This window comes from Sturnus vulgaris, chromosome 27 (genome assembly GCF_052056855.1).
Source record: "Sturnus vulgaris isolate bStuVul1 chromosome 27, bStuVul1.hap1, whole genome shotgun sequence".
NCBI classification, from domain to species: Eukaryota; Metazoa; Chordata; class Aves; order Passeriformes; family Sturnidae; genus Sturnus; species Sturnus vulgaris.
This window is the reverse complement of record NC_142269.1, coordinates 1,696,769-1,976,017: the sequence shown is the minus strand read 5'-3', so window position 1 is coordinate 1,976,017 and position 279,249 is coordinate 1,696,769. Positions and strand designations below refer to the sequence as shown.

Below are 279,249 nucleotides of genomic sequence, written 5' to 3'. Positions count from 1 at the left end.
GGCCGAGGCCTTGCTCAGGCTGCGTGACCTGGGCCGGAGAATGCTCCAGGGAGGGGGCCTGGATTGAGGAGGTGACCCCAGCGCCTAAGCGGGGTGCTCGGCCCCAGATGAAGGTGTCTGACTTTAGGTCAGGCTTTCTTTTCAGCCGTCTTTAACTCCCTAATGCTTCTGTCCTTCTCCAGAACCGGTCCCGGGCAGCAGCAGAGAGATCAGGATCACAACTGGCACGCAAAGATCATAATTAGATAGATCACAATTAGCAGACACGTGTCCCCTCAGCACGGTGGGAGCTCAGTGTTCTCAGCAGGTGACAGTTCTGTCCCCAAATCACCCGTCTGCCCAATTCCAGCTCTGCCAAGGGCTCCTCCCGGGGTTATCTGGGCTCTATCTCAGATCTCAAGGAGAGGAGTGACCCAAAGGGCAAAGTCCATGAGCTTTCCCAATGGTTTCACGGGGATTTTTCCCCACTGGTAACACTTCTTGCTGGCTGAGCCCTGTGGGGTGTGGACAGGGGTTCAGTCAGCAGGAATTTTAAGCGAATAATGTCCTAGGGGAATCAGGACATGTAAAAGGCAAAAAATAAGCAATACATTTTGCAAATAAAAGAAATGTCTTGGTTTGAAAGACAGGTGTCTGCCAAGAAAGGCAGGAGCCTCTTTTTTAAAATGGAGAATGTAAACCCCCTCCCTACTAATTATTATAATTTTGAAATTAAGGGGGCTCTCAGGCAAAGATATGGGAATAGGAATAACAGTTCTTTACTAGGGAAATTAAAATAGAAATAAAGTATTACAGAGAACAAACCCAAAAACACTGACAGTCAGAATCCAAGCTGACCCCTGTCAGTCAGTCAGGGGTTGGTGCAGTCCCATTCCATGGTGGCTGCATCCTCCTGCAGTGACAGATGTGGTTCTGCTGGAGCAGGGCTCCTGTAGAAGGGTGCAGTTTTCCTCCAAAGCTCCAGTGATGATGTGGAAAGGTCTGGTTTTCCTCTGGAATCCAGTGGAAAAAGCCTGACTTGGTGTTCAAAATCTCAGATTTTATCTAGGTAGGAAAGGCTTGGCTCCTGCCCCTGGCTGGAGCATCTCCCAATGGGATGATGGAATTTAATCAGTCATGCCCTGGGACTGCATGGCCCATTAACAGGAGAGATCTCCTGGAGGGAGGATGGGCTGTGGAAAAGATAAAGAACACTGCCCCTCTGGATTTTAACAGATGGTGATAGAACACACACCTCTGGTCACATCCTGCATTGCAACCCAAGACAAGAAAAAAAAGTCAAAAAAATCCAAAGCGAAAAAACCCTCACTACAAATCTAAAAAGTTTCTCTCTTCAAAGCTGGTCAGATAATGAACTTTCATTATCTGGAGCAGGATGGGCTCAGGCCCTGTCCCTGTGTGATGTCTGGGAAAAACAGGTCAGGGAATGAGCCTGAGCAGCCATTTGAAGCATTTGGAATTAAGTTCTGATGTTATGAAAAGACAAAAGAGGTTTGTTGGGGTTGGTTTTTTTTGTTGTGGGGGTTTTTTGTGTTGTTGCTGGGTTTTTTCCTGGGCCGGTAAATCCCCAATCATAAATTCTCCTCCCCGTTATGTGATTTTAATCAGTGGGGGTTAATTGTACCAAATGTTTTCCAGACAGAGGGTTGGTGTTGAATATGGCCTGGCTGTTCCTTAGTGGGAAAAGGGATGGGGAGTGTAAAATGAGCCAAATCTTGCAAATTGGGTGGGGAGGAAAGGAAGGGGACAAATCCACTTCCCCCTGGACTGTCCCAGTATGACCAGCAGCATGGGGGACAGAACCCTTTTTGCAGAGCTTGGGGCACTGGTGACATTGGTGCCGCATCCCAAAAAGGGGATTTCAGGCATCACCTTGGCATAGGACCAGGTGCCCCGGCCCCTGCGGACTGTTCCTGTTCCCAGAGGCCCAGGATGAGGGTATTGGCCCTGGCACAGCCCCTCCAGAGGGTTTGTCCCTTTCTCCCACCCCAGTCTGTTGGGATCTTCCCAGGAGACAGCAGGGAGGCAGAGCCGTGTGCTCTGGGATGATCCTGGGACATGGCTGTTGTTCCTGGCACCCCCTGAGCTGTCAGATGTTCTCCCTTTGCTGACCCATCCCTACCAGCTAGAAAACACCCATTTTTGGGGGATTTCTGTATCAGGAACTGTGACATTAGCACTCAAGGCCACATCAGTCTCCAGCTAGTGCAGGTTTGACTCCCAGTGTGTCCCATTTCCTGAGATTTTGTGCTGTCAGAGGGACAGAGCCTTATGATAGCCTCCTTAATCATGGGATCCTCTGCCTCTCCCTGTCCTTTCCTGCCTGTCCCTGTCCTTCCCTGCCTGCTGCTACCCAAAGCAGAGCACAAGGGGAGCACAGAGGGTTTTGGAGGAGCCAGGAGCAGCCTGGGGTGCTGATAACCACTATACCTCCGGGTGTTGGACTTATCTCTGAGCCCAGCTCCAGCCCCTTCGTCACTGCCCTGTGGTGCCTTTAGCCATGGTGAGGCTCTCTGAGGTCCCAGGGGCCATTATTTGTCACCCCGTGGGGTTGTCAGGGCCTAGAGGCAATCCCACTCCCCAGGGCGCTTCCTGGCCATAGATGCACTGTCAGTCCTGTCCCTGGCTTGCTGCACCTTCCCAGGGCTGGAGGAACGGCTCCAAGATCCTGAGGCTGCCTGGAGGAGCTGGATTAGCCAATCCCACACAGGGACAGGCTGATTCCCGAGCTGGTGCCAGAGATACAGACTGATTTATTTTCCATGTATTTGGGTCTTTTCCAGCCGTATTTTAGCTCCTCTACACCCTGGCATGTCTGGCTGAGCATGACCAGCCCCGACTGCCACCTCTGGGTCCTCCCACCCCTCATGGCATGCCAAAGCCAGGCTGCCACAACCCTTTCCACACTTTCAGGAATCATTTTGGGGCAATGGATGTTTGCCAACCCTGATCCTGGAGAATTGGGTTTGACCCCAGCACTCAGCACTCAGCAACCAGGACTCAGCTACCAGCACCTACCATCCCAACTCCCACCTCCCAGTGCCCTGCACCCAGCTCCCCATCACTGAGCTCCCAGCACCCATATCCCAGATCTCCAGCTCCCGGCATCCTGCATCCATCACCCAGCATTCCATGTCTCAGCATCCCAGCACCTCCAACTCCCCACGCCCCGGATCTCACTGTTCCCAGCACTCCCAGCATGCATCAGCCACTACTTCCATCTCCCGGCTCTCTCCACACCCATATCCCAGTGCTTCCAGTGCTCCCAGCATCCATCTTCCAGCGCTCCCAGGTCACCCAGCTCTCCACACCCATATCCCAGTGCTTCCAGTGCTCCCAGCATCCATCTTCCAGCGCTCCCAGCTCACCCAGCTCTCCACACCCATCTCCCAGTGCTTTCAGCGCCCAGCTCCCAGTGCTCCCAACTCCAGCATCCATCTTCCAGCGCTCCCAGCGCCGAGTTCCCAGCGCACCCAGCTGTCCACACCCGTCTCCCAGTGCTCCCAGTGCTCCCAGTGCTCCCAGTTCCCGGCCGCTCCCCCGCCCTCGAGCGCTGCGGGGCGCCAGAGCCAGACACGCGTGCCCCGCCTGGCCCCGCCCACCGCTCCATATAAGGCTATGGCCACGCCCAACAAGGAAGTATCGCTTCGAACGTCCCCACCCCTGCCGTGGCCCCGCCCCCAGCGCGTGCGCTGCCGGCCCCGCCCACGAGCGGCACCCCCATTGGCCCCGCCCCCCCGTGTCCCCCAGATGTCCCCTCCGCCCCTCCCATGTCCCTCTCTCTGCCTCTGTGTCCCCAGACCTGCCCAGGTCCCCTGTGCTTTCATCCCTGGTGTCCCTCTGTCTCTGGAATCCTCCCGTGCCCCACCATGTTCCCTCTGCCCCGTGTTCCTCCGATGTCCCCTGTCCCCCGCATGACTTCTACATCCCCCGATCTGCTCCATGACCTCTGTGGGCCCTGTGTGCCCTTGTGGCTCCTATGTCTCCCCCATCCCCAGTGTCCGCTGCCTTCCTGTGTCCCCTTCATGTTCCCCTGGTCCCCCCAAGGCCTCTGAGCACCCTCCTGTGTCCCCATGTCCATGGTGTCCCCTGTCCACATGTCCTTCGTGTGCCCTAATGTTCCCTGTGCCTCCCAAGTCCTCAGTGCTCTCCATGTCCCTATGTCACCTATGTCCCCACACACGGCTGGCACATGTGCTGAGTCTTCCTTCCCGGGGAAATGGGGAGCAGGAACCGTGTCCCCCCTGAGTGATGGGAACAGGGGCCGTATCCCCTGGAATAACAGCGAGCAGGGACTGTGTCCCCCTGAGGTCTTCGAGCCTTTCCCTCAGGCACAAAGGTTCAAGGACAAGAGACACCCAGGACCCATGACGTGACCCTGTACCCCTGTCCCAGCACCAAGGTCTGCAGCTGAGCCCTGCAGTGACACCGTTTATTTTAGGACCTACAAGAAAGCAGAGGCAGCTGAATCTGCACAGAAGGTCCTGACTCAGCCCAAAATGGGGGGGGGGGGGGGGGGGCCTGCGCGGGTGCTCGGGGTGAACAACGGGGGTCTGGTGGGCACCCCCTGGGCAGCACAAGAGGGTTTGGGATTGGGGGAGTCACCTGGGAATCCCATCCCGGCCGTGCTGGAAGATCCCCCAGGCAGATGGGGACAACTTGATTCCCAAAGCAGGAATACATAGCTGCCTGGGTGCGAATACTCATGATTAATTAATTAATTAGATTAATGAATTAATTTTATAAGGTACGAGGAGAGGGTGTCCATGGTGGATATTTTGGATTGGCCACCTTCCCAAATCCGAAAGCAAAGGTGTGGGACAGGGCCGGGTCAGTGGCCGGTAAATGAAGTACTGTCGGTAACGAGACAATCCCAAAGGATGGATTGATCTGCTTGTCGATCTCTGCACCAGCAGCCAGCTTTTCCTGCTGCTGATGTCCCATGGATGTGATGCTCCGTCCAGAGGGAATGCGGCTCCCGAGGGATTCATCCTCCAGCCAAGTGCTCGGTCCCGGCACATTCCGCAGGGACGTGGGTGCTGCCAGCCTTCCACAGATCCTCCAGACCTCAAATCTTTGTCCCTCCTGGCCTTTTTCTGCTCCTTTTCCTGCTGTCATTGGGACCAGCGTCAGGCCAACACTGACATCAAGTGGCGGCCGGGATCCCTCACATTCCTGGGCTGTCTCCTCTCTCCGTGCGCCGGGAGCTGCCCAGCACCGCCTCACCGTGCCCCGGAGCGGGACCGAGCGGCTCAGAGCCGCAGGTGCAGGCTGTTCATGGTCGCTCCCGGGCGGGCGGGATGCATCCAGCCGTGCTCCATCTGCCTGAGCCCAGCCAGGCCACCCCCGTGTCCTATCCTGTCCCCGGCAGTCGATATCCCAGCGGGGTCGAGCCGAGCGCTGGCGGCACCGCCGGGCCCGGAGCATCCGCATATCCCTGAGCCCCGGGAGCCGGGGGGACCCTGCCCACGGCAGCCCTGCCCCAGCTCTGCCCCGCTGCCGGCAAGGTCGTGGTGACCCCGCCACTACCCTGGGGACATTTGTCCCCTACGCCCTGCCAGAGGCCGTGGACTTTGTGCCGAGCCTGGGAGCGGCACTGGGACGCGTCTGGCGGCGCTGGCACGGCCCCAAATCTCCCCGAGACCTGGCTCCGGACAACAGGTAACCCCAGGTGACAAGCCCTCTGCCCCGGCTGCTGTGCCACCAGGCTCCCCAGGGATTTCGGGTCCCTGTGCGGTGCCACTGCCTGATCCTCGGGTCTGGAATCAGCTCCGGGAGGAAATCTCGGTGTTCCCATTTTAAATCTGGGCCAAGGGCAGCACCAAGCGCCAGAGCGGCTGCACGCTCCTACTTTTGGGGGATAAAAGCTGGGAAACATATTTTTCCTCCAAACCACCTACTTTGGAAGCCCGGAGGAGTTTTGCAACTCCTCATTCACCTTCACCCCCCTTTCCCTGAAGCCGAAGCCCGGGGCTTGTGTTGGGACGAGTGACAGCCGCTGGGATATTGGCTACAGGTGGAGCAGGGACGGGGGGCAGGTGTGGGTGTTCAACCCCTCTGCAGGAACCCACCCATGGGGTGGGACGGAGGCGGGGGTTGGCCGGGGCTGAGCTGGCTGCGGATTTAACCCGTGAGAGGCCCCAGATTCTGTATAGGGGCTGAGAGGGAGGAGTAGGGGATCTCTGCTCTGTAATGAGGTGTGTCGGGTCTCTGCAGCCGCCCTACCCTGCGGTTTCTCTGCCTTAGCTCTGTGTTGCAGAGCTATAGCCCTGCATGGTGCCACACGGGGCATGGTCTGGCGACAGCTCCTGAGTAGTTGGGGTTGTTTATCCCCCAAGTCCGGAAGCGCTCTGCTGGGAAGGAAAGGGAGGGGAGAATCAGGGCTGTTCCCAACATCGGAGTGGGAGGAATGCTCCCAGCTGTACCCTGAGACATCCCCATATGCGTGGTCCCAGTTGTCCTCAACCTCCAGCATCACCCCTTCCCTCCCTCCCCAGCTCCCCGGTGGCTCTGCAGTGACTGGGAAAGGTCAGGGACCTGCAGGTGGCCTGGGACAGGAGGGACTGAACAGTAACAGGTCAGTGCTGTGACTCTTGGGTTGGGGTTTGGGTGCTGTTGTGCTGTTGCCTGACACCCTTGGGTATCATTGTTTGTCCTCCCAACCTTTCTGGGGACAGAGTGTGGAGGGGATGTGTAAGGAAACAGCTCCTTTGCCCTACAAGTGTGGTTTTCCTGGGGATTTCCTGGCTGATGTAAGATAGTGCATGGGAAAAACATCGGCTTGGAGCCTAAGGGGCTTCTGGAAAGGGGTTGTCCCCATCCAAAAAGGGGCCTTGCTTTAAAATCTGGCTTGGTCTCTTTGGGCCCACCAAGAGGGACCCCTCAGGGGGATGGAGAGTGTGGGTGCCTGTGGAGTAATGCCAATGGTCTCCTGTGGCAGGCAGAAGCTGCAGAGCCCCAGGGAGCAGCTGGAGCAGAGACTCAGCCATTGCTTGCCCCAGCACCCTTGTCCCAGCTTGGAGCTGCCAGAGCCTGGGGGACACATTCAGTGCCTGTCCTGACCGTGCAGCACCCTGTGAGGAGCCGGTGGCACCACCATGTCCCAGGCAGAAGGTACAGCAGAGCCCTGGGTCTGTCCCCAGGGAGGCACAGGGGACCCCAGCAATGGTGTGACCCTTGTCCATCCCTCCTATGCACCAATCTCCATCCCATCGTGGCCCCATTTCTCTTGGATTTTTGATCCTAAAAGCACCTTTCACCCCAAACCTGACTCGCAGGGTGCTGGGCTGCCCCAGGAGCTCCTGTCCCCATGTTCTCCCCAGGTGTCATCCACACTTGTGTGGGAAGGGTGCTTGGTCCCAGATGGAGCAGGGGGATACAGAAATTAGCACTAGAGGGGAAGACAGGCCCCTGGTCCTCAAAGCACGAGGAATCCCTGCATGGCTCACCTTAATCCATCCCCCAGGAGCTGAGGAGGCCTTTGAACACCGTGATGTGGTCATCAACACCCAGGACAAAGTTTCAGATCTGTACACACAGCTGGAGAAGCTGGGGGAGTAAGTGAGGGTCCCGTGTCCCCATCACCTGGGGATGGCCCGAGGCTGTCCATGAGCAGCCCTGGTGGGATGCAGGTGAGTGGTGGTGGCTCCTCCATCCTCATCCTCCCTCTGTACCAGGGGGAAATTCGGGACAGTCTACAGGCTGCAGGAAAAGGCCACCAGCAAAATCCGGGCTGGGAAATATTTCCGGACACGCACAGCGAAGGAGAAGCAGGCGGCTCGGGCCGAGGTGGAGCTGATGAACCTCCTGCATCACCCACGCCTCGTGCAGTGCCTCGACGCCTTCCAGGGCCCCACCGAGCTGGTGATGGTGATGGAGTAGTGAGTGGGGGTAGTCAGGAGGTTTGGGGGTGGTGGGGCAGTGCTGGGCTCTGCCAGGGGGAGCACTGGATGTGGGGACGGGTCCCTTTGCTGTGGATGGGGAACCCGGTAACTCTGGAGGTATGAGTGGTGAGGTCCTCCCAGAGCCCTGAGTCTGGGTTCTCTGGTGGGACTTCCCTTCCTCGGGGCTGTAAGACCCCAAAGGGTCCCCAGCACCTCGTTGTCCCCAGCGTGGCAGGGGGGGAGCTCTTTGAGCGCATCGTGGACGACGACTTCGAGCACACAGAGCCCAGCAGTGCTCAGTATGTGCAGCAGATCCTGGAGGGGCTGCAGTTCATGCACGGCCAGGCCATTGTCCACCTTGACCTCAAACCCGAGAACATTGTCTGTGTCAGCCCTGGCAGCCACTGGATCAAGATCATCGACTTTGGCTTGGCACGGAAGCTGGGTGAGCAAAAAGGAGCTCCTGGATGTCCAGGGCAGGGACTGTCACTGTCTCAGGGACAGGATCTGGCCCCTGGGACACCAAACCAGGGCCCTTCCTGACAAGCACACGATGCTCTGGGGGAAAGCTGTGTGTCCCCAGTGCTGCTGCTGAGGCACCTGTGGGTGTTCGGCACACAGAGATGCTCCAGGAGAGCACCAAGGAGGCCTTAGAGGATGGCAGCCCCACCTGGGCACAGGGGCTCATCTACCCGGGGTGTGTTGATGTGCCCTCTGTCCCAGGGCACTCCCAGCGGGACACCTGTCCTAGGGAGATCCCAGCTGGCCTCCTGCATCCTCTCTGCAGCTCCAGACACCCCTGTGAAGGTCTTGCATGGCACCCCCGAATTCATGGCTCCAGAAGTGGTTGCCTTTGAGCCTGTGAGCTTCTCCACAGACATGTGGAGTGTTGGTGTCATCTGCTACATCCTGTGAGTGCCTTCCTGGGCAGGGCAGGATGGGCTGGAGGGGGCTGAGCTGTTACTGATGCCGTGGGCTCACCTCCTCAGGCTGAGTGGGGAGTCACCCTTCCAGGGGGACACTGACATGGAGACACTGAGCAATGTCACAGCTGCTCAGTGGGACTTTGAGGAGGAGACCTTCTCAGAGATCTCCCAGCAAGCCAAGGACTTCATCAGCCAACTGCTGCAGAAGGACCCCCGGTAGGGCCTGGGTGTGGCTGTGGGCTGCTCAGCTGGGTTTTGAAGTACTGAGGGTGTGGGCAGAGGGAAGCTCTGCCTGTTTGGTGGAGGGCACATTGCAGATGAGGGTCTGAGAGTGGAGCAGCCCCCCTGTGACCCCCCCTCTCTGTGTGCTGCAGCCAGCGGCTCCCCAGTGTAGGGGCTCTGCTGCACCCCTGGCTGCAGCACCCCCAGCCCAGCAGCCCCAAGGTGCTGTCCAAGGAGAGGATCCGGCAGTTCCTGGCACGTCGGAAGTGGCAGGTACCTGCTGGGGTGATGGGGACATGGGGGTGGCTCTGGCTGAAGGGCTCAGTGCCCATTCTCTTCCCCCAGAAAACAGGAAAAGCCCTGCTGGCTCTCAAGAGGATGACCTTGCTGTCCCAGAGCCTGGAGGGGAAGGCATCTGAGGCTCAGGATGAGGAAGGTGATGGCCCCTGAGGCACCATTCCTACCCCGTTCTCTCTGTTTTGCCATCTCCTCCTCTTTTTGCTCCTCCTTGGGTGCCACTCAACACCCAGGCATGGCCCCACAGTGGCGTTTCTGCTCCAAGGTTCTCTCCATCCTCATCCCTGTGGGGTGGTCTCTGGTGCAGCCTTGGACAGGCTCATCCCACTGTGTGTCCCAGAGCTGATCCCCACATGCCTCCTGCACCTCCAGCACAGGGGAGAGGTTGGATCCAGCCAGCTCCTCACCATTCCCTCTGCCCATCTCCTGCAGGCTTGGAGAAGGAACAGCCCTCGGGGGCTCTGCCCCAGCAAGGTCCCAACCCCTCGGAGCTGCTGACAGACCAGGAGGAGGAAGATGGTGGTGGGAGCACTGCAGCCTCAGGGCAGTGACAGTGTGGGCCTGTCACCCCCATCCTGGACCACCTCGAGACAGGGATGATGCCTCCAGCAGCTCCCACAGTGACCTGGCCAGCCTGGGACACACCCAGAGCCCTGCTGTGGGTGAGTTCTGGGGTCCCATGGTGTCCCTGTGCTGCTGTCCCTGCAAGGAATGCAGACACCTGTCCCCAATAAAGCACTGACAATCTCTGCACTCCCTGTGCTGCTCCTGTTTCCCCCAAACTCTATGAGAGAGGTAGGAAAGAGCTGCTCAAGCTGTGCCCACCCTTTGAGAGCTGGGATCAGGCTCTTGCCCAGCTGGGCCACCAGCCTTGTCCTCTCCAGGAGTGAAACAGCAGCCACGGGTATTCCTTGCTCAGAAGTGTATTCCTTCCTTATCAGGGGGGTTTGCATTATGTCCTGACCTCACATGGGCCAAGATGAGCCTTGAGGCCTCTGGTCTCTCAATTTCTGGGCCAACTCTGGCATGGGTAGAGCTGGAAACTGCTGTGGGACCTCCAGCCTTGGCCTAAGGAGGCAGAATTCAATATTTGGGAGCCCTGGGGAAGAACAGCCTCAGGCCTGGATGTGCTGGGAGACACCCAGCTGGGACAGAGATTGGGTTGGGGTTCTTGCTGGGCACTGGGGTGACCATGAACCATCAGCGTGCCCTTGTAAAAGGTGGTGAATGGGACCCTGGGCTGCAGGAGGACGGAGGGATCATTCCCAAATTCAGTGACTCCACTCCTGCAGGAGTGACAACACTGACATGGACACACAGGCTGGTGAAGGAGGAGGGAAAAACTGGAATCCCTCACCCACAAGGAATGTCTGGGAGAGCTGGGATTGCTTAGGGAAGAGAAGGCTCAGAGGTGTCTCATCAGCTCACATCAATAGGGAAAATGAAACCAGGCTCCTCTCAGCAGCGCCCAGAGTCCCTGGGCACCACCTGAAACACCATCTGAACCTCAGGAAAACACTTTTTACTGCTGATGGAGTACTGTCACAGCCTGCCCAGGGACGTTGTGTGCTCTTCATCCTTGCAGATATTAAAAATCTGTCTAGGCACAGTCCTGGTGCCCCTGCTGGAGCAGAAATGTGAACCAGATGCCTTCCAGAGGCTCCTTCCAGCATTAACCACTGTGTGATTCCATGAAAACCCTGGGGGCTGCTCTCTTCCAGCACCTGCTGGTGCCAGAGGCCTCCTGGAGGTGCCTTGGTTGGAGCAGCCCAGACCTGTGCCCAGTGCCAGGGTCCAGCTGTGCCAAATAATGCACGGCTTCAACCCTTCTTCCTCCTCTTCCTGGAGCAGGGGCGAGGAGGAAATTGTTATTTTTATTAAACAGAACTGAATCCACCCACTCCACAGGGGAGCCATGTCTGAGGGCTCTGCCTGGAGCCACTCTCAGGACACAACTGAGAGGGACACCAAGCCTGGGTGCTGCTGCTGGAGCAGTGGTGACAATTCTGGCTTGCACAGTTTGCTGAACCCTCTGGAAGCTGGTGGCCATCACAGCAGGAGGATCCACAGCAGGATTTGGCATCCTGCAGCCCCAGTGCCTGCACCCCTTGTCTGAGCGCACTGTGGCTCTTCTCTTGGGCTCATGGGGAGGGATGTGTCACCTCCCTGTCCCCTCCTTGTGAGCCAGACTCCCAGCTGCCAGGGTTTTATCAGCACCCAGCCTGACTCGAATTTTTGTGGCAAAAGCCTGTTCCTGTTTACAATGTCCATGGCTGATGGGTGCATCTGACCACGGGAAGCAGGAGAGCACTGGGGGGTGGCAGATTGTCACATACCCTGCTTGGTGGCCTTATCTCTTGTTGGAAATGGAGGCTGACATTTAAGAAGGAACTCTATTTGTAAACTTGTGTGTGGATCTGCTGATGGAGAAGGGGGAGCCCTTTTGGAAATCCCCAATATTCCCTGGAGAAAAGGAGGCTCAGGGGTTTTCCTCAAAGAACTGTAGAGGGTTCACCTTCCAGGGAAAGCATTCCAGAGAAAGGAACGGAGCTGGGAAGGGTCTGGAGCCCCAGAAGGGACTGAGGGAGCTGGGAAGGGGCTCAGCCTGGAGAAAAGGAGGCTCAGGGGGGCCCTTGTGGCTCTGCACAACTCCCTGACAGGAGGGGCAGGGAGGGGGGGTCGGGCTCTGCTCCAGGGAACAGGGACAGGAGGAGAGGGAACGGCCTCAGGCTGGGCCAGGGGAGGTTTAGATTGGATATTAGGGAACATTTCTTCCTCCAAAGGGTTGTCCAGCCCTGGCACAGCTGCCTGCGGATGTGGCACTTGGGGACATGGGTCAGTGGTGGCCTTGGCAGTGCTGGGAATGGCTGGATTTGATCTCAGAGGGCTTTTCCAACCTGAATGATTCTGTGATTCCCCGCAGGATCCAGCAGCTGTGACAGACATCCTGACAGAACTCACCTGCTTCCTCTTCCTCCCCTGTTTGCAGCAAGAGCCCTGGATTCCCTGCTCCTAGCTGGAGCAGAAACTCCTTAGAAACAAAGCAACAAACAAAAATATTCCATATTTTGCCTATAACAGAATAGCAGAGGGAGGCTGAGGAGCCCCTTTCCCACACATCACACCCCGGTTTTTACCCACTATCTATTCCATGTTTTCCTGGTTACACAGATTCCAGTCCCATCCCTTGGGAACAGTGCTGAATGTGCTCAGGCTGCAGATGATAAGCAAACACCAAGTTGCATATAATCAATCCCCTTGATGAGCTATTTACCATGTGACATTACCAAAATATTTCTGGTTGGGAACGATGTTTATCTTCCTCTGTTTTCCAAACTCCTCATGGCCCTGAAAGTCCAACTCCCAGGACTCCAGGCATGAACTTTTTCTCTCCTAACCTATATTTATACCGTAACAATCTGATTTACCTACAGAAGCAGCTTATTTACTGACAGAAAACATGTGTTCCTTCTCCTCCTGCTGCTTGCCGCGGCTTAACACATTAAACTCTGCAATTCAGGAAGGAATGAAGAGTGAATTATACCTAGAACTCATTACAGCCACTGAGAAATTCAGCAGTGCTGAAAATAGAATTCTAATCTCAGGATCTCGGAGGCAAAGGAATTAAGATCTTGTCCTTCCATCAAGACAGACTCTTGGGTTGACCTTCACTTCAGCCACACAACCCCAGAAAATGTTCTCAAATGCTCAGGAATCCTCCATGGGGGCAGAAAGGATGAGTGATGTCCCCTGGGGAATCTTGAGAAGTGGTTCCCACCTTATCTCAGGTATCTTATCTCAGGAATTTCAGGTGCCCCCAGGTCCATCTCTTGGAGAAACGAGGTGGGGTCAGCTGTCCAAATACCCTCAAGTTTCTGGAGCTTTATCCTTCAGTGCCAGGGGATCAGATAACCTCGGGCTGCACAGTCTAAACCTGGGAATGCTTGTTTGGATGAGGGAATGTTGCCTGGGTAGCTCTAACATCAAGAAATAATTTTTTTTTGTGGACCTACAAATTTAGGGGAAAAAAATCCATTCCTGCTTATGTTTTCCAGGGAATTGAAATTAATTAAGAAAACAATCTTAAGTGCCTGAAATCACCCTTAATGTAAAAAATGTAGCTCTGGGCACAGACTGAAGACGGATATTTGAGTGTGATGTTTGTAGAATGGTTTTTAAAGGACTTTTATCACATGCAGTGACCAGCCCTGGGCTAATTGGAGTTGTCAGGTAAACACCCTCATGTACCACGCATGAAAGGAGAGAAGACATGGGAGTATGGGGACAGGGTGGTGACAAGAATGTGGTGCAAGGGACACATGGACAAGGCAGAGGTGAGGGTGGCTCGATGGAGGGAGAAGCGGTGCAGGCAGAGGGAGCATCAGGAGCACCTGAGCTGGGATCAAAGCTCACCTGGTGGGGTGTCCTCACTTCCCAAGGGTCCCAGCCAGGTTCTGAGGGGGTCAGGAGGCTCTTGGAGGTAACAGGAGCTCAAGATCCATCACCCCAAGGTGCAGCACCCAGGAGAAGAGCAATGAAGTCCCCCTACCAACCTCGGGCGGTCTGGGTGGATTCCCGTCTCCAGAGACATCCCAGAGCCTGGGGCTCGGTGGGAGGGTGGGTAGGATGTTCCCACAGCTCATCCTCCTGCAAGGACTGCCCTGTTCCAGCTGCACACAACACCTCCAGCAGCCCAAAATCCAGCCTGGGCTCCCTGTTTGCAGCTCGGTTCTATCCCGTGGGGATCAGCAGAATCCAGACCCCTCCTGGAACACCTCCCCCTGAAAAGGGCGCTGGGTCCCGTCCCTCCCCGCACACGGCCCGTGTCACACCCGGCTTTCGCAGCCCTCCCCGTGGCCAGGAGATGGTACTGTTGGCCTGGCCCTGCTTCTGCTGGGGCTCCAGAGCCGCGCCCAGGTGCTCGCACTCTTTTCCAGCCGAGGTCAGGAAGGTGTTGCCTGGATGCTCCGACAGCTCTTGGGTTTCATCTCAAACTGGCTGTGGCTGCCCCATCCCTGGAAGTGTCCAAGGACAGGGCTTGGAGCAACTTGGTCTGGTGGAAAGATGTCCCTGCCCATGGCAGGGGGAGGGATTGGAGGCTAAGGCCCATTCCAAACCAAACCATTCCATGATTCCTTGATCCTGGCATGCAGCAAGGTGCTCATGGAGGTCCCAGACCTCGGAGTCCCCACAGTGCCCTGTCCCACAGCAGAGCCTGACCCCAGTGTGGGACAAAAGCCCTGGTCCCACACATGGTCCAGGGGACAATATTGTCCCCTGGACACACCTCTGGGACAGCATCAGGATCCCTGTGCCCACAGAGGACTGCAATGCCTTCCCTTAAAAACCTGCATCTGGAAATGAAATGTGAAATATTTAATGAGAAGTTGAAATATTTAATGAAAGAGATTTTGACTGCAAAATTGAATCTTGGAATATCAAAACAACCCCAAATATCGGTGACTCCAATTTTGGTGCTGCTGAGCTGTCCACTTGTCCCGTCCCAGGGACAATGGGATGGACACGACATCACTCCAAGGGAATGGGTGCCTGCTGTCCTCGCGTGTCCCCTGCCCGGAGTTTGGGGTTTGCAGAGGGCGGGGGAGGTTGGCAGAACAGGCCTGGCACGTTTCCCCGGTCCCTGTGGTGCTGTGGGTGACACCTGGCAGGTCCTGCCGGGCCGGAGATGCCGCGGGAGCCGGACGGATGCGGCAGCGCCGGGGGCTGGGCGGGGGGTTCAGAGCACGGCGGGTCCTGGGGCTGCCGGGATCCCCTCTGGATCCATCCCCATCCCTCAGCACACCTCTCCTCAAATCTTAGATTTCAGCAAATTTCACCACAACTCAGTGAATCTCACCGAGTCTCACCCAACCATGGTGAATCTCACCTAATCTCACTGAATAGCACTAAATCTCACCAAATTTTGATGAATCTCACCAAATCTCACCAAATCGCAGTGTCTGCCACTGAACCTCACTGAACATCAGCAGAGCTGATCTGTGACGCCCTGCGCTCCTGGCAGGGCTCCTGGCAGCCCCTGGTCACCGCAGGATGGGGACGAGCCACACTCGGTGCCCAGGGGGCGAATCCGGTGCCACATCCCCCTCCCTGTGCCCAGGGTGCTCTGCTGGGGGTGTGGGTGCTGTGGCCCCTCTGGGACAGCTGAGGGACACTGAGGGCGCCAGCCCGGCTCTGTCCCCTGTCCCCATGGCCCGTGGCATGGCAGGAGCATCCCAATGTTGGGATTTACCCCCCTGTGTCCCCACCCAGGGAGCCCCAGGCCCTGCCCTGCCCGGGCTGTGCTGAGTTTGCTCGGGCTCAGGGTCTCTCCTGTGCTGGCTGAGGTGGGACAGGGAGCCCAGCACCTCCTGAGCGCCCTCCCTTCTCCCACTGCCCCTAAATAAATGAGTGATGGAACAGAATGACATTTAAAAGTAAATAAGTAAATAGATCAATACAATTAATAAGGTAAAAAAAAAATTAAGGAAAATCAGTTAAAATAAAATAAATAAAAAGTAAGAAATCAAAGAGTGAATAAAATAAGAAAGAAAGAAAAATATAATAAAAATATATAATTAAATAAAAATTAATGATATCATTTAGTAATAAATTACTGTAAGATAAAAGGAAAGTCAAACAAAAAGCCTAAATAATAATAAATAATGAAATAATGAAAATTTTAAAATAAAATAAATAAGAGAATGAAATAAGACAGAAATCAAGTAGTTAAATGAAATATAATGAAATAATACACAGAACATAAAAATTAAAGCAAAAACTGATTAAATAAATACAATGAAAGTAGATTTTAAAATAAGAATAAAATTAAATGAAATAAATAAGGGAATAATAATAGATAAATAAATAGGAAATAAAGGGGAAACAGGAGTGAAAATAAAGTAAAATAACAAAATAAAACAATTTTCAGAACAGTATTTTTAAGAATAAAAAACCAAAATTAAAATATAATAAAAAGATGAAATAAATGTAATGTAAAAGTAAGTCTAGAATAAAGTTTAAAAATAAAATAAAAATAAATTTAAAAAATAAAATAAAAAGAAATAAGAAGAAATAAAGCAAAATAAAATAAAATAAAATAAAATAAAATAAAATAAAATAAAATAAAATAAAATAAAATAAAATAAAATGAAATAAAATAAAATAAAATAAAATAATAAAACAAATGGGCTGCAGTAACCCCTCCGGGGCAGCGCCGCTCCGCTCCCTCGCCGCAGCCGAGCAGGTGCCGGGGCCGCCTCTGGCTGCGGCCGGGGCGGGGGCCGGGGGCGGGCGGAGCGTTTATAGCGCGGTAGCGCCCGCAGAAGTTGCAAACGGCGGCGAGCGGCGGCGGGCACGGCTCGGACGAAGCCGGGCTCGGAGCCGGGGCCGCCCCGCAGCGCCCGCCATGGGCAACGCGGCCGGGGGGCTGGAGGGGGGCGCGGCCCCGCGGGAGCCCCGCGACCACCGCCCGCAGCCCGGGGCCGCCCCGGCCGCCGCCGCCGCTCCGCCGCCCCCCCGGCAGCCCATGCCCGGCGCCGCCGAGCTGGAGGAGCGATTCGGCCGCGTCCTGGTGAGCGGGGACGGGAGAGGCGGGGGCGGCCTGGCCGGACATAACGGGGGGTCAGGGGGAGCCGCTGCGGGGGGCCCGGACCCGCCGGGAGGGTCTCTCAGCATCCCTGCAGGCATCAGCATCATTAGCAGCGTTACCACCGTTATCGCCCTTAGAATGATCGTATTGTTACTACTTCATCGTTCTATTAATTATTTGACTTATTATTTAATTGATATTCTAATTAATAATGATGAGTGCCCCGCTCTCACCTCGTTTCCCCGGGGACGCTCAGCCCTGCCCCGGGATGACCCCCAGCCGCTCTCCTCCCCTCATGGCTCTCACCTTGAAGGGATCCACCCCCCAAATTCTTGGGGTGACCCCGAGTCCCGGACCCCGGGCAGGCTCCGCCATGGCGGGATCGGCGGCAGGGCCGGAGCGCGCCGATGCTGCTGATGGCGATGCTTCGCTCACCTCCTCTTCCTCCTCCTCCTCGCCGGAGCCGGGGAAGCCCCGGCACCGCTGCCGGCCTCCCCCGGTGGGCAGCGGGCGATGCCGGAGCCGCGTTCCCGTGGGATGGATGGCAGCTCCTGGAGACGCGCGGCTCCCGCTCGCTCCGTCCTTGAGCGGGCTGTTCCGGCCGTGACCTTCGCGCCACCAGGGCCGGGTCCCGCCACCGCGCCACCCGCTCCAGCCCCCCTCCATGCCCTCCCCAAAAATGCTCCGAGAAAAAAGAATTGCTGCTTTAATCCCCCGAGCCCCCGGCGGGAGATGGAGCCGTTTTGCCGATCCCGTGCCGGGAGCAGCCGCGGGCGCAGCTTCCACGATGCCGGCACACCGGGATTTGCTCGGTTGGATCTGCCGGGATCTGCTCGGCGGCGTCCCCCACCCCAACCCCGAGCACAGATTACGTGGGAGCTTTGTTATCTCGTGGAGTTTATGGGATTATTGGGGATGAGCATGGCAGCTGGAGCCGCTGCAGCTGCAGGGGGTGGTGGTGGGGGGCTCTGCCTGCTGGGACCCCCGTGGACAGGGGAGGGGCTTTGCCGTGGGACACCAGTGCTGGCAGGTGGCTGGGTGGGGTGGTGGTGCCTGTGATGGCTCCAGCTGTCACAGCAACGGTGGCAGGAAGAGACCTCGGGGTGTTTCTGCTGCGAGGCCTCAGGAAGCAGCGCTTTCAGCCGGGCTGTGGGCCTAGGAGGTTGGAAATCCTAAACCAAAAAATGGTCAGAAAAGGGGCAAGCGCTGCTCCAGGACCCCAGCACCACCTTCTCTGCCTTCATCCCGAGAGAAAGCCTTTTTCCAGGAGAAGGGGCACCCGAGGGGCTGGATGTGCCTCGACGGGAAGCGGGTGTCTTGTGAAAGCGGCTGTCCCAATCCCGCTTCCTCTTTCCACAGTCCCTTCCCCATTCTCGTGGCTATGGGGGCAGCAGAACCCCGGGGGGATGGGGACAGGGGTCCCACTGTCCTCACCCACCACAGACGTCTTCCCCGACTCTGGCTTCAACTTTTCTGCCTCCTGAACTCAGTGATGGAGCAGGTGGATAAGCAGGGGGTGAGCTGGGAATCTCCTGGTGGGACACGATCCAGACTTCACATGTTGCCATGATTACAGTGATGCCATGAGAGCTCAGTGCAAATCAGTTTTGGGCTGGACATCCCAAACTGGGAGAGATGGTGGCACAAAGCCTTGGCAGAAAAGCCCAGGGAGAAGCCTAGTGGATCCAAATTGCTGCCAGGAAGGGGACAGATACACCCATTCCGTGCCAAGAGATGGGAATTTAGTTTCCCAAAACTTTATTCTCAAAAATTGGCTTCCTCCCAGCTGGGGCACTGTGGCAGATGCCGCTTTGGCAGAGCAATGGGAGGGTTGTACCGTGCCAAGTGGTTTGGGATGTGATGAGGTGGATTTTTGGGACGGAGCAGAGGAAGAGCATCTTTGCTGCTGGGGTAAGGATGCTCAGATACTCCTGCTTGGAGCAATCAGGATATCCCCCCCTTTGCATGTCAAGAGGCATTAATTGGGAATATATAAATGGAATTGTGAGTTGAGGTGTGGTGGAGTCAAAATCAAACAGTGGCTGACTGGTACAGGGGCTGCTCCAGCCAGGAGCTTTGCCTGGTGGGGGCTTTGCTGCCTTTTCTCCCTGGGTCCTGGGGGAGTGCAAGGCCAACGTCACCATTGCAGATGTTTGCAGATGTTTGCAGATGTGCTGTTGGCCCCAGCAGCAGGATGGGTCACCAGCGAGCCCTGGCCACAGTGTCAGCCTTGGCTGAATCAGGAAACAAAACTGGTCCTCAGCTTCCTGTGGGATCCATCTCCAGCCTGGCTCTGGCACGGTGGCCAAGGCTGGCAGGGGGAGGCAGGGCTGCAGTCGGGTGTCCCCATGGGGAATGTCTGTCCTGGGTGGGAAGTTGCCTGTGAGCCACGAGCTGCTGGAGCAGGGCCTGGAGAGTGTCTGGTGCAGGAGCTCCCCTCTGCTGCTGGATCCAGCCCTGGGAGAGCAAGGAGGACATCCCAGTGCAGGGTGGGCAGGCAGGCACCCAGCAGGGATGGGGGCACTCTGGCAGGATCAGGCTCCTCTCCCTGGGTTGAACTACAGCGGCTTCTGCTTGTTCTGAAAATAGAGCTGGAGCCACAGGCAGCACCACCCCAGCCTGCTCCTGCCACCCCTCCGGCCATCCTGGGGACACCTCTGCTCCTCCACTGGCCATCCCTGCCTGACACTTGGTGGCTTTGGGCCTGGCTGGATCCAGGGAGTCCCTGATGGGATGAACTGGTCCTGGCAGTGTCCTCCAGCCCAGTTTGCTGCATGAGGGAGGTCAGGGAGCCCTGGGTGGGCCTGGTCCTCCTCTGTGCCTTGCACTGAGCCCTGGGAAGGGGCAGGAGAACAAGTTCAGTGTCAGACGGGGACATTGGAGGGAACGCCGTGGGACAACTGGCACTGCAGGACTGGGCACGTCCCAGCCACCTCAGGGGTGCTCTGTGGCCGTGAGGGATGGAGCATCCCAGGGGTGGCCTGGCCATCAGTCACCTGGGAACCTGGAGATGTTGGTTCCTCCTGCAGCTGGAGAAACCCCCTAAGCCAGCACCTGGGGCAGTTGCCTGCCCTGTCCCCTTCCCTGTGGCAGGAGTTTGTGCCTGGTGTCTGGACTGGGATGTTGTCCCATCCCACGTGCTGCCAAGGCTTTCCTTGGGATGCACATCCCCCGTGCCCCAGAAACGGCGCTGCCAGGGTTCAGCCCGGTTCAGGCTCAGCCTGGCGGGGTTTGCAGCACAAACACTTCCCTGGAGGATGCCGGAACATTCTGTGCCAGGTTTGGTGCAGAGCTCGGCTCTGCTCGGGTCTGCCCGTTCACGTGTGGAACAAAAAGAGGTGCCTGACACCCAAAATAGCTCCGTCCCTGCCAGCCATGATAGGAAAAGGTTTTTTGTACCAGAAAATGATGATGGTGCTGCTTCATCTCCCCTGGCCTTGGTTTCAGTGTAGGGCAAAACTTGGCTCACCCCACAGCTGGTGCTGGGTGCCAGCCAGCCTCACCCTGGTGCTGGGCATGGCTGGGACGGCACTGTGACACTTTGTGTCACAGCAGGACTGCTGGGGGACATTTGGTGGCACCCACTCAGTGACGTGATGAGCTGTGAGGCTGCTGGGAAGCCCCGGGCAGGGTGAGGGTGCCGGGTGCTGGATGATGGCAGCTGGGTTGTGGCTGCTTGGTGCAAGTCACTGTGGCTCCTCCATCTTTGTTCCCAAAGGTGGAAGAGGAGGAGGACCAAGTCCTTCCTCTGACTCCTGTGGGGTGCTTGGCTGCTGCTCTGCCCCCCATCACCCGCCCTGTCCCACCTCCCACACACCGGATCCCCCCTCCCCGGCAGGAACTCGGAACCGGTTTTTTTGTGCTGCCGGCTGAGGCTCCTCAGCGCAGTCGTTTCCTCCCCGGCACCACAAGCCCACCCGGGACGCAGGCACCACCCAGTTTGTACCCGACCTGTGCCACATCCTGCCCGCAAGGGAGGGACCGCGGGGCAGAGCCACCTCCACAGGGACAGCCCGGCATCCCCTGCCCCACCCTTGTGCCGGGTCCTGTCTGTCCCACTGCCAGTGCAGGGTCCTGCTTTGTCCAGGTCCTGCATGTGATGGCTTAAAGCTGGTCCGTGTGGCAGGTGCCACCATCTGCTTTCTGCCAAGGGCACCCAACAGTGTCCCACCGAGGGTGCCATGGGTGTGACAGAACCCTGGGAGGGGTGTCTGGGTGTTGGACTTGGCACAGTGCTATCCCTTGGTCTTACCCTCATCCATCCCAAGGATGGCAGCTTGGGGACTAGAAATGGGGACAGCCAGGTGCTGCTGTCACCTTGCCCATTCCAGAACCCACCCAGAAGCTTCAGTGCCTTCACAATGAGGCCATTTCTGACCCTGCAGCCTGACTGTACCCCCTGCCCAGCTCTCTGTGCTGGCCAGCCCCAGCCAAACCCAGCTCCTCCCCACCCACGGCTCCTGGTTTTGGCTTCTTATAAAAGCAGCTTGACAGGTCCTCCCTGGAGGTGGTGGAGAGGTTTCTGTTCCTGCTCACCACAGTGGCACTTCTCCCCTTGGACCTGCTCTTCTGTGGGTAACCAAAGCCCTGGAAAATGCCTTCCTCCAAGGATGTGGTTGTTCCAGCATGGCATGCGCCCCACGTCCCCATCCTCCTCATCAGGGAACCCCAAGATTGGGATTTAGGGGTGGCTTGGGGCTGTGCATTGCTCCACGTGCCATCGTGCCAGTCTGCAGGTGTTCTCCAGCTGAGCTGGAGCACCAAAAATGGGGTCTTTTCTCAAAATAAATCTCCTGTGAGCCGAGCTGAGCTGCAGCCTGGCCCAGGCCATGGTGGGTGTCCCATGACACCCATGGTGTCCCTCAGCAGAGGCAGAGGAGCTCGAGGCAGGAGCAGTTTCGGCAGCGCCTGGTGCCGAGAGCGGAAACCACGTCACGTCCTGTGGTGGCCGTGGGGGCTGGGGTTGTGCAACGGTGGCACGGAGGGATGTGGGGACACGCCAGGCCTGACATAATTTTCTCTCAATAAACACTGATTTCCCCAGATGGGCTCATCACTCACCTGTGCTGGGGGGTCTTAGGGGTGACCCCTGAAGCACGGCCTGGACTCCTGGGTCCCTCAGCTGTGTCACCAGGCAGTGTCCCCATCGCTCATCCTGTGTGGCCCTGCTGGGACTGGGCTGGCTGAGGCCAGGCACATGGTGCACCCATGACATGGATGGATGTGTCCAGTTCTTCCTCCCATCCCCCACCAACACCCCCTGCCCTCCCCTTGGGGACCCTCAGGTGGGGACATTACTGATGGGTCCGTGGGATGCTCACATCCTGGGAATAGTTGTGTTTCCAACCTGCCACTGTTGTCCCCATCATCCCACCAGTGTCCCCATCCTGAGAATGCTACTCTCATTTTTCCACCATCATCCCATCCTCCCACCACTGTCCCCATTGTTCCATCATTATCCCCACTGTCCCACCGGTGTCCCCATTCTCCCACCAGTGTGCCCATCCTTCCACCAACATTCCCATCCTCCCATGGGTGTCCCCATGTCCCACTGGTGTCCCCGTGTCCCACTGCTGAGCAAGGACACCCCGTGCTGGGTGAGCAGGGAGTGCTACATCCCAGGGGTGTTTTTGGGGTGAACCCAAACACTGACACCCTTTACCCACAGAATTCCATGAACCTTCCCCCGGACAAGATGAAGCTGCTTAACCAGTATGACAACGAGAAGAAGTGGGAGCTGATCTGTGACCAGGTGAGGTCCAAGCTCACAGCGTCCCCAGTGCTGTCCCTGTCCCCAAGTGCCACTCATGGAATGATTTGGCATCAATCTTGCTGTACCAAGCACTGACATCCATCTCGTTACTGACACAGCACCTTATTAACCTCATTAAGCATTGATGCAGCTGGGGTGGGGACAGGGACACTGTGGCTGCTGTGGGGACAGTGGCATGTCCCCGTGCCACAGCAGTGGCCCAGTTTCAGCCTCTCTCTGGGGCTCGTAGGAGCGTTTCCAGGTGAAGAACCCTCCGTCCGCCTACATCCAGAAGCTGAAGAGCTACTTGGACACGGGTGGTGTCAGCAGGAAGGTGAGGGGTCCCTGTTGCACCCCGGTCCCCTGGTCCCCATCCCAGGCTGGGCACAGGGACGGTGCCAATGGCTGTCCCTGTCCCACAGTTCAAGAGGCGAGTGCAGGAGTCGACTCAGGTGCTCCGGGAGCTGGAGATTTCCCTGAGGACCAACTACATCGGGTAAGGGTGGGGGTGGCACTGTCACCCAGCCCCTGCCACTGTCTCTGGGATGGGGATGGATGTGCTGCTGGTTCTGGCTGGAGGATGACAGGAGGAGGTGGAGGCTGTGGCCTCATCCTACCCCCTTAGGAGGGCTCTGATGGGAGGCTGAGGGTGCTGAGGCAGCTGGGGGTGCTGTGGGTCTGAACCCCATTTTGGCCTTCAGGCACCTCCTGAGTGCCAGGAGGGACCCTGCCCTGACCCTGGCTGTCCTGACCCCTTGTGGCATGGTGGGTGCCCACGGTCCCCAGGGCCAGGCTCTCCTGTCGTGGCAGTGGTGGCAGCAGTGGCAGTGGTGACAGGATATATGATATATGTGTCCCCCATATATCAAGTTCACCGTGGCACTCATCTGGCCTCAGAGAAATGCCAGCTCATGGTGCTACCTCATGTCTCTACCATGTTCCACCCTTGCTGGGGACCCGTGCCAGGAGCTGGCTCCTCTGTGTGCCTGGGGGGCAGGGGTAGAGAGGATGTGGGGGTTGGCAGAGCCCACTAACCCTCTGCACTCTCCAGCTGGGTCCAGGAATTCCTCAACGAGGAGAACAAGGGGCTGGACGTGCTGCTGGAGTACCTCGCCTTTGCCCAGTGCTCTGTCGCGTACGTCCCCACCGGGTGTCCTGTCCCCAAGGCTGGGATCAGCCTCCCCTGGGGCTCAGCAGGGCTGGAGGGGTTCCCTGGGGGTGCCCTCCCTTGTCATCAGGGCGATGCTCCATGGCTCAGGCTGAGCAGAACATCCCCAACATCCCTGAGGGGCATCTGCCCGTATTGGGGTGCCATATCTCACCCGTGCCCATGTCCCCACGGGCCACCAGGTATGACATGGAGAGCACAGAGAACAGCCCCGGCTCTGACAAGGGCAAGGAGCGGTCGCTGGAAGACCTGAATAAAAGCACCTCCTCATCCCCCACGCAGGGCTCCTCCAAAACGCGGCCTCTCACTGTAAGGTAACGTGTGGTCCCGACCCCAAACTGTCCCCCTGTCCCTGTGCCGTGTCCCCGCTCTCGCCTCGCTGCACCCCCGGCCGCGCCGCGCTTGGAGAGGGGCTTGGCAGGGAGACGCAGGCCCGGCCCTAAAAATGGGTGCCCATTGCTGGTTTGAGGGTGGGGACAAAGCCACATCGCCCTGTGTGCCCCCAGGGGCTAAGCCCTGCCTAGGGCTAGGCTGGATCCGTGTCCCCACCCCGGCACTGCTACCGTCCTGCGGTGCTCTGGTTAAACCCCAGGAATATACAAAAATTGGGGGTGTTGGAGATTTTGGGGGAGCAAATCGCAGCCCCCTGGTTTAAGCCCGGGGCGGAGGGACGGGCCTGTGTCCCCCCAAGCCGGTCCTGGTGGCTGGTGGCTCTTGCTTGGTGCCGCTCGCCCGCAGCCCCGTCTAACCCCGCTCTTCTCTTGCACGCTGCCGGGGACGCGCTGACGGTAGGTGACGGGGCACTGGCGGGACGGGGACACTCCACGGGACCCCGCTGCTGGGCACCGACATTGGGGACAGGGCCTGCGGGGCATCCCCGGTGGGCGGGGGAGTCCCAGGGACATCCCACCGCGGTCACCCCGGAGCTGTAACGTGGCACCCCGGGGAGCGCGGGGGTCCCTCGCCGCCTGCCAGCAGCTCTGCAGGAGTCGGGGTGTCCCTCCCAGCCCCAGGGACAGGTCAGGAGGGACGTGGCACCCGCATGGGGTCCCATCCCTTGTCCCCGAGCCCGGGTGTCCCCGGGGCGGCGCGGGAGCCCCGTTTCTCCCTCCTATCCTGCAGGCTCTAACGCGCCTCCAGCTGCTGCCTCTCGAACCAGCACATCCACACCCTCCTCCGCCACGTCCACCCCAGCGTCCCCTGCGGTGCCCCAGGCAGCGATGGGGACAGTGCCCCCAGGTCACCCGGCAGCTCCTGCCCGCCCCGGTGAGCCTCCGAGACCACCCGTGTGCACGAAGGGGCCTCAAAACCCACCCCACATCACCCCCCCAGTCCCAGGGCTTCTAGATGGGCACGGACAAGAGGATTTCTCCCGTGGGGTGCAGCAGCCCGGGTGCCCCGGTGTCCCCCCGCCCCCGCTGCCACCCCCTTGCGCTGTCCCCTCCCCGCTTTACGCTGCGCCCGCCGCTCCCCCGGGCCCCGCTCAGCCGCGCTCTCCCCGCCCAGGCTGAACCCCTCGCACAGCAGGAAGACGCTGCGCAACTCGCGGCTCGTGAGCCAGAAGGACGATGTCCATGTGTGCATCATGTGCCTCCGCGCCATCATGAACTACCAGGTGGGAGTGGGCGGCATCCGCGGGGATCCGCCCGGGGCTCCCCCGGGATCCCCAGCGCCTGCGGCGGCAGCTTCGGGGCGGGACCGGGTCTGCATCTCCTGGCTCTGAGATGTCAACATCCTGCCTGCCGGGGATGTGGCATGGGGTGTGCCACGGTCCTGGAGTGCCTCCAGGGGGACACGCGACCCCATTAATGCTCCTTTCCCCCCTCCCAAGTCTGGCTTCAGCCTGGTGATGAACCACCCAGCCTGTGTCAACGAGATCACCCTGAGCCTCAACAACAAGAGCGCCAGGTAGGAGCTGCCCTGCCCAACGAGAGTTGTCCCTTGTCCCCCTCCCCGCCCCACGGCCCCAGCCCCCTCACACCACATGTCTCTGCAGGACCAAGGCTCTGGTGCTGGAGCTGCTGGCCGCTGTCTGCCTGGTCCGAGGTGGCCACGACATCATCCTGGCTGCCTTCGACAACTTCAAGGAGGTGAGGCCCCAGCAGGGACACCCAGTCCCCACATGAACATCTGTGCCCAGCTGGGTTTGTGCCTCAGTTTCCTTGGGTGTGGCAGAGCCCTGCACTACCCTCAAATCTCCGGCTCACTTAGGGATGTTCCACTCACTGGGCTTGATGTCCCCATGTCACCGTGTGTCCCCAGGGCCATGTCCCAGCTGGCTGGGTGCCTGGCAGCACTGGTCAGGGTTGGGATGGTGTCACCAATAGATACCTCCTGTCCTGCCACCCTCCTGGGTGTCCCCTGGCCATATCCTCCCTGGTCTTCAGCCCTCTGCTCCCTCCCCAGGTCTGTGGGGAGAAGAACCGCTTTGAGAAGCTGATGGAGTATTTCCGAAATGAGGACACCAACATTGACTTCATGGTGAGTGGCTGCTGGGCCCACACTCTGCTGTCCCCAGGGCGTCATATCACCAAGGCTGCTGTACTGTCCCCAGGCCATCTTGCCCCGAGAGCTCCTAAGCCACCACACTGTCCCTATGGCATCATGTCCCAAGGGATGCTGAGTCACCAAAACTCTCCCCAGGCCACCGTGTCCTCACAGGGGCTGCTAAGCCACCATGCTCTCTTGGGGATGGCATGTCCCAAGGGCTGTGAGGCTGTTCTGCTGTCCCCAAGGGCTTCTAAGACACTACACTTTGCCTGTGGCATCGTCTCCCCAAGGGCTTCTAAGCCACCAAACTGTCCCCAGGCCATCATGTCCCCAAGGCTGCTGTGCTGTCCCCCAGCCACCACATCCCCAGGACCGTGTAAACCACCATGCACTCCCCAGGGACATCATGTCCCCGAGGGCCACCAACCCCCTATGCAGCCTTGGGGCAACATCCCCAAGGGCCACCCTGGCCCTGCGCTGTGCCCTGGCCGTGCTGAGCCGTGTCCCCGCAGGTGGCCTGCATGCAGTTCATCAACATCGTGGTGCACTCGGTGGAGAACATGAACTTCCGCGTGTTCCTGCAGTACGAGTTCACCCACCTGGGGCTGGACCAGTACCTGGAGGTGGGTGATCCCGAGGGTGGGGGTGCCAGGGGTGCCACCAGTGCTGGCGGTGACGCCGGCTGTCCCTCGGCAGACTCTGCGCCTCACCGAGAGCGACAAGCTGCAGGTGCAGATCCAAGCCTACCTGGACAATGTCTTTGACGTGGGGGCCATGCTGGAGGACTCGGAGACCAAGACGGCGGTGCTGGAGCACATGGAGGAGCTGCAGGAGCACGTCAGCCAGGTGGGCCGTGGGCGCGTGGGCAGAGCGCTGACGCAAGCCCCGAGGGAGGGATGAGGATGGGGCTGAGCGGCGGCGCCTCGTCCCCCACAGTTGACGGAGAAGCTGCAGGATGCGGAGAACGACTCCATGGCCAAGATAGCGGAGCTGGAGAAGCAGCTGAGCCAGGCACGGCGGGAGCTGGAGGCGCTGCGGGTGAGCCGGGGGTGCCGAGGGAAGGCTGGGACTGAGGGAGCGGGCTCTGAAGGTGTAGTGGGACAGCGGTGACCTGCCGGGGGTTGTCACCTCTCCAGGAGCAGCTGAGCCCCCCGCGGCCGCCCAGCCCGCCGTCCCCCCAGCCCCAGGAGTGCTACCGGCTGGCGCTGGAGCGGCGGCTGGCGGAGCTCGAGGAGAAGGGGCTGGTGCAGATCCTGCGTGGGCCCGACGGAGACGTCGCCATCGAAATTGTCCCCGTTGTCATAGAAACCCCCGCAGCCCCCGTGGTTTCTGGAGAGGGCACCGCCACCACCGACACCACCGCCACCTGCACAGGTACCGTGGGTGCAAGGGGATGTCCCCTTCCCGGCGGGGACACCTGGCACCAAGGGAGGTGGCAGCAAGTCTCTGGGCACAGAAACTGAGGCGGGGGTGTGGGAATGTGCCCGAGGACTCGGGGAAATGCGGTGGCAGAGGGAGCCTGGCGGTGGCACCGTGCCCTGCTGTGTCACCATCTCACCCACCTCTTCTTTCCCTTGCAGATGCTCCGGCTCTGGCTCCAGCTCCACCTCCCGCACCAGCACCTGCTGCCCCCCCGCCCCCACCCCCTCCACCCCCCCCACCTCTGCCGGGGGCTGAGCCCATCCCTCCCCCACCCCCTGCACCCCCTCTGCCCGGAGGCACCGCTCCCCCCCCACCTCCCCCCCTCCCGGGTGCCCCAGTGCCACCACCCCCCCCACCGCTCCCAGGAGGGCCGGAGGGACCCGTGCCCCCCCCTCCACCACCCCCACCCCTCGGTGGGGAGCCCCCAGCCGGGCCGGGTGCCCCCCCCACTGCCAACGGTTCAGGTGAGTGTGGCCCAAGGATGGTGGGGATGTTCCCTGGGAGGGGTCTGGGGGCACCCTGGGGTGGGTTTAGGACCTCTCACCCTGTGACGTGTCCCTCCCCCCTCCCCATGACCCTGCAGTGAAGGTGAAGAAGCCGATCCAGACCAAGTTCCGCATGCCCGTCTTCAACTGGGTGGCGCTGAAGCCGAGCCAGATCGACGGCACCGTCTTCACCGAGCTCAATGACGAGAAGGTGCTGCAGGTGAGCACAGGGGGTGCCCGGGGGGCTCAGTGCCCCAGGCCATGCTGAGGGTCCCTCACCCTGCACCCACCCGCGGCAGGAGGAGCTGGAGGTCAGGAAAACTCCTTAGCACCATGGAGAGGGACACGGGATCAGGCGTGCTTCTCCTCTCATCCTATCCTTGTCCCTTTGCTCCATCCACATCCTCACATCCCGTCCTTTTCTTCTTCCTCATCTCCATCCTCTGGTCCCCTCACACCCTCCTTACCCCACCCTGTCCTCTTGCCTGTCCCTTGTCCCCTTGTTCCATCCTCATCCCTTTGCTTCATCTTGATCCTCACTCCTCCCCCTTACCCTGGTCCTCCGGCCCCATCCTCACCCCACATGTCCCGTGCCACCTCCCCACCGTGCCCACAGCCCTGTGTCCCCACAGGAGCTGGACATGAGTGACTTTGAGGAGCAGTTCAAGACCAAGGCGCAGGGCCCTGCCCTGGACATCAGTGCCCTCAAGGCCAAGGCCACGCAGAAGGCCCCCAGCAAGGTGACCCTCATGGAGTCCAACCGGGCCAAGAACTTGGCCATCACCCTGCGCAAGGGCGGCCGCAGCGTCCAGGACATCTGCACGGCCATCGAGACGTGAGTGCTCCCTGCTGGGGTGGGGCAGGGGCGGGATAAGGTCAGGCACAGCCAGCAGGACCCAGGGGCTGGGATGGTGGAGGGAGTGATGGGATGCAGGGATTGGTATGGAGATGCAGAGACGAGATACAGAGAGATGGAGGGGTCAGAGATGGAAAGATGGAGGGTGGAGGGATCAGATGTGGAGAGGTGGAAGGATGCAGGCACCAGCTGTGGGGATGGAGAAATGCAGAATGAGATACGAGGCTGTGGGAGTCAGAGACAGAGACACAGAGGGATGCAGAGACCAGTTGTGGGGATGGAGGGATGCAGGAACCAGATATGAAAAGAAGGGATGTGGGGACCAAAGACAGAGAGATGAAAGGATCCATATGGGAGAGATAGAGAGGTTCAGGGTCCAGATATAGAAAGATGGAGTGATGCAGGAACCAGCTGTGGGGATGGAGGGATGCAGGAACCAGCTGGGGGTTACAGGGGGGGTTTCGAGACCTGTGGCAGGATCTGACAGTGGCAGGAGTGTCCCCTCCCCGCAGGTACGACCAGCAAGCCCTGAGCCTTGACTTCCTGGAGCTGCTGCTGCGCTTCCTGCCCACCGAGTACGAGCGGACCCTGATTGGGAAGTTCGAGCGGGACCAGCAGCCGCCAGAGGAGCTCTCGGACGAGGACCAGTTCATGATCCGCTTCAGCAAGATCCCCCGGCTGGCCGAGCGCATGAACGTCATGATCTTCCTGGGCAGCTTCAGCGACACAGCGCAGCTGCTCATGCCGGTGTGCGGGGGACGGGCGGGCGGGGGTGGCGGGGGCGGCTCCTGCGGGGACACTCACACCCTTCCCTCCCTCGCAGCAACTCAACGCCATCATCGCCGCCTCCATGTCCCTCAAGTCTTCCAGCAAACTGCGCCACATCCTCGAGGTGAGGGCTCTGGGGGGAGGTGGCCCCGGTGGGTGCACACAGAGTGCTGGCAGTGTCTGTGGGCATTGTGCCCTCCTGGGCTGTGTCCCCAAGCCGTGGTGTCCCTGCAGATCGTCCTGGCCTTCGGGAACTACATGAACAGCAGCAAGCGTGGAGCTGCCTACGGCTTCCGGCTGCAGAGCCTTGATGCGGTAGGGTCGGTGTGGGGTGCCTCGTGGGGCGGTGGCCGGGGCACTGCCACTGCCAGGGAGCTGCCCTGGGGACAGAGGGACACAAGGGACCAGCTGCAGAGATGGAAGGATGCAGGAATCTGCTGTGGGGATAGAGGGATGCAAGGACCAGCAGTAGGGATGGAGGGATATGAGCTTTAGCTGTGGGGACAGAGGGATGAAGAGATTGTCTATTGGGTTGGAGAGGTAAGGGGAGAAGGCAAAGGGATGGAGATACACAGAAATGGGGTTGGAAGGATGGAGACTTGATATGGAGAGGTTAAAGGATTCAAGGACCTTGATGAAGGAAGATGGGAACCAGCTGCAGGGATAGAGGGAGGAAGGTCACACATGGGAGTATGGGGATGAAGAACCAGGGACAGAGCAATGCAGACCCAGCCATGGGGATGGAGAAAGATGGGAATCAGCCATGGGAATGGAGGGATGCAGACCTGGCTGGGGGATGGAGGGATGCAGATCCAGCTGTGGGAGCAAAGGGATGGATGCAGACCCAGCCACATGGCTAAAGGGCCACCAGGGGCAGGGTGAGAGGCTGGTGGCTGCGGGTCAGGGCTGACTCTGCCCTGCCCCAGCTCCTGGAGATGAAGTCCACAGACCGCAAGCAGACGCTGCTGCATTACCTGGTGCGGGTGATCATGGAGAAGTACCCGGAGCTCACCGGCTTCCACACCGAGCTGCACTTCCTCGACAAGGCAGGCACAGGTAGTGCCCACGGGCCCTGAGCCAGGCATCGAGGCAGGCCCTGGCACTTTGAGCCTGCCCTGAGCCTGCCCTGCTCACCTCCCGCAGTGTCCCTGGATGGTGTCCTGCAAGACGTGCGGAGCCTGCAGCAGGGCATGGAGCTGACCCGCAGGGAGTTCATGAGACAGGACGACAGCCCCGTGCTCAAGGACTTCCTCAAGGTCAACTCGGAGGTGATGGAGAAGCTGCAGGCTGACAGCAAAACCGCCAAGGTGGGTGCTGGGGTGGGGTCATGGGCACAGTCCCCTGCATAGGGACACCCTGGGTGCCCTCTGCTCACTCCTCTGCCCCATGGGAGATGCTCCTGCTTGAGATGTGGCTCCAGTGGGACACGCAGGAGGGATATCAGGCAGGATGTGGAGGTGGGAGAGGCTGGAAGGAGGTGGTGGGGGATGGGCACCACTGCCCAGCCCCAGCCCCCTGATCAGGTGTCTCTGCCCACAGGAAGCATATGAGTCAGCTGTGGAGTATTTTGGGGAGAACTCCAAGACCAGTCCCCCCACCACGTTCTTCCCCATGTTCATGCGCTTCATCAAAGCCTACAAGGTAGGAGGGCCATGGGGTTCTCTGTTTCTGAGGGCTGGGAGGAATTTGGGGCACCTGACTCCACTTTGGAGCAATCAATGGAAGTCACAGGCAAGGCTGGGGTTTGTGGGGCCAGGAATGCCTTTGGGATGGTTAGAGATTTTGGAACTGGGTTGGGGTGAGCTGGGGGCTGTGAGGGGAGGAAGGAAGGGGGCTGCAATCCTGGACACCTCTGGTTCAGCACACCCTTCCTGCTCCTCTCCCAAGCAAGCAGAGCAGGACATCGAGCTGTGGAAGAAACAAGAGGCTGCAGCCAAAGAGGCAGAATCCTGTTCCCCTGGCAGTGAGCAGCAGCCCGAGGTGAAGATGCCCCCATATCTGTATCCTGGTGGGGTCCCAGCCCCAGCCCTGAGTGGCTGAGTGGTGGAGAAGGACTAAACAGGTCCTGGGGAGGGAGAACTGGGGGGAGGTGAAGGTGAGGGTACCCTATCTCCTCTGGGGTGTGATCAGGCCACTCAAGCACCCTGTCCCCTCCCCAGCTGCCTGTCCAGAAGGCCAGGAGGCAGCAGATGGACATGATTGCTGAGCTGAAGAAGAGGCAGATGGTGAAGGAGCCGCTCATCTACGAAGGCAAAGATGGGGCCATCGAGGATATAATTTCAGGTGAGAGATGATTTCAGGTGAGCAGACAGGTGTCCCCACATCACAGACCCAGGGCTGGGGGCTGCAGGGGCTGTCACAGGAGCTGGAGGGTCACCAAGTCCCATCACAGGGACCAAACCTACCTGCAAACACCTTCACATCCCACATGGCAAAGCTGCCGAGTGCTGCCTCCCCTGTCTCATATCTCTTCCTCCTTTTCTGCTTCTTCCTCCTCTCTCCTCCTCCTGCTCCTCCTCGCTGTCTCTGGATCGCTCTGCTCAGCTCTCAAAACTGTTCCTTTCACGGCCCGGACGGGCAAACGCTCGTCCCGGCTCTTCTGCGATGTGAGCTTCAACGAGGAGAGTCCTCTGTAGGTAACGTGGGGCGGCGGGGCCGGCGCAGGGGGGCGGGGGCTGCCGGGCTTCCCCCCCTCCCCGCCCCGGGTGTGTGGCCGGATTTGCCCCACGCTGAACCCCAGCCCCGGGGGCACCCGGGATCAGCCCCCGATGCGGTTCTGGGCTCCGAGAGCCGATGGTCGGGGTCCCACAGGCTGAGAGGTCGTAGCTGCTGCTCCTCCCTTGGCTCCTCCCGAGTGTCCTCGTACCCTGAGGGACGATTCCGGGCAGAGAGGCAGGACAAGGGGCAAAGGTTTTAAACGAACAAAAGAGAGTTTTAGGTTGAAGGTTCGGAAAAAATTTAATTCCTGTGAGGGTGAACCCTGGCCAGAGAAGCTGTGGCTGCCCCAGCCCTGGCAGTGTCCAAGGCCAGGCTGGACAGGGTTTGGAGCAGCTTGGGACAGTGGAAAGCGTCCCTGCCCTAGGCAGGGGTGGCACTGGATGGGCTTTAAGGACCCTCCAACCCAACCCATTCCATGTTAATGTGGTGGGTGGCAGAGCCGGCTGGGCAGTGAAGCTCATGCGGGCCCTGCTTGCCCCGGTGCAGATCTGCGGAACAACCCGTACCGGCGGGGGGACAAGGCCCGCGGCAGCGCCAAGAAACGGGCGGCGGGGCAGAGCCTGCAGGCGACGCCGGACATCGCGCTGTGACCGGCGCCGTCCCTGCAGCGACAGGACCGGGCCAGGACCATCCTCCCGGCGCACACGGGACCGCAGGGTGTCAGTCCCCCAGCCCGGGGCTCGGCGTGGCGGAGGGACAGTGCCCGCTCCGAGCTGCTCCAGCCGCTTAACGCGCCAGCTCCGCCTGCCTGCCTGGGGCTGCCACAGGCACCCCCGGCGCTTGCTTGGCCACGTCCCTGAGCTCCTCTACCCAGGCTGGCAGGGCTGGGGGACCCTCCTGGCTACGGATAGGGAGGGAGAAGCACAGAAAGGGCTCCAACTTGTCCTGAAAGGAAAAGAGGGGCTGTCCCATCCCTACCCCGGCGCTGCTCCCTCGCACGCTGGCTGCGGGGCCAGCCCTGCGCACCGCTGAGCTTGCTGGTGCCTTTGATTGCCGCTGCGGGAGGGGAGGGGGTGACAGCCAGGGACACAGCGCTCCCCGCACATCCCCCCGCCTCCCCCGGCCCCGCAGAGCCCCCAGACCCGCGTTCTCCTGCGCTGCAGAGCCAGCGAGGAGCTGCTGCAAAGCTCCCACCCGGGCACCTCCCGGAGCCAGGGGCTGGCGGCGGTGCTATTTTACATTATTTTATAAGTCTTCCTTCAAATTTCTCTGTGCTACGGAAGCAGGGATTGGAACACCCCCACACAGGGTGTCCCCAAGGCTGTGGCAATCAGCAGCAGGGACAAATTGCTGCGAGGTGGTGGCACCTCCGCCCACCTGCATCCGCAGCATCCACCTGCACTGTCGGGGCTGGAGCCCTGGGGCAAACCGGGACTGTCAGCCCTGCGGGGCTCCCCGTTTTGTGGGGTGGGACACGCAGGAGATGCCGGCAGCCCCCAGCCCCGCAGCACCCGCGATCCCAAGGCTGCGGGGTCCCTGCAGAGCCGCACGAGTCTCTCGGTTCCGCACCGCTCCCGACTGTCGCCCCCTGTCCTGCCCCGCTGCTGCTGAGAGCCCCGACCCCGCAGTGCCGCAATTAAACCTGGGTGCATTTACTTCATCAAACAGCCCCGCTCGTCCCCATGCGAGGACGCTCCTCCCTCCTCCTGCCCCTCCTCCCCTTCTTTCTCCCTCGTCCCAGCTTTAGCCAGAGCAGCCGCTGCTTCCTGCTGTATTTAAGCTGCTTCAGCGCCGGCTCCGTGTCCGGGGAGGGATGGGAAATGAATGTGTAACTTATAAATGCCTTTAAGCCAGAAATGTAAACCATTAACTGCTCATTTGTATACATTATTTTTATATACTGAAGGCCTGTTTAATCTAAAGCAGAACTGGTAATAAAATGTCTCAGCGGATAAAAGATTTGTCTGGGAGAAGGGTTTGCATGGCGGGGCGATGCTGTCATGGAGGGAGGGAGGGAGAAAAGGAAGGAAAGAGGGAGTGAAGGAAGGATAGGGGGAGAAAGGAAGAGAGGGATGGAAAGATGGAGGGAGTGGCTGTGGCTGCCCTATTCCTGGAAACGTCCAGGGCCAGGTTGGATGGAGTATGCGAGCAACCTGGGATCGTAGGAGGTGACAGGATGGAACGAGATGATCTTTAGGGTCCCTTCCAACACACACCAGTCTGGAATTCTAGCATAAACCACCCACTATTCTTTTGAGGACAACAGATCTGAGGTCTGTTCACAGCATAGACATGTGGGTGCATGACAGCACAGAAATGTTTCAGGATAACTGTCCTCACCAGCCTGGCCACAGCCCCCCAGCCTGCTGGGCTCGTTTATTGGAAGGATTCAGCTCCGTGCAGACAAACAGCTCCCGCAGCAGCAGCAGAGGGGCTGCAGCACTGGGAGGTGTGGGGGGATCCCCAGAGCCCCACCTGCCTCACCCCTGCACCTCCCAAGGCAAGACCGAGCAGCTCCCAGTGCAGCAAGTCCCCTTCAAGGGGACAGGGAGGACAAGGCACTGTCTGCTTGGAAGGAGAGAGATGCCAGGATATTCAGCAAAGCCGGGGCTTGGATCAATCAAAGTTAGTGCTGCCTCTTTAGCCCCAGAAATCACAGAATCCTAGAATATCCTGGGCTGGAAGGGACCCCCAGGGATCATCCAGTCTCATCCCAGCCCTGCACGGACACCCCAACAATCCCACCCTGTCCATCCCTGGCAGTGCTGTCCAAACACTCCTGCAGCTCTGGCAGCCTCGGGGCTGGGACCATTCCCTGGGGAGCCTGGGCAGTGCCCAAACCCCCTCCCTGCATCCCCCAAACCAAAGGGCAATTATTATATAGCACAGTTTAATCAGACCAGGCTCCTCTTCCTAGAAAATGTCTTATTCAGCATCACCATCTTGGTCTCTGGGACAACACATCAAACCACCAGCAACAAACAAAATCTTTTTAGCTTTATTTTTTTTCCCTGTGAAAATGCAGGTCAAAAACATTAACTTCAAGAAATCACAGTTTTATAAAGTGTCATTCATTCCATGCAAGCTCCTCGTTCCAGCACCTTCCCCCACTGCCCATCCCAGAGATCCTCAGCTCCACCTCGCCTCACCAGCAGTGATTTTTCCAGACTTCCGGAAGGAGCTGCACGACAAGAGCCATCTGTGTTTATCACTCCTACTTGTCCTCCCCACCCTGAGCTGGGGTTCTGTCCTAAACACTCGTTATGAAACCTGACAGTTCCAGCCAAATTTGAACAAGGATAATGCAAATCTTCCCCGACTTTCTGCTGTCAGTATTGCCTTCATCTGGAAGCCAGGTTGTCTGTGCCTGTCACAGCAAAGTGACAAGCCAAGGGAAGAGGAAACTGTCCTGGCAGCAGGACAGAGCCAGGGAGAGCTCAGGCTGGCTGGCAGCACAGCCTGGAGATCGTCCCAGAGGAGAACCCCAGCTCAGAGACTGGGAAGGCACCAGTGGTTTGTGGGGCTGCCGAGGTGTCTGGCCCCAGCAGGGACTGTGACACCACATCCCACCCTGAGAGCAGTGAAACAGCCAAGCTTTGGGCTGGGAACCTGCAGCCTCACTTGGGCACTTGTGGTGGCAGCACAACAGGACTGAAAGCTTTGGACAAAACAAAGAGGGTGAATATTGGCTAATGCTGCTGTGAGGGTACCAGGGAGCACAGACATCTCCATGGGCCCTGCAAAGTCATCCTGGGCCTGGGAGGGTTCCCTGCCCTCATGCAGTGGCCTGAGTTCAGGTTAATGCTGCAGCTGCAGAGCCCAGGAGTCCTGCAGACAGTCCTGCTGCTCCAGGGCTCAATCCCAATGTCCAGGCATGGAACTAGATATCAGGACATGGGAGCATCCCCCAGGCAACAGAGGCACAAGGCACAGCCTTTGGGATGGAACCCACAATGCTTTGGGATTGATCCACCACCACAGAAACAACCAACAGTTTTCCTCCTGCCCCCTCAGAGGAAGCTGAGGAAAGGAGCCAGGCATGCACTGAACCTGTGCTTGGGAGCTCCTGGGAGCCCTGGAAGAGGCACTTTGATCCCTCCTGCTCCAGAGCTTAAATTCTTTGTAGTTTATGGCATCTGAAAAAGAAATCGAGCCAACCTTCCCCTTTCCCCTCTCCCTCCTGGAAGACATGTGCATAACGTGTTAATTATTTACTAAAAATCTCTGAATGTGGCATTGTAGATATAATTAGGTGCCTATTTTGGACAAGGTATTAAGTGCTTTAGAACAAAAAGTGCTATAAAAACTATACCCAGAGTGGTGACAGGTTTCATTTTTCTTCGTGAGTTCCACTTTTTTATTACACTACAACTTGATCAGGATGTCACTGTCTGGTGGAGCAAAACCAGCCCATGTTCTGGGAGACCAAAGGGAAAGAGCATCCACCCATTGTTTAAGGCGTGCTGCTCCTCAAAAATGGAGGCTCAGAGCTCAGCTTTTCCCAGCTATTTTCTAAGTGAACTTCCCTTGGGAAGACTGCCAGCATTGCTGCCCTGTTGTGTCTCCCAGACCAGCACGGATCTGGCAGAGCCCACCTTGGCTTTTGGGAGCTGTTTCTCTGCCCAGGCTGGATGCAGAGCCCCTGCTCAGACACAGCCACAGGCACAGGGAGGGACTGTGATTCCCAGGTGTGCCAGGCCTTGGAGCAGCCCTGAACAAGCACACTTGGAGCTCACACCTCCTTGGGAACTGTTCTGGGATGGGGAAGGGTGAACAACACCCACCCACCTGAACTTGACCTGTGAGATTTCAGCATGTTCCAAACATTCACAAATCGGTGAAACAAAAACAGTTCAAAGCTTAAGGCATTCCAGGCCCAGCTGCTCATCCCACTCAGTGAACCCAGTCTGAAGTGAGGGGAGGAGTGGGAAGCCTTGTGAGGCCAGGCTGAGCTCACAGAACTGGGGCACTGGGCTGCACTGGGAGCTGGGTGGGAGATTTTTATAAACTCTGCAGTAAAATTCAGCCCTGTCACAGCTGACAGAGCTCATGTCCCTTACTCCTCCAAGGATGGGACCTGAAATCCCACATCAGAGGTGGGAACAGGATGGAGGAACAACCCCTCCACCCTCCCACCAAGGAATTCTGTACCCTCCTCCTGCTCTGCCTGCCAGGGACACCAGAGAGAGCACCAGCTCCTCCGACACCTGCAGGTGGGAGCTGCAAGCAAAGCTCTTTCTGGGAACCAAGTTCTTTTCTGATTCAAGAAGGAAGCAACTGCGAGGAAGGGTGGGAGGTGAAACCAAGAACCAGCCAGTGACTGCTGTTGATTTTCCCCATGCAAAAGGCTTGAGGTGGAGATGATGCTCCCCAGAGCCTACAGAAACGTTTTTTCCTCCAGCTGGAAGGAAGTCAGCCAGCTCCCCTCGGCACAACCAAGCTCAGCTGCACTGAAGGCACCCAACCTCCTCCTCTGGGCAAGCCCAGCAAAGACCAACCTCACCTCGGAGCAAGAGCAAGAGTTCTCACCCAACCCCCTGCTCTCCTGAAAAGCACAACCTCCTTCCTCTGAAGGAATTTCCACCTACCATTCTCAAGCTCTAACACACCCAAAACAATTCCCATTGTCCTGGGGAATGTCTAAGCTCAGGACATGTCTTGGAAGTGGATCAGAAGAGCCAACAGAAGTGAGGTCCGAGGGCAGTGAGCTGTGATCCTGCTGCAGCACAAACACCAGCCACTGCACTTGGTGCTCCATGGCAGGGGAGGTCAGAAGCTTTTGCAATTCCTTCTTTGCACAGGGTGCAAACAAACCTCCACAGCAGGCAGGGTTTCAGGGCCTGTTCTCCAGCTGGCCGTGCTTGACACGCCAGGCCCAGCTGAGGCTGCAGTCGGGGGCCAGCGTGCACTGCAGCTCGATGCCCGAGTCGGGCACCTCCATGTCGTAGTGCACGGGCTGCCCCTCCTTGGTCACCAGGCTGAACGCGGGCACGGGGATCTGTGGGGCACAACACACACACCTCAGGGCACTTCCAGTCTCCTCCACAACATCCCAGCCCTCCTTCACTTCCCAAGACAAGAACAGCTCCCAGGGAGGGGCTCGTGCTTGGCAGGAACATCCTGAACTCCTCTCATAAGGAAACAGCTCGGAACTGGACTGGGCAGTGCCCACCCTGCTGCCAAAGTGCCTCCCAGAGCTCTGGGCCATGGCTGGGGGGTCCTGAGCTGCACGTTTGGGCATCTGAGCTCCTCTCCAGATATTTTGCTTCGTGATGTCCACAAGAACAGAGTCTAGAGAGAGCCAGCACCACTGGAACATTTTATGGACTGGTGCAACATCTTTTAGAGATGATCCCATTTTACACTCAGATGAGTCACAGTCCCACAGACACTCCAGAGTTTCTTTCAGGAGCAGCCAAAGCAGCCCACAGTGAGGTTCACAGGAGTGTGCCAACATCTCCAAAAGAACAAGCTGGAAGCACCCCAGCCAACCACAGCTCATATCCTGAGCTGATGCTACTGCTCATGATGAAAAAGCTATATAATGATTCTTCAGGGAGAGGGGAAAGAGTTCATAATTCTTTCTCTTTATAGAAAGAGGAGAAGGATTTTTTAAGCTGCAGCATAGGTGCTTTCTAAGATAGAGATCCCTGTGGTCACTCTGACAACTGGCACTGGCTTAAAATTCAGGTTTGGTACTAGGTTTAGGCTGGATATTAGGGAAAATGTCCTCACTGCAAGAGTGGACAAACATTGGAACAGGCTGCCCAGGGCAGTGGTGGAATCAATCACCATCCCTGAAAAGGTTAAAAAAACGAGTAGATGTGGCTCTTGGAAATATGTTTTAGTGTGCCTGATTGGATTTGGTCAAAGGTTGGACTTGCTGATCTTGGAGGTCTTTTCCAAACTTAAAGATTCTGTGATTCAGGAAACATCCTCTGGGATGCACACTCACAACAGCAGCACTGAGGTTCTGCTTCTAAAGGTGTCCTAAGGATCCCTGAACCACTCCTGGGTCTCTCTGCCATTCAGGGGTTATGAGGCTGCAGTAGGGAAAAAATTGTTCCTCAAATGATGTACTGAACTCCAGTCTGTGTCTCACCTGGCTGCTTATCCCCGTGGCAATGTCTCCCACCTTTGTTCTGTGGAAATCCCTGATGTGCAAATTTTCTCCACTTAGCAACTGGATCTGGATTTTCACTCCTGGAATGCACAAGAGATTCTTTAACTTCTGTTGAGCCACAAGGACCTCACAGCCCACAGCAAAACTGACTGAGGAGGCACATACATGGGGAAAAATAAAATTTTTGTCATTAAGGATTTAATTTATGTAGGTCTTTTGCTGTGCATGGAGCTTGCTGCAAACAGCAATGACTCACAGAGCAGAGCTGCATTTAGCAAGAAAGCAGCTGAAGCGATGTATTAATCTGCACAATATGCCCTCAAAATTCTGGGTAGATGCTTGTGGTTATAAAACATTCCTTGCACATAGAAGCTGCATGAAGCAGGGCACACAGGCTCTGTGTGTTCAGAAACTTCCCTGGATTTTACTCTACATCCACCCATCTGTGACTGGGGCAGACTGGGCCTCCTCACAACCCATCTTTAGAGGGTTTGTGCAACTGAAGGACAAAAAGAACTCAAAAACTCCATATCCAGCCCGTCTAGACAGTGAGAAAGTGATTGCTGGCCATGGATCCAGGTATGGAAATGCAGACCCACCGTTGAAGCAGCTGGGAGTGTCCGTGTGCCGGCTGCGGCTCAGCAGGTTGTTCCAGCTGCAGCTCTGCCCCTCTGCCTGGCTGTTCCAGGAATGGATCCCAGAGCTCATGGTGTCCCTCAAGCTGTGAGAAGCCTTCATGGAGTTCTGCAGGAGTAAGCACAACTTTGTTTAAGGATCCTGAAGAAAATGAGCTGGCAGGAGATGAGCATTAAAATAAGGTCAGGAGGAAAAAGGTGGAAATCCAGAGGGATTTTAAGGGTGGGCCTTAGTCAATATTTATGTGCCATCTGGGAAAGGGAATGGATAGCAGTGCAACAGTGTGCAGACATTTATCAGATATTCTCAATAGTTAAATCAATCATGAGCTGAAAAGTTGGATGAGAAAAGAGAGGTTGTACTGACTGGCAGGAGAATTAAGCATCAGTTAAAATATTTGTCACTTACTGGCATTAGAAACATACAGGAAAAACAATTAACTGTACAAAACCAACCATAGACCCTGTGCTGCTGCTGCACTGTTGGGAAGGGTCTGTATTGCAGTCAATCTGACATCAGCAAAGTGGTCTGAACCAGTCAAAAGTCAAGTTAAAGGTATGGGGTAGGTGTTAGTGGGAAAAACCGAGCAGAGTCAGATCCCACGTTGCACACTGTGTGTGTCGACAGCTGAGCTGTGCAGAACTCCCTCAGTCCTCCTCAAAAAGCACTGGAAGACTGAGAAGAGAGATAAAAATAGGACACAAAGCTGCTCCCAATCAGAACTGACTCCTGCAGATGCTAGGATGCACAAATTTGGGACTCAATGTCTTTGAAAACTGTGATTGAAGGGCTTTTGTCCTTCCCTGGTCCAACAAGGCTTACTCAGTGTTCCTCACTGGTGTTCCCTACCTTCTAATCTAATCTAATCCTACCAATCTAATTGAAATTGGTATTTAAATAACTAGGACTATGTATTCATTGATACCAATGGGTTAAAATAAGCTTCTGGAGAATAGATCCATAGACTGGGAGTGAATATCCAAGATTTGGGGCTTTGATTGCCTGTCCTACTCTGCTGGTCTTTCCCTAAACCTCCTACTGGTGGCCATGGCCAGGAAGAAGACCCTGCTTGGTGCAGCTCCTACTGCCATCACTGCTTTCCCAGCTCCCTTCTCCTGCACACACAGGGTTGAGGCTGCTGAGATTTTCCATATCCACACACCTGAAGCTTCTGGTGAGGATGCAGCAAAGGAGAGCCTCTGGAGGAAAGGATCTACAGCAAACCAAAGCACAGCTACAACCTTCAACACCCTACTGGGCATGAGCAAAGCTTTTTTCCCAAGGTGCTCCCCAGCAAACTGAGTGCCAGAAAGCAGCAGCAAAGGTGAGAAATTCCAGATTTCTGCTGGTGACAGCTTCCAGTTTCGCCCAGGGGCCCAGCCAGCCCCCCCATCCATCCCCACTCACCTTCTCACTGGCATCTGACACAAAGGGGCTGTCGATGCTGAGGCATGAAAGCATTTGCTCTTGTTCTTCCAGAGAGTAAGGCTGGGAAAGGCTGTTCAGAAACAGTTCTGCAGCAAAAGGAAGAGAAAGGGAGACATTTCCCGTGATTCCATCCATGCCTCCCTGCTCTGCAATTAATACCCAAAGCTTCTTCAGCAATATTTAATGAAAATTCATCTTGGTGCCAGCAAAACCCAACACACACCTCTGCCATGCAGAGGTCACAGCCAGCACTGTGACACAGGGAAACTGAGCCAAGAGGAGATGGATTGTGCAACAACATGCAAAATAGCACCCCAAATTTACCAGTTCTTGCCCATTATGTCTCCTGTGAGATGTCACTCTAGATCCATCCACATTATCAAGGAAAGGTCAGACTCATGTACTCAGCTCTTACAAGTATCTGGATGTTTGTACTCCCTTATCTGGATACATGTACTTACAAACACTGCAAATATTCCTGATAATATCCAGATATCCCATACACAACCAGCCCTTACAATTCTGCTGAGACCCAAAACCATTTGAGAAAGAAGCTGCCCATCAGCAAGCCCTAAAATTCCTTATTCCTCAGTTTCCTGACACAGTTACAATTCAAACCACTTTCTTCCTAACTGGAAGCTTTCAATTCACCCAAAAAGACTAGAAAATATGGGAGAAAAAAAAGTGAAAGTAGATTTATACTGGGGCAATGGAACTGGACAAATCACTGATTTCCACACTGAATTTACTGCTGGTTTTCAAACTCTGGATTGCTGTTGTAATCAAATTCCTTGGCTGATGGCTGTAGGTTTTCCAATGCCCAGAACGAAACAGCTGCAGTATGATTTTAACTGCACTGCTTTGCTTGACATCTGCCATTCCTTTATTTTTATCCTGGCTTACCTCAATTAAAAAAAAAAAAAAGTTTGAACCTACAATTCCAGATGAAGTTGGAATTCTGATTCTGTTTACATAGTGCAAACAAGCACAAGTCTGAAACAGGCTGTTTTCTAAGAGGTTCCTGCACCTCTCTCAGAAGGTTCCCCCCTGTTCAGGGGGAAGGAAATTCTGTTCTTTCCCTTTGTTGCACTTTTAATTGGTTAAGAACTATTAGTTTTGGTAGTCTGAAGGAAGGTTGAGCAATTTGTGTAACGAGAAAGGAACTGTGAGCAAAATGACATCCAAGCTGAAAACCCAAAAATAACTGTCAACAAACCAAGAGAATGCAGCTGTATTTTTATCCTGCTCTCAAGCAACAACAACAAAAAAAGATGAATTTCTCCCCTAGCCTAGTGCTCACCAATTTCCAGCTGCTGAAGTTCTTGCTCTGAAATGGTTGTGGCTCTTTCCACGTGGCTGCAGGTCTTCAGGGGCAGAGGAGTAGAGGAGAGAGGTGGGGGATCACAGGTCTCAGGTAACTCCTTGCCCTCAGTCCAGTGGGGTCCCTCAACCTCGTCTGTTTGCTCCAGAGATGGAGGTGGTAGCACTGGGCTGGCACAGGAAACTTTGACTGACAGTTTTGGGTCAGAACCAGTCTCAGAAACTGGGCTCACTGTGGGGGACAGGGATGTCTGTGCACTGTTTTCTTTGTTCAAAGAGAAATGTCTCGGCTCTCTGTATTCACCTTTCCAGGGGCTTCTCACACCTCCCACTACAAAAAGCAAAAAAGATACAAACATTATCAAATTAAGCGGAAAAAGAGGTAAAAGTTTTCCTTCGCTGTAAGAATTTTTGAAGTATTTGCTGTAAAATGCCCAGCTTCTTCAAAAGATAAAACCAGATCATCTCCACAAATTCTTGCTTTATTACAGAAGGATTAAGTTGAAATGAATCAGCGATGGTGTCAGGGGCAAAACTGAACCACAAGTATGAGCTACAGCTAAGGATGCAATAAAGCTCTGCTGGCAGTTGTGGGATCCAGGTGCAGCTGACAGGAGCCCAGGCACAGCACCTGAACAAACCCACAGAGAGCTCACCTCCTTCAGCAGAGAAGGAAGAAGAGCATGTGACAGCACACAGGAAATAATATTTTATTTGGGTGACAAACACTTGGCTGCAGGCAAAAGCCATCAACCCAAAATATGCATCAATGCTGTGAAAATGATGACAGTAGAACACACTGGTGCTTCCCAAAGGAACAGCACCAGCAGCTCTCCCAGTGGGAATATGAACGTTCAGTCACATCAGTTACATCAGGACATTTCTACCTTCCTCAAGTGCCACACTGGTCTTAGTTTTGAGCTCTGATGCAGATGCCCTGTGCAGAGGCTCCTTCTCCAGCCCCAGTTTAATAATCTCAGCAGTGAGAGGGTTGCAGGAAGGTGGAATTTCCCTCAGAGGAGGCGGCTCTTTAGCGATCTGTGTAACAAACAGGAAGTGAAAGAAGTTAGACCAGAGAGGCTTCATTTGATTTCAGGAAGGTTCTTCCCACCCCAACAGCATTTCCAACTGAAATGAAAGCATTAAATGAGACCTGAACAGTAATTTTACTACAGCTGAATGGTTAAAAGTCACACCCCAGTCGTGAGCGGGGTAGGAAAGAACAGCCCAAGCAGAGCAGGCACAGGGAAAGCTCAGCTCCCAAAGCAAGGCTGGCATCCTGTCAGATGCCCAGCTGGCTCCCAGCCATCACCCCGAGGCCAGTGCTCCCTGGCCAGCAGTAACAAGCTCTGGCAGCTCACAGAGGCTGGGTCACTCACCTTCAGGCACAGAGGGTGGTTGTAATACTGGGTCCAGGGGTGGCAGCCGTTGAGCATGTGCAGCATCATGCAGCAGCTGCTCCACACGTCCACCTTGGAGTCACAGCGCTTCCCCATCACCACCTCCGGGGCCATGTGGGTCTCTGTGCCAGGCACGTAGTTCCCTAAAAGCATCCAGGAGAAAACTCACTGCAAGCAGGCAAGAGAACTGCTCCAGTGCCACTGGTAGGAGGCCCAAGGCAGAATCCCTCTCTTTTCAGCTTAAGTGAGACTCGTGTCAGCTTCACAGAATGGACTGGTTTGGGTGGGAAGCGACCTTAAAGCTCATCCAGTGCCACCCCTGCCGTGGACAGGGACACCTTCCACTATCCCAGGTTGCTCCAAGCCCCATCCAGCCTGGCCTGGGACACTGCCAGGGACCCAGGGGCAGCCACAGCTTCTCTGGGCAACCTATGCCAGGGCCTCCTCACCCTCACAGGGAAGAACCTCTTCTCAGTATCCCACCTATCCCTGCCGTCTGGCAGTGGGAAGCCATTCCCCCTTGTCCTGTCCTTCCAAGCCATTGTTCCAAGTCTCTCTTGGAACTCTCTTGGAACCCCTTTGGGCACTGGAAGGGGCTCTGAGGTCTCCTCTGAGCCTTCTCTTCTCCAGGCTGAACAATCTGGGCTCTCCCAGTTTTTCTCCATAGCAGAGGGGCTCCACCTTAATCCAAAAAGCAGCACTGTGTGTTTTTAGAAGCTGTTCCCTCTCAGACCCATCCCTTATACACAGAATAGGGATTAAGCTTCCCATTCAAGAAAATCTGGGGGGCAAAACATGAGCTTGACTTTAGAAAATGTACCCTTCTCTTTCAACAGCTGCATGAAGAAGCATGGTTAAGTTGAATTGTGCAAAAAAAAGGAGTTTTGCCTTAGTGGAGGTCAAGATTTCTCCACTATTTAGTGAGGTTACATGACAAGTCAGAGTAGGATTTTAAAGTTTCAGTGTGGTTTCTTGCAGGGACAAAACACCAAATGCAGCATGCTGGCATCATCTCACAAAAACCCTTCCAGCCTGGGAGATAAGAACCATCACCTCCCAAATTTCAGGTCATTTTGGCTTTCAGTGGGATGCCTCACAGTAATACCAATAAATGAGACAATGAAGTAATACCAATGAAGTAATACCAATAAATGAGCAATGCTCAGCCTGGAAAGCGCAGTTTCTTGCAAAGCAGCCACATGTAAATGTTCACAAGAAAGAATGAGTCAGAAGGGCAGTTCTTCAGAAGAGCAGCAGCAAAGCCTCACCTGTGACCAAGCACTTTCCCAGCCCGTCTGGGTGCAGGTGAGCAGAGTGGCCAAAGTCACACAGGAGGGCCCTGCTGCCATCATCTGACAGCAGCACGTTCTCCGCTGCCAACAACAAGAGTTCCATTAGTCTCCTCTGGATTAGGAGATGGGAAAAACACTCAAAAGCACACAGAGCTACAGTTTTTTAAGGCCAAAGGATTTATAATTCCTGTCACTGGCTTAAGCAAGTACAGAGCTGTAATTATATCTTATAAACTACCAATTACCTGCCCTGGAGATTCTTGTAGCCCAGTGGTGGGGCAGCCTGGGCAAGCAGCCTGGCAGAGCCACAGGGTGACAAGAAGAGGTGACAAATATGATATTCCCAGCAGTCTAGAACCAAGGGAAACTCTGATTTCCAACACAGATCTGAAAATCTGGGCAGTAGATCCCATTACTTTAGTAAGTAATCCCATCACTTAATCTCCAAGCAGTTTGCCTCTTCTAAGAAAAGAGCAAGGTACTTCAAACACTTTCCTACCTTTGATATCTCCATGGAGAATGTTTTGAGCATGAAGATACTCCAGACCCTCTAACACCTGGCCCAGGTAGCTGAGGGCTCTGTCCTCTGGCAGGCAGCCACTCTGTTTAATGAGTTGTCCTAATGAGCCACCTAGGAAGGAATCCAAGGAGTCGATGTTAGCTTATCTTTAAATTCTCCCCAGCATCATTAGCATCCCTTGTTGTTTCCATTGAAAAAATGAGATTTTCCAGCTCTGACAGCACTTCTCTTCCACACATGGCTCTGTTCCTTTTGTTTATTCACAGAGTTTTTGCAGCCCACAAAAACAGGCCCTGTTCATATGGTTTGGTGCTTAGTGTCAGTTTATCAGTGTTGCTTTGGAGCAAAAGCAACTGCTCTGTGATCAGAAGAACCATTTCTAGGTGTTACTGACCACCAGCTCATTCTTCACAGCCTGTTTTCCATGGTTCTGGCCAGAAAAAGAGCACCAGGCAATGGAATCATCTAGGTTTGATTGGACAGGTTCCCCTTTTCCAGGACAATGCACCCCACTGGTGTCCTGCAAATCAACAGGAAGCACAAACCAGCCCCAGCCATGTTTTACTGGGAAAAAGAGACACCTTCAAGTGAGGTAGGACTGGGAATTATTCCCCCCACAGCAAGCCTTTTACAGGCATTACACACAGCCATTCCAACCCACTGGGTAATTCACACCAGGAATATTCTGGATGCATTGAGGAATTAACAGATTCATATTGGGGCAGGAGGAAGAAGAAATCAATGTGCACTGGACAGTGCCAGTTGTGCTTCCATGGTGCTGTGTGGGAAGACAGGTTGATAGGACAGTCGAAAAGGCAATCTGTCCTGATGAATTACAGCTGATAATTAATAAATATAATAAAATACAGTACTGATTACTGAGGAGTGGAAACATCTGTGCCTGCCCAATGAGGCTGGGTGTTATAAAAGAGTGGGCTAGCTGGCCACCAGTTACAGTTTGAGTTGGAGCTTGAGACCCAGAGTCTCCTGCAGTTTGGGATGGAGTGTGCTGCCTGTGCTGTGAGGAGGTAAGGGACAGATAAGGTAAGGAGATGTTGTGTGAGGGACAGACAGGGTTAAGTGGCCAGGAAAGGGACAGGTTGGGGTTTAGCCAGTTATGCAGAGAGGAGAGAAGGATTCAGAGCTGTGTGGAGCTGCCTGAGAGCAGTGCTGTCAGAAAGAAATACACTGAAAAGAAGGCATGTAAAATTTTCTAATAAAAGACTGGTGGTGTTGCCAGTCGTGCCCATCTCAACATAACTGCACCAGTGCTGTCCCCTGCTCACCCTCCATCAGCTTCATGAAGATGGTGACCCAGGGGCCCTCCTTGACAGCACCGTACAGGGGCACCACGCTGGGGCTCATCACGGCCGCGCACGTCGTCAGCTCCTCGGCACGGAAATGTTCCACCTGCACCTACAGGAACAGGGAGGCACTGAGCAAATCCTGCCATGGACCCTCACACTACTGTCCCTCTCTGGTGGCTGTGTGACAGCAGAGGCACCAGATGGGTTAACTGGGTTTGATGGTCTTGGAGGGCTTTTCCAAACTTGTGTGACCTTCCCTAACAGAACCAAGGGAGTGCAGCAAGAAGTTGGAACACTCAGGATGATAAACCCTCAATGTTTAAGGGAAGTGAAAATTCATCACAAGAGATGCCAGCTTGCAGTAACTCCAGATAACAGCTGAAGATGGGTACCCTTTAGGAGGAAGGTAATTTCTGTCTCAGTAAAAAGATAGTTTTGACAACTGAACGTGTTCTGCTTTTATAAAAGAGAAGGAAAAAACCCCTGAGGACGGTGCAAAACTTGGCAAAAATTCAACTCCCCCAAAGCAGGAAGGAATACAAAATATGTTCACAAGCAGTGATCTGCATGATCACCCTGTTAGGTGGTGCTCATCCAGCAAATGGTTAAAGAAAAACTATTCTCTAAGTTCAGCCAAACTAAATAAAACAAGAATTTGCTGAAGTCCAGAAGGAAAACATGAGTCATGAAGATTCTGGTGGGAAAAAGATGCATCATGTTTCTTCTCTGTCAGCAATCCAGCTAAAGTTGGTTTTCTTTCATCTCAAGAATTTGGAGAGCAGGTGCTTCCAACACCAAGTCTGGTGCAAAGTGAGGTGGTGCCCTCCTGTCACAGGGAGGCAGCAGGAACTGCAGACAGCTACTCATAGAAAATGAAACAGAGCATAGAGAATGTCCAATTTGCACGTTAGAACTCTCTGCTTTCAGAGTGTGATTTAAGAAGATGCATTTCTGATATAAAGAAGCATCATTTATCCTTCAGTAATTAGGGGGGTAAAATGACATTTTGAAATACTTCAGCTTCTCCTACTTTCATGTTTCCCTTTTCAGCACAACCATCTTCCTTCCTGAAAATATACCCCACAAGGAACAGCTATTTCTCCCAAGACTGTGGATTTGCCAAATGGATAATACATTTAAATAGCTACTAACTGACAGGAAACAGGCTGCTTATGTCACCACAAGATTTCACACCTGAACTGTGAGGATGCAGAACAAGAACTCATTTTCTACATGCTAGAGAGATGTTTATTTCTATAGTTGACAACTGAATGGTCATGAAACGGTTAAATAAATACATACACTGGCTTGTCTTGCCACTTAGATCTTTCCACAGGGAGCATAGCAAGCCTGGGCCCAGTGTAAATGGGGGAAAAATGAACATTTTAAACTGAAAAATGCAAGTTACAATTCTTTTTGCACACAATATTTTTGTACTTGAAGCAAACACTTCCCACATGAAGTTTCTAGTGAAGTAATGTGAGAAACATCAGTTCACAGGGTTGATGAAACTATTCAAGTGTAAGTTCTAATAAAATAGTTTACATTTTCATCATGTCTTTGCATTATCCCTCTGTCTGCATCCCTGAGGCCCCCACAGCAGCCCACAAACCAATGCCTTGATCCAAGTTATATTCCACACACTTCCAACATCCTGTGACAATGGCATATCCTGGAGAACAATAGGTTATAGTGCCAGCTTCTGAAAAAACACATCCTCTGCTGCATCTGGAACAGCAGCACTTCAGAACAATGTGCCAGCGTTGCAGCTGACACTGAGGAGATGAAAGCTGTTTTCAGAACCTGCTGACTGCCTTGGGTTTTTCCTACTTTATTCCTTTTTACAACAGGGAAATAAATACCTGCCATGTAACCATTTACAGCAGACATGGTTTGAGATAAGAATAGTCAGATAACAGACAACCCATGAGGCTGCTGCTCCCCTGCAGTCACTCACAATCATTCAGAAATCTCTACTCTTGCCTCAGCACCCAGGATGCCTTTCAGCACACTTTAAAGCCAAATGAGCTTATTTCTGGCTGCTGAGCTTGGCCCCCGTGCACATACATGTCCTCCATCTGCCTCTCTCTCTGCCATCACCCTGAAGTTTTCCCTTGGACACAAGAGCAGCACTTCAATGTGACTGTTTAGTCAGGACTGTTAGTCCTGACTAAAGAGGACCTGGGAAGAGATTTCTCTCCATATACTGTCTTGCCAGGAACCCCCTTCTCTCACACACAATTACCTTCTTGGCAGCACACTGAAATCCTGTCTGCTTGTCCTCTATCTTGTACACTTCCCCAAAAGAGCCAATGCCCAAGGAACCATGGCACTTGGTCCAGTGAACCTCTTCTCGGTACTCGTAATCCACTGGCTTCAGCTTCTGGAAGGCCAAACAGAAAACAAGATGAAGCAAGGAAAGAGACACTTAAATGCTGAGCTGCACAGACAGAGATCAACATTCTCAGAAGCAGCACAAGGACAGATATCACAGCACCTCTCTAGAAATCCCAGTACAAGATTACTTCTGGACAGGCTTGAGATGAAACCATACAGGATCAACCTACTTGATTTCTGTGGGCTCTGGTGGTTCTAGACAAGTGCACCCCAGTTGTGAAAAAGGCCACCAGGACTTGGATGGCTGTGGAGCTCTATGTTCATCCCTTCTCATGCAAGACATAACTACAAAGCTGAATCCTACATCTAACCCAGATTGCTGTGACTAAATGCAGACACTGTGTGAAAGCTTTTCTTCAGTCAGCAGATGGAGACTGTGCCTTAGGTGGCAGTGTGAACACGTTCAGGCAGGTAGGGGCACCTTAAACTTCACAGACCATACTGACAGGGTCACACTGACCCCAGAGAAGTCCTCCAGGAGGACTTTAAAGTGTTGAGAGAGAACTGAATTCAGAAGAAGTGAATCATGTCGCTAGGGTTCAAATGCATTTCTGTGCCCAGGCCCTGTGCTTGCTGGTCCCAGCAGAGGCACAGACTGGCCTCCTGCACCTCCCCTTCTACCCAGCCCTGGTTTCTGTCACACTCCAGCTCATCCAGAGCCAATAAATATTGAAGCCTGCCTGCAATATTGGGCTCTTCTCCAGCGAACAGAGGACATGGCTGAAGACTGACTAAGCACAGAACCACTGCTCAGAGACAGGCCTGCAGTCTGGTGACTGAGCACAGCACAGAGCCAGCAGTCTGAGACAGGCAGGGCTTTAATTCCTGCAGAAAACAGGAATTTGGCAGCTTCAACCAGATCCAGAACCATTCAGAAATCACAGTTTTAGAAGCAAGCACATGGATGCAGATTATCTGTCTCCCAAAGCCCTGGAGAAACTCAGCCTCCCACACCCCAGAGAGTGGCTCAGATCACCTCATTCAGCAACACGCCTTCATTTTCACTCTCTTCATGGAATTGTTCCTTCAGCTCCAGCCCACCTCCTCTCCACGTCTTGGCCAGGCTGGCTAAATTTTGTGGTTCACCAAAACTCACACTCCCCTTCAAGGCATCTACCAAATATTCTTCCACAGAAAGCTTGTCTGAACTGGTTTGCACAGACTGGTTGATACATTTGGTGAAATTATATTCTAAGTTTAGGCCAGATAAGTGACTGTCTTGATAGTTGAGGTCACCATGGAAGTATGTGTCCAGAGCTTTCTGCTTCATGGCATGGAGAGGATTGTCCACATGTAGGAGATGGGGGGGAAGGATGTTGTAGGGAAAAGGATGGAGAGTCTCAGGCTGGGGAACAGTGTCCCTCTGTTTCCAAACATGATTTAGGCACTGAATAGGGCTGATCAGCTTGTGCAGTTCTGTTTTGTATTGGCTCTTTGGAGAATGGAGTTTGCCCATGGACAAAGAGGCATGGACAGGCTTCTCAAAAGACAGCGGATCATAGCCCAAGTCCTTGTTAAATTCAGGAACCCAGAAACTGTTTCTGTAAAGAGTACTTTGGTGGGATTCATCCTCCTAGAAAATAAAACCAAACAGCTGAGCAGGAACCTCGGTACACACACCAAAATTCACCCAAGAGCTGTTAGGAGTCTGCAGGGACAGTACAAAAGGAAGGATGAAGATTCTCACCTGGACAGGAATTGGGGTGCAGCTCTCCTGTTCTGGAGTTCTTGGACTTCTCCTGCCAGCAGCCACAGGTTGTCCTTTCAGCTTGGATCTTTTCTTGTGCCGTTTCTTCTTGGCCCTGCCCCGGTGCCTCCCTCTCCAGGTGGGTGCCATCCTGCCCTCCGTGGCATGGGCCACATTGTTGGGGATGTGATCGAGGCTGTCCGAGCGGCTGCTGGAAACCAGAACACAGCAGGGCTCTGAGATGGGACAGTGCAAGCACAGCTCAGGTGACACCTCTGACCCACAGAAAGAGAATCAGCAACTCTGCAAACTCAGAGAACTAAAACACAACTTCCTGCCTTCTAATAGGGGTAAGTTCAAGGTCCAGGCACAGCAGCACCTCTATTGTGTGAAAGAAATAGTGGGGTGTGGGAGGAGCAAAACATTACAGTGCCCCAGGGCTTACAAATTCTGGAAGAACAAGACTGAAATGAACAGTCACAGAATGGTTTGGGTTGGAAGGGATCTTAAAGCCCATCCACTGCTACTCCCTGCCACAGCAGGGACACCTTCCACCATCCCAAGTGGCTCCCCGCTCCATTCCAAGCTGGCCTTGGACACTGCCACGGATCCAGGGGCAGCCACAGCTTCTCTGGGCACCCTGTGCCAGGGCCTGCCCACCCTCCCAGGGAACAATTCCTGCCCAATATCCCATCCAGCCCTGCCCTCTGGCAGTGGGAAGCCATTCCCTGTGTCCTGTCACTCCAGCTCCTTTGTCCAAGTCCCTCTCCAGCTTTCTTTTCTGTCTCTTTTTTGAACATAGTGAAGTAGAGGGGATAGCACTGCATGTGTCCAGGCTGATCTGAGACAGTTTGTGGTTGATTTCTAGGGAACACAGAGATGATGTATAAATGCAGTCTAGTTTAAAGAATTATTAAAATTAATAAATGTTTTCATAATATCAATGCCTGCTCTAATTTGAAGGAAAAGAGCTTTACACAGAGAACAGGGATGACTAAGTGCATGTGAATAAAACAGCTTCAAAAAGCCAAAATGTGCTGGCTTGTAAAGCCCAATACTACAACATGATTTCTAAGAATGCACAGATACACACAACACTCCAGCTGGGGTCTGCACAGAGATGACTCTCAAGAGTGATATTTGCCTGCAGTTACTCAGAAAGAGATGGTCACTAAGGTTCCTTTTAACTCAAACCATTCTGTGATTCCATGATTCAATACCAATCATAGCAGTTGGATTTTTTAAATTAAGCTCTAAGAGAAAACAATATTTTGATCTTCAAATGAAGCAATTGCTCCATTGACTTGGAACAGTTCTGATCCATTCCTCTGCCTTTCCTGATCAGTGATGCAGGGCACAGCCACTCTTTCCATCATTTCCTGATACTTTAGTGCTAAAAGATGCCATAAGTAGAGTTCTGGCTGATGGCATCAGCACAGTGCCTTGAGCCTGAACACACAGCTGGTGTGCATCCCACAAAACCCCAGACTCCACACAAACCCCTCAGAAATGGGTCACTTTGCACTTCTTCAGATGGTTCATGGGACCACATTATAAAGCCACTGGGCAGTGTCAAACCACACACCCCACAAGGTGTCTGAAGGCAACAGGCAGCACCTAATTCTGTACCCCAGGCACCCATTTCAGGGCTGCCTGACAGGCCTCCAGTGCATAAGAAAGCTCCAGTATGTGCCCTGACAGGAAGAGATTTTTCATGAAGAACAAGCAGCTCACTCCCAGGTGACTCCAGAAAAGCAATTCCCAGGCCTCCACTTATCCATCACAAGTGTCCCTTTTACCATTTCCAGCTTCTCTGTGTTCACAACTTCTGTTGCTGATGCTCATTAAGCAAAGGTTCTCTCATCCCCTTTTATCCTTCCAAGAAACTGAGCTGTTCCCTTTTCTGAGGACTCCTTCTAGCAGCAGCCCAGGTTTCACACAGCTTTTCAGCAGATGGTGTAACAGTTTCAAAAGCATCAACACAGTTCAGTTTAAAAAGACTGAAAATTTCTCCTTGGATCCTTCTACTTCAAGCCTATGAACCTTAAAAAAATCAGTCATTTCAAAACAAATGTGACCATCCAGAAACAGAGGCAGAAGCCTACAAGGGCAAGTAAATCTGCAGGCATTGACAGTAAGACAATGCAAGGTGTTTCAAGTGGTTTGTGCCTAAACTTGTATTTTTTCCTGATAGGAAGATGTTTTGGGAAAGACACATTCTTACCAGGCCTCAGACTGAAGAGTTAATTCCAACAGGAGTGCTTTTGGAAAAATATTTTAAGTGCAGGGAGCCAGGGTGAATTGGAACAATGACAAGTCAGCAGACACAACAGTCAAGAGGGGTGTTTGCATTAAGAGGTCTCTCACCTGTAACGTTTACTGTGGGCAATAAAGGATCTCTCTGATAAAGTGGGGCTGAACTCCTGACTGTTTTCACCTGTGTGAAAAAAACCAGGATCATCACTTGTCTTAAACCAGGCAAAGTCTCTCCTAGTAACAACTGGACTTAAACAGCTCTAGCACTGTGCTAAATGAGCGATCCAGACAATCACTGCACAATCATGTCACACCACCCACACTACATTCTTCCTCCCCCACAATTAGGAGGCTTCCCAGCTATCTCCTGATCCCCCAGCTCTTTCCCAGATGAAAGCTTTACTTTGGTTTCCTCCTGTTTATCCCCTCTTTTAAACACCTTTCAGAAGTCAGCTAAGAACAGGTGACCCACAGGACCCAGATCTGGTGGAGGTGCACGGGCCTCATGCTGGTCTGTTATTTATGCTTTATTCAGTGGATGCTGCCACATTATTAGGAGATTTCATGAGCTTCCTAAATAGAGTCTGGGATGTGTCATCAGCTCCACCCCACTTGGGATTACAAATAGATGTGGTCTCAGCTCTCCAGGAGTGCCGAGGGAGTGAAATCTCATCTCTCTTTACACATTCCTTTTTCTCAATGAAGCGCAGCCCGCCCTGCTACTCACATTCTGCTTGGGCAATAATAGAAATTGATGCACAGCCTCCTTCTGTTTCTTCTTTTGCTGTTCCTTTGGTGATTACATCATTCAGGATTTTCCACTGACTGTGAAAGATGACCTTCTTTGAATCTTCTACTTTGCAAACGCTGCTCTGTTTTTCACCCACTGTCTCCTTCAGCCCCTCAGCAGCCGTGAGCTCCTTTTTGTGCTTGATGGCTGGATCAGGAGCTCCTTGGCATGCAATTCCCATCACTGCCATCTCCCAGCTTCAGAGAGACACTGAGCAAGAACAGAAAAACAAAACACTTGTCAAAATATCTCACACACAGCAGCAACTTCAAGTTCACGAGAAACAGGAGGCTTCTAAAGGTATCAGATTAATAAATAATTCAAATCAAGCTCCTGCCCATGTTCTGAGCTGGAGAATAACCCTGGAGTGCCAGTCCTCCAATTCTGACTTGGACCACTGAAGATCTCAATATTCAACAGTCTCATGACTGAAAATATACAACCACATGGGTTTTGGAGAAATTTAATTCTTGGTATATTCTCTTAAATATAAATAGTGAAACCAAGGAGAAGAAGGAACTCCCATATCACCAAACAGGAAGAATATTCATCCCCAAAAAAAGGGAAAAAGGGAAGACAAAGTTCTCCTAGAGTGCACCTGGGGGAAATTACACCGTGCTCTCACACCACATGAACGGCCATAAACCCAGCTAATTCCCTTTTTTCCTGTGTTCAGTCATCCTCAAAACCATTCCTCATTCTCCCTCAACAAAGCCAGGCTCGACAGCCAAACCTGCCCATCCACAGAGCCTCCCTCACTCCCTTCCTTCCTCTACATCACCAACAACTTCTGCAATCCTTGCTGAAGCCCAGCAGAACTGGAGCTCTCACAGAGTGCAGGATCCCTGGAAGTTGGTGTTGGATAGAGGACAGTGATGGAACAGATCCCTCTGCCTGAGAGCTGGAGGGGATCAGCACAGGCTGTGAGCTGACCAGGAACACAAATGGAGCTCCAAACAAGTCCCAGCACAGGCCAAACCTTGGCCAATTGGCAGCACAGGGGATGGAAAGGGAGAAGCATAAACCAGCAGGGAAGCAAAGCACTGAGGGACAGGATGGGGATAGCCAGGAGTGAAAAGCAGCAATGTGGGGAGTGAGGAGTTCCCCACAGCACAAACCCTTGGGGAATACAGCTTTGGTGCAGCCTCTGATCCCCTCATCTTGGATTCTGGAGAAGTTAAACCAGTTGTTTCTTTATAAACCAGAACATGCTCTGTTGCCCCTTAAGTGCAGAGATCCCTTCCTTGTGCCAGTCCTCCCACACCACAAATGTAAAACCTTAAAATGAACATTTTCACCCTCAAACAACCCATGGAAGTTCAGAAACCTTGGGCAAGGTATATGGGTGATAAGTACCACAAACCCAGCATAGGACAAGGAGGGTCGTTTTAACAGAGGCCAGGAAAACAGATATCAGCACCATTACAGGAGCACACCTTGAAGCTCATCAGCTTCAATCTGCACAAATCTTTCTTCTTTTTTTTTTCCTTTTCCTTTCTTTTTTTCCTTTTTTCCCCACCTCGAGCTGCTGCCTGAGGCAACAGGACTTTTACTCCAGCAGGCTTCTGGCAACTGATATGAATCAGAAAAATGACAAAATGAGTGGGTGCTTCATGCCTGAAGGACCACCAAGGAAAAGGGGAAGCATTTGGGAGCCAAGTGCATGAACCTTGGTGCTGTGAGTCACCTAACAACCTGGCAGGTATACAAGGAAAGTCAACAATGACCACATTCAGTGGCCAAACAGAGAACAGCTGCTGTGCAAAAGAAGTGCTGATGACAGTACCCCACTCATTACAGCCGTCCCCGCTCCCTCTCCTCTACAGAAATTATGTCAATTCTCAGTGCTGTAAAATAATCCCTTGGAGCAGCAGGAGCAGAGCCTGCCAGATGACTAACCCAGCCACCAGTGACCAAACTGACAAGTTCAGAGTTATTTTTATCCTCACTCTCTCCTGACTTGCATTAACTCTGTCTCTCCTTGCCCTCCCCTCACCTTCAAGGTCCTTCAGCGCAAACCAATCTCCATCACCAAAAATACATAATTCTGCAAGTCCCTCCTTGGCTGAGTCAAAGGAGAACAAAGAGAGGGGAGAAACAAAACTGCAAATCCTTGTCGCTCTCAGAAATGGCAAAGAATAACAAGGAAACATAACTGAGATTAAAGTCAACAAAGTTCTGCCTCACTTGCAGACTCAAAGAGACCGAGGCAGCAGTTGTGAGCAACGGCCTCGACCCGGGCACAGCTCAGGCAGTTTAATGTGTGACTCAGGTCTGTGGGGCTGTGCAGGACCAGAGCCTGCATGCCCAGCCTGCTTTAACTGCTGCTGCACAATTTTCAGTCCTTGGAAAAGTCAAATGCCAACTATTTTAATGGTGTATACAGCAAAGCATGGCGGGCAAAAGCTTGATTAAAAATAAGCAACCAGAACTTTTTAAAAAGAGTTGTTGAAGTATAACTTCTGCCTGGAGAAAAGGAGACTCAGGGAGACTTTTATTGTCCTCTACAGCTCCCTGACAGGAGGTTGAAACCAGTTGAGGGTCAGGCTCTGCTCCCAGGAAACAAGAGACAGGACAAGAAGAAACAGCCTCAAGTTGTGTCAGGTGAGGTTCAAGTTGGATATTGGGAAAATTTCTTCACTAAAAGGGTGGTCAGGCATTGGAATGGGCTGCCCAGGGCAGTGGTTGAGTCCCCATCCCTGGAGGTGTTCAAAAACCTCTACAAAACCCAAGCAGACACGGCACTTCATGATACATCTTAGTGGGCATGGTGGGATTTGGCCGAAGGTTGGACTGAATGACCTTGGAGGTCTTTTCCAACCTCAGTGATTCTGTGATTTAGAAGTGAACAGGCCTGACTCATCCCTGTGCACGTGGAGGGAGCAAAGAGAGGTGCAAAGAGCTCCTGAGTCCCATTAATTCAGATTCAGGCACTCGGTCTCTGCCCAGAGCCACCCCACAGCCCTTCTCAGGGAGCTCCAGATAAAAGGGAGCCTGGGGAGCAGCAAATGGGTACCTGAGGAGCCACAGGAAGCCCAGTAAGAGCAGGATTTACCCACGTGAGACTCTGGAGCTGTGGTTCCCCTGCCTGTTTACATGCTCTAGGATGAGCACAGCTTCCTGTGCAGACACAGGCACAGACGAGCAGCACGAGGAGCTTCATGTTCCTGAGCTGGAGGGTGCTTGTGTCCTACCCAGAGCTGCTTCTCTGGCTTTCAAAACCTCCTCTCCCTCAGCCACCTCACTTAGATACAGCTGGCATTCTTGATTTCCATATCCCAGACTTTCTTCCTTCTGTGGACATGTGATGGGCTCGTTATTTTCAAGGCAGAAAGAGGAAGTCAGGTAATGATGCAGGAGATAAGAGTGGATACTGCACTCCTAACCTACAACGGGCTTTTGACACCAGCTTAAAGCCTGTTTGCTCCTTATCTTGACCAAGGGTTTTCTCACCTTGGGTTAACTAATATTAGTTCCCACTGCTGTAAAACAGAAAGTGTGTTTTTACAGAATGAAAGCCAAACAGTCTCAGTTGTGCTGTGAAGGCACCGCTCCGATGGAAACTCCTCCCTCAGCTAACGTGTGGGAGAAACTAAAATACCAGATAAAGTCACCTGAGACTTGAACGGAGTCAGAATTAACGACATACTCAAACATTATTAATGTAAGAGAGAACCACGTGCTTTCTGCTCCTTTAAAACCTCCTCCCCTCTTCTCTAAACAAGTCTCTCTTCAACTCTTCCATCTGAACTGGAAGATGTTCGGAGCAGGGACCTTAAAAAAGCATTTCTGTGTTTCATGAAATCATTGTGAGAGAAACTCAGAGCTGGACAAGAGCCATGCAAACACCTTTCCAGGACTGCACCACTCCACAGCACACCATCGTATGGGATTTGCCTAGCTCCAATCCCCCTGGACAATGGCTTTTGGGAGAATTTAATCTAATGCTTTGTGGACCATCCCATACATTTGGTCAAAAAAGGCCTGGGAAAGACTTTTAAAATATATGTAAAACTTCCTAAGTCAACTTCACAAAATGGAGATTTCTTCTCATTTGAGTGTACCCATTCAGCAGCAGTTTCACACTGATATTTAGTTTGAAAGAAGAAGATAAAAAATTATGTTGTCTCAGCGAGGTTTCCCACTTCCTTATGGAGAGGAGTTCTGTGCACAGAGCACTAACTCAGGTTGCCTTTGCAGCTGCTGCTGATTTGATCAAACACAAGGAGCATTTTTAGCCATGTTGCTTTGCTGACCACCACAACAAAGCAACAGCTGGGAAGAGCCAGGAATTCCTGCATCACTAGAGCAGGGAATGTCAGCTGAGAAGAACACCACACACCTATTGGGGACCTTCCAGTCCCAACAGCTGTCAGTGAATATGGCAGAAAGTGGCAAGTATGCAGCCAAAAAACCTAAACAGGGTATTAGCTGCAAAATCCTTGTACACAGCCATCAATTCTTAACAAGGAAGAGGGAAAAAAATAGATTATACTTGTTGCATAGATGGATCACATTAAAAATCTGGTTTGGGGCCAAAGGCATGTATGTATACATATATACTTTATATACACATAGGTATTTATGGAAGGATTCAAGGCCAGTTTGGACAGGGCTTGGTGTAACCTGGAGTAGTGGGAGGTGTCTATGTCCATGGCAGGGGGTGAACCTGGATGAAGTCTAAGGTCCCTTCAAACCCAAACCATTCCATAATTGTTTGTACAACTCCTTCAGACCCTGGGCACCAGTGCCCTCCATCCCTGCCTGGATGCCACCATGGGCTCCCTTGGCTGCCCACGTTTCAGATGGAACTGAAATTCAGACAGTTCCGGTTTTGGCCCAGGCAGTTTAAGGCCTGTTACTGCAGCCCAGACCTGGGGTGGAGATTTAAACTGCTCAGAGCTGTCAGCAGGACAAGTTTCAGTTTGTGTCAGAAGGGACTTAAAAAAATCTAGTTGTAGCACTCAACAGCCCCCCAGCCTCAAAAGACACTTTATGCTGCTTTAAGTGAACTCGTCTAAGGGGGAAAAAAAAAAAAAAAAGAAAGAGACTTCCCTTGTGTATCTAAGAGCTCCAAAGTGAAAATAAATAGAATGCCTGACTGATTAAAATCCTGGTGAGTCAGAGCAGCAGTTGCTATTCCAGGGAGCTCTCAGCCTTCACCTCCCCTTCAATAACCACTATGACCCATCCAGCCATTCCAGGGGCTCCTGCACAATCCCCTCTGGTCCCTCTCGTGTGTATCCACAGATTTACCTGAGGAGCACCAGGGAGAGCTAAAAACCTCCTCCCAAAGCACCACAAACTCCCTGCTTGAACACTGCACTATCAGCCCTATGTACGAGCACGTCATGTTACAAACGATAGGCAGTGTGTGTAAACATGTTCTTTAAAGTGGTTTGATAGTAAATACTCCCAAATCCTGTTTCAGCCACTGGTGTTGCTTACTGTAAACATCAGGATAATGAGCCTCAGTTGGTTTTTTTTAGTTGCCAGACATTAAGATACTGCAATAGTTTGGTTACAAAATCTGCAGGGAAATATTTGACTGGGTTTAATTATCAGCAGATTTCTAAAAGCACCCAAACACACCTTTATCCTCATTTCCTCGAGGACAGCCCGAGCACAGCTCACTCCTGACCAATTCTTTTCATCTTGCTGAATAAAGATATGAACATCACCACTTGCCCAGAGTTTACAAGCACCAGCACAAGTCCACTCACTCAAAGAATGGCTAGTTTTCCCCAACCCCTTTGCAAACAAGGAGATCAGAAATAATCAGAAAGAACTTCAGCCTGACAAGGATTCACTTCCCAGCTGCTCTCACACAGCTCTCAGGCCACTGCTTAACAACATGCAGGCTTTGACCACCCACTTGTGAAGTTATTTCCTAAACTACAACAAAATGATACAATAAAGCACCTCAAGGGACAACTTCCAACTACCCCCACAGACACACCTGAAAATCAATTCTGTCCAAGCAGGTGGAGTCAGGCTGTCACTTTACACTGCTTCACAGTTTTACATTTCAATCATATTTATCAAGTATTATATTTAAATTTATGGGGATGTAGTAAGGCTGGGATGCCAGGCAAAATCAACCCAAAAGTTTAGCACAGATAGAAGCAGTTCTACATGATCTTCATTTATGATTGGTCCTGCCAATTCAGTTGTGATGATTTCATACTATAAAGTCAAAATATGAAGTGATTGGGATGATTTCTAACTGTCCAGCCTGAGCAGACTCTCATGAGATGAACTCTCACATGAACTGTGGAACTGAACTGTCTTTGGGCAAGACAAGGTCCATGCTCATCAGGGAGGGCCCTGATCACCACACCGTGGTCAGCAAAGCCCATTCTCCTACAAATGTAATTCCCACGTGTCTGTCCCTCCATGCATCCTCATCTCCCTCTCGCAGCTTCTCCAGACCCTTCCCTAACTCAGGGCTCTTTTACTCCCAGCCAGCTGCTCATCTCAGAACCTGGAAATCTTTGTCCTCCAGGTCTCAATCCCTCTGTCTCCACCAACACATCTGACACTTGCCAGTAAAGTTCAAAAGTCACAGAAGGAAAGCTGATTTATGGCCTCTTTGCCTCCATCATTTTGGCAATTATAATAATAATTCAGCACCTCATCACTGCTACAAGAGCTCAGCTCTACCCCTCCCATTTAGCACAGAAAGAAGACTCAGGACAGACTCATTAACTTCAAGTTCATTAACTCCGGTGGTGTTGGATCAGGTCCCACAAACCCTTTAGGTTTTCAGTTATGTTTGTTTGTTATGCTGCTTCACAGCACTCTACAAGATTCAGTCTCTTAATACAGTTAAAATTTAATAGTTAATAGCAAGTGACTCATTCCCAAGGAATCCGGTGGCCGTGCCAATAACAGATTTCAACTGAGGTAAAATGCAATAAAGCAGCTCACTACAGACACACTCAATTCAACTATTCTTATCACTAATGTCACAGCACAGAAGCGCGAGTTATTACTCATAAAAGCGTTTAGAAAGCCAGTCGAAAAAGAAATTCAGACTTTGTTTATAGGTGCTGGTTTCAGACTGCTGTGTCCTACATGCGTGGAGCACTCAACACATGTTTCTAATGTAACCAGTTAAAGCTGACAGGAAGCATCTGAAATCAACCACAGCAGCAAATTATTAATCAGCAAAGAAACATTTTAACCTTTTGCCAGAAAAAGAAATTAAAAAAAAAAAAAAATTAGGCCTTTAGTTGTGTCAAAGAGACGCGCAGAGTGAAAAGGACCAGGTGGTTCAGGTGAATTAAGGTCTGGCTCGGTTGTGTTGTGACGAGCTGAGATCATCCCTGCCTCCTTCTCCTCTCCAGGGTAAGGAATTAGCGAAGTTCCTGCACCGGGAACCCGAGGAACCGGGAGCTCAGGGAATGGAGGGGCACCAGGAGATCTGACAGCCCAGGGCACCGGGAGCCGCGGACTCGAGAAGGCGCCGGGCAGCGCAGTGACATCCACTCTCCGCACGCACACACACACACAGCGCTGCGGCGGGGCACACAGAGTCCAGCAGCCGCTCGGAGCCCCCCGGCTGGGCCGGGGCTCCTCACACGCTGCTCCCGCCGGCAGCCGCGGAAGCTCCGCCAGGCCCTACCGGGCAGATGCACCCCACGTCTCCCAGACCGAACGCCGCACCCCAGACCCGGATCTCGCCTCCGCGGCGGTGGCCGGGCCCGCACCTACCGCTCCGGCACGGCTCGGCTCAGCCCGGCTCAGCCCGGTCCGGTTCTGCTCAGCTCGCCCGGCACAGCCCGGCGCGGCCCCTCAGGCCTCCTCGGCAGCTCCCGCTCACTGACAGGCGGTGCCCAGCGGCGGTCCCGCCCTCTGTCTCCGTACAGCCAATCACCACCCCGTCTCGCCCCATGGCCACGCCCTCCCTCCAGCCGTGACCAATCACCGCGCACTCCTTGCCCCGGCCCTGTCCCCCGGCGCGGCCCCGGCCAGCCCGGTTTCCCAGAAGTGGGCGGGGCTTTCTGCCAAGTAGACCCCGCCCCGAGGCCGCTCCGGGCGCCGTCTCGCTGCGCATGCGCGTTCAGCCACGGGGGCGGGATTGGGAGCGGCCGCCGGTCCGCTCACTATCGCCCGCCATGTTGGCTGCGACTCTGGCCGGTCCTGGGCGTCGGCGGGTCCCTCGGTTCCTTCGGGCAGGGGGCGAGAGGCGTGTTGAGGCCATCTCGGAGCCCCCTTGGAGGTACCTCGGTGCCACAGTAGCGCGTTTTCCCTGTCAACAGCCGCTCCAGAGACTCGCCCATTACATTGCCGTTGCCTCCGGAAGCTGAGACTTTCTAGTGATTTTATTTTTTTCCCCTAGTCTAAGGTTCCGTCGCCCTTTCCCTGTGAAATGGCAAGGGAAGTGCCACAGGAGTGTGTCCCCGCATGCCCGCGCTCCTCCCGGCTATGGGGAGTGGGAGGCGTCAGTCTTGCTGTGGGGAAATTTTCTAGTAGTATAAGTTTATGATAACTTAACTCCGATCTCCCCGGCAAGCGACACTTTATTATTCGGGTTATACTTTGCCCAAGTACGGTTATGTTTTGCTTCGACACTAAAGGAAGGGGTGGGTGTGGGTGACTCGGTCCTTGACTCAGTGAGATGGGGGAGCCATGGGAAATAGATAATTTCAGAGGTAGTTTCAGAGCTTTCAAGAAAGGATTCTAATGAACTAGAGACTTATAGAAACATGGAATAGATTTGATTGGAAGAGACCCTAAACTCATCCAGTGCCACCCCTGCCATCGGCAGTGACACCGTCCGCTGTCCCAGGCTGCTCTAAGCCCTGTCCAGCCTGGCCTGGGACACTGCCAGGGATGCAGGGGCAGCCACTGCTGCTCTGGGCATGCTGTGCCAGGGCCTCACCATCCTCACAGGGAAGAATTTCTTCCAGTGCTTATTCCTTCTGGATTTGGTCTCCTTGTGTGACACACGAGCAGGAATGATTCACGGCTCTGGCAGAGTCTGTGTGTGGCAGAGTCTGTATGAGAACCACAGGGATGCTACTTGGAGCAGCCTTGGAATGGGCAGTTGCAAGATCCCACATCCCTCACCTTCAGCATACACTGGCTCTGCACAAGGGCCTCTTGCTCAAACTCCTTGCATAATTTGGGTAGAAATTTAAACTCCCAACAGCTCTTTCATAGAAGGATTCTACTGTGTCAGTTGATGATTGAGTGGTGGTTGCACTCAATGATCTTGCAGAACAGTCCCCTGTTTCCCATTTCACTCTGGGTATGAACCCTGAGTTAAAAGAACCCATCACAGTAGGTCACTGTCATACCTTGTGTGTGTTGTAGTCGACTGGATTTTCTGCGGGTTACTCCAGAACTTGTGGAATTGCTTAAAGTGTGCATGGAAAATATAAGGAGTGGAGTTGTTATCATGAGGTCAACCCTCCAAGGAGAGCCAGTGCTGAAAGTTGTTTGGAGTCCTCCTTGGAGCAGCTCTGGGTTGGGTGTATGGAGAGAGTTGAGTTTTGGGTTCATGTTCTGGGTGCTCTCCTGTTTGGGCAGAATGTGTTAGAGTCACAGTGCCTGGCATCCATGCAGCCTCCAACATCCCTGAGTAAAGAATCATCCTTATGGAGTCAGAGGCTGGTTTGGGTGGGAGGGGACCTGAAAATTCCTCTGCCATGGACAGGGACACTTTCCACTGTCCCAGGTTGCTCCAAGCCCCTTCCATCCTGGTCTTGGACACTGCCAGGGATCCAGGGGCAGCCACAGCTGCTCTGGGCACCCTGTGCCAGGGCCTCACCTCCCTCCCAGAGGAGCATTTCTTCCTAATTCAAGCTGAAAGAACCTTGAAATGAGGCAGGATTTGTGATAATAGCTGGTCACAATATTTGACATAATTTGCCTTTAGAAGTCTGAGGTTATTTTTGCCAGAGTAGTTGAGGTGATTGTGGTGTTACACTTAGGGGTATTTATGACCTTGATATTTTTATCACAGCGGAAAGAAGAGCAACCAGAGCTTTTGACAAAATATAAAAGAACTTAATGCCCATTTTGTGGGTTTGAACAAGCCACACTTTCCACTGGAGTTATGTTCTGTAGTAGTTGGGGAAGAGGGAGGACAGGAGGTGGACAGGACTGAGAAAAGCACACGTGGAACTTGTCACAAGCCCAGGTTCAACACTGAAATCCAGAACACTCTGCTTTTCTCTTGTGGTTAAATTGTGCAGAATGAATCAATGATCTCAGTGTTACTGGCAAAGAAGTTTGTCATTCTTGGAGCTGTGAAGAATGTCTTGAAGGCACGACCGAAGTTTGATTGGTGTAACAATGACGCTGCAGTCAGCGAGCCACGGTCACGGCGCAGGTACAGCCCAGAGATGGGAAGAGCCTTTAGCTGGGAGCAGCAGGAGCACGTCCTGATCCCTCGGAGCTCCTGACACCTCTGCAGCCCCAACAGTGCTTGAAGCAGGGTGAGAGCACCGCCTGTCCCGCCCACTGGAGCAGGCTCTGCTCTGCCCCTCCGTCCTGGTTCCAGGGGCTCCTCGGGCCGGCTCGGGTTTCTGTTGCGACAGTCAAACCCACAAGTAGCTCTGAGCACCAGCACACATGGAGAGAATGCAAATACAGCTGTGCTCCTGTTTATGGAAACAGCACAGGACGTATCTGTACTTGGTTCAGAGAGTTAGCACAAATAGCTGCATTAATAATTGCTGCAAAATATGCAGTGTCTTCCTTTCAGGTGCCCCAGTAGTGTCAAGACCTACTTCTGTGATTATAGTTACAGCTCAGAGAGCACCCACGGCCTCATAGAAACCTTTTGTTCCTGCCTTGATTGATTATGGTGATCCACTCTGGGACTACTGGTCAGGAAAAGCTCTTAGCTGGAAGTTCCTGATCTGTTACTCCACATTTGGTGCTCATTGTGTGTTAGAGTACAACGACTCGAGCTAGGCAGGGCTTTGGCAGCTTCGGTCTGGATCCAGAGATGGAAACAGCTCATTGTACCTTGGCTCATCTCCAGCACCATCCCACCAATCCCAGTGACATGTCACCATTTTAACAAAGGAAAATTCGAATCACTTTGCCCCCCTGCCACTCCAGTCCATGCTATTTTATCCTAATCCCTCTCCTAGAAGCTGAGTCCAGCCCTCATGGGTGCTGCTGAGCTTGGAGCACAGGAGGGGTGGGGGCCACCATGTGTTGTGTGCTGACATTCCCAGAGTCTGTTCTTGGGTCACAGTCTCCCCTCCTTCAGGTTGTGTTGGAGTTTGGTGTCTGGCCATGGCAGCTGCACTGGAGGAGCTGTGTGGAGGGTGACCCTCACAGGGAACATTGGGTACCTTACCTGTGGGAAGAGCTCCTCCACCAGGTACTGTGGTGACGATGACAGAGCCGTGCTCCATCCTCTGGTGGGGTCACGGGATTGACATTCCAGCTGCACAAACCCTCCCTGTGAGTGGACACTGGAGCTCTCAGAGTGGACACTGGGGCTCTCAGACCCGAGGTGGCCCCACTCAGACCCCACTGCTGTCATTGTGACATTTGGAGCCACCTCCAGCCAGAGAGACAAACAGGCTTTTGGTTGTTCCGTTCTTCAGAACTTCATCCTGAAGCAACTGCTTGAAAACTTCACCATTCAAAAGTTTCACTTCCCAAATAGTGCTGTGCTATAAATACCCTGTGCAGTGGGATATGACATTTACTCCCACACAAGACGCAGCAGGCTTTGTAACTTACAAACTCCTTAACCCTTGAGTGAACACAAGGTAAGGAGCCTGTGGGACAGACTCGTGTTGCAGTCTGTGAGCTGCTGAGGGCTGCTGGAGAGGAAGCAGGAGGGGAATTGCACACAGAGTTACTGCAGTTAGACTGGGAAAAGTCACTTCTTCCAGCTGTTTGGACATCACAGAGTGAAGATGTTGCTTTAGGAAGATTAGTGCTTTATTCCACTCTTATCAACTGATCTCGGAGCACTTTCCTGTCCAAAACAAAGAAGTACTTAAGTTAGTCTGCTTTAATTTCCGATTCTGCAACTGATTTATGATCCTTGACAAATTTCTTAGTTCCTTGTTTTCGTTTCTGTATAAAACAAATGGTAACTGCTTTTCTCTTGTTCTTTACATGTTGTGTATATATATCATAGAGTCATGGAATTGTCTGGGATGGAAACGCAAAGTCAGATGGGAAGCCTATCCAGTCCCACCCCCTGCCATGGGCAGGGACACCTTCCACCATCCCAGGGTGCTCCAGGCCCTGTCCAGCCTGGCCTGGGACACTGCCAGGAATCCAGGGGCAGCCACTGCTGCTCTGGGCATGCTGTGCCAGGGCCTCCCCAGAGGGAAGAATTTCTTCCTGATCATAGAATCAGATAATGGTTTGGCTTGGATGGGACCTTAAAGGTCATATGTATATGAGATTAGATAGATAGATAGATAGATAGATAGATAGATAGAAAGAATAGAGATATATTCTAGAAATTCAGCTGTTAGGCTCTGTCTCTATGGGGTGCACTGACTGAAGTGCTAGGGTACTGATGTTTTATAAATATACTATAGAAATACATAAATATCCTCTCTCTCTCTCTCTCTCTCTCTGTATACATATGTCTCAATGGGTGTAAGTTTGTAATGTTTGTATGTTTCTTATTGAGAAAGAGCTGAAGTCACCTAGATGAGTAGATTTTAAAATGAGTGGGTCATCTTATCTCATCCCCTTGCATAACCTCACCTCAAGCAATATGTGTGTCAGGGCAAGTCAAGAGCACGATTATCAGAGCAACCCAGTGCTGCTGCTGCTCCTCTGCAGGTAACGGAGCCCAAGGTTTTAAAAGGGTGTGATGTTGGCACATGAGTGTTTGGTTTTTAAAAGACTTTGCAGAAAGGGTTGATGTGAAACTGTGCCTGGGATGTTTGGGATGGAGATCAGGAGAAGCTTCTTCCCCCCAGAGGGTGCTGGCACTGCCCAGACTCCCCAGGGAATGGTCCCAGCCCCGAGGCTGCCAGAGCTCCAGGAGTGTTTGGACAGCGCTGCCAAGTGACGAGGATGCACAGGGTGGGATTGTTGGGGTGTCTGTGCAGGGCTGGGATGGGACTGGATGATCCTTGGGGGTCCCTTCCAACTTGGGATATTCCATGATTATATGAGAGAATGTCTTGGGATATTCATGGCTCTATAAGAGAAATTAATCCTAGCATTGGAAATGGGCTGGTTTCATCTCCCTGGGGTGGGGGATATGGAAACAAACAAATCCAGGCCTTTGTAGAATGGGTTTGATTTCGATTCTAATCTCAGTTGCATCACATAGATGTTATCAAGTGCTTGTACCAGTGAAAATGCATCAATGGCTTCCCAAAGATTTTCATCAGCTCTTCTGAATGCCAAGCAGTTCCAATTAATCAGAGATTGGCCCTGTGGGAATACGCTGCTGCACGGCTTCCTGTTGTCTTTGCCAAAACACGATCCCGCCGCTTGTGTTTGTGAGCAAGTTCTGCTTTCGGCTCTCGCTGCGGGGCTATCGCAGGAAACACACGGCACGGCTGCCACGGGGAGAGGGCCAGAGCTCCTCACGGCTGCTCATTTATGGGCAGGAGGATCCACTAAACATCCATTTGGCTTCTCTGCTCTGAGCTCAGCTGGGGATTTCAGTGCTCCTCCAACCGTCTTGTGTGGAGCTGAGTGTTGGTCAGATTCTGCTGCAGAGACACAGGCACTGCCCTTATCAAAGAGGAAATGAGCACTGGGAAGACAAAGCTGAGATTATTAAAAGTAGCCTCTGATTTTGGGTGGTGGGTGCTCAGTTTAAGAAATTTGAGTGTTCTTTTTCTTGTAGATTACAGGATTTCTCTGGTTGTGATGATTCCTTAAAGGCTTTCCAAACTCAGCTCCCTAAAAATCACTTTTCTGGGAGTCATGGGTTGCAACAGAAACAGATATCACTCACCTCAGATATTTAGGAATATATTAGAGAATAAGCTCCAAATCTTTGTCAGACTATTACAATAGGCATGTGATGGTTTTCTTTCAAGCCCCAGTTCTGATAATTAAGCAGTAAGTGAAAAATTCAAATACTGCTTTTTGAAAAGGAATTGTTAATATATAGTTCGTAGAGATCAGGCTCATGAGTTGTGAAACGTCAAGAGTCTCTGAATACTCTTTGGTTTAACTACTCTTAATCTAAAATGAGCAATACCTTCCTCCCAGGAGCTGGTTCTAATTCAACTCTCTGTAGCCATTTGTTGAAAATATGTCCCAACTACAACCGTTACTCATTAGCACTTGGATCTTACATATCCATTCTTTTGGGAGGGAACAGTGTTCTGGATTTTGTGACCAGCACCTCAGGGGACTTTGTCTTTGCTGATGTATAGAGATCAGGGATGGGAAGTCAATGGAGATGCCTGTGCACAGTATTTATTTAGGAGTTTTCATACTCCATGGAGTATTTCAGGAGGGGCCAGCTCTGACATCCCTGCAGGTTTTGCACTGTGTACAAAGAGGGCTTTGTCCCTCGATAGCTGCTCTGGTCACATCCCCCTGTGATGAGCAGTTTCACTATGAGCAGATAAAATGTTTGCTGCTAATGTCACCCGTGGCCGAGCTGAGAAGTGCCAGGCAGGGTCCAAAAGCCACCCTGCCTTGCTGGGATTCAAGGCTGAGGTGTGCAGGTCACTCCAAGATAACCCATGGCTTGTTGCAAGCAAGGCACCTGGAAAAAGGAATTTGGCTTTATATTTCAGCTGGGAGAGCTGGTGGCTGAGCTTCCACTGCAGGGTTCTGGCAGCACTTCACAAAATTACAGAATCGTTCATGTCAGAAAAGACCTTTAGGATCATCAAGTCCAACCATCAACACTGTACCACCACTAAACCATGGCACGATGTGCCACATCCACACACTTTTCAAACATTCCAGGGATGTGGCCCCACTACTGTCCTGGGCAGGCTGTGCCAAGGCTGAACAACCCTTTCTGGGAAAAGCTTTTCCATAATATCCAACCTAAACCTTCCCTGGCACAACCTGAGGCCATTCCTCTTGTCTCATCACTTGTTACCTGGGAGAGGAGACTGATCCTTACCTGGCTGAAGCCTCCCAGCTTTGCAGGGCTCCTCGTGTTGGACAGCACTGGCTTTATTCCCTACATCTGCTTTGTTCCTTCCACAGCAGAGCACAGCACTCACTGGAGCTGGCTGGCTACAGGCACGTTTGAGTGCAAGAATTAATCCAGTTAGCAATTTTTGAAGGCCACAGGATGAGGACACAAACTGAGTTGCTTACTTGGGTTTCAGAGTTTCCTCTTTCCCAAATTGCAGCAGTCTATAAATCATAGAACCACAGAATGGTTTGTGTTGGAAGGGACCTTAAAAACCATCTCATTCCACCCCCTGCCATGGGCAGAGACACCTCCCACTATCCCAGGTTGCTCCAAGTCCATTCAGCCTTCCAGAGAACTGTAATATATGAATAAATGGTCATTTATATTAATAATATGACCACATGTATGTGGTCCAAATATGACCATTTATATGAATACATGTGGCCAATAATGACACGATATATTAATATTATAATATTGATAGTTATTATATTAATTATTAATATTACTGTATTTAAAATTACCAATTTCATGTCCATCTCTCTCCTTCCTCAGTCCAGAGGGAGGGCAGGAAGGGGAACAGCATCATATCTGTGCTCCTGCATCTTAGACAAGACCTTGTCATCATGCTGGGACTGATTCTTGCTGGACAATGAAGCCAAGGGCTGGAGCATGTCTCCTATGACAGGCTGAGAGAGCTGTGGTTCAGCCTGGAGAAGACAAGCTCCAGGGAGACCTCAGAGCCCCTTCCAGTGCCTAAGGGGGCTCTAGGAGAGCTGGAGAGGGACTTGGGACAACAGCCTGGAGGGACAGGACACAGGGAATGGCTTCCCACTGCCAGGGGCAGGGATAGATGGGATGGATGGGATATTGGGAAGGAATTGTTCCCTGTGAGGGTGCTGAGGACCTGGCACAGGGTGCCCAGAGCAGCAGTGGCTGCCCCTGGATCCCTGGAAGTGTCCAAGGCCAGGCTACACAGAGCTGGGAGCAGCCTGGGACAGTGGAAAGTGTCCCTGCCATGGCAGGGGTGGGACTGGGTGGTGTTTTATGTCCCTTCCCACCCAAACCATTCTGGGATTCCGTGGTTTACAGATGCCAGGGACAGGGCTGGTGTTACCTGGAGCAAAGCCCCAGCACAGGGGCTGAGGGAGGCGGCTTTGGGCAGTGTGAGGTGGCCCGGCTGTCAGAGCCGGCTGTGGCTGCGGGCAGGGCGGGGACTGCCCTGGGCTGCCGCTTCAGGCACCGTGAGCAGAGCCCGCCGGCCCTCTCAGTGCTGTTCCCTTCCTGCTCAGGCTGAGCTCAGCCCTCATCCCCTGCTCACACTGTGCTGAAGCAGCAGGGCTGGCTCCGGGACAAGGCGTTGGGAACCTCTGTGCTCCCAGCACTGCAGATGTGGGCTTTGGAACAAATCTCAGAGGGACAAACAGCGTGGGACTGAGCCCACACAGCTCCAGGCATTTCAGCACTGCAGTCACTGTCGAGTGCCAGAATGTGGGATCTTGCTGCGAAATATCCTGAGTTCCGTGTCTGCCAGGTGTGCGGGATCCCCTGTCTGTGCACAGCCTCTCACTCAGCTTCCTGCAATCCCTGCTCAGCTTCCTGCGAGCCCTCAGGCAGGGTGGGCAGCAGGACACGCTCCCTGCGGAGTGGAACAAGAGCAGAGGAAATCCCGAGCACAGGGAGCGCTGCGAGGGCTCAGCTGTCGGCTGCTGCAGTGCAGCCTCCCCTCTGGAATGTTCCCTTCCATCCCAGCCTCTGGCCTCCACTTGACCCGTCTGAAATCCCGAACAGCCCAGAAGCTCTTTGCTCTCACAGGCATTCGGATGGTCTCAGCCGAAGCCCAGCACTGCTGCCTGGGTGAGGCACTTCTCTCCGGTTCTGCCCCGGTGCTCATCCCCTGCCGTGCCAGCAGCTCGGCACAGCTCCGTGTTCCCATGGCTCCTCCTCCTCCGAGCCCCTCCTGGAGCTGCACAAGGGACGTGGAACTGCCATGCTCGGTATCCTCCGAGCAGATTTCTTTACCTGGCTGCTGCATCCCGTTCCCAGGTTCCTGTCTCATTCCAAGCTGTCACCCTGCCTGAACATCTCTGCCACCACCTGGGGCCTCACTAGCACTGTTTACAGTTCTAATGGTCACTAATTTTCTCTGATTGGAAATACAAGTAAATGTTGGAAATACTTACAAATTTTCTCCTGTTTCTCATCTGTGGTGAGAAGGGCTAATGAGAGACATAAAAACAGAAAAGCAAAGGCTTTTCCCTTCCTCCCAGCTACAGCCCTGCTAGAGACATTCCATCTCCAGACCATTAGTCAGTGTTGACACTGGGTATGCTGCCCCTCTCCTGATGTCCCCAGACTCCCACACAGTTCCTTAGTCCAGTGACACCTCCCTTACTGCTCTCTGCATGCTCTCTCCCACAACTCTGCTGATCTCCTGCTGTTAAAGTCTTACATCCATCCACCATCCACATCCACCCATCATCCATCCATCCATCCATCCATCCATCCATCCATCCATCCATCCATCCATCCATCCATCCATCCATCCATCCATCATCCATCATCCATCCATCCATCATCCATCCATCCATCCATCCATCCATCCATCATCCATCATCCATCATCCATCTCTTTATTTCCAAGTGACCCCCTGCCCATAGACAGAAAGCCCTCACAAACCTCAGAGATTTAACTCCCTGTTTGTGTTTCATTTTTAACTTCCCAGGAGAACAATGATCTCGGTGGAGGGAGGCAGCTTGGTGTGGGCCTCATTCCTGCCTGTGAAGAGAGGTGGAAAGAAATACATCAGAGGCCCAGAGCTGGGCATGGAACATGGGCAGCATGTCCAAAGTAATCCCATCTGCATTAACCTACAAGAAGCCATTCCTTCTCCTGGAATCCAAAAAGGAGAACAATTTCCTTCACCAGGTTTGACAGCAAGATGTGGGGTCCCTGGGGAGATATCCAGAGACAGAGCCATCAGGGCTGAAGGCAGGAGAACCACAATTAATATTAGGTTGCAAAACCCAACACCTGGATATACTCCACCTGGAGTATCTTTGCTTTCCTAACACCAAACCAAAGAGCCTGAGAGCTCACAGGCAGAATTATCTGGGCTGAGAAATGCAGGGCCTGTGAGGCACCTTCAGCTGCTGTGCCAGTAAATCCTGGTAAGAGCAATTCAGCAGAAGCTGGGTTAGCCAGAGCCCAGGATGGAACAAGGGCATGGCACGAAGTCAATTTTACACAGACCCTTAAAGCAGGAGTTCTCCAGAAATAGCAGATAAATCCAATGTCAGAGACTGGAATTTCTAATGAAATTAAACTAGACTGTAAAAAATGTGTAAAAATTGAAATGGGCTAAAAATTCCATCAGACATTTGTTATTAATCCAACAGAAAAATGCATGTGATGCTTTAAAGGGAATTATGTAATAATCTGGTCAAAATAACAAAGCCTTTAAAGGATCCCGTGGGATGGGGATTCCGTCTGGAGGTGGGATCTGTAGGGAGACAAAGAGGAAATTCAGCTGAATGGCAAAAGCAACATGGAGCCAGCTCCCTGTGATTGCTCCTCTGGGACTGCCAGCCTACAGCTGGGGTCCCACAGCCCCACACCTGGACTCCTGCAGCACTGGCACAGCATGCCCAGGGCAGCAGTAGCTGTTCCATCCCTGGAAGAGTCCAAGGCCAGGTTGGATAGGGCTTGGAGCAACCTGGGATAGTGGAAGGTGTCCCTGTCCATGGCAGGGGGGTGGAGCTGGTGGTGTTCAAGGCCCCTCCCACCCAAACTATTCCATGATTCTATTTTATGATTCTCATGCAGTTGAAGTTGTCCCTGCTCTTTTCAAAGGGCTGGATGCTGCCTGTGGTGGGTTGGCCCTGGCTGGACACTGGGTGCCCCCAAAGCGACTCTGTCACTCTCCTCAGCTGGACAGGAGAGAGAAAATAGAGCTAAAGGCTTATGGATGGAGATAAGGACAGAGAGGTGTCACTCAGCCAGGACCATCATGGGCAAAACAGACTGAACTCGAGGAAATGAGTTTAATTTGTTACAAATCAAATCAGAAATAAAACCAAATCATAAAGCACCTTCCCCCCACCACTCCCTTCTTCTCAGGCTCAACTTCACTCCTCAATTCTCCATCTCTTCCCCTCCAGCAGGTGCAAGGGGATGGGAATGGACAAGTCAGGTCATCACACGTTGCTTCTGCTGCTCCTTCCTCCTCCTCAGGGGCAAGATTCTTCACACTCTTCCCCTGTGAGTCCCTCCCACAGGAGACAATCCTACAGGAGCTTCTCCAGCATGAGTCTTTCCCACAGGCTCCAGTTCTTCACAAACTGCTCCAGTGAAGGTCCCTTTCCACAGGGTCAGTCCTTCAGGAACTGGCTGCTCCAGTGTGGGTCTCCCCAAAGGTCACAAGTCCTGCCAGGAAAGCTGCTCCAATGTGGGCTCTGCTCTTCACAGGGTCACAGGTCCCTGCCAGGACCCTGCTCCTGCAGGGGCTTCACACAGGGCCTCTCTTGGGCATCCCCCTGCTCCAGCCTGGGCTCCTCCAGGGGCTGCAGCTGTATCTCTGAACTGGCTGCAGGGGCACAGCTGCCTCACCTCAGTTTTCACCATGGGCTGCAGAGGAATCTCAGATCCAGAGCCTGGAGCAGTGCCTGCTCCTCCTTCTGCTCTGACCTGCAGGTCTGCTGAGCTGTTTCTCTCACATGTTCCCACTCCTCTCTGGCTGCTGTTCTGCAGGTGGATATTTTTCCCTGCTTCTTAACTCTGTTTTCCCAGAGGTGCTGCCACCATCATTACTGGGCTCAGCCATGGCATTGGCTCTGCTAGACATGGGGGAAGCTTCCAGCAGCTTCTCACTGAAGCCACTCCTGTAGCTCCTCACTACCAAAATCTGTCCATGCAAAGCCCTTGCCATGACCTGCAAATGTCCCTTCCAACCCAAATCTTTCCATGGCACAGCCCAGGCCCATTTCAGCACAGCCAACACCTGCCAGGTGCCTGTGATGTCTCAGCCTTTGGAACATTTCGATTCCTCCACTTGCTCTCTGAAGCTCACGTGTGACATTCTGCCATTAACATTGGTAGCACAGATGAGAGTTGTGGTGGGAGCAGTGTGTGCACCAGAGAGGTGATTCCATGACCTGTCATGCTTCCAGGGGAAGCTCAGGGCTGGTTGTGCCTGTGAAGAAGCACGGAATCACAGAATGGTTTGGCTTGGAAAGCACCATAAAGGTCACCCAGTTCCATACCCCTAAGGGGTTAAATCTGCAGCATTCCAGCCCACAGTTCCAGCCCAGCCCAGCCGGGCTTTCCCAGAGTTCAGTTGTTGATTTCCCACAGGTGAAGTCACACCTTTCCTTCTGTTCCCAGCTTTGCAAAGCCGAGGTGTTTGTGTTCACAGGCTGTGCTGCTCACACAAGGAAGCCAGTAGCAAGAGCAACAAACAGAAGTGGGCTGGAAAAACACAGCAGGGACCCCCACGGTGAATCTGCTGGGTCTGCAGACAAACAAATTCACACTCTGCAAAGGACACAGCATTGGCTCCAGTGCTAAACCAGCCCATTCCCAAAAAGGGCTTCTGCTGTCCTAAGCCCATGTCCTTCTGGTTAGACACTCCTCCCCTCCCTGGGGAGTTCTTGGTCAGAAAAATATTTCCATCTGTCATTGTGAGGATGCCTGAATTGTTGGTAACTTAATAAATGCAAGGAAGAGTCAGCTCAGACTGTTACAAATCTGAAGTCTTCAAGTACAGAGCCAGGCTGGGAGAGCTGGGGATATTCAGCCTGGAAAAGAGGAGGCTCCAGGGAGAGCTTAGAGCCCCTATCAGTGCTTAGAGTGTCCAAGAGAGCTGGGGAGGAACTTGGGACAAGGGCCTGGATTGACAGGACAAGTGGAATGGCTTCCCACTGTCAGGGTAGATGGGATATTGGGATGGAATTCATGGAGAGGCCCTGGGGTGCCCAGAGCAGCTGTGGCTTCCCCATTCCTGGAAGTGCCCAAGGCAGGAGTGAAAGGTGTCACAGCCCATGGCAGGGAGTGGGGACAAGATGATCTTTAAGGTCCCTTCGATCCAAACCATCCCATGATTCTAGATTGAGTTTAACTGAAAAAAGCAGTGACTCGATCGTGTTCTCCAGTGGAGATTCTGATGTTAGAGGACATTTATTTTACCAACAGGAACACCAGTGCCAACAGCCAGGAGGAGGAAGGAGGCAAATCCAGGCTGGCACAAAGAGCAGGAAAGGCTCATTGAATCCAGTTTAACTCCATCAATGGTCCAAAATGAAGTGTCTGTCTCAGCTTTACCATGTCCCACAGTAATTCCTGCATTAAAATAAACGACTCCCGCCACAACATGGAATTGCAGCTCAGAAAAGCTCACGGTTGTGTCTCCTCCCCTCCCCGCCCGTGTCGTGTTACACTGTCACTGGTTTGACTCAGAGACGAACTCCGGTTTGGCTCGTGTAACACCAGCCAACAAAAAGAGCTCATTCATCAACGGGATCCCAAGATGCTCTTGCAACATCACGGGGAAAAGCTGCTGCTTTGCCAAGTTTAGACGGGGACCTGATCCTCTCCTCTGTGCACCAGGCTCAGACATGTCTTAACAGATCAAAGAATTGTCATAGATAAGAGCAGACACTCTTGTATTACATAGAAGCAGCTCCTACCCTGTGAGGTTAAGGAAAAGGTTCTTCTTTTTTTAATGTAGAAGTACACTTTTAAAAATCTCTCCTAAAAAAAATAAGAAATCAATGTGTTTCTTAAGAAGAACAGGTCTGAGGAGAATCTTTCATCCCCTCCTGCCCCTCACAGGACACTCATTCTCCCCTCTCTTCCAGAGGCATTTGCAGACAGGCTGTAGACAGCCTGGACAGGGCTGTGTCACCTGGAGCCACATGCATTCTCCCATGTTCCTTCAGCAAAATGCAGAAGTTCACTGTGTGTCTCACCAAAGCTGCACAGGCCATTTTCAAAAATTCAAAGATCACTTTCACCAGTGATACCATTTTTAGGACTGTGCCCTCAGCTCCTGGGCACTGGGAACAGCATCTCTGTTAGCAGCTCTGTATTTGTCCAGTGAAGAGTGAAGGGTCCAGCAATACCTGCAAACAGCTGCAACCACTGGGATGGATCCTCTTCCACCTTCCTGCAGCATCACCCACTGGGATGTGTTTGATTCATGAGCTGGTCTGGGACCCCAACCCTTGAATCACCTGTACTGTGACCGTTCCAACCTGCATGTCGCACAAGGACTTGTCCAAAGGATACCTTGAGCTTTCCTCAAAGAACTGTAGAGGGTTCACCTTCCAGGGAAAGCATGTCCAGAGAAAGGAACCGAGCTGGGAAGGTTCTGGAGCACCAGGAGCAGCTGAGGGAGGTGGGGGGGCTCAGCCTGGAGAAAAGGAGGCTCAGGGGGAACCCTGTGGCTTTGGACAACTCCATGACAAGAGGGGACAGCCAGGGTTGGGGGGGGGGGGGTCTGCTCTGCTCCAAGGGAAAAAGGGATAGGACAAAAAGAAACAGCCTCAAGTTGTGCCAGGGAAGGGTCAGCTTGGATGTTGGGGAAAATTTCATCATGGAAAAGTTGTCTAGCCTTGGTAGAGCCTGCTCAGGGCAGGGGCAGAGTCACCATGCCTGGAGTGACTTAAAAGGCATGTGAATGTGGCATGTGGGGACATGGCTTAGTGGTGGCCTTGGCAGTGCTGGGAGAACAGTTGGACTCAATCTTAGAGGGCTTTTCCAACTGCAATGTTTCTATGGTTCCGTGATCCTTAAGGAAGATTTGGACAGGATGGTGCTGGAAAATCTGCCAAGCTTCTGAGACCGTGTCCACCTCAGCTCTCAACCACAGGTCAGCTGGAGCTAGCAGGTCTAATTCACTACTGCAGGTTCATTTGATGGTTGGATATTGAATTTCTGGACACTACCATGGCTCTGGCTCTGGGCCAGAGAGAGGTGAAGGATGGCAGGGGGCTGTCCTGGACATGCTTCTTTGTGTCACATCTCAAGAGCTGAGGACAAACCCTTCCAATACCTGGAAGCTGTGGGCAGAGGTGGATGGATGGGCAGCTGTGCCCAGTTCATGTTCTTTGACATTAAGATGCTTTATTAATGAGGAAGCTTGAATCAGATCCAGTACTGGAGTAGATCAAAGATCATCTGGCAAAGCACCTTAGCACCAACTGGCATCAGAGTAGGGACTCCCCAGCAGAACCTTCTGGAGTTGAAGGCTCCCTGTGGCTGCTGTCCCTGCATTGCTGCTGCCCTCATCGTAGCTCCTGGTTTGGGGACAAGTGCACAGAGGGGACTCAAAGGTCCCTGTGACCCCCATGGGGGGATCCTCCAGTGGCACTGCACCCACCAGCCGCTCAGCCATTTCTGCAGGAATTATTGATGCTGCAAAGGAGCATTTGGATTTTTGCATCCAGCAGTGTCTGGGGGGGGGCCAGGCTGGTCCTGGTCACTCATGCCCCTGCCCCACATCTGTGTGTGCCTGACAAACCAGCAAACCCAACCAGCGCCCAGGTCTCTTCCAAAAACAATGACCTCATGTTGAAGCCATCGAGCATGTGATTTCCCAGCCTGACACTGGGAGCCTCCCTCCTCCAGAGGGAGAGGAGCTGTGCAGGAGCCAGCCGAGATTCAGCAGGAAAGGCTTTATCCTCCCTCCAAGGACATGGTGTCCGAGCAGGACTCTGCCCAGGAGATGGGACTGCCAAGGCACCATGCAGGAAGCAGACTGCACCCTTCAGAAAAGGAAAGCCCTTAAAACTTCGAATCTGTCTGAATTCTGAGCACCTTAAAACTTCAGATCTGCCTGGATTTTGAGCTCATTTCCTGGGAAATTGGCTTATTTCTCTCAGAGCTGTAAAAATATGGACGGATATTTCCAAAGACAGAGTTTTAATTGGAGCAGAGGGGCTGCACCTACCTGGTTTGGCACACTGAGGTGAGGGAATGTGAGGAAATCTCCCCTTGGTGAGCCCCAAACTCCATACAGCACCTGGCTCTGATGGGGACAGACAGTGTAGCTGAGCTCCATGGCAGCAGGATCAGGCTTTGTTCTGCTGCCAGGTTCTGGCCAGCCCCTCATTCCTTGTCCCATTTTCCCTCAGCCTCGTGATTCGGGGAGGGAAGGGGGGAGCAGCTCTAGCTCTGCTCGGTCATTGAGCTCCTGGCCTGGCTCAGGTCCCACGTGAATGTCTCACAAGGATCTCCTTTGATCCCAGCACAGCCAGGAGGCTCCAGGAACGAGGACAGAGGCCACAAGTGCTGCAGAATAATTAATCCAAGAGAGGGAACCTACTGGGAACTGCTGTCTGAGACAAATCCCAGTCTCGGGAGACTCAGGTGTGCTTCTCCAGCTGGGACAGGCAAGTTTGTGACCTGCAGAGCCTGGCTAGGAGCAGACTTTCCCTGCAACCCTCAAGCTTCTCTTTCCTGAAAGCTCCTCTCTGCAGATTAGCAGATGTCTTTGTTGGAGCCCTGGGTCCCTGCCAAGGATTACTGTAAACACTTGGCGAGGTGCAGGCTCTTGGCACCCGCTGCATGTGGGGGGAGCACAGGTCACCTCGCGAGTGGCACTTGGGTGTTCACACTCACAGAGAAGCTGTTAACTGCAAACAGCCCGGCCAGGGCCGACACAGCTTCAGCTTGCATCCCTGAAATAACACCAATGCTTTGGTTTTCCCACCTTTCTTACCAAGGAAGAGTGAAGGGATCAACTGGGAGATGCCGTTCACATACCTGTGAATTCCAAGGACATGATGGCCACAGGTGTAAAGACAAAGTTTGCTGGTGCCAGGTGTAAGAAATGTGAGAGACCACAATAGAAATTGGTGTATGATCAAGGGTCAATCCAGGCATGAGGGGCCAAGAGTTCCTGCTGTGTCACTGGGAACTGCTCACCCTGTGTGGGATCAGGAGAGTGAAGTGATAGAAGACCTAACCTGTCATGGGATCCCAGAGAAGTCTGAGTGGGAAGGGGCCTTAAAGCCCATCCACTGTCACCCCCTGCCATGGGCAGGGACTCCTTCCATCCATAGGACACTTCAAGGAATCCAGGGGCAGCCACTGCTGCTCTGGGCACCCTGTGCCAACCCTGCCCACCCTCCCAGGGAACAATTCCTTCCCAATATCCCATCCATCCCTGCCCTCTGGCAGTGGGAAGCCATTCCCTATGTCCTACCCCTCCATCCCAGGTCCCTCTCCAGCTCTCTTGGAACCTCTTTAGGCACTGGAAGGAGTTCTAAGTATTTCCTGGATCCTTCTCTTCTCCAGGCTGGACACCCCCAGCTCTCCCAGCCTGTTACTGGGTAAGGATTTGGTTGCAATCACATGGGGGCTAAGCAAGAACTCCAGAGGATTCCCTCACTTAGAGATGGAGTAAAGACCTGAGTGTCATGTTTGCCCAGAAGCCAGAGGGCCATCTGTGACACCTGCATGGTCAATTCCAGCTCCCCAGCTCCTAAGCCTGCACTTCAACCCAGTGTTCCAGCACAGGACTAACTCTGAAGAAAACATTGGGTGATGCAGGACAGCACTGAAATTACTCATATTTGAAGAAAAACCTCTTATAGCAAAGGCCTGGAGCCCCAGTTCTGACTGTCAGTACTGACATCTGCCAATGACATCAGTCATCTGCCAATGCCTTAATGAGCAGCTCCTACAATTAATTACCTCCCCTGCAAAGAATGTGCTGTTTCCCAGTTCCACACATCTCTGCTGGCCAACTGCTCTGGCGTGTGTTCTTCCTTTTTCCTGCCAGATGGAAGAACCCTCCCGTGTTAAACTTCTGGGAACTGCCAGGGTTCCAGTTTTTCCTGAGCCGTGGGTGGCACCACAGGTGTGGGATCCCAGTTTTACTCCAGGTTTCCCAACCTGCTGACGTGAACTCCCAAGGCTGGCTGTGGTCCCTCATCCCATTTCTAGATCCTGATTTTCCCATCCTAAGTCAAATTTAAACAGTAACTTTGATCCTATACATAGGAACTGTGTGCAGTTCTGAGTCCCAACATTTGAGAAGGATGGGAAAACCCTGGAATGTTCTCCTGGAGGAGAACCAAGCTGGTGATGGGCTGGAAGACACGGAGAGATGGGGGCTGAGGGGTGACCTCGTGGCTCTGTGCAGCTTCCCGAGGAGAGGATGTGGAGATGGAGGGGCTGAGCTCTTCTCCTTGGGATCCAAGGACAGAATGCCTGGGAATGGCTCAAAGCTGCACAGGGAGAGGGTTAGACTGGACATTGGGAAGCATCTTTACCAAGAGGGTGGTCAGACACTGGGATGGACTTCCTGGAGAGGTGGCCAATGCCCCAAACCTGTCAATGTTAAAGAGGCATTTGGACAGCACCCTTAACAATGTACTGTAACTTCTGGTCATCCCTGGAGTGGTCAGGCAGTTGGAGTAGATGGTCACTGTACATCCCTTCAGACTGTCCCATCCCATCCCATCCCATCCCATCCCATCCCATCCCATCCCATCCCATCCCATCCCATCCCATCCCATCCCATCCCATCCCATCCCATCCCATCCCATCCCATCCCATCCCCTCCCCTCCCCTCCCCTCCCCTCCCATCCCATCCCATCCCATCCCATCCCATCCCATCCCATCCCATCCCATCCCATCCCATCCCATCCCATCCCATCCCATCCCATCCCATCCCATCCCATCCCATCCCATCCCATCTTCTTTTCTGAGCTACATAAACATTTGTGTGACCCTCTCAAGCACTTTCTCTTCATTCACATCCAGCTCCCAGAGTGACAGTGGTGGCAGTGGTCTCACGTACAGCCTCGGGCTGCCTCCCAGCATGGATCCAAACACAGCCCAGGCATTCCCATCCCCACTGCCCCACCCTGCCCTGGGCTGCAGCCCCCTCCCTGTGGCTGGGCTGGAGGAAATCCCAGGGCAGGATCCCAGCCCTATTCCCTGATGGAGCAGCTCCATCTTGTCCCATCTTTAGCCAGGTGGGACAGCATGAACCCAGCCCTGCCCCTGTGCTGGTGTCAGGGTAGGGTGGCCAAGCCAAGGACCTGGGTCAGGCCAGGACACATTTAGTAGCTCAGACCCTCAGAAGGTCTCACTATCCATGATTTCTATCCCTGCAGGCATCAGGGGTGTCAGAGCAAGCTGGTGCCGAGAGGCTGCACAAGCTTCTCCTGACTCTTTCAGTGATGATGAAGACCACCAGCCATGCAGAATGCTCCCCAGGCCTCCCTGAGCATGGAAGAATGTAGGAAGCTGTGTAGCAGTGATGGGGTCTGAGCCTTTTCCTGTCATTGCTGCCTGGTGGCACCAGGAGAAAGGGATAGGAGGAAGAAATAACCTGAGCGGAAACTTCCTGTGTGTTTGTACTGGGAATTAATGACTTTCTGAGCTCTTTGGGTGGCCTTGCACCGATCAGAGCAAGCCTGTAGGACAAGGGCAGTGAGCAGGGATGGGGACACCAGAAAGAAGTCACTGGTGGCAGGGCACTGCAGTGTCACCTGCCCATTGTGTCATCCTGCCACCACAGCTCAGCAGATCCCAACCCTGTAACCCCAAACACCCGTGGGAGTCACAGGGAGGCTGCAGGAGCTGCTGGCTGAGCCATGGTAGGAGCCACCCACCAAACACTTGAATGGGTCTGGCTTTGTTTGGAGCCCAGCAAGTCAGTACCTGCCTTTTGACTCCTTCCACCTTAAACATTTTCCTGCTACTCTTCCCCCTGTGCTTCCTGCTGGGAATCTCTCTTCATTAATGATTTGGAGATGAGACACAGCGTTCACAACTGACACAAAGCCGGGTGAGCCGCGGGTGGAGCAGAGGATTGTGCTGCCATCCAGAGGGACCCGGGGAAATGAGCTGGCAGGAACTTCGTGCAGTTCATCGTCTCTTATTTTCCTCTGGCCCTTGGGTTCTTCTAGCTCAGACTCACCGTCCTCTTTGTGTCTTTTCTGTGCCACACTGCCCTTGCTTCACCTCACTTCAGCAAGCTCTGGCTGCCTTATGCACACAGACACCTGGGGAAGCTGAGCTCAGCTCCCTCTCAAGCAGCTGCCCTCGATCACTTCACTTTAAATCCACAAAACTCTTCTCTGCCTGAGCCCATCAAATACTCGCTGTTCTTGAATTCTAGTAGCCAGAATGTTGGAACCCTGAAGACTGAGAGTTTTGAACTTTGTGTGCTTTCTGACACTGACCCCCAGGAGAACACTGCTTTTGACCTGAGTCCTTGGAGAAGGCTCCAAATTTGAGTGATGGAGTTAAAGTCATGGATGTGTAGTTAGAATAGAAATGTGTAATATCACATGGTGAAAGGTTTGGAATTTGGGGTTTTAGAATACAGTAGTAGGTATGGGACAAGATGGAGGTTCTTGGGCATTGTCTCTTCTTCCATCTTGTTCCTTCTTCATAATTTCAGATAGTAGTTTTTGGTTGGATAGAAGATCCTACAGTGCGAGTCATGAGTGTTTGGTTATTGGGTGAAAAGTATAAATAATATAGATGTTAGTTTTCAATTGAATAGTTAGCCTTTAAAAAACCTTGTAACTAGCTAGAGACATCTCCATTTTCTCACTTTTGGCTTGTTAGCTTAAAGTGTTAAAAAACTCTCTGTGCTATAGATAAGATTTAATAAACAACCAAGTCCAAACAAAAAAATCCTCTCAAACATTCAATCCTAACTCTGAGTAAAAAAAAAAAAAAAAAGGAAAAGAAAAAAAAGCTAGCCACTAACATGTAACACCACTTTCACAGAAGTGAAGTGAGACAAGTCCTGGACTCCAGGGTCCATGACAAAACTATTTCCTGCCAAGCTGGTTGGAAACCACTCAAGTGCACATCCAGGACCTATCCTTGGCTGTTCTATTTGTTTAAGATCTCTGCTGAGCCATGCCCACAGAATCCCAAAATGTTCTGAGCTGGAAGAGACCTTAAGGATCACCAGTTCCACCCCCTGCCATGGGCAGGGACACTGTCCACTAGACCAGAGCAGTCAAAGCCCTGTCCAGCCTGACCTTGAACACTTCCAGGGACGGGGCAGCCACTGCTGCTCTGGGCACCCTGTGCCAGGGCTTCCCCACCCTTGATTTTGGGGTTTTTTTTGGCTCTTCTGCACAGCCATTGACAGTTTTCTCAGGAACTGGGGCTCAGAGGAACTGAAGGTTGTTGTTCAGAGTCTCTGGTGCACTTGGCCATGTACAGCTCTTCTCTGGGACTGTTCTCACACAGCCAGCAGAGCCCCTGGCCCTGGATGCTGCACTGAGGTGGTTGGGAAGAAGCTTTTTAACATTAGTAACACATTTTTAAATGACTGATCAGAAAGTTCATGCCCCTTTGGCTCAGATAACACACTGTTGGATGATGAATGGATGGTTGTCACACTGAGTTCTGCTGATACCATGCAGCTGAGCTCAGGGTGCCAGTTTGTGTTAGATCCCGGAATTTTGAAGATTTTGAGATAAAGGAAATGCTTATGTAGATTTTTGACATTCTTTTGGCATTGGGAGCCCAGGTGTCTGGGAGGGATCTTCCCAAGCATTTCACTGCATCTTAGATAGTTGGAAACCTGCCCCTTAAATTAGCCATGCCACTTGGAATGGCACATCATTGCAGCTGCCCTAACCTGGGATGGGATGGAAAAGAATAAGAATGAGAATGAGAATGAGAATAAGAATAAGAATAAGAATAAGAATAAGAATAAGAATAAGAATAAGAATAAGAATAAGAATAACTTCCAGGGGGGAAAAAGCAATACAGGGAGACTGTAATTATTCTTCAAATCTTTTTTCTGACAAGTAAATTAGGAGCTGATTTTTTATAATGGTCAAGATAAACAGCATCACATCCAGTGGCCATAGTGTGGTCTGGCACCTCCTCCCTTGGCCCAGGGGAGGGCAGGGAATGTGGGGGCTGCTGCAGGTGGAGGTGCTCTGTGTTATTGCTTGAGGCATCTGCAGAAGCAAGAGAGCTAAAGGACAGTGAAGACCAAATAAATCACATATTTCATTAAAACCACCAAGTTCAGGATCCTTTAGGTCACATTGGTAGGGATGAGGAATTCTTATGCAGCTGGATATTTCTATGATGCAATCCTCTTGGTTTCTGAAGCTTGGACAAAGGTGGTTGGTCCTTCCAGAGCTGCTTTGCTGTCTTTGCTTCCCATTCCGTGCTTTTGCAACCCTCACACAACGCCAGGTGAGTTTGGGATTCCTCAGTAGATCCCACAGTAGTTCCCACCTCCAAGGACTGGGATGGGAACTTGCTCCTTCCTTCTTACAACATATCCTGAAAAACCTCCCTTGTTTTGCTAGCAGTGAGGATTAGAGAAAATCTAGAAAATGTGATTTCTGAGGGAAGAGTGAAAGGATTGGGTTGTTTGGTGTGGAGGAGCAGAGGCTGGGACAGCTGGGGACAAGCTGACCTCCAGCCTCCCTTTTGCAGCTGCACTTCCTGCCCTGCTGGGATAACCCTCCAATAAATAAAAGGCTGCCATGGAAAAGAAGGGAATAAATTGCTCTGTGTGTGCCTGGAGATGATGAGGAATCACAGAGTGAGAGCTTTAGTCAGACACTGGGGACTGGTTAAGGGTAAACACAGCTCAGGGCCAGGACAGAGTGGCTGTGTCAGGCTCTGTCAGTGGGAGCTTTAGGAGGGAAGAGCACAAATTAAACAAACATCCATCCTGAGGGGTTTAAGCTGCACTTACCCTGCATTGGATCAGGGTGAGCAGCAATTGCTCCAGGCACCCCTCCAGCTCTGCTTGCTCTGCTTCTGTTCCCAACAGTCTCGTGGCTGCAGGCAGGTGAAAACTGCTCTTGGCCTGGAATCAGATCCTCCTCTCCAAGAGTGGATGCTTGGAGAAGGGGTTTGCTCCCACCCCAGGACTTTCCAGCTGCTTGGATGCAGGAGCAGCAATGCTGGGCTGCCTCAGGCCCACGGCAGCTGGGGAAGGATGAAGATGCTGGGGACAGTGAGGAGGGACCATGGAGCTGGGTGAGTGTTGTCAAGGATCTTCACACTAGAAAAACTTCCTTTATGTTTCTCTAAGGAATTTTAATGGATTTTACTTGCTGAGGTAACAGGGTAACAGCTCCTCATCACTGTGCTGTGAAGGCAGAGTTCAGGACCCTGAGACCTCAGTGGTCAGCCTGGGCTTCCATCCCTTGTCATAGTATCCCAGCATGGTGTGGGGTGAAGGATGATCCAGTGCCATGGGCAGGGACACCTCCCACTGTCCCAGGCTACTCCAAGCCCTGTCCAACCTGGCCTCGGGCACTTCCAGGGATCCAGGGGCGGCCACAGCTGCTCTGGGCATCCTGTGCCAGCCCTGCCCACCCTCCCAGAGAATGATTTACCCCAATATCCCATCCATTCCTGCCCTCTGGCAGTGGGAAGCCCTTGTCCTGGCACACCATCCCTTGTCCAAAGTCCCTTTCTAGTTTTCTTGGAGCCCCCTTAGGCACTGGAAGGGGTTTTTAAGGTCTCCCTGGAGCCCCTTTCTCCTGAACAGCCTGATTTGTGCTGGTTCGGGCTGGCCATAGCTCAGTGCCACATCTCCAGGAGAACAGGGATGGGTTTTTTATCCAGGAAGCTGCAGAATCAGCTGCAGTCAGACCTGCTGAACATCTCAAGATGTTTCCCTTCTGTTCAACTGAGTCTGGTGGTTTTGGCTGGGTTCCCAGCCCTCGTCAGCCTGGGGAATCACAGAGCTGGATGCAAATAGAAGTGGCTTATAGTGAAGCTTTGCCATGGGGCAATTCCTTCCTGGAGAGGAAACAGAGCTGCTGGATGCTGCTGAGGGACAGAGCAGCCCCACAATCCCTCAGGCTGCCTCAGGCTCCTCCACCCTCTGCTCCCAGGAAGACAAACATCCTCAAGAGGATTCTCAGGAACAGCTTTGGGAAAGATTTCCCCTCATGAGAAGCAAAAGCCCTGAGGACTCTGCTTCATCTGGGCTCTTCTGCAGGGTGTCTGGCTCTGCACACACTGACCTTAGAGGAGATGTTGATGTTCTCCCACTAGAAATGTTCATGTATTTCTACAACAGTCACGTTGCAGTCTTTGGAAGTCTCATTTCAGTCTTCATAAAGCTTCCTGAAAAATTCTATAAAAGAAGACACTGTATCCACTTTAATTCCAAAAAGCCTGGGAAGTGAATATTAGTTTGTTTACAGTTTGACATCCTCCTCCTTGGCTTGAAACCATAAAAGCAATATGTGTGTGTTGGGCTGGAAATTTTGATGTGTTGTCTAATTTTCTTTATTACTTCCCTTTTGAAAAAATAGAGAAAAGGGAGGGCACAGTTACCCCTCGTGAACGGTTACTGCTGGGGCAGCCCACAAGGCCATTTACCAGCAGGGGAATTGTGGAAAGGAGGAAGAGGCCCTGCCTCATCAAATAGAAAAAATATCAGAGGAAGCTAAGAAAGAAGAAATGAAGAATCAATATAAATGATCGAAAGCAAAATTCATGTTTTTAAAGAGAGACCAGGAAGATGAGCAGTTAAAGCATTATACAACAGCCTGATAAAAGCCCAGAATGGTTTGGGTTGGAAGGGACCTTAAAGCCCATCCAGTGCCACCCTCTGCCATGGGCAGGGACACTTCCGCTGTCCCAGGGTGCTCCAAGCCCTGCTCAAGGTGGCCTTGGACACTTGCAGGGATGGGGCAGGCACAGCTTCTCTGGGCAGGCTGAACACCCTCAGCTCTCCCAGGCTGTCTCCAGAGCAGAGGAGCTCCAGCCCTCAGAGAATTTTTCAGAGAAATCTCTATTTTTATCTGTTTTGTCCTCATTTCCATCCTTCTATCCCAGGCAGAAGCTACATCCCAGAGATGTCTGTGAAGCCTCAGTTGTGATCCAGAGCTGTGATTTTGAGGTGTGCAGACCCAGCGGGGTGGCTCTAGGGGCTGATGTCGTGCCTGAACTCGGGCACACCCTGGCACAGAGCTGCCCTGTGCTGGGCAGAGCTGCAGGGCCATGCTCACCCCCTGGGCACCTGGACCTGCTCTGGGGGGATTTCAGCAATCAGAGGTGGGGGATGCTGGAGCCCCCACAGCCCCTCCTTTGGGCACCAGAGCAATGAGGAGGGGGTGCCTTGGCTGAGCCACACTCCAATTTCCAGTGCCTGGACATCAGCCATGTCCCCTTTGCTGTCCCCAGTGACCTTTAGGCCATGCCATGGCTCTGTGCCATACCTGGAGCTGGCACGTGGCCAGCACACAGCTCCCACTCTGACCTGCTCTGGGTCCCAGAGCAAGCCCAGCCCCAGCCCTGCCTCCCTGCTTTTTGGGATCAAACTCAATCCATTACCTAACAGCAAACCCTCGGAGGATTTGGACACCCGGGCACAGGGACATTCCATTCTCCTCAGCCCATTTTCAGTTCATCACTGGCAGCACCTCACAGAGAAGACGCCTGCTCATCCCTCCTCCCACCTGGGACAAGAAGCAGCAGCTTTTAATGGGCTTTTCCTCCATTTTGCACAAAGCAGCTCCACTCGTTGTTTTCCAAAAGCTTTTAGGATTGTGTGCTACAAAGTCTCCAGGCAGAGCTGTAAATTCCTCACCTGTGTTCTGCAGATGAGAGAACTGGTTTGGGTTCAGATCTGGATTTTGGAAAGGCCAACACCATCCTGAGCACAGGCAACAAGAATGGCACGAGTCCATCCTTGAGGACAGCAAACTGTGAGAGCCCTGGTCCTCCCCCAGAGCTCCCAAAGGACAGAAGTCATTGTTGGTTGATTCTGGATCCACAGAATGATATGTTTGTGTTTAACCCTTCCACTTCCTCAGCCTGTCTGGGCTTCTGTCTTCCATTACCATCAGAGTTTAAAAAGGTAATAGAAGAAATGAACAACAAAAAAAATCGTCCTGAAAAGCCGTTTCAGACCCAGCTGCTTGTGGGTTCATCCTCCTGCTTCTGCCAAAGCTGCCTTTTGGGGTAACAAATGACAGCAGTTTTTTGAAGGGTATCCACATGGTGTATGCAGCCTCAACAGGCACTTCCCCTCTGGGAATAAATCATCACTTTCAGAATTTTAACACAGGATTTCTATCCAGGTGTTTCCCATAGGTTGGAGGAGGAGGTTGAAATTGTGAACAGAAAGTGCAAGTGCTAAAGAAACAATACATACAGACCTTTATGGGGTCTGGCACAAGGGCTCCTGCTCATCCCTGAGTGTGCCAGGGGCTGCCCATTCATAAGGAATTTGTGCTCCACTGATCTTGGGGCAGCAGATTTCCCTCTTCTCCCAAACTGGACTCTAGAAAATCTTTTGAGAAGCCACTTGTGCTTCAGATTCCTATTTAGTAATATTTAGATTGCAAAAGCCCTCTGAGATCACCAGGTCCAACCGTTCCCTGTGGCACTGCCAAGGCGACCATTGACCCATGTCCTCAAGTGCCACATCCACGGGACTTTCTAATCCTTCCTAGGGTGGGGACTCACCCACTGCCCTGGAAACAGGATATTTCTTACACAAGAGCTCTCCATTCCAAAATCAGTAGGACTATCAGGACAAAATAAAGGGGAGAAGCAGGGGTTGTGTGGGGAAGGAAGAACAAGATAAACAGGAAAAAAAGACCAAATAAAGATACTGAAGAATTGATTCCAGAGAGCTGAGGGGTCCACTGGGTGAGTGAAGTAAGATCAAACAGAGATGCACCTGAGACACCACAGGACCCCAGCATGTTTTGGGTTGGAAGAGCCTTTAAAACTCATCCAGTGCCACCCCTGCCATAGGCAGGGACACCTTCCACTGTCCCAGGGTGCTCCAAGCCCTGTCCAGCCTGGCCTGGGACACTGCCAGGGCTGGAGCAGCCACTGCTGCTCTGGGCACCCTGTGCCAGCCAATATTTTGTCTCTCCAGAGTCCAGTTGAGGTACAAGATTTTGGGTAGGAAAAGGTCCATTGATAGCACCAAATCTCCTGCCCTGGCCAGGAACCTCCCCTGCTGATCTGTCCCAGCATCCCCTAAGAGCTGGTGAGGGCTCCAGGCTCAGTTTCCCTTCCAGGCAGTGATCCCACACACAATTACTGCAGGGGCTAGGTCAGACAGCCACACTGCATAAGAGCAGCTCCACATGTCACCCTCCCAGCAGTAGCTGGAGCTCCAAATACGGAAATAAAGAGGAAAGAAGGAAGAGGGCAGTGGCTCCAGGCTGTCTGCAGGGACAAGAAGCACTGAATGAACACTTATTTTGGTTTTTCCTTGCTGTAACACAAGAGAAAACACCAAGAGGATGATGAAGCTCCCAAGCAGATGTATCAGAGAGCATGGAACCCTCCCCTTCCCCTCCTCGAGCTTTTGGGGCAGGTTGAACAGACCCCAGCCAGGAATGCTGGAGGTGAAAAGAGCCTTGGCAGGGACTGTGCAGGAGCCTGGGTGTGTCCTCAGGTTCAGCTGTAGCTCTTATTTCTACAAAGGCTAAGACTTCTATAGGATTTGGCCCCAAATCCATAGATTTGAGCCAATCCTAATCAACCTAAAGCGTCAGGGCTGCCAGAACAGGGACGGGACTGAGCTGAAGTTCCTCAGCAGGAGGTGTGAGAACAGGGCAGTGCAGGCAGCAGGGACGTCAAAACTCAACCCTCAGTCCTTGGGCAGGACTTGCTCCTTGAGGGCATCTATTATCCTGATATTTAACAGGGACAAAAACAGAGGGCACTGGTAGGTGACATTCCAAGCACTGCACAGGTCTTGGGGACACCCAAAAGGGTGGAGAAAGCAAACAGGAAAAGCCTGGGGACACAGCCAGAGCTACCAACAGCTGCAACCAGGAGCTGCTTCCCACCAGTGACATCCACAGTACCTGTGTGGGTGTGGCTGTCTCAGATCTGCCACCACGGAGTCCAGCAAATCCCCCCAAAGCTCAGTGGTGCCCATAGGTGGGGCAGAACTGTCACCACCTCCCTGTGAAGGCACCTTCATAGCCTTCAGCTCATGCCACTGTTACAAGACCCAATCCCTGTGGGAGGATCCATCCCTTTTCCAGCCTCCTGCCCACACTCCTGGGAGGGCAAGCCCAGCAGCTAGAGGCTGCCCCAGTGCTGCCACGAGCTGTTGACACTTCACTGGGACCAAGAACCCTCTCAGGGAAGGCAGGTGGCTGGGCACTGCCATGTACCCTGCCCATCCCCATGGCAGGATTTGGAGCTGGAGAAGCTGGAGACATCCCTGGGACTGGTATGTGCAGGAGCTCCATGGAGAGCTTGGAAATAAAATGGACCATTCAGTGCCAGCACCTGGCACAGCAGGAACACTACTGCCTCCAAGGCTTGTATTACCCCAGGGCTTGGAATAACATCCACCTTTCCTCCTTCTGCTTTTCTTGGCCAAATACAATGCAAAGATACACCCAGCTGCCCAACAGCCCCACCGGGGCAGCCCGGGCTGACACAGCCTGGGCTGCCCTGTGAGCATTTCTTGAGGTGTGTGACTGCCCCCACCCTGCAGCCCTTCCTGAGCACACAGGTACCCAGCCCAACACCTGCTGCTCTCAGTGCCAGCCCAGGGAGGAGGCTCCATTAAACAATGCCAAAAAATACTTTATTTATCAAAATCATACTAAATTATTACAAAAACTATGCCATCCTGCCTCAGGTCATGGCTCAAGATCCTGGAGGAGGCTTGTAGAGCTCACGCAGCAGCACCAGTTTCGTGGCCAGCAGGACTTCACGGTGGCCAAGGTGGCTCCTCCTGCAGTAGCGGGACAGCCGGGAGGCCTCCAGGGCCACATCCCCGAGGAGCTGGGGACTGGCCAGCCAGGCCAGCAGGGAAGCCAGCAGGTCAGAATCCCCAGTGGAACCCGTCTGTGGGAAGAGCAACCAACAGCATCAGCACAGCCACTGTAGGAAGCACATCATGGAACCGTTCAGCTTGGAAAAACCCATAAAAATCAAATGCAAACGTTCCCCCAGCACTACCAAAGCCACCATTAACCCACCACACCCACACATCTTTTAAACCCCTCCAGGGACGGTGACACCACTGCCCTGGGCAGCCCTGCTCAGCACCACTTGGCACAAGATAGGTGGGTGAGCAGTAGAACTGAAGGAGCAGGAGCCTGTACCCCAGGCCAGCAGCACTCACCCGGTTCAGGAGCTTGCAGATGCGGGCAGAATAAGCCACTTTCTTCTTCTGCCTGTGGAGACGGAGGCAGCGGAGGCTCTGCCAGGCACATCCCTCTCCAGCGTTGGGGGGCTCAGGGAGGGCAGGGGGTCCTGGCTCCATTGCTGCTGCCCACACAGTGCTGGGGTCACACACACTTCCTGTGGCTGCAAAACCTCTGCTGAGAGAGAGCCAAGCAGGGGCTGAACACTGCTGCCCTCACCCTGTCCTTGCCTAGGCACTAATTAACATCAGGCAAATTAGACACTTACAATAACACCAAAGTCATTCAGCACAATGCATAAACAAAGCCAGAAACCATCCCCTCTACAAAGCTAAACACACCAGAAATGGCAAAGCACAAATAAGGCACTTAAGATATATAAATATATATATATTATACATGCACTTATTTTTTTCCTTTTTCCCCTTCCAAGCTCACCCCTCAGAGCACCTCCAGTCTCGTCCTCCCCAGGAGCAGAGAAAGAGCCGGGATCTGCTGCCTATAACCAGGGGGAATCATTGCCTTCAGCTGGGAGGGGAGGGGTCCCCGCAGCTGCAGGGCTGGGGATGGAGATGGAGACAGGGATGGCCACGGCACCTCACACCTGTACCCTGTCTCCTACACTCAAACCAGCCATTCTTACCCAAAATTCCTTTAGGTGAGGCTGTCCTTGCTCCCGGGTCTCCCCCCAGCCCCACTTCTCTGATCAGTATCATTAACGTAATTAGCCCACGATGCTGGATCTGGGGGAACTTTTTGTATGGTTTATTCTGCATTAATTTGAGGGGACTCCAGGGTTTCACCAAGCACCAGAGTGAGCAGGGTCTGGGGGGCTTACCCTGGGTGCAGGATTTACCTTCTCCCTGCTGTCCTGGTGGGGGTGTCAGTGCAGAGCCCTGTTTTGTGGTGTTTGTGTCATCAGGGTACAGCACAAGGGGCTCAGTGTGTTCTGGATGTGGCCCCATCCTCATTCTTGAGGATGGGATCCCTCGGTGCAGCCCCCCACCCCTCAGGGGGGTTGTGGGGGGTCCCTGGGGTGCAGCATTTTTTCCTGCAGGATGTGGGATGGGGCTGGGTGTGCCTGCAGGACACTGTCCCAGATCTGTCCCGGAGAGAAAAGAAGGAGGTGTTCCCTGAGTGTAGGATCCAGCCCTGCTCTGGGATGGAGATTCCATAGGGTGCAGGATGTGGTCCTGTGGCACATCCCAATGCAGGGCCTGCCCCTGAGGTGGGGAGGGGGAGTCTCTCCAGATGAACAATGTGACCCCTTAGCACCTTGTGTGGGGGGTATGGGGGGCTCCCCTGGGTGCAAGATACACCCCAAGAAGGAAGATTCTTCTGGGGGGACAGCACACTGTAGCCCCCCCTCATTCTGGAGGTCTCTTCAGGTGCAGAATGGTGGCTCCTTAGCAACTTGTGCTGTGCTGAGGGGGTGTCCCCTCAGGTGTAGGATGTGACCCTTTTCTAAGCTGTGTTGGAGAGGGGACACTCCTGCATCCAGGACACACCCCGGGGAGGAATTGTTCCCCTCTCAGTCACATCCTCCCCGGAGCACCCTGAAGCCCCCCACATTGAGGTGTCCCCGTGTGCAGAGCAATGAAAGGGGCCCAAGGCTGCTTCTGGTTCTGGGGTGCCTGGGTGTTGCAGGGGGCTTCTTGTGTGGTTTATTCTGTCCAGCGTTCACTGGGAACTTGTGCCGTGACAATTCTGCATTAATCTGGGAGGGTGGGAGCAGGACTGACCCTGCCGAGTGGGGTCATGGGGTGGGACTTCCCTTGGGTGCAGGATCTGCTTTCTCCCCTCTGTCCCGGCAGGGGGTAAAAAGCACCCTATATTTGGGGTGTCCTGCTCCGCTCGGCGCAGGATACACCCCAGACAGCACAGCCCCTGCTCCAGGGCACACATCTCCCATTCCCGGGGATCCCCATCCCTCATTCCCGGGGATCCCCTGCTCCAGGGCACACATCTCCCATTCCCGGGGATCCCCATCCCTCATTCCCGGGGATCCCCTGCTCCAGGGCACACATCTCCCATTCCCGGGGATCCCCTGCTCCAGGGCACACATCTCCCATTCCCGGGGATCCCCTGCTCCAGGGCACACATCCCTCATTCCCGGGGATCCCCTGCTCCAGGGCACACATCTCCCATTCCCGAGGATCCCGATCCCGCATTCCCGTGGATCCCCTGCTCCAGGGCACACATCTCCCATTCCCGGGGATTCCCTGCTCCAGGGCACACATCTCCCATTCCCGGGGATCCCCTGCTCCAGGGCACACATCCCTCATTCCCGGGGATCCCCTGCTCCAGGGCACACATCTCCCATTCCCGAGGATCCCGATCCCGCATTCCCGGGGATTCCCTGCTCCAGGGCACACATCTCCCATTCCCGGGGATCCCCTGCTCCAGGGCACACATCTCCCATTCCCGGGGATCCCCTGCTCCAGGGCACACATCTCCCATTCCCGTGGATCCCCTGCTCCAGGGCACACATCTCCCATTCCCGGGGATCCCCATCCGGGCCGTGCCGCGATCCCCGCCTGCAGCGCGCGGCTTCCGCCGCCAGGGGGCGCTCCCGCCCCGCCCCGCCGCGGGGGCGCGGTGCCCGCTGCGGCCGCCAGGGGGCGCTGTTCGGGGCCGCCTCAGGGCCCGGCCCCGCCCCGCCGCAGGTGACACCCCCACACCCCACACCCCCCGCGCCCGGAGCGGCGGGAGCGGTCCCGATCCCGATCCCGGTTCTGGTTCTGTCCCAGTCCCAGTCCTAGTCCTGTCTCGATCCCGCTCCTTGCCCGGCCTCCATCCCGGTCCCGGCCGTCCCAGTGGCCGTCATGGCGGAGCAGGAGAGTTTGGAGTTCGGCAAAGCCGACTTCGTGCTGATGGACGCCGTCACCATGCCCGAGTTCATGGCGAACCTCCGGCTGCGGTGAGTGAGGGGCGGGAGGCGCGGCCCCCTGCCCCGGGGCTCGGCGGGTCTTCCCCTCGCACACGCTCCGGTTGGGATGGAGTGTGAGGGGGTGAGGGAACCGGAGCCTCCTCCGCCTGCTGCCGCTCCCTGACTGGGCAAACCCGCACAAAAGTGTGGATTTTTCTATGAAATGGAAGAGCCGGGTAAAGATGAGAGTGCTCAGGGTGCACCAACCCCTGGGGGCCGCGGGGCTCTCAGTCCCTTCTGGATAATCTTCGGAGTCACCTGCCCCAGTGCCCACCTCCCTCATGGATCGTGCAATGGTTTAGAAGTGAAGGGACCTTAAAGACTTTACTTTTAAACAGTATGTTGTTGGTCTTCCCCTATATCACAGAAACACTGGGTGGGTTGGGAGGGGACCTTAAAGCCCATCCAGTGCCACCCCTGCCATGGGCAGGAATGCCTTCACTAGCCCAGGGTTCTCCAAGCCTGGTTTTGGGCACTGCCAGGGATCCAGGGGCAGACACAGCTGCTCTGGGCACCCTGTGCCATTCCCCTCTGCCAGGTTTCTTGCCTAAGCTGATATTCTGCAAAGTTGCTTTGGAGAAAAAAAAAAAAGAGCAATAAAAGTCACCAAGTCCAAGGTTGCTCCATCCCGTGGGGGCATTGCAGCCACTCGCTGGTGTGGATTTGCTGTGTTAACATTTCGTGATCTTTATGGTTTTATTTCCCTTGTATATGTGGTGGAATATCCACATTTTCCTGCCTGTTCCCTCTCAAGCACAATTCAATCCTGGGCAGCTCTGACAGGGGACAGCCAGGGGACCCCAAGTCTGCGGCTGCTTTTCACTTTCCGTTATAAAACATTCATGGGAGCTCCTTCTGATAAACTCTTATGCCCCTGCTTGTGCAAGGATTTGATAATTGCTAAAGGGAAGGCTTTGGGATAAAAGTGTGACTTGTTGCCTGTGTCCCACCCGTTCTGCTCAGGTTTTCCTGCCTGTTCCTGTCCTGCCACTTGTATTCTGCTGGGTATTGGAATCAGTCACTTGTCAGACCCTTGCTGTTGTTGGATGCACCTGAGAGTGGCTCTAGCAATAGATGGTTAAGCTCCCTCAGCAGCCTTCAAACTACTGAGGAAGGAGAATATTAAGCTTTTTCAGGCAATTGTGTTGCCTCCTCTGGATGAAATCTGTAGATTTTGCCATCTGTCTGCTTCAGGCACTGAGTGCTGATTTCTGTGGTACACAGCTACAGGGTGTCCCTGTGCCCTGAGATGCTGCAGGGTGAGGGCTCAGATCCTGTGGGGTGTAAGAACAACCAGTAGACTTTATGCTTTTTTTCCTTTTATATTTTGGATTTCTTTTGGGGCAGAGAGGGCATTTGTGTTGGAATATAAGAAAATCATAATGAAAATGGTTGAGCTTTAAACATTATTTCAGATTAAAATGAATTTTGCAGTGCTTCTAAAAGTTTAAATTTGTTTCTCATTTGTATACTCCATGACATTGTAATTGTATTAGGAAGGGCTTGCGTGTAGGATCTTTGTAATTAGCAGGAAACTTGTGTGTCACGGTTTATTCTTGGCGTTTTATTATTTGGTTAATATGACCTAGAAATGTAATGAAGTATTGGAAATGGACTGATAGCTTAAAAATCAATGTGGCATGTGGTTGCCTTTAGGAATCCACTGAGAGATGCCTTGCAGGGACAGACTTGGCTAATTTTATATGAAGGCATGGGAGGAACAAGCCAGCAGTCCTGGATCCTTACAATAAATGTAGAACTACGTTTATTGTATTGTTATTATTTATTTTTTTCTCTGTACTGTTGCTGATGGTGCCCGAGGGTGTTGTCAGGACATCCCTGCTGTATCTGATACACTTTGGAGGCCCCGTTTAACTGCAGTGCCTACCCAAACCCAGGCTTCTCCTCTGACAACAGTTCAGACTTGAGTTCTTCTCACCTGGCTGTGAGCTCTGCCTGGGCTTCAAGGTCATCTGGTGTCTGTGCTGTGGGCAGAACAAGCTTTTGTCAAAAGCTAACTGATACTGTTAATTTTTCTAACCCTGGTGCTGTCATCCCCTGCCTCTAGGCCTGGGGACGCTGTCCCAGTGTCTGCACTGGGACATTTGGGAAAGCTGATGTGAATTTCCCGAGCGTGGCCTTTCAGTGAAGCTGCTGAGCTGTGCTGGGTGCTGGCCCTGGGCTGCTCGTGTTGTACAGCACTCGGGCAACACCTGCTGCTCACATTTTACTGCTCTGGAGAGGGCAATTGGCTCTCGGTGCTGACACCAGGAAATTGTATGAGACCCTGCTCAAGGGTTGGTTGTGTCACTGTGGCCATGGCAGAGTCCCCTTTGTGCTGCTCGTGTGCAGAGCAGAGGGAAGGAGCTGCTGCTCCTCCGTCATTGAGTGCCCCTGGCAGGTTTGTTCAGTTTACACTTGAATGGGCTCCACCCTGTTCCATAAATCCAGCTTTCTGCCAGAGCTATTTTTGTTCGGGGTCACTGCCTGACCCAAGACGGGCTGTGCTGGATTTAGTTCCCAAGTGAGCCCAGATGTGGGTGGAATTGAAATCATACCAGTTTGGGTGCATGCAAGGATATTTCCCCAAGGATGTCTCTAGTGGGAAAAAGGGGAATGGTGAAGCTGCACTTTTCATTAGTGTAGTCTTTGAATTTAGTGGTGTTGACATGGGCTGGACGAGAGTGCCTGGGTAGGTGGGTGGATGCAGTGTGAATTTACTACCTCATCTCCCAGCCCCAGTGCTCATGCCTAGTTATTTGTAGGTTTGAGTGGGATTCAGCAGGGTTATCAGTGTGTCAGTATCTTCTCATGGCTGTGTCTTACAGCTACTTAATGAATGTTTCTTTGGACTCTCAGCAGTCACTGTGTGTTACACTTTATTGTAAATAAAAGTCATCCTGTCCTTGAATTCCTTAGTCCTGAGTGCATTTCATCCCAGTGTCTGGTTGTGATTCTTAGTCATCAGAATAATTTAAAAAAAAAAAAAAAAAAAAAGAAAAGCAGGACTATGGGAATGGTCTGTATGGACTCAGTAGCTTTGTTTCTTTATAGTAACCTCCAAAACTGTAACAGGCAATTGTTTCTGGAACATTCATAAGTCAGAATTATTAAAACAACTGTATTTGAGTGGTTTGTGTGGCAGCAATCACCTACCATCCCTTCAGTGAGTGCCTACTCATCTCTGTACTGCTGCAGGAATAATTGGCAATTCTAATCCCAGGACATCAGATTAATCGAAGGACTCTGTAAAATAGGGAATCTTTTTGTGTCTAGCAACTCTCAGGTCCTGCCACTGGCAGGCAGATATTTATCTGTAGTCAAGTGTTACCTGCTGTGATGGGTGAATGCTCTGGACTTGGGAAAACTCTTTATTTTACTGCTTTTGACTTAACATGACCATGACTATTCCATGGCAGGTGGAGTGAGATGGTGCTTGTGGAAAGGGAGTGTTGGTCTGGCCAGAGCTGCTCAGATTTTGCAGAAATTGTGGTGCAGATTAAACTACTGAGTAAGAGAAGCAGGAAACTGCACCACCTCATTTTCTTCATGCCACAGTGAAAATTTCAAGTAGTAAATGTTACCATTTTTAATTTACTGTCTTGTAAGGAAATTTATTTTTCAGAAGTATGAAATAATCAGGTTTATCAGGTGATTTTTTTGTATTACACTGCTAAGACCACTCACTGTTCTGTACAGCTTGCATTTGTCTTGACAAAGAGATCAAACCTCAGAGCATTAAAAATGGGATCTGTGGCATGCAGAGGGAGTTCTTGAATGATCTGTTGTGCAGCCTCAGCAGTGCCTTTGGGAGTGACTGCAGGGCAGCCACTCCTCCCAGGGTCTCAGGTGTGTGCCAGGACAGTCAGATGTGACCCACCCGCTCTGTGCCAGGCAATTGGATCCTGTGGGGGCCCAGCTGGGGGCAAAGCCAGCACCCCTGAACCACTGGAGTGGGAAACCACGTGGAAATGCAGGGAAAAGCAGCCCATTGCACAGGACAGCATCAGAGCAGTGTTTGGGGGGTCTGATGTGAGCTGTGTGCTCATGGTGTTTGTGTTCCCGCATCTGCATCGTGAGCAGGTGCTACCTGACTCATCCTCTGCTGATTTCTAGTGAGTGGCTCATTTTTCATAAGCATTGTGCAAATCCCCCTGGGAGCACAATGGATCTGTGTCACCGTTATTAAAGAATTCAAGGATGTGTGAGAGCACCTGGTGATGTGTAATGATTGTAAAATGAATTTGGGGTTGTTTTTCCTCTTCTTTTAAGTACTTCCAGCATGAAACCAGCTGTGGAAGGCTGTACTTGCTACTCACATAGTTCTGGTCATCCCAGCCAGCCTGAACCTGGAGTGGTGCAAAGAACTGTGGCTTAGTAGTGCAGGTAATCCCTGTGCATGTGGTGACTTCTGGCCTCCTAAAGCAGCATTTCATAGAAACACAGTTCTGAGTTCATTTAAAAACACACAAAAGTGGTTTTCCTAATGTCTCTCAACTAGCTCTCAAACCCCAGCTTTTTCAGATTAAGTCAACAGTTCTAGATCTGTGTTTATCGCAGGCCCATTTGAAACCTAGACAATATTTGCTATGATTATCAATAGTTTTGGCATCAAGAATCTATACTGAAAATCTGGTTCTTCTGAGAATGGGCTGAAAGTATTTGGTGCTGAGGGAAGTGTTTGCTGTGCAGGCAGGGCTGAGGTGTGGGCTGGAGTCCTACAAAAAGGTTGGAGCAAACTGAATGGGGAATTGGGCTTTAAATGCTGCAGAGGGATATCTCCAAGGGCTTTTCTTGAGGTGGTTGTGTGGAGCTTGTACCTTTTGTGCCTCTGTCAAAAAAATCCTTGTTGTTTTTCTGAATGATGCAGCGAGTTGAGGCCATTCTTTAGAATCCTAAAATCAGAATAGTTTAGGTTGGAAGGGACTCTGAAGTTCATCCTTTCCACCCCTGTGTCCCTTCCACTGGAGCAGGGTGCTTCAAGCCTCTGGCCTAGGACACTTCCAGGAAAGAACTTTAAGTTCTGAAAGGCCAAAGTCCTGTTATGCCATTCAGTGTCCCCTAGATCTGCAGACTGCACTGTTTTACTTACCTTTTTCAGGTCTGGAAAAGCAAGCACAACTTCTGGGGTTCTGGGGTTGAATAAATGCTTTAATTTGTCTCCATCTTCAGGAAATGGGTGTCCCTATGATCCATTAGGAACAATTCTTGTTCCTAATGTGGGTCCCATCAGTTCTTGCTTGGTACCACGCCATTTCTGCCCTTCCCTTGATGAGCCTCAGTTGCAGTTTTGGAGTGAAGGTGCTGTCTGTATTTCACTGATGTTTTCACACTGACTTCCTTATCTTCTGAGTGCCATCTTAAACATTCACATTTGGGGTTGAAATTGTGGTGGGAGAAGTTTGACTTCCCATGAATGATAAACTGTATTTAATCCCAGCAGAGGAAATATTATGTGAATGCTTGGTTTCATTTGTGCTTTTGCTAATGAAATATTTATGCTTCATAAACAAGCTTTTCATGCCTTTAAGCCATTTTAATTTCCTCATTCTAAATAGTCATGAATATTTGAATTGTTCATGTGGTGTTGAATTAAAGAGCTGCTGGGAAGAGGCTGCTTTCTCCCAGGAGAGGGGCACCTGCCTCCAGGTGCTGCAGGATACTCCTTGCTCTGCTCAGGCCAGCAGCAGTTGAGTCTCATCAGCCCTTCTTGGCTTCCCCAGAGTTGCTCAACTTGCAGAAGCCATCTTGTGTCACAGTTCGGAATGAATGGAATGAAAATTCCCCTTAGCCCATCAAAATTTGACTTTACGAGCTTGGCCTGGGGCCAGCCTCATCTTGAGAGATGGAAAAGGCCATCCATCTCACTTAAAGACATCTCACTTACAAACCAAATCCCAACCAGAGCAGCAAAGGGAGAATCCAGGCCAGTCTCCTGACTCCACAGGGACTCTTCAGCCGTGGACACCTGGAGCTGCCCCAGGTGTGCTCTGGGATTCCTGACTGGAATTCCCATGAACCAGGCTTTGAATGAGGTGATGTCCAGACTGGAGTTTGTTTTGCCTCCATATGTGCTGAGTTTATCTGGTTCCACTGGACCTTCCTTAGCACATCTGCTCTCCCTGCCTGATGAAAGCCTCCTTAGAGGGAAGTTTTACTGGAGTCTTTTTATAGCAGCTGTGTGGAGTGTTTCATAATTTTAGCACCTGGGTGTTGAATAATATACGAGGTCAGATTTATGAATGAGATCAGTCTTTCAGGGTGCCTTGTACTTCTAAACTCTGAGGCTGCTGATGCTGTGCCCAGGCTGCTGGTCCTGCCTCCAGCTGCCTCTGGTCCTTGCCAGAGCACAGGTAACAACATTTCATTGTGGGTAAGGAGCAGCAGCCTGGGAAGTGACATTCATGGCACATGGCATCAGGTGTGAAACAAAAACCTGACAGAATCAGTGAAGTAACCAGAACTGTGGAGAATTAGCTCAATAGGAAATGCTTGTTCTTGCATTTTTTAAAGTCTTTTTTTTCTCTGCTGTTTACACAAAAAGCATCTACAAAAATCAGCTGGGAATTTAGGAATTCCTCAGAGGCCTTTTGGCTTTCATCCTTACTCTGCAATAATTTTGTAGACTCTGATGAGGTGCTGTGGGTCCTGAAGTTCCTCAGAATTGCAGTGCATCTGTTTGGGATGCTGTCAAGTGGAGTCCTGTTCTGCTTTTTGACTATTCTATGTGGCTTGTGTAACGTGCATCGGCTTAACTGAGGTGATTTGTCATCACCTGCTGAGCTTCACCAGCTGAAGGCTGACTCCAAGATCTGCTAAACTCCTACAGTAAATATTTGCTAATATTCCAATGAGTCCCGTGGCCTCCTCTAGTCAAGGGTCCTTTGCATTGACTTCTGTTCAAAAATCTGCCTCTCTAGGGGGATTTACTGATCTAACACTCACCAAGCCCTTGCATTTCTTTGACTCTTTGCATTTCTTCTGACTGAGCAGGCTTTGACACCACCTGAACTTAATGATATTTACTCAAATTCCTTTAAAGATGCAGATCTCACAAGGTATTTGGAGTTACATCATCTCTCTCTGTATCCCTAGGTCATGATTGCACCTTTTTATGGAATGAAGGAATTCTGAGGGGAGGGAGAAGGAAGCAGATGTCTGCACGTAGTGTTGCCTGTAAGTGTGAAATAGGGGAGCTGTGTGTCCCTCAGTGGCAAATGCTCATTTCCAGTTCTCTGAAGCAAAACCACAATTTGTAAAGATTTGTTTCTTTAAGGGCTTTTCTGGTGAGATGTGTTGAGATCTCAGCTCCTGATGCTGCTGTCACATGCTGATGTTCCTGTATTAGACCCGATGTAAAAGTGTTCAGTTGTGGTGTTTTCAAGTTCTGAAAGAACAGCCTGGCTGTGAGGCTGTTCTGTCTTTGGGAGTGAAAGAGGGGCATTAGATAGACTTAACTTTTTTTTTTGAAATTACTTCATTTTTCTTCAAATCTAAGCCATTAAACTGTTCCTGTTTCTGGTCTCTGAGCTGTGCGTGGCAGCAACACCCAGAGCAGTTCCTTTGGGTGATGGTTTAGATGGACAGCAGATACTGTCCTGTCAGAGCCCAGCTGAGGTAGGAGAAGGGGGATTTCTTGGAAAGACCTTTTAAGTAAAATAGTTGTTAATGATAAGCCAGGTGACCCAACCCTACCATCACTGATGGTCTTGCAGTGCTCAGCTTTTCAGGCTCAGCAGCAGAACTGACTGGGGCATAACTAGCCTGCTCTTGCCCTAACTCTTGGTAGTGGTGGTGGTATTTTCCATTCTGCCCCCAACAGTTTCTGGGCATTTTTCTGTGCAGACTACAACATTTCTCCTTGAACAGTGCTGGAATATTTGTTCATCATTTCTGTGCTGTTCTGCTGAAGCATTTTGCAGCCCACGTTTCCTGGCTGCTGGGATGCTGCTGCCCTTCCCTTCTGGGTTTAAAAGTTGGCAGTGACCTGCCCTATGGCTGCCACTTGCCCAGTGACACTTCAGAGAACAGTTTCTGTGTGACTGTTGGGCTGGTCTGATCCAGAGCTTTATTTCCAGAAAAATGTACCATTAGGTGAAAATATGGCATTAAATCAGTTCCATGTCCCTGGGCAGCCACTTACCTGCCCTGTGTCATTTCTCAACCTTGGATGTTTCTTTACTCTGGCATGTCAGGCATTGACTCCACTGTCCCTCCAAGAAGTGTTGTCCCACGTGACCTTCCTTTCTCCTACTGACTTCCCATATTTCTGTAACTGCAGTGCCCTCCTGGACATCCTGGGTGATTCCTGTCTCCCCTTTCAGTACCTTCTGTGTGCAGCTGGAAACCTCTGCCAGGCTTTTCCCCTTACTGTTGATGTCCCTTCAGCTCTCCAGTGTCGTCTCTGCTCTTGGGCTGATGTTCCCAGCCTTGCCCTGTCTGTCAGCTGGAATTCCCTGGGGCTGGGCTGAGTGAGCTCCTCTGGACAGCAGCTCCCTTGTTCCACCTGCACTGTTGGACTCAGTCCTTTCTTGGCCTTTGCACCCCAAGTGAGGTGTTTGTATTCCCCTTGGTGTGTCAGGCCCAAGCCTGAGCCATACACAGGCCCCAGTCTTGCCCAGAGTCCCCTCACACTGATTTTTGTGCTCATTCCTTCTCATGTGCCTTGACAAACCCCCTTTCCCACAGAGCTCATTCAGAGTTGTGTACAAAGATTGCTTTTGCTCTTTGTTCTATCTCCTTCACCCATCTCCTTGCTTCCCTCCTGTCCCACCTCAAACACAGCTTATCTCCTCCCAGTGTTTATCAGTTTCTCCCACAGGACTGATCTGTGCCATGTCTGTCTGAGAACTTTCTGACCAGCATTCCTCTGCTTTTCCCTCAGTTGCTCCTTTTGGCACACAAGAAACACCATAGAACTTCCAGCAAAGACACTGCCTCCTCCTTCCATGTATAATTTATGGAGCCCACACAAAGTGTGCCATGGCAGGAGGTTTGGAGTGCTGCAATCACTGATTATCATGTTCATCTGCTCAAGTCTTTCCTGGCTCCATGCTGGATCTCAGCCCATTGCAGTTCTTTTTCTTGTGGGTCTGGACAGAGCCTGCCCCGATGTTATCCTTCCTGAGGTTGTTCAGGTAGAAAATTACCTGATCAGAGTATCTTTGTGTGTTCTTGTTTAAGGTTAATGTAACTTGGGAAGCCTGAAGGCTCATTACATGTTCCTAGAAAACAAAAACTGGAGATTTGTGGCAGGACTATGCAATATGTGGGGTGTGATGTGCTGCTGGGGCTGGATGTGCTGTTTGGGGTGGCAGGCTTAGCTCCATCTCCAGACACAAAGGATTTTTGCCCTTGGCCCTGCATCTTTATTCACATCAAGCCAACTCAATCCGTGTTTCACTGGAAGTTCTGGCAGCCTTGGAATAATTCCCTTTTTTCTGGGGCCCCTAACAAGAAGGTTTTCTGTCCCTTTCTGATGGAGAGCAGGTGTCCATGGCTACTCCTCAAATGAATGATGCTTTGAGGCACCAGCTGAAACTTTCAGGAAAGGCTCCCTTTGCATATCTGCCTCTCATTACAGCATCAGTGCCTTCATCATTGCCTTGGGGTTAGTTTGGTGCCCAGGACAAACTCCCAGCAGGGGAACTGCAGGGAACTTCAGCACTTCAGTGCAGCAATGAGAACCCATCTTTAACAGCTCCTGGATGGCAGCAAAGGCTGTCTCACCATGAATAGCAAAGAAAAACAAACGGAAACAAAAAACTCCCTTTCCCACTGTAGGAACAGCATGGCTTTCTTTGGGGAGAGCTCCTCCATGGCATTTGGAGGGGTAAAAACCGCCGTGGCTGTGAAAGCCTTCACACCACAGCCATCAAGGGCACAATGAAGCTTTCATTCTCCACATCACATCGCTGAGATGTTTACACTAAAACTTTTGCTGTTATTCAGATTGCTGCACTGCAGCTAAAAAGGTTATTCTGTTTGCAAGAATGAATGATAAAGTAAATTTCACCTTTAAAAGAAAACTTCAGCTATGGCTCTTTGAAGGCCTCCCCTGCACTGTTTATAAAGGAACTGGATATGAAGTTTATAAACTTCTGAGGAGGGAAATGGTGCCTTCCACTGCTCCTTAATACCAACTTCTTTGTGTGTTATTGCTTCTTGATCCCAGGTGTGAAGACCAGGGGAGTGAATGAAAACAGGCTCAAAGAGCTGTAAATACATTTTAGGCCTCAGAAGAATCCCAAAACACCAGACCAGGAGCACCAGAGTCTTCAAGTGAACTTGCTTAGAAAAACTGTTGCTCCTGCATCCTGCAGAGAACGTCCTCCCTTGTTGGCTTCTCAGACTGTCAGAAGGACACTGTACTGCTTTTCCTTGTGCTTCCAGGGACAGAAGAACCCCCAGATTCTTTTAAAGCTGGGTGTAAACACCTCCTTGGAACAGTAGCTGTTAAACTTTGTTGAAAAGTGCTTAGCAATGACAAAAAAATGTTATTTCCGAAAGGATCTCTGTAGCACTGAGGGTTTTTTTTTACAAATGAAAGTCCAAATTTACCACAAAAATGTCCCTGTAACCTCTTATAATTCAAAACATATTCCTTGCTTTTCAAAAGCACAGGCAAATTACCAGGGAGCCTTTCTAAAATAAGCCCGAGGTTGGATGTTTGACTTTGTGGACAGTGCTGCTTGATAATCAGCGTTTCCTTTTTTGAGTTTGCTGTGTCGCAGTCAGAAAGGAGCTGTGCTTTGTGTGGTTTCTGACCTGTTCCAGGTGAGGACAACATGAGCAATGCCTGTGCTGCAGTGCTGGGAGAGAAACAGGACTATCCCTGTCCCTTATTTTCCTGATAAATGTAGCATTTGTGTCTCCAGCAAAATAAACAATGGAAATCTTGTCTTTGTTCTTGTTTTTTGGGCCGTGCTGCATCCTGGCTTTCAAGGATGCAGACATTCCTGAGCTAGACATCTCCAGTGTCTGGCAGCTGGTTTTCTGACTCCGTGTGGTTACAGAACTTAAACTGCTCTAAGGAAACAGCAGGGAAAAGCAGATCTGTGTGAAGTGTAAAGCTTTTAAACCTGGTATGAAACCCTGAGAGTAGGGCTTGCTAGGAAACTGAAGGAAACCTAAACAATTTTGAAATTATTGGGAATATTTGGCTTCATTTTCCCAATCAGTCGATAGAAAACATGTTTTCCATTAAGAACTTACATTTTTGGACACTTAAAAGGGGGGTTGCTTATTGTCAAAACAAGTCTTGTTTTTCACCAAATATTTTGGCTGCCTGGTTTGATTTTTGGTGCTGTCCCTGCGTCCCTACAGGCAGTGTGGGGGGAGGTGGTGCCAGGCTATCACCTGGAATGCTGGAACCATGGCTGCTGTGGGGTTTGGATTCGAGTGCTTGTGCCCTGAGGAGCAGTGCCAGGCTCCAGCTGGCTGGCAGGAGTGGGAAAGCCAGGAAAGAGTGATGGGGACACCCATCTCCTAAAAATGCCATGTGTATCATGCAGGAAACCTCAAATCTCAAGTCTTTCATAAATCTGCAGAATGCCTGATTATTTCTGTCCTGCTTTTCCACTGGGTTTCTGGGTCTTGGATGCTCTCGTGGAGGAGCCAAGGTGGCACCTGGAGGAGCCATTGGAGCAGGAAGGTGTTCACTGTTCCCAGGGCTGCTCTGAGGGGTTTGGGGCTCTGCTCTCACACCACAGGCTGTGATTGACTTCAGGGCCAGCCCAGATGTGCTGCTACTGAATTTAGGGAGAAAACTTGTGTCAGGTTTGGTCTTGTCCCAGGAGTTCTGTCTGTAACTGATGGGTAATTGGCTGCTCAGCTGCTTTCCTGAGAGGCTGTTTATTCAAGTTAGTGAGCAGACCCAGAGCAGATGGACAGATCACTTGTTCTGGTGGACAAACAAAAATGTGTTGTGTTGCAAACTTTATAGCTGAATCACGGAAACTGTAGAATTGGGACATTTCAAAATGTTAAACTCCATCTGATACATTTTAACCTTCTGCCTTTCTTGTATTGTCCTTGTACCTAGGAAAAAATAACAGAAGTTAAATGCAGAAAACTTGGTGAATTTTGAAGTCATTCTGTGGTGCCTTGACCAAATGAAAGGAATAATTTGCTAGGGTTACATTTATTAATGTGCACTTAAACCACAATAAATCACAGGAGGGATAAGTGAACAGGTTCTTACAGAAAGACTGGCTTGGTCAGTGTCAGGTTTATGTTGTACAAGGGAAGTGGGAAGCTCCAACAGTTAAGTGGTCAGATCAGTGTTTGTTGGGAGTTTTTTATCAAGACACCTTTGCTGCCTTTTTTGAAGGCTCCTCTTTACCTGTCCTTGGTTATGTGCCATAAATCTTGTGTTGGCAGTAATTCCCACAGCACCTTCCCATATTTTGTGCCGTGCCGAAGGATGTTTCACCTCAAGAGCCAAATTCTCTGGTGTCTTGAGGAACAGGGTAAGCCCCAGAACCAATCTGGGAAAGCTTTCTGGGGAAAATATCCCCACCTCCTGCCTTTCATATGGAGATGTACTGGCTGGCCTTGTTTTAGACAAACGAGCAGCCTCTCTTTGTCCTAATGAGGTACTTGATGTGAAACCGATAGCACTAATGGCCAGATTCCAAATTATTTGCTGTGTGGGAAAATTGCCCAATTGTGCCCACCCATGGGGTCATCCCTGGGTGTCACATGGGGAGTGGGAGCCTTTGATTCATTCCCTGAGTAACGGAGTGCAACGGATATTTTGCAAACTAAAAAGTTTCTGTCACTAAAGACAGAGATTTCTTTGTGTTTTGACCTGGGTTTTGATACTCTTTTACCCTCTACTGTTAGGAGTGCCAAATAGTTTCTTTTTTTTTCATCAAGGGAGAAAGCAACTTGAACAAACATCCTATCCCCTATCAGCTACAAACCATCCATTTATCCATGAGGACAGGGGAGGAGCAGTGTGAGGGAGCAGCACTGGCAAGTGCAACCATTCTCCGATTTTGTTCTGCTCTCTGATGTTTAAACCTTTCAGATATTCCGTGATTGTTTCCAACTTCACAGTAATGAAAACTAAAAACCCCTTAATTAGGGTGAGGATGGTTGTATTCTTTGTACTCTAACAGGGTGTATTTTAAGAAAAAACAATAGTTATCATGATACACATGGAATAAATCACAAGTGGTGAAATTTATTTCTCAGACTTGTTTTTCCCTCCCTGCTCAGTGTTACTGCCACTGTCCCCTTGGGTTGTCTGGGATTAACTTCTCCTGCCATGGAATTTTCACACCAAGGATTTTGACTTTGAAATTACATCTTTCACTCAGAGGGGAAAACTGGAATAGTTTTCAGTCTCACAGAAATTTTGAATGAACACTGAGAAAATAACGGGAGAAGATGGATTTTTATGGAGTGGGGAATGTCAGAATTGCCTTTCACAGGAGCTGTACTGTCATACAAGAGCTGAGGGGTTTCAGGAGGGATGTCCCTGCCCTTAGGTGCTTTCAGTGCTGCTGTTAATGCCTGGGAACTGATTTGGCTGAAAAAGGATCTTTTGCTTCTCTTCTTAGGATCCCCAAGTGCCTTCCAGCATGGGAACTGGTGGCAAGAGGTGATGCTGGGGGTGCTGTGGTGTGGGGTGACAGACCTTCCTCAGCATTCAATTCCCACTGCCCCCTCCCTTCTCCTACCTGTCCCATTAGAGAGCTCAGAGAAGTCTCCATGGACACCTTTTCTGAGCCGTTTTATCACAGAATGTTAAGGGCTTGGAAGGGATCATTTAGTGCCATGATGGGCAGGCACCTCCCACTAGACCAGGTTGCTCAAGGCCTCATCCAGCCTGGCCTTGAACATTTCCAGAATTAGGGCATCCACAGCCTCCCTGGGCAACCTGCTCCAGTGTCTCATTATCCTCAAATAAAAAACTTCTTCCTAATATCTAACCTGAATTTCTCCTTTTTCAATTTGTACCCGTTCTGCCTTGTCCTGTGACTGCAGTTCATGACAGAGTCCCTCTCCAGCTTCCCATCAGACACTGGAAGGTGTGAGGTCTCTACACACAGCCCAGGCTGTGTTAATGTTTATTGTGTAAAAGTTTCCTTTCCAGCGTGATTGTCTTGGTTCAGCTGAAGGGCCCTGCTCTCAGCCAGCCCCTGCTCCTCTGGGAGCCACAGAGACCCAGCAGTCCTACCCCAGTGCCAGTCCTTGCTGTGCTGTTCCATTCCATAGTCATGCTCAGGATCCATCACTTTCGGGTGCTTCTGGATGCCACTGTAGTGTTTGTCACTCATTTGCTTTGGGGATTTCACATTTGCAGAGTGTAACTGGCCACTCTTAAACGTGCCTTGGATTTTTCTTATTAGCTTTGCCTTGAATTGCATCATGGAGAAGTTGAAATAGCAATGAAAACTGCTTCCTGTTAAGTGGATACCATCTTGTCTCGCTGTGACTTGCTTTCTTACCAAGTGTATTGTGGCATCTCATGAAAACTCATTTGTTAGCTCACACTTGTGAAGATACTTTAGGTGCTTTGTTCCTCTAATTCCAAGTATAACCATCCCGTGATCTTAATCAACTTTTGCTTTAAAATTTTTCAGCTGGAAATTAACTCCCTGGCAAATTTGGCCAACATCAGTGGCAACGTGGCTTTTTTTTTGTTATGGACTTAGTTCCTTCTTTTCTGTGTGCAGATATGACTGTGGTAGGGGAGCACTTTGGGGTTTCCTCCAAAAGTGACTCATGTTTGCCAGATCCACCTATAGCAAAAATAAGCCAGGCCATTACACTGTGTATTGTGTACTGAATATTTTATCCAGTAGTCCGTGAACTTTCCCTGGAATCCTCTATGGGTTAGTTCGTTTTTCTTCCCCCATTTGTCCACCAAAGAGCCACAAAACCCCGGTGTGAGGGAGGAGGGTGTCTCCGTTCAGGGTTTTGCTGCTCTCCTGCCATACAGTCTGATTTGGTTTTGTAACTGGGAGTGGAAATTGCCCAAGGCTACCCTTGAGAAAGCAACATTGTTATTGCTGACAGTCCTCTGCCTCCTGCCTGGTTTCTGTAGATCTCGGTCTCCTGCTCGCAGCAGCCTGTGGGAGTCCTGGTGGTTAATGAGTGTTAATTTCCTAGATAGTGCCTGGTTATCTCCATTGCAGTGAGAGTTTCACCTTGCAAAACCTCAGCTGCAGCAAGGAGCTGGCTGCGGGTGGTGAACTGGCGGTAGCTGCATTTCACAGGAGCTGTGGAGCTGATGGGATGGGCCTGAGAGGACGGGGGAAACGCTCTGAGTCTGGAATGTGTGCGCTGTGGATTCCCCAGAGAGCAAGAGGGACAGGGGACTGTCCCCAGCTGATGAGCACTGTCCCCTCCTCTGAGAGCGAGAAATTGGTCTGGTCGGGGACAGGGGACTGTCCCCAGCTGATGAGCACTGTCCCCTCCTCTGAGAGCAGCATCTCCTGAAGCAGCCAGAGGCGAGGGGCAAAGCTCCTCATGCTGGATCTTCCTGCACGAACTTCCTCACCGGGAGCAGCATCTGCAGCTAGGCCTGAGCTGGCAGCTGTCAAATGCTGCTGTGATGAACTTCACACAACTGGAATAGAAGTTAAAAAGATTTGTAGCTGCGGGGTTTTTTTTCAGCTCAAGACACTCTTTCCCATTCTTTCTTATTCTCCAGCATTTTGTTGCTGACATCTTTGTCAACTGGCCTCTGGTCCTTCTAAAACACTTTGTGTGGAGCCAGGAGCAGTTGCTTTGTCATCTCTGTATCACAGGTGTTTGCAGAATTCCTTCTGAAATAAATGAAAGGTTAAATGGAAGACACTTGTCTCCACTTACGGGTTCAGTGGGTGAAGTTAAACACTTGGATCTAAACAAAAGTGTGAGCTATGCATTTCCCAGGATGAAATTGCCCTGGTTACGGTGTTTCTTTTCCTCCTCTCCCCAATATTTATAGATTTACTTCCTAAAAGAAGATTGTTATCAATGCTTTAGTGCCCCCTCAGGGCTGCAGCAACAGGGTGACCAACTGGGTTCATTCCTCCCGATTTGAATTCATTCTGTCGAATCAGGAGCAATTCCTTGGCTATCAGAACGTTTCCAGCAGGATCGCACCTGCCCGGCGGTGCTCGGCTTCCCTGGATCGCGGTGCTGGAGTCGCGGGGAGGGAGGAGCTCTGCAGCCCTGGGACTGAGCTCCACTCCGCCCTTGGAAGCTGCGGCTGCTGCCGCTGCCCTTCCCCGGCGCTGGCTCGGTTGTGTAACGTCCTGCAGGAGAACCGGCTCCGGGACACAGCTCTGCGGCAGTGATTAATCGGGGAAACATCTAACAACCTTAAATGGCAGCAAATTTCGTTTGGCAGGTGGAGGCTCAGAAAGTCCCTGCTGCCACGGAGGGAGTGTTGCTCTGAAGCGCTCAGATAACATTTTGTTTGCCCTAACACTTTCTCTAGTCTCAAATTTTTACCACTGCACTGAAACCTCCTGTTTACACATCTCTGTGCCATGATTCCCACCCAGGTCACAATATGGGGTGACATTTTTTCAGATCCTCAGTGAACAGCAGAAGTGCCATTGCTTCTTGCCGCAGAGAATGTACCTGTGGGAAGGGGTGAAGTGTCCCTCTGCAGTGCCGTGGTGACATCCACAGCTGTGGGAAGGAGTGAAGTGTCCCTCTGCAGTGCCGTGGTGACATCCACAGCTGTGGGAAGGAGTGAAGTGTCTCTCTGCAGTGCCGTGGTGGCAGCCACAGCTGTGGGAAGGAGTGAAGTGTCTCTCTGCAGTGCCGTGGTGACATCCACAGCTGTGGGAAGGGGTGAAGTGTCCCTCTGCAGTGCCGTGGTGGCAGCCACAGCTGAGTGCTCAGGTTGGTCTTTCCAAGCCTTATGAACTGGCACTGCAGATAATCCCCGATGTCCTCTGGGAGACTGGGCAGGATGAAGTCATGTACCAGCCTGCCAGACCAAATATTTCAAATATTCTTGTTATAATCTTTTTGAAGGTGAATAAGTAACTGAGTTCATCTGACAGAGTTCTTTTGGAGTACCCTGAATTAAGATTGGATTTTAGATTTAGTGAGACAACAACCCACCTTTAAAAGATCCTTGATAAGCCAGTGATAAGGGAGAATTGATTACTCTGAAAATTTTAATAACACTCAATATGTGAATTATTTTTTATTTAAAAGCTCCGAATTCTCAGCATTTTTTTCTGTATATTTTGAATTGGAATTTAGTTTTGACTTGAGGAATAGTTTGCTAGAATTTTTCTTTTTTAATCTCCCTGTTGGCCAACATGAGTTTTGGTGGTGGACCCATAAATTTCGTTGAAGTTTGTTTATTTTGCTGAGGCTCTGTTCAGGGCAGAAAGTACACACCTAAAACTAAATTTTATATGCTCTAGAAAACTTTGAGATTGCAATGGTTAGGTAGGACTAAAAATGGCTGTTTCTGTCATGTTGCTATTGCTCGAGATGTCTGTGGCCTGCACGGGCTGTGGTTATGGGGGTGTTCTTAATTCTTAAATTAATTCTCTCTTTACCAGCAGGGATGGTACCAGGTGTTGTTTGCTTCCAACCCTGTGCTGAAGCAAAGGCATCAGCAGGCAGGAACTGCACACCACCCAAAATCCTGAGCTGGTGTTTGCCTTTAAGAAACCCAAGAGCACAGATTTGAGACAGTCAATCTCCCTGCACACAGACAAGCTGTTAGTCTGGCAGGATGTAATTCCATTTTCCTAGTAGTTTGATTTCCTTTTGGCCTGTCTGTGCTTCAGCTCATCACTGCTCTTGTGCTGAATTGATGTTGACTCTAAGGTAGTTTTCTGAGTAATTCAAGCAAAGAATATTTGTGAAAAGATTGTGATTTGCTTTTATCTATAGCAAATGCAGGCTATCAAGAGAAGTTATAAATGCTAAACTTCTAGGCCCATCTGTACATAATTTTCCAAGTCACATTTTATGGCTGCACTTGGTGGCTGCAGCTCCTAGTGCAGAGAAGCAGCTGGCAGACACTGTTCCTTGGTTTTTAATAGTGTATGAAGGCACAGCACACATCTGACACAGCCCAGAGACTGTCATGGCTTAAGAGTTCATTCCCTTTACTTAAAATCTTAAGGGAAGTCTAATTTCAGGCATGTTGATTTCCTCAGAAAGCTTTTGTTAGTTTGGCTAGTGGCCACATTATGTAAGATATAATTATTTGGCCTCAAAGTAGTGATTTCAGCAAGGGAACAGTGTAAAGCTGGCTGTGGGCTCTGTTGTGGCAGCACCATTCCAAGTGCCACAGGTGAGGTGTGGCCAAGGCTCTGGCTCCTCAGTGCCTGTATCCTGTTCCCCTCCAGGTGTCTGTGACTGTCCTCAGTGCAAACAGGGATATAGGAAAACCTTCTCTTTTCATGTTTCCTGAAGGGCTTTGTGGCTGCAGCTGGTAACTCCCATGCACTCTTGTCATGGACATGCTCCAGGAGGTGCCACAGCAGGGCTGACTGCAGAGCAGCCCCTGGGGAATGCCTTGGGTGGCTTTGCCACCCTGAGAATCTGGCTCTGACCAGAGCTGTGTTCAGAGAATCAAGCACTCTGGCTCTGCTGGCACAGTAGCCACAGCTGAGGTGTTTTTAAATCTGTTTTCCTGATATTGAAAAGAATTGTTAGGAACCTCCTTAAATTCTCTTTAACCAGCTACTTCATTTTCCGTGGGTTTTTTTCCTTTGCCCTAGATGGAGTCAGTTGAGGCAGTCTGGAATAACGTGTGTGGAATGGACAGGCCACGTTCTGTCACACAGCTTTCCTCTGAGATGACCTTTAAGCCTTGTATTAGTTGCATTTCCATTTAGGGAATCCTTGAGCTATTGGATATTATTGTGAGGGGGAAGGCTGAGATAGAATCAGAATTTTCAGTGTTTGTTTTCTGATAGTAAATTGCCTTCTTGCATGTCATCCAGGAGTTCACACAACCAATACTCCAAACTGGGCTGCTCTCAGAGGTGGCAGCAGCAGGAGCAGCTCTTGGGCTGAGGAGCTGCGTGGGGCAGAGCAGGGACACCCTGAGCATGGTGACAGGGGACACAGGAGTGGTGCCCTGCTCAGGCTCTGGAGGAGGCAGGTCCCTGTTGGGTCATTCTGTCCCTCTCCCTCAAACATGGAATTCTGGGACAGCAGAGCTTGGCAGGAGCTTGATTTTATCAGGAGCTTTGGCCTGTGCTTGTCAGTGTGACTCCAAGTTTCACTTTACTGTCTAATCCTGTTTTGGAAACTCACTTCCTTTTCCTCCTCTTGTGCTATTTTATTATTTAGATGCACTGTTCTCCTGATGTTTCGCTACTGTGTTGAGCATAAACTGTGGTTTCCTCTGAGTTCTCCAGCATTCCCATCCACAGCAGTGAACAGGGATGGCGCTGGGGCTCCTCTCAGGCAGCCCCTCCTGCTCCTGCACCTTCCTCCCTGGCTCTCCATGCAGGAGCAGTCCTGGGGGATGCTCTGGCACAAAGATCCCTCTGTCCTAAGTAAGAGCAGTCCTGTGTTCCAGTTCAATACCTGTGTGAACGTTTGAAGCTTCTCAGCCCTAAGACAAAGCAGGGAATGTTACCAGCAGTACAGGAATTAACTTGCTTTAAAGTGTTTTTCCTGTCTAAAGCTTTTATGACTCTGGGAGGTGGCACCAGCTCTCATCTTGGGAAAGCTCAGATTAGCATGATGTGGTCTAAATACTTGTCATGTATTTACTACTGATTTATCAGGTACTGAAGGGATGAACCAAGCCAGTGACTGCTGACAGACCACCTTGGCCAAAGTAGCTGAGGGGTTAATTTTCAAAGTCACATCCCTTTACTGAAGGTGCTAGCCTGACACTTGTTTTGTGGTGAAGAAAGGTGCATGTCTTTCTGCTGGAGGGTTTTGTGGTCACAAGTCACTGCTATTACAGCTATTTTTACAGCTATTACAGCTATTTTTTTGTCTTCATTTCCTTCAGATCTATACAGGATGCTTGTGCTCTTAACGTCCTAGTTTTTGCTGTGATTCTGTGAGTGCCAGCTGTGAGGGAGGTACTGCTGTAATTGCTCTGCCTGGGAGTGCCAGCATCTTGTGTCCTGCTGCCATGTCAGACCTCTCTGCTTGAAACAGGCCCTTGTTTGGATGCCTCCCTGAATGATCTGTCAATAGCTGAAGTAATACCTTGATCCCAGAGAGTGCTGCTGCCAGAAATGGCTCTGGCTGGCCCTGTGTCACAGCTAATAAATAACCTGTCCTGCTGCTCCCAAACTGCCCTTCCCGTGCCTTCAGAGGGCCAGCAGAGGTGGTTCCCTCTGCTGGGGTGGGTACAAACCATGGCTTCACGATGGGAACAGCACAGACAGCTGCCCAAATTCTGGCTGACTGTGGCTAAAATCGTGGCCTAGCTGGACTTCTCTCTCCATTGCTGTCAGCTGTGCTGTGACAGGACAGTTGGCTCTAAACATTTTCCCTCCTTTTTTTTTTTTCGTTTTAATTAAGCTTGGGTACAATGTGAGGGAGAGGCAGGGACATGGAGGAGGCCATGAACCAATGCAGGGTTCAAGAAGCAGCAATAAAAGTGCTATTATGAATGAGCAATGGCTTGTAAAGGGCTCCAATCTGCTAATGTAGGTTACTGGGTTGATACCATTGCTTTAATAACGGTTCTTTGGTCTGCTTAGATGTTTTGACAGTCCTTTCATCTTGACTGTGAGGGATTGGTCCCTTGTGAATTTTGGATTATTTCTCCAGGTCGCTTTTCCAGTTGCAGACCTGTGTAATAACACTGAGCTGCAGAGCACGCTGCTGTTCCTGATCAAACTGGGGCAATCACAGCCTCAGTAATTGCAGTGGTGTTGATGTAATTATTACCCAACAAGCTGTAATTTGAAAATGGGCCCCACTGCTTGAAATGGGCCAATGTGGTGCTGTAGTCTGGAAGCTTTTAAAATACTGATCCCTTTGTTTTGTTATATGCTGCTTATATCTGATGAGCCTGTGATGAAAACCTCCCACGTGCCCTTTGCCTTGTAATTACACATTTACAAACAGTCGATGCTGTGGGGAAAGTGCAGCAGCAGGCTGTGTTTAAATAAGCAGTGCTGCACTCAGTGCAGTTGGTGCACGTGCCATATGCTGTGTGCTGTGTGCTGGGTTGTGTAGCAGCAGCTGGTGAGTGTTTTATGAAGTGCTGTCCCAGCACTGGGGGGTTTTCCCTATGGAACTGCTGGGTACAGAAGGAAGGACTGTCTGATACTTTTGGAGACACAAGTGTTGCACAGCCAGGGCAGTCTCACCTTGCTGCCCATACCAGGGCATCTAAGGTACCTGTTCTCCCAGGTCTCTTTGGAAATGGGGTTCAAACAGGTGATCAGGAAGGACTTCAGGGACAAAACAATCTGAATCCACCCAGTTAAACCAGGGATATGAGTCCTGCCCTCGTTTGGAAGCAGTGATCAGTATGTGAGGAGGCAGTAACTGATCAAAAAGGATCCCAGATTTCTGCAAGTCCCCCTGGTTCATGGAGGGGATGGTAATGTCGTGTGTTACTGCACTGTTTGAAACTGAAATGGTGCTTTACGTTCTCAGTAACACCTGGGTGCCAGCACCCTCTTGTTTCCTGACTTACTGACAAAGATGACCTTAAAACAAGACAGTCCAGCAGCAGTGAGTTAATGTTTAGTTGTAGTAATATCTGGTTTATTTCCTGTACATTTAATCTTCAGCTGTCCTGGAGTGGGTGATCTGGTTGCAGATTAACCACAGTGCTGATAAAGGTGCACGTGAACTCCATTCAGAGGCAGCTGGGTCCTGGCAGGGTGCAGCAGCAGGTGTGGAGCTGGGAGAACGTGCCTGAGCTGCTTCCTGCTGGGGAGCAGCTTCCTCAGCCTGTGGAGCTCCAGCTCGAGAAGCTGCAGAGCTCAGGGGACTCTTTGCACAGAGGTTTTGGGCTGAGCAGGAACCTTGAGGAAGAAGCTGCAGGGATCTGGCAGGAGGTGATCCCCACTTCTGTAGTGTGGGCACCGTACAGGAGTTACTGGTGTTAAAATCCCTTTATCCAGTCAGTGGAAGCCTGGTCAGTGCAGTTGATGAAGCAATCCCAAAAGTTCAGCTGCCTGAATGCAGGTGTCCCAGGGAAGGTTTGTGGCTGGTGAGCCAGGGGCAGGGCTGGCAGCTGGGAATGAAGAGACTTGGCAGTGGTTTGGTAAACCAGCTTTGGCCTGCAGGGCTGCTCAGATGGAAGGGATGGAACCTGGCCCACACAGGTACCCTGTGGGAGCAGAGTGTGGGTGTTGGGGAGCTCTGGGACTGTGAGCAGAGCTCTGCAACAGATCCCTGCTCAGGACTGCTGCAGGTGCTGGGCAGTGATGCTGAAACCTCTCTGGGCCCGGGGCTGGTGAGGACACTGGGCTTGTGGGGGGAACAGGAACCTCCTGACTGATCACAAAGCTGAGGTAGCTTTTGTAAAAACAAGGTTCACAACATCAGCGGTGCCCATGGGAGAGGTGGTGCCCCTGCCGAAGATGCTGGATCCCAGTGGATGCAACCCAATTATCCAGAACGCTGAGCCATTCATTTCCAGCTGAGTAATGGGCTGTGAATGGCAGGGTCACACATCAGCACACAGGGTGATGAGAGGACACCGAAGGAACTGTGGGACACCAGGCACCAGCTCAGGGAGCTGCTTGGATGCTGTGGGAGGACATGCAGTCCAAAAAGCAGAGGAAATGTTGATATGACTTCATAAGATGCAAGCAAGTTTTGTTGCAATAACTATAAACAGGTTTGTGTCTCTATATTTAATTCAGACAAATGAGAAGAAGTGGAGATGGTTAATGGGGTGTACAGTTACAAGTAGTTTGTGGAGGACAGTAAATCAAGTCTGAATTAATAAACTAAAAGTGGAAGCAAACCCCCAAACCTGAGCTGATGGAATTACACTGTGTCTGTTATCTCCTCTCCCCCAGCCTTCCTTCTCTCCCCACTTCTGCTCCCTCCCCATATCCCCACCAAAACAAGGGAAAGAGAAAGAATTTAAGGCCTAGCACTGGTGAAGCAGCACTGGGTGGGAGAGGTGAGCTGTCCTTGCTGGCTGGGTGCACAGGTGAGTTGTTTGTTTGCATAGACTGACCCTGGGTCCTGGGGCTTGCACTCAGTGCCTGCAGAGGCCACGCAGGATTCCTCCATCCTTGGCTAGTGGGGATCTGTTGTTCTCTTCTCCAGAACTGGATGAGCCACAGCCCAGATGAGATATTTCCAGAGTCCTCTTTGAGTGGTGTTAAACTGTTTTGGATCCCTGGTCTGTCTTGCTTGAGGTTACATCAACAGATCTGGACTAAGGGAAGGATTTTTCTTGTCTCAGGTTACTGGACAGTTTAGGAGTGTTTTTGCATGGCCCATTTCCTGGAACTGTTGGCATTTCCACTGCTGAACTGCGATTATTTTAGGACTGAGACAGACATTTCACTCCTCAAGCAAATACCTTCAAAAGATGAATCCTGCTTGCACGAGAGAGAAGGAGGAAGGACAATTAGCTGGGTTTTACCTCCTCTGACCTGGGACTTTGAAAGAAGTGTAGATAGGTTGATGGTAACTGTCCTTATCAGCGTAATGAGCTGTGCAGCTTATCAAACTTCTGATTTTCTATATGTAGGAGCATTTCCTTAAATGTCAGTGCCACTCTGTACCCAGCTAAAGGCCAAAGAATGGTGTTTAAGATGAGTGTAGATATGAAGTGTCAAATTCCTTTGTTCTCCTGCTCAAAGGACAGAGATGTGAACGGGAAATAACTGAGCTTTCTTTCTCTTCCTGTAAGTCTCTCCTGAATATATTTAGGAGGAAAAGAGTCATTTCATAAATACATTCCACTCTCCTTTTGACAAAACCAGGATTTGTAGTAATTTTATTGGCACTGCATGAAAGTGCTGTGACTGAAACACTTGAACCCTGTCTTTATCTGCAAATCCATCAGGCCATGCCATTGGATCCAAAGCTACAGATGCATTTTCTGGCTGGATTGTCTGAGTGACCATTTTATTCCTCAGATTCAGTCAGAAGAGTGTGGGCAGTATTTGTTAGGAGGAGCCTTGTGTAAACGTAAACCTTTAAAGTTAGTTTTACATACATATATAAAAAATAAAGCATCATGGAATCACAGGATGGTTTGGGCTGGAAGGGACCTTAAAGTCCACCCAGTGCCACCCCTGCCATGGGCAGTGACACCTTCCACTGTCCCAGGTTGCTCCAAGGCCTGTCCCAGCCTGGCCTGGGACACTGCCAGGGATGCAGGGGCAGCCACTGCTGCTCTGGGCACCCTGTGCCAGGGCCTCACCTCCTTCACAGAGAGGAATTTCCTCCTGATATCCCATCTAACCCTGCCTTTCTTTACCTTATAGCCATGGCTACATTAAATAAATAGAACATGGAAATAGTAAAAATCTTGAGGATTGGGATGTGTAAGAGAACCATGTATTAGTGACTGTTGCATTACATTTTATACAATATCTAAAATGCAAGTAATAAGAGTTGTGTATATTGTGGGTTCCAATTCTTGCATTCAAAGCAGAATTTCTTAAGTTCACCAAAGGCTGCTTTGGGGTGAGGGTGGCAACTTTGCTGCTTATGGATAATCATGGATAAGCTGATGTCATGATGTGTGTGCTGGTATCTAATGCTGGGCAGTTGTATTCCACTGTGGATTGCCACCTAAATGTATGGATTGTCAGTGCTTTCCCACTGACACAGCAAAATATTCTGAGAAGCCTGAAGCACTCCATTGTTCCCAGAAGTCCTTGGAAAATTGTCAGTAGAGCTATTCCCCTCATTTGCTATTGCCTGTTGAGCACTGAGTGTGTGAGGAGCTGATAGTGACCATTCCTGTGTTTATACTTATTGCTGATTCAAGGAGATCTTGATTATTCCAACGACATCAGTCTGGGTGAGATATCCATTCATTTTATGTGCAGCAAGGATGAGTGTGAGAAGGGTAACACAAACGACTTAACTTTAAAAAAACCCTAGAAAATAACGTAGAAAATATGTTATCCATCTGATAGATTATTTTATCTCTTTGTAAAAGGTGTAAAGAGATTAACAGTTTTTGACTGCCAGACTTGTTGATTCCAAGTGGTTTTTTTTTTGTTTCATGCTGTTCTGTGAGGGCTCAGCAGCTGATTACTCAGGGGAGGGAAGAAGAGAGGGAGGTAGCTGTGTTTGGAGGAGGATGTGTCAGCTCTGAACTGTTAATTGAGCTAATTTCTTAAAAAAAAAAAATAAATAAAGCTGATAGCAAAAGTCCTTGGAAAACCTGTGCTGCTCTTCCTGGAGATGACAGTTCTGTTCTGGCAATTGATACATCACAGAAGTAGAAGCCTGCCTTGAGCCCTCGGGCTGATTTGTCCTTCCAAATATTCTGTTTTAAATAATTTCAAAGGGCTCTGAATTCCACTGGTCTAGGATTAAAAATTTGATGATGTGGTCAAAGCCAGCTTGGCTTGTGGCAGATAAACTGAAGATACTTTTCAGGTTATCTGCATGTTAATTCTGATTTGTGTGGTATTTGTGCTGTCTCACATTATTATTACTTGAATAGTCTTTCAGGTTCTGAGTGTGAGCTGTGTTTGAAAAAAATATGTCAAATGTAAGGGAAGTAAATGAACCCAATCTTTCCGGTGATAATTTGAACCAATAAACCAGGCAGCATGTAAATCAAGTAATCTGTTTTACTAATCAAACCTTTAAAGCCCTTTTCCATCTTGCTAATGTTCCCCTGGGTTATCTAGGAACATTTGTCGTTTAGGAATTCACTCCTTTTGCAGTGGATGATGATTGCATAAATGGCAGCTCTCCTGCTGCTCAGCTGCTTTTCCATTCAAAGAATGTAAAGTGAGGTACTTCAGGCCCCTGTGCAAATTCATTTGCTTATCTTGCCAGTTCTGCCCTGCACTTCCATACCCACAAGGGTGTTTGAAGCATTCCCTGTGTTGTTCCATCTCTTTTTCCCTTTATGAAGTTGACTTTCAATGAGAGGGAGAAAGATCCTGCTACTGAATCTGCCAGCTCAGTCACATTCATGAATTGAAGTGAACCCACTGCACTTGCTTGTAGTTAAAAACCCCTTTGTTTTCCACCCAAACTTTCTGTGAAGTATTAGTTGCTCTTTAATTGGAACACCTTGTGTGTTTACTGGGCCTTTTCACACTGACATGGCCTGGTCCCTTACAGAGCCCGGGGTTTTGTCTTCCAGGACACCTCCTGCTCTATTCTTGGCGATGGGAGAGACTGGGAGATGGAGAAGAGGGGTTTTGGTGCAGTTCTGTTCAGATCTCCATTAGGGACATGAAGTTTTTCCAGTACAAAGCAGCAAATAATTGAAAGAAAGCCCCAGAACAAACATGAGCCAAACTGGGAAGCTTTTCCTGACTAGCCATGCTTTCAAAGGAGCACGAGAAAAAGTCCTTTCAGCCTGAGCAATCCGTGGACATATTGTTAAACGTATTTGCTTTGTGATTTGCAAACTTAATTTTCCCCTCTACTGCTTGTGGTTCTTTGTCCACGTGCTCTGGCTGAGGCCGTTGGTGTCTGAAAGGAGCTGGTGGCAATCTGGGGGTGGCTGAGGTGGCAGCTGTCCCTCATTGTCCCCACAGCAGACGTGGCAGAGGGAATCTTTGACTGAGGGGCAGGATGGGCAGCTGGAGGGGGAATGTCCTCATCTGCTGCTTGGACACGCAGTGGTTTGTCCACCAGAGCCCTTGGCTGGCATTGGGAGGGCTGGGACAACTGGTGGGCCAAACCACAGAGCTGAGTCACCACCACGTGCTGGAAAAGCAGAGTGCCTGGAGCAGCCCAGTGACACAGAGCTGGTGTCACAGCCCAGTGACACAGAGCTGGTGTCACAGCCCAGTGTCACTGCCCAGTGTCCCTCACAGCCCAGTGTCACAGCCAGGCAGCACACAGGCCTGTGTCAGGACTGTCACTGTTTGGTTTGGGGTGCCATGGTACAGATCACTGCAGCAACTCCAAAGGAAACCCTAATGATGCAGAAACACGAGTCATTATTTGCATGTTTTGCATTATTATTTTTGCCTGGTTTGCATGGCCTGTATTTGCATAAATAAAGCACCTAATTTTATTTGAGATGTAACATTACCAGAGCATGGAGACATTCTTTTGGAGTGCTGGCAGATGGGGCTCTGTATCTTAATGCTGCAAGATGGTTCTTTGGTTTTCTGAGCCCTGTCCCAAACAATGCTGCATTCAGGGGCTCCAGTAGCATCCACGGATCAGCAGTGGCCACGAGCTTAACAAATCAGAGTATTCCTTCCCAGCAGAACAATGGAGCAGCTGAACATCAGCAGCTCCCAGCCAGCTGACTGCTAAAGGAGTCTCCAGGCATTTCCAAAAAACCTGTGGAATCCTGGGACTGTACCTTGGCACTTGGGCTTGTGGAGTGAGAAGAGGTGTAATTATCACAAGGTTCTGTTAAATGAGCAACACTCCAAGGGCTCAAGGGACAACAGGAGCAGAGGAGGCTGAATCTGTCCAGGGCTTCATGCAGTGCCCTCCCCACCACCCAAATACATTCCTCCTTCCCCTGCCCACCATGGCTTGTCCCTGCCTTTCTCCACAGCTTGGTCCTTTCCACACCTGAAGACTTGTGAGGGTTTCCCCTTCGTGCCCTCTAAACCAGATAGTTTAAAACCAAACATTTCTTTCCCCAGTTCAGCCAGAGTGTAGACAGAGTTGGGAAAGTGTCACACCAGGTGTGTGTAGAACATGGCTTAGAAAATAAAATCATCAATGCAGGGGCTGGTGCAGTTTCAGGTGATGTAATTTGTGAGTGGTGGTTGTTTCCTGAGTTACTGAAGAGCTGGGAGCAAGGACCAGGTCAGTCATGGGCTTTGTTTTTCTGCATGTTTCTGGATTTTTCTGCTGGGTTGAAGGATTTTATAGCCCTTCCAGCATCCCTCACAAGAAGGTTATTTAGAAGCATCAGCTTGCCTGGACACCGCTGGGACAAAGCCACAGCTGCAGAATTCACACCCCACTGAACCAAGGCAAAGGAATCATGCAGGATCTTCCTCATGGTGCAAATCCATCCACCAGGCAATGCCCTGCTGTTGCCTTTTGGGCAGGTGTTCTTGCAGTTTTGTCCCCTGAAATGCCTGAATGCCATTGTTTGCTACTATCCCAAGCCAGTTCTGTCTGGTTAGATCTGGGATCCCAGGGTAATTCCCCCTCAGGACAGCACTCAGGGCAGCACCTTACCCAGAGCACAGCAGTGTGCTTATTGCACTTGGATTTTACCATGTCCCAGGCAGATTTTCACGTGGAAACTGGGAATGTTTTACTGCTTCACACACAGGGAGCAAAGTGCTTCCCTCTACCTGTGCTGGCAGAGACTTCCTCCAGTGGGGGTTGGAAGAAACCACAAAGCTTTGTGTGGAGGCTTTTCAAAGAACTTCCCTGTGACTGCTCATCTGTCTCTGGTGTGCTCGTGCGTTCTGCTGTGCTCCAGAGCTGGGACAGGAGCGTGCAGGGCTCCCCTGCTGCACACAGAGCTCGGCCAGTCTGACGCAAATAGAAATGAAAGTTCAGTGACTCCTGTGTTTAGTGGTTTGGCATTTTTTCAGTGCAAGGTTAGCGCTTTACATTTAAGGACAGGGATTTTATTATTATTCCTGTTCCTACATCTCCCAGTTTTAGACTTTATTCAGTGTTCATTAGAGCTGGCTTAGCATCCATCTCCCATTTTCCTTCCCCTGACCTTACCCAGTGGGTTTGCAGAGCTGGTGGATGACTCAAGGGTCAGCTGGGTTGGAGCTGAATCAGCCCCATCAAATTACAGACTATTTGCTTAAACCTTGGTTTGTTGAGGAAGATGTGGCAGTGGTCACTCGTAGTTTGCTAATTTTATTTAGAAAAAAAATCATTCCAAAGAACTCTTTTAACCTTATTTCCAAGCTGGCTGGAGGCTGCACATGAATGGAGTATTCCTCACCCTGCCCTGTCTGCTCCCTCCATACAGGAAAGGAGTGGTGCAGAACATGCTCCAAATGGCATTTCCTATTTTGTTCAACTGGCAGCATCTGAACACCGAGTCCATGCAGGCCAGCTGCAAGCAGGAATCTCACCTGCACCCGACATGAATTCCACTGCAGTTTTTCTGGCCCTCAGGGTGGATCAGAACCTTGCAGACATGCATATTTTGAATATTGTAGACATGCATATTCATGATCACGACAGACTTGGATTGTTTTCCTGGTGCAGGAAGATTATACTGACTGGACAGTTTTTTGGTCTGTTTTTCCAAGAGCAGCAGGAATATTTTAGCCATAGTTCTGCCAAGGCAAACCCTGTTTATCTGAGTGCTCTTGTGAGAGGCTGATTCGCTGTGAGACAGTTTATGAACAATTTACTGAAAGACTTGAAGTCCTGCTTGACAGCTGAGTTTATTTTGAGATTTACATAAAATAAAGTCTTTAAGCAGCATTGAACTCTCAATAGAGAGACCCAGCATCACACAGAAAATGCCCAAGTACCTGAGGCACATAGTGAACTTTGCTTTAGGAAAGTCACTCACTTCCCAAAGCAGTGGAGAATGGGGTTGTTCCCTTGGGTGAGTGCAGGCTACTCATTCTTGCAGTTACAAACCAGGTGTGGTTTCACTGCCAGAAATCTGCTTAAATTCCCTTCCTTAGTGAACACATCCTAAAGGCCCATCCTTGGCTGTCCATGAGCATCTCTTCATGAACACAAGTTTTAATTAAATGTCTCCACGAAGGTTTGCAAAGATAATGGACTCAAAGCCTGCAGTCATGGACTTTTAATGTATATATTTCATGGAAAAAAATAATTGAGGCTTGTTACCTCATTTGGGAGAGTAACCCAAACCACATGGGATGTTTACAACAGGAAAAGGAATTGTCCCTGCTCCACATAGTAAAGGTGTGCAGCTTCCCACGCACAGAGGAGGAAGAAAAAGCTGTTCTCATGCTCAGTATTTCACTTTGTGCTTTGGACTTCACAAATAAGATGAAAATAGAGAATAGTTTGAAACCACAAGTTTTGATTCTCTAGGTTTGCTGCAGACCAGCACAGCTGAGGCAGCTGTAGCACTCCTGATCCTGTCCTGAATTATTTGGTTTTCCCTAACATTTCCTTTCCTTTAAGGCACTGCTGCACAGCCAAACTGAAGGCCCATCTCAGTGTGTGTCTGTGCTGTGATGACTGAGCAGGGTCTGTCCTGAGGGACCTGTGGAGCATCAGGAAGGGCTGAGCCCAAGGAGCTTCAGGGAGCACCTGCTAGTGGGTAAAGCTTTGGTGTGCCTGTAAAGCACAATGTGCTGCCAGCCTGTGAGCAGTGCTGAGAACAGAGCAGTCCAGGACCAGAGAAGGGCTTTTAGGGCTTTTTCCAGTAGCAAATGATCCAGAATGCCAATACCTGCACTTGAGCTCTCCTTGAGCAGCAGTGACCTGCTGTGTTTGCCCAGCAGATGCTGTGTCCCTGGGATGTTGGACAGATGGGCATGGAGTGGCAGAGTGGGTTAGTGAGGAGCCCTTACCCCTGCTCAGGGCTGGCAGTGCTCCCCCGAGGGCTCTTTGGCATCTGGAGCAGAGGAGTTCCATGTCAGTGATGAATTAGGAATTCCCTGTCTGATGGGAGTGCTCAGGCGGGGGCCTGGGGGGCGTCTTTTTGTAACGGTGCAGTCCTGCAGATGTTGTTTGGGAGTGTGGGTTCCAAGTCTTGCCAACTAACTTTTCTTTATTTGTACTGAGTGCATTTGAAGTTGCATCATTTCCTCGGTAAGAACAGTTTTATTTTTGACTGGAGTGTTTGTCAGGTGGGAGAAATCCTAAATGTGAGTGCTCTCTGGTGGTAGAGATTTCTGCTTCAGTGTTCCTATTTCTGCAGTGTGTTTTCCAGGAGCAACTGCATGTGAATATACTTTGTCTGCACTTAAAGATCCTTTTTTTCTTCAACTCCTTTCCCTAAAATAAAAACTACAAAACAAAGTAAAAGCTTTTTTCTTTCCATAGTGGACTTCATTCCTAGAGAAGAATTTCTCTCTCTTAAAATGATGTATATTCTGTGACTCACTGGTTTTTCTCATTATCAATTGATGTTTTAATGAGGTAATAAAAACTTCTCATGAAAGGGCTGATGTTCCTCCTCAAAATAACCCACAAGGATTAAATACTGTGAATTTCTCTTTGCCTGCTGAGCTACTGGAGAGAGGGGACTGAGGGGAGACTCACTGGGGCTGCAGCTCCTCTCCAGGGGTAGCTCCAGTCTCTGCTCCCAGGGACAGGGAATGGCTGGAGCTGGGCCAGGGGGATTTGGGTGGGGGATCAGGGCAAGGTTCTTCCCCCCGAGGGTGCTGGCACTGCCCAGGCTCCCCAGGGAATGGTCCCAGCCCCGAGGCTGCCAGAGCTCCAGGAGTGTTTGGACAGCACTGCCAGGGATGGACAGGGTGGGATTGTTGGGGTGTCTGGGCAGGGCCGGGGATGGGACTTCATGATCCTTGGGGTCCCATCCCACTCAGGATATTCCATGATTCTCTGACATTGATACAGAAATGATTCAAATGGAACTATTGCAGGGAAATGTTTTGTTGTAACTCAAGCTGATGTGACTTTCATGAGATACAAAACAAAGTTTGACCCTGGAGGTGTCACCCCAGGAGTGGACCCTGGGGTTCCTTTTATTAAGGAACTTTTTTTATTATCAAATAATAATAGCAGTGTTGTTGCTATGAGTAATGAAACCCCAGTTCTTTGTGTTACACCGCAGCACTAAAATGCTTGTGCTGGCTGTGAAAAGCACCAAATGGATTCATGGTCTTATTTTGTGACTTTGCCCTGCAGAGGAATGGTGGCTTTAACACAGCTCAAAGCTCTCCATTTGCACTGCCCTCCTGAGTTGTTTTCTTAAGCTTTCCTGAGCTCTCCATGGGCAAGGCAGACCCAGCTCTCCCAGTGGAGCCTTGCAGGAAGAGAGGCCCTGCTGTTCTTGGCCTGCTGCTGTGCTGATCCACACTCAGGGATGAAAAGGGGCTTTATCAGCAAGCAGGGGCAAGGAGCTGGAGCTCCTGGGGGGAACATCTCAGCACAACTCTGTGATTTTAACTCTGGTGTTAGGAAATAAAGAGAAATGAACTGAGATGTAAATGGGGGCGTCACTTGTTCATAACTCTGTATCCCCAAAGCCAGGCTGGAGAGGTGCCTTTTTGTCAAGCCTGGAGACAGATCTTTCTTCCCTGTCATCTCCATCTGCTTTTGCCACAGAGCTGAAGGCACAGCTCACTTGAGCCCAGTAAAACCTTCTAGAACTTGGCTGGGAGGCCCAGTGTGGGATCTGTCAGCTGAGCTGAGCTGTGGGGAAGTGGCAGGCAGGATGTGAGCCTGCTGCCTGTGCCAGCAGCCCAGCTGGAGCCCCTGTGGCCAGGCTGGCAGGGCCACATCTGCAGGTTCTGCTCAGAGGCAGAGGGTGCTGGCACTGCCCAGGCTCCCCAGGGAATGGTTCCCAGAGCTCCAGGAGAGTTTGGACAGTGCTGCCAGGGATGCTCAGGCTGGGATTGTTGGGGTGTCTGTGCAGGGCCAGGGGTGGGACTGGGTAATCCTTGAGGGTCCCCTCCCACTCAGGACATTCCCTGATTCTATGATTCACTCAGGGATGCTGAACTGTCACAGGAGGAAACTTAAACTGGGCTCTGGCAATGCAAGTTTACATAATTCATTACTTAAGGAAGAGGTCAGAGTATTGGGTGCTGTGCTTGGCATGACACTGTAGCAGGAATGGCCTTTATTTCTTTATTTCTCCCCAGCTAAAACAACCCCCCTCACCCTCTCTGTGGCCATGAACCTGCTCCAGCTGCTCACGGGGCTTAAAACCTCATCCATAATCTGCTGGATCTTTGTGTTCAGCATCAGCAGTGCTTGAAGCAGCAGTTGTGTACTGTGGGCAGGGTCTTGGGGGAGCAGGCTCAGTGTTCTCCCTTGGGCAACTCACCTTTTTCAGGTGTCCATCTCCAGAGGGTGGGAATGATTCTGCTCATTGTGATGTTCTTGTGGTTTCCATTACATATTGATGTCCCAGTGTGACTTGATCTTCTTAATACCAACAGTGTTGTGTGGGTTTGGTTTTTCAAGCTCTCCTCTGTGTATGCAGAGTCCCTCTTGGGCTCCCAGCCTGGTATCCAATCCCTTTGCACTTCTACCTGTTCAAGATCTTCCAAAAAATTAAAATTAGAGGTATTGGTATTGCTAATTATGTTGACCTTATATTTTCTAAAACATTACTGGTGCCTTTCAAACAGCATATATCTCAAAAATGTAAAATATGTTTGCATTTTAAGCTCGTTGTTGTTTTGGGAAATGCATATCAGGACACCTTCAGATAAAAGTGATGAAGGAACAAGAGGATGTTTTGCAATTCTCGTGTCTCCCCAGTGCAGTATTCCAGGAGGAAGCTGGAGTGGGAGGCACCAACACTTCTAGAAAGTGGAATGCTGGCTGCTGGATGATATTTCTTGAGTTTTATTACACCTGCTAAAAACTGATGCTGCCAAGATGCTGCAGAAAATTCTCAAATGAACAATAGAAAATGTCAGGGCTGTCACCACATGGGGGTGGTAATAAATTCAATAAAGTAATGTTCGAATTTGTGCCTGAGACCATCAGGATTCGAGGCTCCCGGGCTCTGTGGAGGGGTTCTGGTGCCATCTAATGTCCTGAGGTTTAAATACAGCTGCAGACAGGGATTGGCGCTGGAAATGCAGGGTTTGTGTGTGGATCCCTAAATCTGTTGTCCTTTCTCCTCCTGAGAAACAAATGCTATGTGGATTCCTCAGCTGTTAATCTGGAATTATTCTGAGCTCTCCTCATGGGTAACTTTCAATAAAAAAGGAGTTTGTTTCGAAACATCTTCTAACTCAAGCATTTTTTTTTAAACTAACATCAAGTGATAACTGTGTTGTTTGCAGAAAGAATCAAAGAACCAGGTAAGGACAGGAATGGTGTAGTTTAGGGTTGTTTGCACACATTCTTAGAAATGTTTCCTCTCTGTTGTAGCAGCAGTGATGATACCAAAGTGCCTTCCAGCCAAAAGGACTCATTGCTAAAGCTGAGAGGCTGCAATTCCCTCCTGGGCTTCTGTCTTTGTTTACTTACAAGTGTGATTAGACCTCTCAGTGAGGGCTTCAGAACTTCTGCTCCTCTGGTCTGAGCTGGGCCATGGAGAACTACGGAATGTGGAAAAGAATTTGCCTGTAAATCCCTTTTATGAAGCAGATTATCTTTGCTCCTCACGCTCCTGTTCATTTATTACAGTGAACAGTTATAGAAGCTGTAAATTCCATATCACATGTGTGGAGGTGAAACAGAGGTAGAAATGTCCTTTGTAGTGGTGGAACTCGGAGCCAGCCCTGGGTCGCTGTCCTTGTCCCCTCGGGTCTCTGCTGCTGTGCCATCCCTGCTGGGGAATGTCCAGAGCCAGGGTTTGATTGTCGTGTTTCCACAGGGTGATGGATGGAAGAGTTCACCCGATGGCCCGGGCAGCCTGTCCTGAACCTCTGCGTGTCTGATTTCTGCCTTTTGTGTGCTCTGGGCAGGTTCGAGAAGGGCCGGATTTACACCTTCATCGGGGAGGTGGTTGTTTCCATGAATCCTTACAAGAACCTCAACATCTACGGGCGGGACATGATCGAGCAGTACAAGGGCAGGGAGCTCTATGAGAGGCCTCCCCACCTGTTCGCTATCGCCGATGCTGCTTACAAAGCCATGAAGAGACGATCCAAAGACACCTGCATTGTCATCTCCGGTAGGCTGGGAGGGCTCTGCATGGTGATGAGCACTTGATCTGTGTGAAATTCCAGGCGGAAGGAGAATAATGGTTTGGCTAATGACAGCGTTTTATAAAAGAAACTTCATTAATCTTAAAGCTGCTCATTTGCATTTGAATCCGTGTGTGGAGACCGGCACAATTATTTCTTATCTCATTCAAGGGCTGGTGCCAGCCAGGAGCTGGATCTGTGCCTGCAGAGAGATAATGTGAGCAGGAGCCTTGTGTCTGCTCCGGAGAGTGACCTGGGATCAAGGGTGACCTGAGATCAGGAGTGATCCGGGATCAGGAGTAACCTGGGATCAAGGGTGACCTGGGATCAAAAGTGACCTGAGATCAGGAGTGACCTGAGATCAGGAGTAACCTGGGATCAGCAGAGCTGGGATCAGGAGTGACCTGGGATCAGCAGAGCTGGGATCAGGAGTGACCTGGGATCAGGAGTAACCTGGGATCAAGGGTGACCTGGGATCAAAAGTGACCTGAGATCAGGAGTGACCTGAGATCAGGAGTAACCTGGGATCAGCAGAGCTGGGATCAGGAGTGACCTGGGATCAGCAGAGCTGGGATCAGGAGTGACCTGGGATCAGGAGTGACCTGGGATCAGGAGTGACCTGGGATCAGCAGAGCTGGAATCAGCAGAGCTGGGATCAGGAGTGACCTGGGATCAAGAGTGACCTGGGATCAGGAGTGACCTGGGATCAGCAGAGCTGGGATCAGCAGAGCTGGGATCAGCAGAACTTGGCCTGTCTCTCCTCAGGAGCTGCTGATTTTTGTCGCTGCCCTGACTGGCCACTGTTCGTTCCCTGCTCCACTGGAAAGGCCGTGGCTCCAGCGGTGGGAGCAGGGCTGGTACCACAGTGATCCCTGGCTGGATCCTGGCACTTCGTTTTCTTGATGTTCCCGTGCTTGGGCAGCTCTGAAAGGAGAGAGCCCCGGGCTGGGGTGCTGAACAGTGGCCCCTTGTGTTGCTGCAGGCCAGGCTTTCTCCTCTAACAATATTCCTTTGATCGTCTGTGTGCCAGCCCTTTTCCCGACCTGTGGAATCTCACAGCACAATTGCTCAAAGTCAGCCCAGCAGCAGCAGCAGCCAGGCAGGGTTATGGCTGTGTTTAGAAAACGTCCCAAGTGCACACAAAGATTGCTTTAAAAAGAAAATATCAAACTGCCCAGGCACTGTTGGGGTAGAATTGAGGTCTTCTGTCCAATGATTTGTTTTGCTTCTTTTCATCTGTTTGGTCACCGTGGTGTTTCTGCCCCCAGGTGAAAGCGGGGCTGGGAAAACTGAGGCCAGTAAATACATAATGCAGTACATAGCAGCCATCACCAACCCCGGGCAGAGGGCTGAGGTGGAGAGGTAAGGCCTGGGCTGGAAAAGAAGGGAAATTCTCCTGCTTGTGGATCTCATTCTGTGGGCTATGTATCACCACGTTATCAGATGGTCTCTTGTACATGCTGATTTATACTTAACTTTTTCAGGTACTGCTTTTACTCTGGGAATATTGCAGTATTAATTGCTGAAATCATATTGAAAAGTTTATTTTGAAAGTTCAAACTTTCAAAATCAAAGCAGCATCAGAAATACTATCCAGCCAATATCAACTATCTAATGGCAGGGCTCAATGATCTTACAAGTCTTTGCCAACCTAAATGATTCTAAATCCCTTATCCTAGGGCAAATTGCCTGAAATTTGGGTGGGCTAGAACACCATGTGAAGTGCAAGGAGTGTATTCCATGACCTTCCAGGCTCACATGATGAATTGCAAAGTGTCCCTCTCTGTCCTGGAGTAAAAGTTTTGGAGCAAAGAATGTGGCTCTCTGCAGAAATAGACTTAAACCTACCCCAAATGAACTTATGAAAATTACTTGAAAAAGAGTTCAGAAAATTGGTTTCAGAATTCAAATGTGTATAGAAGCTGAATTTCTGGTGCTGATTTCAGAGTGGAGGTCTGGTCTTTGAACCAGAGAGCATTTGGTTGCTGACAGCTCCCAGCTGATTTCCCATGGGATTGCTGATGTCTTCCACATCTGCCCAAATCTGCCATCAAAGAGCATCACTGCTGTCATTGAATTCTTCTGGAGAAATGGCTGTGAAAAAAAATCCCATGGTGTGAGTGTTGAAGTCTTACCCTGTTTCCTTTTGCATCCATCCATCCATCCCCGCTGCAGAGTGAAGAACATCCTGCTGAAATCCAACTGTGTGTTGGAGGCCTTTGGCAATGCCAAAACAAACCGCAACGACAATTCCAGCCGCTTCGGAAAGTACATGGACATCAACTTTGATTTCAAGGGAGACCCCATAGGTGGGCACATCAATAATTACCTGCTAGAAAAGGTAAGGCACCCTCTCTTTCATGGTTACAGCCTTTGCTGGAGTCACTTTTGCAGTCTGGGCTTTGCAAGTAGAAATCAAATGTACAGCAGGTGAGGTATGAGGGCACGGAAAAATAAATCCAGGGCTCAGGAGTCAGGAAAGCCACTGCAGTGCTCACCAGCAATGGGGCTGTGTTACCCAGAGGATTCTGTGTGTGTGGGTGTGTGAAGTTTAATCTCAGTTTTTATTTTGAATACAATTTACCCTCTGCACAGCTCCTGCTTTTTAATTCCTGCACTGAGCTCCCCCTGGAGAAGATCTCCAGGGCTGGAGGGAGCAAGTGTGCTTGAGAAGTGTTATTTTGGAATAATGCCACAGCCTTGGCTGAGCTGTTGGTAGCATTGTTTTTATATATATTCTAAGTGATCCTGAGCACAATTATTTTTTTGTGTCATTAAGTAGTGTCTGAAAACATTGGAATATGCAAAACTGGAGAACTGAGGCGTGAGCCGTTCACAGTTCTTGCTGTGTGAGACACGTCTGGCTTTGATTATGTGTTTGACCACATCTGCCAACACCCTTTTTTGTTTGTGTTTCTTTTTTACTTATCCCCTTATTTCCCTGAAGTCTATTTTCAGAATAAACACTTTATTTTAAAAAACAAAACAACAAACCCAAACATTTAGCTTGAGATACTTTGATGTAAAAAGAGAGCTGGGACTGCAGCTGCAGTGACTTAAATCCTGATGATTTATTTATCCTGATTGTTTATTTCATATTCTTAACTTCTCCCAAGTTAAATTTGTTTCCATTTGAAAGCAGTGGAGGCTGCTGGGCTCTGGCCCAAATACAAGCAGTAACAGACAGTGGCTTTACAGCAGGAACACATCAAATCATGGAATATCCTGAGTTGGAAGGGGCTCACCAGGATCATCCAGTCCAAGCCCTGGCCCTGCACAGACACCCCCAAATCCCACCCTGAGCATCCCTGGCAGTGCTGTCCAAACACTCCTGGAGCTCTGGCAGCCTCGGGGCTGGGACCATTCCCTGGGGAGCCTGGGCAGTGTCCAAACCCTCTGGGGGAAGAACCTTGCCCTGATACCCAGCCTAAACATCCCCTGGCACAGCTTTGTTCCTCATCACTCTTCATAGTTCAAACTTGTAGCATAAAATAAGGACACATTGCTTGTTGGCTGAATGTCTGCTGCATTTAACCCTTTTTTTTGTGCTGTTTTACTCTGATCTGGAATGAGGATTCTGGAATGGAGCTACAGCTCCCTAAAACAAGGCCCTTGTGTCAGAGCAGAGCATTCCCTTGTACAGCTGGGTGCTGTGGGCAGCCTGTCCAGGGGGTGTAGGAGTGGTGACCACTAGGCCCTGAGCATTTATCTGTAGTCACAGACTCCTGGTTTTCATTTCCAGTGATTAAATAATTCTAAAACTAAAATGATGTTTTATTTGACTCTTCCATGAAAGCAACCCTGTGGTTCCCACATGGCATTCCTGGGTGGAAGCAGGATGTTGCAGCAGTTACACAAGCTGGTGGTTTTGACTGTAGAGCTCAAGCTCCAAGGTCACATGTGTGTGATGGTATTCCCAAGAGCCTAAGTGTGAGATGGGATGGATTTGGGGTGTCTGAAGGGATGTCACTAACACCCAGCTCTGTGCTTTGTTCCCCCAGTCCCGTGTGATTGTGCAGCAGCCTGGGGAACGAAGCTTCCACTCCTTCTACCAGGTTTGTGTTCCTTTGCTGGAGCAGTGACTTGTCCCCAGCTTCCCAGACACTTTGGGCAGAGCACTCAGGGCTTTCACCCTCTCGTGTGTTTTGCAGCATCTTGGGTGATCTTGGGTTCTTCAGTTCTCTGTGGGGGCCTGGGCTGGGAGGGAGCCTGGGAAGATGGATTGTTTTCTATCCTCCAGTCCCATATTAACACATTTCTAAACTTTAAAGGAGGCTGACTAAACAAATATGGTAGGATATTGGACTTTGACTCACTGTTTTATTTGCAATAAGCCTAATCCCTTTATTTTTTCATGAGGCCTTTAGTCCATATGGAAGTAGTTTTATGACACCAAGTTGACTTTTTTGGTTTTTTGGATGCTCTTTAATGTCTTCCACATTGTGTGGTGGTTTCCTGTGTGTCCTTTGGAGAATATGGTCAGCCTATTAGTATAACCTTGATTCTGCACTGAGGGAAGGGGAGGTTTGTTTACTTTTTTCCCACTTTTTCAGTACTCCATGATGACATGTTAGCACTTTCCTTAGGGATGTGTCATTTCCAGGAGGAAAAGTCTCTGTGTGGGCAATATGCTTTCCAAGGCACAGCTGTGGCATGGCACAGGTGTGAACAGGTCTGTGAGGGCTTCAGGCTGGTTTTTATCCAGTTGTGACTCTAAAGGACAGTGAGTTGTGGTGGCAGAGCCCTGCACCAGTGCAGGCTCTGCATCTTGCACATTGTGCTCCAGGTATTGTGGCAGTAATTAATATTTTCATGATTTTTCTTGTCAAGCAAATGAATAAAAGACAGAAAAAAGAAGGATTTTCTATTTTTAATTCACTATTTCTTAAAATTCTCTTCATGCAGCTCCTGCAAGGAGGCTCTGAGCAGCTCCTGCGTTCTCTGCACCTCCAGAAGGATGCATCAGCCTACAGCTACATCTGCCCTGGGGCACAGCTCAAGGTGAGGGGGCTGAGGGACCCAGGGACAGCTTTACATTGCAAGTGCTGCTGGAAATGCCCAAAGCACTGCTGAGCTAGCAGAAATTGAGATCAGTGGGGATGAATATGGAAAGGTGACACTGGTATGCTGCTTGTTATGAAGTTTCTGTCACTACAAGATAAAGCACAAGTGTAGTTAGAATCATAGAAAAGATATACCTCTATTCTGCTTAAAAAATACAAATATACCTGTGCATGTTGCATGTGTCTGTTTATAAACAGCAATAAAATGATTTAGTAATAAATGCAGGTGTGGATATTTGACCCATTACCAGTGGCAGACATTCCATGCTCCATAATAGGTACCTTAAACTGCCTTCTGGACCAAAAAGCCAATAGGACTCATTTTTTTGCAGCAGGATCTTTGACTTATTGAAGCACTGAGTCTTCATGTCTGACTTGTCCTCAAGGGGGAACTCTGAGCAGGAAAGAAGGGAACAAACCCATAAAGATTTTAGACAACAAGATCCTGAGCACTTCAGATACATCTGAAGTTGTCTCTAGTGTTGTCCCTTTGAAGCAGGGTCCAGACCGAGGTTCTCTGATCTCCTAGGTGCTTTTGTGAGATGCACTTTGGTACAGAAACCCAGAGATTTCTCCCATACCAGATGATTCTCTCTAAAAATGTGCCTTGAAAACAAGCCCAGGAGGCTGCAGGGAGGGAGGGAGAGGCTGATCTTGCACAGAGAACTGGTGGAGAACAGAGATTTCCTGCTGGTGCTCTGCAGCCTCTGCTCAGAGGGTCTGTGACTGCACAAATTATCCCTGTTCTTCTGGGATTTTTTATGAACCTTTCTCAGCAAATTCCACTGGGAAATTTATTGTGCTGTGGTGGATTTCTGTGTCTCCTGCTGCCAGAATACATGTGTGCAATGCAGGATTCAGTGTCCAAGTACACAAGATGGCATTGGAATAAGCTGGGAAACCTCATGACAGTGTCTTGCCTCTGAGAAACATCAAAGTGCATCTCTGTTTCCCATGGGCTTGTGAAATCCTTGCTCCCTCACAGCTGAGTCCCATTAAACCCCCCATCCCAAACTCCTCTCTCCCCTCAGTGTTCCATCAATGATGGGGCGGAGTTCAAGGCAGTTGCTGATGCCATGAAGGTGATTGGCTTCAAGCAGGAGGAGATCCAGACTGTCTACAAAATCGTGGCAGCCATTCTGCACCTGGTAAGCTCCCTGGCCATGGGTATCCATCCCTGAACCCATCCCTGGTTCCTCAGGAGGGTTTGTGCTGCCAGCAGCTCTGATTGTCCTGCTGCAGAAGCCTTTGGAAACTCTAGTGGCTCAGAAGGTGTGTCCAGTTCACAGCTGCAGTGGTGAGAGAAAGGAACAGGGCACTGCAGTGATGATCACATGTATTCCTGCATGTTCCACATCCCAAACCAGACATACCACTAAGTACTGGGAGCTGTTAAATGTTCTGAATAAGGAACTGTTGGGGTTTGGCAGTGAGGGGATAGGGAGCTTCTGTCCCTTTGTGCCCTCACACCTTCACCATAGTGATTCTGCTTCACTTCATGGTGAAGGTTGAGCACAGGAAACACAGGAGACCTCTTAATTCTTTGTGTTCTGAGGCTGAGGAGATCCTTCCTTCTCATGGATCCTTCTGGGAGCCACAGAGCCTCCTCCCCTGCACAGTGTCCCTGCAGCTCAGCACTTGTGCTTCCCTGAGGAAAGAGGTGGGCAGGAGGAGGGTGGCAAAGAACGACTTTGTTCCAGTTCCTTCTGTTCCTTGGAATGGCAGTGCTGGGAAGGAGGGAAGGGAGGCAGAGCTGAGTGGGGCTATGCAGGCAGGCTGGGGGACAGCCCTCTGCTGGACCACCAAGGGGTGTCACTGCTGAATCCTGGCACAGAAGATACTCAGGAGCAGAGCTGTGCTGGTGGGGTGCTGTCAGTCCAGTCCCACTGGCACTGACCTCTCAGCTTCCCCATGCCATTCCCATTCCCCCTGTGGCAGCAGCACTGCCAGGGCAGCTGCAGCCAGTGATGAACTGTAGTGAAGATAAATGCTATGTCCAGCATCTGCATACATGGTGCAATTCCCTATCCCTGCACTCTGAATCTTGGGATGGTGTTTGATTAAATCTCAGGAAATGTTTGATGTTGTTTGTCCCTAAAGCTGAGCTGAACACTGAGCAGGAATGCTTTGCTTTGAGAAAGCCTTTGCTGCTCCAAACCAGCTCCAACTGACATTGGAGGTTTGAGGGTGTGGATGTGCCACACCTTCCAGTGTAGCAGGAGATTTCTGGCCTGGAATAGCAGGTGGAAAATGGATGGACTTAGAGTGTGCTGATCCCTGTTAAAGTAAAGGGCAGATGGAGAAACGCTGCTGATTGCAGGGGAACCTGAAGTTCTGTGTGGATGGAGACACTCCCATCATCGAGAACAGCAAGGTGGTGTCGGTCATAGCTGACCTCCTGTCCACCAAGGCCGAGCTGGTGGAGAAGGCTCTGCTGTTCCGGACAGTGGCCACGGGCAGGGACGTCATCGACAAACAGCACACGGAGCAGGAGGCCACCTATGGCAGAGACGCCTTTGCAAAGGTGAGTTCAGCGCCCTCCTCTGCTGAGTGTGTGCCACTCACCCACACGTCCCTGCTGCCTTTCCCCTGCGTTGGGGTGTGCAGCAAAGAATGGCCGTGCCCAAGGGAGACAGTGCTGCCAAAATTTTTCAGTGCTCAGTCCCAGGAGGATTCTTGGGTGGGTCACTAAGCACAGGGCTTGCTGTACATCCTGCAGATTTCTCTCTGAACCTGCATGCTCCTGAGTTCTCTAGGGGTCTGTGGTACCTGCCTATCCCTGCCAGCTCCCACAGCCAGCAGTGCCAGGCACACTGAGGAGGGGACGGGCTGCAGGCTGGGCTGGCATCTGCAAATGTGTCATACAGGAAGCAATTTGCTCTGAAATGGGATCCTCAACTCCATTTTGCAGTTAAATTCAAAGAGTAGAGTGGAACTGTAACATCTAGAATTCCGGTTGGAAACACGAAATGTTATTTTTAAAAGTTTTTTTTAAATAAGTGTAGAATGGTTTGGGACATTAAATCTTGTTCCAATCCCCTGCCAGGGGCAGGAACATCATCCACGGGAAAGGTGAATACTGATGGCAGGAGTGACAATTGTTCCTCCTCTGCTAAGAAATCAAATTATAAGAGAGGAATGGATGAAGTTATGAATGCCATTGATTAATAACTTGATTTCTTTTCCTGAGATAATGTATTTAGCCAGCTTCACAGCACATTTTGAACATGAAGACTTTGAAGACACCTCTGCCTACAGAACATTATCTTTGTGAAAGGTGAACAGGATTATTTTCCTGTCATTGTGTTCAGTTGTTGGGTTTCTGTGACTGACCTCTCTCTTGCTCTTCACTATTGTTAAATAATTCTCAGGAGTGGTACTTATTAGGCAGCTGAAAAGCTGACTGGAATCAAATTAGGGAACTGCTGCACCCAGTGACCTCTCTGGGATTTCGACTTGGTATAAATGAGTTTTGGAAGAAAGAAAAGAAATACTTCCATAGAATATTTTCTCCAGTCAGTAGCTGCTCACTTTCAGCAGAACATGACCTGTATCTTTGGTGGAGGCCTGGAATGAGCTGTGTTGAATTTCCTGGGAAGAGCTGAGGCGGGTGCAGGCAGGAGCCCTCAGTCTGTGTTTCCTGCAGGCCATTTACGAGCGTCTCTTCTGCTGGATTGTGACACACATCAACGATGTCATCGAGGTGAAGAACTACGACACCACAGTGCATGGCAAGAACACAGTCATTGGGGTCCTGGATATCTATGGCTTCGAGATATTTGACAATAACAGGTGAGCCACCTTCTAAAGCCCAGTGTTGTGCCACCTTCTAAAGCCCAGTGTTGTACTTTCGCCTTTCCCAGAACACTCATCACCTTTTCTTGCCATGATTTTGCAGTTTTGAACAATTCTGCATTAATTACTGCAATGAGAAGCTGCAGCAGCTCTTCATTCAGCTGGTTCTGAAGCAGGAGCAGGAGGAGTACCAGCGAGAGGGAATTCCCTGGAAGCATGTGAGTGCTTTGGCAAGGGAGGGAGAGGTCGGTGTGAGGTCAGTGTACCAGCACAAGGATCTGAAGTTGCTCCACGTGCAGGCTCCAGTGGATGGGACATCTGTGTCCCTGCCAGGCTGGGATCAGGCTGGGCCAGGAGCTCCCCAGTCACCTCACCACATGTCTCCTTGGGAAAATAAGGCACTACAGGTCTGAGATAAAACCTATTGTGGCACCTTTGTGATACCATACACATAACTGTGGGTTTCTGTGCTGAGTGCTATGGATTTTTCTAGTTGTTGATAGTAACATGTAAAAATCTTATTTTTCCTGTTCAAACTCTCTTCAGAATGCCAAGGACAGGATGTGCAGTGTCACTGTAAGGACTGCACACAGCTGAATTGTAAAAGACATTTTAAAGGGCATTCTGCAGCAGAGATCTTGAGATGTATCTGAGAGGTTTGAAAAATAACTTTCATTGCTGTTCAGTGTAGGAGAGCAGCCTGCTTTATCTAGAATCAGATCTGCACATTCAGAGCTGATTGCTCCTTGCTGTCACACTGACTGCTATGGCCAGCACTGGTACCCTCCCATTTCTGCAGCCAAGGTCACCAACACCCCTGTCCTTTGTTTCCTGCAGATTGATTACTTCAACAACCAGGTTATTGTGGACCTGGTGGAGCAGCAGCACAAAGGGATCATTGCCATTCTGGATGATGCCTGCATGAATGTGGGGAAAGTCACAGATGAGATGTTCCTTGATGCCCTCAACAACAAACTGGGGAAGCACGCACACTTCTCCAGCAGGAAGGTAACTCACAGACCTTGCTGTCCTCTGCCCTCCCTTCCCCACGTTCTGAGGGGGAATGGAACGAGGAAACGGGGCTTAGGGCTGGCTGGGTTGGAATCACTGCAACTGAGTGTGAGATGGAGAGCCCGGAGCAGCTCCAGCCGCAGAGGAACCCGGCAGAGGGAGCTCCAGCATGTGCAGTGGCTCATCCCTTTTATTCCGGGATAAAAGGAGCCTGAGCTCGTGCCTTGACATATCATGATGTCATCTGGAACCAATCGATGCGCCGGCTCAGCCCACGTGTTGTTCTTCCCAGGCTGCTCTAATACATAGTGACAGTGAAATTATTCACACTCCTGCATTATTACAGCACTGTGATTTGGGCTTTTTTCATCAGCATTGGCTGCAGAACATGCTCGTCTCCCACTGCAACTCTGAGCACCCAGGCCCCTCGCCTGGCTTTGTCTGGGCTACAATGGGCGAATTAAAAGGCTTCATTTATTCCTCACTTGGCAGCAGATTGCAAAATGGTCACCAGCCTGATTAATTTGAGACTCTTTCACACAGAGTAATCAAATAAGGGCCTTTAGTTTATTGATGTCTCTTTACTCAGAAACATTGTCTGAAATGTATGGCTCAGAGTGCTGGTCCCCCCTGCTCCCTCCCACCTCAGCACAATATTTTATGTAGGTCAGAAATACCAAATTAGCCTGGTTGTGTAAGATATGTGTTAAAGGCTGCCGTTGGGAGGCCCAAGATAAACAATGGATCTGGTTGGGGCTGTCTGAGGAGAGGCCAGGATGAAAGTAAACCTGAACTGCTTTTTCCTCCCAGATACTGCTTTCCTTAAATGCAGTTTTGCTGCAGCACACCTGATGTCTCACCTGCCACGTGCACCCGAGCTCAGGGAGGGGGACAGGGAGCTCCATTCCAGTGTTTGACCCAGATCTCACTGCTCGAGCAGTGACATGGAACGTGCTGAGAAAACCCACCTGGAAACAAGTGTGAGGCCTGGCCTGGGTTCCTGCTTGAATGCAAGCTGCTTCCTTCAGTGCTAGGACTGGTGGGATGGGATCCTGGGATCTGTGGTCTGGGATCCTCTGCAGTGGGTGCTGGGGGAGTGCTCCAGTTTCTGGAGCTATCTGGTCAGTGGATGTAGAGAGAGGAGTTTGGTTTCTGTTCTGTCCTTGCTCCCACATCTGCCCAGGGGAAGGGGCTCTGCCACAGAGGGAGCAGGTGGTCCTTTAGTGCAGTGGCAGAAGGGGATGGAATTTCAGGAGGTGCTATGGGAGGCTATAAAATGAACATTTAAAAATACAATCTGCTCAAGTCCTCGCCTTTGGGAGTCCCCTCCCAGCAAGGAGACATTAAAGGGCAGCATTGCCAGCTGCAGTGTTCCTCAGCAGGAGGTGGCCTTGTCAGAAACTGCCTGCACAGGCTAAGAAGGAGACAAGGAATTCTGCTATAAATAATATTTATGGACGGGCTGATGGATCTGCCTGGCTTGCTGATTTCTAGTTAAATCAATAGAGCCTTGAAAACATTGACCCATAAACCTCTCAGCATAATTATTATTTTTTCTCCCCCTCACATCTCTGCAGATATCCCAGCGCCTCAGAGCTTTTCCTCAGTCCCACCCAGAACTGCTGTGGGAAGCCTGAGCCTTCTGAGCCAAGCTCTTGTAACTTAGATTAAAACAAAGGGCTTGGTTCCATCTCCTGCCCTGCCTTTGCAGACTGCAGTGGTTCCATCAGATCCTGTGAGGTTCCACACAGATGGGAGCTGTTCCTGAAGAGCTGGAGTGTGTGTGTTGGGAACAGCTCCCATCCCTCAGCCCAGTTCATGCTCCACTGCTCCCTGCAGAGCACACTGCACACAGGCTCCATGTGGAGAAGCTCTAGGGGGCTGTGGTGCCCTAAATAGTCGTGTCCTACTTTGTGTACCCAGCTGCTCCACGCTGCCAGTGCCCTTGTGCTGGGGAAGGCCACACAAGCCGGGAGAATGCTGGTGAACATTTCCACCAGCAGGATTTGTGGCACAATGTTGTGTTCCTGGAGCATGGGCTGTTCTCCTCATGTTTGTCTAATGCCAGTCTGGATGTGTACATGTGCCAGCTGTTCTGGTGGCCCTTCCCAGCATCACCATTTGTATCCTCAATCTCTCCAAGTTCCATTTCTTTTCTGTTGATATTATACTTTGGAAGGATCAAGTGCAGTGACAGACAGTCCATGAATGCCTCAATCTCCAAATTGTGGAGAGTATCAATCTCAACAAACTGGTGAAGGGAAGAGTATCAGAAGGTCCATTCCAGTCCACCTGGTGTTGTGTCTCTCAAGTCACTGGACAGTGGTGAATGCCCAAGTGAGAGCCCAGTATGGGACAGATGTGTACTGATAACTTGACATGCTCCCATTCTCCAGGGACCTGCAGCCCAGGAACCTCCTGGTCTCCTTAATAGTGTTTTTTTTTGTGTGGTTTTCTTGGTTTTTAAATCGACAGAGAATTCCACAGCTCAGATACTCACATGAAGAGTTCTTTCCTCCCTGTTTCCCTCCCTCCTCCCTTTTCCATTTTAGATTACACCTCTCACCTCCTAGTTTTTAAATGGCAAAACACAGTTCTCTTTGTCATCCACTACATCATCTCTGGGCATTTCTTTCCTAACCTGGGGAAGCCGAGTTCGTTGGCCCATCCTCCCAGGGCAGTCAGTCAGCAGGGCATGGGTTTGCCCTTTAAACCTCTCCCAACTCTCAGTGTCCTTTCTGAGGTGGAGGAGGGTTGTTAAGATCCCAGCTGAGTCAAGGATGTTTGGGGTCCATCAGGGGGCACATCAGTTCTGTGAACTTTGCCCTTTCTCAGTGGGAATCCCTCCCTTGCTGGGACGTTTCCTTTGCTCTGCTTTGCCCTCACTTAGCTCCGGGTGTCTCCCACAGCTCTTCCCAGCCAGCCCTCAGTGATTAAGTGCCCCCAACCAGCCCCATGACCTTCCCATTGCCCTCAGATTATGGCTCATTTCAGATGCTGGGAAAGCACAGACTCAGGGCAGGCTTCCACAGGATTCCCATCTTTCCAACACCTTTCTCCTGTCTTTATTCACCCTTGAATGCTGTGAGCTGTCAGTGAGGAGCCTCATGGAAGGGCTCACAGAAACCCAAGCAGATGATTCAGTGTATCAATGGATTTGCTGGTCTTTTTTTTCACTAATTTCAACTACTTTGTCCAGGAAACACAAATTTTGGAGAGAATCACTCCTTTGGAAAAAGCCAAACCAGCAAACAACAAAATCTGTGATTGCTGTGCTATGGCTCCTAAATCCCTGTTTGCTGTGTTATGGCTCCTAAATCCCTGATTGCTGTGTTATGGCTCCTTCCAGCCTCTCCAGAGCTGGATGAGCTTTAGGAGGAGCTTGTGCTGCCAGCTGTGCCCTGCCTGGTAGCACAGACACATTTCTTTTGCCATTTGGTATTTACCCCTTTATGGAGTTGTTGGTTTGAGCTGTGTGTTTGGATGGCTGAAAAGGCACTGCCCAGCCCCGTGCTGAGAACAAAGCTACAGCAAGAAAAATGGCTTTGTTTTCCTGCTATTGCCTCGTTCCTTCATTTTCCCTGTGTTCTGCTGCACCTTGGTCATCCATCAGCTCTGCAGCTCCTGGTGCTCCCTGCCCTGCCATGCTGGACTTCCCACACCTCTGGGACCTCCTGGGGACCTTGGTACTCACACTCCTTGGGCTCCTCCTTGTGATTAATTTTGTGTAAAATATATTCTGTTTTTTTCATCTGTTCTTACAGTTTGAGCCAACCTATTTTGTGTTCTTGGACACAGGTGAATTTTTGGAGTGGATCTCCCTGCTTCTAATCATCCCTCCTGCCCTGCATTTCAGCCATGCTAATTTCCTCTTTTATTTCTTCAAGACTTTATGAGCAGATATCTGCTCATAGCCCTCGGTGGTGTTAAATGCTGCCTGCAAAGACTTAATTCATCCTCCTGCTCCTTTTGCCTATAACAAAATCCTCATTCTTATCTCATACTCCCTTTTTAATTAAGCTGACCCTGATGGATTTTTTGGCTCCTGCTATTCCTGAAGGGATGAGTGTGTTACAGCCACTGCTGCTGAACAGCTGCCACGTGGGCACTGGACATCATCTGTTGTACAGAAGGGATGGGATGGGATGGGATGGGATGGGATGGGATGGGATGGGATGGGATGGGATGGGATGGGATGGGATGGGATGGGAATTTGAGCGTGGAGCAGTGGATCTGCAGGAGGATCCCTGTTTGAGGGGTGTCAGATTACCAGGAGGGATCTGAGGCTGAACAAGCCTTGCTGTTGTCACAGCACTTGGCCCATTTCTCTGCAGAGGAGTTTCACTGCAATGGCAAAAAAACATAAAGGAAGAACTTAAAAAAAGAAATAAATTAACTCGTGGGTGCAATGTTTCTCTACAGGCACGAGTGTTCTTTTGCATAATGGTGTTTCTGAGATAATATCAATTTCTTCATAAAATTATAGGCTCTTGCAGCTTCATTTGTACAAGCACATGTTCTTACAGTGCATGCATGAAAACATTTCCAGCAGTGCGTTTCACATCTGCACATACACACAGAAAGTGGAATTCCTGTCGTTCCCAGTGCTATTTTGAAGGCAGGTTGCTCTTCCATGGAGCTTGTAAATCCAGGGGTGGTGTTTTAATATCAATCCATGGGTGATATTTTAATGTATGTGAATTTATTTCAGCTTTGTGCCACAGACAAAACGCTGGAGTTCGACAGAGACTTCCGGATCAAGCACTATGCTGGAGATGTGATGTGAGTTTCCTTCAGAAATAAAGTTGCACCTTCTATTTTTGTCTTCCCAGCAGCTCTGAAGTGGTACAATATTCTGATTTACTGCTGCTTCTGGTGCAAGCCAGAATAGCTGTCACACACAATTACAGGGTGCAGTGCTTGCTTATCAATTAAATCTTCTGCTGGTGCCGTGCTCTGCAGAGTGGGAATTTGTTCTTGGAGTGAAACAAAAGGAGAGTGAGGTGTGGGGGGTGAGGGGAGAGCAGTGCTCCAGGGAAAAAAAAAAGGGAAAAAAGGCAGCAGTGTTTATGCAAGAAAGCTACACTGAGCTAATAAAATGTGGTTTAGACATCTGTTTGGTGTGATTATATAACTCTGGCTTTACATTCTCCAATCAGTTGGAGCAGGCTGGAAGCACAGGGGAGTGATAACCTGCAGGAGGGATCAGGGCAGGAGGGTTGGGAAGTGCTTGCCTGGAGCCTCAGGAGCAAGTGCAGGAGGTGACAGCAGTGGGAAGGGAGAGTGAGTGGAAGTGAAGGATGCACATGGTAGAAACCATTTGCTGGGAAAGCTGTTGTGTGGAATATCACTGGAGTCATTTAGTGGTTTAGGATTTGTGTAACTTCCCATGTCAGAAAAAAGGGAGTTACTGAGGAAATAATTCATGGTTTCTTTTACCTTGGGATTAATTTTGCCTTTAATTTCCAAGGACAACCAGTGTGATCAGGTTATCCTCTGGAGTCTTTGCTGAGCAATTCCTGACAGACATCCTTGATTTCAGGGGTTTTGGAGAAGAAAATATAGGTGCTGTCTTAGTGATTGAACCTTCTGAACTGCCAGTGGCTGACAAATGGTGTAAGAGAAAACTGAAATGTGGAAGGAATCACAGATAGTTCAGGCTCAGATGTTACATGGAGTCCTAAGACTTGGGGGTGTGCAGGCCCTCACACAGGGTGCCCAGGGCAGCTGTGGCTGCCCCTGGATCCCTGGAAGTGCCTGAGTTGTGTCCTGGGTTGGACACTGGGGCTTGGAGCAGCCTGGGACAGTGGAAGGTGTCCCTGCCCATGGGACTGGATGCCTTTTAAAACGTCCTGTCCATGGCTGTGATTTGATGATGGCTCTGTACAGGGATTTGCAGGTTGTGGGTTGATCCCAGAGCCTGCAGGTTGGGATCTGGAGCTCAGGAAACATCTGTGTGGGGGTCACTGAATGGATAGATTTTGAACCTTTTCCATGAGGACAGAGCACTGCCTGCCTTGAGATTTGGAGAAGAGATGAAACCCTGAAACAGTGACCTCCTGGAGTGGCATTCCTGTGGGAATAGAGGAAGGAAGGAAGGAATCTAAATGTGTGTTTCTGTGTGCATTGATTTCCAGGGGAGCTCCCCAGTCACTCTCAGAGGCTACTCTGGAATTCTGACTCTCTCTACCAAGAGAGGGGCATTCTGCACAGATTGAAAAACAAACCTGAATTTCTCTGGGATTTAACACAAACACACTCACTTTGGAGACAGAATCCTGGGTGTAACTCCTGAATCTGGGCCATCTCCCCCCTGCCCAAGTGCTGTGATGTGTCTCAGCCAGCACCTGCACAGCTCCAGGAGCTCTCTGAAGCCACTTGTGTTGTTCCTTTGCTGGGAGCTGGGCCCAAGGATCCGAGTCTCACACTCTGCTCCTGCAGCAGTTAGTGATAGGCTTGGAGCTGGGCTGGAATAGCATCTGCTGTGTTTGTAGGAGTGCAGGGATCTGATTCCACAGTTACCCACAGCTCACAGAAGGACTTTGCTACTTTGCAATGAACTCTGGTTTTCCTTTATTTTTCAGTTACTCAGTCACTGGATTTATTGACAAAAACAAGGACACTTTATTTCAAGACTTCAAACGCCTCATGTACAACAGGTAAGAATATTAATGAGGTGAATTTTAATCTGATTTGTCAGAATCCTTTTTTGTGGAGTGATGCTATCAGATACTCAGGTTTTCAGTGATTCTGTCTTCAGTGTGTTTGAAAAAACACATTGCTTTGGGATTTGATCTTTGTACATCTCCCGTGACCAGAGGCTGTTAGTTGGATTTTTCAGGTTAAAGTCCTTATTCTGTACATGTTGTTTCTGTTCTGGTACAGCATTTAATTGAACAGAATTGAAAGTGGTTTTTTTTGGAAACCAACTGATTGTGCAATCAAGATAGTGCAGAGCTTGCCTGATTTGTCATTAACCTGTTGCAGATTTACCATCACTGCTCTGTCTGTAATCAGTGCTAGAGATACTGGGAAGCTTTGGTCAGCAACAGATATCCTTGGCCTCCCCTAAAACACCCTGTTTTGAAAGAAAATGGGGAGATAGGTTTGAATCCTTTCATGTCTGCAGTGATGTGAGAAATGCAAACCATGAGGTCACGTCTTGGGCGAAAAAAAGTTGCCTTGAGAAGCAGATTTGAAATCCTATCAGAATGTGGGTAGAAGTGCCCATGGAGCTGTTTTTCTTGACCTGGCATGAAACATGGCCTCATTTTGTATTCTGCAGCTTTCAGGGGCTCTGCTCAAAGGACAGTGGGCACAAACACCCTGCAGTGGTGGGCACTGTTGGCCTGTGCAGATGTTAAATTGGTCTGCAGTCCTTTGGGTTGACTGGCTGTGCTCCCCTGAGCAGTCCCACTGTTCCTGTTTTCAACACTTCTCACTGACCAGAAACCTTGCAAAATATTTGCTGTGTGGTTTTATCAAATTTAGCCTGTTTTCTGTGAAGTCTCTGGAAAATCCTGTTCCCAAACACCACTTCCAGCACATTAAAGCCTGTGACAAATTGGCCATTGGATTGCTGTAAATGTGCTCAGTTTTTGTCTGTTCCTGAACTCTTGCCATCCATCAGGGCCAGTTTGCCTCACCCTGAACCCTTCACAAACACAGACTAAAGTGTATAAATTACTTTATATATCAAGAGAGGTGCAGAAATGCAGCTTGAACACAGGTGACAGTTTCTAAGGGAGGGTGGTGTGGGAATTGGCTCTCCTCTATGTTGATTAAATTCCTTCTGTTGTGCCAGTGAGGCAGCCCCTGCCTTTGATGGATCACTGTGGGATTTTCACTGTCCTATTCTTGCACATCCTGATCTGAAGGGAGAATGTTCTGGTTGTTTTTCCAGAATGTTCAGTTGAATTTGCTCTTAAGAGCACAAAATCTTGTGCCCAAGAGTGTCACCCTGGCTTGGGTGATGCCCTGTGAGCTGGAAGCAGCAGTGGGTTTGGGTAGAAACCAACTGTTGGATTGTGCTGGGAGACTGCAATTAAAGAGATTCTCTCATAGCTCCAACCCTGTGTTGAAGATGATGTGGCCTGAAGGGAAACTGAGCATCACTGAGGTCACCAAGAGACCTCTGACAGCAGCTACTCTGTTCAAGAACTCCATGATTGCACTGGTGGACAACCTGACACTGAAGGTAAAGATTCCTGTTTCAAAATTGACTTTGACTTCTGATGAGAAGAGTGTGGCTTCTCCCTGGAGAGATTCCCACCCTCCCACCCATCAGGAGCTGAGCTGATCAAAGGCAGAGAAGCCTTGTCTGTGCCAAATAAGATTTTGGCTGGGCAGGTCTCAAGGAGGGTCACCTCCATCCCCCATGAAAAAGGTGGATTTTTGGTTCCTCCATGAGAAGTGCATCTTTCACTTGTAGGAAAGCCAGTCTGTCTTAGGTAATAATTATGATATGAAATCACCTTTAGCAGAACTCCTTGGGCAGAGGGCCCAGAGGATGCTGTTCATGATGGAGAAATTGTCTCTGGCTTCCCATGCCAATGGGAATACAAAAAGCCGTGTGAGTTCCTTCTTTCCTCCTCTTTGCCAGGCCACAGGGTGAGGTTGGAAAGCTTTTATTTCTCCAGATATTTCAGTTTTATGGTAGAAGGCATTGCCTGGGCAGCCAGCACGTTGTGTGATGGAGGGTGGGGAAGGGAATGCTCTGGGAAGGGGCTGTTGGAGTGACACAGCCAAGTGAGCACTGGGATCCCTGAGGAATACTGGGGTGTTACTGGAGCTGGATGGGCTTGCTGGACTCCTGACACTGGGGTGCAGCCCACAGGAGATTAACAGAGAGCCCAGGGTGCTGGGGTGTGTTGACATTCAGAGTAATTAAGCAATAAAGGGCAAAGTGCTCTGAGTGCCCTCTTGGGAATTATGGGAACAAAGGAAATGGGTCAGAGCACGGCCACTCAGTGCTGGCTGTGCACAGGAAGAGAGAGTTGCCCTCACTTCTTGTTTCCAGAGTTAGGACATGAAATCACACCTGATTTTTAGGGTCTCCCCAAAGGTGCTGGCACTGCCCAGGCTCCCCAGGGAATGGTCCCAGCCCTGAGGCTGCCAGAGCTCCAGGAGCACTTGAACAAGGCTCCCAGGGATGCACAGGCTGGGATTGTTGGGGTGTCTGTGCAGGGTCAGGAGTTTGACTGGAGGATCTCTCAACTCAGGATACTCTGTGATTCCATGATTGTGTATTTTTGTGTTCCTGTGCTGAAGTGAGTTTGATCTGAGCTCTGTAGGAGGGTCTGGGATCCACCAAAGCTGAGCCACTGCCGTGGGGAGCAGAGCCCCGTGGCTCCCCCCAGAATGTTTTGCCTCTGGGCTCCTGAGAAGATGCCTTGTGAGCCCAGCCCAAGGCCAGGCCTTGCTAAAATAGACACCAGTAGTCAAAATTGAGAGAGTGACTGTGTAGGCAGAGAGGAGCTTTCCTGGATGGCAAACCATGAGCTGTCAGAGCCAGGAAGGTGGCTGTGACCCTGGTGGGGATGGGGACAGGTTTCAGGCTGCTTCCCAAGGAGTCAAGACTGGTCTGATCTGTCCATCTTCCACATAATGTGCTGGCTGGCCCTGACCTGAATCTGGTACAGGTGTCAGGAGCTGCCAGGAACCCAGGGAGTTGCTTTGTGTTGTGAGAGGAGCAGTTGTTGGTGCTGCTGGCTGTTATTGCAGGTCTGGTCCTACAGGGTGGCCACGATCACTCGTGCCCAGCCCAGTGTGGGGAGCCTGAGGCAGCCCAGTAGGAGGTTCAGGACAGCAGGAATCACTGGGGGTGTTGTGGGGAGGGCAGTGATCAGGGCTCTGCAGGGAGCTGGGAGTGGGCAGGTTCAGCAGGCATCCGTGGAAAAACTTCCTTTCCTTGTTTATTGGAAAAATTATTCCAGGCCACCTGGTAGATGTAAGAATAGTCCAGAGAATGCTGCACACTGTGGTGGTTTGAACAATCCCTGCAGCTCCCAGCAGGGCATGGAGAGTTTAAATCCCACCTTATCCATCTTGAATCAGTGGGTACCAGCATTGCTCACTGAAGGCTGTCTGGTTTGGGTGGAATTAATTTGCTTCAGTGCATTTATCATCAGTATCTCCATCACAGCTACCAGCCTTTTCCAGGGTAGGCACAGCCAGGAGCTGTTTCCAAGTCAAATTCACTGAGAGGTTCCTGTGTGAATCTCAGTGCAGTCCTTTCCTATTTTTACCTGTCCTAAACTTTCATTGAGAAACTTGTATTGAAGCTGTTGGTGTTTTCCTGATTTTCTGTTGAATAGCAATGGAGAAAAGATTTCATTAGTATTGAGATACCAGTGCTGATAAACATAATTTAAACCCAGCATGCTCCAAAACCAGATTTCATGGAGTCACAGAATTGTTCAGGCTGGAAAAGCCCTCTGAGATCGAGTCCAACTGATCCCCAACATGGCCAAGGCCACCACTGCCCCAAGTGCCACATCCACATCTTTTTTGAACACTTCCAGGGATGGGGACTCCAGCACTGGGCAGCCTCTTCGAGGGCTTGACAACCCTTTTCATGAAGAAATTTTCCCCAATATCCAAACTGATCCTCCCCTGACCCAGTCTGAGGCCATTCCCTCTCTTCCTGTCCCTGTTCCCTGGAGCAGAGGCCGACCCCCCCTCCCTGCCCCTCCTGTCAGGGAGCTGTGTTGGTGAGACCCATCCTGCAGCCAGGCTTGTGTCATTTTAAAGGGTCTAAATTTTGGAGAGGTTCCTTAGGTAAGGCTCCTGAACACAACCTTTGTGTAGTTCAAGCAGTAAATCAGAGTGCAGAGAGCTTCTGTCTGGCTGCTCTGCCCTGAGCATCTCTGGGAGGTGACTTTTGGGATAGTTAATGATGTGCACATGTCATTAGCAAGCCAATAATTGGGTATTCAGGCCATGCCTGCAACAACAGGATGCTCTGCCTCAGGTCACTGCCAGTTTGGACACTTGGCTCTTCTTCTGCAGGGTGAAGCCACTCTCTGATTTGGGGACACCATCACTGCAGCTCTAGGTGCTTTCATCCTTCCCTGCGGCTGTTGCTCATTTTTCCTGTGCTGAATTTGGGAATGAAGTTGCCCTAGTGGGAAATCAACAGTGACATTTTCTGTGTGTCTTGACTGTGGCTTGGACCCTGCAGGACTTTTTTGGGAAGCCTGTGGTCACAGCTGATGGAAACAGCTCTGAACACAGGGTTGCACAAACTGCTGAGGTCTGGGGATGTCAGAGAAATGAGGTTCTTTAGGGGAGGTAACACCAGTTCATGCTATTCTCAGCTGTTTCTCAAAAAACCAAGTTGCAGATAGGCTTGAGTTTTGTGCAGCTGGAGCTGAGGGTTTATTGACATTTCCTGGTGTTCCCAGTGCAGTCAGTGCTCCTTGTCTCACCTGGGCTGTTCTGCCTCAGTGCTTCTCTGAAAACTCCTTCAGACCACATTTACATGCTCAGTTCCTGCAGTCCTGGAACAGGATGGCAGCCCAAGAGCTCCTCTTTATTGATCCTCATGCTTGGCCTCCCTGCAAAGCTGCAGGGCTTTTGGCTGTAGCAAGAGTATCTTTAAATCCATCCCTTGGGGGAATAATCTCCAAAAGTGCCAGTTTGGTGGGCAGGAATAACAATAATCTTGGAATTTTAGAATTGTTGAGACTGGAAAGGACATTTAATTAAGATCATTGAGTTCAACCATCAGCCCAGCACCACCAGAATGTCAAAGTCTGTGGCTACAGTAGCTGCAGCATTTGTGGTTATTTATCTTTTCTTCCATTTAAAATAGCAACCTTTAAAATTCTCTTTTGTTGCTATTCCATTTTAAGCCTGGAATTCGGTGGTGAAGCAGAGCTCTGCAGTCTCTGAGAGGAGGGGCAGGTGTTGTGGTTACTGGGATGTCTCAGGAGCTTCCCTAGGGTCAGTGCCATGGCACTGCTGTTGTTAACAGTGCAGGGGCTGTTCTCAAATCTGGTTTTAATTTCAGCTTCTGCAAACACAAGTCCATATGGAGACACTGGAAATGTGGCTGGAAATGCAACACCTCCAATCCTGGGGGCAGTTTTGGCGCTCCCATAACAAGAAAGACACTGAGGGGCTGGAGCATGTCCAGGGAAGGGAAGGGAGCTGGGAAGGGGCTGGAGCCCCAGGAGGGGCTGAGGGAGCTGGGAAGGGGCTCAGCCTGGAGAAGAGGAGGCTCAGGGGGGCCCTTGTGGCTCTGCACAACTCCCTGACAGGAGGGGCAGGGAGGGGGGGTTGGGCTCTGCTCCAGGGAACAGGGACAGGAGGAGAGGGAACGGCCTCAGGCTGGGCCAGGGGAGGTTTAGGTGGGATACTGGGAAAGTTTATTCATGGAAAAGGTGGTCAGGCATTGGCACAGCTGCCCAGAGTAGTGCTGGAGTCCCCATCCCTGGAAGAATTTAAAAGCCCTGTGGATGTGGCACTTGGGGACAGGGGTCAGTGGTGGCCTGGGCACTGCTGGGGATCAGCTGGATTCCATGATCTCAGAGGGCTTTTCCAGCCTGAACAATTCTGTGACTCCATGAAATCTGGTTTTGGAGCATACTGAGTTTAAATTATGTTTATCAGCACTGGTATCTCAATGCTGCTGAAATCTTCCAGATTTCCAGATTTTTTTGGGGCAAAAACGTCCCGTAGGTAGATAAAAGTGCTATGTTTCTTTCCAAAATCAAACCACTCAAAACAAAAACTGGCTTTTCCACTTGCTATGTGCCATTTCTCAAGAACATGTTTTACTGCCCAAGCTCTTTTCTGTGTGGTGGATTATTTTGGGTGGCTGTTTTGTAAATCCTGACCCTGTGATCAGCTGTGACTGATGATCTTCTCTGGGAACTCTCTGGACATGCATCTCCTCCTTGTTTCTTTTCTTTTTCTCCTCCTCTCTGTAACTCCTTTTGTCTGACTCTTCCTTCCATCTCTCCCCTCTCCTATCCAGGCTGACAGGCTTCACCTCTGCTAAGTTATAATGTCACCACTGTGACTGATTGAACACGTCCAGCACAAATTTGTCAGTCCTGTCCTATCCCTTCTCTCACATAAGGAGCTATAAAGTACAGAAAATAAACCCCTCAAGAAAGAGTTTGTTTAGGGTGCAATGGCTTAAAACCAGTTTGGTTTCTTTTCAACACTTAAAAATCTAAAAATCGCTCAGCTTGATTGAAAAAAAATCAAAATCAGCTGCAATTAGACATCTAAAGAGCTTTCAAAGCTGGGGCCTTTGTGTCTCTGCATTTCGGTTCTTCCCTTTACAAAATGCAGTTCTCTGACAGCAATAATGGGAGCTGCATAATTATCCCCCTGAAGAGCTGGGGCTGGGGGATTGGAAGCATGGAATAATCTACTTTAGAATTTACTCCAGGAGCTGTCGTTTCTGAGAGGCTTTAATTACACTGTAATTGCACTGATAGATGATCTCCTGTCTACGCAGGCACTTCCCATTTCTGCTTTCCAAAGGATTTCAACCTTTTTATATTAAATGCAGGCACAGTCACTGCCCTTTGTGCTGGACCTGAAGTCACAGATTTGAGGGGGTTTTGAGGGGGTTTGAGGGGGTTTGCATTTTTGAGTGGCAGAGCTGTGCCTGGCAGCCTGGCCTGTGCTGGGGGGTCTGTGACAGCACTGAGGAACAGCTGAGAGCTGGCTGCTGTTGTGAACCAGTGGCATTTCATGGAGTTCATGCTCCTAAAGACATGTCCAGGGAAGCTGTGGCTGCCCCATCCCTGGAAGTGTCCAGGGCCAGGTTGGAGCCACCAGGGATTGTGGAAGGTGTTCCTGCCCATGGCAGGGGGGGGGCTCTGGGTGATCTTCACAGTCCCTTCCAACCCAAACCATTCCATGGTTCTTTAATTTGGATGCTGTTCCCAAGGTGTTGCAGTTCTGAGGATTGAATGTAGAATATTTGTGATATCAACCCCCTCAAGGGATTTAGATTATTTCTATTCATCCTGCCACTGGATGCAGCACAGGGCAGCTCTGGCCTGGCCTGGCACCATCTGATGTTGGGGACCCTTCTCCTGACACAGAGAGAGCTTTGTCCATGGTGGCGATGGGGAAGTGGCCCAGAGTGAAGATCAGCAGGAGGGGAAGGGGGAAAGTGCTGCCCATTCACCTTCACAGCTCTGGGCTCTTCCCCAGCATCCAAGTCCAGGTGTCATTCAGAGTTCTCTGTATATCCCACATTTCCCTAAGCAGCTCATTCCCAGTCAGATGGGAGCCAGGATTTAGCTGATCAGGACAGTCACACACACAGCAAGTTCTGAGAGCTGCCAAGAGTCCAGCTCTCAGAAACTTGGAAACCTTCTCACCTTCCATGCAGAGAGGATTTCCAGGAGAAAGTCAAAAAAAGTGAATATGGAAATATCTTTAATCTCCTAAAATTGTACACCTTATTATGTGTCACCTTTCTGTCCTTAAGGAAAGGAGAACAAGTGTCATTGGGATGGGCTGAGTTGAAAAGAATGATCTCTACAACTCCCTGACAGGAGGGTGCAGCCAGGTGGGGGTTGGGCTCTGCTCCCAGGGAGCAAGTGACAGGAGAAGAGGAAACGGCCTCAAATTGTGCCAGGAGAGGTTTAGATTGGATATCAGGAAAACTTCTTTTACTGAAAGGGTTTTCCCAGCCCTGGCAGGCACAGCTTCCCAGGGCAGTGGTGGAGTCACCATCCCTGGAATTGTTGAAAAACGTGTGGATGTGGGACTTGGGGACATGGGTTTGTGGTGAACTGATGGTGGTGCTGGGTCTGCAGTTGAATTTGATGATCTCAAAGGTCTTTTCCAACCTTAAATGGTTCTGTGAGTCTCTGGATTGCTGTGGCAGAGGAAAGTGCTCAGTGGTGCTGACCTGGGAGATGAGCTTGCACAGAATGGAGCTGTGGCATCATCATTGTGGAATCATCATGGAATGGTTTGGGTTGGAAGGGACCTCAAAGCTCATCTCAGAATCATGGAGTATCCTGAGTTGGAAGGGACCCCCAAGGATCATTGATCCAACTTCTGGCCCTGCACAGACACCCAACAATCCCACCCTGTGCATCCCTGAGAGCATTGTCCCAATGCTCCTGGAGCTCCTTAGGCCCTGACCATTCCCTGGGAGCTGTGCAGTGCCTGCTGACCTTCCACTAGAGCAGGCTGCTCCAAGGCCATCCAGCATGGCCTTGGGGAAACTGTGGCCATGGTGCTCCTTCCTCACCTGAGCCCCTGCTCTGAGAGGAGCTGGATGAGGAGAACCCTGCCCTGGAGCTGGGCTGGGAGCTGGGCTGGGCTGGGCTGGGGCTGGGCTGGGAGCTGGGCTGGGAGCTGGACTGAAGCTGGGGCTGCCCTGGGAGCTGGGCTGGGGCTGGGCTGGGCTGGGGCTGGGCTGGGGCTGGGCTGGGCTGGGGCTGGGAGCTGCCCTGGGAGCTGCCCTGGGAGCTGGGCAGTGCTCCCTGTGTGCTGGAGGAGCCAGCCAAGGCTCGGGGTGAGCAGGTCCTGACACAGCTGGGGAGCGCTGCAGTCGCTGGGAGGAAGGAGATGGTGCAGGAACGGATGGTGCCCACACATCCTCCTGGTTCTCCCACACTCCTCACACCCATCCCGGCTCCTGGGCTGCTGCCAGGAGAGTGGGCAGTGCCAGGATGCTGCCAGTTCCTTGTGGGTGCTTGGCTCAGTTTTTACTCTCTATTCCCACCCCAAGGACAGCTCTCCTGGAGAAATCACAGCCTGGTGCTGCTGATGTCATCGTTAGGAAAGCAGGGAAACCTTCCTGCCCAAATCCAGTGGCTTGTGGCTCTGCTTTCCAAGGCCTCCCTCTCTTGGCCCATTTACAGCTCACACTCATCCCTGGGCTGGTCCATGGTGCTGCAAAGCTTCAGGTTGTGTCAGGACTAGCTAGGACAGCCACAGATGATCCTGTTCCCTCAGCATTACAGGAGGGAAATGGCAATTTGGGGCCTTTCATATTATCCTGAGATTGGGTAAGTGACCTCAGCCCATAGAAATAAGGCTGAATAGACAAATCATAGAAAATAAGGCTGAGGGGGACCTTGGGAGTGCACCTAATTCACCTCCTGTTTGAGGATACCTCTGCCTGTATCTTCCTTCTGCAGGCTCTTCTCCCCACTGATGGATGTTCCCTCCTTCCCACAGGCATTCTGTTCCCACTCCTTGTTTTCCTGAAGCTTGGTTTGAATTTTTATACTGTGGTTAAAGCCATGACTTCTTTGTCCTAAAGCTGAATGTTTGCATTTCCTTATATCTATCCCTTAAATACACAGAATCTCCCACCAGGGGGGTTCTGTGCCTCCTTGGTCTTTCTAGGCTAAACCAACAATTCCTCTGAGTCACATTTGCTGGATTTTTGATCTTTCTTGTTCTTTCTTGCCCTGACTCACATTCCCACTTGAACTGCAGTGCCCTGGCTGCATGAGATGCTCATAGAACTAGAAATGTGTTGGGTTTTTTGTCTTGCAATTTTCCTGTTCCTGTGCCCTTTCCTAGAAAAACATGGAAACATGGATTTCCCTCACATCAGCTGGAGCTCCTGGATCTCTTTAGCACCAGGGTCAAATCAGTTTTTCATTCTTTATTAACCAACCACTTCTGCTAAATATGGAACTTTGCATTTGTTCTCATAAATTAATCCCTTAAATTAATCCTTTGTTTTCCCTCAGACTGTTCCTCCCCTTTGTGACCACTGTGGGTTCTTGAGGCCATCCAGGAGTGCTGGAACAGAACAGGCTCCTCTGGAGAATTCCTGGGCTTTCCCTTTTGGGATCCCTCAGGTTCCTCAGGGCAGTGTTAGAGGTGGTTTCACAGCCATTTTCTTCATCTGGTCCTGACTGCTGAAAGGTCACTGCTGGTTATCAGCTGTGGTTATCAGAGGTGATGTTTTGTCACGTTAAGATGTCACCCAGGCTGTTTTTCTCCTTTTATCCCTATGTCAGAGCTGCCTTTGGAATGCTGCAGTTTGTGTGTATCTGTGATGTCCTCTGAAGGTCTCTGGCTGTACTGGGACCTTCTGAGTTCACTGGGATCCTCGTGGAGTTCTCTCTGAGGCTGAGGCTGGGCTCTGCCAGCCTGCAGGATGTGCCACTCCTTTTGCAAGGGCTACTTAAAAATTTTTATTTATTAATGTTGGAAGAATACAATTTGAAAAGCTATGGTGGGCTTTTTATGATGCTGTGCCAGGGGACTGTCAGGTTGGATCTCAGGGCAAGGTTCTTCCCCCAGAGGGTGCTGGCACTGCCCAGGCTCCCCAGGGAATGGTCCCAGCCCCGAGGCTGCCAGAGCTCCAGGAGTGTTTGGACAGCACTGCCAGGGATGGACAGGCTGGGATTGCTGGGGTGTCTGTGCAGGAGTTGGACTGGATGAGCCTTGGGGTCTAACTCAGGATGTTTTGTGCTTCTCTGATTATTAATTGCTTTTCACATACCAGCAGAGTTAGAAGTGGGATAGCAAAGGCCAGCCATGAAGAGGAAGAAATTAATGAACTCCAAAAGCCATAAACATAAGTGTAAAGGCTTTGTAGCCACCCCTCTCAGGCTGGTGCTGGTTACAGGTCATACTGGCCTGAACAAAAACTACCTTTAATCTCATGAAAATTAAAGTAAATGTCAAAATGCTCCAACAGACCCGTATGGGGCTTATCTCAGGTTGCAGGAGGGCTGGCAGGGAAAGAAGTGTGACCCCGTGGGACTCACCTGGACATCCAGGGTCAGCCCCAGCAGCACAGGGCAGGATCTCTGCAGGGTGGAATAAAGACACCCATCCCCATTTTACCTTCCCTTCCCCCTGCACGTCCCAGATGCAGCAGAAAGAGGAACCCACGTGCTGGTGGCCTGTGTTTGTTCTGAGGAGGGGGTGGGCTGGGGGCAGCTGGGTTTGGGGCTCCATCATTTCCATCGTTCAGCCGTGTTGGAATTGGGAGTGTTTGACTTGCTCAGCACAGATGGAGTGACCAGGCTGCTTTTGGAGGTGATGCAGGCAGAGGTGATATCCAACAGGGCAGTGAATCCCATGAATTGCCCGGGTTTGATGTCTTTCCTGAGGACTGATGTTGTTACCCTCGCAGTAGGGGAGGAGGGGGATGTGGTGCTGGGCGGGTGCACAGCAAAGGCCAGTGGGGCTCCCCTCCAGGAGTAAGGGGTCAGGGCAGAGTGTGAAGGAGGGGAACACTGAATCACAGAGTCAGCCAGGGTGGATTCACCTTTGAGATCACTGAGTCCAACCTATGACCTAACACCTCCGTGTCACCCCGACCGTGTCCAAGCTTTCCTTGAACCCTGTCACTGTCACTTCTGTTTTAACCTTCTGATTCCCGCTGAGCAGCCAGACCCCCCGGGCCGTGTCTGCAGTGCTCTGCAGGGGTGACACTGCTGTGCTCTGTCCCCAGGAGCCCTACTACGTGCGCTGCATCAAGCCCAACGACAAGAAGTCACCGCAGGTGTTCGATGAGGAGCGGTGCCGGCACCAGGTCGAGTACCTGGGGCTGCTGGAGAACGTGCGCGTGCGCCGCGCCGGCTTCGCCTACCGCCAGACCTACGAGAAATTCCTGCACAGGTGAGGGCTGCCAGGCACTGCCCAGCTCCTTCAAATCAGCTTCTGGATGAGCTGAAACACATCCCACTGGACCGTGGCTGCTCTGGTTCAGCTGTGCTGAGGTGCTTGTGCTGCTCATGCTCGGCTCGTTGTCTGCTGAAACGCACTGGCTGTGTTACTCTGAAGCAGGAATGTGGAATGAGGAGCTTCCCCCAAGGATCGCCCTAAAACCTGAGCTAATTAACTTGTGTTTTCTCTCTGAATTGTCTAATTGTTGCAGCAAGACATAGTGTGTCTGGGGGAGCATGTGATGTTTCACGGTGACATTGTGTGGGAAAAACCCCTGGACTTTAAAACTGGACGTCTGAAAAGGGGGGATGGTTTCATGACCTCATTAAATGTGGTTTTGATTCTTCTTGCCCTCTTAATTCCTACCAGACTTGTGACAAATGACACGTTTTAGATTGAAATTTATCTTATGGCTTCACTAAATTAACGTGGGTCCTGCAAGTTCAACCCTGCTCTGATGGAACAGTGGAGTTTTTATTCTGTTATTGAATCAGGTGAGAAAAGGCCTGTGAGAATAGAAAAAAATTAAACTATCCAAGCAGGTGGAATGTCATGAGTTAGAAACAAAGTGCTGGTGAAAGATGTTTTGCTGTTCACAGTGGAGATTTGCCTGGATATATCATAATACCCAAGGTGGAATGAAAGGATATGGCTTCCTAAATCCAGTCTGCAGCGCTGGGAATCAGTTTCCTGAACCATTCTGCAGTGGATAGAGTGTATTTTCACCTCATATGTGGAATTCATTACAATTTACTCTTAAGATTTGTGTAATCACTATTAATATAAACAGCTGCTTTGTTTTTAATGAATGTTTGATGAGCTCCCCTGAGCTCCAGCCCCACAGTGTTTGCAGCCAGGAAACCAAATCAGCACATGGCAACTGCTTCAGCTTTTGGGCTGCTGGAGCAGGAGACCTGCCCAGCCCTGCAGTGGGACATCCAGAGTGAGGGATCAGACACTGTTTGTGTGTGTGGTGTTGCTCCAAGCCTGGGCTGTAATGGCTTTAAAGGAGAAAAAGAAAGCCAGAAAAATAACTTCTCTTTCTGTAGGAGAAGAGTTTGTTGATATTTACCCCTAAATCCTGTAAGGTAGTTGGTATCTCCTCTCTCTCAATAGGGAATGAAGTGAAGCACAGTTAAGACCATTATAAATGTCTTTCTCAAGCTTTCCTTGGATAAAGAAAACCTTCCTTTGAGCTCTGTGCAAGCCAGGCTGCCCTTTCCAATTTGAAGTATTTTCTGTTGGACCAGGAGAAGTTGTCCCTTCCTGTGGTCAGAGAATTGTCCAGTTGGGTGACACACATGGCACTTAAACAGATGGGGTGCATTCTCTTGGTTTAATATATAAATTACCATCAAAAAAAAAGCTGATTGGGTTTCAGGAAGGGGTTTGTGAATGTAATCCAACCCTTTCCACACAGAGTCACCCATATGCCTATCCCAGGCCATGCCAAACATAGCATAGAATCAACACTGAGAGCTGTGAACAGCAGGCTGGGAAGGGACAGTGAGGCCCAGCTGCAGCTGCACACCCAATATTGTTATTAAATATTCAGAAAACGTCACCATTTAGTGGCTTGCAGAAATCTTGCTTCTTAGGAGAGCTGGACTGGGAAATGTTAACTCCAGGAGCAGCCTTATCCCTGCTGGGTGTTTCCACGGGGAGGTACAGAGGGGAAGGAGGAACAAAGGTGTTTGGAGGGGAGTGTTCCATGTCTCAGTGACCTTGGAGGCTGCGGGGATCCGCAGGCAGGAGAGGGGCAGGGCTGTGGTGTCAGGGAGCAGGTTTATTCCAGACTCTGGCTGGTTATAATTAGCACCAGGCCAGGACTGTGAGTGGCTGTGGCATCCAGGCCATGCCCTGTGCTGTGGGGAAGGAGTTGGTGGCATTGTGTGACACGTGTGGGGACAGCAGGAATAGGCAGACAGCTGGGATATTGCACCTGCTGTAGCTGGGAGGGATGGGAGCCATGGGCACTGGGGTGTCTTTAATGCCTGTGGGAAGGAGCAGGAGGGTTTAACATCTGGGGCAGGGTTTCAGTGCTCTGACATCCCTTCTCTCCTGAGCTCCTTGGTGGGGCAGGCTTGGCTCATAGCCTGGATCTGAACCTGATCCATAACCTGGATCCTATCCTGATCCATAGCTTTGTTCCCAGCCTGATCCATCACCTGGATCCCATCCTGATCCATAGCCTGCATCCAGCCTGATCCATAGCCTTGTTCCCAGCTCAGGGGGTTGCACTGCCACTGCTTTGTTCTTTTATATTTTCTTTTTCCTAACATTAAGTGTCTCGAGGTGAGAGATTTTTCAGTGGGTGAATTATTGCAGGAACATTTTCCTGCTGAGAACAGGGAGAAGAATCCAGTGTGCAGCATTGATGTCTCGTGTGTCCGTGTGTGTGAGAGCAGGAATGCTTCTGCCAGCACGTGCTAATCTTCTGCTGGGAGTCTGAAGGGAGGTTTTTAGGCTGTTTATTTATCATGAGATCCCTGTAACCCCCAGGGATGGTGTTCCCTGCTTGGGCACAGTGTGCCCCTCCATTCCCCCATCCTTCCACAGTTCATTCCAAAGGCTCAGGTGATGAATGAGCGCTGGGGACGTTTCCATTCAGGCTCTTGGAGGCTGTTCCGAGCCTCCTGCGGTGCTGCTCCCAGCAAAAGGGGGACTGTGAGGTGTTCAAGTGTAACTGAGAGCTGGGAGTGTCTGAAGCATTGAGATTGATGCCTGCCTTGGCTGGGAACTTTGAAGTGTGAAGTGGCTGAGCTCGCTGAGTGCTTGTTTTATTTAGAACAGGCTGCGGGCTCCATTCCAGGGAAAACGTCTATTACAGATCTTATTATATCCAGAAATCTTATGCAGAAAATTCATTGTTGCTTTTTGCAAAAGCCTGTTCCCATAATCAGCATTTCCTGGGCTGGTAAATCTTACAGAGCTCGGGCTGATCCTGGTACTTCGTGTTTGATTTGTAGATATCTTAGTTCCAGCATTTCTCTGTAGTGGAAAATGGAGTTTGGGGAGTGAGGATGGGAGGAATGGCTGACCCACAGTTACAGGCAGTGTTTGCACAGACTGGGGCAGCCAGAGCTCTGCTGCAGGGGGAAGTGACAGAGTTTGTTAGAAATTACTCCCAAAGTGATGAATGAGAAAAAATTTTTTGCAGAGTTTGTAAATCCAGGTTTTCTGACAAAGCAATTGGTTGCAGGTGGCTTCTCATGCAGAATATGAACAAAAAGTTTTCCTTCCTTACAAAAAAAAACCCAAAACAAACAAAACCCAAGCAAATAAATAAAAATTAAAATTGGATACTGAAGATGTGAAAAATGGAACAGACAAATCTGCAGGAGGCCAATGCTGAGTTTGTCCCCTTGCATCAATTCAGTGCTTATGAATTGAGCTCCTCCCAATATTATTTTGCAGCATCTCACAAAATCATGCATCTCCTTCAGCCATTTTCCTTTTATTTTGAGGATCATAATTCCTACAGAGGACATCTTCAGACTCTTCCATCTATACTCAGTTTTATTACAATTTAGTTGATCATTTTTTCTAAAACCAGTTGAAGTTTGGCCTCCTCGACCACCCTGGTGGCAAGTTCACATTTGTAAATTGTACCTTTTCATTCCAGGTACAAGATGATCTCTGAATTCACTTGGCCCAACCATGACCTGCCCTCAGACAAGGATGCTGTGAGGAAGCTCATCGAGTGCCACGGCTTCCAGCACGACGTGGCCTACGGCAAGACCAAGCTGTTCATCCGCACGCCCCGGACTCTGTTCACCCTGGAGGAGCTGCATGCCAAGATGCTCGTCAGGATCGTCCTCTTCCTGCAGAAGGTAAAGCTCCCACTGCCTCAGGAACTCAGCTCAAGTTCTTTAAACTGCCCTTGCTCTCCTTTCTGGCTCTGTGGCTGCACAGATTCCACACTTCTGCAGTTTGGTCACTGCTGGATATTTTCAGGGCTCTTTCCATGATGCTTTCTGTAGCCTTGATGTGCTGGGAGCTGTTGCACCTAAAAAGTTTTTTATAACTGTTTAAAAACTTGCTCTTTTCTCAGTGGAAGGAGGATGCCTGGGAGCTTGAGGGACTTTTATGGCTGAAATGTGGAGTCACAGATTTCCAGGCTGGTTTGGATCAGGAGGGACCTTAAAGCCCAGTCCCACCACACCGTGGCACAGGATGCCCAGAGAAGCTGTGGCTCCCCTATCCCTGGGAGTGTCCAAGGCCAGGCTGGATGGGGTCAAGTGGAGAAGTCAAGTGGAAGATGTCCCTGCTCATGGCAAGGGATGGGACTGGGGGAGCTCTCAGATTCCTTTTAACACAAACTGTCCCGAGATTCTCTGGTGTTAGCACTTGCTGAAAACTGAGCAAGATCTGTCTGGCAAAGAGCAGAAATGGTGGGGCTGACTCTGCCCTGTCAGGCAAAGTGGATTAGTTCAAGACTTTTAAAAACGAGCTTTTTGAAATGCATATCTTCTGTGAAATTCTTGGAACCTGGGAAAGAACAGACCCTCTGAACCCATTGCTGTCCCTCACAAATAGAAACTGCTGACAGATGGGTGTAAAAACTTGACAGAGCAAAAGCTCTGCAGGGAACACAGGTTTGCACAAACTCTCCAAACCTGGTGGATTGAATGGAGAAGAGCCTGAAGGAGAAGATCCCCCCTGGAAGCTCTGAGTTCTGTGGGACACTCACATTTCATTGAGTGGGATTCCCTTCCTGGAAACTCAACCAGTCTGAGCAGTATGGGAGCAGAAGGCATGGAGTCCAGGGTTGGTCTCTTGGTATTTGTTGTGCTGAATGGTTTTTCTTTAGTAGGGAATTCCGCACCTTTTGTGTGCAGTGAGTTTTTCTGGAAAGGGCAAGCTCAGGCTGTGGAGGATGCAGGCCCTGCCTTTCTCTGAGCTTTGTGGTTCAGTTTTGTTCCCTGTTCTAAGCATGTCCTGCTGCTGAGCTTCCTGGACTACTCAACATCTTCTCCTGCTTTCCTTCCTTGGAAAGGGGAGCACTTTTCCAGAAGCTCCATCTGGCTTATTCTCTTGGGCTGGCCTGGGGCTAATCTGTGGGGCCCCCATGTCCCCTGGGAGATGTTCCTGGATCTTAGCTGTGCTTCCCCCGTGCTCACCAGGGGTTCTGGGGAGGAATTTCCTGCCTGGAGCCACCTCGGTGCTTTCAGCGAGGTCACAGGGCCACAGCTCCAACCCAGAGTCTCTTTGGGGGTTGAGCTAATGAGCTCCTTGTGGAATGAAGCTGAGGGGGGACTGCTTGCTCCCAGGTGACTCCAGCTTTCATATTAAACCAGGGAGCAGTGGAGGGGTGACCTTTTTGGAAATTGCAAGGTGCAGCTACTGGAGAATAATTTGAGAGCCCCGGGCTGTGTTGCTGTGGGAGCAGATCATGGCTGGGTGAGCTCCAGGCTCCTCCTTCAGATAAATCCAGTGAGAGGCACAATTGTAACAGCAACTTGTCAGTTTTGTGAGTTTGCTGCCAGAATTATATTGCCTGGGCTGGGATCTGGAGTGGACTCAGCATTAAAGACAGCAAGGCAAAGGATTTTTTTGCCCCTGGAAGGTAAATACCTGCTTAGGTGTAATGGATCAACTCCATTGCTCCATGAAGGGTTTTGCTGCAGTGGGTTTGTGTAGCATCAGGTGGAGAATAACTGTGGTGCTTCTGGGGGTTTCCTGGTTGCCACAGTCGGCAAAAGTGATAGAAATTAAAATGCTGGTGCACGTTGTCCTTGGCTTCACAAACCTGCCCTGTGTCCTGCTCTCCCTGGGGTGGGGAGGGACCAACATGAATCTGCCTGAAGACTGAAGCAGGACATGGAGGCATCTTTTTGTTGTTTTTCTCTGAGATATCTTCAGGGAGTTCTAACCTCATAAAGAATTTGTGGGGAAAAGACAAACTCCTTCTTCAGTGCTCAAGGTACTGAGGACTCTGGAGAAATCTGGATGTCCTCCTAGAGCTCCTTTCCTGTAGCTGAACCCTCACTGCTTTCACTCACCGGAGGTTCTTCAACCTGAAGACTCTCAAATGCTGGCAAGGGGATGCAGAGAAGCTTTTCAGAGTCCTGGAACTTGCAACTAAACCAAGAAACACTCAATGAATCATTAAATGCTTATTAAACAGCCCATCAGCTAAAGAGCAGGTGTTGAGCTGGTATCTATAGGTATGGATTAGAGACCTTGTACAATGTTAAATCTACCTGGAAAAAGCTTGGCTTTGTCTCCATTTTCAGTGTTTCTCTTGTTTCTTGTTAACTCTGCTCCCAGCCCTGGCTGGGTCCCTCCCGTGCTCTGCTGCCGACAGATGGGGCCGGTGGAGTCGGGCAGTGCTGGAAAAGGTACAGTCAAAACAATCACAAATCAAACCAGAGCAGGGATCTGATGAGGCCTTCTCTGAGCTCTGAAAGCATCAAGGCAATTTTGCCTGTCATTTCTGTTCTCAACTTGCTTTCAATTGTTCATTAACAACTCACAAGAAAATTTAATTCTTGCTCTATTTTTTCCTTCTGTAGTTTTGCCTGTGAGCATCAAAGGCTGATGGATGCAAACTGTGAGCACATCTAGAAGGATCTGGTTTTCTTTTAAATAACTGAGCCTTCTGTTACACTGGAGTTCCTCAAATTTGAATTTAGAAAAAGGGAAAGACAAGAGGAGATGAAATGTGGTGTTGTGACAGTGGGCACTTGTGTGACACAAGCTGAGGCAGGTGTGAGGAGCAGCCTTAGAGCAGCTGATCCCAGCCTGGGGCCCAGGGGTGTTTTCCCCTGCACAGGAATGAGTGTAAGTGAAAGAATCCACATTTAGCAGCTCTTTTTCTAATGATGTGTATTCTGTGCCTTATTGCTCTCCTGCAAATCAGAAGCTTTCCAGAAGGGACTCAGTAATTATCTGGAGAGTTTCATCATCCAGTGACCCTTAACCCTTCAAACAGTGCTGCCGCCTTTGTCTAATGGTACTTATGAATTTGGTTAAATTGAATTAAAAGTGACTTCTAATTTAAATAGATAATTTTACTTTCTTTTGTTCCACATGTCTGGGATGTCTTCACCTTTAGATTTATCTTTCACGCTCCTTTTTTTTTCCGTGGTAAAATGTCAGTGAGATTCCAGGCTGTAATTTTCCTTCTGCCCCAACGTAGTCAGTGAGCAGATGTGATGTGATTTAACCGTGGCAACTTGCTGGCTCCAGGAGAATTCAGCAAGTGAGAGCTGTGTCCAGTGTCACAAACCCCATATGGCAGCAGGGATGTCACACCAAAAGGTCACTCAGAAGCCCCAGCTGAGGTCACTTCATGTGGTGCTTTAGGGTTTATTTGCTGTACCTGTGCTCTTGCCAGCTCTGTGATTGTCACCCTGAATGCAAATGGAGCAGCTCTAGTGTTAATCATGCAAATAAAAATAAAAAAAAAAAGCTGCCATGAAGCTCTGCTGCTTTTGCTGCCCTTGGAAAGGCTCCCACAGGCTCATTAGCTGTGCAGAGCAGAGCTTTGTTCAGGGAAGAAAGCCCGGGCAGGCGGCACGTGCGGGCTGTGCAGATGATGGCTGCTGTCACTATAATTTACTGCACTATTTCCGTGTCATTTTATCAGGCCGGCACAGCTGCGGATGGAAATCGCTCCCGAAATCTTCCTGCCTGGCACGGAGGCGGCAGGAATGTCCTTGAGTGCCACCCGGCCCCTCCTGGGACACAGCCCAGGGCAGCGGGGGGAGCCCGGGGGCAGCGGGGCTGGGAGGGGCAGAGCCGGCCCTGGGACATGGCCGGGCCATCCCGAGGTGTCCTTGGGCATCCCGGCACGGCCCTGGAGCCCCGATGGGCTCCGCAGAGGCTCGGGATCACCATGGCAACATTCCCCAGCCCGGGGAGAGCAGCCCAGAGCCGTGGCTGATGTGTCATCATTCCATGTCAGCATTCCGTGTTTGTGTTTCACCTTCTGCTCCAGCCCCACGAGCCCTGGGAGCTCAGGACACGGGGAAGCTCCTCCGTGGACACAGGAGGTGTTTCCTGTCAGGTTATGGAGGGACAGAAGCAATCCAGGGGGGGCTTGGGCCAGTGACCCAGATAAAAGGATGCAGTGGATTTGCCTCTGCACTCCAGGCTTTGTCCATCCCAAGGCAGTTTGTGCGTGCTGGCTATCAGCGGGAGCAGCTCTATAATGACACGTGGATTTGTATTCTGGAGCCAGGCTTTGATCTGGAGAGGCTCTGGCAGGGAGGAGCTGTGTCAGGAGAAGCTGTGGCTCCTTCCCGAGGAACAGGGGCTGGGAGCTGCCAGGACCAGGTGGAGGGAAGGAGGAAGAGCTGGCTCTGTCCCCTGCACTAACACTGACTGATCTGATGCCACAGCTCCTCCTGTGCTGCTCCCCTTCCCTGGGCCAGGAGCATCCCTGTCTGCTTCCAGTGAAGGCATTGAGGCAAAAAATCCACCCTGCCCACCCCAGAAAATGCCAAAGCATTTTAAAAATGCTTTGCCTCTTACCAGAAAGCAAAATAAGAGAGGGAATTTTCTGTCAGTTGAGCCCCACAGCAGCTCAGCTGCCTTTAGAGGAATGGTCATGCTGGTGAGAACTGGGGACTTGCCTGTGGGGGAAAAGCAGGAGAGCTGGATCCTGCCCTTTTAGTAGCAGGTGCCTGGAGATACCTGGATACCTTCTTGATGTCCTTCTGTTCCAGGAAATGCTGTGGAAACACTCTGTAACCTAAACAAGTGTAAATATCCCATTATTGCTGAGCAAGAGGGGAGGAGGGAGGGTGCTGTGAGTGTGCACTGTGTAAAATACAGTCCAGCAGAGAATGGAGAGCAGGGAAACAGCCTGTTCCAGGGTCTGGTGTCCCAGCTTGGACACCTAGAGATTCATGGCTTTTGGAGTCACCTTAAAGCTTAGCTTATTATTTCCAATACAGGTGGAGAAAAAAAACACACGAAGAAAACTCCAAACTCTTCCCTGAGCCTGTTGCCAGCATCAAAGAGAATGTTTGTGCTCTGATGAGTTGGTTAAACCAACCTTTGGTGGCTCTGATCTTGTAAATCATTCCAGGTTCTATCTCTGCCTTTCACAGTTGGTGAGGAATTTTGTCCATGCTCATCCACGTGTACCACAGGAAAATCGGGAAGAGCAGATTCGGCCACTGCTGCTGATGCTTCCCCATTGTTATCATGGGAATGAGGGAATGAGCTTTGGTTGTGCCTGAGTTTTCCACCTTTTCAAAGATTCTGATCTGCTGCACCTCAAGGTGTCTTTAAGCCTACCTTAAAGTGTGTAAAAAAGGGCAAAAAGCACAATTAGGGGTCAGTGACCTGAACTTGGGAAAGATCTGCATTCCAGGGGATAGCAAAAATACCAGGGCCACATGAGGGGGAGCTGTAACATTTCTGTGTGGATCTTCATTCCCAGTGGGACACTTAGGGATAAGTCACAGTCTCTGGGAGGGATTTTGTCACTTGTGCTCGTTATGGGGCTTTGAGGGACAAACAAGTGTACAGTGCTTGATCTGTGTTTGCTGAAGTGTGCTGGGAGATTGGACTGCAAGATCTCCAGAGGGCCCTTCCAACCCCAGATGTGATTCTGGGGGCTTCATTCCTTTTTCCCCACGACTCACTGCTGTCCCTGCAGCAGAGCATGTCTTAGTGGTGTCTGTAACATTTCCCAGGTCTTTGTGTGGTTGTTTTCCCTGTGTTTGCTTTGTTCTGGAAAAGCTCTCCCCAGAGCAGGGCTGCTACAGCTCCAGAGATGGAGCTGAATACTCAACTGCTTCACTCAGGGGTGTTTTCATTCAGGAGATGTAGGGTTTGGTTTTCTCTCTCTATAGATGTAGGGTTTTTTCTATCAACAGATGTAGGGATGGTTTTTCTCCCACAACAGATCTTTGGCTTGGCTTTTTTCCCCTCAACACATAGAGGGTTTTTCCCCCAATAGATATAGGGTTTTCCCCTCAATACATGTGTGGTTTTTCCCTAAATAGATGCAGGGTTTTTCCCTCAATAGATGTAGGATTTTTCCCTCGATGGGTGAGGGTTTTTCCCTCAGTACATGCAGGTTTTAGGCTGCTGCAGCTGCTGTCAAATGGAAGGTCCATGAACATCGTGGTTGTGTCTCCAAGAGTGACAACCAGGCAGTGCCTTGACAGCAGCAGGGCCAGGCTGCACCAACTCTCCTGAACCCTTCCTCAGTCTCACTGGATATTTGGATTCAGGATGACATGAGCTGGAAATGGGTTTTTCCATTCAACAACCCCCCCCTGGATTTCTCTTTTCCATGACCCTGCAGATGTGTCCCAGCAGGTTTCAGGTTTTGCAGCTGCCTTTGGCAAGCTCAGCTGGACACTGCAGGGAGGACCTGGCTGTGCTTGGGTCCCTGCAGGCACCAGCTCCATGTGACACCTGCCCAGTCCTGCACCAGCATGGCAGCATTTCACTCAGGACTGGAAGATGTGAAGGAGAGGGGAGCTGGAGAGGGACTTCCAGCTTCACTCCCACTGTGAAGCTGGAAAGGGTCTTTTTCCAAGAGCAGGAATGACAGGACAAGAGGGAATGGCTTTGAGCTGAAAGAGAGAAGAATTCTATCAGACATTAGAAAAAAAATCCTCCCTGTGAGGGTCGGGGAGCCCTGGCACAGCATGCCCAGAGCAGCAGTGGCTGCCCCTGCATCCCTGGCAGTGTCCCAGGCCAGGCTGGGACAGCCCTTGGAGCAACCTGGGATAGTGGAAGGTGTCACTGCCCATGGCAGGGGTGGCACTGGGTGGGCTTTCAGGTCCCTTCTAAACCAAACATCCTGTGATTCCATGCCTCTGTGAACATCTGTCACATCCCTTCTCAGTCCTCTCTTCCCATGAGAAGTGTCCCAGGAAATTTAATTTCTCCATGTTTGGAGGTTGTTCTGTGCTTCTGGTTGTCCCTGCAGCCTTTACCAGCACTAAACACTGAAGGTGAGGAAATGGCCTGTAGTTCAATACCTTTAACATGAAAAACTCTCCCTTGAATTTTCAGGGGATGAGAGAATGTTCCTGCCTCCTTTTGATGGCAGCAGTTTTGTTCTGGTGATTGGAAACTTCTCTGCTTCCCTGGCACTGGAGCTTTGGCAGTTCCCATAATCTGTTGATATAAAGTTATCTTCTCCTTCCCCTGGCAGGGAGGAGCTGTGTCAGGAGAAGCTGTGGCTCCTTCCCGAGGAGCAGGGGCTGGGAGCTGCCAGGACCAGGTGGAGGGAAGGAGGAAGAGCTGGCTCTGTCCCCTGCACTAACACTGACTGATCTGATGCCACAGCTCCTCCTGTGCTGCTCCCCTTCCCTGGGCCAGGAGCATCCCTGTCTGCTTCCAGTGAAGGCATTGAGGCAAAAAATCCACCACATTTTCCTTCCCTGGAAGGGGAAGTGGTCACAGCCCCAAGGCTGCCAGAGCTCCAGGAGTGTTTGGGATGTCTGTGCAGGGTTGGATGATCCCTGTGGACTCCTTCAGAAGATTTTGTGATTCCTGGTGTTGCCAGAGGCAGGAAATTCTGCAGGGTGCAGCAAGGATTATTGTGGTGCCCTGTCAGGCCCATGGGACACCACAAAGAGCAGCAGCTCCATGTGGGGGAATGGTTGGGAGCTTTCCCAGGGCTGGGAATCTCATCCCTGTCCCAGAGCATGGGGGGTGTTTGCTGCAGCCCTGGCTGAGCTGCAGAAGGAGCTGCATCCCACACATGGCTCCTTTGGTGATTTTTATGTTCATTATTGGACACACTCTTGTTAGTGCCAGCTAAGTAATCGTGGAGTGGGACCCTTCTCTCTTTCCATCCTGTGGAATATTGTTGCTATTAAGCAAAACAATAGAATGAACATTGTTCAGCTGACTTATATGAAAAGAGAAAACAGCTCTTAGCAAATGCAGCAGCTCTTCCCCCTCGCTGCTGTCTGAGGTGATCTGGGAGAGCAGGGAGCCTGTGATTTAAACCCTTTGTCTCAATCCTTTATGGGATACACATTTACTCAAAGTAGGAAAAGGCAGATCACAAAGTGGGGTTTGAGTGAGGTCTGAACCACTCCAGCACAGCCCTGCTCTGTGAGGAGGTGACCCTTTGGAGCAGCCAGGACTGGGATCACTGAAGATGGAAGCTTTTCTCCGAGGCCCCATGGCTGCTGCTTGTGCAGCTGCTCTGCTCTGGCACATAAATCTTTAATAACCCTGCCCGTGTGAGAGCCTTCAGAGCTGAGCAGGGAGCCTCGTGCCTGCCTCAGTTGTGGGGTTGTTTGATTCTCACCAGTTGGGCTGCCTGGAGGGCAAACCATGGAATATTGATCATGGAGCAGTCCAGGCTGGGCTGAAGGAGCCTGGTGGGAGGAGGTGTTTGTGGTGCAGCAGGAATGGAGGAGTTTTCCAAGGTTTGTTGCCTTGCAGAACTGCTCCAAAATACAACTCTGGGGTTTAATTTAGCTGAGCTGGGTTTGTTTGCTGAATCCTGGGCATGCATTCGTTTGCCCGCTCATGTGTTTGGATTGGGAGCTGGGTGGGATTCTGCAGGGATTGCACATCTAGGTCAAATCTAGATTATCCCTTTTTCCATGGGAGATGTACAGGCAAGGCAATCACTGCGTCCTGGGCCCACCCTGGCTGCTCTGCTGCCTTTCCCTGTGCTCTGCAGGGCCCAGTTAATTGTTTTCCTTTCTTTCTTTCTTCTCTTTTTTCTCATTTTTTTTAATGGCACATTCAGAGCATGGAACAGCCTGCAGACAAGGCTGTAAAGCACAGATTGGTGTGGAAGATTTATGTTCTGCTGAGGTGATGGATGTGATCTGTGAGGTTTCTTTAATCTTAGAAACTCTGTTGGAAGCTCAGTGAGGTTTTTAAACTGGTTCTAAAGGTGTGTTCAGATCTCCCCTGCCATTCATCTGAATTTTAATTTATTAAATTTTAATCAAAAAACACGTGAATTAAACATGCTTTAGAAAAAAAATCACTGCTTCCCTTAAGCTGGGATGTGTCTCTTGCTTTGGCTGAATGCTGTTTTTGCAAGTCCCTGTTTTAGAAGCTGCCAAAGCAGCTGCTGCACTGGGGGCTGGTCCCTAGGAGCAGTGCTGGGATCACTGAACCCAGGGCTGAGCAGGACGAGATCCCTTGGTCTGGAGCTGTTCGTGTCCCCAGGGGTCACTTCCTCTGAGATGGCCTTATCTGAGGGAATGAAAGGGACTGCAGGAAAGCTGTGGCTGCCCCATCCCTGCCAGTGTCCAAGGCTGGGTTGGATGGGACTTGGAACAGCCTGGGATATTGGAAGCTGCCCATGGCAGAGGTGGGACTGGATGGGCTTCAAGGTCCCTTCCAACTGGGGTTTGGGATTCCATGGCTGATGTTTCTATGAAACTCCCATTTAAATGGCTGTGGAATTGGTAGAAATCTCTGGAGAGTGAAGAAAGAACAGCAAGGAACTTCCTCACTGGGAGCAGCTGTAGAAATAAATATTCTTTGTAATGGTGAGGAGTTTGAGCTGTGTTCATACTTTGTTTTTCCCACCTTTTCCTTTCTTGCTATCCCTTTCTTAGCCCTTTAGTCCTGATTTCAATTGCTGTCTTAGTTTTTCCTCCCCTGAATTTTAGGAGGACAAAGCATAGAGAAGGCAAAGGAATTGAAAGAAGTGAGGAGAGACCATGGGTGGGGGCTGGATGGGGGAATGTTGTTTGGTTTGTTGTTTGTTTCATGGGGCTCTTTGGGGGGATTTTTAAGCCAAAAAACTCATTTTCTTTCCATTTTCAACATAATCATCATTATGTTTCTGCTCTTGTGTCCGTGGTTTGCTCATGGGCCTTTCCCTGCCTGCTCACACTGAGGAATCAGCACATGCCCCTGGTTATTCCCCTCCCCTGCTGTTTCTCCTGACAGGGACAATCCATTGCATGTCCTGTCCCTCTGCCCCTGCTCTGTCCCTGTGCTGGGCTCTGATCCATGCCTCAATCCACTGCCTTGGAGTCTGCTCCAGAGGGGTCACTTGGAAAACTGTCATCAAACTGTTCTTTTGGGAGCCATGGCATCCTCCACCCCCTCCCTCATGCCCCACACACATTTCCAGCTCCTCATCCCTCTGGAATGCTGCCAGAACCTCCTGGGCTCCCCTGCCTGTGGAGCTTGGCTGGCAGTCGGTGGCTCTGTGTGTGCTGGTTGGGATTTGGGATCTGGGGAGGCAGATGGCTCTGGAACTGGAGCTGAAGCTGTTCCAGCAATGTCACTCTGATTTCAGGCTCCTTCTGCCCTGTGGCTGATTTTCCCTGAAAGATAAAGGACTTTGCCTCTTGGAGGCTCCTGCTCCTCTGTCAGCTTGGGTGGGAGCTGGCTCAGGATTTGTGAGCTGTCAGGGCAATCTCAGGAGGTCAGGTGGGGACAGGGTGATCTTCAGTCTCATTCCCATGGGAAATCAGGTTAACCAGCAGGGAAAGCCACAGGAGGGGGGAGAGGGAAGTTTGAATTTATTCTTGCCTGTGGGAGGGATAACACAGGGCTCTGCTATCCCAGGCTGGCTTACTCTGGCTGTAAGGACTCTCTAAATCCAAGTCCTGAAGGCCCCAGCTGGCTGGATGTGGCTGGATTGAAGTGGGAATTATGAAGTGCCTGTGGCTGTCAGGTCTCAGAGGGATGATCTGCTGCATCCCTTTGCAACTGGGCATGAAAATCCCTTGGATCTTACCTTGGATGCAGAGGCCTCAAGGAGAGAGGCAGAACCCTGGATGCACAAATCCTTCTGTTGGGGTTTGGTCCTCCTTGGCCCCCAACAGAGCAGGACCTTTGCAAGAGGAGAATCTGTTACAGGCCATGTAAACTTCCCTCTGGAAATTGTGTTTTGTTTCATTTTACAGGGCTCAATGTTCTTGAGTTATGAACTGCAGGTGGGGGAGAATTGAAAAGGTGCATTGGGTAGAGCTCTTCCAGTATTCAAACCTGAGAAAGGTGTAAGTTGGCAGGAACACTCCAGCATTCTGGAACTGCTTGTTCTGGAAATGCATTGGCACAGGGTGCCCAGAGAAGCTGTGGCTGCCCCTGGATCCCTGGAAGTGTCCAAGGCCAGGCTGGATGGGGCTTGGAGCCACCTGAGATGGTAGAAGGTTGTCCAAGGCAGAGGGCTGGAACTGGATGATTTTTAAGATCCCTCCAATCCAAACCACCCTGTGATTCCAAGATTCTGTAATCCTTGTTTTTCTAGCCTATGTCCTGCTGCTCACAGCTGCACAAAGTGCCTGCCCAACAGGGAGTTTCCTTCTTTGACACCTCCTCTTGTCCCCAGGATTGACCATTCTGTGTTTCTGGAAAGCTCCATGGCACCATCAGGCAGCCAGATCACCATGGCAGCTCAGCATTACTGAGGGGCTGCTTTGAGCTGCAATGAGCCCTGCAGAGGAAAAGAAAACCAGTTAATTTTAAAAATATTTGTCCCCATTCCCTGGGAGAAGTTTGTCCTTCCCTTTGACTGTTTCCTCACCTTTGAGGTGGTGCCATGGAAGGTCCTCCCTGGCAGGGGGTTCTCCAGTTATGACAACTTGATTGGAGAATAGAAACTAGTTTGCTGTGTGTGTAGCCAGGGGCATGGCTGGGTTGGATAATTGGATTTGGGAGGCCAGTGTTTGTACAATTGTGACACCTCTTGCTGGGAAGCCAATTTCTGCAGTGATGCAGCTGATACAACATCGGGACAATCTGTTCCAGCCTTTGTTCCAAGGATGTCAGACTGGTGGATAAAGTAACCACAGTGAGAGACTTCCCTCAACAGCATGTCTGCTTCCAGCCCAGGGAAACAAAATCCAGACCTTGTTCTGTGTCTCAGATGGTCCAGGGAACAGCTGACAGAAGTGAAACTCTGCAAAGTCTTGAGCAGCTTACACGGATTTACTGTGTGTTCTTTTCTTGAGAACCTCTGCAACACCTAAGGACTGTTTCACTTCAGCCTGGAGCCCTTTGTTTCTCATTTCTGTTCTTACTAAATTAAAAAATGAGAAGTTGTCAGGAGGGTTTTGCCCAGTTGATTTTGTTTGTCGTTCATACATCCCTTGCAGGTACATTTTATGCCTCTTCAGTCTATGCTTAACTATCTCAAGTAATCCAAATCTTCTTTGCTTTTCTTTAAAAAAATTTCCCCAGTACTCTGTGGATGCTCAGTTTTTGGATCCTAGCTGGTGATTCTGTCAAATTCCGAATTTCAGAGCCTGCTCTGCCCTCAGACAGGGAAATGCCAGCTTTCATCCAGCCTTACACACTTTGGGTGAAATTCAGTCCTTCTGCAAGTCTGGTTTAGCCAGGAATCTTCGAGCCTTGAGCTTCCCAGCAGCTCTGAGGACCTTGGCATGGCTGCAGCTGCACCAGGTCTGAGCTAAAAGCACAGTGGTAATGGAGTGTGGTAGCAGTGACTGCTGAGCACAGCACGTGTGCAGGGGGTGCTGCCTCCTCTCTGTCTGATGGCCTCAAGGAATAAATAAGGAATATGTTGTTTATTATTTTATCTGCACACAGGAACAAGATTCCCAGTCCCAGCTCCCTGGGTTTGGTTGATGTCCTCAGTCCAGGACTTCTGGTTTCTGCTGTGGCTTTTGTGCTTTCTGTTCTCACTTTTTCCCTTCACTGTCCCATGTCCTGCCTTGCTTCCCCTGCTCTTCCTTGAGGCACTGCAAGGCTCTCTATTCCCACTCCCTCCCTGGGAGAGCCCTGGCAGGGGCTGGGGCTGTACAGAGCTCGTTGCCTTCAGTCACCTTGGGTGTGCTGGGCTGTTCTCAGAATCCCAGAGTGCTTCTGGTTGGAAGGGACAGTCAAAGTATCCGGTCCCACCCCTTGCCATGGGCAGGGACTCCTTCCACTAGCAGAGATGTTCAGCCTGGAGAAGGAAAGGAAGACCTCAGAGCCCCTTCCAGGGCCTAAAGGGGCTCAGGAAGAGCTGGAGAGGGACTGGGGACAAGGGATGGAGGGACTCTGTTCTGGTGTGTGAGAGCAGAAATGGGCTCCACTGATGAGTTTGATGCTCCATAAAGTGCTGGGTGCTCAAGCAACTGCCCAGGCTCTGCAAGAGCTCCATGAGTTGTGTCTGTAGGGAATGGGAGATATTCCCCACAGGGACAGTGAGGCTGAAGGAGAGCAAGAAGAGAGAACTCTGAGAGAGGTTGAAAGAAGAGACTTCTCTGCTTTTGAAGTGTTTGGGACCCAAAATCTCTGTGTTTCTCTTTAAACTTGGGATGCCTATAGAGGAGCAGCCCCTCACAGCTCTGCACTGGTTTGCTGCATGAGCTTTTCTTGGCTGCATGGCAGGATTGTCAGTGAAGCTGTCAGGAGAACCTCTGACATCAGCAACTGTCGTGTTGAAAACTGCCTTGGGTAATTAATTAATCCTTCTGTAAATAGAAGGCTTGATGTTCACCAGCAGTGCTGTGGGATCTTTCTCAGAGGGAAATAAAGTCTGTGACAGGACCATGGTGAGCAGGGAGGCTCTTGGCAGGTGCAGGAGGCTTGTTATCCTTCCAGTTAAATTCTGCAAGGAAAAAAAATAGTCTTCTGCTTTGTGGATTGTGTTGGAGGATGAGTCCAGGTGGGGAGGGATCCCTGAGGAAGGTGCCCATTCCTCTGGCTACAGGATGGAAGCAGCACCTGCCTCCTTCCTCTTGCCTGGGGCTTCTCCTTGGGAGCTGGTGCTGGGCACTGTCACTGTCACATCAGCACTGGAACCAGCACCACTTCCCAGAGTGTCCCCTGGCAGGGGGTGCCAGGAGAAGACCAGGAGCTGCTGTGTGTTCTGTTTGTGGTGCTCTCCAGGCATAAACACAACTCACAGTGACACTGGAGAAGCTGGGCCCCATCCCAGAAGTTTGGGGGATATTCTTTGGTTTGCATATTTGGTTGTTTTTCCACACATGACCAGAATAGCTATTCTCAGGCTATTTTCAGAGCAATCTTTTTTTTAATCAGAGTTAAAACTCTTTCTCAGTAATTGTTATCAATTAGCACAAAATCATGGAATGGTTTGGGTTGGAAGGGACTTTAAAGCCCATCCAGAACCACCCCTGCCATGGGCAGGGACACCTTTCACTGTCCCAGGCTGCTTCTTGGACACTGCCAGGGATCCAGGGGCAGCCACAGCTGCTCTGGGCACCCTGTGCCAGCCCTGCCCACCCTCTCAGGGAACAATTCCTGCCCAATATCCCATCCAGCCCTGCCCTGGGCAGTGGGAGCCATTCCCTGTGTCCTGTCCCTCCATCCCTTGTTCCCAGTCCCTCTCCAGCTCTCCTGGAACCCCTTTAGGCCTTGCAAGGGGCTCTGAGCTCTCCCTGGAGCTTCTTCTCTCCAGGTGAGCACCCCCAGCTTTCCCATTCTGGCTCCAAAGCAGAGGGGAGGCAGAGCAGCCATTTGATCATTTCTGTGGCCTCCTCTGGTTTTGCTCCAAGAGGTCCATGCCTTTCTCACGTGGGGATGTCAATTATAAACACGGTGTTTTCAGTCATACTCTACTTGAATTTGATTGGCACTGGGAAGTCCCTTCCCTTGAAATAAAATTATAAATCTGTGTAGTACAGGAAGAGTCTGGAAAGAAAACAATTCTCTTGCTGTCCCTACGTCTTAGTTTGAAAGACAGGTGTCTGCCAAGAAAGGCAGGAGCCTCTCTTGAAATGGAAAATGTAAACCCTCTCCTTCCAAATTATTATAATTTTTTAATTAAGAGGCTCTCAGGCAAAGATATGGGAATAGGAATAACAGTTCTTTACTAGGGAAATTAAAATAGAAATACAGTATTACAGAGAACAAACCCAAAAACACTGACAGTCAGAATCCAAGCTGACCCCTGTCAGTCAGTCAGGGGTTGGTGCAGTCCCATTCCATGGTGGCTGCATCCTCCTGCAGTGACAGATGTGGTTCTGCTGGAGCAGGGCTCCTGGAGAACGGTGAGGTTTTCCTCCAAAGGCCCGGTGGTTTTGTGGAAGGCTCTGGTTTTCCTCTGGGATCCAGTGGGAAAAGGCTGCTCTGCTGTTCCAAATCTCACCTTTGATCTGGGTAGGAAAGGCTTGGCTCCTCCCCCTGGGTGGAGCATCTCCCAATGGGATGATGGAATTTAATCAGCCATGCACTGGTACTCAATGGGATGATGGAATTTTATCAGCCATGCCCTGGGACTCCATGGCCCATGAACAGGAGATATCTCCTGGAGGAAGGATGGGTTGTGGAAAGATAAAGAACACTGCCCCTCTGGATTTTAACACCTGGCTCATTAGCAGAGGATATCTCCCAATAGATAAGGATCACTGCCCCAGCTGCTTTAACACATGGTGCTAGAATCCAGACTTTCGGTCACATCCTGCATGACAACCCAAGACACCCTGCTGACCCCTGCTGTGTGTCCCTGGCACAGGTGTGGAGGGGCACCCTGGCCCGGCTGCGCTACCGGCGGACGCGGGCGGCTCTGACCATCGTGCGGCACTACCGGCGCCACAAGGTGCGCGCGTACCTGCGCGAGGTCGTGCGGCGCTTCCGCGACGTGCGGCTGCTGCCCGACCGCGGCCGCAGCATCCCCTGGCCCGCCCCGCCCAAGGTGCTGCACCGCTTCGAGGAGGCTCTGCAGGACATCTACCACAGGTACGGCCCCTGCCCACAGCACAGCACACACACTGCCTGTCCCAGCGACGTCTGGCTGAGGGACAGGGTCTGGGTGTCGCTGCCTTTGTGCCCTTGAATAATTCTGATAATTCTAATCCAAGGATTTATGGTTGAATCACAGAATCCCAGAATGGTTTGGATCTTAAAGCCCATCCAGTTCCACCCCATGCCATGGGCACGGGTACTTGCCGCTGGTACCAGACCAGGTTGTTCCATTGTGATAAACATTGTGTTTCCTTCTTTGGCCCCTTCCTGGCCTTTCTGGTTGGTTTTGAAAAGAAAGAGCAGCTGCTCTTGGATAAGGGGGAAAAGAATCTTCTCAATTTCCTCAAGACTTCTCGTAGCAAGCCAGTGTTTTTCTGCAGTAAAATGAGCGATGTTCCCCTTGTCACCCATGTTCTGTGTGCAGAACAGGTGTTTGTACCTTCATTAAACCTCCCACAATCTAAAGGCTGGTGATTTTTTTCTCTGGGAAGCTGAGGCAAAGTAGTTACAATTCCAGTTTGAGAGGTGATGACTTCTGAAAGTGGCTGAACAAGAGAAATGTTAGCTGGAGGGGTTTTCAGAAACCTCCTGTCCAGCCATCAGCTTGAAGGGCAGTTCCAGCAGCTCTAGATCAAGTCAGCTTTGTTATTTTTTCCAGCTGTCTCTTTCAGGAGAGACATCCATCCACCCCCAGCCTGTCTGGGGAGAAAGTCCTGCTTTCAGAATTAGCTCAGTTACCAGAACTACAGAATTTTAGCTGCTAAAAAACCTTTTTATAGTATTACTCCTGGAGCTCTGGTGCTGCTGCTGCAGGCCGGGGTGGGGTGTGGAGCAATGGATGGGCTGCCCTGCCCTGTTCCGTGGTGCAGTTGGAACTGAGGGGCCAAATTCAGCTGTTAGAGGAGAATGGTGCTGTAAATGAGCCCAAAAATGAGCTTGCAAACCCTTTATTGTAAACAGATGCACCAGTGGTTGACTCGTGGGTGTGGGATAGGGAGTGTGACACCCTGACTTGTCAGGGTTGGAGGTGACACATGACTTTAAAACATCAATTGGCCTTTGCAGCTTTGGGAATGCCCAGGCAGGACTCTGAGGGTGTCCTTGTGGTGCTGCTCTGGCAGCAGGAGCCCTTCCTGGGTGAGGTCCAGGCTGTGGGGCTGAGCCAGCCTTGCTTTGGTGCAGGTGGAGAGCGGCCGAGCTGATCCGGAGCGTGCCCCCAGAAGTTCTGCCTCAGCTGAGGGCCAAGGTCGCTGCCATGGAGCTGCTGAAGGGCCACAGGGCTGACATTGGCCTCCAGAGAGCCTGGCTGGGCAACTACATTGCACTGGTGAGTGAGGGGGCCTGGGCTCAGGGTGCTGAAAGGGGGAAATTGGGCAAAATGAGCATTGGTTTCTTGGGAGGAGAAGTACTTGGAAATTTCCTCTGTTTATGTAGTTCAAAACCTTGACTTCCACTGCACTAGGAGTGATTTTTATGAATCCTGAGCAGCACCAGCAGCATTAAAGCAGTGCTATCAGCTGGCTCTGCAAAAGGGCAGAGCCAGACTTCACTGGGAGACTAAAATGCTGGATAGAACGGAAACAGCAGAGGCTGAACAGAACAAAGAAATTCTCTCTAGGCAGGTTTGATCGCTTCCCTTTACTCCATCTTTCCTTGGAGCATTTTGGTGTGTCAAGGTTTGGTTTCCCAAAGCACAGAAGGGGGAAGGGAGCCATGTCCCAGCCGTGCCACTGCCAGCTGCTCTTCCTTCAGCCCAAGGAGAGTCCTGAGCCTGTGTCTGCTCTTGCAGAAACCAGACAGCCCCCAGAGCTCGGGCTCCTTCACCCCTGTGGCCAACGAGCTCAAGCGCAAGGACAAGTACATGAAGATCCTTTTCTCCTGCCACGTGCGCAAGGTAACGGGGCTGGGGGGCCTTGGGGTCCAGAGCAGCCAGGAGTGACCCTGGGGCTGCTTGGACAGCAGCTCAGAGCAGTTCCAAGGAGCTGCAGCAGGGATTTTTGGGTGGGGCAAGGTTGGGTGGCTGCTGGGGCCTCATCGTGTCAGAAGCACAAATAAATTGTGGAGTCTCTGCCCATGCAGAGCGTTGGAACTGAATGGTCTTTAAGAGCCCTTCAACCCAAACCTTGCCATAGATTCATGATAAAATCACTTCATTCTGCACAACTGGTTTGGGTCTGACATTTTTTGTAGCAGCATTGGGATTTTTGTTAATTTGGTTGGAAAATTTAAACAACTAATTTAAAAAGCATACTTGCTTAATTGTTGTGAATAGCTCTTAATGATGCTGGTTTGAAATATCTGCCAGGGATGGATATTTTAGATTTTACAAAGCCAGTAGACAAACCAAATTTTAGTGGCAGGCCAGTGCTGTGGATGTTCAGGTGTTTTTAAGAAGCTGTATGTTCTTTTTATTTGTTAATATTGCAGTTGGTCCCCACATGCACTTATGATTCTGCAGATCTACACAATTCATTCTGCAGCACAAAATCTCACTTTATAATAAAACTTTGCAAGTGGTAGTGAGTTATATTGTTTATTCAACAGTGATTCATGTTTATAAAAATAGAAATCTCTAATTGCTTTCCAAGCAAAAATATTTCAGTGGAGTTTGGTGTTGCTGTGACCACATTCTCTGTGAGGACAGGGTTCACAGGATTAAAGGAGGAGCAGGCAAGTCTGAATCCAAACTTCCTCTTTACAACCTCACAGCACTCTAGGCTGAACCTCCCTGAGGGACAGAGAAATGCAGAATTCCCTCTGGCTTTTTTCAGGTTAGGCTGAAAACAAAATAATTCTCTTCTAACTCATTTAATGAACTGATTCCACTTGCAGTTTCTGACTAAACTGGAATAACTGTAGAAAGGACAATATTCAGTTGTTAGAGATGTGCTGATGGGAATTGTGGGTTTGGATGGGAATGGAATGATGGTGAGGGGAATCTCTGGGGGTCTGTGTGTGATGGACACGGTGTGGGAGTTTTATCTTATTTACTGTTATGCAGCTCTCCAGCCTTTAAGTCCTTGTGTTTCTCTTGCTCCTGGTTCAGCTCTCAAGGACAATCTCCCGTGCAAGCACAGGGCAAAGCAGATTCCTGAAGCACAGATCCACACTTTATCCTGTTCTCTGACTGCCAGGACAGAGCTCCTGCCTTCAGACAAGTGTCAGAGGAGAATTTGTTGGTTTTGGTGTATGGAGGAATCTCCAAAAATCCAGTTTTTGTGGGGTTTGCATTGAGATGCCATCACTTCAACAGTAGCAGCAGAATGGGGATGGAATAGGTGTTACCCACCATAAAGTGGATTTCTCCTGAGCCTGAAAGGCTTTCAGTGCTCTCAGAGGCAAAGCTTTACCTGACTGTGGGTGCATTAAAAGGGCAGCTCAGCTGAAATCACAAATATTGCAGGGTTATAGACTTGCAGCCTTGTGGGTTTTAAATTGTCTTGTAACTTCTTTTCACTTTTGTCAGGTTAAATTGTGGCTGCTTTCTTCTCACAGAGAGGTAGGACTCGGTTCCCTGCTCTGTTAGGGATTCCTGGCATGGCTTTGGAGCCATCAGCAAGGCAGCCCCATCCCTGGAAGTGTCCAAGGCCAGGCTGGGCAGGGCTGGAGCAGCCTGGGACAGTGGAAGGTGTCCCTGCCCATGGCAGAGGTGACACTGGGTGGTCTCTAAGGTCCCTCCAAACACAAAGCACTCCATGACTCCATGGTCTCAGCACTGCTGAGGATGAGACTGTAGCACTGTGCCATCCTCAAGGGTGTGTGAGCCTGGTGACTCCAGAGCATCTCAATGTCACAAATGCAAAGCATCCCATCCAAACCCACTCTGGGATGTTGCCCCTCCCTTAGGGAACCGTTTGTCTTCCTGCTTGTATGGACAGGAAATGTTCGAGTGAGCCTGATGTGAACAGAGCAGGGAACACAAATAATGCTGAAATTTGAAGGTTAACAGGACAAGGATTTGACATTTGAGAATTTAGCATTTCCCTTTCCAAGCAAAGCACTTCCTCAGGTCATCTGTTCTGGTTTAAACACTGGATCTGCAGACTAAGCACGATTGAGAGCTGTTGGACAGGAGTGACTCTGCTCCAGCTGCAGGAGCACGAGCTGGGAACAGCCTCAGCCTCCCTTTGCCCTTCACAGGAAACAATTGCCATGCTAAGCTGTTTAAAATGAAGGTGTTTCTCTTGTCAGAAATACAAGTTTTGGCATCCTGCCTCTTATCCCAGAGTAAGGGCAGTCCCTGGGTGACCCTCAGTGCTGGGGCAGGGGGAATCTCTCCTCATTGCTGCATTCTTCCCTCTGAATTTTGAACAAATAAATCATCAGGTTTCTTGACTTTAGCCTTGACTTCCCCATGTCCTACCAAACCCTATTGGCCTAGGGTAGCATTGGTGCTGGCACGTGCAGCCTGGCCCTGTGCTCAGGGCAGATTTGTCACATCTCTCATGTTAAACCTGGTTCCTTGTGGGTTTGCAGGTTGTGTTTGTTCTCTGCTGAAAATTGGGTCACGTGAAGCTTTAACAGGGGCCTGAAGAGTGAATTATAGAAATGTAATTATCAGGTGGTTTCATTGCTTCCCTTAAATAATTCTCCTGAACAAAGCAGCAATTCACACAAAAAGGCTGCTCAAGTTCATCCGTGATGTTTTCATGATTCAGCTTATTTGAAGATTCCTGAGCAAACACTGTGCTGCTCCTGCTCTTCCCCCAGGCAGGAAGGTGTTAGTGGGAAGGTGTTAAAGGGCCCTTTGGTGAGCTGGGCCGAGAATGTTTTATTTCTGAAGCAGCATCAGCCTTCCTTTGTGGCTTCCTTCAGCTACTGAGTCACCAAACCACTGTGAAGCTGTTGTTGCCTGTCTACAGCAATGTCAGGTGGCAGCTGATGACTGACACTGATCTAGTGAATTCTTCAGGAAGAACCTAGAAGATTCTAGATCAGGAAGAACTTCTTCATGGAAAGGGTGGTCAGGCATTAGAAGGGGCTGCACAGGGAGGTGTGGAGTCCCCATCCCTGCAGGTGCCCAAGGAACACCTGGACGTGGCACTCAATGCTCTGTGCTGGGGACAAGGTGGGCATCGGGCACAGGTTGGACTCAGTGGGCTGAGAGGGCTTTTTCAACCTCAATAATTTTATGTTTCTAAGAAGTAAATTTATTCCAAGAACTGCCCTCCAAGTTTTGAGCTGCTGGTAAAGTTTTCTTTGCCTGTATGGGGGCCCAATTTCAGCAGCTTGAGCTGAATAATAATGGGGGGCTCTGCTTGGAGCAGTTTTTACAGAAGGGCTGTGAAGAGGCTTTGAAGCCTTGCTGGGGGAGGGGAATGGACTGTGTGGTTGCTTCCCTGCAGGTACAGGTCATTCCTACCTATGGGAAAAATCCATCTTTTCTGAGCATTGTGGTGCTTTTCACTTTTTCAAAGGAAATTTTCAAGATTTTTGCCTTAGGAGAAACCAAATGCATATTTCATGCAAACCTCCAGATTTTGTTGGATCACCTAGGAAACAACTCTGTCTCTTTATTTTTTTTTAGAATGAGGCTTTTCTTCCCGCTTTTCCCTTGTCACTTGTGGCACCAGGCTCCCTTGAGAGGATCATCCTTTCCAAAGGCCCTGAAGTGTCCAGAGGCCACTGACAGAGACCTGAAAAAAATCTTCCTTGAAGATTTTTCAGCTCTAGGCCAGACCTTCATTTCTCCCACAGGCTTGTCAGAAAGCTAAATTAGGACTGATTCGCATTTGGATCAACAAGATATAAATACAGAATGCCCAGAAGGTGCAGAGAACACAATGCTGGGAAGGGCTGTTCTCCAGGAGGGAATGAGCTGAGCTGAGAACAGAAGGCCTGTCCTTACTCCTACAAGCCCAGCAGTGATATTTGCACTGGTGTGTGAGTCCCTTCTGTGCCTGCTCCCCAGTGGGACTGGTTTTACTTTTACCTACTGCAGGTATTATTTAATAAATGCACTGTAGGTGCACGAGGCACCTGAAGCCTCTTTTGTTTGAAAAGAGCTGGAAGGACGTGAGAATTTGCTCCTCAGGTGAGATGAGCTGCTGGGCCTCTCCTCTGGTACATTTCTTTAGCTGAATTTTAATACTAAAACCGGGGGGAGTCATGAGAAAGAAGTGGAATTCCATTGGCTTGGAATCACCTTTGAGGTGCTGGTCAGCATTGCCTGCAGGTGAGTCCAGGTGTGCCAGAGGCCATGGACACCTGACTTGGATCATCAATAGTGTGGCAGCAGGACCAGGGCAGTGACTGTCCCCTGAGCTGGCACTGCTGGGGCACCTCAAGTGCTGTGTCCAGTTCTGGGCACCTCATGATAAGAAGGACACTGAGGGGCTGGAGGTGCCCAGAGAAGGGAAGGGAGCTGGGAAGGGGCTGGAGTCCCAGGAGGGGCTGAGGGAGCTGGGAAGGGGCTCAGCCTGGAGAAAAGGAGGCTCAGGGGGGCCCTTGTGGCTCTGCACAACTCCCTGACAGGAGGGGACAGCCGGGGGGATTTGGGATCTGCTCCAGGGAACAGGGACAGGAGAGGGAACGGCCTCAGGCTGGGCCTGGGGAGGCTTAGATTGGATATTAGGGAAAATTTCTTCACAGAAAGAGTGGTCAGGCATTGGCCCAGCTGCTCAGGGCACTGGTGAGGTCCCCATCCCTGGAGGGCTTTCAAAGCCATGTGGCACTTGGGGACAGGGGTCAGTAGTGGCCTTGGCAATGCTGGAGGAACAGTTGGACTCTGTGGTCTCAGAGGGCTTTTCCAGCCTTTCTGGCTCCATGAAAGCTGAGTGTGCTTCTCATCTCTGCTCCCCAGGCAGCAGCCACAGGACCTCCTGCCCTGGGGTGGCTCTGGTGTCACAGCACCAGAAATCTGCTCCCCTTGTCACCAGGGGCTCGGGGCTGGGCAGGGACAGCAGCCAGGCAGGGTCATGGCAGTGCACAGAGAGCATTCACTGCCAGACCCTTCAAACAAATCGCAGTAAATCCATGCCCCCAGCATTGATCTGAGCTCTGAGGGGCAGATCCAGCCCCAGGGACAGGATTTGGGTTCAGCTGCAGGACCTGGAGCATGGAGAGCCCAGCCCTGGGTGAGGAGCTGGTGCTGCTCCACTCCACTCCCGTGTGGCACCAGGCACTCCTAACCTACTTTCTCAGGGCCATTCAGTGTTTCGTAGCCTTTAGGCTTTTTTCTCCCATTCATCTGCTTCCTAAAATAATCCTGGTTACTCAGCATCTCTTCCTGTGAGACTCCCCAGGCCCTCAATCATGTTCTTCACCTTCTCTGAACCACGGGAGTCTCCCTCACACTCAGCACCCTGGTCCTTCCCAGGCTGTTCCAGGTGAGCCCATGGCTCCCAGGACATTATTCCCATGTTATTCCTTGCCTGTGACAACATCCTGTTTTTTCTGAGCTGCCTCATGTCTTTGTGCCAAGATCTCTCCGGAGCTGTCTGAAATCATCCTCGGTTGCTTTTTCTGAGTCAGTGCCATTAATGTAAAGCTGTCACAGAGCTCCCCAATTTGCATTTTTTGCCTTTATCTGCTCTGAACTTTGTCACTCTGCTGCCTTCTGACTGAGGATATTTAAGTTCTCCCGTTTTCTCCTGATTTCACCCTGGAAAATCCTATTTATGTTCATCCTCGTCGTCATGTCTTACCCTTGTCTCCCCTTCTCAGTTGATTAATAAATATCTCTCTGACTGTGATACATCGATGACTCTGGCTTTGCCTCAGTGAGAAACAATTTCTACTTTGTGTCCTACTTATGCACTTCCAACAAAACTTTGCATCCTGCCTGGTGAGTGTTTAGTGCTGAGGGGCATCCAGCAGCCTGGGTGAGGTGGAGCTGCTGGAGCTCTCCCAGCCTGGGAGAGCTGGGGGTGCTCACCTGGAGAGGAGAAGCTGCAGGGAGAGCTCAGAGCCCCTGCCAGGGCCTAAAGGAGAGCTGCAGAGGGACTGGGGACAAGGGGTGGAGGGACAGAACCCAGAGCAAGGATGGCCCAAAGCCTCAGGTCTGGACTGTGCCAGCCCCTGGTGCAGCCTGGCTCTGCAGGGCAGGGATTCTCCATGGGACCAGAGGTGCCAAAGGCTCATGGATGATGTGGGGACAGCCTGGGGCTGGGATTGGGATGTGGGGTTGGGCTCCACTTGGACAGGGCTTGAACGTGGCTGGGGGAAGCATCTGGCCTTGGTTTGAGTGAAGCCCTGGAGTTTCCCAAGGTGCCACAGCTCTGCTGGATAACTGGGACTGTTGCTGCTCTGTCTGTGTAAGTGGGATTATAGGGACCATGTTCCCTTTTCACTGGTCCAAGGTCTGAGGAGAAAACCTGTTTAGGATCTGTGTGGGTTTGGGGTATTTTTGTGTGAGTTTGGGATATTTGTGAGTTTAGGGTGTTGTGTGACTTTGGGGTATTTTTGTACTAGTTTGGGGTACTGTTGTGTAAGCTTGGGGCGTTTTTGTGTGAGTTTGGCACTTGGCACTGCACAGTTTCTTTTCCTGTGTTCCTGCAGGGTTCAGTGAGACTGACAAGGTGTTTCTCTGCAGGTGAATCGCTTTAACAAGGTGGAGGACAGGGCCATTTTCATCACTGACAGACACCTGTACAAGATGGACCCCATGAAGCAGTACAAGGTGATGAAGACCATCCCCCTCTATAATGTGAGTACAGCACTGGGGATCCTCATCTGGGGCTCTTTCAGGGCAGTGTCTTTACTCTGTAGTTCCATTTTCATGTCCATAAAATGGAAAAAGTCCTTGGGTTGCAGTTTCTAATATATTTAATGTCTTTATAACTGTTACAGTGCAGTTATTGCAACACCAAAGCATCAGGGTGGGAGTGCTGGGGTGTCCTGGGCAGGGCCACGAGTTGGGCTGGATGATCCTGGTGGGTCCCTTCCAACTCAGGATATTCCATGGTTCTGTGATTCTGTGATCATATTAGCATTTAATTTTGGTGCATAAAATAAAAGTTAAACCCCAAACTGCCTCTTACACTTCTGTGCTCCCTTCCTGTTTCAGTTTTCTTTGCTGTGTGCAGGATCCTGGCCCTGGAAGGTGTCACAGCAGCTTATGGCACTATTCCCATGTCTCTGAGGGTTTGTTTGATCCTTCAGGTCGTGCTTGAATTTATTTATTTTTATTTTCTTATATTTGTTCATGTTGAATGTAAATCTTACCAAAGCTAAACTCGGAATTACAGCATGGTCAGGCCTTGGGGGTAGCAGGATGGAGCTGCCAGGCTGTGGATTATCAGGGATGGCAGGGGGTGGGCAGCACCTCAGCTTTGCTCCCCAGCATCCTGGAGCAGGGATTCAGCTCCTGCTCATCTCCCTCAGCCCGAGGTGACAGTGCTCTGGTTATCTCCAGCCTCCAGAGCCTGCCTGGCTGCAGGGAAATGCCCTGCACGGATTTATTGGGGTGTTTGCATTTGGAGAAATGACAAACCTGGCATTTCTGTATTGCTGGGAGGGCAGGGATGGGATTAGGCTGAGGGTGAAATCTCATCTGCAGATGTGCAGGGGATGATTAGCTCTGGCTGCATCCATAATGTTGGGTTTAGAGTCTCCTCCTGCCCTCCTTGCTGGGCATCAGCCCCAGCTGGGCACCCAGCACAGTGTATCCATGGAGTAGCTGCTCCCAGTAGGAATCCTGGCTGCAGCAGGCAGTGTCTCCATGGCAGTGCCTCTTGTTTTGAAAGGAAGCTGCCCTGAGCAGCTGCAGGAGCTTTTCCAGGCTGCTGTTCTGTCCCAGCACCCGTGTCTCCATGCTCAGAGGAGCTGGCAGCACATCCTGCTGTGTGCCCAGGGGCTGTGTGCCCATGCAAAGCAGGGTGCAAACACCTCCAGCCTGGTGAAAATTGGGGTGCAAACACCTCCAGCCTGGTGAAAATTGGGGTGCAAACAGCTCCAGCCTGTGCAAAGCAGGGTGCAAACATCCTCAGCCTGGTGAAAATTGGGGTGCAAACATCCTCAGCCTCCCAGCAGAGCTCAGACACTCACACACTCACAGCCTTTTAGCAGAGGAGTTTTGCACACCTGATTTTTCAGGTGTTCCCAGACAGGTGTTTTTTGGTGACGTGGACAAGGTGGGATTTTGCCCACCCGGATTTCTCACTGTTGGTTTCTCCTTTACCTTAACCACAGTGTCCAGGTCACTGAAATTCACTGACTGCAGGACTAATGAGGGATAAATGTGTGTTTATCACAGGTTTAGAACAATGTTTTACCTGTGTGCCTGATGGGTGTAAAGGTGCACATTGCACATTTACAGCAGCACAGGATCACATCAGTTGCTGGTCAAACAAATCTTTCCTTCTGAAATCCTTAATGCCTTAAAAATTAGAGGTGAGCAAGTCAGGTACAATTTCACATTACTGACAGAGTATCTCTTATTAAGAAATGTCAGTAATTGTTGCTTTTTCACCAATAAAAGGTGTATCTAAAATAGAATATCCATTCCTGCAGGGAGCCCTAGGGCAGGCTCTGTGCTGGTGCTGTGTTGGCTGTTTTGGCTGTATTTTGGCTCAATGTTTATTGTATTTTTGGCTGTATTTTGGCTCAGTGTTGGTTGTATTTTGGCTCTGTGTTGGCTCTGTGTTGGCTCTGTGTTGGTCTTGTGGCTGCTTTGCAGTTCCTCAGGACAAGAGCAGTTAATGGTCTGTGCAGGTAGGCCTCTTGCTCTGAGAATTCTCACATTTTTGCAGTTATAAATCAGTTTTATTGGTAGATGTGCAGTTATTCCCTTCAATAACCTACCACAGGGATTCTTGGCCAGGCAGTTCCTTTGACCTGAGCAGGAATCCTTGAGAGTCCAGGGGTCCTGGACTGCTTTGCACAGGAGGGGTGGGTCCAGGAGATCCTCTGCTGACCCATACAGCTTGTCAAAGTAACATTCCAGGATGGAAATTTGATTAAAACAAGCTTTGCTGCATTCTGTGGTGTAAAATTCCAGCTCTGTTGGCCACAGCCTGTCCCTGTACCTGCTCCTCCTGCCCTGTGTCCTGGGGAGGAGGCCCAGCCCTGCTGGGCTGCTCTGGGCACTGATGTTGCTGATGGATCCAGAGCCCTCTGAGCTGCAGGAAGGGGACAGGAAGAGAGTTTGATTTATACACAGGACATAAAATATTTCATGGAATAATGGAATTGAATTTGGATTAGAAGGGATCTTAAAGCCCACCCAGTGCCACCCCTGCCATGGGCAGTGACACCTTCCACTGTCCCAGGTTGCTCCAAGCCCTGTCCAGCCTGGCCTGGGACACTGCCAGGGATGCAGGGGCAGCCACTGCTGCTCTGAACAACGTGGGCCAGGGTCTCCCCACCCTCACAGGGAAGAATTTTTTCCTAATATCCATTCTAAATCTACACTGTTCCAGTTTGAAGCCACTCCATTTGTAGTTCTCTTACCAGGATTTCTCAGATTTAAGTCTGGCAAACAGTCAATCCTATCGAGCACTTGTTTGTTCCTTGTTGTAGTTATGTTTTCTATTTGTTACTTAATGTTTATATTTGTGTTTTCTTCCCACTCCTGATCTGCCTTGCACACTCCTCCCATTTTTCTGTGCCTGATCCCTCCTTTCATGGAAGCCCTTCCACCATGTGGGAGAGGCAGTGGAAGGAGCTGATCAGTGATACAGAAATTCTGTCCTTTTTGGGAAAAGAGCAATTGTTTGCTCTTTTGCAATTGTTTGATCTGAAGGTTTTTTGGGGAGCAAATGGACAATAATGACACCAGTAATGATGTGTATCCATGGGGCAGCCCTGTCCTACTTCTGGGTGAGTTCTCTGGGAAGAGGGATCGTCCTTCCCGTGCACAGAGGGGAACCAGGCTGGAATCCTCTGCCTGCTCCTGTGCTGCTCCTGTCAGCTCTCAGAAGTGCCCTGTCAACACAGCAGCATCCTCAGGGGTGGTGTTTCCATGGAGATCTCACTGGAGACAGTCAGCTGATGGCTGCTGCAGACACAAACTTGTTTTCAGCCGAGGAAATCACTCCCCATCTCCCCCAGCCAGGTCTGCCTGGCCGTGGTTGGAGTTCCTGCTGTCCCTGCACCGTGCCAGGCTCTGCACTGGGACAGGGGGAAGGGCTGGGAACTAAACCAGCTTTGATTTGGCTTAGATGGAAGGAAGGAAGGAGTTTTTTACAGTGGGTGGGCAGGGCTGGCACAGCATGCCCAGAGCAGCAGTGGCTGCCCCTGCATCCCTGGCAGTGTCCCAGGCCAGGCTGGGACAGCCCTTGGAGCAACCTGGGACAGTGGAAGGTGTCCCTGCCCATGGCAGGGGTGGCACTGGGTGATCCTTAAGGTCCCTTCCACCCAAACCATCCCATGGCTCTGGGTGAGGAATTTGTCATTCTCTGCACAACCTGACAAACAACAGCTTCCCTGTCAGCCCTGCAGGTTTCTCCATGTGGAGATGCTGCTTTGGGGGATTCTCTGGGTGGATTTTTATCTGCCAGCACTCTGGCATTGCCTCAGAGTACCAATACACAGTGACATTTTTGTTCTTACCTGAATTCAAACCGAACAGGTAATGGCTGAGGGGAATTAAAAGGCACCCAAGCAGCAGAAAGGCTCTTGCAGCCACGTCTCCCCTGCAGTGCTGAACATAATAAAGGATGTTCTGCAGAAGCTGAGGATTTTCTCCTGCTCTTCAAGCAGGGCCAACATTAGTGTTGGTAAATACTGAGATAAGCACCTTCTCTGAAATGATTTCTTTTGTGTTGTATTTATTCACTCACAGAGTCTTGTGGGGAGGGGTGAAATGGGAAGATTTTGAAGGGCTCTTGGCCTCCTAACAGGGTTCTGTTGAATAATTAATGTTTAAATTGCCTTTTCAAATCCAACACTGCGACTTGTTCATCTTTCACACTCGCTGCACATTTAAAACCTTGATGGCAGCAGTCCCTGTGGTGCTATTGTGCTCACAGGAGGGTATTTAACCATGCAAATTAATTTTAAGGGACACTATAAAGCCAGGCAGCTGTTAATGCCTGTGCATGAGGTGGAACTTGTTTGGAAAGCATTTCATAACCCCAAAATAGCCTGAACAGGGAATAAACTCCACTGTGCTGGTGACATTGGTAGCAGGAGGGTCCTGCCTGGGGTTCCAGGGTCAGCAGCTGCTGCCCTTCAGTTCCTGGGGTAACAAACCAACAAAATCCCAGGGCCTGGACCTTGTATGGAGTCTCATCCCAAAAATAGGGCACAGACACACTGCTGTGGGCTGGGCTGGGCTTTTCTGGGATGTGTGAGGCATCCAGAGCTGCTGAGCAGCTTCCTTGGAAATAATACACTGTGGCTGCTGAGGCAAACCAGGGAGCAGCCTGAGCCCCCAGGATCCATGACAGGAGTCAGGAATCTCCAGCTGGATTCCTGCTCACAGCTTCTGGGGACACAGGAGCCTTTCCCCTAAACAAGGCAATCATGAGACTTTAATTTCAACAAAATGGTTTATGGGTGCTTCTCACCTGTATGGCAATGGGGCTTCCCTCTGCAGATCCCTGGATGGCTCAAAGGAGCCTTTTCATTGACAGGGAAAGTCCTCTGTGTTCTCTCTGTACTCCTTTCTTCCTTTCTCCTTTCTTGCTTTATTTTATTTTATTTTATTTTATTTTATTTTATTTTATTTTATTTTATTTTATTTTATTTTATTTTATTTTATTTTATTTTTTGTTTTATTTTGTTTTATTTTATTTTTTCATTACATTCTATTTACTTGATTTTATTCTATGTATTTGTCCCATGTATTATATTCTTTGTATTGTATCCCATTTATTATAGTCTATTTATTTTATTCTGTTTTCCTTTCTCTGCTTTGCTGTACTTGCCTTTTGAGGCCTTTTTTACCCTCCTTGCACTTTGTTTCCCCAGCACAGATCTTTTCTTTGCATTCTCTAATGTTCATCTGTGCTCCCAGATTGCCCTTCCTAAAAATTCTGTTTTTCCTTTGTGAGATGATGACAAAGCTTTTGATGAGCCAAGTGCAGTTACTTAACAGACAAAAAGAAAATGCCAGAAAATAAGAAACTCAAACCAAACCCTTGCACCTGTTTATTTTGTCAGAACAGTCAGACCTTAATCCATGCCTAAACAGGGGAATTATTGTGGCTTTGCAGGGTTTGCAACTCACATTCTTCCTAAATTCTTGTGTTACCTACAAATCACAGGGGCACAGAGTTGTTCAGGTTGAAAAAGACCTTTAAAATCATCAAGTGTAGCATCAGCACCACCAAACCACATCCTCCAGTGCCACATCCACACCTTTTTTGGAAAGCTCCAGGGATGGAGACTCCACCCCTGCCCTGGGCAGCTGTGCCAGGGCTGGAACAACCCTTCCATGAAGAAATTCTCCCAATATCCCTCCCCTGGCACAGCCTGAGGCTGTCAGATACCTTTGGTTTCCCAGTGTGTGGGGGTTTGAAGACGCTGCTGGGCAGACTCCTGATGAATGTGGGATTCAGTGGTGACATCCAGGGGAGGTTTTGGGAAGAGCTTTTACCTGGGGCTCTTGGGAGAGCAGCTGGTGCCATCCTTGGCAGGTACCCCATGGCCCTGGGGAGGGAGAGAGGCACAGCAGTGACACAGGAGCTGCTGGGAGCCATCCCAGGCTGGGTGGGGGACACTCCCAGGCTGGGTGGGGGACACTCTCAGGCTGGGTGAGTGACACTCTCAGGCTGGGTGGGGGACACTCCCAGGCTGGGTGGGGGACACTCCCAGGCTGGGTGGGGGACACTCTCAGGCTGGGGGTGACACTCCCAGGCTGGGTGAGTGACACTCTCAGGCTGGGGGTGACACTCTCAGGCTGGGGGGTGACACTCTCAGGCTGGGGGTGACACTCCCTCACACCTCCCAGGCTGCTGAATTCCACACAGCCGCTGTTGTTTCACCTCGCTCAGCTGCTGGGGGAGCACCCACCCAGTGCCACCCCTCAGCTCCGAGGTTGGGAGTGTCCTGGAGAGGAGAGAACCAGCCTGGCAGTGGCAAAGGGACAGGGAATCATGGAATCATGGAATGGCTTGGGTTGGAAGCACCTTAAAGCCCATCCAGTGCCACCCCTGCCATGGCAGGGACACCTTCCACTGTCCCAGGGTGCACCAAGCCTGGTCCAGAATGGCCTGGGATGCTTCCAGGGATGGGGCATCAACATTTTTATATCAGCACACCCAATGTTGTTTTCCCTGTCTCTCCACAGCTGGTGGGGCTGAGTGTCTCCAATGGGAAGGACCAGCTCGTGGTGTTTCACACCAAGGACAACAAGGATCTCATTGTTTGTCTCTTCAGTAACGACCCCTCCAACGACAGCAGGATCGGGGAGCTCGTGGGAGTCCTGGCCAGTCACTTCAAGAGGTCAGTGCAGGAGCTGGGGCTGCTGGCCACCCATCCCAAAGTGCCAGACCATCCCTGGGGTCACTGTGGTGCTGGGCTCCAGCTGGAGCTGTGCTGCCTCACTGCAGTCCTGGGGTACCACAGTGACCTTTCTTCCTGGCTTTTACCTACAACACTGCATTGCCTCTTCTGCCTTCCCTGTATGTGTGTGACAGCCACAGGTGTTTGGGGACAAATATCACTGAAGGTGCACTCAGAGTGTGTCACTATGGCTCCCGAGGGCTTCCTACAGCCAAAACTCTTCATATTTAGAATTAACATGGAGGTTTTCTGTGCTCAGATTGCCCCCCTGCCCCAGCACCAGCAGGTGATTTATTGCTTGAGCTGTACAATGTCATCTGAAGTCTGGCTGTCTTGTCAATAAATCCCTGAGCCAAAGCTGGTGATCAGGTACAGGGATATCTGGGATTGAGCTCCTGGAGCAGCAAAAGTCACCTGGATCCCAGGAGTGAATTCCAGGCTGCCCACAGCAGCACCAGGCAGTGGCTACACTGCAGCCACAGAAAGGAACTCCACGGAGAAGCAGGGTGTGCAGTGAGCAGATCTTTGGGTTATTCCCTGGCTCCTCCAGAGGAGATTCCCCAGAGGAATGATGCTGCTCAGCACGTGCAACCCTGGCTTTGCTGTTCACAAGCTCCACAGAACTGATCAAGTGGAGTCTTTGTAGGTAAAGCTTCATACAGAGCTGCCAGAGGCAGGAAAATGAGAGGGAATTTTGGCCACTTTAGGTCCCTGGGTATTTTTCCATGAATTCAAGATTGTGCTGGTCCAGCCCCTTCTCACCACCAGGGTGTGAAGTTCAGGACTGGCCATGCTTCTGGAGGCAGGGGCTGAGTCCATTGGAAATGAATTCTCAGCATTGGTATAACTGGCCTGGGGGAATTCAGTGCTGCAAAGCAACAGAAAACATTCTCTGCTTTTGCTTTTACCTAAATACCATTTAATGTCAAAGGCAGCTGCTCTTTCAGGCTCAGGAGAGTCTGTGAAACAATGCACTTTATTTGGGAATCCTGGAAGTCCCTGGAGTTCCTCCACCAGCATCACCTTCAGGTTGCTGATGCTCCTCGGGGCCTTGCCAGGTCTCTGATGTGGGGACAGGCTGTGACACTGTTGGTGACACTCCAGCTCCCGGGTTCAGTGTCCAATTACCCAAAATTGCTTTTCCTTTTGCTCACATGGGTCCCCCAAGCACCAGCCCTTGTGTCACCTCAGGCAGAGGTGCTTCATTTGAACAAAGGATGTTGTGACCATCAGCCTGAAACATTGCACCATTCTCCTGAAGGTGGAAACTGCTGATTTCCAGTTTCTTACACTGATTTTAACAATGACATTTCTATCTTTAAAAAGAATTAGGTTTAATCTAATCACTGTCTGTAGGAGAATGGCAGTTAAATACATTTATGTGCTGATCAGCTCCACTTAACACAATATTAGCATTATTTTAGTGCTTCAAATGACAAATCTCAGCTGGGTAAATGGGAGAGCTGGTGTAGAAGCCCATTTTTCTCCAACATCCAATGCAAGTTCCTGGATGAAGGGCAATGCACAGGACAACTTGCATTTAGTTCCTCAAATATATAAATGTGGTTTTCCTCTTTAAAGCTATATCTTTAAATCAAAACATTCAGGAACATATTCATGTTTTCCATCACTTTCCATTTTCCTAGAGTCAAAAAACTCTTGTCAGTGAATGGGATTAGCTGACCCTTGCTGGAGAGGCACTGGGGAATTCCTCATTAGCAGGGATTAGCTGCGGGTCGTGTGCCTCTGGCAGGGGTCGGGTTTCTCTGTCCTGCCTGAGGAGGTGCTCGCTGTGAGCTAAGACCAGAGCCAGCAGGAAAACCTCGAGCATAAAAGTTGAATTGCTTGGAAGATCCCACCCATGGCGGGGTTTAAGAGCTCTGCTCCACCCGAACTGTGGGAGCAGCTCCCGTGGGTGCCGGGGCTCTCTCTGAACATTAAAAGCAATTTCCAGCCATCTCAGAACCCGTCCTGAATCCCTGCTGGGAGGTTTTAGCAGGGCTGAGGTGTTACAGGCACCTGTGTTTGTGTGGGGGTGGTAGGTGATGATCCTTTACCTGTTCGTGTAATAAAATCATGTGAGTTCAGTGCCGTTCTCAAAGAGGAGGAGGCTGCTGGTGTCACCTGAGCTGAGGACACCCAAACCCTCTCACTCTTAGATGCTTTCTATCAGATTTTATTTTTTACTCCAAACTCTCTAAACTGGGAACTTCGATGCTGACACATCTATTTGGGAAATTTGGACATTTTCAGCAAGAAATAGCTCGGACATTTTTGAACAATTACAGAGGTGACATCTCTCAAGGCTGCATTCTGCAGCTGCTGTTGGGCATAAAGGCTTCACATTTGGGAATGTTTTGCCTGAGTTCACATTTCTTTGCATCACCCATGAAAGCTTCATGAAGCTGTGTCTTTTGAAAGTTATTCCTGGTAGGAATTGTCTTACTTTGAGATTGTGGTTAACAAATAAGTGTTTATACAGGGAAAAGCTAACATGAGGCCTCTGTGAGCTGTAACATTTTTCATGGAGTTAACAGGAGTTCAAGTCACACTTCTACTGAATCAGCTGGATTTGGGGTTTTTTTTACAAAGCAGCTGAATTCCCAATAGAGAAGATGGGAAGCTGGATGAAGTGTTGATGCGGTGGCTGCAGTAAGTCCATGCAAAGCAGTGTGCAGTGTCCTTGAGCCTGAGCTGCCCTGGGAGTTCTCTGGCTGTCTCCACCTCAGGGATGGGATCTCCTGCCAGAGCCCAGGAGAGCTGGGATGCCCTGAGTGCCTGGAAGAGCTGGGAAGGTCCAGTGGTCCCTTGCAGGAGCAGGTGTGTGAAGTCTGGATCGTGTTTCTGCCCTTGGTACCCAGCAAGAGCAAAGGTGCTGTGCAGTAACTCAGAGCTCAGGGCCCTGCTCCTTGGTTTGCCAAGGCAGGGAGCAGCTCTGGGAGCTCTGGGAGCCTCCCTGCCAGAGCTGGGGCTTGGGAGAAAAGGACCTGGGGAGCTCTTGGAGGAGAGGGGATGGCTGTAGAAGGGAAAGATTATATTTACCCTTCCCATTCTACATCCTCACAGCCCCTCAGGCTCTAGAAGATGTCTGCAGTGATCAGTGCAGGGCACTGAGGACTTTCTGGGTGCCCTCACCTGAGATGACCCAACCTGGTCACCTCCCTGTGCTCTCACCTGTGCTGGGTGATCTGAGCCCTGGGGTGCTCAGGTGTCCCCAGGGAAGGTGCCCAAGGCCCATCCTGTTCCCAGGGGTCATTCCCTGCCCCGTGGGAGCAGGCAGGGTTTGTTCTGTCTGGCTGCCCACGTGCTGGGATCAGGGAGTCACTGTCCTGTTCCCTGATCCCCACATTGTCTGCAGCCCTTGGGTTCCTTCCAGGATTCCTGGAGGGAAGGGGGAGTTAAAAGAGCAGTCAAAAGCAATCCCTGCAGAACTCCAGCAGAAAATCACTTGCCTGAGGATAATTTTATATTTTCCATTGTGCCTTGGGACCTGTCAGCCAATTTTAATCATTAGTGTGTCCTGGATTCATCTTGTTTAGGGCTGGGGCCTTACCCTGGAGCGTTGGCTCTGGTATGATGGAGCAGGAATTCACACAGAGGGATGGATCTCAGGCTGCCCCAGGGGCTGTGGCTCCCCCTTGCTCCACACAGGGCTCCTGGTGATCCTCAGGAAGATCCCATTCCCCTCCTGTCCCTTCCCCCTGCCCTAAGTGCAGTCCTTGTGCTCCATCCCTGCATTTGTGGTAGCAATGTCTTTGGTTGGGGAAGTGGAGATGTTTGGGTGTTGGATTTATTGTCACTGTAACACAGGAATGTGGCTATGCAGGTGGAATTGACACACAAATTACATCCTTACATTGGGGAAAATCCATATATATACATAGATAGGCACATATCCCAGAATCCTGGGGTGGTTTAGGTGGAAGGGACCTCAAAGCCCACCCAGTGCCACCCCTGCCCTGGGCAGGGGCACCTTCCACTGTCCCAGGTTGCTCCAACCTGGCCTTGGGCACTTCCAGAGATCCAGGGGCATCCACAGCTGCTCTGGGTACCCTGTGCCAGTGCCCAGAATATCTGCAAGAACTGGGGGAAAATATGTCTATATTTATGTAAAATGTAGGAAATTCTATGTACAGAGTTGTAAACAACCTGGGGGAAATCTGTGCCCTCAGCCTTTCCAAACCAGGTGAAACAGGCCCAGGTTTGCTGGAAGGTGCCCAGGTTTCCCAGGCTCCCATTCCAAGCCAGACTCGCTGGGGGAGCACATCCCAGAACACCTCTGTGCCTCCCTCAGCACACGGGATACCAGTGGGATTAAAGCTTTTTCTGCAGGAGCCTGGGCATGGACAAGCGAGGTCACCTCGGTGGGGTCACCAGAGGCTGCTCATCCCTTGGGGTGGCTGTAGGGAAACCCAAAACTGAGCTGGGATTGGAGGAGACACCTCAGGGCATTCAGAAAAGCCTTTTCTAGGAAAAAAAAAAGAGCACTTTGATTGCTTCCTTGGCATTCAAAGCTTCAGCCATGGAACTGGGACTGCTCCAGAGTGGGGATGAAACATTATTCCCCTCATACTCTGCCCTGCAGGAGTTACTGTCAGGTAAATCCTCCCCAGAACTGCAGTGATTTGGGGAGCTTGGATCTGTTTGGTACAAAGAGAATAACTCACCGATTTTTTTTCTGATGTTTTGCTCTTTGCACCAGTGGTGGCAAACAAAGCTCCTGCAAACACAGTGAAGTGCAAGTGTTTAAATGCTGCCATTATCTCAGAGGTGATGTTTGAGGTGATGCTCTGGAGCTGAGGTGATTTTGTTATTTAGTCTGAATGCAGAGGAGTTTGTCACTGAGATGGAGACAAACACCCCATAAATAGCCATTTTCAGTCCACTGTTCAAGAGCAGGAGCATTTGGCACATTTTTGGTGCTGTTTGTAAACAAAGCCAGAGGAGATTCAACTTGGGGTGATTCTGATTGTTTTAGGAAAAAATTCTCTGAGCCTGGTCTGGAATACAAATCGTTTGATTAAAATAGATTCAAGATTTTTTATTTGATTTTTTTTTTCCACTGATGTGGAGAGCCAAACCTTTGGCTCAGGCCCAGGAATCAGGTGATCAGGGGTTAAACGTTCAATTTGTTATATAAAGATGCTTTTTGCTATCAAAACTGATAACTTTAATCAGTTAAAGATTGTTCCTTTCTTTTAAAGCTGTTTACCTTTCTATGGTAAAAACTTTGATTAACTGCTGAGATTCAGGGAGCTAAGCCAGGAGCATCTTCTGGGTAGCCAGGGACAATTGGGGGGACCATGGGGATATTAATGATGGATTTTTGGGACAAAGGAAGAAAGAGGAGCCCAGACTGGTTCTTCCCAAAGAATTAACCATATCCTGGGGCAGAGCCTGCCCTCAGAGGAGGGGTGACATCCCTGGCATCACATGAATCTGTCACTTAAGCTTTGAGGAGATCCCTGAGCTGATGGGGTCACAACCAGGGCTGAGGGAGCTTTGTCATTTTTAATCATAATCCATTTTTAGGCAAGTTCTGCAGGATTTTGGGGTAGCCTGAACCCCCAGGAAGCAGCTTTTAAGCACTTGGCCCTGCAGAAGGGCACTGGCAAAGGGAAAACAGTTTCCTTATACAAAATAAATGGGGAAATAAACAAACTGGAAACATTTGCCTGATACTCTCGGCTTGTCTTTGTGACTTCAAAAAAATGTCTAGGCTTTAGCTAAGATTTCCCTTTGATTTATGGTGTTTATAAAGTTGGAGCAGCCTGGGATAGTGGAAGGTGTCCCTGCCCGTGGCAGGGAGTGGCACTGGGTGATCTTTAAGGTCCCTTCCAACCCAAGCCATGATTCCCCAGGAATCATCTCTGGTAATTCCTCTGTTGTAACTTGGGTTGAGAAATGAGTTTCCCTTTGGAAAATAAATGCAAGATTTGTTGTTTTGAGTGACTCCAGGGCATGGAGAGGTGAGATTACAGCACCCTGATGAGACTCTGTCTCTGCTTTAATTCTTTTATATCCTGGAAAACTCTTGTTGCAACTGAGATTTTCCAAACACTTGTCCTGTGGGAAGGGAACTCATTAAGGAACTTGGAAGAGGATCATTCCCTTCCTTAAAACTCATCTTCCTACTGCTGCTGCTGCTCATCCTCCATCTCTGAGTGTCCCTGGCCAGGGAAGCCTCCCCAGCTCACATTCCTGTGGAAAAGTAGTTTTTTGTTACACTTCTCAATGTGTTCCTCAATGTAGGAAAAAATATTTGTCTCTCTGAGTCCTGGATTTGTGATATTGAGAACACAATGAGCTCAAGGGAGGGGTTTTGGCTCTCAGCAGGCTGATGAGTTTGTGGGAATCCTTTATTTGAGTCCCAGCCTCTGCATCTAAAAGTCATTTCTTGTGTCTGATAACATAAAATAGTAACAATTAATTGTATTCCATGGCCTTCCTTTGAGTCCAGAGAGGTTTATTGGTCAGTTTTCCTTCCCTCATCTGCCTGTGCCCTGCTACCATTGTGTGTCAGCACCAAATTTGTCCAAAACCCTCTGGAAAGAGGATTCAGTTTTATTCCTTTTTATCCTTTATTCCAGCATCCCTGTGTAACTTTGGTGCTTTCCCTTCTCTAAGCAGATCCTAGATGCTAAAGCTTCATGTCCAGGGTCCTCTTGGGAGGTGGGAGGGAGCTCTTGGTAAAAATGAAGTTACTGGGGCTTGAGGTGCTACAGGAGATTGATATTCCCATGGTGTCACTGGAATTGTTTTGTGTTCAGGAAGTCTTCCCCAAGGCATTTAAAAATCGTGGATTACTTTGGGAATTTGGACCCAGCTTTCCTCAGCAACTGTAAATCCTGAGAATCCAGTGACCCAAAAATCCTCTCAGTGACCAGAGGTGCTCTCCAGCCCACCACCCCAGTGGGTGTTTGCTCCCACTGACCTTTTGCAGAGTTCTTTGAGTTTCCCAGTTCATTCAGTTCATTCCCTGTCTCCATCTAAAGGATCTGCTGGGTTAAACAGATGAATCCTTTCCATCCTTGGACAACCTAAAGCACTAGGATGAAACTGGATTTTTTGTGGTCTAGGGGAAAAAAACAGCATTGAGACTGTCAGAAGAGGTGAGTCAGTCCTAGAGTAGAAAATTCAAAGCCATCCTCCTCCTCCTGCTCCTCCCTCAGGGTTTCAGAAGCCTCAGACCCCTAAATGTGAACATCTTCGTTTTAGAGCCCTCAACATTTTCTGTGTCATTTTATGAGGCTCTCCTTGAGTCAGCTCCCTGCTCTCCTTGAGACATTTATGCTCAGAAATTAAAGTAATTAAGGTAATCAACCCTGAGGATGTGGAATTTCTGCATCCTATGTCCCACAGCCACCCTTCCCAGTCCAGCTTCCCTTTTGGTGCTGGGAACTGGGGATTTCCTCCAGCACAGGCAGTGATGTGGGAATAGGAAAATGGAAGTTTCTGGTATTACAAACCTCTTCCTCATCTGGCCCTGGGCTCTGTTCAGTGTATTCATTATCACAAATTATTATTTTCAATCTTCAGCCACAGCTCTCGGTGCTCATTCAACACTTGGAAAGTTTGACACGAATCCACACTTCTTTCTTTTCCTGGAAAAGTTCACAAACCACGTGGATGTGGTACTTGGGTAAAGAACAGGGTGATGGTGCTGGATTGACAGATGGATTTGATGATCTTAAAGGTCTTTTCCAGCTTTAATGATTCCATGAACCATCACCCTGCCCCCATTAATAACCTGACAGAAGCAGGAAGTGTCTCCTGAAAGGTGTTGGATGGTACAAACCTAGGCCCAAATCCTCTGCTGCATCCCAAAATCACAGAATCCCAGACTGGTTTGGGTTGGAAGGGACCTTAAAGCCCACCCAGTGCCACCCCTGCCATGGCAGGGACACCTTCCACTGTCCCAGGCTGCTCCCAGCCCTGTCCAGCCTGGCCTGGGACACTGCCAGGGATCCAGGGGCAGCCACTGCTGCTCTGGGCACCCTGTGCCAGCCCTGCCCACCCTCCCAGGAAACAATTCCTGCCCAATATCCCATCCAGCCCTGCCCTGGGCAGTGGGAGCCATTCCCTGTGTCCTGTCACTCTTGGGAATTGTCTCTCTCCATGTTTCCTGTTGGCTCCCCCAGGCCCTGGTTGGCCACAATGAGGTCACCCTCAGTCTCTGAACAATCCCAGCTCTCCCAGCCTTTCCTCCCAGCAGAGCTGCTCCATCCCTGGCATCATCCTGGAGCCTCCTCTGGGCTCTCTCCAGCAGCTCCAGCTCCCTCCTGTGCTGGGCCAGATCTGCAGGTGGGGTCTCACCTGAGCAGGGCAGAGGGGACAGTTGTAGTGATCATGCCAAGACAGACACGAGTGGCACCAGTCTTTTATTAAAAACTTCACAAGCCTTCTCTCAATGAGTATCTTTCAGGTGACTCTGACTCCTTTTCTTACAGGCAGCTCCACACAGCTCTGACTCCTTCTCTCCTCTCTGCATAACTGGCTAAACCCCAACCTGTCCCTTTCCTGGCCACTTAACCCTGTCTGTCCCTCACACAACATCTCCTGACCTTATCTGTCCCTTACCTCCTCACAGCACAGGCAGCACATTCCAGGTCTCAAGCTCCAACTCAAACTGTAACTGGTGGCCAGCTAGCCCACTCTTTTATATAACACCCAGCCTCATTGGGCAGGCAAGGCTGTCTCCACTCCTCAGTAATCAGTACAGCTCTAATTCATTGGGAAAGGTTGCCTTCTGCACTGTCCTTTCAACCTGTCTTCCCACAGATGGTCCCTGTCCCCTGGTGCCCAGGCTGTGGGGTCAGCCCAGGACAGGGTTTTTGGGCAGGGCCGTGTCCAGCCGTGCCCCAGCAGCCCCCAGGGCAGGTTCTGAGTGTGGCTGCCCAGTGAGGGGTGTCCGTGGTGCTGATCCTGTTCGTTCTCCCCAGCCCAGCTCGAACCTCTCTCTCCTGAGCAGATGGCTCTGCCTTGGCTGCCCTGCCTGGGCTCTGGTTCCAGCCCTGCCAGGCTGGCAGCAGCACTGCCTGGGCTCTGGGAGCAGCCCAAAGCTCAGCCACAGAAAATCTGGACATTCTGGGTTGGTGTGGGGAGGGGATTGAGATTCATGCCACGTGTGTGCTGAAGCAGAGGGATGCTGAGCTGGGCAGCAGCTCCTGGAGAGGGATAAATCCCCCCTGGCTGCAGTCTGGGTGTGCAGCCCTGAGCTGCTGCTGCCATCAGCCAGGTTTGGACCCAAAGCAGGCACAGATGGATTCTGGTGTCCACACAAAGCTCCCAACTCGTGCAGCTTCTGCTGTGTTCAGAGCCCCCACTGCTGTGGGATCCCAGCCCTGACCTGCCCTGTGTCCTCCCTGGGCTGTGGGAAGGGGCTGGGCTGGGCTGGCAGCACCAGGAGCTGCTCACAAAGCTTCAGGCACAAAAAATGGCTCGTGGCTGATGCTGAAATATTACCAGGAGTTGTGTAACCCCTTTGTTCCCAGTGAGACACCCCAGGCTCGTTTCCCACCTTGGCTTCCCACCTTGCCTCTCATTTTTCCCAGTGAAGGTCTTGGTGAGCTCCATGGGCCTGAGCCTGAGCCAAGCTTTGGAAAAGCTTTGCCTTTAAACAAACTCCTTCAGTTTGGAGAGAGCTCTCAGTATCAGTCCCAAAGAGGTTTCTGTAAAATGGAGAACAGCAATGGTTTTTCAAGGCCTTAATATTTTTAGGGACATGGAAATTTAATAAAATAAAGAGGATCAATAGGTTGGTCATGTTTGAAACAATAAGGAAAAGCTGCATTTTTCTCTTTAATATTCAAGGGAATATTCAATGTTAATATTGATTAATATATCAGATATTTGATCCAGCCACTTTTTACATTCTTACATAAAACAAAGTATCATGAAAATACACATTACTAAAGCTTTCCTGCTCTTTTGCTCTGTGGCATCTTCAGCAGAAGAGCAAAGAAAAAAAAAGAGGAAAACTGCTCTTTTCAGCTTTCCTTCCTCCAGTTCTCCTCTGGCCCAGCTCATTGCATCTCCTGAGCTCAGATTTGAGTTGTTCTCCCTGAGGCATTGATGTTTCTGTAACTGCTCTGTCACAAGTCGTTGGGATCCCAGAAAATTATTCTATTTAATGACCTCAGTTTATTTAATGATTCTAATTAGTGATTTTTCACATAACTCAAGTGTTAGGCTAAGAGGGGAAGTTTGGGTTTGGGTTTTTTCTGGATGGATATGAAGGATCCCACTGATAAAATCTGAATGTGCTGAAGACCCTGAGCTTGGGGCTTGGCATTTTTGGAAATGTCTGAGGACTTTTTTAATCAGATACTAAATATCTGGCAAAAATATTGACTCCACACAATTCCTTCTGAAGCTGAGGTCAATTAAGTTAGAATTTAAACGTGGCTGTATTGGAAAAACAAGGCAAAACCATTTATTGCTTGACAGATTTTAGAGCTTTTGTTTTTTGCAACAGATACAGAACTGAATCTGTGAGCTAAAGGTTTAAGGCTCATGCTGTAAAGCAGGGTGGAAAAAAAATGTTCCTGGTGTAAAACTGAAGTAGATCAACTTAATCTACTGATCCTGGAGTGTTGCTCTCTGTACAAATCCTCCTACACCAGGTTGTCATTTCTTACCCAAATTTCTGAGAGTGTTTGGTCCATGGCTCTCCTCTTTCCCCTTTGCTCTGCCAAATTCCTAAATTAAGCTGTGTTGGGGTTTTGATGTAATTATAAGAAAGATTTGCATAAGTGCAGTTATGGTAATTCTGTGGTGAGTTTTAATGTGTTGGCTTCATTTCAGCCCTTCAGATCCTTAAATCACTTTTGACTTGCTGTTGCTTAAACATTGCTTTTTTCCCCCTTTTGAAAACAGATGCATTGAGGATGAGCCGAGGCAAATTTCTCGTAAATCTGCTTTGTTCCTGGAGTCAGGCTGAGAGCCTCTGCTCCTGCCCAGAGCTGGGGAGCTGGCTGTAATAATTTATTATCCAAATATGATGTTTTAGTGCTGAATTAAGTGAGAGGAAAAAAACCAGAGGGGAGTGCTCGTGTGGAAAACTCATTTTTTCCCTAATTTTTTTCCCCAAATAAAGAAGCTTTTTACAGTGAGGGTGGGCAGGCCCTGGCACAGCATGCCCAGAGCAGCAGTGGCTGCCCCTGCATCCCTGGCAGTGTCCAAGGCCAGGTTGGACAGGGCTTGGAGCAACCTGGACAATGGAAGGTGTCACTGCCCATGGCAGGGGTGGCACTGGGTGGGCTTTAAGGTCCCTTCCCATCCTGGGATTCTGGGATAAATCCCACTCAGAGGGCCCAGCTGCAGTTTGGGCTCCTCTCCCCACCAGATGTGCTGGCAGGATCCTGATGGTGCTCTTGTCTGTCCCACTCCCAGGAAAGTTCTGGGAACTCTGTTATTCCCAGTTTCTCAGCTGTGGGATCCCTTCGAGGTGCTTTAAATTAAAAAAAAAATAATTCCATGGTGGAAAATGTCACCTTAAAGTGCTGCTGGCAGCAGGCTGAGGGACAGGGCAGGGCTGGCAATGATCCAAGTGCTGCCTGCCCTGAGCACCCAGGGCTTAGAGGGTGTGGGGATGTGTGGGGGACAGCTCAGCACAGCAAAACAGGCTCAGAGCTGGCTCTGCCAACAGGTGCCACATCGACATCCTGGTGTGTGGGGTGTGCCAGGCAGTGCCTGCAGTGCTGAGCCCTCACCCAGCCCAGCCACAGAACCAGCCCCTGCCCAGCCCCTGCAGCATCTCCTGCTCTGGGGCAGCTCCGTGGTGTCCTCTGGGCACACAGGACCAAGCTGCCTTCTCCTGGGGGTCCCCGTGGGATTCCTGCAATCAGAGATGCTTCCAGCATCTCCAGGGTGCTCAACCCTCAGCTCCTCCCCAGGGAAGAACAATGAGCCATTTTCTCTCTGTTACACTCACTGGGTTGATAAGTAGTTGGCAAAAAGAGCTTCTCAGAGTCACAAATATGCTGAGCTGGACCCAGCAGGATCACCAAGTCCAGCTCCTTGGGGAGTCTGGGGTTTGTTGCCCATGCAGGCACATGAAGTTCATTTGAGGGCCCCTCACCTCCTCCACAGTGGCTGGAATGGGTGTGGAGAAAAGAATTTTCACTACAGATTTAATCCCATTTCAATTCATCCTTTCCTTCAAGGATTTCATTTGGGAGCTGCAGTGCTGAGAGGGAAATACAATTCAGTTGATAAAAACCAAATTAGGAAAAGCCCAAAGAGCACCTGGTGCTTCCATGTTCAGACCCATCCAGCCTGAGCTCTGCCTCACAGGTGGAGTTTTTGTGTTGTCATTGCCTGTTTTCCTTCCCACTAATGGGGAATGCTGTGGTGGAAGCTCTGGGTATGCACCAGGTGTGGAGAACAGCCAGATGTTCCAGAAAACTCCTGAAATACTCCAGCTTGCCAGCAGCATCATTTTGTGAATCTCCACCTCTGCTTGTGTCCCTGAGGGCCAGCCCTGGGCTGTTCCCAGGCTCCTCCAGCCAGGGCTTGGAAGCAAAGTGCTGGTTGGGTTTTCAGGGCAGGATTGAATGAGTTTAAACGTGGGTGTCAAACAGCAACATCTGACAGTGACACTGAGCTGGGGTCTCCTTGCTGATCCCTTTATTCCCCTTGTGTCCCCCCTGGAAGCTCCTGCTCCAGCTGAGCTGTGTCCAGGGCTGGGGGACAGTGACTGCCCAAAGGTGGGACCAGAGCAGCTGGGGATGGGGGTCCTGCTTTGGAGCCAGTGGGATCCTGTGCCAAACACAGAGCATTTGGGTGCAGGGGGCAGGGGTTGGGCTTTGGGAATGGGGCATTTCCTGCTGGGGTGGGGTGGCCACTCAGTCTGGGGCTCTGAGCTGGTGACACCCTGCTGCCCTTGGTCATCCCTCCCTTGGCCTCCCAGCACATGGAGCCACAGGAATCCTCCCTCTCCCATCTCTGTCCCATCCCCACACAGCACATGATGCTCCCCAGAGCTCCAAAGGACAGCTAGCTTGTTTTCTCTCTCACTCTTTCTCATCCTTTCCTTTCCTTTCCTTTCCTTTCCTTTCCTTTCCTTTCCTTTCCTTTCCTTTCCTTTCCTTTCCTTTCCTTTCCTTTCCTTTCCTTTCCTTTCCTTTCCTTTCCTTTCCTTTCCTTTCCTTTCCTTTCCTTTCCTTTCCTTTCCTTTCCTTTCCTTTCCTTTCCTTTCCTTTCCTTTCCTTTCCTTTCCTTTCCTTTCCTTTCCTTTCCTTTCCTTTCCTTTCCTTTCCTTTCCTTTCCTCCTTCCTTCCTTCCCCCTAAACTCCACTGTAGGAGTCACTGGGGTGGGTGCTTTGAAGTTGATTTCCTCAGCACAAAAATCCTGAGAGGTGGGAAAAGGAATCTGAAAGGAAAGAGGATAATGCTGTGATTCCCTTAAATCCCAACCTGCATTTCCCCATTGTCCTCATCCTTCCTCCACACAGCCAGTTCTGTGCTGGGAGCCCAGGAGCTGCTCCCTGTGATGCTGGTGGTGATCCCAGGAGCTCACAGCTGCTTTCAGGAAGCTGCCACACATTTTCCCCTGGAATCCTGCCCACCATCCTGCTTTTCCATCGGTTCTTTCCTTCTCCAGCATTTCCCTCAGTTAAGGGCCTCAGTGACTGACAGCAAACAAAAAACAACAAAAAAAGCTCCATCGTGATCATATTTACTGGTGACCTACTTAAAATGCTCTTTCCTGCTGCTTTGGTGTGTGCTGCAGTGCTGCTGGCTCGAGTCTCCAGGGAATTGCTGCTGGAATGATAATGAATGCACAACGTGGCCCCTCGCTTGTTTAACTGGAGTCTCTCAAAGACATGGTTTATTTTTTATTGCATCATTTAGACTTCCTTTTTCTCCCCCACTTGTGATGTATTATTCCCATTTTTGGTCTCCCTGCTTCGTGCTCTGACTGCAGGCAGTGCTATTGTTTGAAGTGATGCCATTAAATCATGGGATGCCTTCATCTTTTGATATTTTTTCTGTTTGTTTTTCAGGAAAATTAGGCTCTTAGCTCTCTCCTTTAGAGTCTGAACTGTGTTGTCAAAGGCTTGTGTTGAGCATAATTTTTTTTTTCTGGTGAAAATACTCTAGCAGAGGTGATTATTTATTTAACAAACGCTTTACACCTACTCTGGTACATTTTTGTAGGGTTGTTGTAAATGGGTTTGCAGTGCAGGATGGGAAGTCATCAGCATTTTGCATATTCATAGAATCATGGAATGGTTAGGGAGGGAAGGGAATTTAAAGCCCATCCATTCCCACCCCCTGCCATGGGCAGAGACACCTTCCACTGTCCCAGGCTGCTTCTTGGGCACTGCCAGGGATCCAGGGGCAGCCACAGCTGTGCCAGGATCTCCCCACCCTCCCAGGGAACAATTCCTGCCCAGTATCCCATCCAGCCCTGCCCTCTGGCACTGGGAGCCATTCCCTGTGTCCTGTCCCTCCATCCCTTGTTCTCAGTCCCTCTCCAGCTCTCCTGGAGCCTCTTTAAGCACTGGATGGGGCTCTGAGCTCTCCCTGGAGCTTCTCCTCTCCAGGTGAGCACCCCCAGCTCTCCCAGCCTGGCTCCAGAGGGGCTCCAGCCCCTGGAGCACATTTGTGGTCTCATCTGGACTTGCTCCAACTTTTTAATTGCACCTCTCAAGTCTTCCTTGTTTTCCTCTTTACCAATTCATTTAGAGGAAGGTTTGGATGTTCCTACTCACTCCCCAGAGCTCTGCAGTGCTGTGGTTGGGAACGACAGGGCTGTGTTTGTTGTAATTTGTGAATTTAGGATTGAGTGTGTCCATGGAATGGTAAATTAATCCTACATTTGCAAAGAATATCATGCCCCATCCCTGGAAGTGTCCAAGGCCAGGCTGGATGAGGCTTGGAGCAGTCTGGGACAGTGGAAATGTCCCTGCTCATGGCAGGGGTGGCACTGCATGGGCTTTAAGGTCCCTCCCAACCCAAACCATTCCAGGGTTCTGTAATTCCATGAATATCAGGATGTAGGAATTCACTGAACCTGTGGATAAGGGATCACACCTGACATGTTCTTTTCTGGTGACTCCAGAATCCTTCTGGGTTCATACCCCAGTCACGTGGAGCAGGCTGAGTTTCCATGCCAGCCTAAATCCCCTGACCTCGAATCCAAGCAGGATTCCTAAGCACATGGATAAAAATGCATAAAACAAACTCTACCTCGTGTCTTCTGCGTTTCCTGACACCCAAGAACTTCATTAGAGCAAAGCCCTGCGTTCAGGTGGAAATTACAAACTCAGGTGCTTAAAGTCCATAGGATCACAGATTCAGATTGGAAAAGCCCTCCAAGATCTGAGTCCAGCTGTTCCCCCAGCACTGCCGAGGCCACCAATGCCTCATGTCCCCAAGTGCCACATCCACAGGGCTTTTAAACCTGTCCATGGAAGGAGACTCCAGCCCTGCCCTGAGAAGCCTGTTGAGATAATTCTCCAGATAATTCAGATAATTCTTGTTTTCTCAGCAAACACTCTTGCACTGGGGGTTATTTTCACAGGCTGGCCAAGGAATTGGAGGTGCTGAGAGAACATTTGCCACCCTCTCCCAGCCAGTTCTGGGTTACTGCCCTGTAGTCCCTTCCCAGGGCAGATCTATGCCCTGTGTTGTCCCCACAGAGGTGACAGTAATCATGGAGGAGGCAGGACAAGAGGGAATCAGCTCCACTGTAAAGCCACTCAGGAAATTAATTCAGTCTCTGGCTCCAGGGCACTGGCTCCAAATGAGGCTGTAAGTAATGTTTAGTGCTCCTCTAAGTGGTGAGGAAGAGCTGGTCAGGAGCACAAACATGAGAGCAGCTTGGTGCTGCTTTGGGAAGAGGAACCCATCAGTCCATGGGCACGGTGCCCCCTCCAGCTGGGATCACTCCCAGGTGAGGGCTGAGCTTTGTAAAGTGAGTTTGGAGCCTTTGGAATGGGTGTTGCTGCCTCCCTAGGGAAATTGGGATGTGTGTGCTGTTCTCAGGCATGGCAGTCCTCACCCCTCATCCCTCACAAACACAGAAATAAATCGGGATTTACTGGAAGAGCTGCCAGAGAAGTTCCAGCTACAAAATGTGGCTCACGGGGAGAAGTTGGGATTACAGAGAGGAATACTGTCTGTCCAGGTCTGTGTCCATGGGAGTTCATGTGGGAGCAGTAAATGGAATATTTAGAAGGAGACAGAGCAAGCAGGGGAAGGAAATCACAACAGTGTTGTTGTCCAAAGAATCTTTGTCACAGTCAGTGGATTTTAATGCCACCATGTTCCAGCTGTCCATGAGCTCCAGTGGCTGATTCCACCTTACAAAGTGCCCAGAGCCTGTACCTCAGTTTCAGACATTGATCAGGACTTGTATTTTATCTCCTCATCTGCTTTAACTTTAGTTCATCCACCAAAGCCTGTGGTATAAATTAATATTCCTAGGCCACAGGGTGCATTGCATAAAGCATTTTTACATCCAAATGGCACCATACATCCTGTAACAGAGCAGTGATTCATGGGCTGTTATATGGTAAAGCTGAGGTGAAGCCAGCTGACTAATTTAGACTGAGTAATTAGATTCTGAATTAAGTGCACAAAAGATGATTATTTTTTTCCATTCGTGCTTTTCCTTGTGTGAACTCAGATGAGCTGATACTGGAGGAAAGGTGTTTTCCATTCTGCATGGTACCTGCTGGCAGCCTGAAGGGCAGTTAGAGAAGATTTACAGGGATGGCTCCATCCCTGTGCCACCCTGCTGGGAATGTTCACGAGCCAGGCTCCCTTCCAGGAATCCCAGTTTGCAGCCAGGCCTTGGGGACCCTTCCTTCACCCAGGCCTGTGTTTGTGTTTGCAGGGATGGAGCACTCTGACACTGATGTTTCCTTGATGTACAGGTAGAGACCAGCCAAGCAATGAAATATCCCCACCCGTGCTGCTCATGGATCAGGGAATGGTTTGGTTGGGAAGGGGCCTTAGAACCCATCCAGTGCCACCTCTGCCATGGGCAGGGACACCTTCCACTGTCCCAAGTGGCTCCAAGCCTGGTCCAGCCTGGCCTTGGACACTTCCAGGGATAGGGCAGCCACTGCTGCTCTGGTCAGCCTGTCCTTAGACCCTCTCAGTCTCCCCCTGCCCCAATCCCCTGGCACAGGAGTCATTCCTTTGCTCCTGTGCTCATGGAGATGCTGGTGGGAGCAGATTTGCAGAAGCTGAGCTATGGATCCAGCAGGATCTGAGCTGTCACCTGCTCCACGCCATGGGGACAGGTCCCCCAGCCCCTGGTGACCACCTCTGCTTGTGTCCAGCTCCTGCCTGGGGGTTCCAGCCAGCCCCAGCCCCACAGAGCTGCTGGAAGCTGAGCCTGGCCCAGGGATGGTTCCCAGTCCTGCTGCATCCCCAGGGACGCTGGAGGGGCTGAGCTCTCCCTGCCCAGGCAGCAGGCTCATCCTCCACCACGTTGCTCAGGGGATTTCCACGGGGTTCTCAGCCCCCGGGGTCAGCAGGGGGATGTTGGACCCCAGGGCCATCTCCAGCTGCAATCTCCAAACCCCAAACCAGTCTCCCCAGCCAGCCTCGCTATTTTTAGTTTGGTTTCCCAGGGAAACGAGGCTTTATGTGGCTGCTGTATCCTGAGATTTGACAGTGAGGGAAAGAGGTAGTAAAGATCATTCTCTGTGAGACTTTTTTTTTTGTGAAAATGGCTCATTTTGATTAAAGAGACAAGCCCTGAAATCTTCAGCCATCCAGGGAGTTTCAGTGCCCCCAGGCCTTGGGCAGTCACTGCCTTGCTGCTTCCTCAGGCCTCCAAGAATTATCCCAGCATGGAAGAGGAAAAGGTGCTGAGGGCCAGGGCAGGAGTGTCAGGAGTGATTTTTTGGGTTTATTTATATTTTTGGGAAAACAGACTGTAGTCCTTCCTCCTGTGAAGAACATCTCACGGGATGCTCTTCATGGAAGCACAAAAGATGCTTCTGTGGAGCCTCCAGCCATGTGCAGGATCCAGCAGCATCTGCTGAATGGATCCTTTGCCTTTTTTTAATGTGGAAAAGAGGAAAGCAAAGCTTTTTTGGTGCCTGAACCCAGTGACCCTGGGCTGCTGCAAACATTTCAGCCCCACACACAGACTTGGCCTTGGTGTCCACATGGAAAACTAGTTGGTGACATTTCCTTCCCAGGAACTTTTGAAGAGAGCAAAATGGGTGATTAAAACACTTACTGATAAATTTGTCACCTCATAGACTGGCAGATGTGTTTTGCCTTGCTCAGCATCAGCTGGAGAGTGAGGCAGGACAGGATCCTGTTTTCCAGAGCCAGGGAACATAAGGTGCATCCCACAGCAGGCATGAAGTGAGGGTTTAAGTAGCCTGAACCAGGGGAGGTGATTTTTAGATCCCTTGTGGTGTGTCAGGAATCTTCCAAGGGCTGTAGGGGTGATCTGCAGGAGCCTCCTGCCCCTGTGCAGTGACAGCTGGGGACAAGGGGTGTCCCCAGGGTCTCTGAAATGCCACCACATCTCTGTGTTCAGGACCTTCATTCCACCATGCACCTTCAAAGCAGAGCAGGAGATGTCTCCAGCAGCTGAACAAGTCCCACTTTGGGGCAGGTACCAGGGATAGAGGTGCCAATTCCCAGAACCTTCATCCCTGTCTGGATTTGCCTGAGTTGGACATTTGCAGTGTAAGGGACGTGTTTGCCCAGCTGCTTGTCAGGGCTGGGTTTAGCTCAGGCTGGAATTAATTTGCTTTATAATAAGGAATTATATGAAGACTTCTGAATGTTGGTAGTCCTCTTGTGTCTCACTGACAGCTCCACTGGTGCTGTATCCTGCAAATTGGCCAGAAGAGTCCTGAACCACAAGAGAAAGGAACAGGATAAGGATGAGCTTGGAACAGGACAGAAAACACAGCTTGGGAGAGAGTGAGCTCGAGAGGAAGCTCAGGCTGGTGCAGCCCTCACACCTGAGTGACTCAAGGGGGACTCAGTGCCTGGTGTGGTTCACACCCCCTGCAGCAGGAGGTGTTGGGATGTGTCACCTCACAGTGACAGTGAGGAGGATCTCACACTGCTGGCAGGGACCTGAGGCAGGGGGAGGGATCAGTGCTGGTGATTCCTCTCTGCTGAGGGCTTCAGCCTGAGGCTTCTCATCACAGAATGATAAAATCAAGGTTGAAAAAGCCCTCTGAGATTGAGTCCAGCCATTCCCCCAGCGCTGACCCCTGTCCCCAAGTGCCACATCCATACAGCTTTTAAATCCTTCAGGGATGAGGACTCCACCACTGCCCTGGGCAGCTGTGCCAGGGCTGGGCAACCTCTTCCATGAACAAATTTTCCCCAAATCCAACCTGAGCCTCCCCTGGCCCAGCCTGAGGCCGTTCTCTCTCCTGTCCCTGTTCCCTTGGAGCAGGATGTCCCCTGGATGTCCCCTCCTGTCAGGGAGTTGTGCAGAGCCAGAAGGGCCCCCCTGAGCCTCCTTTTCTCCAGAACACCAACAATCCAGCACTCCCAGCCCGAGCAGCCCCAGCAGCCAGACAGGCTTGTTTAGTGGCAGCTCTGGGAGCCACGGGGCACACAAAAGGTGGAGGAGAGGTGGCAGTGGGTACCAGGTGTGACAGACCTTGGTGAGACATTGAGGTGAGCAAGGCTGGCTCATCACTGTCATTCCTGTCTAGGCTGTGACCACATTATTTACTTTGAATAAATTGGAAGGGAATTTCTATTCATGAAATCTGAGGCACCTGCTGTGATTGATGACTTTGAGGTTACACCCCAAAATGTTCCACCTCCTTTAGGTGGCACTGCCAGGCCTGAGCTGCCTCATCCTCCCATGGGCAAATCTCCTCCTCAGAATGACCTTGGTGCTCCTGATCCAGCTTTGCAAGAGGAGCAGCACTGGCTGTGCTCAGCTGGGCTAGAGGGACTTTGGATTGGCAGGACACAGGGAATGGCTTCCCACTGCCAGAGGATGGGCATGGATGGGATATTGAGGAGGAATTCTCCCCTGTGAGGATGGTCAGGCCCTGGCACAGAGTGCCCAGAGAAACTGTGGCTACTCCATCCCTGGGAGTAGCCAGGCTGGGCAGGGCTTGGAGCACCCTGGGGCAGTGGAAGGTGTCCCTGCCCATGGCAGGGGTGGCACTGGATGGGCTTTAAGGTCCCGCCCACATCATTCCATAATCTTGCCCACAGGATTAGAGGCAGGTTTTGTTCGTATTTATGTGGAGAAAACCAGCAAAATGAATGACTGAACACAGAGGGCTCAGTGCTGCTGGCCCAGTGTCCATAAACTCCCTGGGATTCTGCATTCCTCATGTAGGGTCATGCAAGCCTCATGTCAGTTGAGTTGTGATCACACATCTTCTGCAGCTCATAGCAATGTTGTGTTGTGGTTGTAGCTGGAGCTAAAAATAGAATGGGAAAGGGCAGGATGGCCACCAGTGACCTAGTTCTGGGATTTGGTGTGCTTGGTTTTCTAAAAGTCAAAGAGATAAAAGCTGTCTGCCTGTCAACTTAGTTTCCAAGGGATGCTCTGTTTGAGGGAGATTGTTCCCTGGTCAAGCAACTTCCTCCAGGTTTGGTTGAAGAATTCAACCACATTTAGCTCAATGCAAACCTGGCTGCAGGCAGGAAGAAAATCCCTGAGGGGTTTAGTGGTCTTGTGTCCTCGCCCCTGTTCTGCTTTGTTGTCACTGCTGGGAAGGTCCCTGAGCATCTCTGTGACAGGCAGAATGTGCAGGGAACACATGGGAATGTGCAGGACCCCACAGACAGCCCTGTGACCCCGAGCTGGGCACTTGACATCAGGGACTGCTCACGCCAGGAAGCTTGAAAATCAATTAACTTCTAACTGCAAAGCTTATTAACCCAGAGAAAAACATCTGCATTCCTGGGTCAGAGGTGGATTTGAGTAAGGAGAGGAGGGATTCAGATGCAAGTCTGGGAAAGGCACAGGGCAGGTTGGGGTTAGGTTTGTTTTGCTCTCCAGCAGAGCACCCCTCGCTCCCAGCAGCAGGGGGTGGATGAAACCACCTTGCCTGAGGATTGGGTCCTTTTTTTCTAAAAACCACCCTTGGCATAGCAGCTGATTCCTCCTCCCTGCTGCCCTCCCACTGGGGCTCTCCAGGGAAGAGTAGGTGCATTTGCATTCTGTGGTCAGTGCAGAGAAATTCAGGTGTGACAAGAGCCAGGCAGAGCCACTGGGTTTGATCTGCCTTCCCCCAGAGAGGGTTTTATTCAGGTATCCTGGCGCTGCATTTTGCATTGGATTTATTTATTAATGTTCTCCCTGTCTGTGAGATTTGGGGGTGGAGTGGGGATACGAGAGGGAACCAGGCTGAAATGCACCTCTGTTTTCAGAAGACAGAATTATATTTCTGCCTTCAGTCCCAAATGATGGTTGATGCATCAGCAGAGGAAGTTTGGGGTGACAGAAGTTAAGTGTGCATCAGCTTCGTGGTTTTTATTGAGAGCTTATTTTTAACCATAAACTTTGAGGGGAAGGTTCTTGACTTTCCTTTGCATTTAATAAAGGTCACCTCCTGTCCCAGGCTGTGAATCCACCGCAGTCCTGCTCCCAGCTGGAGCCTTCAGCAGCCTTGTAGCTGCCCTTGACTTTTGGGGCAGCCTCAAGATGAATTCCCCGGGGTTAAACTGAATTCCTGCCCACTAGGCCTCGGGTTACTGCAGTTTTCTCTGTGCTTTGAAGATCCTGTCACTCACATCTTATCTCCTTTTCTCAGAGCAGAGATCTGACAGGGACTGGGCCTCCAGGCTGCGATTCCAAGTGACTTAGCAGGTGTAAATGTCAGGGGAGATGGAGGCTTGGAGCTGTGGGGTGGAGGGGCCCTGCTGTGAAGGGGACACATCCACCCCTCCCAAGATCCATCTCTCACCCATCTCTTCCTGCCCTTTGTCTCTGAGGACAGGTGTTGAACCCCACATCTCAGTCCCCCTCTCCAAAAAGCTCTGCCAGTGCAGCTGTGTCTGGGTAAAAATCTTTTCTCAGCACGGCTTGGGTCCCTTTGTGCCTCTTCCCACCCCTTGCTGAGAGCTCTTCCGGGAAAACTTGTCTTTAGTCTGAGCCTTCCTGAACTGGTGCCTTCATGGCTTTTGCTGGTTCCAGGTTTATTTAACCTGGAGTTGTTTGTGTCTAGACAGGTGAGTGGGGTGGGTTTCAGTGGGAGGGCAGTGAGTGAAGGACCTGCCTGGAGCTCTGTGGGGTGACAGCCTCACCCCAGCTCCTTTGAGGTGTGCCCTGCTGACAGAGCCCTAATGGGCTGGGTCCCCTTGTTTCACCTAAAGCCTTGTCATCCTCCTTGCTTTGTTTGCAGCACACTCAGAACTGCTTTTTCAAGGTACTTGCCCAGCTGGAATATCCCTAAATATGCATCGAGTCCCAAGTCATGTCTCTGCAATCCCTGCAAGCGAAGCAGAAGGGATGTTTAAGCAGGGCCTGGATAAATTTTTAAACAGAGGTAACAAGCCAAGGAAGAGGTGGCAGGTGATGAAATGAGGGTGAGGAAAGAAGCAAATGAGATCTCTGATGTGTGAGTGCCTTTTCTGCAGGTCTGAGGCACCCTCAGTGCTAATGAGCCCCAGTGGTTTTGTGTGCCAGCCCCAGCCCCGGTGCTGGCTGAGGGCACTGCTGGGTGTGGGCACTGCTGAGTGAGGGCACTGCTGGCTGAGGGCACTGCTGAGTGAGGGCACTGCTGGCTGTGGGCACTGCTGAGTGAGGGCACTGCTGGCTGAGGGCACTGCTGGCTGAGGGCACTGCTGAGTGTGGGCACTGCTGGCTGAGGGCACTGCTGGCTGAGGGCACTGCTGAGTGAGGGCACTGCTGAGTGTGGGCATTGCTGGCTGAGGGCACTGCTGGCTGAGGGCACTGCTGAGTGAGGGCACTGCTGGCTGTGGGCACTGCTGGCTGAGGGCACTGCTGAGTGTGGGCACTGCTGGCTGAGGGCACTGCTGAGTGTGGGCACTGCTGAGTGTGGGCACTGCTGGGTGTGGGCACTGCTGAGTGTGGGCACTGCTGAGTGAGGGCACTGCTGAGTGTGGGCACTGCTGAGTGTGGGCACTGCTGCTGCTGCAGTGAGGGGTGGCCTCTGCTCCCCCTCAGGTGTGGGCAGGTGATTGTGCAGAGCAGCTCTGCTGGTTTAGCCAAGTCATGAATTTCAAACAGGGAAATAAAGAGGAGTTTTTCTGCAGAGTGGTTGAAAGGAATATGGCTTTGTCCAGCCATGCCTTCCTGCATGCCTCCTCCCACTGGCATCCCAGACTGGCCATTGTGAAGTGAGCCAGGCCAGCTCCCATCCTGCAGCCCCAGGGCAGGCCATGCCAAGTGACAATTGCCCATCTGGAAGTGTCCCAGGCCAGGCTGGATGGGGCTTGGAGCAGCCTGGGATAGTGGAAAGTGTTCCTGCTCAGGGCATGGAGTGGGAATGGATGATCTTTGAGGTCCCTCCCAACCCAAACCAGTGTGGGATTCCATGATTAAATGATCTTGAAGACCAATCTCTGATCCCATTTCTTTTCCCAGAATTCAGGACAGTTTTCTCACCGCCGTGGGTTCCTGTTGTCTGTGTTACACAGTTCAGATCACAGGGACACAAGGACAGTGTGACAGGGAGGAGGTTTCAGTGCCATGGGCCTGGCTGGGCCTGCAGTGCTCGCTCCAAGGCACAGAGAGCAGTGGGGCCAGTTCTGCAATGATTCAGGAATCACTTTTGAACAGTGGTAGATGATCTCACAGGGTGTTGGAATGGTTTGAGTGGGAAGAGACCTTAAAGATCATCCAATTCCACCCCCTGCCATGGGCAGGGACACCTTCCACTATCCCAGGCTGCTCCAAGCCCCGTCCAGCCTGGTCTAGGACACTGCCAGGGATCCAGGGGCAGCCACTGCTGCTCTGGGCACCCTGTGCCAGGGCCTGCCCACCCTCACAGTGAACAATTCCTTCCCAATATTCATCTAACCCTGCCCTGGGCAGTGGGAAGCCATTCACTCTTGTCCTGTCCCTTGAGGCTCTTGTGAAATTTTCCTCTCAGCCTTTTTGTAGGTGAGGATACAGAATACCAATAAATCTGATTATCAAACTCACAAGCTCTTTTCCAAGGAAAGAAGAGGGGATGCAAAGAAGAGTGCCTGGAATGCAGGGATGGTGTGAGGTTCCTATGTCAGCAGCTCTTGGACAGACTGACAGGGGATCAGCACTCCTGAAATGTTCCTCCATGTAGGCTGGGAAATTCCAACATCATCAGCTCGTCCCTCTGCAGCTCAGCCGGGACTCATCCCTTTTGGCATCCCTTCAGGGTTGGTTGCCAGTGATGTGTTACTGCATCTCCTGCTTGAGTTCAAAGGAATTGGGTTAATGAGCAGAAAGTCAGCCATCAAATTACACTGACGCTTGCTTGCTGCCTCCTGGATTTCCCACTGCTGCCTCTTTGATCCCTGGGATGCAGGCAATTAAATACAGCAGCATTAAACACAAGGCACCTCACACGCTGGGTTTAGTCCCTTGCTTTTGTGTAATGTGGTCTTCAGATGAGGCTGAAACAGGATGAGAGCGAGGAGGTAGGGGAGGGAGGAGAGCACAAATTAGTGGAAAACCTTTTGTCTTGGGAAATAAAACAGATCTCGAGACAGGCTGTAATTCCTAAAATCCTCAGGTACTTCAGCAGGCTGGGAAAGGCAGCAAGCCAGCCTGGAGGAGGAGCAGCAGCTCAGGAAAGGACAGATCCATCAGGAGTGACTGTCACTGAGGCTGGGGATTCCACAGTGCTGAGGGAGATCCAGGGCTGGGCTCAGCCAAGGTGCTGAAGAGAGATCAGGGGAGCAGCATCAGGGGAAAAGGAGCTTCTCTGGGTGGCTGCTGTTGCACTGTGAGTCTGCTGGCACAGGCCCTTGAGCAGGAAGGGATGCTCCCTCCATCTGCTGCTGGAATAGCAATCCCAGGAATCAATCCTGGCCTTTCCAGGGATTTAAATCTTCATTTGAAGAGGGTCCTTGCCCAAGAGTTGAGAAGGAGGCACAGATCCCTCTGGGAGCTCAGGCCAGCAGCAGCCCTGCAGCATTGCTGTGCTGGAAGGGGCTGCTCAGTCAGGGAGTGCCAAAACTCAGCATGCAGAGAGAGCCAGGCTGAGGCCAGGCTGCTGCCAGCGCCTGTCTTGGGCTAGGAAGGGCTGTCACCACCCAGAGACAGCACAGTGACCCCAGGCCCTGTCACATCTTAAAATTCCCTCCTGAACAGCAACCTCTGATGAATCCTGGGGGTTGTTTTCATTTCACCTGCTGACAGCAGCCACATCCTGCTGGGTTTGCTGAGTGTTGTCAGCTGAGCTTGAGAGAGCAGGAACTGGAGGTCAAGGCCTGCCTGACAGTGAGAATTAGGAATGAGGGCATCATAATCCTAACTCCAGATTTAATGATTCCTTTCAGCATCATTAAAAATATTCAGGGGGCTTGTGGAGTTGGGCACATCCTGTAACTGTATGTGTTGGGGAAATTTATTTTTGCAAAGAAAGGCTGTTCTGTTCTGCCATGACTCAGGCCTGGGGATTGGGAGCACAAATAGGAATGATCCAGCCAGGAGAGGACGTTTCTGTGGTGAGGAGGGTGGCAGAGGGGGCGTGCTGCAGCTCCACAGCCTCACACAGCACAGGAAAACATTTTTAGCTCATGCAAATGTTTCACTTCCTCCTCATATGGTGACTTCACAGAGGCAGGCACCGGAGATGGTTCTGTCAGCAGCTCCTCAGCTCCACTCACAGAGATGCCAGCATGCCCTGGAGCTCTGGGAATGATCCTGGCAGGCTCTGGAGCTGCAGCCTGGCATGGGGCTGGCTCTGCTGGTGTGTGAGAGCCTGAAATCAGCCCCCACAGACGGGATTTGTTCTTTGTATTTTGTATTGAATTGTCTCTCACAGCCTTGGCTCAGGTCAGAGACAGGAGCTGGGCTGGGCAGAGGCTGGGATGGAGCTGCTGCAGCCTGGCTGTCCCTGCCTGTCCCTGCCTGCTCTGCCTGCAGTGTCCCTGCCTGTCCCTGCCTGCAGTGTCCCTGCCTGTCCCTGCCTGCAGTGTCCCTGTCTGTCCCTGCCTGTCCCTGCCTGTCCTTGCCTGTCCCTGCCTGTCCTGTCTGACCCTGCCTGTCCCTGCCTGCTCTGCCTGCAGTGTCCCTGGCTGTCCCTGCCTGTCCCTGCCTGTCCTGCCCAGCTCTGTCTCCTCTCCAGCATAACAATTCCAGGATTTGTCCTTTCCCCTGCCCACAGGGATGTGTTGGAATGGCCGCAGCATCCCAGCACAGTCCAGGGGAGCTCAGGTTGATTGAGGGTCCCTTAATTGTAAACAGAAATTCAGGTTGTGCTTGGTTGTTTGTTTGTGTGGAATATTTGAACCAGCTTTCCTAACTCTACAGACACAGGAGGTCAGACTATGCCAGTTAAAATTCAGATTGTTTTTCTCCAGGTAGCCCTGTGGGTCAGATGGCTGCTGGTGGCCTTGGGGGTGATCCTGCCACTTCAGCCAAGGGTGATGCCCTGCAGGGATCTCCTGTGACAGCCAGAGCAGCTTTTGTTTCAGCCTTTCTAGGAAACAGCTGGAGCAGAGCCAGGGAGGACGAGATGGGAGAGGGGACAGGGAGGGACAGCGGGGGCTGGGGTACAGATGTGCTTCTGCTGTGGCAAAGAGGAGGGGGAATGGGATTCTTTGTGCATCACACGGTGACAGGGGTGCCTGGGAGGGCTGATGGGGATTTTGGGGTCCCCAGAGCAGGGACAGTCACCATGGCAACCAGCAGCATCCAAACAGTCACTGTCACACTGCCTGGGTGATCGAATGAGTTCATCTCCAAATCCCTAAATAACAGTGATAACAATAATCCCATGGAAATGCTGGGTGGGCAAGGGGCTGAGGAATCACTGCAGCCCCTGATTCCATGGGGAACCACACAGGAGATTCCTAGAGCAGGGAAGAGCAGCAGGAGGAGTTGGTGCCCTCCTGCATCCTCGTGGGCTCCAAGGAAGGACATTGCCCCTCATTTTTAGTTCCATGTGCTCAGGACAGCAGTGGACAGAACCCCTGAGTGTGCAGATTGCTCAGTGCTCTGCAGAAATGGGGGAAAGCACCAAAAAGTTCATTTCTGACAAGTCCCACCAATCTGGGGGGGGATGCTGGTTTATGGTGTGTGATTTAACAACAAAAGTAATCTTGCTTCTCAGCCTCCCACTGAACTTTAGCCATGGCTCAGGCTGTGCAGCACCATGGTGGCACAGGTGTGGGGGGATTTTCCATGCTGAAAATCTGATTTTTGGTACAGAAAATTTTCCATATTGAAAAAAGAAGCCTCTCTTACCATGGAGGTAAAGGATCCTTTCCAGTTACTGTATTTTCCCCCCTTATCTCCTGTATTTTCACTCCCTTACTGGCCAGAGCTACAGCAGGGGAAGCAAATCCATCTCTGCATCTATAAAGGTTGAATTTTTTATAGACAACTAAATATTTTAACACATGGAGACAATAACACTCTCCTGTTAAAAATAAGCAAGCTCCTCCGCCTTAGTTATGTGGCAGTTACCAAAAAATAACATCCACTGGAGCACTCAGCTGCAATTTAAAAGTAAAATTAAAATTTCGTGGTGTTTGTCTGGTTTGACAAGATTTATTGCAATCTCTCATTATGCGGCAGGTTCAAGGGAACCTCTCCAGAGGACACAGAACAATTTAGAAAATGAAAGCCTAAAACAGTTTATTATTAGAAGGTGGGTTGGAGTTTGTAGGGCTCCTACACGGAGTTATTTCATCTGGTACATTGGAGATATTTTTGCTGAAGCCATTAAACCCTTGGCACACAAACCTGTTATTAAAACTGATTTAGGCTAAGACAGGATAAATACTTTGAACTCTTGATTTAATTGACTTATTTCACTTCAGAATTCAGTCTCAGGCCTAAGACTAAAGAGAATTTAATTCCCAAATTTCCCTTTCCTGCCTATTTGTAGGTGCCAGCTGCAGGTCCCTGGTGTCCCCTCCATGGCCCAGACCTCACAGCAGGTTGCAGTGTAGGAATATTTCTCTTTTTCACTTGGATTCTGAGCTTCAGGGTGGAAATATTTTCCTCCCTGTGTTGCTGCTGCTTCATCCCATTTGTGTGATGCCCTTGCCTGGAACACAAAGCGTTCCCTGCCCTCCCCCAGGTCACAGCTCTGCTGAAGGTCTCACACAGGAGTTCAGTGGGAGCTTTGTGTCCATGTCTGTGTTCAGCAAACATGGACGAGGAGGAAACTGCTGCTCAGATAAACAGAGATCAGGCTGCCCAGGGAATGGTCACAGCTTCAGGGAGCTCCAGGAGCATTTGGACAGTGCTCTCAGGGTGGGATTGTTGGGGTGTCTGTGCAGGGCCAGCAGTTGGACTGGATAATCCTGATGGGTCCCTTCCAGCTCAGGATATTCCATGGTTCTGTGAGATTAAAATCTGGTTTTATGGAATCCATATTACGTTTTTATTGTCCTGGTTTTCCTCCTGCTCATGCCCCCAGCTCTCTCTGCATGATTTTCATGTCTGATGACAGCTCCACCTCTGTCTCTCAGCCCTGGCCAAACACTGCTTTTTCCTGGGTGATTTTCTGTGTCCCTGCAATTACCTTGGCGTGTTTGCCTGGACCTGAGCTGTGACATGAAAGCAGGCAGTGCTTGCTGGAGGGCAAGGGATGCACCTGGGATGCATCATAATTCCTGCCTGAACACTTGGAGCTGCAGGTCTGAGCACGTCCTATGGGGAGAGACAGGACAGGCTGAGCTGCTCGGGCTGGACTGCCTCACACATGGCCACAGTGGCCCTTTGGCCAGGCCAGGGCTGGGGACAGCTCTTGGTGGAAGGTCCTTCCCCAGCAGAGTGTCCTGTGTTCCCTACAGTTGAGCCAAGTTCTCTTTTTTGTGGTTTTTCTCCTTTTTGGGCAGTGCTTGTTCCCCTATCACTGTGATCTCTCTGCAGTTTTGCCCCCTTTGGGTTTATTTTCTCCCAGGAAGGATTTTGGTGGGACTGTTCCTGTGTGCTCCAGCTTTGGAGCATCCCTCCTGCCACAGCTCTGGGGTCTATCCTTGTCCCTGGCCCAGCTCTGGGGTCTGTCCTTGTCCCTGGCACAGCTCTGGGGTCTGTCCTTGTCCCTGGCACAGCAGCACTGCCAGGATGAGCCATGGAGCCTCACCCTGTGTGTGAGGAGCACCAGGGACCTTCATCATGTTCCAGAGCAAAATGATCCTTTGAGAAACCCCCAAAAGGAAGGGTTTGAGACACCAGCACCCAAAATCTGTCTGTTTGCTTGCCAATGGAGTAAGGCTTAAAAAACCACAATAAATTATTTTATCTTGGATATTTTATTTGCTTAGCAGAAACTCATGTGAATGTGTAAAAATGATGGAATGTCACAGAATCAGAGAACAGTTGGGTTGGAAAGGACCTTAAAGCTCATCCAGTGCCATGGCAGGGACACCTTCCACTGTCCCAGGCTGCTCCAAGCCCAGTCCAGCCTGGCCTGGGACACTGCCAGTGTCCATTTTCTGATGCAAACAGGAGCTCAGCTGGTCAAAAGAGGACCCTGAGCTTCCCAAAGAGTCCCAAAGTGTGCTCACACTCACACCCTCCCCAGATGCTGCGTGGGGCAGTTGAGGACGTGCAGAGCTCAGAGCTGGGATCACTCGGGCAGCTCAGAAAAGGCTGAAATTTGTCTGATATCCTCAATTCTGAATTTCTGCTGGAAACAAACCCAGGCTGTTTGCAGGGTACACAACAGTCCCAGTGTGCTTTGGCAGGGTTGGCTTTGCCACGTGGCTGGGATCAAGGCTGGAGGTTTCCTCTTCCAAAATGCCATGTGGATGGTCAGGGTATCCTCAGGGTGACCCCACAGGGAGCTGCTGCTGGAACAACCTCAGCTCTTGGCATTGCAGGTGGTTGTTTAAGCTGAAGTAAAACATGGCAGAGAGGTTCTCTGCAGTTAATAAGATAAATATTAATTATCAGCATCAAACAAAAAGATGGGATAATAGATGCCCATTTTATAGTCCCCCAGCATTAGGAGGGACATGTCCAGGAAGTGGTTTCTTCCCTCCAGTGTCTTCATAAATTCCAGTTTCTCAGGTAAATAAGTGGCATCTTTAGGATGATGGAAATTAAAATACATATAGATAAAATATATAAAATACACAAAATCCTCCCAGGTTGGGCCAAGAGCCTGGTGAGCTGTCCCTGGTGGTTCAATCAGTGCAGAGTTTGTGGTACAGAAACTTCCCAGTAAATTAGGAGTGGAAAGGATAAAAAATCCCAGCTGATGAGGGTTTTTGTTCCTGTCCTGCAGCTCTTTTCAAACAAATTGTAATACTCTGATATCAGACTGCTGGTGTTCCCAACAGGAATTATTGCTTCAGTATCCCAACCCTGGAAATAGAGTGTTGGGAATGCTTGGGAAACATCTGGGCTTGGAGGAATGTTTGCTATAAGATGGAAAAACCCCTCCAGACTCCTTTGCCTCCAGACTTCCAACTGGGCTCCTTCAGGACTGAGCTTTCACAGTTCTGCTTTTCAGCCAAAATCTTTCCTCTGGAGTTTCCAACTTCTTTTTTATCGACTTTCTTCTACATAAAAATGAGGAATAAGTGTGGAGGTGGCTCCACAGGCAGCAGGAAGAGGCAGCTGAGATCCTCTCCCAGGGGTCTCCCAGGCCAGAGAAGCTGCTGAAAGCATTCACAGGTGATCTCCATAGGGAAAATCTGCTCCCAGGCCGTGTTAAGACCCAGACTGAGGTGGTGGATGGTGCTGAGGTCCTTTCCTTGGTGCCAGCTGTCCCCTGGATTTGGTCATTTGTGTCCCTCAGCTCGGGGTGGTTCATATCCCATGTGTGGAGGTGATTCAGGCCCTGGACTGGGATACAAAAGCTTCCCATGGTTCAAGCAAAGCCCTTCCAGCTTCCTTGGCCTCTGTGAGCATCCTCTGCTAAAGCTTCAGCTCCTCCAAAAGCTGAGGCCCAGCCAAGGCCCTCAGAAGCAGCTCCTGACTCATTCTCAGGTTGATTTCATTGGAAATTCTAAACCTGCCTGAGTCAGGGCTTGTGAGGGGGAACCTCTCGGGGCTGTCTGGAGGCAACCATGAATTGCTCTCCAGGATCACAGGAGGATGTTAAGTAGAACATCTCCCTGAAGCTTGTGCTGTCTGCAAGGATAAAGCCAGGGAGGTGCTGCCAACAGAGCTGGAAGAACTTAAACACGTTATCCAGAGAGATCCCATCAGAGAAAGAGAATTCTGGGAAGATGTGTGATTTGGGAAGCCCTTGATAATCCTCAAAGAGGAAAATGGTGGCAGGTCAGAGATCCGTGCTCTCTCAAAACAGCAATTCCCCATCACAGCATTGTGCCCCTGCAACTTGAGGATGCAAAAAAGGGTCTCCTGACAACATGACCAAAGAAATTCTGTGTATTTATGGGAGGAGGGAAATTTCAAAGTGTTTGCTCCCAGTAACATTTCTTAGAGGATGGGACTGACTGAGGGATGTAGAAAAGGATGTGATGAAAATGCTTTCATAGAAGAGCTACAATAGTAATTTAAAATGCAGAAAACCAAACTGTGTTAGCACTTGATCAGGTCAGTCTGTCACTTTATTGGTTCCTCTCAGAGCTGGGTTGATTGTTATCTGTGAACACAAAAAAATCCTTCCGATTTGTTCAGTATTTGTCACCATTTCTTCAGGGCCATGGTAGAAACTTTGACACAAACTCAAGACATTTTTGTTCACTTCCCAGCCTTCCAACTTCATCCCATATCTCATATGTCCCACGTGTGTGCTGCTGGTGTTGAGGTGGAGAAGGGCCAGGGAATGCCAGGGAGTGCCAAGAAATGCCAGGGAATGCCAGGCAGCCCCAGGGGTGAGAATCACCCTGCTGAACTCTGGGGCCAAACTCCAGCAGAATCTTTTCAGTTCATTGTGGTGAGATCTGCCTGGAGTGCTGAGGGATGGTGACAAGGGAAGGTCTTAGAATTTCCAGGGGGTGCCTGGCTCTGGAACAGGCACCAAGGGGCAGGAGGTGCTGCCTCCCCAAACCCCCCTGGATTGTGTTTGAAATGGAGCTGTGGGGAAGAGCCATCCCTGCAGGAGAGGCAGGATGGGGAGAGCAGAAGTTGATGGAGCTTCAGAGCTTTGGAGAGAAGGGACAAAATTGTCCATTTTTCTTCCCTGGTGCCATCTGAATGGTTCCAAAGGAGCTGAGAGTGAATTGCTCTTGCCCAGCACCCATCAGGTGGGCAGAGGGGGAGGATGTGGGGTGGATCCCACCCAGGTGTGCCCCTGTCTCTCTTCCCCTCTTTCCCAGCACACTCTCAGCGTTTTGCTGCCCTCTGCTCCATCTCTTGCTGGCCAACAGCCACGTTCACATTTTTATTTTAAAACCCCTGTTTGGGAGTGTTTGCTGCACTCCCTGGGGCAGGCAGGAGCACAGATGGACCTGAGCAGCATCAGGGTTGGCTCCAGGCCTGCTTTCATTTCCACTCGAAGGAGGAGCTCCTTGAGCTGAGCTGTTAAACCGCGGCCCAAAACAGACTTAGGCCACGCCTAAGTGCTTTGGTGCTTGGGTTGAGCAGCTCGGTCAAAGGCGGTGCAGCCAAACACGAGCCCGTCCCTCTCACCTGTGAGGTGTCACCTGAGGCTTTGCTCACCTGGGCAAGGTTCATTTGGCTCCTGGGCAGCACCAAGGAGTTTTGCAGCAGGAGAGGAGTGGAGCAGTTAAATGTTCCTGCCCCATGGAGCACATCCCAGGGAGCACCAGCTGCACCATCCCCTCCCAGTAACCCCAGCAGGGTTTGGGTGAAGCCACCCCAGGTCCACGTGTCAAGAGCCCCTAAATTCCGTTTGGTTTCTAGCAGAGCAGATGGGCAGAAATCGTGCAAAGAAAAAAACTGACAGGGAGCAGGCTCTGCTCAGCCAAGGGATCAATCCCCGTTGCTACAGCAACTGATTATTGACATTTATTAACAAAAAGCCCACTTATGACTTGAAAGTGCTTATTCACAAAATCTGTTTGCACTTAAGATTATATAAGGAGGCACAGTCTGCACTGCCTGACATTATCCAAACCCAACAACTCACTAAATTCAACCAGAGCTTGGCCAGAGCTGTGTCAGAGCCCTTTCCACTCCCAACCTGCCAAGCTCTGCTGGGACTGATGCCCCCAGTTTTCAGCTCTAAATATCCACTTATTAATTTAATTTCTGCTGTCTACTGGCACAAGGGCAGAGGGGCTGGAATAGATTGTTTGGAAGATGATTTTTCTGGACTCTTGATTTACCAAAGGCATTTTGTCCCAGGTAATGAGCATTAAACTTTCACAGAATCACAGAGGGTGGGAAAGATCTCCAAGATCATTGAGTCCAACTACTGGTTTGGTTTCTACTTTAGAGGATATTCACCTTATTTTGAGCATTTTCTGGTTTTACAAAAGCAGAAATGTTGAATGTTGAAAAGAATGAATTGAGGTGGGATTTCAGCTGTATTATTCTAGGCTGAGTTCAGTTTGTAAATATAGTTCCAAAACACTAACTATAACTGCCAATACTTGTTAATTGTTCTTGTTAATACTTTGTGAGCTGCCAGTGATTGTACTAAATCAAGTTATTGATTTAGTAATCAAAGTAATGACAGTGCTTCAAAATTCTTTTAATTTGAAGTCACTTTGGATGATGCAGAGTTAAGGAATCGTGCTGGAAGCTTCTTGCCAGTGAGGCTTTCTACAGACTTATCATTTTCAAACCCAGCATTTCGAGTTTGTTTTAGTGAAACGGTAGAAAAAGGACAGTAAATCTCTATGGCAAATCGGAAATGTTATTTTGGATTTTGAGAACAATAGAAATGGGAAGTATTGACTAGGCCTAGGTTTAATTTAGGTTTTAATTATAATTTTTGTGTAAGTAGTCTTTAAATCCTTCCTACAAAGCAATCAACACTCCAGAGGTAAAATTCCACCCCTAGGAATTGAGGAGGAGGCAGCTCAAAATAGCACAGCACCCTCTTCTCCCTTTTCTCTGAGTCCTTGTGCAAGCAGAGAGCTCATCCCTGGTTTTCCTCTCCTTTGGATCCCGCAGATGAGGAGATAAAGGCGAGGAGGAGCAGCCCCAGGCCAGAGTTCCAGAGGCAGGAGGTGCCACAATCCTCTCCCAGCAGCACCATCCCATCTCCTGCAGTGCTCCTGGAGCCACAGCTCTGCCCTGGGCACTGGAGCCAGGGCTGTGCCCCTTTGCCAGGCACCACAGCCATTCCCTGCCCCTGCTCTTCCTGCTGCTCTTGCTTCAGGGAGAGCTCAGGGCATCAGGAATGAGCACTGGTACATCCCTGGCTCAGCAGCAAATCCATCAGCCACTTCCATTTTCCCAGTCTTTGCTTTCCCCTGTCCCAGCATTCTCATGGTGCTGACCATGCTCAGCCCCAGATGCCGTGAGGTGCTCCTGGAGCTTTTCCCTCTATTCTGATTCCAGCGTTTGTGGAGCTGTTGTTGTATTGTAGTCCTGTGCCTGGAAGCCTCTAGGAAAATCTTAATTTTGTCTGGATTAGGATCAACATCTCTTTGTCCTTCGAGGCTGTGGCACCTCACAGGCAACAACTTCCCTTCAGGAGCTGCATTCAGACGCAAAAGTTTTTGGAAACTTTTTGGAAAATCCTTTTCAAAGATGTCATTCTGTTCATGGCCAAACCATCCCATCAGTTGCCTTCTGGCTTTCCCTCATCAAATAAACCTGAGGAGAAGAAGCGGGTGGAGGCAGATTTAATCAGAAGCAGCAAGAGTTTTATCAGCTCACGTCTGCAGTGTGGGGATGGTGATAAGTGAGAGCGACAGTGCAGTGATCACATCGGGAGTGATGGGACAATGGCTTCAAACTGAAAGAGAGCAGGGCTGGATGGGATATTGGGAAGGAATTGTTCCCTGGCAGGGTGGGCAGGGCTGGCACAGGGTGCCCAGAGCAGCAGTGGCTGCCCCTGGATCCCTGGCAGTGTCCCAGGCCAGGCTGGACAGGGCTTGGAGCAGCCTGGGACAGTGGAAGGTGTCACTGCCCATGGCAGGGGGTGGCACTGGATGGGCTTTAAGGTCCCTTCCCACCCAAATCATTCCATGATCTTACAGGGCTCCTCCTGTACAGAAACACCCCCAGACAGTGAGATTTGGGGAAGGTGGGATCTAGCTGCCACCAGAGGCTGCAGCCTGTGATTCCACAGCAGGGCTGGATTTTAGCTGTGGTTTCCTGTGTCAGAGGACACAGAGGTGCTGCTGGAGGGGACAGGAGCTGCTCTGCAGCTTCTCCAGGTAAAGCTCTGCAGCGTGGGAGGCTCCAGTTCTCCTCTCAGACTCAGCTTGGTCAGCAAGAAACATTGGGGATTTTCCACCAGCCCGGGAGAGAGCGATGGGGATGGTTCTGGGTGGAACAAGGAGAGCACAGGGACCTTTCAGGCCAGGACGAGCTCACTGCACCTTCCTGCACTCCCGAGATGCTGCTCAATGTCGGTGCCAACTGGAGGGACAGCTCAGGGGCCCTCCTGCCCCAGGCTGGGAATTTGAGACAGGCACCAGGATAATTCCACAGGGAAATCCTGCCTGCTTTGGGAGCTTCCCATTCCCAAACAGCAACTGGCTGCTTTGAAATCGATAGTGCATGGAAAGAGGGGGCTTTGCTTAAATTGACTTTTCTCATCCTGCCTTCTGGGGAACAGTTGGATGGGGGGCTGGGGACTCTCAGACCCATCTCTGGGGCAGAGAGTCTCTGAGTCAAGTAAGGTACCAGTAAGTTTCCTGTAAATTAGCAGTAAGGTGAATTTTCTTTCCTCTGCTCATTTATTTCACTGCCTTACACCTCCCATCCCATGGGCCCGCAGCTGCAGGGATCCCATCCAAGGGCATTGCAGATGGGAATGGGAGCCCGGCCCCTCCTGCTGCCCAGCCCGATTCCAGCCAGGATGCCTTTGAAATCCAATACACGCCTTAAATGTGCTTCCTGCCCCTGTTAACAGCTGCTCCTGCTCCCGTGTGGAAATCCCGGGACACGATGCTGCCCTTGGGTTTCCATGTGGGGCTGGTAATCAGCTCCTTTACCACTTGCTCCTTTATCTCGAGTGGGAGATATCTCTGGAGCAGATCTGGAGTGCTCAGGGTTCAGTTGCACCGTTTGTCTTTGTAAGGGGAAATGGGATTAATTAGCCAGCAGTAACCCAAGGGGCAGAGCAAAATCACGGAATCCTTTAGCTTGGAAAAGTCCTTTAAAATCAAATGCAACCATGAAATCCTCAGGAAGAGCCTCTTCTTCCCCTCACTTCACACCTCTGCTTTTAAATGCTTAATCCCAATAATGGGAAGAGTTTGGATGTGTGACTCGTCCTCTTGGCACAAGAGCATCGAGTACCCGTTAGAGTTGGATGGATTTGGTGGTTTGCTGTCACAGGACATGGTGTTTATGGGGTGAGTTAATGTAGCCCCTGCTGGGGTGAGACAGAAGTACCTGCAGACAGTGAAGTAAAAAAATCAGTGATTGCAGTGATTGACTCAGGCTGGGGAGCTTTTCTCTGTGTGCACAACAAAGGTTAAAATCAGAACTGGGTTTTAATTTAAATATATTAAAAAAAAAAAACAAAAACAGACAAGAGCTTTTAAAGTTGTAGACATACTTGCAGGCTGCTGAGTGTTGGCTGCAGCCTTGCTCCATGGGATCCCAACATTGCCAGGTCCTGTTTCTGCATCCCAAGGTCTGAGCTCCCCTCTCACCCCTGCAGCAGCACACGTGGGTCACACTTCAGAGAGCTCAGAGGCAGTGGAGGATGTGAAACATCACAGATTAATTTTGGTTGGAAAAGACCCCCCAAGATCATGGGAAGTCCTTGCAAAGGTTTCAGCCCAGAACTGCAGCTTAATTACCCTTAATTACACTGCCTCAGCTCTCGAAGAAGGCACAGAAGGAGCCAAGAGCAGCTCCAGTGAGTGACCTCAGTGTTTGCTCTGCCCAAGGAGCTCAGAATTACCTGTCAGCAGCTGCTTTCTCCTGGTCACCAGTGTTTACACATGGAGCCAGTAATTCCAGCTGTTCCCCTCTCGTGCTGCAGGAATTCTGCAATAATTACAGGCAGCAATTTAAAGGTAGCTGGTTCTTCCCTGAGTGGAGTCATGGGAAAATGCATCCACTCAGAGTCAGGTGAGTGTCATCACCTTTGGGAAAGGCTGGTCCAAAGAGATGCAGTGACAGGACGAGAGAGAATGGCTTCTACCTGCCAGAGAGTAGGTGGGATATTGGGAAGATAATCTTCCATGTGAGAGTGGGCAGGCCCTGGCACAGGGTGCCCAGAGCAGCAGTGGCTGCCCCTGGATCCCTGGAAGTGTCCAAGGCCAGGCTGAGCAGCCTGGGACAGTGGAATGTGTCCCTGCCCATGGCAGGGGGTGGCACTGGGTGGTTTTTAAGGTCCCCATACCCAAACCATTCTGGGATTCTGTGATGTCCTTCCAGCAACTGCTGCAAGGAGGATGCTGCACTTCAGGTGTGACCTCCCTGTGAGGCTGCGAGTGTCTCACCAAACCCAGGAGGGATTCCTAAGCTGCCAGGTCATTCTCAGGTGGGTTTTTCAGAGCCTGGCTCACTGAGATGCTCACCTGGGCTGGCAGCAGGAGGTTTCTGTGCCCTCTGTTCTCAGGGATCCCAAGAAACTGTTGGCTCTCGGGGCTGGGGCAGGATTCTAGCTCTGGAGAAATTTGCATTACTTAAGAAGGGTTTTCACGGCTCTCAGGGTCTGGCAGACTCTCTCTAATCATCTGAGCAAATCGTTTGTCCTGCCAAGCTGTGGAGGTTCACCCAGCAAGGCAGAGAATTGCTTAATTCCAGTTTGTGGTGTAACAGAACCTCACTCAGAGCGTTTGGTAAGAGCAGGATGTGTGCCAGGAGAGCACTGCCCTGCGAGGGTCACACCTGTGCTCGCCCCCTTTCATCCTCTGGCCTTTCCCGCCGGGTTTTTGGCTTCCACGCCCTGTGCTGATGTGTGTGACGAGGTGTGAGTGTGGTGTCACTGTGTCCCCGTGTCCCCTGCTCCGGGGTGTCCTCAGCTCTTTTCCCATCAGCGAGTTCTGCCTTCGGAGCTGCCAAGGGGAAGAGGTCAGTGCTGCACACAGGAAGAGAGAGTCATGAGACCGAGAACAGTTTCGCAAAAATATTGTTTGGTTTTTTTTTTTTTTAAATACTGAAAACCCCGTCAGCCACCTCTGTCTGCACCAAAAACCTGAGGTGTGAAAAGCTGAGACCCTAAACTGGACTGGGGAATGTTCCATGTCTGCAGTGTCAGTGGGAAGTGTTTGGGAGAGTTGTGATGGGAGGAAGATGCTCCCCATGCAGGCTGTGTCAAGCTGAAGGGTTCATTTAACATTTGGGCTGTGCCTCCTCCAGCTCTGCAGCCCCTCAGCCCCAGTGGGGGCAGAGCCCTCAGGCAGCAGGGGTGGCTCTTTTTCCAGAGATGATTCCACAGTGGTGGCCTCTTATCTTGTCACTGCAAAGGCTCTTCAGAAAACATATAGGGAGCCTCTTGAACTGGCATGACAGCCTTGGAACAAAGAGTTCATCTGGTTCTGGGGGAAACATTTGCTCCACAACTCGTTTTCCTCTGTCCACAGCTCAATTTCCCAAGTTTTCAGGAGCAATGTGAAACGTGTAACTGTGGTGAGCCTGGAGGAGGATCGACACTGATTGGGAACTGGGGTACAGGGAGATATTTTGCTCAGCTGGAATGACTGCAGCAAAATAAATTAATGCTGAATGCCTGAGCCGTGGATGTTTGATTTGTTAATGGCCTTGGCTTTGCAGGCATTTGGTTGATGTAGCAAATTTCTCAGTGCCATGTGCAGAAGTGCTGATTTCTCCCAGCACAGCTTCAAAATACGGAAGCAGAAACTGTGATAATTCTGTCTGCTGAGAGATGGAGCTGCTGGTGGTGAAGCTCCAGCATTTGGTACCTGAAGATAGGATCCAAGACGGCTCAGGATTGTTTGGTACTGTCCTTGCCACAGCCCTGGGAAGTGACCAGTGTCCCTCTTGGGCTGGAAACGTTCAGCATATCTCATGCCATGTCATATTCTTAGATAAATTTATCTTTCTGTGGAGGAATTGTTACAGGAGCATAAAACCCTGCACATCACCAGGTCCATTTTCTTGCAACCCTGGCAGCAGTGCTGCATCCCTGTAGGGTGTTTGTGAAAGGAGTGGCACGAATCCAGAGGGGTGAGTCCAGAGGGATGAACCCAGAGGGTCCCACGTTGTTTGGGGTGATGCCCATGCTGTTGGAGTTCTGCAGTGGCACTGCCAGGAATCACAGCCTTGGCTCTGATCCACAGGGAGCAGCAGGTCCAGTGTGGGAAGGGAAGAGGCTCAAAAATAGCATTTCAGGGAAAACTTGCCCTCCCTGCAATCAGAGATAGGAAGAAGGATCAATTCTCCTGCAGCTGAGGACGCAAACTGTGCCAGACAGTCATTAAAGGCATTTTCCTGTGCCTGGTAACGTGGCTCTGCTCTCAAGCTGCATCCCAAGCCTGCTCGGGAACTGACCCGTGGTTATTCCAGGGACATGGAGGCTCCAGTGGCACCAGCCCTTCACTGTCCCTGTCCCTTCAGGCTGAACTCTCCTTGAACCTTCCTGGGGCATCACCTTGCCAAAAGCTGGATGAGATTCTCCTCAGATCATTGAAAGGCAGTCTGATAGGGCAGGGGTGTGGACCCAGCCCTTGATCAGCTGCCTGCTGAGCAAGCTGGGTCTGGGGCAGATCCCGTGGGATGGGCTGTGATTCCAGGAGTTGCTGACAGACATTTGGGTGTTGTGTGTCCATGCTGTGTTTATGGAGCTGCTGTCCTGCAGTAACACCCCAACATGAAAATTAAAATGTTGTGCAAATGCTGAGAGCTGGGGGTGTTCACCTGGAAAGGAGAAGCTCCAGGGAGAGCTCAAAGCCCCTGGCAGGGCCTGAAGGGGCTCCAGGAGAGCTGGAGAGGGACTGGGGACAAGGGATGGAGGGACAGGACACAGGGAATGGCTCCCACTGCCCAAGGCAGGGCTGGATGGGATATTGGGCAGGAATTGTTCCCTGGCAGGGTGGGCAGGGCTGGCACAGGGTGCCCAGAGCAGCTGTGGCTGCCCCTGGATCCCTGGCAGTGCCTAAGAAGCAGCCTGGGACAGTGGAAGGTGTCCCTGCCCATGGTGGGGGGTGGAAATGGATGGGCTTTAAGGTCCTTTCCCATCATTCTGTGACACTGGAAATCAGCCTGGCAATGAGCATTTCCCCTCCAAACTCTGCATTTCTATAAGTAAGAATCTCTTTGTTTATGCACCTATTTTTCATGCCAGCTTTGCCACAGGGAAGAGCATTTTTACATGAACCAACACATTTTTTCAGCTATTTCTGCAAATCCAGACTCCTGGTGGAGTGAGGCAAAGGAAAAGTAGAAATAGGTCAGGTATTTAAATAAGATGTAGTTGTCTCTCTTCACAGCAAGTTGCCTTTTTTCCTGCCTATGTGAATTGTGCTAATTTTTCAGGGAATAAAGAGAACAAAGGGAAGCAGAAGTGCCAGCATTTTCATTCTGGGATTGCAGCCTCAGAGCCCTTTACTTTGCAAAAGTGATACTGAGACCACTCTGGAACATCTCAGCAAATGTTCCTGAAATAATAACCCCCAAGTTGTCTGCTCAGCCTCTCTGAATACACAAAATCCACTTAAAATCCTGCCTGTCATTCTGCTGTCACATAAAAATTTGATTTCCCAGCTCCAAGCCTCGTCCTTGGTGCCTTGCAGTGTCATGAATGCATAATATTAAGGAAACACAGGAAAATTTGGGTGCTCTCAGGAGTCATCTGGCTTGAAATGCAGAGAGCAGGCTGCCCTTGGTCGTTTGAGGTGGATTTGGATTTCTCAGCTTGGGTCTGTGTTCCAGGAGTGCCTGTGGCTTGTGCCACCCTCCTGCCAGGCCAGCTGTCACCTCAGCTCAGGCTGATCTCACTACTCCTGCTTCTTGGAGAGGACATTAGGAATCCACAATGAAATTCCCCTTTTTAAGTATCTGCACTAATGGCAGGACTTGGTTCCTTGACTTTAAAGTTTTGTGATGGAAGGAAAATCTTCCTTACAAAACTGCCCCAGCCTCTGTTCTCTGCAGGCTTTGTGTCTTCAATCCCGACTCACCCCGGTGCTCCCAAGCAGAACAGGGATGATTTCCATCATGCCTGAAATCTGATTAGACTCAAAATGTGTCATTGAGGTGCTGTAATGCTGATCCAGAGGTGATGTCAGTGCTGGTTCGAGCTGGGCTTTCCCTCATGGACAGTTTTACCTGGTGGAGGAAGCAACTTTTCCCTTCATTATTGCACCAGGGATTGCTGCTGCCCAATGATCTTTTCTCTTTCTTTCTGCCTTTCCTGGAATCCCCCCCTTCCTCCTTTACCCACCCATCTCCTTATTCCCTGCTGCAGTTACTGCTTCTCTTCTCTTTTCTGCCGTGGAATTCTCCTTAATGACCATCCATCCCCATCCTTTGTGTTGGGAAAGAGGCCAGATTTCCTCAGGACTGTCTACAAACCAAGATTGTTGGGGAAGTTTGGTGTAGATGAGATTCATCAGCCCCCAACACCCTGAGAACAGCTGTAACCTGTTCAGACATCATCCCTGAAACACCATCCCAGGAGCAGCCAAAGTGCTCTGAATCACTTCAAGATCTGGGTTCTTGTTCCTGAGACCCCCTGGGCTCTGCTCAGGGATTTTTTCAGTAGCACTAACTTCGGTCCAAGCTGCTCCTTGGCTTTCTTCCAACCTCCTACTGTGTTTAACCCCCTTTTTAAGCCCTGCACATTTGCTGTGTCTCTTCAGGCTTCTCCGAAGGGCCCTGGGTGTGCTCTTGCCCCAGGGGCCAGAGGGAAGCAGCAGAGGGTTCAGAACCAAACCCCGGCTGCGATGATGGAGCAATGAGAGCTCTGCCCTGAGTCACCCTGGCTGTGCTGCTTCCCCTTCCTGCCCTGTCCCCAGCCTGACCCTTCCCTGCCCTGTTCCTCGGGGTTGGGGACGTGTTTTTAGCTGCCCCTGCTTTGCCAGGACGATGTCTTTGAAGGGATCCGGAGCTGCCTGCAGCGTCCCTGCTGCCACGTCCTTCCCATCACACCGCTCCCAGGAGGGACAGCACAAATCCCAGGGGTGGGACAATCCCTTTGTCCCCGCACTTCTCTTTCTGGCCGTGGAGAGGGGCGTTTTGAAGAGGAGGGACCTCGGCGAGGCTCCTCGACATCAGCTTAAAAGCCTGTCATTAATTGAAGGATGATTCAGCTTCCTCAGCTAAAGTGTCACCGTGTGGATGCTGGGAGAGGAGGAGGAGGAGGAGGAGGAGGCGCCTTCCTCGCTGGCACCGAGCCACGAGCACCCCCCATCCCTCTGCGCTCCCATTCCGCAGGAATCCGTGGGTTAACACCCAGGAACGCAATGGAGGTGGGGGGCAGGATGGCCCTAAAGGCGTGGGGAAATGCCCGCGTGTGTCACTGTCTGCCCGGGGAGTGTGTCCCTGGGCCGGGTCCGTGTCACCGAACCGCTGCTCACGGCGAGGGGGCGAGGGGACGGAGCCGCTCTCTGCAAAAAAAACCCGCAGCAGGCTCAGCACAACCACGGCTCTCTTTTCATGCTGTTTCTGTGTCCCCTGAAGCTTTAGCTAATTTCTCTCTCTTTCCATTAGAAAAGGAGAAAAATCTGGGTTTTCAGAGCAGCTCTGGAAATAGAGGCAGGACCCGCGCAGCCGTTCCAGGCCAGCGGAGGGGAGACGAGTGCCGTGCTGACAGAGCAAGGTTACCCCGGCGGGCAGAGGTGCCCCCGGGGCCGGATTAGCTCAGCACTGCTGCTGGACACGGCGGTCCGGAGGGCCGGGGACCGCTGGCAATTGGACATGATGTCACCGCGTCCTGCATTAAGTAGGTCACGGTGACACTCCGCCCGCGCCAGCGCTCTGCCACTGCGGAGCTGGCGAGAGGAGAGGGCCACCCCCAGGGCACGGGTAAACCCCTCCGAGAGGGGAGTTCGTGCAGGGCTGTGTTCATGCAGGGGTTATCCGGGTGCGGGGAGCAGCAATCGGCGGCAGTAAATGAACCCATCCCGCTGCTCTGCAGCAGCCCCGCTTGGCTGGCAGCGTGGAGGCATCAGATGGGATGAGGGATATTCAGGTTGCTATAGCGACCGCGAGCTGCGGCGCTGGCAGCAGCCGCTCTCCATCATCCTTCCAGCGCCCCTCCAGCACCCCCAGCCACCCCTCAGCACCCCCACACTCATCACCCCCACACCCATCACCCCCACCCCTCACACCCCCCCCCAGCACCCCCACACTCATCACCCCCACACTCATCACCCCCACACCCATCACCCCCACACCCATCACCCCCACCCCTCACACCCCCACGCCCAGCACACACGGCCGGCGCGCTCGGCCCCTGCGCGCTGTTCGTGCCCGTTCTCCTGGCCCTGGAAGTTCCCCAGGATGGCAGAGCCCGCCCGGCGCATTCCCAGCTCCGGTTTTAACGAGCTCAGCAGGGATGTGCATGGAATATAACGGAGCTGAACTGTTTGCCCCGGCTCTGCACGGAGCACGGGCAGGGACAGTGCCCTGTCCCCACACGGCCACCCTGAGCTGGCACCGAACTGGAGCTGTGGCTGGGATGTGACAGCCCTGCTCCCCATCCCCTCTGCCTGGGCACAGCCCTGCTGCTGTTGTCCCCGTGGCTTCCAGCCCCTGGAGCCAAGCAAGCCGAACTGCTGATTTCACCACAGCAAATCATCCTCTTTCTTATCCCAGCTGCTTCCCAGCAGTTTCACTGGCACAGGTTGATCCCAAGGAATAATGAGAAAAAAACCAGAGAATTTCAAAAGTGTCCATGCTATTTGTTTTCCTGTCGTGATTTTGGGTGATCTCTGGGAAGCTTGGTGGCAGCTTCCCCCTTGTTGTGGCTTCAGACCTCTGCCAGGCTCTAAAAATATCCATTTAATTCACAGTGCTACAGTGGGAAAAGCAGAGCTGCTCATCCCTTGGGATGGCTGGAGGTTTTCTCTGTACCAAAGTGAGAGCAGAGCTTCTCTGTGCTGTCGTTTTCCAGTGTAAAGCATCCATCAGCTGTTCCGACCACTCCTTGCTACTCCAAAATTGTTGCCCCTTGAAAAGTTAAGTAAATTTGAGTGGAAAATGGATGAATAATTCCACACCTTTGTCCTCTTCATCAGCCCCCTCTACCTCACAGTCTTGCAGATGCTGAACAAACACATCCCAGATGCCTGAAAGGTGCTGGATTCCCTTTGAAATATTTTTGAGGGGGGAATTTCTACCTTCTTTGAACTTCAGCTGGCAGAATTTGATCAGTAGCTGCTGAACAGGCCGGGAGCATCCTTTGAGGGGGGACTTTGCAAGTGTGCCCCAGTAAACATGGGGCTGCTGAATTCATTCCCCCAGCTGAGCCATGGCAAGGACCAGCACTGGGAAGAGAATACAAGGAAAGATTTTTGCTGTTTCTCAATGCACAGGAGTTGAGTCCATGATGTCCCAAACAGGAGGCAGCTCTGCACTCATCTTCCTAAGTGCTCTTATTTTATTTATGTGCTGGTGCATTTCTAATGCCAGGCTCTTGGCATCACCCCCATGTGCTGCTTTCCTCTGCTCCAGCCAAGGACTTGGAATCATATTTTTGGCATGGTGGTTTTTATAAAATATGTAACACTCCAGCATGGTGCGGTCACAGCAGAGCTGGGAGCAGGATGAGCTCTGACTCCCCAAAGCTTTGCCAGGCTCAGAATAGCTCTGAAATGTGACTTAATTGGAGGCTGCAGAAGAAGCTGCAGTTATCCCTGGTGCTGTCAGTGCTGAGAGCAGGGTGGGGCTGGGAAGGGGAAGGGGAGCAGCACGTGGTGCTGGATGTGACGTGTCCCCTGCATCCTCCCTGCTGGCACTGGGAGCCACAGGTCCCTTGTGCCCTGGCCCAACTCTTCCCACTCTTTTCTTTCCCTTCAAAAATTCAAATTACATTGAATTCTGAGTGAATTTAATTCACAGAATCATTGAACAGTTTGGATTGGAAGGGACTTTAAAGGTCATTTAATCCAACCCCCATTCCTGTGGTATGACAGGGATCAGGGAAGGAGCACTCCGTCGATTTTAGAGTTCCCTCCAGGGGGGCATGTGGCAGGCTGGGGGCCTCTACCAGGATATTCCATCTATCATCCATCAATCCTGGCTGCCATGGGGGCTGGGAGCTGGCTCAGGGGATTGGAAATTTTTCATTTTGCCTGCTGGAGGAAATGAAATATTTAACACACTGTTGGTGCTTTTTTTACTGTTTTCTTAAGCTCCTTCATTCCTGCAGGTTCCCAGGAAATGTCCTGTTGAGTGAGCCTGTGTTTTTCCTTCACAAAACCCCTGACTAGCTTTAGGGAGTCCTCGTGGCACTGGAATAAGATAAATGGCATCAGGCACTGGGAGCTGATGGCACGAGGGCTGGGAAAACCTGAGACTTCTCTCTTTAAACCACAGAGATGAATTCCCAACTCCCACAGAATCAGAACTGAGGGAGCCTGGAGCCTCCCGTGCTCCAGGGAAGGGGGAAATTTATTTATACATGGAATGGTTCAGGTTGGGAGGGGGCTTGAAGAGCTCCTCACCTTGGGCAGGGACACCTTCCAGCAGACCAGGCTGCTCCAAGCCCTGTCCAGCCTGGCCTAGAAAGAATGAATAATCCCAGAGCTCCAGGCGTGGTTTTAGCTGAGCTCAGGGCCTCCCTGATCCCTCCCACCCCACCATGGGGCTGGGCTGGGGATTCGGGGAGGGTTGGCCCTGGTTCAGCAGGAGGATGGAGCTTGGGTGGGGTTGTGATCCCTCACTTGGATGTCACGACAGGAGCTGTGACATTCCCTTTGTATTCCCACACATCCCAGGCTGGAGGAGGGGCAGTAGGGACACACCGTGCAGTGACATTCAAAGTGATATCTCAAACTACTTTTGAGACTTTCCCACCATAAAATATTGCCCTGGGGTGCAGCCCCATGGTTGGAACCTGCCCCACTGAGCTGCCCTTGGGCTCTTTGGGTGTTTTACAGGGGAGGGGAGGAGCAGCCCCTGCCTCAGCTCCTCAGGATCCCTGCCCAGGAGCACCTAAACCAAAGGAGTTTGCTGGAAGAGACAGAAATATTTCCCAGCTCTCCCTGGCTCCTGAGGAGGGATGCACAAACATCCCAGCTCCTAAATCAGTGAGGAAGGAACTGTAGCTCCCAGCCTCAGGATCAACAGGAATAAATGCATTTTAAGAATGAGAGAGCCAAATACTTCATGGTCTGGGTTTGCATCTCAGCCAGAGAGGAAGGAATACACCTGGATGTGCTGCAGACACATCATGGAAAAGGCCCAGCAGTGTTGTGGCAGCTGCTGTCGTCTCAGCAAAGTGGCTTTTATGGCTCAGACACGACTCGAAGGGACCATCTCAGTGCAGCTGGCTTGGCTCTTCCCTGTGCCATGGGACATGTGTGACACTTTGCACTGGGAACAGACACACATTAACAATTCTTGTTGCTCATTAAAAGGGCAAAACCAGGGTTGTTGTCACAGCTCAGCAGGGTGATGATGAAATTCGTGTCGCTGAGCAGTTCCCAAATCCAGGCTCTGGTTTGCTCTGGTGACTCAATGTCAGCGTGAGCTGCACACACAACACATGGGCAAGGCTGAGCCAGAAAGGCTTGAAAGCCACTTCTTAAGTGGAGAGGTTGAGTTCTCAGGTCACAGTTTAGCCTGGTGCTTCTCGTGCACATTAACAAATTGCTTCTGAAAAGGCACTTCTCAAAGCCTCTGAGGTGATTTGTCTGAGCAGACCATGAGGCACAAAAGAAATACGCTGTAAATATTTGCTGGTTTTGAAGATGGAAAAAAAAAATTCAGTGTCTCAAGTGTCACTTGACTGCAGACAATTGTGAAAAATCACACGGTGAGGAAGGACCTGGTAGCTGTGTTCAGCTCAGTGACCTTTCCTGGCATCAAAATGCCTGGAGCAGTTGGTCTGACCTTTGACTATGGAAATTCTCCTTTTGATCCTGACTTGAGATCTCCTTGATTCGTGTCTGACTTTCTTTGTAGTCTCTTTTCCATCACTTTGATCCGTCTTAATGTCTGATCTCTGCCAAGGCCACCTGGCTCTGAGGAGCTCAACAAGCCCAGAGCTCTGAAAAGCTGGTGACACTCAGAGAAAAACATCCTGTGAGCTCTGAGAGGCTTTCACAAGGCAGGTTTTGCAAACCTTTGTGGTTTCAAATGTTTTCATCTCCCTCATGGCACGTGTGAGTCACAGACTGCCTCTGTGTGTGTGTGTGTGTGCATCCCCTGCCTCCTCCAGAGCCCAAAAAGCCCAAAAAGGGCACCTGGTTCATCTCCTGCCCTCCTCAGGAAGCCGTGGGATGAAGGGAGCTGCCTGCTCTGGCTTTGGGGCTGTCCTGAAAAGGGGTGGCTGAGTGGTGGGGGGGGTTTCAATACAGCTCAGCGGCCAAGTTGAGAAGGAAAGAGGATGTTAAATAATTTCTGGATCGCATAGGACAGTAAATCATTGCTTTTAACCTTTTACAAGAGCCAGGGTCTTCTAACAAGAGCTGGATGGGGAAGGTGTTTTCTCCCTCTGAGAAGGATGGAGAGTGCCAACGAGTCACAGGGATGATGCAGTCAAAATCATCTGAGTCTTACATAGGGAAATTCATGTTCTGAGTGTGTAAATCTCTTCTGGCAGGGGGACCTGGAGCTTTGAGCTGGCACACTGGAGATGTGACTGGCCTGGGAGAGGCAGAGCTGAGGTGCTGGAGCTGCAGCTCTGGAATGAAATATCCCCCCAGGATTATTGACATGTGATACCCTTTGTGTCCTGGCTCCCTGGGGACAGTGGCTTTGGGGATTCTTGTGGTCACATGAAGAGTGCCAGCCCTTCCTGGGAGCAGCTCCCACACTCTGGGTGGTACAGGGGGGACACAAAAGGCACACAAGGTTTCAGTGCAGGTTTTGCTCCTGCTCCCCTTGGGAATCCAGCTATTCCTATTTTTCTACATTGAAGCTGTTGTGGGAATAATTTTCTCAGTGAGATCTGTAAGTTTTCCTTTGAGCCCATTACCCTCAGTATCATTGTCCTGCAAGCTGCAGAAACCCAGAAGTGGTCGGGTGAGATATACCCAGATCCCTGCCCTGCCAGACACCCAGCCTGGCCCCTGAGCCCTCCTGACAGAACACTTATCTGTCCCCAAATGACACTTGTTGTAACTCAGATATGTCCTTGTTTATTACCCATCTTACATCCAGTAAGTTTTTAGACTCTGTTCAAGAAATTCCTCCCTTTCCTCAAAGGGACGCCCTGGCACAGGTTATTCCATGGGTGCCCCATCCCTGGAAGTGTCCAAGGCCAGGTTGGTTGGAGTCACCTGGGGTAGTGGAAGGTGTCCCTGCCCATGGCAGGGGTGGCACTGGATGTGGCTGAAAATTGATGGTCTTGAAGGTTCCTTCCAACTCAAAGCATTTCATGATTTTATGACTTCATGATTGCCACCTCTCTGTCACCACAGCCTGGAGTCCTCCCCAGCAGTGACACCACAGATAGCCTGGAAAGCTGATTTAACTCTCCTTGAAATTTTCAGTATCCCTGTTTGTCTCCTTGACTCTTGTTAGGAAGCAGAGCCTTGAAAACTTCCTTTTTTTGGACCTCTTGAGTTTCTCTCTCACTGCTTCCTGTGTATTTTCTTCATGCAGAAGATAGCTGTTGCTTTTTTGGGCTCTTTTCTGCAGCCTCCCTTCATCCTGGAGCCTTTTTAATGTTTTTTTTTTTAATGGCTGAGGCCTCCCAAAGGCTGCAGCAGGGATCCAGATGAGGCTGCAGCACTGACTTACATAAGGTGTTTCCATTATGGGTGTTCTCCATCCTGCTCCCCATAGTCCTCACATCTTGTGTGCAGCTGCAGGCTTGGAGCCAGAGAATCACAGAATATCCTGAGCTGGAAGCCAACCAGGTAGCCCACAGTGCTCCTGCCTTTCCAGAAAGAGGCTTTGGTCTAAACTCTGGAAAGGTCTGATGGTTTAAAGCAATCCCCTCTGGAATCCATCCCAGTGGGTTTATTGCTGCTGAGCCCTCATTTCACACTTGGTTGCACACTTGGTTGAAATCCTTCTGGTTTGTTGTCATGAAAATCAGGCAATTACTGTGCTGGCTTTGCCATCTCTACCCAAATTCTGCTTCTGAAAAGAGCTAATTTCCCACTCTGTGATGGCATTGGCTGCATCCATGGGGCAGCACCTCATTTAAACATCCTGGGAAAACTGCACAGATCCCTGTTCCATCAGAGCCTTGTCAGGGATGGGGCTGCAGCTCTGGAGCTCCCCATCCCTCACTGTCACCTCTGTCCCTGGGATGTTCCCAGCTCCCCATCCCTCACTGTCACCTCTGTCCCTGGGATGTTTCCAGCTCCCCATCCCAGATGGAGCACAGTGGGGAATATCTCGTCAATGAGTCTTTGCTGTGTTTTCATGCCCATAACAGCTCCTTCCAGGGCATTCCAGATCATCTGGGCTTGTTCTTAAGCATGGAATCATGGAATGGTTTGGGCTGGAAGGGACCTTTAAGGGACCTTTAAGCCCGTCCAGTTCCACCCTGCCAAGGGCCGGGACGTTTCCCACTATCCCAGGTTGCTCCAAGCTCCATCCAACCTGGCATCTCCTGTATTTACATTTATTTATCAACAATTTATTTAATTTCTCAGCCTTACACCACTTGTCCTCACCAAAACTCCCTCTGATCTTTCTGCACTCCTTCCCTTCCTCATTTCCTTCCCCCCCCGTGTTGGTGCTGTGGTTGTTTCTGTGCTGTGTGCAGCTCTGACAGATGTCTGTGGCCATTTCTGCGCCACTTGCCTTGTGTTTCCCCCGAGGTCCTGGATTAAATGCTCAGTCAAAACTCTTGTATTTCATGGGCCAGCGATCTGCTTCCACTTGGAGTCCTCCTTTTTCTGCTGGTTTCCCTTTTGTGAGCGTTCCCTCCGTGCCTGCTCAGCTCCTGTGTTGTCTCAGGGGCTGCTCTGGCTGTGGATGTGTCTCCCACACACAGACCCTGCTCCCACTGGAGCCTTGAACATGTCCTGTGAGCCAGGAGAGCAAGGGGAGCTGGGGAAGGCCCTCTGGGTGCTGGAATGGGCTGGAGTAGATGGAGGAGAAGTGCCCCAGTCCTGCAGGATTCACTGAGCCAGGAAAAGGCAAAGAGCAGCCCCAGCCCAGGATCAGCAGCTGTGCCTGATACTGCTCAGCTGTCAGGAGAGGCTGTTTCCACCCAAAAATATTCCCTGTATTGTATGAAGACCTGAGTTTGCAGAAAGCACCAACACCTTGATGTTTATTATAAACATCACATGGTTCATCACATACAGACATTCCCATGTGTTCCCTGGAAGGATGGGAGCAGTGCTGGGGTAGATCCCAACTTCCCCACAGAATCTCTTCTCCCTGTTCTGTTTTGCCAGCACTGTCATACCGGGGTGCTGGGCTGGGATTCCTTCCCTGGCAGTGCTCACATCCCACTGTCACTTCTGATGGAATCACTGGTAATAAGAAGCGGGATTATTTCCCAGAGGAGCCTGGCAGCAGCATCTGTCACTTTGTCCTGATGGACTTGACTTCCATCAGGGTTTGGTTACACCAGGGCTTGGTGAAGAGCCAGGGCTGGACTCAGTGCCTGGTACCCACAGGGAATCCCACAGTGGTTTGGGCTGGAAGGGACCTGAAAGCCCATCCAGTGCCACCCCTGCCATGGGCAGTGACACCTTCCACTATCCCAGGTTGCTCCAAGGGCTGTCCCAGCCTGGCCTGGGACACTGCCAGGGATGCAGGGGCAGCCACTGCTGCTCTGGGTATGCTGTGCCAGGGCCCCCTCCGACCCTCCTAGGGAACAATTCTTTCCCATTATCCCATCCATCCCATCTATCCCTGCCCCCCTGGCAGTGGGAAGCCATTCCCTTTGTCTCTCCATCCCTTGTCCAAAAGGTGGTGAGACAGGTTATGCTGGGAAAACTCCTTTTTCAACTCAAGTTTGACTGGAAGTGGGACTTGTCTCTCTGCCTTTGTTGCCATCAGAGTCCTGCTGAGCATCACTGATCTCTAAAAGGTATTTCTGTTGTGCTTGTGCATTAGAGACTTCGTTGTCTTCCAGGACTGTTCTGGTCCATCTCAGCCCCTTCCTTTGGGATCTCAATTAAGCAGGGGCTCAGGGAAGCAGCTCCCCAGCCAAGCCATTCAGAGCAGTGAGACTGAGAAGGCCTCAGTCCAGTTTCCCAGCTGCTGCAGCAGCTGTTCCCTTCCTTGGGGCCCATGAACAAACCTGGGGACCCCGGGGCAGCCAGCAGCTGCCACCCCTCTGCCCCTGCTGCTCCAGAGGCGAGGCTGCTCTGCCAGGTGGAAACCAAACAGGAATTTCCTCCCCCTCTTCCCCGTGGCCTCGGACCAGGCGCCAGAGCAGCAGCCAAGAGCCCCGAGGTCCTGGCAGGTCCAGCTGCTCCTGGGCTGGTGGCAGGGGTGGTGTCATTGGCAGGGACACCAAGGAGGGGTTTGTCACCCCTGTGCACTCACAGACCCCTGTGCATTGCTCCAGCCAGGAGCTGCCTTGCTCCCCCAGCAGAAGGCTTGGAGGCTGAACCCTCACATGAAGAAAAGTGACATGTGATGAGTGAAAGGGCTCTGGCAGAGTGGGATCTGGAAAGTGAGAGAGGGGGAGGGAAGCCTTAATTTAATGGAATTGTCACACGTGGCAAAGATCAGAGCATCTTCTCTGGATCCTTCCATCCCAGGACAGCGTTAACTTCACTCAGACCTGTGTTCAGGTGATTCTCCTCATCCCAGCAGGAGCTGACACCCAGACTGATCCAGCTTCCTGCAGGTCCCACAGCCCCAAGGCATCCAGGACCTTTGGATTCCCAGGCCTGGGTCCTGCTTGGGTCAAAATGCAGGTTATTGACATTCCTCTCCCCACATCCTCTGGTGTCACCTAGAAGTTGCTGCTGGAGGGGAGAGGAAAGTCCTTCACCCTCATCCCTGTTAGGGACACGTGATGCTGAAGCTCTTCCCAAGGGGCAGGGATCTCCGAGAGGCTCCTCTGTGTGTGCAGTTCATTCCTCTAAGACACAACAAAAATAGCAGCCTAAGCTGGGATTGCAGCCTCAGCTCACCCAGGCAGGAGTAAACAACATTAAATACCTGGGACAACACGAGGGCTTTGTGTGCTGGGCCCTGCCAGCCCCCTCCAACCAACCAAGCATTGCTATGGAAGTGGTGAAAACCTGAATTATTTGGGAACTGCATAAAAATGTAGCTTAAGCAATGTGACACGGCCTGAACAGTCTGTTAATGGAAATGGAATAAAAACTGCACAAAGGACTTGGGCTGTGGCAGTGGAAATGCTGAAATGGCTCAGACAAGGCAGGACGTGGGGTCTGGAAGCCAAACTCAGGGATCCCAGCACATCCCCCCGGGGTGTTTGGAGCATCCAGAGAGGCAGTAGAGTCAATGTCAACAATTCTGAACCACTCAGTTTATACCAAAAATATTATCCTAAAAATTATACTAAAAATGCTGGAAATATGGGAATTTTGAGTGTGGGTGAGGTCACAGAAGAGAATTACCAAAGGCCAAGTCCCTGGATAGTTCTTCCCACTGGTGGTGGCTCATGGGAACAGATCTGCTGCGGATTTTCCTGCAGATCCCCTCTCCTGGGGGATCTCCAGGGCTTCTTGGCTGGTCCCAAGGGATCATGGCTGGAGCTGGGGCATTGGCTTGGTCTCAGCTCCATCCCAGCCCCCAGAGCAGCCAGGCCATCAGTGGGGCCATGGCAGTGCTGGGTTCTTCACTTTCTTCATGGAAAGGGCTGTCCAGCCCTGACACAGCTGCCCAGGGCAGTGGTGGAGGGATTTAAAGCCACGTGGATGTGGCACTTGGGGACATGGGTCAGTGGTGGCCTTGGCAGTGCTGGGGGAACAGTTGGACTTGATGATCCCAGAGGGATCATGAATTAAATCATTAATTATTCCATGATTTATGATTTCTCTGCTTATGGCATGAGGATCATAATTTGGGATTTAGAGATGGGGCCTTTATGCCCTTTAGCAAAGGGGGACATTCTTGCCAGGCATCCTGGCCCTGCTGTCCTCATGTCCCCACTGGCAGTGACCCCAACAGTCACAGACAAACGATGTAGGGGGCAGAAAGTCCTGATTTACTCGTAAGAAGCATTTTTAGTGCCAAAACTGCATTAGGGGGTTCAAAAGCTGCAGGGACAGAGTTTTATCCCAGACAGCTTGGTCTGTCCATCTGAGAGGGAATTGGGAACAGCCACCACCCCACGTGTGGTTCCTTTCACTGTTCCAGGCTGTATTTCAGTCTCTGAGCTCAGCCCAGGGATGTCCCTGTCACTGCTGCAGGCACAGAGCTGGGAGGGGTCACTTTGGGGTCATTCAGTGGGCAGTGCTGGCAGCAGCCCCTGGACCCTTTGATCCGGCCTGTGCTCTGCCCATGGAGCTGAGTCCTCCCACCAGCACTGATCCCAGTCCCAGAGCGAGAGGCTTCACAAGCAGGATCCCAAAGCTGGGCTCAGAGCTCAGGCCTGGCTTAACACAGAGTTTTGGGATGGCTGCAGAATGTGCCTGACCTGAAAACGCCTGTCCAATCCCATCCCATCTCATGCCATCCCATTATCCCATCCCATGCCATCCCATTATCCCATCCCATCCCATCCCATCCCATTATTCCTCCCCATCCCATCCCTCCCACCCCTCCTGACTCGTGTCCCTTTTCCCGGCAGGGAGAAGCGCTCTCTGCACGTCACTGTCACCAACCCGGTGCAGTGCAGCCTGCACGGCAGGAAATGCACCGTGTCCGTGGAGACCAAGATCAACCAATCCCAACCGGATTTCACCAAGCACCGCTCCGGCTTCGTCCTCTGCGTGCCGGGCAATTAACGGCCCCTCCCCTCGGACCGGGCTGGGCTCACCCTCCCCACCTGGGACTCGCCGGGATTCGTCGGGAGATGCTCGGCAGCGACCCGCCAGGTGCCTAAAGCAGCCTCTGAAGCTCAAGGTTTAGAAAACCCAAATACTGGGGGTTTAGAAAAGCCAAATTCACACGGAATGAAGGCTTAAAATAGCCAGTGACCTGTTCTCCATCTTACAAACCAGGCTGGAATATCAGGAAAGTGCTTCCTTTGGAATTAGTCCAGAAAAAAGAGTTTATAGGTACTTCCACCCTTTCTTCTCTTTCCCACATTGATTCCTCACCCCCTCTCCAATTTTCCCTTCCATGTTCCTTTCCCATGTGTCAGTTTTGCAATATGATGCAGCCTCCTCCTCTGGAGGAACCAAAGATACCCAGCTCAGGGAGTCAGGTTCTGTAGGGCCAAATCCCCACGGAGCCAGAGCCAGGCTGGGAAGGGAGGGCTGGCTTTCCCTGTCGGAGACACTCCACACTCCTCCAGCCCCTCCAGGCACACGGGGCTGGGAAGGTACATGGAGACACCTCCAGACCTGCTGCTTTCCCTTGGGAATTCATTAACCCATGGAGGCACCTTGGCTGGAGAGGGGACTTCCCAGTGCAGGGCCTGGTTTTGTTAATCCTGCATTGCTTTTTGCCTTAATTACCCCCTCCAAGGGCCTAAAGCCGGTGGGTTCCCATTGGGACCACGTGGCCTTGCTGAATTTTTAGATGATCCAATGGCTTCGTGTCTGTGCCAGCGCTGGGGTCAGGGAGGGCTAAGGGGACCCACAGCAGGGCTGAGTCCAGGAACAGGGGGAGGTTTGGGGGGCCAAGCTTTGCACTATCCAACATTAACCTGGCACAGCCCCAGCTGCCAGCACCTAGGCTCCTCCCTCTGAAGAGTTTTCCTGGCTCTTCCAGCAGTGGGCTGTGGGTGTTGGGCTTGTCCTGCCCAGCCCAGATGACCCTGAGCTCTGTCTTGATGGAGTGTTGTGGATCTCCCCAGTGCTTTATTCCCACTGTGCTGGGCACTGCTGTGGTTGTTGAGCAGCCCAGGCTGTTGGGGTTGTACATTGGGATTTTCCTGGCACTGCTGGTCAGGTCAGGATTCCCAGCCCTGGAGATGTGTGGTGACCCCACCTCGGGGGTCCCAGCCCGGCCGGCAAATGGGGGAGCACGTGTTTGATGGAGCATTTTGGGAAATAGAAAGCCTGGAAGGGGCTCCTCATTAACAATAGGTTTCCTGAAGCCGTGCCATGGACGTGGGGCACAGGGACAAGTCTCTGCAGCCTTGGTGTCCCACTGCCACCCCCGAGGCCAGGGGGTACACAGCTCTGGCTCTGCATGAACTGGGACAAGCCCACGCACTGGAACTCACTGGCCCCACGCTGGAACTCTCCCATTGTCCCTGGCCTTGGACCAGCCCCGGCAGCGTCCCAGCTGCCCAGCCCAGCCCCCAGTGCCCCCTCTGGGTGTGCAGTTCTGGGATGTCCGGAGGGTCCTGTGCCAGGGGCACCACAGCCCCAAGGCACCACCAGCGCTGGGCCGGGAGCCCCGAGCCCGCCACAACACCCGAGACCACCCCGGGACCACCACGGACCCTCCAGCGCCTCCTTCCACCCCACGTCGGCTCCTCGGGAGGAGCGACATCAACGCCAAAGCCATGGGCAACCCCCGCCCCCGCCGGGGCCGCTCCCAGGGAAGCTCCCGGCCTTGCTGTGCCTTTGGATTTGCACTTCTCGCTTTCCGTGTCCTGGTGCAAACGCCCCCCGCCGCACTAACCCCGGGCAGGGGCTGGGGCTGGGATCAGCACTTTTGTACCCTTGTCCCTCCAGAAGAATGGTCGGATGGAATTGGGATGGACGGCAACGAATTGCAGGCTTGGGAAATTTCTCCTACCATGAGATGGCAATATTGTATGTGATGAGATGTGTCTTATATTATCTGTTCCTGCTCTGGTTTTATATATATATAAATATATATAAATATATAAAATATATATATTCCTGGTTTTCCCATAAATTAACTAGTTCTAAATTGAAACTTCGATTCTCAGCCAGGGGCGATAATGCAATGAACCCTTTTTCTTTTTTTTTTTTTTTTTTTTTTTTTAATAAATCGCTGATATTTTATGTGTAAAAGACCAGGAAAAAAAAAAAAAAAAAACAACTATAATGGACCTGGGTTTTGTTTACATAATTCACTGTAATAAATAATAAAAGAAAGCAATTAGTTGCATCCCACCATGGCGCTGCCCGTTCCTGCCGGCGCGGGGGCGATGATGCCCGGAGGGATCGTGGCCCAATATCCCAATTATTCCGCTATCCCGACCTTCCCCCTCCGGCTGCTGCCGGCCCCGCCGCTCTCCCACCACGGGGTGACCCCGGCGCCGGTAACGCGATTACAGCGGCGGCTGCGTTAAAGCCTCTGTCGTCAACACAAATCCCATTGCCAGCGTCCGAGGGCTGCGAGCGCAGAAAAGACTCGGCCACGAGCCGCTGCCGTGTAATGGATGGTCAGTGCATTTTTATTTAATCAGCACAGTACAAAAATAAATAAAAATAAGGGGAGGGGATTAAATTACAGGCACACTGAGCCCCATGACACAGTCGGTCGGGTTATAAACCACACATACTTACAAACACACTATACACATACATACAAAATGAGACAAATATAAATTAATAAGTAACAATACCCACCAATTTGGTCAACAAAGATCTACAGAAGAGATTGCACTAAAAAAACGTACGTACACATGTATCATTAGCAGGGTCCAATGTACAGCCATGAAGAGCTTCAAGTGAAAAATCAAAAATAAAAATAAATGGCACGTTATTTCTCCCTCTCGCTCGCCAGTTTAACGCCCGAAGGACCAGAACTAAACTAGAACTGAGCACACGGAGAAAAAAAAAAAATCTATAAAACCCAAAAAGAAGGTCTCAGTCCCCAGGCCTGATACGGGAATACCGGCTCGAGACTGCGGTGTCGGGGTGGTGGCGGGTCTTTGTGCATGGGTGTAATTTTACAGCCATCTCTCGTTAAGGTTTTTCTTTTGATTATTATTTTTTTATGCGTTTTTTCCTTTTTTTTTTTCCGAAGACACAAAATGCTTCTGTTTGCATGCGCAATACCACTGGAAAAGCAACAATGACAGAAGAAAGAAGGGTTTTTTTCTCTTTCCCCCCCGCAGGTTTGCAGTTCGTTGGGTTTGTTCTAGAAGAATTCATATAGCAGCATGTGGCGGCTCCCCTTGCTTGCACACTCAAGTAGATCCTTTACACAATACTCATGATCAGTGCACGATGGGAACAAGACATTTCACATTGATCTCATGAATAGTAGTGGTGATTCCCGTCACCCGGACCCGCTCGGGAATTCGAGTCTCTTCAAAGAAAATAAATAAAGGGGGGGATGAGGGAGGAAGGGGGGGTGGGGGGTCCCCGGGTCGTGCCCGCGTCTCTGTCCCGGTACTGCCGGTGAGTCCCGAGCGGGCCGGTTCAGCCGCCTCCGCTGGAGCCTTTACAGGAATTTTTTTTTCTTTTTTTTTTTCTTTTTTTTTTTCCCCTACCTGGGCTCTGTCTCGGTGATGCGGTGAGCGGCCCCGCGGAGCCCCGCTCCGCTCCCGGGGGATATCGGCTGGGGGGGTTCATGTCCCCCCATCCATCCATGAATTGCTGGGATCAATCCGGTGGCGGAGCCGCAGCATCCCCGGGCCCGCAGCGTGGGGAGGGGGCGGCGGCTGGAAAGCAGCGGCGCGGGAGGGAACCGGGGGTCTGCGCTCCGGTCCGGCGGCGGCCGAGCCCCCCGTGTAACCGCCAGCGGGGGCGGCGGCTCCCGCCCTTCCCCGCCGGGCAAATCCCCCCGGGAAGCGGCTCCGGGCCGGGCCGGCGCGGCGTGTCCGGGGGGCGCGCGGGGCGCGGGCGCTCACCGGTCGAGGCCGATGAGCAGCCGGCCCTTCTCCTCGGAGCCGCTCTCCTTCTTGAGGTCGGCGAAGACCTGGGTGAAGTAGTGCGGGTCGGCGTTGACCTGCAGCATCTTGGGGCTCATGAGGTCGATGATGGAGAGGCAGCGGTCCCAGAAGGCCTCCTTACAGCTCTCCACCAGGAAGGGCTTCAGCGGGTAGGATATCTCGTTGCCCATGTAAGAGTAGGAGAGGTACAGGCAGGTGAGCAGCACTGCCTGCAGTTCGTGGTCGCTGGCCACCTCGGCCGAGATGACGTCCCGGCACAGCATGTAGAGGAAGACCACGTTGGCCGGCGTGATGAAGCCCTGGTCCTGCCAGCCCTGCAGGAGCAGCGAGCGGTCCACGGAGCGCAGCCAGAGCACGGGGTCGGTGGGCGAGAGGTGCTTCAGGCGGTAGCAGCGGCGGCACAAGAACTCGCCGAGGCAGCGCAGCAGCTCGCTGGTGGACGCCTGCACCACGACCCGGCGCGGGGTGGCGGCGGCGGCGGCGGGCGCGGCCGGGGGCGCCTTCTGCGCCGAGGCGAGGGCGGCGGCGGCGGCGGCGGGGGGCGGCGGGGGGGCGAAGGTGGCGAGGTTGGCGCAGGAGAGCGACTTCTTCAGGTTCTCGTTGTTGAGGTGGGTCACGTTGCTCTGGTAGCCGCCGTTGGGCTGCACCTTCTTGGAGCTCTTCTTCTTGGCGGAGACGGCGGCGATGCGCTTCCAAGGCAGCACCGAGATCAGCGAGTGCCGCTTCAGGCCCTTCTCCTTCGCGTTCTTGCTGTTCTGCACCGCCGTGTAGTGCCCCACCGTGGCCGCCCCCTCCTCGAACAGCGGGGCCTTCCGATAGCTCGGCGACAGCGACAGCACCGTGCCCATGGCGCCGGCCGCCCGGCGGGCCCCCGCCGCCCGCCCTGGCCCCGGCCCCGGCCCCGGCCCCGGCCCGGCCCGGCCCGGCCGGCCCCGCTCTCGCTGCTCCGCCGCCGCCGCCGCCGCCGCTCAGCGCCGCGCCCGGACCCGCCCCGCGCCGCGCGCGCTCCCGCCGGCGCAGTGCGCGCGCCCGCCGGCCCCGCCGCCCCGCCCCGCGCCGACACGTGCGCCCGCCGCTACAGCCGAGGCCCCGCCCCCGACTACACAGGCCCCGCCCCCGAACGGCGGCAAGGGGCGGAGCCCCGCCCCTTCATGGCCTTGAATGGGTCCTGTCCCGCCCCCAGAGCGCCAGGCCCCGCCCACGCAAACAAGGCCCCGCCTCTCCCTGTTTATGAATGGAGGTATTCCCGCCCCCCCCCCGCCCTCAGCCCCGCCCCGTGTCATGGCCCCGCCCCTCCTGGCCGCGGCCCCGCTCCCCGAGCTCTGCCCGCATTGGGGTCCCGCAGCCCCCGCGGAGCCACCGAGCCCCGGGCAGGGCTGGGGGAGCTTCGAGCCCCCGGGGCTCGGGGGCCGGGCACGACACGGAGGACAAAAGAATAAAAAGCAACGAAAAGAGTTTTTCTAAAAATCCCAAAATTAATATTTAAAACCCGTCTCCACCGGCATCCCGGAGCCGCACCCCGGATTCGCACCCGGGCCCCACCACCCGCACAGCCTCGGCCGCCCTTCGCCGCCGCTCCCCCCGCCCGGCGGTGCCTCCCCAGCTCGGAGCCGGGGGTCACTGCTCGCCCCGAAGGTACCGGGGCAATGAAATGCCCGGTACCGCGTTCTCAGGCCGGGGCGGCTTTTGGGGAACGCGCCTGCAGCTCCCATACCCGCCGGGTCCCCATGGTTCAGCTTGGAGCCGCCGTCCCCGCCCAGCACAGCGCCCGTGGGCCAGAACGGGATGCCATTCCCACTGGGACCCAGTGGGACCGGAGCGGTGCCGGCCCAGGCGGGAGGCACCGGGAGGCACCGGGAGGCACCGGCCCCGCCGAGCTCTGCACGACCTGCAGCGACGCTCCGAGGCTCTCCGCCGCCAGCGGGGCTGCCGGGCCCAGCTCCGGCCGCGGAGACCGGAGCCGCCCCCGGGGGGACCCTGAGGCCCAGGAGCTGCAGCCGGGAAAGGTCGGGCACATCCCGGCCCTGCGCTAATGACCCAAACTCATTTATATTAATGTATGAATGTATTAATGTATACTTATCTATGTCCTGCCTCGGACCTGCAGCTGCCAATCCCACTCACACAGCAGGAAAATCTCAAAACAAACCCCAAAATCTCCCCTGACGACAGACCTGTCCCAAAAAACTGCCTGTCCTTCAGAGCACATTCAACCTTCTGTGGGAGCTGATTTTTGAGGGGTGGCCAGTACGCTCTGCAGGGCTCTCTCCTCTCAAAAAAGCCTTGGAAGCTTTGCTGTCCATGGGGACAGTGACAGCCCAGCCTGGGCACTACTGTCACCAAGAATTCCCTTTGTCCATTAAAACGTTCCCCAGATCCAAGCAGCAATAGTCAACTTTTAAGTTCAGCCTTATGAAGTTTAAGCGAAAAGGGCTTTACAATTTGAGGGGGTTTGGCCCTAATTTTAATATGCTTGGAGGTGCCTCAGAAAACCCCATTGTTCCAAAGGCAGTTCCAAGGACTAAATCTCCCTGATCCCACACGAGGCACCAAAGCTGTGTCACCTCAGCAGCTGCATCATCCCTGCTCCTGCTTAGGTCCCCTCAGCCTTGAGCACAGGGACCCGCCAGCCCCCCACTGTCACCTGTGAGGTCAAAATCAATTCTGTCCCCACCGGGGGATGACAGCTGGAGCTGGACACGATCTCCAGAAAGGACACACGGGACAGAAGCTGAAGGAGGGCAGGGTTAGATGGGATATTGGGAAGGAATTCCTCCCTGTGAGGGTCGGGGGGCCCTGGCACAGGGTGCCCAGAGCAGCAGTGGCTGCCCCTGCATCCCTGGCAGTGTCCCAGGCCAGGCTGGGACAGCCCTTGGAGCAACCTGGGATAGTGGAAGGTGTCCCTTTATGTCCCTTCCAGCCCTGGCTCTCCCGAGATTCTGTGACTCTGTGTCCATCTCTACCCTAATCCTTGTCTCTGCCCATCCCTGCTTCCATGAATGAATTTCCCTTCATTCATCCACAATTAGCACCTAATTCAGCAAATCCCATCGAAATGACGCATCCCTGGGGAAAATGCCACTTCAGGGGAGTCACAGTGAACTAGACAGAGATGTTGCGGAAGTATCTCAGGAATTAGTTAGAAAAAAGAACTATAAAAACTAGAAATGCACTTCCCTACTGCCTGAGATATAAGAGCAGTGAAACCCTTCACATTTTCCTGCCTCTGAGGGCAGGCTTCTTTCCTGCACCACCTGGTGTCCCAAGAGTTTCAGATGTGAAAATTGAAGATATTTTATCAATGACACCCTAAACCTCCTCCCCAGCCTTTTGAGCAATCCAGGCCTGGCCAGCCTTGTGCAGTGTGAATCCAACATGGTGTATGATCAGGCAAGGCTGGAGGGGTGAGAAGCCACATTTAATCAATTTTCAACCATAATAATAGTGCTAATAATAATTGTATTATTATACATTCAGTAGCACTAGAACTTGTTGTGCCAAGAACACATCACAATCCATAAATCTTTCATGATGCTGCCTCAAACATTCATATTTGGTGTCTCCAAAACATAGTCCCCAGCAATGCTTTGGTGAGGGGATGTTCCCACTCTTCCTTAAGCAAAGGGAGAAGCTGCACCCAGCCCAGGATCTGCCCTGGCAGCTGAAGACAGGAGACAGAGGTTTTTGAAAAAAAAATTCTTTATTGGAACTCATCTGAACATCAGATATACCTGGTGTTGGTTAGCAAGAACCGTTTGTACATTTGATATTGATGGTGCCAAAAACCCAAACAGCGACTGACTGGAGGAGATGGAAATTAAGAATAATAAAATAAAATAAAAGGTTGGAGAGGTCAAAATGTGAACAGAAAGGGGAAAAATCAGCCAGTCTAAGAGTCAGTGTGAAGGCAAAATATTTCCTGATAAAACAGAATCCTTTTACAAAATATAAATTTTGTAAGAAAAACATGGAGAGGGAAATAGAGACAGGGAAAGGAAAAATAAAGATGAGCAGGACAGAGATGCAGAAGCTTACACTGCCCAAATGGCATTAAAACTTACTGGAAACCTCACCAGAAAATGGAACATGCTGGAATACACCGTGCTCCGCCCCCCAGGACTTTGGGACCGAGGAGGAAGCTGCCCCTGGGCTGTTCCAGAGGGCCAGGCTGTCCCACCTGGCGTGGGGAAGCAGAGCTCAGCGCTGCTGCAGCAGAGGCACAGCTGGGGTCGGCTCCGCCTTCACCTGCTCCTCCTACCAGCGCAGGTGGGGAGGGAGGAAACATTGAGAATCTAAGTCTATCTGCAAACAAGAGCATGCAAGTCAGGCTCCAGGGAAACCTGCGCCGTTCCCTTCGCCGAGAGCGGCCGGACGGGGCCGGGGCTACAGCTCCGGCCCGCAGGAAATCATCGTGGAGCTGCTTTCGAGGGGGTCGGAGGCCTTGAGGATGGAAAATAAACCAGCAGTCTGTACATTTTGGGTTTGTTTGGTTCAGTACAAATGGAATCGAGTTGGCTGCTCGGACACCGCCAGCACGTCTCCGATTTCAGGGCGGAGGAGATGAAACAAACTGGTTTTGGGCACCTACTGGTAACAAAACGCTGTCCCTGCTGAACTCTGCCGTCCCTCAGGAAGTGGAAAGCACATGTTTAGGTAGTGTAAGCCTTTTTCCTTTTATTTAGAATACCCTCTTTGTTTAAACAATATTCCCCCCCCAGATACAAAGTTCGGCCAGTAAAGATTACATGGAAACTGGAACACGCATCGTCTGGAATACAAGATGCACCGGATGAGGAAGTTTAAAAACTTTCCGAGCGAAAAGTAGAACAAAGAAGAAAAAAAAAAGTCTCCTAACATTTTCCCAAAGGTTTCACTCTCCTGTCACACACACTCTCCAAATGACAGCTAGCAAATTCAACTCTGCAAAGAGAAAACAGAGCCACGTCACTCGACAGGAGAGGGAACAAGGCTCAGGGACGCAGAGCACAGCGGGGCCTGGCAGCGACTCCGGAGCTCTGCAGTCCCCGGGGAGGCCCCACTCACCTATGTCAACTTCTTGGCTTTGTTGTAGAGCGAATCCACTACTTTGCTCATGTTCTGAATCGTCTCGAGGGCAGCCTCGTAAGTTTTGTCTACAGGGGGTTCATCGAAGATTATCAGGACACCCTCGCCCTGGTCAAGGATTCCTGTGGGCACAAGCTGCTGTTAGCACTGGGATGCTCGATGGATCACAGCTTCCAGACAGCAGGAATTTAGGGATCTACCCCAGAAACACCCAATCAGCTGTACAGGGTTTGGGAAGGGCTCATGTATTGGGCTGGACTGGCAGATTTTGGCCAGCACTGCTTTAGCATTCCCAGGTAAAAAAAAATCCCAGAGAACAGCCCAAGAAGCCATCCAGGAGATGAGCATTCCTGCCCATTCCCTACCATCTCTCCCGGCCTCCTCAGGCCCTGTGCCCAGCAGGATGGCTCAGCACAGCTGGGTTATCCTGCAGCTGTGCCCAGGTGGGCTCTGTGCCCAATGTGCTGCTCCCAGGCATTCCCCTGGCTCAGCCACACCCAGGAACAAGAGAACCAAGAGCAGAGCTGGTTCCCTGAGGGGTTTTTGGGGCAGCAGCCTGCTGTGGGCCCAGCCAAGCCACAGCACCACACTGGGCCATGGGGTGCCCCCACAGAACGCTGGGACCACACCCCAGTCAGCTCCAAGAGGGAGAGCCCAGCCTGGCCAGACAAGCCACCTGGGGGTCCCACACTGTTCCTGGATGCTGTCACAGCAAGAGGGACCCAACAGCATTTCTGAAATTAACCCTTGGGTTAAGGAAGGTGGATGGAGCAGCAGGAACAGCATTCCTGTCACTCCTGACTGTCACATGCAAATGTGCTGCCTGAGCAGGACCCCCAGGTTCAGGGGAGGAAGGGGAGTCCAGCACAGCTCATGCAACTCAGGGCAATCAGAGCTGAGCTCTGAGGGATGCAGAGACTCACCATGAAACTTCTTGTCCAAGATCATCTGTGACAGTTTCCTTTCTACCTCAGCCTGAAATTGAAGCAGAAAAATTAAAAGTCTCCCAGAACACATAAAAATATGTGAATTTTACTGCTGCACGCCTGACAGCCCTGGTGGGACATGAGCACTGCTCAAGAGCAGCTCCTCTTCCCTGAACGTGGCTTGGACACCACCACCTGCTTGGGATGCCTCAGGAAATTAGGGAGCAGCTGTTAATGAGCAAGCACCAGGATGTCCCTTGTCCCACAGGTGACAGTGTATCTGTCACTTCACACAGGCTTTACCTGTGGAGGTTCTGGAACTTTCTAACTCGGTTTAGCATTTAGGATTTAGACAAGAGTTGGCCAAGTTTTATTTAATCCATGCAGGACTCAGCTGAGCTCCTGCCCAGCACCAGGAAGGCCCACAGGAGGCAGCTCCTCTCTGGGCAGAGGGGGCACAGACCAGCTTTTACTCTGAATATTAAGGATGTGTTAAACACCATGCTAGTCTGGGAACAGACTGTGTGCCAGGGAAGGTTTAGGTTGGATATTAGGGAAAATTTCTTCACGGAAAGGTTGTCCAGCCCAGGGCAGAGGTGAAATCACCAGATTTAACAGATGTGTGGATGTGGTACTTGGGGACATGGGTGGTTTTGGCAGTGCTGGGGGAATATTTGGACTCAATGATCAGAGGTCTTTTCCAACCTGAATGATTCAGTGATTCTGTGACCACAAAGGCTGAGCTCAGCTCACTTCCCAACCTCTGCTCTTAATGCCAGTACAAGACAACAGCACTCTGGGGTGCAACTGGCTGGGATTACAGTGGATTTTCCTAGAACTGAATCTGTCCGGGATTATCTGTAAAGCAGTTACTGCATAGTCAGTGTGACAGACGCATCCCTAATGACACCACAGGGTGATTAGCTGGATCCTGGATCTTAAGGGTCTAAGTAAAGTTCCCCTGGGAACACTCAGGGGATTAAACACAGGGCACAGGGGAAGACTGAGCTGGTCACGACAGAGCAGAGGAAAATCTGCCTCCAATAAAAAGCAAGAGCCAAGACAGGGAGTAAAACCCACGGGAGGGAAGGGGACAGCACAGCAAAGTCTAGAGCACAGGAAGCCTCAATGCCTCCCAGGAGCTGCCTGTGTCAGAGCTTAGCTGCCAAGGGTGAAATTTGTCTGGAAATGCTATGGATCTCATCTGCCACCCTTCATGTTCAGTTCCTAGTGACAAATGCCATTAAACCCCAACTCCTCTGCCCTCTGAACACATGGCACTGATTTCTGGTGAGGTTCTTACCTTTGAGAGCTTGATGAGGCTGGATATGTGTTCAATCTATAAGAAAAACCAACATTTAGGTAAATCTTTAGCGGCATTTTGGACACACAGCACAGAGATTTGGGGCTCTTCCATGGAACTGCTCAAGGGTCTGGAAATGCTCTGGCCTCAAAAACTCCAGTGGCTTTCTCCACTCTGCAGCTTCAGGTCCTTCAGGTTTCACATCTGATTTTAACTAAGATGGACTGGACCCCTAAAGCCATGTCACTATGAAAGGTGAAATAATTCTTCTCCAAGACATGCCTTGCCCTGTCAGAGGCCTTTGAAGCCAAATGCTGTCACTTTCAGGGTTCAAAGCCAGTCACCTTGCAGGGAGCATGAGAGAAACAGGTGGGAAGGCCAATGACTCTGGAATGTGTTTTTCTCCTCCTTGTAATTTTAACATGATGGACCCTGAGCTCTGAAAGTGCTGAGCAGCTCAGAGTAAGAAATGTGCCATATAGGAACAATCCCCTGACCCCCAGCAGCAGGAACAGAGGGACCAGCCCATTCAGGTGCTGCTGGAAACATTTACCTGTACTCTGGAGAAGGGTTCGATGACTCTGATCAGGTTCTGTTCCAATAAATTATCATAGAGCTTGGCCAGGTGAGTATTTATGATGGGGTCGTCCCTGAGCTCCACCTTGTAGTCTGTCAGAGCCTGTAGGGACATGGGGAGGAAATAATTCTGATAGCAACAGCTCCTTAAGGTGCTCTGAGGATGAGATCCCCTCCTGCCCAACCAGATACCGTGGTCAATCCAATCCCTAACTTAGTTAAAAGCCAGCAGGTTATGACAGCCCAGCAGCCCCTCCAGTGTCTTTTATCTCCACCCTGCTGGAGCTCAGCAAGCCCTAGTCTCTGTTCACAGGCAGCAGAGCACAGCAGGATTGGGTCCTGCCATGGGAATCCTCTCCCTGAGCTCTTCAGCATTCCTGCTGAAACCAGGAATAATTTTAGGAAGATACACATCCATCCATGTTCACATGACATGTGAACAGCACCTGAAGGAAAACTGCTTCTGAGTTGGTTCTCCAAAACAAGCCACAAATATATACGAAAAGAAAAAAAACTGGGTTCAAGCAAGTTTACCCCCCACATACTGAAAACACAACCCGTTGATTGTTGGGGGGTATTTTTTGATGCACTGTTGCTTTCTATCAATGTTTCCATGGTTTCCTGCTGTGGGATGTAACAGCTCCTACAACTTTCCAAACTTGGAATTTCTGACTGTTTTTTTTGCTCAGCCAGGCCCCATCTTCTGTGTCCCTGACTCACCTTTTCAAAATCTGCCAGTGACCGGTTCTTGCTGGCCTGTGCCACACATTTTAGTGCTTCTGTCTGTGGGGGAAAGAACCAAAGGAGATTATTTTTTTCTGGATTCTCCTCTCAGGGTGAATATGCCACCTCTGCAGTACCCTGGGAACATGCTTAAACAGCAAACCACGGTTCCTTGTCACTGCCATAGGCAGAGGGAGAGCAGCTGCTGAGGGGAGAACGAGCTGGGCAGCTGCAGGACGTGACCTGAAACAGCTCCAGAGGGACAAACACCTGGGTCTGACAGCATCAGCTGCAGGTTGGGAACGAGTTTGATGCTGTCTTTAAGGGAAGTGTGTATTTTGGCCACTTGCTTAATGAACGTGGCTATTTTGGGACTCCAGCTGAGTCTCTCCCCTTCAGCACAGCCACTCCTCTGCTGAATGGCAGGGGCAGGACAGCAGCTCCTATGGACATCTCACCATGGACAGCATCAGGGATGAGTCTTCTCTACCCCAGAACTGCTGAAATGAAGAAAAAGCCACATCCCCAAACAAGCACATTTACACCCAACAGTGGCAATCCCAGCAGGGAACTGCAGAACAGAGCCCAAGTTGGGAGGCAAGACAAGGTGTCTCTGGTGCACAAAGCCCAGGCTTCTGCTGCCTTCTCTTTTGGGACTGCCCCGTGCAGGAGCTGGACTTGATCCTTGTGGTCCTTTCCAACTCGGGATATTCCGGGATTGCCCCCAGGGCTGCTCTCTCCCTGCTCCCCATGCTACTTCCTGGTCAGGGTTGGTTCAGGAGCACAGTGTGGGAACAGCCAGGATCCCCTGCCCTGGAGAGGAGCCTCCAGCTGCCACTCAGGGCAAAGGGATAAGGCAGGATTGGGGCTGCCCTTCCTGATCCAGGAGGGATATCCTCACGTCAGACCTTTCCACGCACGTTTGCTCACTGAGCTCTGCTAATTCCCAATCCTCTGTGGGCAGGGGAACAGCAGCTCCTGCGTCACAGCAAAGCACAGGCTAAGCACAGCCCCTGAGGACAGCAGGATCCCAGCCTGGCCCAGCTCCTGGCACGCCTGGAGTGTAGCCCTGCACCTTCTACAAGCACCCCTGGATTTAATTTGGGGGTGGCATTCCCAGCCTGGCACGTTCACATGTCAGAATAAGCAATGGGTTTAACACCTCCCTGCCTGCCTGGCTCCCACCTTGCAGCCATCCAGGTCTCCACCTGCTCAGCTGCACTGCCAGGATTGGATTCTCAGGACTGGCTACAATGAAGTAAAAACAGTAACTCGAATTTAAACACCGCAGCAGTTGGTGAGAGCAGGGACACAAGGAGCTGATGGCATCAGGCAGTTTGTAGCTGATGAAGAAAAGCAGGAAAGAGAAAAACAGGGAAAACGAAGCAAGCAGCCCAAATTCTCTGGTTGTGAAAATCACTGTAAACCCCTTTGAAGGCAAGCAACTTCTGGCAATGACTCATGGCAATTTAATCAGCTCTGGATCTTGTTCAGGACATTCAGGAGTGGTGGGTATTTTGGTATGAAATTAGAAGTGTTTGACAAAAAGAATAAGCCAGCATTGAGAAAGGTAAGAGGAAGATAGAAAGAGTTAAGTTTCTATACCTGTCTTCCTGCATACCGCAGAGCAAGCTTCCCACTCACTAATGCTTGCACATCTTCTGGGCTGCAGACAGAGGGAAGGGAGCAGAGCATTTATAAAGGAACATGGCCAGCTTAAACCCCAGAGCATCTCAAAAATCCCCAACTTACAGCAAAGTACTACAACCTAAATACCACCACATCAGGAGCACTTGATCAGGTGATAAAGACACTGCTTGAGCCCGTTAGTTCAGAGTCCCATAAACAAAAAGCCCTTCCCTAGAAATGTAGGAAGTGTTTTTTCCAGAACCATCTGCTACCTACCTGTTGAGCATGATTTTGCACAGCAACATGTATTTCAGAGCAGTGATGGCTTTGGGGTTGTCAATTGAATCATTGCCCTCAAACGCCTCATAAAAATATGAATAGGCTGTTTTCCAGTCCTTCTCTTCTGCTGCGTGGATAATACCTAGGAGAAGCACAAACAGGTTAATTCTAAGCATGACTAAGAGAGGACAGAACAATTTGGTTGTTCTGTGCTTTATCTGTGACTTCAGTGAAGGGAATCCTCTCCTCCTGTGCCCTCCTTGCCTCATCTCTATCAGAAAAAATCCACACTCTCTATTATAAGGACATTTTTAGACAGACAAGTTTGGGGCACTTCAGGTAACGTGCCTGTAAACTAGGTCAGGAACAACATGTAATAGGTCAGGAACACAGTGTGAGGCTGGAACTTCAGTGCCTGGGGAGCTTATGGACCCTGTACCACTGCAGCTTTCAAAAATGGGCTGAAAACACCAGGGGCAGGAACAATGTCATTGCAGCTGATGCCACCTGAGGCAGAACTGGTGGTAATCTTGAGGCCCCACCAAGCACCACTTTCCATTTTACACAAGTAACTGATGTGCCAGGACAAGTCCTGGGCACTGTCCTTGTCCCAGGGGCCTCACCTGACTGCATGTCCAGCGCTGCCTGCAGCTTGGGGGGACAGTAGATGGCATTGGCCGTGGTACGTGCTGAGGTTAAGGCTGCTCTTGCTTTTGGCAGATTGCTCAGGGCATGGTAAGTCTTGCTCTCTAAGAGCTGCACTTCCACCAGCAGTGCCTTGTCATCCATCTTCTTCAACTCCCGAAGCAGCTGGGAGCCTGGCAGAGAGCAAGGACAAAACTGTGACTGCTCTGCATCAGCATCCACACAAAGAAATCCCTGCAGGGGCCACCCGAAATCCCCCAGCAGTCAGGGCTTTGAGGGAGGGACTTGAGGCTCACACAACCTGCTCTTCCAAGAAACGGCATGGGAGAGGGCATAATGGTGGGCCAGTGCCAGTGCACAGCTGGAGGATGAAGCAGTTTTGTGTCAGAGGTGGTGTGTGGGCAGCAGAGTGTCCTGGAGGGGCTGGGCAGTTGGGATGGTCACTCTGGTATCTGTTCCCAGGTGATTTCCCTCTCCCACAGGGAGCTCCTGCAGAACTGCCCCCTCTGCATCACAGAGCATTCTCAAGAAACTCCTAAGAACATGGGATGAGGAAGGAATGATTTTAACATGGGACATCTATAGGTCAGATTTAGGAGGGGACAGCCTAAGAAATGCAAAGACAAGCTGCCACATCACAGCCTTGTGAGGAGAGAACGAGTCAGTCCTAGAGGAAACTTGTCCCCTTCTTTCCCCCACTGAAGAGGTAACTTAGGGTGAGCAGAAGTAAAAACCTCTTCCTCCCTTGCTGTGCTCAGGAGCTGATAACCAGAGCTGAAACTGCAGAACTGGGCAGAAACAAATGGATTTTCCCTCGAAACATCCCTGAGACTCTGCTTGTACCTAATCCCCACAGCCATGGACACAACCATCTCCTCAGCCACACAGGAGTGCTGTGCATAACACTGACATCCTGACAGAGCATCAGAGCCTGGCCCAGAGGTAAAGACCTTCCCAACTCCCCAGGCTGTCCCACCACCAGCCAAGGGATTAAATTAATTAATCACAGCTTTGGAGTGTGGCCTCTGATCAGTTTAAATCTGAGTTCATTACCTAGCCCTGTGCAAACTAGTTCTAATTCCATACTGAATGCCATGAACCATGAACTCAGCATTCTGATGAGATACATGTCACCCAGGTGACCCTGGACATGACACAGGTTCGTGCCACCACACAGGTTAAGAAGTTCTGGGTCCCAGGTGAGCAGTTCAGGCTGTGTCCATGCAGTTGCCCCTCAGCCCTGGCAGAGCAGGCTGTGCAAATACCCCTCAGACAGCTTAAACCTCACTTAAAGCTTAAATCTCAATTACAGCTTAAGCCTCACTTACAGCACTGCAGTCATTTGCAAAGTGAGCATTAGAAAAGCACTAGGGGAGCTGTAAGAGGTCCTGCTTTACTCTGCTTTGGGGCAGAGCAAGAATTCACTGGTTCGTTACCATCCCTTGGGTGGTACAGGGGCAAATTCTTAAAGCCTCTGTAAGACCTTGACACCCAGAGAGGTTTTTAATTTCCTGTTTTTACTGGGACTGTGTTTGAGCAAATTGGAAAAAAGCTGTTTTCTCCCTTTAGCCTCTGTGGCCACAGCAGAGTATTCCAGCATGTTCCAGCAGGAGCCAAACCTGTGGCCTTCAGCTGGATACAGCTCCCAAAATTATCTGCACTGAACGAATCACGAATCCCAGAGTGGTTTGGGTTGGAAGAGGCCTTAAAGCTCACCTCATTCCACTCTCAAATGTGCAGGGACCCCTCCCAGGTTGCTCCAAGCCTCATCCAAACTGGCCTTAGGCCCAGGTGAGATGGGTAAGGATGGTGAAACAGCGAAAACAAAGACACCTCTAAGAGCTGTTATCACCCAGCTACAGCAAAAAGTGGCAGAACTGGACGAGCACTGAAAAATAAAGACCCAAATCCTACAAAACTTCTCAAAGAACCTGACACAGGCGATGTCTTTCCTTGTCAGGAGTAAATTAAAAGCAAAGATTTACCACCACCTAGTGGAGCCTCACCTAGCTGCAAAGCTTCTTGGTACCTCTTGGTGTCAAAGTAGAGAGAGACCAGCCTCGCCTGGAGAACAGAAAAAGAACTGCTGTGAGGAAAGCCAGAACAGATTTGTTTTGTAAAATGAAGCTTTGTATTCTTCTCTGCACAGACTTCACTACATTAATCTCTATTTGTCACATTGTGTGGTCCAGTTGTGTAAGGCCTACTGCACAAGGAGTAAACCCCTGCATTTTCAAGGAGAATTTCAGTGTAATTAATGCCCTACCCTGACACATAAAAAGATCTGAACAGCACACAAGTGCTCTACTTTCAGAGGTATTTAAATATGACAAGGGATGATGCTGCTCCACATGTTTGGGATCTGGGACCTACCTCCAGAGCCTGGCGTAGGAAAGTCCTCTTCTCTGATTTGGCCCATTCAATACACTCTAAACACAAGTCAACCTTAAAGGGAGCAGAAAGAAATCAGTCAATTATAGACATTGTCAGTGCCCACCACAAATGCAACAACACCAGAGGTGTCAAATGGAGGCATTTGGGGTAGGCACTAAAGCTTTCCCAGAGTTTAAACCCACAGTCATGGTGTATTTTCAATAAAGAAAAATAAATTTAATGTGTTTAGAGCCTAGATAGATCATGTAATCTGTATAAAGCAGCAGAGGTGCTGGGCTCTGCTTTGGGGGCCTCATCCATCATTTCAAAGCACAGCAAAGAAAACTCAGACTCTTCCCTATTTTTCAGGCTGAGACTCCCTTGATTGATAAAGCAGAACTGCTCCATCTCAATTAGATATTATTGTATCTTATCTGGCCAATAATACACAGTAAGTCATGCTGTGGTGCCAAGCTCAGGAACGCCTCTTCCCAAAACCTCTGGATTGCAGCTCAGCAATGCAGGCCTTGTCAGCTCCTTCTCACTGCTTATTAAACGTGAGCATTTTATGAAAAGCCATTATGAAGTTTCAATTTATTACAGGGTGATAGCTGGAGCATTAGGAGCTGAAGATATCTCCAATTTCACTGCTTTACTGGGCTCCTGGGAGCATTCTGGATGTGAGCTACCCTGCAGAAGCAGACAATCCTCAGAACATTTCTGAAAGGATTTGAGATTGCTGCATCAAGGACCTCACACGTTGATGTCATCCTTCCTTAAGTTTTGAGTTTGGCTTCAGAATATGCTCTGAAGTGACTATTTTGACTGACTTTTAATTATTTCCATCACCATTACTCCAACCTGCTTTTCCTTTGCAACTGCACCGAACATTGTCCTTTACACCAAATCATCTTGAGAAAAGCCTGTAGCTGCTCATTTTCTCCTGACACTTTTAGGAGTTCTCTCTTCTCACCTGCACATCCAACCCCATCTCCCCTGACCTCATCTGCTGAAGCAAGAGGGGAAAAACATTCTGTCACCATTCATCACCCATGAGCCACAAGGACTGAACAACAAACAAGGGACACTGGCTGGGTTACCTGCACTAGAGGATGACAGTCTCAATTCGGCTAATTTTGTGCTAATTTGGCTAATGAGAATGTCACCTGCCCCTCAGCATGGCAGAACTTCTCCAGCCTGCAATCTGCCAGTCCCTGAGTGCAGATTTCATGTGGTTTTGTCTCTAACCTGCTGCTCAGACCCTTCTTGTGCCAGCCTTGGTGTTCCAGCACAACCCTCTGCAGGGCAGCACAGCCTGGAAGCACTCCCAAGGTGCTCCTGTCCTTATCCTGCTCCCAAAAAAAGCAATAATTGGGGAAAAAAAAAGAAGTAAAATAAACAACCCTAAGACAACTGTATCCTATGGAGCTGATGAGAATGGAGTGAATCCTAAATCCTAACTGGGCACTATCTTAGACTGTCTCAGGTTTTCTGGTGGGGGAGCTCATCCACTGAAGAAGTTGACACCTGGTAGCTGCAAAACCCTTTCCACTCCTGCTTCAGGAATAACTTTTGTGTCTCTGTGCAGTAAAACACCCCCTGACCACGTGCAATCCTGACCAGCTCCTGGACAGCCCCCAAGCAGTGGCTCCTCCAGTTCTGTGCCATCCCACACCACAGCCACCATTCCTGCTCCAAGCTCCCTGGGAACACATTCCCAACACTGATCACACTACAAAATACTCCCAGTGCTGCACCCACAGTCACTGAGGTTGGAAAAGCTCTCTAAGATCACTGAACCCAACCATTCCCCAGCACTGCCAAGGCTACCACTGACCCATGTCCCCGAGTGCCACATCCACACAGCTTTAAACCCTTCCAGCGATGGGGACTCCACCACTGCCAGGGCTGGACATCCCATTCAGTAAAGGAATTTTCCCTAATATCCAATCTAAACCTCCCCTGGAACAACTTGAGGAAGCAACAAGAATCTAAGACAAATACCCATGGTGGGAGTCACTCCTAACCTACAGCAGGGAGAGGCTTGCAGAAAGACATGGTTATGAATTCAATTATCTGATGATTTATTTATAAAATACATCCAAATGCATTAAAAAAAGTCTGCTCCCTGGCATGAATAGTTCTTCAGTGAGAAGCAAACTAGGTCATGTAATGGTGTTGCAGGCTTTTGAGGAACTGCCTGGTGCTGAAGTGCAGCCTCACCTCCTGTCCTGTGGCTGCCTCCATGTCCAGGAAGAGGTCGAGCAGGGACCGGACGAGGCGCGCGGCCTTGGCTTTGCTGATGGAGTTCAAGAAGGGCCGGACGTACTTCAGGAGTCCTCCCAGCTCTGCAAAAACCCCAAAACATGAAATACAACCCCTGAGCCAAGAGCTGCACCGAGCTGGAGCAGCCACGCATCACATATAGCAGCACAACTTGTCACACCAAACACTTCTCAGGTGGTTTTTTAGCATCATGCACAGAACAGAGCAACAAATGACACCTGCAGGACAGCCCTGAAGCAAACAAGGGACTGCTCAGGGGACTGGGGGCCCTCACCACAGCACTGCCTGTCACTGCAGCTCTACACTTACCACCAGTTGGAATTGCCTCAGGCGTCTTTTAAAATCTAAGGATCTGCTAAATGCTTTGAGATTTAATGAGGGATGGAGTTTATAATTTAGGTGTGTTTTTATTAACTCACAGTTTCACGCTTTAATCTGCTCCACCTAGCCAAGCCCAGGATGTTGGATCCACCTTGTGCTCCACCACCGCAAAATTATATTCCTTAACACTCTACCTTTACCTGATCAGCTCTGAACTGACCTCACTTAACAATATTTCTGCTTCTAAGTCTCCTCATTAATTCACAGTTATAAAACCTGTCTTTATAAGAGGTGGAAAAAGGAAATGTGTTTTTATTTATGGAGAAACATTGAAGTGTCATTCCCAGGGAGCAGAGGAATGTGGCAGTCACAGAAGCTCCAGCACTCAGAGCCACTCAGGAATGTTGTGGTGGAACTGCAGTGAAAAGTCTCCTACAACACCACGTGGCTTCGGAGAGGGCCTGGCCAGGGCTGCTCCCAGTTTGGGAAGATGATCCTGCAGAGGGGCAGGGTTCAGTGCTGACTCATCAGCACCGGGGCTGCACACTGAAATCACAGCTCTCTGCCCCAGATTTCCAAGTCTCACCCAAATATCAGGTGGATCTCACACTACTTTGTTTACAAGATTCCACAAGAAAAGAAAAATCAAAACAAAGCTGGTAATGACTAATTCAGAAATCTTCTACACCAAACTAGTACAGAATCAAAACCAAAATAAGAGATTAGTCTAATTATATTTCAATTAGTAGATGGAGGAGTATCAGGAGAATTTCAGTTTGGAAGGATTCCAATAAAAACAAACGTAAACAAGGGCTCTTCTGTGTTTCATTCAGCAGCAATGCTAAAGAATGCTAATGCTAATTGTTATAACAACATCTTCTTAATATCTAAAAATTATTCTTCATATTTTTTACTTTTTAAACCTATTTAAGTTTAATCAAGCCTGATACACCTCATTTATCACACACTTAACACGTGGAACTCACTTTTTTCTAATCACTCATAGTAATCACAGAATCCCAAGATGGATTTGGTCGGGAGGGACCACAAAGCCCAACCAGTGCCATCCCCTGCCATGGGCACCTTCCACTGTCCCAGCCTGCTCCAAGCCCCATCCAACCTTTGATTGGAAGCATCTAACTTCCAGGGATCCAGGGGCAACCACAGCTGCTCTGGGCACCCAGTGGAAGCCATTCCCTCGGTCCTAACCCTCCAGGCCCTTGTCCAAGTCCCTCTCCAGTTCCTGGAGCCCCTTCAGGCACTGGAAGGTTTCCTAACATCTCAAAGTGCATATTTAGAACAAACAGAACTTATCTCAAGTGTGATCCTCAGCTTCATTTCCCAAACTGCAGTGCAGGAGATCCTGACCCCAGCAAACCACCTGGACTCAGTACAAGAACACCACAGGATGCTCTCACTGCCACACCTGCTTCCATAAAAGTTTGATTTTCTCTCTGCCATAGCATAAACAGGCAGCTTTTTCTACACTTATGGTGCAGCTACTTCAACATTTCAGCTTGCAACCTGCAGGCTGACAATCTTTACTCCACAGGGAACCTGCTGCTCCATGACTGTTCCCACACCATCCTGTTCTGGGGTCCATTTAATCTCCAGTACAACTCCTGGATGCAAATTCCAATTATTTCAATCCAAGGCAAACACTTTGGTCTCATGCACAGCAAACAAACAACCACAGACAACCCAACACACCCTTCCAACACATCAGTTTTGCACAGAGCTCCTCTCCAGCATCTCGGTGGGAGCTGGGCAAGGTAGGCTCTGGATCTGTCTATTGAGGCTCTCCAAGATCCATCAGCTCTTAAGCACTACCAGGAACCCTCTTCCTGTGCATCCCTGAGCTCCACCAGCTCCTCAGGGCCAGTGGAATCAGTACCCAACACACTCTTTCCCACAGGAACTTCAGAACAAAGAAGGAAAACTCCAGTGGAACACACTGCAGTGTTTATCATCCCACTGATGTGCCCCAGAGCTGCCTCAGAACCCCAGAAAGCAGATCCCAAGTCAACAGCTGAAATGCAGCTGTGCATTCTGCAAATTCCACACTCAGCCATGCAGGCTCAAAGTTCCCATAGAAATTTCTCTCTCCTACCAACGTAACCATCAACTATTTTTAGGATTTTATTTTTCTAAAGAAAATGCAATGCCTAGTAAAGGGATAGGATTGACAGCTCTGCAGGAGTGATGAGCAGCAGCTCTGGAAAATGAAGCCTGCAGCTCATCCTCAGCAAAGTGTTTCCACCAGCTAACACTCCACTTATCCAAATTCTCAATCCAAGTTACTCCAATCCTATAGTTCTGTGAAATGCTATAAAAATCTGGAACTGTCATGAAGAAAAGTAATCAATCTACAAGTTTATCTGCTTGATAATGATTAAGGATTGAAGGGGGTCACTCATTATTATTTTTGTAAACAAGAGCTGCAGTTCAGTAGAGCCACGGAATAGTCTGGGTTGGAAGAGACCTAAAACACCATCCAGTGCCACCTCTGCCATGGACAGAGACACCTTCCACTGTCCCAGTCTGCTCCAAGTCCCATCTCCAGCCTAGCCTTGGACATTTCCAGAGATCCAGGGGCAGCCATAGCTGCTCTGGGCACCCTGTGCCAGGGCCTGCCCACCCTCACAGGGAACAATTCCTTTCCAATATCCACTTCCAGGGACAGTGCAGCCACCACCTCTTTGGGCACTGGAACCTCTCAAACATGTCCAAGAAGTTCCACTGGCTAAAACGAAAACTCTGTGCAGTGAAAGCCACAGGATGAAATTCCAGTATCTGCCCAGCACTGGAGTGTCTGAGAGCAACTGTACTTGATGATGGTGCTGCTGCCCTTGACTTGTCACTCCTACCCAGAAAGTTGACAGGAGGGGAAGGGTCAGAGCCCTTCCCACAGCTCCAGCACCACCCTAAGCCAGGGTACCCTTTCCTTCACCTCCCAGCTCCACAACTCCAGAAAACACCTCCAGATGCTGCTGATCTCCCTCTGAGCTGCACACACACATCTGGCTTCTGAATGGCATTAAGTCCATTTTCTTCCCTCCAGAACACACTCACTCTGCAGTTTAGTGGTACCTTTAATAGACCACAAACACACTCCATGTTTGCCCCCTCAAAACCCTGAGTTTGATGAGTTAACAGTGTTATTTTAAACTCCTCAGCCTTCCCCTTGAAAGAAAATAAATCAATCAATTACCACCCTCTGGGAAAACCCTGGAGCTCCTTTTCCTTGTACCAAACTTCAGCTTAAACTCAACACTGCCCCAAGTTCTGCAGAGGTGAGGAGGCCACAAGAACTCTGCCCTCAGTTCTGCTCACCAGCAGCACATCCACACTGACCTGAAGAGACTCTGATTTCCCCGTTTTTACCCAAACACACACATCACCCCTGCTGCAGGGTCCTGCCATGTTTGGTGATCTCTGGTGAGCAAACACCAGGGTGCAAAGGGCACTGGCACAGCACAGACACCCCTACCGAGCTCCCTGACTTCAGCCACGAAAGGGGCACTTGCACAGCAGCTTCCTCTGTCCTGCAGGAGCAGGTGAATCCTGTGCTGGAAGGGTTTGTTTTTCCCCAGGGGCTCTAAAAGCAGCCCCCAGCAGGAATCAGAGGTGGACACCTAAGTGAGGTGACAAGGACAGCACCTTTGTTTCCAGCCGTCTCTCAGAGCCCCAGTCCAACAGCAATCCACAGTGGGAGCAGGGCCTGGAATGCTCATTCCAGCATGTGTGATGTGGGCAGAGCAGTGACATGGCCCAGCCCAACAGGAGTTTCCTAAGCCCAGTGGGACACCAAGGGACATTTCACAATAGATACAGACTGTGACCTGGACCCGTGGCTGAGCCCTCACAGAGCTTTCCATGAACTACTCCAAAGTTAGTAGGACTAACTCCTCTTAGGAGTTATAAGGACTCCTGCTGTCCCAACACTTCCAGTGTGATTGAACCTTCTGCTGGCTGCTTTCCCCACCCTCTGCCAGACTTTCAAGTAAACATTTTTCACTACCCAGGGCTCCAGCCCAACCAGAGAACATTCTGCATACGGACACAGAGTGTCCTGAAATGCTCCAGGGGAAAGGCACAGCACAGCCCTAAACTGCTGAGTGCAAAACAAGCAACTGCTGCCTTGAGCTCTCCAGGGAACAGGACACAGGAACACTGAAAATCATCACTGAAAAGAGAACTCGACTCCATCCCTGTCCCCTCACACACTCACAATAGAGACTGTCCAATGCAGAGCTGGGTAGGGGCTGCTGATGTAATGATCCAGCAGATAAATCAATTGATTGTGAGAGGAGCTGCTGGTGAGACAGTATTCCATGGGACAAACTTTTCCATTTGAAACCAACCAGGAGACATCTCTCATGTCAATCATAACAACTCAGCAATACTTTAGTCACTCATACTGAAACAGCTCCACATCAAAGGGCCACAGACTGAACTGTGCATTGTTTGGTACACTGTGCCAAGCAACACCAGATTAGTAGTCATGTTCTTTATTTGGTTTTAAGTTTCTGTCTTGTCTCTGAGAGAACATTTCCTGCCAAAAGCTGTTTTTACAGCTATCCCACTAAGTAAGGACACTAAATCCACTGGCTGCAGGATCTCCTGCCTGTAATCTAAATTCCTGATTTCAGGCTCACCTTCTGCCTGCCCAGTCTTGGCCAGCAGTGACCCCAGCTCCAGGATGCTCTGCTCTTTGACTTGCACCGCTTCCTCATCATTTTCCTGGACATCACGTTTCACTGGGAAGAAAAAGAGCAGGAAAGTTGCCTTTAGTGGTGTTTAGTGGTGGAAGATCATCACTGCTGGTCAGCTCCTGGAGAGGTTACCAAAGCAGGTCCTGCTCCAACAGGCACCAGGGAGTTCAGCCTGACCCAAGAGGTCTGAGAAGTCTAAATCCAGTGCAGGGAAGTTTGCAGTGCTTTGTCTGTGCTCCACAGGGGCTTTACCAGCCCACAGGTCCCCCTGCAAACTTCAGCTCCAGTTTTGAACAATCTCAGCTTGTCCAGCTGTGCACATCACTTACAAACAGCACCACAAACCAGACCACATTGGAGCCATAGAACCAAGTAAGAGACATTTAATGGCACTTCTGGGGTTGGATATTCCACTGTGGGATTGCTGATGTTGCTGCTTTGTGTATTAAGCCGAGATCCCGTGGACAAAATGCAGCACAACATCAGCAAAGTGAGGTGGGTACATCCCTCCCCACTCTGGTGTCCCACCCACTGCCAGTGCTGAGTGCTGGCAGTGCTATCAGCCTCTGCTCCAGGGAGTGACTCTGCTCTGAGGCAGATAAAGGGACAAATGACAGCCAGCAGCACAACTCGAGTGTGCACAGCATCAGTTCCAGGCGAGTTATCCACTACACCGTACCTTTCCCTCCCTGCCACCACCCCCAACGCAGGGAACTCCTCCAACTTCCACATAAACAGAGCCAAAATCCCGCTCTAGGGAACTGAAACTGTGGCTCTCATCCCCTGTAATTCCCTACCAAAAGTGAGGGAACTTCGCTCTCATGGAGAAAAGCATCACAGCAACATTGTCTGGGCCACTCCTGATCCTCCCAACCCACAATAGGGGCTGTGAGTCCTGACTGAGCCTGACTCGCTGAGAGCTGCACCTCCTACTGAATAAACAGAAAAACACCGAGGGACAAACAACTCCGACAGCGCTGACAGCACCTTCAAAGTCTAACAGGGACACTCGGAAAACTTTTCCCGACACAGCAGTGTGACTGCAAGTCGCAGCACCTCTGCAGAGGTCACCACACAGCAAAAGAATCAAGAACTCCTGGTTTAAACACCAGTTTCGAGGGCCACACGCCCCACGCCACCTCCAAACCCCTCAGAGCACCGACACCTCCCCGGCCCGACAGCCCAAAGGGGCCCGTGCTGGGACCAGCACCCAGCTGGGACACGGAGAAGCGAAGCCCGAGGGAACTTCTCCAGCGAGGAGCGGAGCTCGGCCGCGGCAGCCGCCCCCGGCTCCGTGCGAGCAGCGCTGGGAGGGCGAGTCAGCATCGGCGGAATGTCAGCGCTGAGGGAGCAAACACCGCTGCCGGCACAGCGGTCCCGGCCTTGGGCACGGCCGGACCGGGCCGTGACACCGCGCCCCAAACACGCCGCGAACCGCCCCCGACCCAAAGAGCCGCGACATCCCGCCGGTACTGGCACCGCCACGGCCCCGCCGGGGTCCCGCACAGGCCGATCCGGGATCTCGGGCCGGCGGGTTCATTTCAGCCGGACGGGGAGGAGCGGCCGGCCCGGATCCGGGGCTGCTCTGAGCGGCTCCACGGACATGCACCGGGCACCGGCCCCGCCGCCGGGCTCCCGGAGCGCGGCCCCCGCTCCGTCCCGCAACGACAGCTCCTGCCGCCCGTGCCCCCACGCGCGGGGGCCACCGCCGGTGCCGTCCCGGCACGGGGCAGCGCCGCGGGGCCGGGCCCAGGCCGCGCTCCCGGCCGGCGCGCACGGTGAGTCAGCAGCGGCGGCGGCGCGGGGCTCTGCGCGACGCGAGGAGCGGCGGGGCGCGGGCGGCGCGGGCGGCGGGCCGGCGCTCACCGATGGAGTGCAGGATGCCAATGGAGGCCTCGCGGTCGGTGGAGAGCAGGGACTGCGCGCGCTGCAGCTCCAGCACCGCCGCCGCCGCCATCTTGCCGCTTCTCCGCCTCGCCGCCAGCACGGAAGCGGCGCCGCGGCCACGCCCCTTCCGCCCGCGCGGCATGGTGGGAACTGCAGTCCCGGCGCGCGGGCGGCGGAAGGGGCGGGGACAGCGAGGGGGCGGAGACTTGGGGCCGTGTCCGCTAAACAGCGCCTGCGCTAACGGTCAGTGGGCGTGGTCTCTATAGAGGGCGGGGCACCGGGAAGGGGCGTGGTCTGGTGAACGGTTTCTGTCGTTAGATGGGCGTGGTCTGAGTCGAGGGTGTGGCCTGGGCAGGGGAGGGGAGAGCGGGGAAGGACGGAGACCGGTGGAGGGGCGGGGCTTTGGGCGGGGTCTGCGCCGGGCACAGCGATGGGATTGGGGCGCGTTGAGTGGGGGCTTTGGCAGGGGGCGTGGCAGGCAACGGGAGAGAGGGCAATGGGGAGGGGTGTGGTCTAGGGGAGGGGCGGGGACTTGAAATAGGCGGGAAGCCGTGGGCGTGGCCCATGGGAAGGGTGTCGTCATTTATGGGCGTGGTCCCTGTCTGGGCGTGGTTAATTGGGGCGTGTCCGGGGGAGGGTCTCTCGTGGGCCCCGCGGCGGTCGTGTCCCGGGGGAGGGACGGGGGACACTAGGTCGAGGGGCCCTGAGCGGGGCCTGTGCGGAATCCTGGGTACCGGGAGAGCCGCTGGGGCTGGGAGAGAGCGTGGGGAGTCCCACCCGCACATCCCCTAGCCGTGGGTCCAGTTCTGGAGGGGGCTGGAGTGTAGGAACCGCATCCGATAGCCACGTCTTGCTGGGGGGTCTCCGGGGATCCTCACGGCCCCCTGAGAGCCCAGACAGCCTCGGGACGGGAGGAGAGCCCAGCAGGGCCATGGCACCTGTGGGGGAGTTTGTGTCCCCAAGGAGGATCCTGTCCCCGTCCCACTGCCCGATTCACCCTCACGGGCTGCACACGGTGGGAAAGGCTCTTCCCCTTTTGTTCCCCCCACTGTTCACACCTCTCAGCCCCTTTTCCTGCTCCAGGAGCGCTGCCAGCAGCAGGGGCACACACAGGCTGAGCTGGGGAGAAACCCGACCTTGCACCCTCAGCTGGTCAGAAAACAGCCCCCAAATCACCCCTGAGCCCCCCCAAACGCACCCACGGACAACCTCGTCCTGCTGCTGTCCCCAGCAAGCAGGACGAGCACCCTTCAGATTAGCACCTTTCTGCCCCTGGAAAAGTCAATTTAATCCCTGAAAGGGCCAGATTTATATTAAATGGGGAATAAAACCAGAACCATGCTCCTGGTTGCTCCTGGGAAGTCATGTCACTGTGGGATCCCCCCAGGAGGTGCTAGCCCTGGGGACAAGTAAAGAAAGGGAGGCAGCACCAAAGCAGTGACTGATGCCCCGCTCAGCAGACAAATTTTGGTGCCCAGCAGATGATGTTTAATGGGTCAGGGGTGTCTGTGTGGAACTGGGGGGCTGAGGGGCTGTTTAACCTCCTCCTCTGCCTCCCTGCAGTGGGAAAAGCCAGAGGAGCAGACACTGGGATCACTGGCACTGAGACCTGACCCATCCACTCTCAACTCATCACACTGATGGCAGCCAGACCCTGCTGCACCGGGATCAATCCAGACCTGTGCTCCTCCAAATACCACTTAAGAAAACTCTCAAAAATGGAGGGATGATGCGTAAAAGCCCCAAAAGGAGGATTCAGGTGGGTAATGGAATTTGATGAAGAAAAACCCAGGGACCTGAGGGTGAACCTTGGGGTACACAAGCAGGAGCCTGTGTGCCTCAGGCACATCCTGGCATTCTGGAGGGTCTGCCCACTCCAGCACTGAAACAGCCACTAGATTTAAGGAATCCATCCCAGCAAAGAACATGAACAGCATTTGAACCCCACATTCAGCCCTGAAACCAGGTGGTCACAGGGTGAGTCAAGGTGGTGGCAGAGGTCTGTCCATCCATCCATCCATCCATCCATCCATCCATCCCTTCCCAAAGGAGGCAGGCAAAGGCAAGCAGGACATTTGCCATGCTGGGGGTGATTTCTTTCTCTTTATTAATAATAATGACACCAACTGATAAAAATAATAAATAATGAATAAAAAGTGGGAGACTGGGCCAAGGGAACAATTCATCCAACCTGAACCAGCTGTTTTGGGGTAAAAGCAGTGAAAACAGGGAGTGGAGTAAGGCAGTGTCATGGTCCTGGCAGTGCAGGCGTTAAACCCTGATGGAGGGATGCTGGATTTTGGGGTGTCCTCTGATGGGTGGCCCCAGGTACCATGGGGGTGGGCACTCCCAATTTCCTGTTTTGAGGGTGCCATCCCCTCCTTCCCCTGTCCCCAGTATCCCCTTGTTCCATTTCCAGAGGGGCAATCAGAGCCGGATGAGGGGGCCGAGCTGAGCAGGGATGAGAGAGGACCCCCAAGGTCCCCGCAGTGGTGACTCGTTCATCCATCCAGACAGGGCAGGGACAAACCAATGTCCTGGAGACCTCCCTGGCCCCAAGTGTGGCTGCCCTCTCCGAGAGCCTTCAGGGCGTCAGCAGGGACCGGAGTGAGCACAGGAACCAGAGCTCCTCACTGGGGAGCACTGGGACAGAGCTGGGGCCGAGCTGGGGACCCCCAGTGTGGGGAAGAATGACTCCCGCAGCCCCTGAGGGGCACCCACAGCCCAAGGGTGTGAACGCGTGTCCGTGCCGTGTCCCGGTGTGGGGAGGGGGTACACGCGGAGTGTGTGGTCAGGGTGGGTGGCACCCCATCTGGGCACTGGGATGCCGGGGGTGCCTGGGGACCCTCCACACACGCTCCACACAGGTGGGGATCCCCCTGCACACACGCTCTGCTCTCCCTGCACATCCCTCTCCCCCTTGCACGACCCCCTCTTCCCCCCTCCCCCCTCCCGCTCCCGCCCCATAATCGGCTCCAGCTGCACAAACATTCCCGCACCCGGAGCCGCCGCCGCCTCCGGAGCCGCCCCCGCGCCCGCCCGGACCCTCCCCCGAACCTCCTCTGGGCCCCCTAGCCGGACCCTCCCCCAGAGCCCCCCTGGGCCCCCTGGCCGGACCCTTCCCCGCCCGGGGCAGCTGCGGAACCGCGTGGCCGAAGAGCAGCCCCGGGCAGAGCCCGGCAGGACTGGGCGGGGAGGGGTCCTGGGGGAGCTGGGGGATACCATGTCCATCCATCCATTCACTCATTCCATGTCCACCCATCACATCTGTGTCCATCCATCCATGCCTGTCCATCCCTGTCCAGTCACCCTACACTCTCTGGATGGGCCCCGGATGTTGGTGGGGTCCCAGGCTCACCCATCCCAGCTTCTCCAGGAGGTGCACCAGGATGGAGACGGGAGCCTGTGCCCACCCATCCTGTGTCCATCCATCCCTTATTTTCCAGGAGGGGTGCTGGGGTGTGTCCATCAATCCCAGGTTCTCCAGGAGTTTCCCAGGATGGAGATGGGGTCCCACGCCCATCCAGCTGTGTCCTACCTTGAAGGAGGGATGCTGGGATGGACGCCTGGGTCCAGGAGAGGACACTGTGAATGACACAGCTCATCACACTCACTGATCCCAAGCTCTCCAGGACAATGCAGGCATGTGGAGGTGGCCCAACATTCCCCACTCCTCCACTCTTCAGGTGTGTCCCTGCACAGAGCCAGGACCCCACACGGCTCCGGGGACAGTGATGGGGATGGGTGCCACCCCCACCGCGCATACCTGGGCAGTATGGCGGGATGGGGACAGGATCCTGCGCTGCCTTGGGAGACCCCCCGAGGTGCCGGGTCCGGTCCCGCAGGTCCCATCCCGCCCGCTCCCCGGCGGCTCCGTCTCCTTTAAGAGCGGCGCGGCCGGAGCCGAATTGAGCCGCCTGTCCCCGCTGGCGTCCGGCCAGGGCTCGGCCTCGGCCGCGGCCAGATCCCGCTCCAGCGCCCGCCCGGCGGGGACAGCGGGGCCGGGGGGGGGCGAGGACACCCGGGACCCCGCTGGCACCATTGGGTGCTGGTCCCTTGGGTCCCTGCTGGCTCTGTCCCCGTAGGGGTGAAGGCACACGGAGCCAGAAGGTGGGGACTGCCAGATATGTCCCCACAAACTCTCAGGACCTTTCATACCAAATGAACATGGAGACACATGAAGTGTAGCAAAGAGATGTCTCTTGTCACATCCCTGCACCCTGTCACCTCCCTCTGCCACCTCCGTGTCACTGCTGGAGACCAGGACAAGAGGGGCAGTGGCAGGGGAGGGGACAGATGGATCCCGCTGCCCTGAGGGAGCTGTGACCCGGGGCCGAGAAAGGGACAGTCTGGGGACAGGGGAACCTGGGGGCCGTGGAGACAGGGGACTGAGCAGCCCCAGGAGACAGGACAGCCCCCATGCAGGACAGGAGCCAGGAGAGCTCATGGATAAGGGGACGGGAGAGCCTGTGGCCAGGACAGCCCATGGTGCAGGGGACAGGACAGCCAGCGGCAGGGGACAGAAATGACCACGGCCTGGGTCCCAGGAGCACTGGGACAAGCGGTACTGGGGACACCCCGTGACCCATCCTTCTCACAGTTCCTTCCTCCTCTCTCTTCCCTGCAGTGGTTTCACTGCCGGGGCTGACCTTATGCTGGGACAGCCCAGTGCTGTCACCCCACGACAGCCCTGCCCCCTGTCCCCATCCCCAGGAGCACGAGCACTGGTGGCACTGGTGGCACTGGTGTGATGAGTTGCGGGTGCTCTGGGGCCGGGCCGGGTTTGGCGTTAATTGACTCCCGCGGCGGTGGCAGCTGTGAAAACAGAGTGGGGCTCATTAGGGGACATCAAAGGACCCCCCGCACGGCCGGGAGGGGACACAGCACGACCCGCTGGCGTTTGCTCTCTCTTCTCTTGGCTTAAAAGGGGAAGAGGAGGATGGGAGTCACTGGCCTGACCACAGCCGTGCTCAGCGAGGAGGTCCCCATTCCCTGTCCCTGGGGTTAGTGGCACCTATTCTTTGGGTGACATCCCCAAGGTTACCTGGACATGGGATGACCCATCCCTGGGGTGAGCTGGATTTGGGGTGATCTCTCCCAGAGATCGATCACCTGCTCCTGGAGTGACCCGTCCTTAGGGCCACCCATTCCCAGGGTGACCTGTACCCAGGGTTAGTTTTCCCTTAGGTGACCCATTCCCAGAGAGATCCATCTTTGGGGTGAATTTCCCAGGGTGCCCCATCCCTGGTGTGACTGAGCAGGGGACAGAGGGGACATTCGCTGACCACTGCTTGCAGACACCCTCCAGCTCCTGCTCAGGCTGCAAACAGCCCTGAGAGCCAAAAACTTTCAAACCCTCCCCCCCAAAATTGCTTGGGAAGGGCCACATGGCACAGACCTGGCCCAGTTCCTCCTATTTCAAATCCATCACAGGAGCCTGTGG

General features: G+C 51.2%; 7 protein-coding genes and 1 long non-coding RNA gene across 22 annotated transcripts in view; 3 read left to right on the top strand and 5 right to left on the bottom strand.

Annotated features, from left to right (window-relative positions):
• LOC106858282 (myosin light chain kinase, smooth muscle-like) overlaps window positions 1-10,081 on the top strand; it is a 10,498-nt gene extending 417 nt beyond the window's left edge. The window contains exons 1-11 of one of the 5 annotated variants that reach the window (XM_088179787.1): window positions 5,215-5,661; window positions 6,498-6,577; window positions 6,945-7,113; window positions 7,466-7,556; window positions 7,677-7,880; window positions 8,111-8,328; window positions 8,671-8,794; window positions 8,873-9,025; window positions 9,184-9,304; window positions 9,377-9,467; window positions 9,761-10,081. In XM_088179787.1, coding sequence (XP_088035913.1) covers window positions 7,098-7,113; window positions 7,466-7,556; window positions 7,677-7,880; window positions 8,111-8,328; window positions 8,671-8,794; window positions 8,873-9,025; window positions 9,184-9,304; window positions 9,377-9,467; window positions 9,761-9,879 — 1,137 coding nt within the window. In that variant the 5' untranslated portion in view covers window positions 5,215-5,661; window positions 6,498-6,577; window positions 6,945-7,097 and the 3' untranslated portion in view covers window positions 9,880-10,081. Of the gene's footprint in view, window positions 1-5,214; window positions 5,662-5,807; window positions 6,578-6,940; window positions 7,114-7,465; window positions 7,557-7,676; window positions 7,881-8,110; window positions 8,329-8,670; window positions 8,795-8,872; window positions 9,026-9,183; window positions 9,305-9,376; window positions 9,468-9,760 lie in introns of those variants that run through there. The other 4 variants (XM_088179784.1, XM_088179788.1, XM_088179785.1 and 1 more) reach the window with 4 other exon arrangements.
• Window positions 735-3,609, bottom strand: LOC148221037 (uncharacterized). 2 transcript variants are annotated; one of them, XR_015808616.1, is made up of 2 exons: window positions 3,369-3,609; window positions 735-1,247 (listed from the first exon to the last, which is right to left on the bottom strand). It is a non-coding gene; the product is annotated as an uncharacterized LOC148221037 (long non-coding RNA). The 2 variants fall into 2 exon arrangements; XR_015808617.1 differs by having other exon boundaries at window positions 735-1,172.
• Window positions 10,082-16,674: 6,593 nt separating the features above from the next.
• FMNL1 (formin like 1) lies at window positions 16,675-34,472 on the top strand. 5 transcript variants are annotated; one of them, XM_088179777.1, is made up of 28 exons: window positions 16,675-16,898; window positions 22,585-22,668; window positions 22,919-23,002; window positions 23,091-23,164; window positions 23,720-23,803; window positions 24,019-24,150; window positions 24,977-25,102; window positions 25,343-25,451; window positions 25,668-25,744; window positions 25,833-25,926; window positions 26,243-26,317; window positions 26,839-26,949; window positions 27,023-27,172; window positions 27,263-27,364; window positions 27,463-27,700; window positions 27,907-28,212; window positions 28,332-28,453; window positions 28,866-29,068; window positions 29,602-29,836; window positions 29,913-29,981; window positions 30,092-30,172; window positions 30,784-30,913; window positions 31,001-31,164; window positions 31,397-31,498; window positions 31,745-31,837; window positions 32,017-32,140; window positions 32,402-32,489; window positions 33,062-34,472. In XM_088179777.1, the coding sequence occupies exons 1-28, from the start codon at window positions 16,734-16,736 to the stop codon at window positions 33,303-33,305; spliced, it is 3,666 nt and encodes a 1,221-aa protein (XP_088035903.1). In that variant the 5' UTR covers window positions 16,675-16,733; the 3' UTR covers window positions 33,306-34,472. The 5 variants fall into 5 exon arrangements, with proteins under 5 accessions (XP_088035903.1, XP_088035906.1, XP_088035904.1 ...); XM_088179781.1 differs by having other exon boundaries at window positions 16,680-16,898; window positions 32,402-32,493; XM_088179778.1 differs by lacking the exon at window positions 24,977-25,102 and having other exon boundaries at window positions 16,677-16,898.
• Window positions 34,473-35,491: 1,019 nt separating this feature from the next.
• On the bottom strand, window positions 35,492-62,506 carry MAP3K14 (mitogen-activated protein kinase kinase kinase 14). Of its 4 annotated transcripts, none has more exons than XM_014884814.2 (16): window positions 62,388-62,506; window positions 54,609-54,881; window positions 53,993-54,062; window positions 51,626-51,836; window positions 50,915-51,511; window positions 49,787-49,924; window positions 47,521-47,650; window positions 46,214-46,345; window positions 45,691-45,795; window positions 44,402-44,565; window positions 43,910-44,060; window positions 43,003-43,353; window positions 41,682-41,788; window positions 40,238-40,382; window positions 39,618-39,718; window positions 35,492-38,513 (listed from the first exon to the last, which is right to left on the bottom strand). In XM_014884814.2, exons 2-16 carry the CDS (start codon window positions 54,859-54,861, stop codon window positions 38,349-38,351), a joined length of 2,820 nt encoding a protein of 939 aa, XP_014740300.1. In that variant the 5' UTR covers window positions 54,862-54,881; window positions 62,388-62,506; the 3' UTR covers window positions 35,492-38,348. The 4 variants fall into 4 exon arrangements, with proteins under 4 accessions (XP_014740300.1, XP_014740301.1, XP_088035908.1 ...); XM_014884815.2 differs by having other exon boundaries at window positions 51,626-51,833; XM_088179782.1 differs by having other exon boundaries at window positions 62,384-62,482.
• A 28,760-nt stretch (window positions 62,507-91,266) lies between these two features.
• On the bottom strand, window positions 91,267-94,362 carry LOC148221036 (uncharacterized). Of its 2 annotated transcripts, none has more exons than XM_088179621.1 (3): window positions 92,292-94,362; window positions 91,832-92,030; window positions 91,267-91,551 (listed from the first exon to the last, which is right to left on the bottom strand). In XM_088179621.1, exons 2-3 carry the CDS (start codon window positions 91,970-91,972, stop codon window positions 91,351-91,353), a joined length of 342 nt encoding a protein of 113 aa, XP_088035747.1. In that variant the 5' UTR covers window positions 91,973-92,030; window positions 92,292-94,362; the 3' UTR covers window positions 91,267-91,350. The 2 variants fall into 2 exon arrangements, with proteins under 2 accessions (XP_088035747.1, XP_088035746.1); XM_088179620.1 differs by having other exon boundaries at window positions 91,832-92,027.
• Window positions 94,363-94,546: 184 nt separating this feature from the next.
• MYO1D (myosin ID) lies at window positions 94,547-250,720 on the top strand. 2 transcript variants are annotated; one of them, XM_014884801.2, is made up of 22 exons: window positions 94,547-94,773; window positions 129,372-129,580; window positions 130,862-130,955; window positions 131,769-131,934; window positions 133,595-133,648; window positions 134,499-134,594; window positions 135,688-135,804; window positions 136,977-137,180; window positions 138,303-138,448; window positions 138,555-138,669; window positions 139,289-139,459; window positions 144,174-144,244; window positions 146,047-146,121; window positions 147,527-147,659; window positions 157,878-158,044; window positions 161,718-161,925; window positions 177,435-177,658; window positions 178,847-178,991; window positions 179,454-179,558; window positions 186,198-186,311; window positions 192,840-192,994; window positions 246,940-250,720. In XM_014884801.2, the coding sequence occupies exons 1-22, from the start codon at window positions 94,679-94,681 to the stop codon at window positions 247,094-247,096; spliced, it is 3,021 nt and encodes a 1,006-aa protein (XP_014740287.2). In that variant the 5' UTR covers window positions 94,547-94,678; the 3' UTR covers window positions 247,097-250,720. The 2 variants fall into 2 exon arrangements, with proteins under 2 accessions (XP_014740287.2, XP_088035767.1); XM_088179641.1 differs by lacking the exon at window positions 246,940-250,720 and adding an exon at window positions 231,707-233,048.
• On the bottom strand, window positions 249,606-252,038 carry CDK5R1 (cyclin dependent kinase 5 regulatory subunit 1). Its single transcript, XM_014884793.2, has one exon. The coding sequence runs from the start codon at window positions 251,925-251,927 to the stop codon at window positions 251,034-251,036; it is 894 nt and encodes a 297-aa protein (XP_014740279.1). The 5' UTR covers window positions 251,928-252,038; the 3' UTR covers window positions 249,606-251,033.
• A 3,695-nt stretch (window positions 252,039-255,733) lies between these two features.
• Window positions 255,734-273,981, bottom strand: PSMD11 (proteasome 26S subunit, non-ATPase 11). Its single transcript, XM_014884833.2, has 14 exons — window positions 273,786-273,981; window positions 271,863-271,964; window positions 266,821-266,945; window positions 264,598-264,669; window positions 264,231-264,288; window positions 262,203-262,397; window positions 261,577-261,721; window positions 261,277-261,337; window positions 259,669-259,731; window positions 258,926-259,051; window positions 258,373-258,408; window positions 257,067-257,118; window positions 256,123-256,265; window positions 255,734-255,999 (listed from the first exon to the last, which is right to left on the bottom strand). Exons 1-13 carry the CDS (start codon window positions 273,946-273,948, stop codon window positions 256,123-256,125), a joined length of 1,341 nt encoding a protein of 446 aa, XP_014740319.2. The 5' UTR covers window positions 273,949-273,981; the 3' UTR covers window positions 255,734-255,999.
• Window positions 273,982-279,249: the final 5,268 nt, after the last annotated feature.

Coding starts and splice junctions, on each gene's coding strand:
- FMNL1 (XM_088179777.1), top strand. CDS start 16,734: ATGGGCAACGCGGCCGGGGGGCTGGAGGGGGGCGCGGCCCCGCGGGAG. Junction 25,452..25,667: donor GCGCCATCATGAACTACCAG/GTGGGAGTGGGC, acceptor CCCCCTCCCAAG/TCTGGCTTCAGCCTGGTGAT. Junction 28,213..28,331: donor CCCCACTGCCAACGGTTCAG/GTGAGTGTGGCC, acceptor ATGACCCTGCAG/TGAAGGTGAAGAAGCCGATC.
- MAP3K14 (XM_014884814.2), bottom strand. CDS start 54,861: ATGGCAGTGATGGGAATTGCATGCCAAGGAGCTCCTGATCCAGCCATC. Junction 54,063..54,608: donor TATTATTGCCCAAGCAGAAT/GTGAGTAGCAGG, acceptor TTTTTCACACAG/GTGAAAACAGTCAGGAGTTC. Junction 51,512..51,625: donor GCACCCCAATTCCTGTCCAG/GTGAGAATCTTC, acceptor TTTATTTTCTAG/GAGGATGAATCCCACCAAAG.
- LOC148221036 (XM_088179621.1), bottom strand. CDS start 91,972: ATGGAGCCAGGACCCCCTGCCCTCCCTGAGCCCCCCAACGCTGGAGAG. Junction 91,552..91,831: donor TCTGCAAGCTCCTGAACCGG/GTGAGTGCTGCT, acceptor CTCTTCCCACAG/ACGGGTTCCACTGGGGATTC.
- MYO1D (XM_014884801.2), top strand. CDS start 94,679: ATGGCGGAGCAGGAGAGTTTGGAGTTCGGCAAAGCCGACTTCGTGCTG. Junction 131,935..133,594: donor ATAATTACCTGCTAGAAAAG/GTAAGGCACCCT, acceptor TTGTTCCCCCAG/TCCCGTGTGATTGTGCAGCA. Junction 135,805..136,976: donor TGGCAGCCATTCTGCACCTG/GTAAGCTCCCTG, acceptor TGCTGATTGCAG/GGGAACCTGAAGTTCTGTGT.
- CDK5R1 (XM_014884793.2), bottom strand. CDS start 251,927: ATGGGCACGGTGCTGTCGCTGTCGCCGAGCTATCGGAAGGCCCCGCTG.
- PSMD11 (XM_014884833.2), bottom strand. CDS start 273,948: ATGCCGCGCGGGCGGAAGGGGCGTGGCCGCGGCGCCGCTTCCGTGCTG. Junction 271,965..273,785: donor TGGCATCCTGCACTCCATCG/GTGAGCGCCGGC, acceptor TTTTCTTCCCAG/TGAAACGTGATGTCCAGGAA. Junction 257,119..258,372: donor GCCTCATCAAGCTCTCAAAG/GTAAGAACCTCA, acceptor CTTCAATTTCAG/GCTGAGGTAGAAAGGAAACT.